This window comes from Delphinus delphis, chromosome 15, assembly GCF_949987515.2.
Source record: "Delphinus delphis chromosome 15, mDelDel1.2, whole genome shotgun sequence".
NCBI lineage: Eukaryota > Metazoa > Chordata > Mammalia > Artiodactyla > Delphinidae > Delphinus > Delphinus delphis.
The window spans coordinates 29,630,631-29,881,392 of NC_082697.1; the positions used below are offsets into that span (position 1 = coordinate 29,630,631).

Below are 250,762 nucleotides of genomic sequence, written 5' to 3' on the forward strand. Positions count from 1 at the left end.
AAAATTTCTTTCCTTTTTAAGGCTGAATACTATTCTATTGTATCTATTTACCACATTTTGTTCATCCATTCATCCATTGATAGATGCTTGGGCTGCTTCCACCTCTTGGCTAATGTGAATAATGTTGCAATGAACATGGGTATGCAAATATCTCTTCAAGAGCCTGCTTTCAATTATTTTGGATATATATATATATACACAAGTGATATTGCTGGATCATACGGTAATTCTATTTTTAATGTTTCCAGGAACTGCCAAACCATTTACCACAGTGGCTGTACAATTTTACACTCCCACTAACAGTGCACGGTGATTCCAATTTCTCCACATTCTTGCCATTTGTTATTCTGGATTTTGTTTGTTTATTTGTTTGATAGTAGCCATTCTAATGGACGTGAGGAAGAGCAGGGATTTTCTTTCATATGCTTTTTCACTGCTGCCTTCCCAGAGCCTAGGTCAATCTCTGGTACATAGTAGCCATTCAATGAGTATTAGTTGCATAAATGAATAAATTGAATGAGTTGACTTCATGTATAGGGTTGTGTAGTGGGCTGAACAGTGGTACCGCAAAAGATCTGTCCACATCCTTACCCAAGAACCCGTGAATGTTACCATAATTGGAAAAGGGTCTTTGTAGATGAAATTAATTAAGGATCTTGAGATGAAGAGGTCATCCTAGATTACCCAGGTGGGCCCTAAGTCTAATGACAAATGTTCTTTTTTTGTTAAGGGAACTTTATTTTTATTTATTTATTTATTTACTTTTTGCTGCGTTGGGTCTTCCTTGCTGTGCGGGCTTTCTTTAGTTGCAGTGGAGCAGGGGCTACTCTTTGTTATGGTGCACAGGCTTCTCATTGTGGTGGCTTCTCTTGTTGCAGAGCATTGGCTCTAGGCGCATGGGCTTCAGTAGTTGTGGCATGTGGGCTTCAGTAGTTGTGGCTCACGGGTTCTAGAGCGCAGGCTCAGTAGTTGTGGCTCATGGGCTTAGTTGCTCCACGGCATGTGGGATCTTCCCGGACCAGTGTTTGGACCCGTGTCCCCTGCATCCTGCATTGGCAGGTGGATTTTTAACCACTGCGCTACCAGGGAAGCCCGACAAGTGTTCTTATAAGAGAGATACGCACAGAAGAAGACAACACAGAGGAGAAGGCAATGTGATGACAAAGATTGGAGTGATGTGGTCACAAGCCACGGAGGACAAGGAATGCCAACAGCCAGCAGAAGCTAGAACAGTCAAGGAAGCATTCTCCCCTGAAGTCTCCAGAGGGAATGCAGCCCTGCTGAAACCCAGAACTGTGAGAGAATAAATTCTTGTTGTTTTATGCCACCAAGATTTTGGTAATTTGTTACAACACTCACAGAAAACTAATACAGGCTGTTACCCATAATTCTGAGAAGTTTTAATCAAAAAGGATGGCTTCGGGTGTGGGGTGGGAGGATGAAAGAAATAGATGAGGGAGATTAAGAGGGACAAACTTCCAGTTACTAAATAAATGTCACAGGTATGAAATGTACAGTGTGGGGAATACAGTCAATAATAATGTAATATCTTTATGGTGACAGATGGTAACTAGACATCATGGTGATCATTTTAGAAGGTATAGAAATACTGATCACTATGTTATAGCTAATGATACTGAGTTATATACTTGAAAGTTGCTAAGAGAGGAAATCTTAGATGTTCTCACCAACAAAAAAAGAAATGGTAATTATGTGATGGGATGGAGGTGTTAGCTAATACTATGGTGGTAATAATTTTGCAATATAAGTGTATCAAATCAACATGTTGTACACCTTAAACTTACATGATGTTATATGTCAATTCTATCCCAATAAAGCTGGAGAAAAAAAAAAGAAATACTGAGCACTATGTTGTACGCTAGGAGCTAACAGTGTTGTGGGTCAATTATACTTGAAAAACAAACAAACAAATAAACACACTTACAGAAAAAGAGATCAGATTTGTGGTTATCAGAGGTGGAGGTTGTGGGGTGGGGGAATTGGATGAAGGTGGTCAAAAGGTACAAACTTCCAGGTATAAGATAAATAAGTGCTGGGATGTAATATACATCATGATTAATATAATAAACTCTCTTGTATGTTACATGAAAATTGTTAAGAGGGTAAATCCTAAGAGTTCTTATTATAAGGAAAAATATTTTTCTATTTCTTTAATTTTATATCTGTATGAGATGATAGATGTTCACTAAATTTATTGTGATAATCATTTCATGATGTATGGAAGTCAAATCATTATGCTGTATACCTTAAACTTATACAATGCTGTATGTTAATCATATCTCAATAAAATTGGGGAAAAATGGCTTTAGTTTGGGAAGCTCTAATTTGAAGTCATTCTTCATGGGTGTACTATTTAGCAAGGCCAGTTGTCTTTTAATGTTATTATTGTTTTCATAACATCTAATCTATGTACAGGAGAAGGCTTTTAGTTTTCTATCATAGAAATTTGGGGAAAGGGGCATGCATCCAGCTCATCCAATAGAAATTTCAAGTCCTCTGCCTTTAAATTGGTTATGTCTTCCCAAGACTGGGTTTTGTCCCTTGAGCTGATGTAAAGGTCACTTCCTATATTTGTGAGGCTTGTCTATGGAGGCCATAGGGGCTCTGCCATAGCTCAGGGGGCTAATTCTGCATTCCCAGGTCCAGGATCCCTAAATACTTTCCCTTAGAGCCTGCCAAAGAGTATTGGGATCTTATGTTTGTAAGTTAACCTATCCCTCACATGGGAGCTGCAACCCAATAAGCTTCATTCCTACATAGAACCCTCCCAGTTGTGATTGTTCCAAAGTTTCAGGATCAGCCTTTTTCACAGGCAATATAGTACCTTACCTGTTAGGTGAGATCCTGACACATGTAATCAGGGAATTACTTCATTTCATGTATACTAAAAGCATAAGAAGACCTTTGGCATACTAAAATATGTTGATGTTTCAAACAGTTCAGAGAAAGGTCTTTTGATGCTTAGGGAAGGTCAGACAGCTGATCAGATAGATCTTACCAGGGAAGCATTCATCCTTGCTATATAGTGCTCAATAAATATTCGTTGTATGTAGTAAACTGCTGGTACCCCTCCCAAATTTCCTTTACTGGATCCTTCTTACTACTGTGAGTGATGGCTGCTAAATCCTGGCCCTTTTGCCTCAAGGTGGGATCAACTCTATGGTACAATTCATGCTCCACAGCTCTCCATAAGATCAGGCTGAAGCTCCAAATAAGACCACATCTTATCAGCTACCTTCCCTGCCCTATCCTGCTTCCTTTATTGCCTTTCTCCTAAGAGTACTCTCCCAATGAATTATGCACTCAAATCCTGTTTCAGGGTCTGCTCCTGGGGAAACAGACCTAAGACACTGCATGCATAAAAAAATATAAAAATTCATCCATGTCCATGACCTGGAGACAATGTTATAATGCAAGTAAAGATATAGAAAATGATGACATGAAATCAGAGAGAGCAGAAGGGCCACACGGAGAGAATGCTTTTCTTGAGTGAAAAAAACAAAAAACCAAAAAACCGGCAGAGGCAACTTCAAACCATCTTAGTAGCAAATGTCCCTGGCCATGCTGTTAGTAAGAACTATGTTATTTAGAGTCTGGACTTAGAACAGTTCCAGATCAAAGGCTAAGAATTCTTTGCTGTTGGCATTAATGTTTCTGGGACCTGGAGGTGGCTGCTTTGATAAGGACTAGTGGAGAAACAGGTGGCATGGGATTTCAGGTAGAACAGCCACAGTACCTTGGTGATAAGGAATAAGGAGTCCAACAGAAGTGCTACCAGAGCTGCAGTGATCCCTTTCGTAAGGAGTGACTGGATATTATACCAGAACCCACTTAGTATTATATACAGATGACTAGCTATACATGATATTTGTATACATAATTATACAGCCATTCTTGATCAATTCTTAATCAAGTTTACCTCACAAGACTTGTTTTTGGTGGAAGCAAGTTACACAGTATTCTGGTAATCTATTGCTGTGTAACAAATTTAGTGCCTTAAAAAGTACACTTATTTATTTTGCTCGTATACCTGTAATTTGGGGTGGGTTCAGCAGAGGTGATACCCCTCTGCTTCATGAATGTCTGGGGCCTCAACTTGGAAGACTTGAATGGCTGTGGGCTGGCTTCCTCACAGCATGGCAGTCTTAGAGTAGCTAGACTTCTTTTAAGGCAGCTGGATTTCCCCAGTGCAAGTGTTCCAAGACACTCAGGAGGAAGCTGCAAAACTTCCTATGACCTAGACTCAAAAGTCTCAACACATCACTTCCATCATATTCTACTGGTTAAACAAATCATTAAAGCCACCACAGATTCAAGGAGTGGGGGGATTAGTCCCCACCTCCCCACATAAATAGTGTAAAAGAATTTGTAGCCATCTTTAATGCACCATACAGAAACAGAAAGTGTAGTGGACTCTGACAACAACAGTAAAGGAGAAAGAAAATATCAATACTTCCCGTCACAAGAAAAGATTTTGTTTTTTAAGGACAAGATAATTTGAGCATGTTTGAAGGCTAAGGAAAAAGAATCAGAGAAGGGAGTAGGTTAAAGAAGTAAGAAAAAGAATGTTTGCTGCAGCAAGTTTTGAGAGCTTTGGAGAGCAGCCATACTGCTGCTGTGTAGATGCGAGCCATTTCCTGTTAACCTCAGGTGTTGGTAAAGTCACGTGAAACTTCACAGCCTGAGCTCAGTTTTGCTCTGGGGAGTGGTGGAATAGGCTGGTTCCACTTCTGGCCTGGAGGAGTAGTGCCTCCTGAGGCCAGGGCATGGCTCCATGTCAGCCTGTCCCATGGTAGGGCCATGTCTTCCATTTTCCTGTCTCATCCTGCACATCGCCATGTAGGAAACTGTAGCAAAACATAACCTGCAAACCAGAATGCCAGTGCTAGGGCCTAGGCTGAACAACGGGTTTCACGTAGGAATAGGAGGGATGTGTGGGTGGAGAGCTGGCTGTTGTGCAGTTCAGCTCCAGCAGGCTTAAGGGGATGCAGAATGAAGAAGGTCAGGACCTGGGTATGAGGTACATCGTAGAATTTTAGAATTCTGTGCTCTGTGAAGAGAAGCTTCACAGGTACATGAGGGCCTTTCTTTGTTTCCCACGGACTGCAAGGTGCCCAAACTATGAGATAGCTGCCATGGGAATATTCATCCCACCACAAGGCTTATGTCAATGTTCTGGTTATCTATTGGTGAGTAACAAACCTCTCTAAAACTTGGAGGCTTAAAACAGCAGCCAGTTTATAATTTCTCAGGATTTTGGATAAGGCATAGTAGGAAAGACTTCTCTCTGTTCTACATAATATGGAATGGCTGAGATGGCTGGAACAATGGCTTCTTCCCTCAGTGACTTCTTGTCCCTCAGCTGGGATGGGTCCACCAGGTTCTTGTGTCTGGGATCTCAGTTCTTGGTGATAACTGGGTTCCTACTTTTCCTCCATGTGGTCTCTCTGCAGCAAGGTGGAAGAGCAGCTGCAGCTCAGGACTATCAAGAGCTCAAGATCAAGATTGCTAGGTTGTTCTTAAAGGCTCAGAACTGGAACTGGCACATCATCACTTGCCCCACATTCTTCTTCAGTTAAATCGAGTCACAGGTCTGTCCAGATTCCAGGGTCAGGGACCACACAAGGTTGTACTGCCAGGAGGCATGTTTCACTGGGGGGCACCAAAGTAACAAACTACCTGACAAGAAGGGCTCCAGGAGCAGAACTGTGTATGAGGGGGGGAGAGGGGGGATGCTCCAGTTCCTAATTTTATGCTGCCCTTTCTTCAGAGATGATTGGAGGGCAAATAGCGGGGAGCAAGGTAACCTCAAACTTCCTGTACAGGATTAAAGGTGTGTGGTCTGGTCTGCTACTTAATCAGCCTGTATCAAGGGAGGCGCACTGTGTCTTCAGTTCTAGGCATTTATTGAGCATAGCCAATGCGCTAGGTTCTTAACACAGGTGTTACTTCGTTAACCCTATACTACAGAGGACAAAGCAGAAGCTCAAAGGCAGCACTGCTACAGTACCGCACTTAGCGTCACACCACGACGGTGACTCCTAGGCCCTTTCTGCCCCGCAGCGAGAGTTGGGGTAGAGCGATGACCGGCGCCGGGGTCTTCGGGACCGCAGCGCTCAACTCTGCTGGCTTGGTTAGCAGAGGGACCGGATCCGAGGCAGCGAACGGGAAAAGGGTGCTTCAGGACCGCTACTCAGGGTCTGCCTCGCCGGGCTAAGGGATAAAACTAGAGCACTAGTGCGCTTCGTTAGAGGTCGGAAAGGCCTCGCCTTATCCCAGGATCCGCGTTAGAGGTCTGCCTCCAGGGCCGCGTGCCCCGCCCACGCACGCATGCGCCGACCCCTCGTCCCGCGCAGCTCCCGCCCCGCCCTCAGGATTGACCGCCCGAGCCACCGTCCGCACAGCCCCGCCCCGCACGGCCAGGGGAAGGCGAGCCGGTTGTGCCCTGTGGTGTGCGCGCGCGCGCGCGTGTTTGTGTGTGTGTGTGAGTGTGTTTGTGTGTGTGTGTGTGTGTGTGTGTGTATGTATATGTGTTCGTGGGGCACCGTCTCAGCCCCGGGAAGATGGTGGCGGCGGCGGCGGCGACTGAGGCGAGGCTGAGGAGGAGGACGGTGGCGACGCCAGCGCCCGGGAGCAGGAACAGCAGGCGGTGCCGGGACTGGGACGCGACCAGGGCTGGGAGGCCAGGGCTGGGGACCCGGCTGCGCCTCCCACGGCGGCGGCGGCGGCTGCTGCTGTTGCTGCTGCTCCCGCCGCTGCTGCTGCTTCCCTGGGCGGCTGAGGCCGCGGCGGCAGCGATGGCGGTGTCGGGCTCAGCCTCAGCAGAGGCCAAGGAATGCGACCGGCCCTGTGTCAACGGCGGCCGCTGCAATCCTGGCACTGGTCAGTGCGTCTGCCCCGCCGGCTGGGTGGGCGAGCAATGCCAGCACTGCGGGGGCCGCTTCAGGTGAGTGGTGTGGGGGGGGGGGTGTCGGAGGGTAGGGCTCAGCCAGAGGCCGAGGCTTAAGGGCCGCTCGAGACGGCCCCAGGCCGGAGGCGGCTGCCCGACAGAAAGTGGGGGGGATAGGGCCGCCCCATGGTGTTTGAGGACCATTTGCTTCCTGGGAGGTCATCGTCTCTGGCCTGGGGTCTTCCTGTAAGAGAAGTTGAAAAGGTTCGAGGCAAGGGTGGGGGCACCCCAAAGGGGTTTGGGCGCGGCGGACTACATGGGACGAAAGCTTAGGATCCCGAAGAGTTTCAAAGCCAGTCTCTGAAACTGGGCCTCTTTTGGAAAAACGAGGTATAAAAGAAAAGGTGAGAGAGCCAGTCTTCCTTAAACATTTCTTTGGAACATCCCTTCGTTCTCTAGAGCCTGATGAGTTCCTGGACTGATTGGAGATGTGGGGTACTCCGAAGAAACAGGGCCCTGGGAGAGCTTCGTTGTCTGGAGATAGAAGGGAAAAGGGTAGGATTGTGAGATATTAGAGATAGAAGAACCATCGGTTATTGGCTAAAGGAAAGTGAAGAAACTAGCCTTTGGAAGCTCACTGGAGGAGGCGGATTGGAACAAGGTCTGTCATGGAGAGGGCATCGAAGGAGGTTCCTGTTTGCCCTGGTTTCTGGAGAATATGGAGTTCTGAGTTGGCCTGGTTCAGGGCAGTACCTCTTGGAGAGATCACTCATTAATTAATTAGTAGTTAACTATTATTTGCTTTAGTTGTGCAAGGATTTCTGGGTAATACAAACAAATAGATTAGCCAGACTTTGGCCTAGTCCACAAGGAGTTTGGAATATAGCTAGAGAAAGATTTGTACATAGATAACCATAATCATAAGGGCTACAGAGTCATTCATGCTTTTGGCAGATATTTACTGAATTTTTTTGATGTCAGATAGGGAAGAGTGGGGAAATATGAAGAACAAGACAGGCAGGGTCCCTGCTCTCATAGATCTTACATTCTAGTGGGGAGACAGACAAGAAGTAAATAAATAAGTGAAAGAAAAGAACAAATAATTTTAGGTAATGGTAAGTGCTGTCAAGAAGGTAAGTCAGGATGGCCTGATAGACAATTATAACCAGTTGGTAACTTTAGGAGAAGGCACTCATTTGAAGTGACATTTGATCTGAGACCTGAATGAGGTAAGGGAGAACCTGTGGGAATTCAGGGGCAGAGAGGGTGTGACTAGCTGAGGGGGTACAAGGGATATTTTGAGGAGGAGGTGACGTTGGATTTGAGTACTTGAGGATAGTAGGATTTGGAAGTGTGGCACTGGGAAAAAAATTTCAGATGGAACAAAGGATGCAAACAAAATTGTGGAGACCAGAAAGTAAAGTATTGCTAGTGCCAGGGTATATAGAAGAGAATTACGAGAGAGAAGTTTGGAACCGTAGAATTATAGACTCACGTAATGTCAGATCTTCAAGGGAACACGGAGGACGTTGAAGAGCTGAGCTCTTTGTCGTTATGGAGAAAGCAAGTGATTTCAAGACTAGTGTACTGTAGGGCCAGCCTTGTACCTTTACTTAGGGTTCTGGGTAATGTGGTTCTGGTTTATGAACTACATTAATCTACACAAACTTGTTGAGGGCTACTCTGGGTTGGGTTATGAGATTACAGTGGTTAACGAGACAGACACAGTCCTGCTCTTACGGAGCTTACAATCTAGCTTGGGAACAGTAATCAGTTTCTTATGATTTTTCTTAAAGCTATGGAAGTGAATAGGAGGGGGCAAACGGAGGACTTGATTTAGTTTGGAAAGGTAAGGTTAGTGTCTGAATAAGTGGCTTTTGAGTTGAGATCTGAAGGGTGAAATGCCACCACCTACATGGGAGGTGGGGTGCTGAGGGTCCAGTACGTACAGAGGCTTGGAGATGAGAGGGATCATGGCAGGATGGATAGAAAGCCAGGTGGCTGGAGCAGAGAGAGCAAAGGGGAGCAAGACTGGTGAGATAGGAGCCAGGCCTTGTGGAGCCCTGTTGGTTGGGTTGAGAATTTTGACCTTTAGCCTGTGAGCAGTAGAATAGCATAGTTCATCTTGTTTTCATGACATTACAGGCTTTTAGATTGGCGCCAGAGCAGGAATGGCCTTTGAAGATGGGGCCAGACCATTTTGAATTTGAGGAACTTCCACGATCAAGTGAATGGATGGTTGGGTCAGAGGAGAGTTCTTCAAGTTCTGAAAATCTGGGATGCCTTAGTAGACCGTGGGGGCCCACAGGGTGGGGAGGGATATATATAGCTAGATCAGTCTGTCTAATGTTCAGAGAAGGTGGACTCACTTTAAGCATGAGAGATGGTGGGCAACTAGATTGGAACTGTTGACATGGGTCAGGACAGCAGTAACGAGAACTTGAGATAAGCTGTGGGAATGGAGGCAGGGTTAGGTGCTCGGTGGTATTGTAGAGGTGAATGACAGATCTTTCTTTGAAACTGGCTTGCTCTTGGGAAGAGAGAGGGGGATGGTGAAGGAAAGAAAACTAGATCCTATCTTAGTTGATTGAGAGGACGGTGTTACCATTAACAGACACAGGGACACAGGAGGAGCAGATTTGAGATGTTTAATTTTGCACATACTGAGATTGGAGTGTTTACAGGGTTTCTACCTTGTGGGACAGGTGTAAGTATTGGAGTCATCTACATATAGAGAAAGCAGGTCCAAGTGTTCACGTGGACAGTCCAGAGGATTGGAGAAAAGCTACTTGTTAGGGGGAACATCCAGTCCTGACACTGGTTGTCTCAAATGGCGTCATCCGTCAGTGAAGGGGCACTCCTGGTTGTTGTGGACACTCCACTTGAGCCAGTTCCAGCTGGTGTCAGTGCTCTTTCCTGGGCGAAGAGTTATGACCTTTATTCTGATAATTTCATTATATTTTGTGGGATTCTGGAATTTGCATTTTAAAAAAAGGAAAGTAAGGGACTTCCCTGGTGGTGCAGTGGTAAAGAATCCACCTTCCAATGCAGGGGACGCAGGTTCGATCCCTGGTCAGGGAACTAAGATTCCCCCATGCCACGGGCAACTAAGCCCACACCACAACTACTGAGCTCGCAAACCTCAACTAGAGAGCCCGCATGCCGCAAACTACAGAGCCCACGCGCTCTGGAACCTGCATACCACAACTAGAGAGAGAAAACCCACACACCACAACTAGAGTGAAGCCCGTGTGCCCAACAAAAGATCCCACATGCCTCAGCCAAGATCCTGCATGCTGCAACTAAGACCCGATGCAGCCAAAGATAAATAAATAATAAATCTTAAAAAAAAAGAAGCAATATTTTAAAAAAGTGAAAGTAAGAGGAACTTACATTTCTAGGCTTTAAAAAAAACCTTTCATTAAATTTTTAGTTGTAGGATTTTTTAGGGGAAGAGTGAAATGTTGGTTTTTATTATGTGTTGGTATGGGTCTTGATTTAACTTACAAACCTCTTTGTTATTAAACTTCGAGACATTAGAATGAATACCTTTCTGGTTTGGGTCAGCATTAGGTTGGTGTGATTTTTAAGCCTTTTAGTTCCATAAATCCTGTGTTACAATTGCTGTTATAAGGTCCTTTTTATTAATTGAAAGGAATGTAGGATAATAAGAGAGTTAGATTTCACTAAAGTTATCATACTGAGTCCATACTACATGCCACGGACTGGATCAGGCATTTTCATGTATATTGTGCCATTTAATCTTCAGGACAACTCTGAGGGTGTTGTTTACAATTTGGATTATTGTGTGGTTATAGTTAGAAAAATCACTTAATTTTTTTTCCAAATATAAGATACTATAGAAATGATTAATTACAGAGGATAAAGTTAATGGTGTCAGTTTAATAAAAATAACTATGAAATCTTTGGTGGATGATTTCTAAAGCAATGCCACTTCCATTCATTTTTATGTGATTCAGTAATCATGTTTTTCTACTTGTGATATCACCATCGAAACTTTTGTTTGGAGGATAAATATATCACATTAAGTTAGAAAATAAAGATGTTAAGCTCATTTATGAAATTAATACGCATTTAATTCTTTTAAGTTCCTGTATACAACTTCTGGGAGGTTAGAATACAATAACCTGCTGAATTAGAGCCTTATAGTTGCCCATGATATTAATACTGTCTATAGAAGAAAAAGAAAGGCATTTATTCAGCATCTGTTTTGTGCACAGCACATTGCAGTAATAGTAGTAGTAATAGTTGCAGCAGTAGCTGCTTCCATTTTTCTAGCATTTCTCCATTTTTTCCAGGTGTTGTGTCAAGGGCCTTTTAGAAATTATTCTTTTTAATCCTTAGAGTGAAGTTATTCCCATTTCACAGTTGGGTAAACCGAAGCTTGGAGATACAGAGTAACTTGCCCAAGGTTACACAACTTGTGAAAAATTGAGATCTGAACTCAGGCCTTGTCTAATTCCCAAACATATGCTTTCCTTTATACCATTTGGCCTCTCATTTTTTCTGAGCCGAGTCATCCTTTATGGACATTATTTGGAAGGGCTGACATAATCTCAACACTCTGAGAAACAAAGGAGGGAAAATAGGTTTGTTACAATAGGAAAGCTAGCATAAAAAAAAAAAATCTTAATTTACTTGAATCTGTCTGGCTACTGGCCTGAGGACATAAATATGTTTTTCTAACTAGTGAAGTGAAAATTCTGGAAAATAAAATTTGATATAAGAAGGTAAAATAAATACTTATTTTGCTTACAGTAATTACTAAGAAGTATTAACCTGAAGCCCTAAATTTATGTTCATGAATCAAATTTAGACTTGTCTGTTTTTCCCAGTAGAATATAAGCTCCATGAGGCAGGTATTTTTATCTGTTTTGCTCACTGTTATATTCCCAGAGCCTAGAGCAGTGGCTGAGACATAGTGCTCAATAACTATCGTTGAATGAAGGAATGAAGTTCTGCTATATATTCTTTATGACTTAAAAAAAAGTCATCTGTACCTATATGACTGCCGTGTTTGTCTTCTGTCCTTTTATTTCTCCTGAATTTCATTGTCTTGTCTTCCACTGTTTGCTGGGCATCTTTATTGGGATGTTGTGCTGTCCACCTCATACTAAGCCACATCGAAGACCAAACTTCTTATCCTCATTGAAAAAAATAGTGTTTTCTTTTGTACTTCCTTATTTCAGTAGCAAATTCTACTTTAGATAACCAAAGGTCAAAACTTAGGAGTAATCTTTTGCTCCTTCTGTTTGTTCTCCCTTCTCTAAAGTCTTAGAAATGTGTTCCTTTCCATTTTTCCTGCTGCCATCCTAGTGCACCTGGCCCTTCACCTTATTGCTGACCTGCCTCTGTTGCACCCTGGCTGGTTTCTTGCACCTCCAGAATACATTCTACCCTGTGTCATATAATCCCCTGAGAACATGTATCACTGTCTTGCTCAGAAACCTTCCTAACATACAGAGGGACCTAGGGCCAGATCATTAAACTCCATACCAAGGAGTTTGGGCCTTATCCTCTTGTTTTGTTTTTGTATTTTATTATTTTATTTATTTTGGCCGTGCTGCACAGCTTGCAGGATCTTAATTCCCTGACCAGGGTTTGAACCCGTGCCCTGAAAGCACAGAGTCCTAACCACTGGACCACCAGGGAATTCCCTGTTTTGTTTTGTGATTGAAATACAATTTATGTACAATATTATGTTAGTTTCAGGTGTACTACATAGTGATCTGACATTTGCGTACATTATGAAATGATCACCATGATAAGTTTAGTAACTATCTGTTCCCATACAAAATTACTGTAGTATTATTGACCATATTCCTTATGCTGTATATTACATCCCTGTGGCTTATTTATTTTATAATTGGCTGTTTGTAACTCTTAATCCCCTTCACCTATTTTACCCCTACCTGGGCCTTATCCTCTTGGAATTGATAACATGGTCTAAATTACTGACTTTTTAATACCGAATCTCCCAATGTTCCAATCATGTTGGGCACATGATCCAAACCCTGTTACCGCGGGCAGTAGTTTTAACTTGTTTCTTTGATACTGCATAACTGGGATTGCCAATTTTCAGCTCAGGATCAGGCTGTTCTCACTGCCCTGTACTTTAGCTCTTTTTATCTAGTTTCACATTCAGAGGCTCATTAATTGTCACTCTATTTGTAAATTGTATTGGATACAATTTCTATCAAAGTTCTTTTAGTGACAGATGCCCAACTCAGACAAGCTTAAGAGAAAAAAATGGGAGAGATTTATTGGTTTATGTGACAGAAAAGTCCAGGGGATATTGTTGGCTTCATATGTGGGTAGATCCAGGTGACCAGTTGGTCTCTCTCCTCTCTTTACTGGCCTCACTTTCAGGCAGGCTCTTTTCATGTGATGTCTCCAGGAGCTAAATCACACTGGAAAAGAGTAACTTTTCCTTAGGAGCGTGTAACAGATAAGGAAGAGTGAGAGTCTCGCTGGTTGGTCCCTTGTCCTTTACTGAAGCAGTCACTGTGGCTAGTGTCCTGGGAATGTTCTGACTGATTAGACCTGAGTTGAGTACCTCTCTGGAGCTGGGGGATGAGGGTCCAACTTCATAGATGGAAGGACTGAGAAAGGGGAAGGAAAACGGAAAACACACTGTCACCAGAAAGTGGGGCCGGTACCAGGCGGGTGAGGACAGTGACATCGCTGCCTATTCTTAGAACCTGCTGTTTGGTGAATACTCAGTAAGTGTTGATGATGAAAATTGGGAATGGTCTGGAAAATATCGTATCATGCTGGTCCCCCAGTTTATCAGAAATTCACTCCATGAGGGACCCACTATGTGGAATGTTGAGGTTACTGCAGTGAAGACTGTTTTGTGTTGAGAGCCAAGTCATTGAATGGCAGTTATTCATCCCTTGATATGTGACAGGGAAAAAAGAGAGGATTATGGGAAGAATCAACAAAATATGTGCTTATGTTGTGTGAATTTATGTTATTTTGGGTGGAAACTTTATATAAAATACATAACAGACCTTTCAAGCTTTTGGCTGATTCCTGGAAGAGTTTACTTAGATGAAAAGGTAAAAATATGTTTATTGAGTAAAAAGAAAAATTTAGCATGAATGTCTTAATATAATTGCCTAATATGTTTGAAAGCAGGTATCTGACATTTAAACTTTACCTCTGTGAAAGGTTCCCAAGATAGGCAAATGCATTTTATTTACTACAGTATAGAAGACAGATAAATATATAGGAAAAAAGCAGAGTATGTTTATGATCAAAACAGTTTTTACTAATTGTGATTAACTTATTTAATAAATTTGTAGGTTATCTTTATCTTGAGAATTAAATATAGAAGTAGGTACCTGTTAGCGTGGTTGAACAGAAATCATATTGGTTTTTCTCTTTAAATACAATCTTGTTCCTAAAACTGAAATGAAACTGTGGTTGTACTTTCCCTAATGATTGTATCTAGAAATTCATCAGCCACTAACCTATTATGAAACTTGTTTCTCATTTATACTCTTTACTATTTTCTGTGATTTCCCAAATGCATGATGGCAAAACTGCCTCTTATTCATATGTTATATACTAACCTAATCCTTCGTTTTGTTGCTTTCTTCCTTCCATTTTTCCTTTTCTCCCTATACTTTCAAACTGGCCCTTTATTGTTAGCCTGACTTTTTCTAATTTTTCCTCCTCAGGGTGAATTTCTTTTATTTACCTTGCTTTTTTCTTTCTCCTCCTTTTATTGATGTCATATCCCTTTAACTGCTTTTCTTTTAACACCTGAGACCGTGGTTTGATTTCATCCTTTCAGGTTTTAATTCTTTAAGTTTTCTGTTTTTTCAAGTACATTTTTTTTTTCAAGTACATTTTGAGTGAAGCTTAATTCAGGCTATTTATTAACGTGTTTACTTATCTAGAATTCTCTTTCACTTATAGAAGTCAATTTTAGTTATGGCTGAATTGCCTCTTTATTGTTTTAGAATTTGACATTAACGGTGTACAGTTATTAAGTTGAATGAATTTTCCAATTAATTCCTCTTGGTACTTTTTACATTCTAATTAAGGATTTTCTAATTTGTTTATTAATAAGCCTATAAGCATTAGAGGCTGAAATTGTGTCAGGTGCTGTTAAGGGACACAAAAGTAACCTCTTGACCAGTGTTTCCTATATTTTTTGAGCATTAATTTTGTGCATTAATTTTGTATCCTGCTACTTTACCAAATTCATTGATTAGCCCTAGTAGTTTTCTGGTGGCATCTTTAGGATTCTCTATGTATAGTATCATGTCATCTGCAAACAGTGACAGCTTTACTTCTTCTTTTCCAATTTGATTCCTTTTATTTCCTTTTCTTCTCTGATTGATATGGCTAAAACTTCCAAAACTATGTTGAATAAGAGTGGTGAGAGTGGGCAACCTTGTCTTGTTCCTGATCTTAGTGGAAATGCTTTCAGTTTTTCCACCATTGAGGATGATGCTGGCTGTGGGTTTGTCATATATGGATTTTATTATGTTGAGGAAAGTTCCCTCTATGCCTACTTTCTGCAGGGTTTTTATCATAAATCGGTGTTGAATTTTGTCGAAAGCTTTCTTTGCATCTATTGAGATGACCATATGGTTTTTCTCCTTCAGTTTGTTAATATGGTGTATCATGTTGATTGATTTGCGTACATTGAAGAATGCTTGCATTCCTGGAATAAACCCCACTTGATCATGGTGTATGATCCTTTTAATGTGCTGTTGGATTCTGTTTGCTAGTATTTTGTTGAGGATTTTTGCATCTATGTTCCTCAGTGATATTGGCCTGTAGTTTTCTTTCTTTGTGACTTCCTTGTCTGGTTTTGGTATCAAGGTGATGGTGGCCTCGTAGAATGAGTTTGGGAGTGCTCCTCCCTCTGCTATATTTTGGAAGAGTTTGAGAAGGATAGGTGTTAGCTCTTCTCTAAATGTTTGATAGAATTCGCCTGTGAAGGCATCTGGTCCTGGGCTTTTGTTTGTTGGAGGATTTTTTTTTTTTTTTTTTTTGCGGTACGCGGGCCTCTCGCTGCTGTGGCCTTTCCCATTGCGGAGCACAGGCTCCAGACGCGCAGGCTCAGTGGCCATAGCTTCACGGGCCCAGCCGCAACACGGCATGTGGGATCTTCCAGGACCAGGGCCGTGTCCCCTGCATCGGCAGGCGGACTCTCAACTACTGCGCCACCAGGGAAGCCCTGTTGGAAGATTTTTAATCACAGTTTCAATTTCAGTGCTTGTGATTGGTCTCTTCATATTTTCTATTTCTTACTGATTCAGTCTTGTCAGGTTGTGCATTTCTAAGAATTTGTTCATTTCTTCCAGGTTGTCCATTTTATTGGCATAGTGTTGCTTGTGGTAATCTCTCATGATCTTTTGTATTTCTGCAGTGTCAGTTGTTACTTCTCCTTCTTCATTTCTAATTTTATTGATTTGAGTCTTCTCCCTTTTTTTCTTGATGAGTCTGGCTAATGGTTTATCAATTTTGTTTATGTTCTCAAAGAACCAGCTTTTAGTTTTATTGATCTTTGCTATCATTTCCTTCATTTCTTTTTCATTTATTTCTGATCTGATCTTTATGATTTCTTTCCTTCTGCTAACTTTGGGGTTTTTTTGTTCTTCTTTCTCTAATTGCTTTAGGTGCAAGGTTAGGTTGTTTATTCGAGATGTTTCCTGTTTCTTAAGGTAGGGTTGTATTGTTACAAACTTCCTTCTTAGAACTGCTTTTGCTGCATCCCATAGGTTTTGGGTTGTCATGTCTCCAGTCATTTGTTTCTAGGTATTTTTTTATTTCCTCTTTGATTTCTTCAGTGATCACTTCTTTATTAAGTAGTGTATTGTTTAGCCTCCATGTGTTTGTATTTTTTACAGATCTTTTCCTGTAATTGATATCTAGTCTCATAGAGTTGTAGTCGGAAAAGATACTTGATACAATTTCAATTTTCTTAAATTTACCAAGGCTTGATTTGTGACCCCAAGATATGATCTATCCTGGAGAATGTTCCATGAGCACTTGAGAAAAATGTGTATTCTGTTGCTGGAATGTCCTATAAATATCAATTAAGTCCATCTCCTTTAATGAATCATTTAAAGCTTGTGTTTCCTTATTTATTTTCATTTTGGATGATCTGTCCATTGGTGAAAGTGGGGTGTTAAAGTCCCCTACTATGAATGTATTACTGTCGATTTCCCCTTTTATGGCTGTTATTATTTGCCTTATGTATTGAGGTGCTCCTATGTTGGGTGCATAAATATTTACAATTGTTATATCTTCTTCTTGGATTGACCCCTTGATCATTATGTAGTGTCCTTCTATGTCTCTTGTAATAGTCTTTATTTTAAAGTCGATTTTGTCTGATATGAGAATTGCTACTCCAGCTTTCTTTTGGTTTCCATTTGGATGGAATACCTTTTTCCATCCCCTCACTTTCAGTCTGTATGTGTCTCTAGGTCTGAAGTGGGTCTCTTGTAGACAGCATATATATGGGTCTTGTTTTTGTATCCATTTAGCCAGTCTGTGTCTTTTGGTGGGAGCATTTAATCCATTTACATTTAAGGTAATTATTGATATGTATGTTCCTATTCCCATTTTCTTAATTGTTTTGGGTTTGTTATTGTAGATCTTTTCCTTCTCTTGTGTTTCTTGCCTAGAGAAGATCCTTTAGCATTTGTTGTAAAGCTGGTTTGGTGGTGCTGAACTCTCTCAGCTTTTGCTTGTCTGTAAAGGTTTTAATTTCTCCATCAAATCTGAATGAGATCCTTGCTGGGTAGAGTAATCTTGGTTGTAGGTTTTTCTCCTTCATCACTTTAAATATGTCCTGCCAGTCCCTTCTGGCTTGCAGAGTGTCTGCTGAAAGATCAGCTGTAAACCTTATGGGGATCCCCTTGTGTGTTATTTGTTGTTTTTCCCTTGCTGCTTTTAATATGTTTTCTTTGTATTTAATTTTTGACAGTTTGATTAATATGTGCCTTGGCGTGTTTCTCCTTGGATTTATCCTGTATGGGACTCTGTGCTTCCTGGACTTGATTAACTATTTCCTTTCCCATATTAGGGAAGTTTTCAACTATAATCTCTTCAAATATTTTCTCAGTCCCTTTCTTTTTCTCTTCTTCTGGAACCCCTATAATTTGAATGTTGGTGCACTTAATGTTGTCTCAGAGGTCTGTGAGACTGTCCTCAGTTCTTTTCATTCTTTTTTCTTTATTCTGCTCTGCAGTAGTTATTTCCACTATTTTATCTTCCAGGTCACTTATCCGTTCTTCTGCCTCAGTTATTCTGCTATTGATCCCTTCTAGAGTATTTTTAATTTCATTTATTGTGTTGTTCATCGTTGCTTGTTTCGTCTTTAGTTCTTCTAGGTCCTTGTTAAATGTTTCTTGAATTTTCTCCATTCTATTTCCAAGATTTTGGATCATCTTTACTATCATTATTCTGAATTACTTTTCAGGTAGACTGCGTATTTCCTCTTCATTTGTTAGGTCTGGTGGGTTTTTATCTTGCTCCTTCATCTGCTGTGTGTTTTTTTGCCTTCTCATTTTGCTTATCTTACTGTGTTTGGGGTCTCCTTTTTGCAGGTTGCAGGTTTGTAGTTCCCGTTGTTTTTGGTGTCTGTCCCCAGTGGCTAAAGTTGGTTCAGTGGGTTGTGTAGGCTTCCTGGTGGAGGTGACTAGTGCCTGTGTTCTGGTGGATGAGGCTGGATGTTGTCTTTCTGGTGGGCAGGTCCACATCTGGTGGTGTGTTTTGGGGTGTCTGTGGACTTATTATGATTTTAGGCAGCCTCTTTGCTAATGGGTGGGCTTGTGTTCCTGTCTTGCTAGTTGTTTGGCATAGGGTGTCCAGCACTGTAGCTTGCTGGTTGTTGAGTGAAGCTGGGTGTTGGTGTTGATATGGAGATCTCTGGAAGATTTTCGCCATTTGATATTATGTGGAACTGGGAAGTCTCTTGTGGACCAGTGTCCTGAAGTTGGCTCTCCCACCTCAGAGGCACAGCACTGACTCCTGGCTGCAGCACCAAGAGCCTTTCATCCACACGGCTCGAAATAAAATGGAGAAAAAGTAGAAAGAAAGAAAGAAAGAGGACAAAAGAAAATAAAGTAAGATAAAATAAAATAAAGTTATTGAAATAAAAAATAATTATTAAACAAATTTTTTTTAAAAAGTAAAAAACAAAAAGGACGGATAGAACCCTAGGACAAATGGTGAAAGCAAAGCTATTCAGACAAAATCTCACACAGAAGCATACACATACACACTCACAAAAAGAGGAAAAGGGGAAAAAATAATAAATCTTGCTTTCAAAATCCACCCTCTCAATTTGGGATGATTCGTTGTCTATTCAGGTATTCCACAGATGCAGGTACGTCAAATTGATTGTGGAGCTTTAATCCGCTGCTTCTGATGTGGCTGGGAGGGATTTCCCCTTCTCTTCTTTGTTCTCACAGCTCTCCGGGCTCAGCTTTGGATTTGGCCCGGCCTCTGCGTGTAGGTCGCTGGAGGGCATCTGTTCTTCGCTGAGACAGGACGGGGTTAAAGGAGCCGCTGATTCAGGGGCTCTTGCTCACTCAGGCCAGGGGGAGGGAGGGGTACGGAGTGCGGGGTGAGCCTGCGGCGGCAGAGTCCAGCATGACGTTGCACCATCCTGAGGCGTGCCGTGCGTTCTCCCGGGGAAGTTGTCCCTGGATCCTGGGACCCTGGCAGTGGCGGCTGCACAGGCTCCTGGGAGGGGTGGTGTGGATAGTGACCTATGTTCGCACACAGACTTCTTGGTGGCGGCAGCAGCAGCCTTAGCGTCTCATGCCCGTCTCTGGGATCCGCGCTGTTAGCCGCGGCTCGCGCCTGTCTCTGGAGGTCCTTTAAGCAGCGCTCTTAATCCCCTATCCTTGCACACCAGGAAACAAAGAGGGAGGAAAAAGTCTCTTGCTTCTTCGACAGGTCTAGACTGTTCCCCGGACTCCCTCCTGGCTAGCCGTGGTGCACTAACCCCCTGCAGGCTGTGTTCACGCTGCCAACCCCAGTCCTCTCCCTTTGCTCCGACTGAAGCCCGAGCCTCAGCTCCCAGTCCCCGCCCGCCCCAGCCGGTGAGCAGACAAGCCTCTCGGGCTGGTGAGTGCTGGTCGCACCGATCCTCTGTGCAGGAATCTCTCCGCTTTGCCTTCCGCGCCCCTGTTGCTGCGCTCTCCTCCTCGGCTCCGAAGCTTCCCCCCTCTGCCACCCGCAGTCTCCGCCCGCGAAGGGGCTTCCTAGTGTGTGGAAACCTTTCCTCCGTCACAGCTCCTGCCCACTGGTGCAGGTCCCATCCCTATTCTTTTGTCTCTCTTTATTCTTTTTTCTTTTGCCCTACCCAGGTACGTGGGGAGTTTCTTGCCTTTTGGGAGGTCTGAGGTCTTCTGCCAGCGTTCAGTAGGTGTTCTGTAGGAGTTGTTCCACGTGTAGATGTATTTCTGGTGTATCTGTGGGGAGGAAGGTGATCTCCGCGTCTTACCCTTCCGCCATCTTCCTGGATTTCCCCTATACAAGGATTTTAATCAGAAGGTTTAGCAAGATGATCTTGTGGCAAATTTGCAGAATTAGGTTCATTTCGTACCCTTCCCTAAAATGTATTTAAATATCATGTCTTATGCGTCTCTTTTAATAGATACCATTACTGTCTTTTAATTGGAACATCATTTGGACTCCTGGTTGAGAAACACTGACCAACCCTGACCAAGTAACTGGTTGCTTTGGTGCATGTATTTGGTGCTGGTTCAGTCTCTGAGCTAACTTTAACTTCCTTTTAACATGAAATATTTTAAGCTTGTGGAAGAGATACAAAGAATAATAAAATGAACATCTGTGTACTTGCAACCTAGCTCTTCTGAATTCCTTCATATCAATATTACTACATAATTATATAAGTTGTGTAATATAAAGCATTACAGATATCACCAAGGTTCCTATATTACTCCTTCCTCATTCTGTTTACCTTAACTCTCCCCAGAGGTAACTAGTGTGGTGAAGCTGATGTTTATTATTTCTCTTGTATGTTTCTATTTCACTACAGACACACACACACACACACACACACACACACACACACACAAATGTCTTATTTCCAAAAACAAGATCATGTTTTCAAACTTTATAAAAAGTAATCATTCTGTAATATGTTTTTTTCCCACTCCTAAACCTATTTTTTTATGCTTTTGAGATGTTTGTGTTGATAAATGTAGTACTAGTTGATTTCATAGCTATATTCATTACAGAATTCCAATTTATTTACCTAGTTTTCTGCTGCTGGGCATTTAGATTTTTCCAGCTTTTGCTGTTATGAACAGTGCTACAATTAACATTTTTACATATCTCTTTGTGTACCTGTGTATGATTTTTCTCTAGGGCTTTGATCTTCAAATTTTGAAGTACCTCCAAAATATTTAAAAATTCTGTTTACTTCCTTGAGTACTTTTAGGTTAACATGCAGTTGACATACACCATTTTTAAAAAAGGTCTTTATGTAGTTGCAAAGAATGTCATTTCTGGTGTATTATAAATAGAGTTACTGAAAAAATCCATTATATTACTTTACAAAATTTATTGGGTACCTGCAAATTTTATAGCAGTTTGTTAACCATTCTCACTCTTTTTTTTTTAAAAACATCTTTATTGGAGTAAAATTGCTTTACAATGGTGTGTTAGTTTCTGCTTTATAACAAAGTGAATCAGTTATACATATACATATGTTCCCATATCTCTTCCCTCTTCCAGCTCCCTCATTCTCACTCTTTTTAAAAATACGCATTTAGGGTCTTCTTCGACAGTCAATTTTTTCAGTGTCCCTTTTTTTTTTTTTTGCCTAACTTCTTATTTCATTCTAATTCCTCTGTACAATTTTCCCCCCCTGGGTTATGAATTCTGTCCACTGATCTAAATGTCAGATAACATAAAACTCACCATTTTAAAGTGTACAGTTACGTGATTTTTAGTGTATTCATAAAGTTGTGCAACCATCATCACTCTCTAATTCCAGAATATTTTCATTATGCCAAACAGAAACCCTGTACTTGTTAGCAGTCACTCCCCATTCCTCCTTCCTCCCAGTGCCTGACAACCACAGTCTACTTTCTGCTTACGGATTTTCTGTCCTAGGCATTTGTGGTCATTTGTGACTGACTTCTTTTACTTAGTGTAATGTTTTCAAGATTCATCCATGTTGTATCATATATCAGTACTTCATTCCTTTTTATGGCTGAATAATATTCCATAGTATACATATACCACATCTTATTTTTCCATCCATTAGTTGGTGGACATTTGGGTTGCTTCCACCCTTTGCCTATTATGAATAATGCTGCTGTGAACATTCATGTACAAATTTTTGAGTGGACATATGGGTATGTCTCTTGGGTGTTTGCCTAGGAGTGGAATTGATGGGTCCATGGTAACTCAATGTTTACTTTTTGAGGAAGTGCCAAACTTTTTCACAGCAACTGTACCAGTTTACATTCCTACCAGCAGTGTATGAGAGTTGCATTTTCTCCATGTTCTCATCAATACTTATTTTCTGAAGTTTTATTTATTTATTTATTTGTTTTCTGGGTACAGTGTACTTTATTGATGGTACATGACAAGGTAGGGCTCCCTAAGCCCCTCCTCCTCCCCTTCCTCAGGGGGTCTGGGATGGAAACCATGTGGAGGTCGGGAGATTCTCAAGTGTGTTGGAGGACGGAGTTGGGGCAAGGACTCCCCAGCAGCAGAGGACCTCTCTCTTCCTCTCGTGCTCCTGCTGGGGCTGGTGGTCCAGGGACTCTTACTCCTTGGAGGCCATGTGGACCATGAGGTCCACCACCTGTTGCTGTAGCCAAATTCATTGTCATACCAGGAAATGAGCTTGACAAAGTGGTCGTTGAGGGCGATGCCAGCCCCAGCATTGAAGGTAGAAGAGTGGGTGTCACTGTTGAAGTCATAGGAGACAACGTGGTCCTCAGTGTAGCCCAGGATGCCCTTGAGGGGGCCGTCCACTGCTTGCTTCACCACCTTCTTGATGTCCTCGTATTTGGCAGGTTTCTCCAGGCGGCAGGTCAGATCCACGACGGACACGTTGGGGGTGGGGACGTGGAAAGCCATGCCAGTGAGCTTCCCATTCAGCTCAGGGATGACCTTGCCCACAGCCTTGGCAGCGCCAGTAGAAGCAGGGATGATGTTCTGGGCAGCCCCTCGGCCATCACACCACAGCTTCCCGGAGGGGCCATCCATGGTCTTCTGGGTGGCAGTGATGACATGGACCGTCGTCATGAGTCCCTCCACGATGCCGAAGTGGTCATGGATGACCTTGGCCAGGGGGGCCAAGCAGTTGGTGGTGCAGGAGGCATTGCTGACAATCTTGAGGTGGTTGTCATACTTCTCATGGTTCACGCCCATGACAAACATGGGGGCATCGGCAGAAGGGGCAGAGATGATGACCCTCTTGGCTCCACCCTTCAAGTGAGCCCCGGCCTTCTCCGTGGTGGTGAAGACGCCGGTGGACTCCACCACATACTTATCACCAGCATCACCCCATTTGATGTTGGTGGGATCTCACTCCTAGAAGATGGTGATGGCCTTTCCATTGACGACAAGCTTCCCGTTCTCAGCTTTGACTGTGCCATGGAACTTGCCATGGATGGAATCATACTGGAACATGTAGACCATGTAGTGAAGGTCAATGAAGGGGTCATTGATGGCACCAATGTCCACTTTGCCAGAGTTAAAAGCAGCCCTGGTGACCAGGCACCGAATACGGCCAAATCCATTCGCTCCGATCTTCACCATCTTGTCTCCGGGACGCAGCTGGCACTGCACACAAGACACGGCTGTCTGTCGAACGGGAGGAGCAGAGAGCTTTTCATTCATTTATTTTTTTAAAAAATATTTATTTGGTTGCATTGGTCTTAGTTGCAGCACGCGGGATCTTTGTTGCGGCATGTGGAATGTTCCGTTGCAGAGCGAGGGCTCTTCGTTGCAGTGCGTGGGCGTCTCTCTAGTTGTGGCGTGGGGACTTCTCTCTGGTTGTGGTGCGCAGGCTCGGTAGTTGCGTCACGTGGGCTCTCTAGTTGTGCGCGCGTGCTTAGTTGCCCAATGGCATGTGGGATCTTAGTTCCCCAACCAGGGATCAAACCTGTGTCCCCTGCATTGGAAGGTAGATTCTTAACCACTGGACTACCAGGGAAGTCCCATTCATTTATTGTTATAAAATTATTTATATAAATAAATGAATGAATGGCTATCCTAGTAAGTACAAGCTGGTATCTCATTATGGCTTTGATTTGTATTTCCCTAATGACTATTGGTTTTTAGTATCTTTTCATGTGCCTGTGTGGCCATTTGTATATCTCCTTTGGAAAAATGTCTACTCCAATCGTTTGACCATTTTCAAAATTATTTGTCTTTTTATTGTTGTGTTGTAAGAGTTCTTTATATGTTCTGGATATTAGACCCTTTTCAGATATATGATTTGCAAATAATTTCCTCTTATTTTGTTGGTTGTTTTTCACAAGAACAACCTTGATAATGCTTTTTACATACAAAAGTTTAAAATTTTGATGAAGTCTAATTTTTCTTTTCTTTTTTTTTTTGTTCATTTGCTTGTGCTTTAAGTGTCTTTCTTATCTAGGAAACCATTTCCTAATCCAAGGTCATGAAGATTTACACCTGTGTTTTCTTTTTAAGAGTTTTATAGGGTTAGCTTTTACATTTTGGTCTTTGATCCATTTTGAATTAATTTTTGTACATGCTGTGTGAGGTGGTGGTTCCACTTCATTTTGTTGCATGTGGATATCCAGTTGTTCCAGCACCATTTATTGAAGAGACTATTTTTCCCCCATTGAATGGTCCTGGTACCCATGTCAAAAATCAGTTAACTCTAGATGAATGGGTTTATTTCTAGACTCACAGTTATGTTCCATTGACCTATATGTTTGTTGTTATGTCAGTACCAGACCATCCTGATTAGTTTGTAATAAGTAGTTTTGTAATAAGTTTCAAAATCTTCATATATAGTTTTAAAAAAGTTTTATTTTGAGATAATCGTCGATCCATATACAGTTCTAAGAAATGATAGATTTCTTATATCTGTCACTCGTTTCTCTTAATAGTAACATCTTGCATAACCATAGTACAAGAGCACAACCAGAATATTGGCATTGATACAGTCCATCAACCTTATTCAGATTTCACCAGTTTTACGTGCACTAATTTGTGTGTGTACGTGTATTTCCCCCATAGAAGTTTATTCTAATATAGTTCTGTGCTTGAAGATAGTTTGAGTATCCTATCTTTTCTGTAATAAGGATTTGTAAATAAATGATTTTTTTCAGCTTTCTATGACCATGAGACCTCACATGCTGAAGATTTTCTTCTGAATTAACTAATTATTACAGTTACTTGTAGTATATAGCTGAGCAAATGACACAAATCTAATACACGTTTTTTGAAAAAACTTTTAAACATTTTTTATTGGAAAAGCATCTCTTGTTGAGATGGATAGTACTTTTAAAAATCTGTGATGGGGGACTTCCTTGGTGGCACAGTGGTTGAGAATCTGCCTGCCAATGCAGGGACACGGGTTCGAGCCCTGGTCTGTGAGGATCCTACATGCTGCAGGACAACTAAGCCCGTGCACCGCAACTACTGAGCCTGCGCGCCTAGAGCCTGTACTCCACAAGGAGAAGCCACCACAGTGAGAGGCCCGCACACTGCAATGAGGAGTAGCCCCGGCTCGCCGCAACTGGAGAAAGCCCTCACGCAGCAATGAAGACCCAACACAGCCAAAAAAAAAAAAAAAAAATCTGTGATGAAATAATTTACTGTTAGAACGAGACAGAGTTTAGTGTAAATATTAATCCCTTTTCCCCTTTTGGTAAATGTAAAACTAATAAAACTTGTTAACATAAATAAGTTTTAAAATTATTTTTAAAAATATTTATTTATTTATTTTTTGGCTGCATTGGGGCTTAGTTGCAGCACGCGGGATCTTTCATTAATTGTGGCACGCAGGCTTAGTTTCCCTGTGGCATGTGGCATTGCAAGACAGATTCTTAACCACTGGACCACGAGGGAAGTCCCAAATAAGTATCTTTAAATGGAAGAAACTTTGTTGTGGCAGGGTCTGTCAAGTATTTGAACTCCTTTTAAATTATATGCCAAAAGTCAAATGATAGTCTTTCATCGAAAATTCGTTTTAAGTATGTACCAGGCAACAGCTGAGTTATATCTGCCTTCAGTTTTGTTGTAAGCAAAAAATTGGAAACCACCTGACTTTCAAAAGGATTTGTTACCTAGTCATTAGGAGTAAAATTGCTGGGTCAGAGCACTTCAATTTTAGATATTACTAAATTGTTCTTAAAAGGGATTGGTCTAGATTTTACTCCCATGTTTGGGTTCATTTTACTCGTTCATGTTTGGGTGTTCTAGTTTTTTTTTTCACTCCAATCTGATGGGTATGAAATTGTATATGGTGGTTTTATTTTGCATTCTCTTGATTACTAGTAAGAGTGACTATCTTTCAATATGTTTAAAGGCCATATTTCATTTATGTTCATTTGAATTGCTTTTCCTTGCCTTTTGCCCATTTGTCATTTGGGTTGATTTTTAAATTAGTTTATAGGAGTTCTTCATATATTCTGTATATTAATCCTGGGATTATATGTGCAGCAATGATCTTCTTTTAGTAAATGGCTTATTTTATTTTACAGTTCAAAAATTTTACCTATAATTGATTGGATAAATAATTGATAAGAAGGAACAAATATTACAGAAGAATTCTGAATATTATAAGCAGATACTTCCCTGTCTAGGATGCGGAGCTTAATTTCTCTCCACTGCCCTCCTTAAGTATAGGCAGTATTTAGTGACTCTTATCCAAAGAGTAGAATATGGAGAGGGGAAAAATAGTAACTTTACAGTGGAGAAACTTGGCAAGCACTACCTTGACCAAATGATCAGGGTTAACATTGCTGTGGTAAAATGTGTTGATATCATGTGCCCCCTGATATGATGTGATTAGGAGGGTATGTTGCTTCTGTGGCGTTTTTCCCAAAGCCCCGTAACCCCAATGTAATCATGAGAAAAACATCAGACAAATTGAGGGACATTCCACAAAATGCTTGATAGTACACTATCTCAAAACTGTCAAGGTCGTGAAAAACAAGGAAACACTAAGAAACTGTCATAGACCAGGGGGGAGACAAAGGAGACATGATGAATAAATGTAATGTGGTATCCTGGAACAGAAAATAGTATATTAGTGTAAAAACTGGAGAACTTCGAATAAAGTCTGGCGTTTAGGGAATAGAAAAGTACCAATATTGGTTTCTTAGTCTGGCAAATGTATCATAGTAATTTAATATGTTATCATTAGGTGAAACTGGATAAGAGGTGTCTGGGAATTCACTGTATCATCTCTGCAACTTTTCTGTAAATCCAAAATTATATTTTTAAAACATTTATTAAGAAATTTTTACTTAATTTTGTTGAATCTAAGATGCCATCAATTATAAGATACACCATTATTTTATGTACTACTAAGAAAGAAAAATGTTTCTAGTATTATTAAGATATTGGTATCAGTTCTAAGAAGCACCTTGATTTCAGAGATATTAAATGAGAAAAGAAAAGCATGTCTTTGAACAGATGAAATATGGTCTTTTCTTAAATTGGTAATGCATTCAAAAGCTACAAAGGGATATATGATAGAAAGTTTTCCTTTCCCTCTCTGGGAATAGTCTGTCATCAGTTGTGTAGCTTTCCAGATATGTTAGCAGCATATATAAACAATTGCATATTTTGTATGTTCTTCCTCCTCCTTTTTACATAAGAATGGCACATTTCCCCAATGATCTGTACTTTGCTTTTCCCTCTCCATCCTCACTGAGCAGCATATCTTAGAGATTCATACCAGTACATTTGAAAAAAAAATTCTTTGGTATTCCATTGCCTGGTTGTGTCTTAATTTATATAAAGGTGTTGAATGACCTTGTATCCATGTCATTTCACACATTTCTGGGTGTATTTTTAGGTTTAGTTCTCAGAAGTAAAATTGCTTTATCAGAGGGATATGTGCATTTTAGATTTTGTTAGGTATTGCCAAAAAGCTTTCCAAAAAGCTTTCCATAGAGATTTAGCCAACTTACATTACCACCAGCAATTATGGCTTGTCTTTAACTTTCTTTATGGTGTGTTTTTAACAGAAATTTAAATTTTAATGTAGTCAATTTTATCACTTTTTTTCCTTTATGGTTTGTGCTCTTTTTGTTATATTAAAAAATTCCTTTCCTTTACTGACCTTGTCAAGATATTCTCCTGTATTTCTTCCTCAACGTTAAAAAATATTTGCTTTTTCACTTTTTTTTTTCTTTTTTTTTTTTTTTTTTGCGGTACGCGGGCCTCTCACTGTTGTGGCCTCTCCCGTTGCGGAGCACAGGCTCCGGACGCGCAGGCTCAGCGGCCATGGCTCACGGGCCCAGCCGCTCCGCGGCATGTGGGATCTTCCCGGACCGGTGCACGAACCTGTGTCCCCTGTATCAGCAGGCGGACTCTCAGCCCTTGCACCACCAGGGAAGCCCTGCTTTTTCACTTTTTGATCTTTCTTCTACCTGTAATTTATTTTTATGTATAGTTTGTTATGACCTAATTTAGTTATTTTTATTTGGTAAGCAGTTGTCCCAGTCCCATTTATATAATAGTATACTTTCCTCCCTACAGATTTGAAATACACCTTAGTTACATAAAACTTCAAATTTCTCCTGGTTGTTTTTAGCCCTTTGTTCCTTTTATTTCAACAAAAATCCTTGTTGAGATTTTTGATTGGAATTTCACCTGATATTGAGATTAGCCTGGAGAAGTTCGTCATGTTTATCAATAGAGTCTTATCATCTAGAACATGCTTTATATTTCCACTTATTTAGATACCTTTTATGTCTTTAAGTAAATTCTTATAACTTTTTTCCAAATGGTCTCACATACTTTTATTGGATTTACCCCTAGATGTATAATTTTGTTGCTGTTGCTAAACCTAATTGATTACTGTAGTACATAGGAATGAAATTTTTATTTTTATTTTTATCAGTATTATCATTATAACAGTAAGCAATATTTAGCTCATAAGTCTCTATGGTTATCTGGGTGACTTGGCTGATCTCTGGTGAGTTTACCTGTATGGGTCTAGGCAGGAGCTTAGCTGGGCTTATCTGGTAGGGATGGGGTGTCGAAACTCTCTAATCCTCCTTGAACCAGAAACTGTCCGATTCTTACCATCGTTGTGATGGTAGAAATGCAAAAGCAGAATTGATTTTCCTTTATATTGAACTTATATCTAGGAAACCTTCTGAAATTCTTGTAGTACTTAGAGCTTGTGAATTCTACTAAGTTTTCTATGTTGATAATCATGCTGCCAATAAGTTGTAATAGTTTCTTTCTTTTTTTAAAATAAATTTATTTATTTTTGGCTGCACTGGGTCATCAATGCCGCACGCGGGCTTTCTCTAGTTGCGGCGAGCGGGGACCACTCTTCATTGCGGTGCACGGGCTTCTCATCGCAGTGGCTTCTCATGTTGCGGAGCATGGGCTCTAGGTGTGTGGGCTTCAGTAGTTGTAGCACGCAGGGTCAGTAGTTGTGGCTCACGGGCTCTAGAGCGCAGGCTCAGTAGTTGTGGCGCATGGGCTTAGTTGCTCTGCAGCATGTAGGATCCTCACGGACCAGGGCTCAAACCCGTGTCCCCTGCATTGGCAGGCGGATTCTCAACCACTGCACCACCAGGGAAGCCTGTAATAGTTTATTTCTGATCTGTATACTCTGTGCTTCTTTTTCTTGTCTAATTATTGAATTGTTTAAGGTCTATAGGACATTGTTGAACAGTCTTGTTTCTGACTTCAAAGAAATCTTCTAGAATAGTGCCTGGCACATAGTAGGTGACCAGTGATCATATAGCTTTTGTCCTTTAATCTGTTAATGTGTTAAGTTACACTGATAGACTTTCTAATTGTTTGACCATCCTTAATATCCCTGAAATGAACTCAATTTGGCCATGATATATTTTTTAATGTAGATTTTCTGGATTTGATTTGGTAATATTTTGTTTTGGGTTTTTATATCTATGTTCATGAGGTTTTCTTTTGGCAAGGGTATCACATTTTGTCTATTGTCTTTATTTTGTCTTTACCCTTAAATGCAGATATGTTTGGGGACAGAATTTAAGACCGTCTGTATAGAAGACTGGCCAGTTCAGGGAGTTGGGCTGAGCTACTGTAGGAATAAGCTTGGATGAGAATTTAACCTAGGGCATCATTGGCCTAGGGATAGAAGAGGGACAAAATGGGGAGAGAAGAGGGACAAAAATTGGAGTGGTTTTGTAGGCTGAGTGAATGGGGTGAGGTAAAGGAAGAGTTGATAAGTTTTGAAAGGTAGGGTGGATGATGACAAAATTGTGGGGGGAAAAAAGAAAAACCAAGAGGTAAAAAGAAGTGGATTTAATTACTTAATTTTTTTTTAATTACTTAAATTTTTAATACAGGAAATATTAGTCTGAAAGGGGTCTGGCTTTGTGCTAGAAATATAGTTTGGGCAGTTGTTATCATATAGACGCTAGAGGAAGCTGTGAATGCATATGGGATTGCATCTAGGGGGATCATAGAGAACTGGATTCAGGACAACTCCAAGGACAGAGCCCAGGATTTGAGCAAAGGAATTGTCCCTTTTATGGAGTCTTTCAAGGTAGATGATTTATTATTTTTTACAAATGTGAGGGATCCGTATTACCTTGTGGTAGTTTTGATTATCATTATGGATGGTTATAGTAGGATATTCTAAACATTAAAGCATATAGCACTCATGATAGTTATAGATTTATTATTTTTAAGTAATTAGGACATGTGCTTAATCTGTTACATTTTAGGGCTATTACTATAAATTTTCATGATGAACTTTTCTCATTGTATGTTGATTTTAAAGAATTATTAGATCAAAAATTTCTAACTAAAAATGAAAGTTTAGAATGTAGAAATATTTTTAGTATTGGTGTCAAAAATTCAGCCACTTACTTCAACACCTAGATTCCAAGATTGTATGTGGAAGATTTGTTCTTAATTCAGAGTATGTATTAGAATCATTTGTGGAGCTTTTAAAGACACTAATGCAATGCTGGGTCCCATCTGAGAGTGGTTAGTGTTGTGGCCCTATCATTTATCGTTTGTTTTTTAAGCCTCTATGGGTGATTTTGTTGTATACTCCAGTTGAGAACCCTATATCATGGATTTGGGCAGGGGCTAAATTTGTCAGTGTATTTTTTTCTTGGTTATATAGTTAACTTCTTTGCTTAATACTGTGACAGCAGAGGCCAGAATACCAGCAGATTAGTTGATCTGTCCTCCTCAGTGAGACTACTTGCATTTTTATGTGAACTTGAATTATGAAACAAAATTCAATAGCAGGTTAGTCTGAGCTCAGATTACTAAGAGGACTAGTTAAAAAAAATATGGTATGTCCACACAATGGAGTACTATAAATGGAGTAGCTATAAAAAGGAATGAGGATAATCTACATATCAGTTATGTGGTCATCTCAAGACTATATTGTTAAATGGAAAAAGCAAGGAGCAAAACAATGGCATTGTATGCTACTAGTTTTCAAATAAGGGGGCTATACAAATATATACACCTACATTGTTGTGTATATACATAGACCAAACAAAGGAATGATAAACCAAAAACTAAGAAAAATGATTACTCTAAGGAAAGGGAGGGAATGGGGTGGCAGAAACAGGTATAGAACCTAGACTTCTGAATGTACTTTGTGGATTAGGTTTTAGAATCATGCAAATGCTTTACCATATTATAAAACAAAAATGAAATAAAATTAGAGAAAAAAGGTAATTCCTAAATGCAAAATGAAACGTGAACCTAAATGTATATCAAGTTTGAGGCTGAAGCACATAGAGACTATTTCAGGTCACCTTGAAGTATAGTAATTTGGATGTTTCTAGTGGTATATACTCCCAAGGATAAGGAACTGCAAAGATATCATAAACGGTTTCTAGTAATCGTATAACTGGTAGTAATATTGGTATTGTTATTCTGGAGGTGTGTATCATAAAGTAAACAAGTGAATACTTATATTGGATTGAGACCCTAGATTTTTGAATGGAAAAGAGATATAATCAGAGAGTTGGGTAAGAATTCTAGGATCCTAAATTTGAGTTGGAAATGTCAGTATGAGCTCATGATGTATTTTTTCCCTTTTAAAAATGTATTTCCTAATTCTCTCTACTGAAAAATCTCAGAAATTAAGCTAGGTAGCATTAAGCACTTCTAGTGTCAGACTTTGTTCTCTTAAAAAATAGTTCTCACTAGAAGGAACCTGGGGTACATTGGAAAAATGTCTTATTTCAGGTTGGAGTCAGAAAATCTATAGTATGAGCCTGGAACGTATTATCGTATCACATCACAAGCTATTGGGGAGATTTCTGTTTCTATCAATGGCAGAATAGCTTTTTCTAAGGCAGCACTCCAACTGAGAACAACTAGAAAAGCTGGAAAAATATTTTTTTTAAAGTTTGTTTGGAGGCTTTGGAGAGTGAGCAAGGCAGACAACAAGGACTTGAGAGGCCAAAATTTTGGAGAAAAGGAGAGCACAGAGGGGTGAGGCCAACTTTTGGTATAGGTTTCCCCATGGAGTGATTGGCTGATTTGAAACATAGCTAAGAGGTTGAGCAGAAAGTGGTGGCAGAGAGGCTGAGATTCTAAGCAGAGATTTTGGTAGTCATGCAGAATTGGGGGACAGAATTGGAGTTTAGAGCTTGCAAAGAATGACAGGCACTGGAAAACACCCCAAGCTTTTAGCTGAGAACCCTTAAGGATAGACTACACTTTATGCTTAAGGGTGAACTCAAAATAGATCAGCTCTCAAAAAAAGCTGAAGCCAAGCTTTCAAATCACCTCAATCCTTGATTGGATTAAGATCTGTTCCTAGCTTTGTTGCTTGCTAGAAGCAGATATAAATCTTCTCTGGAGGAAGACACTGTCATCAATCATTGATTCAGGTTATCTGTATAGTTTTTATATACTTAGTGATAATATATGATGTATTTATATGTAACTATATATAGTATATATTTATAATGTGGTAAATATTTATAAAACTTAGTCTGGCATTCAATTTAAAAAAAGATGTATAAAAGTGAAAGAACTGACTGAAAATCAAGAGAGAAAATAGATAATTGAAAAGACCCATAGGGAGACTTCCAGTACAGATGAGATGGTATATACCCATTTTTCCCAGCTAAATCCAACTATAAGTCCTGGAATTTGTGCAGAAGACAACCAAAGGAGAACTGTGAATGGTTCTAGGAAGGTGATCTGGTTCGGGACCATAGGACTGAAAGAACAGCATAGCCATAGCATTTTGCATTCCCCCCACAAAAGAAGGCCACTTAGTTCTGGTGTTTCCTGGCCTCCCCAGCCTGACCTAACAACAGAACACAGTCCAGGTAGGTTCATGCCTCCCCTGAATCAAATGGGAGTCCCTCTGAAAACATCATGCAAATTCGATACCATTGGCAAGGGGGATCAACTATGAGCCCCCACTGAATATGAGTGCTGAGGAGAAGCATACTCCTTCCCACCTGTCTTGAGACTTCCCTTTTCTGCTGAGAGATATCAAGGCAGGTAGGCAGAACTGACAAGAGAGACTCTGCTACAGTAAGCATTCTAGTCTGAGAAGCATCTTTCTCCTTGAGGGCTTGAGACTCTCCTCCCCAACCCAAAGACCCCAAGGTGGGCACTACTGGCAAAAAGGACACAGCTACAACTGGCCTAGTCCTAAGTCTCTTTGGCTGTGTGGGCTTGAGCTGCTTCTCCCCTGCCCAAGAGACACAGGGGCAGATGGGTGGAACTGGCAAGAGGGGTCCAGCTGTAGCAAAGGGCACATTCTGGGAAGCCTTTTTGTCTCTGTGGACTCATGACTTGCCTTTACTACTCAGAGACACTTGGAAACTGAGGGGAAACCTAGGGCCATTACAGACTTTCCCCACCAAGAGGCACTTGGCAACACTCCTTTTACCCACTCAGGCAGCACTAGCAGGGACCAGCGGGAGCCCAGTGGTACCAGATAAACAAAGCAAGCCAAATAAGACCACAAAGGCTCTGAAAATTAACCTGCCATTTGAACAATAGCCCAGAAAAGTAGGCCAAGATCCACATGCTAAAACTAAACAGGGTGACAACCTGCTAAAATAAAAGATTTAATAAGACCCTATGTTAGTGATGTTCTAACATAATAGACAAAATATTCAAGATACAATAGAAAATCACTCATCATACCAATAACAAAGGAAACTGCAACTTGAATTAGAAAAGGCAACAGACACCAACACATGGTGAATCAGATGTTGGAATTTTCTCAGAATTTTAAACTAGCTGTTATAAAAATGCTTCAAAATCAATTTAAAATATCTTGAAACAAAAAAACAAAATCTTAGCAACAAACCAAATAAAATTAATTAGAACCAAATTTAAAATGATATTAGAACCAAATGGAAATTTTAGAATTGAAAAGCACAGTAGCAGCAACAACAATGAAAAAGTGGCTGGATGGGCTCAATAGTAGAGTGACCATGAATAATAGACGGTAGCATCAGTAAACCTGAGAACAAAACCATAGAATTCACCCAATCTAAACAGAAAACAGACTAGAGAAAATGATCTATGAAGGACAAAAGATACAGCATTCGTGTTATTGAAGTCCCAGAAGGAAAAGAGAGAATGGGACTGAAAGAGTATTTGAAAGAAATATGGCTGAAATTTTACCAAATTTGGCAAAAGAAACAAATCTACAGACCCAAGAAACTGTGCAAATCCCATATAGGATAAACCCAAGGAAATCTACACCAAATGCATCTTGAATTAAACTCTTGAAATCTAAAGGCACAGGACACAAGATTAATATACAGAAGTAAACTGCTTTCCTGTGTATCAGCAATGAAGAAGTAGAATTTGAACTTAGTAACAATGCCATTTACATCAGCACTCCCAAAAGTGAAATACTGGGGATAAGTCTAACAAAATATGTATAAGATCTATATGAAGAAATCAACAAAACTCTGATGAACAAAATCAACAAAGAACTAAATAAATGGAGAGATGTTGCTTGTTCATGGATCAAAAGACTCAGTGTTGTCTTTTGATCTAAGATCAGTTCTTCCCAACTTGATCTATAAATTCAATGTAATCCTATTCAGAATCTTAGCAAATTATTTTGTGGATATTGACAAACTGATGCTAAAGTTTATATGGAGAGACAAGAGACCCAGAATAGCCAACATAAGATTGAAGGAGGAGGGCAAAGTTTGAGGGCTGACACTACCTGACAGCAAGGCTTACTATAAAGCTACAATGGTACCACAAGACATTGTGGTATTGGTGAAGGAATAGACAGATAAGTGGAATAGAGTAGAGGACCAGAAACCTAAAGACAAAAAAAAAAGTCTTGAAAGTAGCCAGGTAGAAATGATGCAGTACCTATGGGGAATATCAATTCAAATAACAATAGATTTCTCATTTGAAACCATGGGCGCCATTGGAAGTGGCACAATATTTCAAGTGCTGAAATAAAAGAACTGTCAATTTTGAATTCTGTATCTAGCACAGTTGTCACTCAGGAAATAAAGGGAAATAAAACATTCTCAGGTGATGAAAAACTAAAAGAAGTTGTTGCTAGCAGACCTAAAGAAACAATAAAGGAACGAATCGTGGAGCGTCAGGAAAGAGATGATGGAGAGAGTAGAAATATCGACGCATACAATAATAGACTCTCCTTTTCCTCCTGAATTTTAGCAGTCATTGATGATTGAATCAAAAACATAAAACCCTTTGATACTAAATATGATGGTAGTAAAGATAAAGGACCTAAATGGAAGTGAGGTTTCCATACTCCACTCAAAGTGGTAAAACGTTATTACTAGAAGATTTTTGGGCTTCCCTCGTGGTGCAGTGGTTAAGAATCTGCCTGCCAGTGCAGGGGACATGGGTTTGAGCCCTGGTCTGGGAAGATCCCACATGCCGCAGAGCAGCTAAGCCCATGCGCCACAACTACTGAGCCTGTGCTCTAAAGCCCACGAGCCACAACTACTGAGCCTGCATGCTACAACTACTGAAGCCCACCTGTCTAGAGCCTGTGCTCCACAACGTGAGAAACGACTGCGATGAGAAGCCTGTGCACTGCAACGAAGAGTAGCCCCCGCTCGCCGCAACTATAGAAAGCCTGTGTGCAGCAATGAAGACCCAATACAGGCAAAAATAAATAAAATAAATTTATTTTTAAAAAAGATTATTATAAATCACATATGTATATTCTAATACCTAGAGTAACCACTGAGAAAACTATACAAAAAGATAAAAACAGTATACATAAGTCAAGGTAAAATCTTTAAAAATGTTCAGATGACCCACAGGAAGGCAAAAGAGAGAAACAGAAGAATGAGATCCAGAGAAAACAAATATAAAACAACAGATAGAGTGGAGACTTAAGCCTTAACATATCAGTAGTGATGAAAAAACGTGACCAAGTTATATACTGCTTCTGGGAAAGTCACTTCAAATTCAACAATGTAGTAGGTAGAAAGTAAAAGAATGGAAAAATTATACCATATAAACATTACTTTTAAAAAGAGCAGGAATGGCTTTATTAATATTTTATAGATTAGATTTTAGAGTATAGAAAATTGCCAGAGACAAAGAGAGACATTACATAAAGATAAAAACAACAGATTAAACATTGGCAGGGATTAAGGATAGTGAGTGTGTGAGGAAGATGTGGGAGGCAGGTGTGTGTGGTTATTAAAGGGCAATATGAGGAATCCATGTATTTTTGGAACTGTGCATATCTTGACTGTGGTGGTGGATACATGAGTCTACACAGGTGACAAAATTGTACAGAACTTACACAAACACACATACATGTACACACATAAGTAAAATTGTGGAAATCTGAATAAGATTGATTTATCAATGTCAGTATTATGGTTGTGACATTATACTGTAGTTTTGGAAAAGTGTTACTATTTGAGGAAATGGGTTAAAGTGTACAAGGAATCACTGTATTTTTTCTAACTGCATGTGAATCTATTATTTCAACTAAAATTTAAATTATTTAAAAAAAAGAGGGTCAGGGAGACTAAGAAGACATAATAACTAAATGCAGTGTAGGGTTCTGGATTGGCTCTTGGAACAGGAAAAGGACATTAGTGGAGGCACACACACACCAGGAAGCCAGCAGTCGTAATGATTAGAAACAGGCTTTGAGATAAATAATAACTATTTTTAAGAATTTAAGTGACAAGATGAGCAATTTCATCAGAGAATTAGAAAGTATAGAAAAGAAATTAGTGGAAACTGAAAATACATTTACTGATTTTAGGAACCTTAGACACAGATGAAGAGAAAATCAGTGGGTTGCAAAATATATAGGAATAAAATAACTGGACAGAAATACAGAGAGACAAAGGGGTGAAAAATACCTGATCATTCCCTCTCTCTGTATGTGTGTCTCTGTCTCACACACACAAACACACTCACATACACAGTTTATTTCCTTGAAGCACTTGAGAATAAGCTGTGTGTGTGTGTGTGTGTGTGTGTGTGTGTGTGTGTGTGTGTGTGTATGTGTGTGTATGTGTATGTATGTATCATGGCTCTTGACCCTTTAAAATACTTTAGCATGTATTTTCTAAGAATAGTGATTAAGAGACGTAAGATTTAAGTCTTAAGGTATAGTTTTCACCATCAGTAAGTCTGACATTGATATAATGCTTTTATCTACTGTTTGTACTCCCCATTGTCAACTGACCGAATAATGACCTTTCTGTCATTTCCCTGCCTCCAGTACAAGATCCAGTCTAGGGTTAGGTATTGCATCTGATTGTCATGTCTCTTGAGCCTGCCTTAATCTGGAACAAGGGTCAGCACACCTTTTCTGTAAAGGACCAAATAGTAAGTATTTTTGGCTTTGTCTCGATCACAACTGCTCACTTCTGCTATTGTAGCACTGAGCAGCCATTGCCAGTAAGTGTGCAAAAGATTGTGGCTGTGTTCCAATAAGATTTTCATGAACAAATGGCAGGCTGGATTTTGCCCAAGGACTATAGTTTGCCAGCTCCTGATCTAAAACATTTCTACTGCCTTTCTTTGTTGTTCTTTGTTGTTTTTAATGATATTGGCATTTTTTCATAAATATAGCCCCCCGGTTTTATTCACTTTTTAAAATTTTGCTTTTGTTTCATGTTTCCTCATGGTTAGATTCAAGTTATGCATCCTTGGCTGGGATGCTGCTTAGGTGGGGAGGTATCCTTCTCACGGTATCACATGTGGAGGCATACAATGCCTATCTGTCCCTTATTTTTTATATTTTATTTTCCTGTTTGAGATACTGTCTTATTTTTCCACTAATTCCTCCTTGCAACCGTTAAGCAATATGTGAGGAGACGCTTTAAGACCATGCACATATCCTGCTCCTCGTCAGATTTTCTTCCTGCTTTTTTACATCCATTGATATTAAAAATACTTTAATACTCCTCTCTCAGTAACTAACAGAAGAAAGATTTGAAAACACTTGGCCTAATTGACATATAGAGAATACTGCACTATACAGTTACTGTACTCTTCTAATGTTCATGAATCGAAGAAGAAACCACCCCAGTAATTTGAAAATATTTCAAACTGGATGGTAATGAAAATATTTTATCTCAAAGCTTTGGGATACCACTAGTACCATGCTGAGAATGAAAGTTACAGCTTTAAATGCATACATTAAAAAAGAAGAAAGATTGAATCAGTGATCTAAGTTACCAACTCAAGAAAATAGAAAAAGCACTACAAAATATAAAGCCATGGGAATGAAATAATATAGATAAGAGAAAAATTAATATAAAACCTATGCAATACAGAGGCTTAACAAAGGTAAGCATTAAAAGACTAGTAAAATTGATAAACTGCTAGAGAGATTGATAAAGAGAAAAAGAAACAGAAATTACTGATATCAGTGATGATAAAGGGGCCATCACTATAGATCCTACAGACATTGGAAAAATCATACGAGGATATTATTAACAAGTTTATTCCAATAAATTTGAAAAATTTAAATGGAGTGGTAAACTCTAGTAAAACTAATTTACTAAAAAGACAACTCCAGGCCCAGATGACTTCAATAGTGAATTCTTGCAAACTTTTATAGGACCGATCTTACACAGACTCTTCTAGAACATAGGAAGAGAGGTGAAATCCATTGTTTTTATGCAGCTAGCATATGTTTGTTACCAAAACCTGACAAAGAAGGAAAGCAGCAGGTCAGTCTAACTTACAAACATATTAAAAAAAATTTAAAAAAATATTTGCAAACTGTATCCAGCAAAATATAAAAAGAATCATGACCAAATTGAACCCAACTTTGGGTTTCTTAGATTTGAGAAATTCAAGGTCGATTTAACAGAATAAAGGAGAAAAACCAAATGATCGTTTCATTAGATGGACAGTTTTTTAAAAAGAAAATAGAGTTCAGTACTCATTAGTGGTAAAAAAGAAAATCTTTAGTTTAAAGAATAGGGACTTCCCTGGTAGTCTGGTGGTTAAGACTCTGCACTCCCAATGCAGGGGGCCCGGGTTTGATCCCTGGTCAGGGAGATCCCTGGTCAGGGAACTAGATCCTGCGTGCTGCAACTAAGAGCCCGCATGCCACAACTAAAAGATCCCAATGCTGCAACTAAAAATCCCACATGCCGTAACTAAAAGATACCACATGCCACAACTAAAGATGCCACATGCTGCAACGAAGATCCAGCATGTGGCAACGAAGATCCCACGTGCTGCAACTAAGACCTGGTGTAGCCAAATAAATTTTAAAAAAAAAAGAAAAAATAGAAAATTACTTCCTTAATCTGGTGAAGACGTCATACAAAGAATTTAGGGTAAATATCACACTGTAGGGTGAAATATTGAAAGCTTTCACCTGAGATTGGGAACAAGACAGGGATACTTACCATTACCAGTTCTTTTCAGTGTAATAATGGAGATCTTAACCAGTTGTAATAAGACAAGAAGATAACAAAATATAATTAAAATGTTAGAAGAAAATAAAATAGTAATTTTTTTTACAGATAATATGCCTGTATTGTTCATAGTTTTTGCCTGGGATAACCAGGAGAATGGTGTTCCAATCATAGAGATGATAGTTTCGTTGTAAAAAATATATGCAGTTGGTACTTAAGGCTTTGAGACAGTTTGAGATCACTTACCCAGTGAATTTAGGTAGAGAAGCAGACTGAGGTTGGAGCCTTGGGGCATTCCTACATTTAGATATTGGGATAAGCAGTTGGACTTACTAAAGGGGACTGAGAAGAAGCTGCCTGTGAGTCCAGAGTGTAGGGTTTGGGAAACCAAGTGGAGAAAGTGTTTTAAGAAAGAGGCGCCCTGATTTCGAACTATATTACGAAGCTACAGTAATCAAAACAGTATGGTACTGGAACAAAAACAGACATATACATCAGTGGAACAGAATACAGAGCCCAGAAGTGAGTTCACACTTATATGGGCAATTATCTATGATAAAGGAAGCAAGAATATACAATGGGGAAAAGACAGCCTCTTGAATAAATGGTATTGTGAAAACTGGATAGCTACATGCAAAAGAATCAAACTGGACTACTCTCACACCATGCACAAAAATAAATTCAAAATGAATTAAAGACTTAAATATAAGACATGAAACCATAAAACTTCTACAAGAAAACATAGGCAGTATGCTCTTTGACATCACTCTTAGTTTTTTTGGATATGTCTCCTCAGGCAAGGGAAACAAAAGCAAAAATAAACAAATGGGACTACATCAAACTAAATATCTTTTGCACAGTGAAGGAAACTGTCAACAAAACAAAAAGGCCACCTACTGAGTGAGAGAAGGTATTTGCAAATGGTATTTTCAATATGAGGTTAATATCTAAAATATACAAAGAACTCATACAGCTCAATATGAAAAAACAAAGAAACAACCTGACTAAAAAATGGGCAGAGGATCTGAACAGACATTTTTCCAAGGAAAACATACAGATGGCCAACAGCACATGAAAAGATGCTCAACATCACTAATCATCAGGTAAATGCAAATCAGAATCACAATGAGATACCACCTCATACCATTCAGAATGGCTATTTTCAAAAAGACAACAAATAACAAGAATTGGTGAGGCTGTGGAGAAAAGGGAACCCTGTGCACTGTTGGTGGCAATGTAAATTGGTGCAGCCACTATGGAAAACAGTATGAAGATTCCTCAAGAATTAAAAAGAGCCACCATATGATCCAGCAACTCCTCTTCTGGGTATTTTATCCAAAGAAAAGAAAACACCAATTAGAAAAGATATATATATATATCCCTATGTTCACTGCAGCATTATTTACAATAGCCAATATATGGAAGCAACCTAAGTGCCCATCAATAGATGAATGGATAAAGCTGTGGTGTATAAATGCAATGGAATATTACTCAGCTGGAAAAAGAATGAAATCTTGCCATTTGTGACAACGTGGATGGACCTAGAGCATATTATGCTAAGTGAAATAAGAGAAAGACAAATACTGTATGAGTTCACTTACATGTGGAATCTAAAAAACAAAAACAAATAGAGTTGTATATACAGAGGACAAACAGGTGGTTGCTAGAGGGGAGGGGAGTGGAGGAGGAGAGAAATAAGTGGAGATTAAGAGGCACAAACTTAGAGTTGCAAATGAATCACAGGTATGAAATGTACAGCGTGGTGACTATAGCCAATAACTATGTAATATCTTTGTATGATGACATATTGTACCTGGACTTATCATTGTGATAATTTTGACATGTATAGAAGTATTAAAACACTATGTTGTGTAACAGGAACTAACATAGTGTTGTAGGTCGATTATACTTCAGAAACAAACAGAAAAAGAGATCAGATTTGTGGTTACCAGAGGCAGGGGGTGGGGGGAGGGGGAATTGAATGAAAGTAGTCAAAAGGTACAAAATTCTAGTTATAAGATAAGGAAGTACTAAGGATGTACATGATACATTTAATTAACACTGCTGTATGTTATATATGAGAGTTGTTAAGAGACTAAATCCTAAGTGTTCTCATCACAAGGAAAAACTTTGTTTTCTATTTCTTTAATATTGTATCTATATGAGATGATGGATGTTCACTAAATTTATTGTGATAATCATTTCATGAAGTATGTAGGTCAAATCATTATACTATACACCTTAAACTTAGGTAGTGCTGTATGTCAATTATCTCAATAAAATTGGAAGAAAACAAAAGATTAAATGCAAAAAAAAAAATAAAGAGGGAGTCATCAGCTACTTCAGATGTGTAAGAGAGTGAAGTAAGAAGGGATCTGAGAATTTACTCCTCTATCCCTTAACAGAAGGATTTCAGAGGAGGGGTGAGGGTTAGACCCCATTGGAATGGGGTTAAGAAATTACAAGGTAAGAGTATTGTCAGCGAGAGTAGATAATTCTTTATGGTTTTTTCTTTGTTTGTTTTTTGGTTTGTTTGGGGGTTTTTTTGGCTGCGCTGTGCAGCTTGCAGGATCTTATTTCCCATACCAGGGATTGAACCCACACCCTTGGTAGTGAAAGCATGAAGTCCTAACCACTGGACCTCAGGGAATTCCCAACAGTAGATAATTCTTAAGAAGACCTTTGTTGTAAAAGTAAAAAAAAAAAAAAAAAAAAAAGTAGGGAATAGCTTGAGAACATGAGAAGGGAGTTTGTTTTTTAAGAAGGGAATCCAGCAGCTAGTCTTAGGCTTATCCAGTAGATAGAAAAAGTATAGCATGGGGTTTAGAATTAGGTTTGTTCTGGTGAGGCCCTTGATTGAGTAGAGTTTTAGAATTCTGCACCCAGGTAGAGGGTGTGACCCTATCCATTGTAACTAGGGTTAAGGCAAAGTACCTGCATTTAGTAATGGTAAGAAAATATAGGTCTCTCCTGATTTATTTCTTCTTTCCACAGCTATTCACTTTGTGTCATTAGGATGCCAGACACACTTCTAGGCACTAGAAATAATGAACAAAGCAGACAAAGGTCCTTGCTGTCATGAAATTTACATTCCACTGGTGGTAAATAGATGTGAAACAAGTGAAGTAATCAATTGATCGTCAGCTAAAATTGAAGAGAGGGAAGAGGGTTTGGAAAGGTGAAAGATAATAAGGTATAAGAGAATTGGCCAGGGAAATGAAAGGATTGATTGTCCCACAGTGCTTGGAACCTACTTGAGATATGTGTTTATAAATGTAAAGTGAGACCAGTCAGCACAGTGTTGTGTCACTAGCCTTATTTAGCTGCTTGGTTTCATATACAGAGTAAGCAGAGAGTTGGATTCAGTCAGGTTTAGGGTTTGCCATATGTATAACTGCAGTTTATTAAGATACTATTGAGTGTAAAATGCACCCTTATGTACTTCTAAGAAAGAAAAAACATTTAAACTACGAACTGCCATTGGTTTTACAATGCGTCCTGATATCTGAGCTGTTAAGAAAAACATGTTCATCTTGGAGTTGCACAGTCCAATATATTGCTGAAGGGGTATATTGCTGAGGCTGTGGGAATACTGGGAGACCTGAGAGCAGAGAAGATTTATACCTAGATGATGGAAGTGTAAGACGGTATAACCACTTAGGAAACAATTTGGCAGTTTCTTTAAATTTATGTGTATATCTATACTTTGATCCAATTATTCCTTTTTTATGTTTGTATCCAAGAGAAATGTCCACACAAAGGCTTGTGCACAAGTGTTCTTAGCAGCTTTGTTCATAAGCATCTATAACTACATAATCCAAGTGTCTATCAACAGGAAAATGGATAGACGTGTTGTGGTATATTCATACAGTAGAATACCACACAGCAATAGGAAGGAACAAACTATTGATACACACTGTACTCAGAAACATGCTGATCGAAAGAAGCAAGGCACAAAAGTGTCTCTGCATGATTCCATTAAATCAGGTTCTATAAAATCAGGTTCTATAAATCAGGTCTGCAATGATAGAAACAAGATCAGTGTTGAGAAGGAGTGCCTGCAAAGAGGTCTGAGGGAACTTTGGGGGGTGACAGAACTGTTTTATATCTTGTTTTGGGGTTTTATATGTGTATAAATTTGTCAAAACTTAACAAATTGTACATTTATGTTGGCTGCATTTTATTATATATAAATTACTCCTCATTAAGGTTGATTTAAAAATTTGGTTGGAAGGAGTCAAATCAGTATAGCAGTCATTATTCTAAATGTGAATAGATTATACTGTGTCAGTAAAACTGTCAGACTAGGTTGAGAAACAAAACCTAACCACGTCCTGTTCAGAAGAAACAAACTTTTGCTCTCTACCCTTGACCTCACTGTGGCCCCCAGGTGTGCCATGTGCTTTCCAGGACCTATGGTGGAGTAGAAGGACATGACCTCCCCCCTTCTCATGGAAAAACCAAAATCATGGCTTACTGCTGAACAACCCCTGACAAAAAAATTTTGGAGTCTATCAAAAAAGATACCCTACATCCAAAGACAAAGAAGAAGCCAGAACAAGATGGTAGGAGGGATGCAATCACGATAAAATCAAATCCCATACGTGCCAGGTGGGCAACCCACAAACTGGAAAATAATTATAAAAATAATTATACCACAGGGGTGAAAGTTCCGAGCCCCACATCAGGCTCCCCAGCCTGGCAGCCTGGCAACGGGAGGAGGAGCCCCCAGATAATCTAGCTTTGAAGGCCAGCGGGGTTTGATCACAGGAATTCCACAGAAGTGGGGGAAACTGAAACTCCACACTTGGAGGGCATACACAGGATCTGGTGTGCACCAGAACCCAGGGAAAAAAGCAGTGACCTCATGAGAGACTGGGCCAGACTTACCTGACAGTATTGGAGGGATTCCTGCAGAGGCGGCAGGGAGTGGCTGTGACTTGCTGAGAGGACAAGAACATTGGCAGGGGCAGTTCTGGGTAGGACTCATAGGCGTGAGCCCTCTTGGAGACTACCATTTTCTCACTACGACCTGGCCCCACTCAACAGCCTGTAGCCTCCAGTACTGGAATGCCTCAGGCCAAACAACCAGCAGGGTGGGAACACAGCCCCACCCATCAGCAGACAGGTTGCTTAAAGTCTTCCTGAATAAACAGCTGCCCAATAAACACACCCCCTGGCATGGCCTTGCCCACCGGAGGAACAAGACCCAGCTCCCAAGACCCATTGGGCAGCTACCAGTCCCTCCCACCAAGAAGCCTGCACAAGCCTCTTAGCGTCATCCAACACGGGGCAGACAGCAGAAGCAAGAAGAACTACAACTTTGCCATCTGCAGAATGGAAATCACAATCACAGAAAGTCACACAAAACGAGACAGCAGAGGAATATATCCAGATGACGGAACAAGAGGAAAGCCCAGAAGAACAACTAAGTGAAGCAGAGGTAGGCAATCTACCTGAAAAAGAATTTGGAGTAATGATAGTAAAGATGATCCAAGACCGTGGGGAAAAAAATGGAGACACAGATGGAGAAGATACAAGAAATGTTTAAAAAAACCTAGAAGAACTAAACATACAAACAGAAGAACAATACAATAACTGAAATGAAAAATACACTTGAAGGAATCAATAGCAGAATAACTGAGGCAGAAGAATGGATAAGTGAGCTGGAAGACAGAATGGTGGAAATCACTGCCATGGAACAGAATAAAGAAAAAAGAATGAAAAGAAATGAGGACAGTCTAAGAGACCTCTGGGACAATATTAAACACACCAACATTCTCATTTTAGGGGTCCCAGAAAGAGAAGAGAGAGAGAGAAAGGACCTGAGAAAATATTTGAAGAGATAATAGTTGAAAATGTCCCTAACATGGGAAAGGAAATAGTCACCCAAGTCCAGGAAGCACATAGTGTCCCAGGCAGGATAAACCCAAGGAGGAACACACTGAGACACATAGTAATCAAATTGACAAAAATTAAAGACAAAAAATATTAAAAGCAACAAGGGGAAAGCAACAAATAATGTACGAGGGAATTCCCATAAGGTCATCAGCTGATTTCTCAGCAGAAACTCTGCAGGCCAGAAGGGAGTGGCACGATATATTTAAAGTGATGAAAGAGAAGAACCTACAACCAAGAATACTCTACCCAGCAAGGCTGTCACACAAACAACCAAAAGGTAAGAGAATTCAGCACCACCACAACAGCTTTGCAACAAATGCTAAAGGAACTTCTCTAGGCGGAAAAGAATAGGCCACAACTAGAAACAAGAAAATTACAAATGGAAAAAGCCCACCGGTAAAGGCAAACATATGTAAAGGTAAGAAATCATCTGCACACAAATATGATATCAAAACCAGCAATTGTGAGAAGAGGAGAGAACAAATGCAGGATACTGGAAATACATTTGAAATTAAAAGACTAGCAACTTAAAACATCTTGTTTATATAGGCTGCTATATCAAAACCTCATGGTAACCACAAACCAAACATCTACAATAGATACACACACAAAACAGAAAAAAGAATCTAAACACAACACTGAAGTTAGTCATCAAATCAAAGAGAAGAGAACAAGAGAGGAAGGGAAGAAAAAAGACCTACAAAAACAAACCCAAAACAATTAACAAAATGGCAGTAAGAACATACATATTGATAATAACCTTAAATGTAAAAGGATTAAATGCTCCATCCAAAGACATGGACTGGATGAATGGATACAAAAACAAGACTCTTACTGTCTACAAGAGACCCATTTCGGATCTATGGACTGAAAGTGAGGGGATGGAAAGTGTATTACACACAAACAGGAATGAAAGTTGGAGTAGCAATACTCATTTCAGACAAAAACTTTAAAATAAAGAATGTTATAAGAGGCAAAGGACACTACATAATGATCCAAGGAGAAGATATAACAATTGTAAATATATATGCACCCAATATAAGAGCACCTCAATATATAAGGCAAATACTAACATCCACAAAAGGAGAAATTGACAGTAACACAATAATAGTGGGGGACTTTAACACCCCAGTTTCATCAGTGGACAGATCATCCAGACAGGAAATCAGTAATGAAACACAGGCCTTAAATGACACATTAGACCAGATGGACTTAATTGATATTTATAGAGCATTCCATCCAAAAGCAGCAGAATACACATTCTTCTCAAGTGCACATGGAACATTCACCTGGATTGATCACATGCTGGGCCACAGAGTGAACCTTGGTAAATTTAAGAAAATTGAAATCATAGTAAACATCTTTTCTGACCACACACTATGAGAGTGGAAATCAACCATAAGAAAAAAACCGAAAAAACACAAACATGTGGAGGCTAAAGAGTGTTACTAAAAAACCAATGGATCACTGAGGAAATCAGAGTAAATCAAAAAATACCTAGGGACAAATGAAAATGAAAGCAGGGCGATCCAAAACCTATGGGATGCAGCAAAAGCAGTTCTAAGAGGCAAATTTATAGCAATACAGTCTTACCTCAGGAAACAAGAAAAATCTTAAATAATCTAACCTTATACCTAAAGCAAATAGAGAAAGAAGAACAAACAAAACCCAAAGTTAGTAAAAGGAAAGAATTCATAAAGATCAGAGCAGAAATAAATGAAATAGAGATGAAGAAAGCAATAGAAAAGATCAATGAAACTAAAAGTTGGTTCTTTGAAAAGGTAAACAAAATTGATAAACCTTTAGCCAGACTCATCAAGAAAAGGAGGGAGAGGTCTCAAACACAAATGACACCACAGAAATACAAAGGATCATAAGCAACCAATAAAATGGACAACCTAGAAGAAATGGACAAATTCTTAGGTATAATCTTCCAAGACTGAACATGGAAGAAATAGAAAACATGAATAGACCAATCACAAGTACTGAAATTGAAACTGTGATCTAAAAACTTCCAGCAAACAAAACTTCCAACAAACAAAAGTCCGTGACCAGATGGCTTCACAGGCAAATTCTATCAAACATTTAGAGAAGAGTTAACACCTATCCTTCTTAGACTATTGCCAAAAATCACAGAGGAAGGAACACTCCCAAATTCATTCTATGAGACCACCATCACTCTGATACCAAAACCAGACAAAGATACCACACAAAAAATTACAGGCCAATATCACTGCTGAACATAGACACAGAAATCCTCAAAAGAATACAAGCAAACCAAATCCAACAGTACATTCAAACAATTGTACACCATGATCAAGTGGGATATAGCCCAGGGATGCAAGGATTTTTCAATATCCGCAAATCAGTCATTGTGATACATTACATCAACAAATTGAAGAATAAAAACCATATGATCATCTCAGTAGATGCAGGAAAAGGTTTGGACAAAATTCAACACCGACTTATGATAAAAACTCTCCAGAAAGTTGTAATAGAGGGAACATATCTCAACATAATAAAGGCCATGTATGACACACCTACAGCTAACATCATACTCAATGGTGAAAAGGTGAAAGCATTTTCTCTAAAATCAGGAACAAGACAAAGATGTCCACCCTTGCCACTTCTATTCAGCATAGTTTTGGAAGTCCTAGCCACGGTGATCAGAGAAGAAAAAGAAATAAAGGGAATCCAAATTGGAAAAGAAGAAATAAAATTCATTGTTGGCAGATGATATGATACTATACATAGAAAATCCTAAAGATGCTACCAGAAAACTACTAGAGTTCATCAATGAATTTGGTAAAGTTGCAGGATGCAAAATTAATACACAGAAATCTCTTGCATTTCTATACACTAACAAGGAAAGACCAGAAAGAGAAATTACAGAAACAATCCTATTTACCATTGCATCAAAAAGTGTAAAATACCTAGGAATAAACCTATCTAAGGAGACAAAAGACCTGTACTCCAAAAACTATAGGACAGTGAAGAAAGAAATCAAAGATGACACAAACAGACAGAAAGATATACCATGTTCTTGGATTGGGAAAATCGATATTGTCAAAATGACTATACTACCCAAGGTGATCTACAGATTCATTGCAATCCCTATCAAATTACCAATGACATTTTTCACAGAAGTAGAACAAAAAATCTTAAAATTTGTATGGAGACACAAAAGACCCCAAATAGCCAAAGCAATCTTGAGAAAGAAAGACAGAGATGGAGGAATCAGGCTCCATGACTTCTGACTATACAACAAAGCTACAGTAATCAAAACAGTATGGGGACTTCCCTGGTATCACAGTGGTTAAGAATCTGCCTGCCAATGCAGGGGACACGGGTTTGAGCCCTGGTCCAGGAGGATCCCACATGCCACAGAGCAGCTGGGCCCGTGCACCACAACTACTGATCCTGTGCTCTAGAGCCCGTGAGCCACAACTGCTGAGCCCGTGTGCCACAACTATTGAAGCCCATGTGCCTGGAGCCTGTGCTCCGCAGCAGGAGAAGCCACCTCAATGAGAAGCCTGCGTGCAGCAACGAAGACCCAACACAGTCAAAAATAAATAATAAACTAAAAAATATATATATATAAATGTTACCATTAAAAAAACAGTATGGTATTGGCACAAAACCAGAAATATAGATCAGCGGAACAGGATGGAAATTCTGTTAAATGTTTATCTTGGTGGGAAGAAGGGGTGGAGTGCTTGGGGAGATCAGTGGACAAGGGAGAATTGTCCTTTAGTTGACCCAAAAAAGCCTGTCTGATCATATCTATTCACTACCTGTAAAATTATGTAAATGTGTATGTTTAAAGATATGAAGTAAATATTCAAAATTGACCTATATTTTCTCCAAAAGGGATGCAGATTTGCAAATATCTGAACATGTCCATGTGAAGTCTGTAGAAATTCTTAGAAACAAAAGAAGCATAGTAGAAAGCCACAAAACTGTTTGAACTACTGGGAAATTTATTTACCTGTAAACCTGGGGTGGTCTCTGTGGCTGTTTGGTGTGGCTCTTCAGGGACCTTGGCACTCCTTTGATTTGTCATCCTTGGTGTTGGCTTTGTGTTTAGACTCATAGCGTGATGGCTGAAGTAAAATCCAAACATAGCAAAGTCCAGAGGAAGAAGGATGGTCTCTTTGGATGTCTGTCTGCCATAGGCTGGGTTTCTTGGAAGCATTTTCTGAAATGGAGTTTGGGGTACAAGTTAATTATAGCATCTGTGAGAGGAAGGGGCAGGAAGCAGAACTGGGCAAAGGAAGAAGTTGAGCTTCAATGCAGGCCTGACAAAGGAGAGTTCTGGAGTAAGGATTGCCTGCCAGAGTTGTCCCATGTTAGACTGAAAAATGCCCAGCCTTTATACCCACTCTGTGTGGGCTGTGCTGGGAAGGGCATGACCTAGGGCAAGGCAGCTCCAATGGAACTGACAGCTGGATGCTGTCTGTTGACCACACTCATTTCTGCAGCTGGCAACAAGTCTTATTGAAGAGGAGATCTAGGTGTCGTAGCTAGGAATGAGGAAATATTTCCTAGAAACCCTCCATCAGACTTCCCGTCACATCTAAGATTAGATTACATGCTGTGACAGAAGTAGTAGTCTTCTCTTCATTAGTAAAGAGTCCTGATTTTTCACAGAGTATATGGTCATCTGGGATAATGGCTATATTTCTCAGCCTCCCTGTACATTTAGGTATGTCTAATTTTTGGCTAGGGGGTAAGTTGAATTGTCATGTTTGACTTAGAGGGCAGGGGTATGTACCTTGTTTTCTTTCAACTCCTTCCTACTGTGTAGAATATGGAAATAATAACTGGAGTTTGTGCAGCCATCTTGGATTATGAGGTGGAAGCACATGTTGAGGATGACGGAGCAACAAGATGGCAGAACATTAATTAGCTCCCTGATGAGCATAGAAATGCTTTATGTGCTCCAGGTTGCTTATGTTTGGACTTTATATCTTTTTTTTTTTTTTCCAGTACGCAGGCCTCTCACTGTTGTGGCCTCTACCGTTGCGGAGCACAGGCTCCGGACGCGCATGCCCAGCAGCCATGGCTCACGGGCCTAGCCGCTCTGCGGCATGTGGGATCTTCCCGGACCGGGGCACGAACCCGTGTCCCCTGCATTGGCAGGTGGACTCTCAACCACTGCGCCACCAGGGAAGCCCAGGGCTTTATATCTTGGTTAAAGCCATTACTATTTAGGTTCTTCTGTCAGTTGCATTAGAACTTAATCTTAACTAATACACATTTCTAATTGGCAAGGGGCATAGGAAACCATGATTGGCTTAGACTAATATTTTGGGAATGGAATGGATGTTGGAGAGTAAGACACAGAGACATTTATATCAGGCAAGTACAGCAGAGAGAGAGAGAATGCAAAGAAGTCAAGAGATTTGCAGGGGATGATAATTGTGATGGACCCTGGAATCATACCTAGGTAAGTGAGAAAGTGAAATGTGTGAGTGATGAACATAAAGAAGTGATAGTTGTGTGGATTGGAGGTCGGGGCTGAAGATTCATTGGAGAGGGGGAATTAGGCTAAATGAAGTAGAGAGAGCAGAGATGGTGTTCAGTGTAGGTCGCTTTAAATGGAGATTTTATGGTAGAGTTTTCACTCCTAACAGCAGGGCTGAAAAGAGTGGGTAACTAGAGTGGGGTAGAGGAAAAAATTGTTAATGGTGAAGTTAAGAAATGGAGAGGCTGGGCTTTGGATGGGACATCTTGGATGTGGCTGAATGGAAGGCAGTGAGCTAGATGCTGATATCTGGAGTGGGTGGAGAGGAGTAATTGGGATGTCAGTAGATAACTCAGAAAGTAAGGGAGGCAGATCCAGAAGAGAGCATTTGTTTCAGAAAGGCTGACATTGTTGATGGAAGAGGGAGGAAAAGTGATCTGGAAACAGCAAAGAGGAAAGAAATAGCATTGTTAAATATTAAAAATTTCTACATTTCTAGTATATATTTCTACAATATATACTAGACATAAACTGAGAAAATATGTTTATAGTACATTTACCATACAAATGGGAGCTTCTTAATATAAATAGCGCTCTTAAACATTATTTTGAAAAAGATAACTTGGTAGCAAAGTGAGTAAAGAATATTGAGTCTTAATTTGCAAAGGAGAAAATGCAAATGACCAAACACATGAGAATCTTCATACATTAGGGTTAGTACTAGTAAAAATATTAATGAGATACTAAGATGTACCTGTCATATTGGCAAGACCTAAAAATATTGATAAACTTCAAGCTTGGCATGTGTGTGGGAAGTCAGGTGCTGATGTGCACTGCTCACAGAGTGTGGTAGATTGCCACTTCAGAAGAAGCAACTAAATAGCTGTGGTGGGTCTGTTGTGTGTTGTGGATTGATGTGCTTGCGCATCATAGTTATGCTGGCCACAGCGTTACTTATTGTATTTACACATTTTACTTGTAATGGTAACTGTGTGGCCTTGTTTTTTAAAAACCAACTGATATTTATAACTAACTTCTTGTGGCCATTTGTATGGAAACAAAGTGTGATTTTCCCATCTCAGCTAGAAAGATGTATGTTTTTGTTCATTCCTGTTGTTTTTAATGTATTTGTATCCCCTTTTCTTAAGTATATGGCATGAATTTGTCTCATCCAGATTTGTGTAATCTGTGTATAACTATCCAGTCTTTTTCTTCTGGTCATAGTATGCATCAGTGTACCCACTTGGATTGTATTGAGAATTAAGAAAGATATTATTAATATATGAAATTTTGATGCATTTAAATTTTTTTATTTTTTGAATTACAGACTAACTGGATCTTCTGGGTTTATAACAGATGGACCTGGAAATTATAAATATAAAACAAAGTGCACATGGCTCATTGAAGGACAGTAAGTAGTAATGGCTAAGTTTTTTTTTTTTTTTTCTTCAGGATAGAGCTCATTGTGAGATTACTTTTCCAACATGTAAAATTAACAATCTGTGGCAACTTAAAGTATTTTTTATTTGGTAACCTTTACTTTGACAAGTGAATTTGATTTTCTTATTTTTCTTAATCTTCAATGTTAATTGAAAAAAACTTCTGTGTTGATTTGCAAATGAATTATACACACCAGAAATTTGTATATTTTCAGTTGTAATAGTTAAAAAACTGTTACAATATTTTATTATGGTTGAGGTATATGAAGAAGATTAGACTTCACTTGAATATGTAGTAGGGAAGGGAAGAGATTTTAATAGGCCTACTTATTTATTTATTTACTATTTTTAGTGATTTAACATATGGAAGTTTATTTCTTCCTCACATAACAGTTCCAAGGCAGGTGTTCCTGGTCAGCAGGCAGCTTTCTTCCCATTGGTAGTAGGACCCAAGCTCTGCCATTCATTCATTAGCTTCACTGTTGGCTAACTGCAGCCAGCAGGAGGGGAAGGAGGAAGTACGGAGAAAGCAGACCTGCTTCTTAAAAGCTTCTTGCAGAAAGTGTCACATGCATTCACTCGCATTGCAACCATTAATAACCCTTTAAAATAATTGTGGACAGTCTTAGAAGACTGGACCAAAACTGGACAAGTGGTAATTTCTTAAAGCTGAATTGCAGTGTGGAATCTGAAATGATCCTAATGAACTTTTAGAACTTGTTAAGTTAAAACTGGTTTTCTATGGGACTTCCCTGGCGGTCCAATGGTTAAGACTCCACGCTTCCACTGCAGAGGGCATGGGTTCGATCCCTGGTCAGGGAACTAAGATACCACATGCCGTGTGGCATGGCCAAAAATAAAAAAAAATTTTTTAATTGGTTTTCTTGTACTTTAAATAGATCTTTAACCCATGCATGATTTTGTAACATTCGGAAAATATTGGTTCACTGAATTATGCAGGTCTTCCAGATGTCAATATATTTCATTATATGAAATTTAAAACATCACCGTAGTTAAAAATCACCATCAATCTCATCAGAAAATTTTAAGTATTGGGAAGTTGTATCTGGGTGGTAGGTACAAATTTTCCAAAACTCATTATTGCTTGAAAGCTTATATTTTCTTTGGCAACAAATACAGGCTTGCTTTGTTCATTTTCAAGAAAATATCTACCAGATATCCAAGTCTAAATAACCATAGTTTTTACCTCTTGGACCTCCTAAAAGGGCCTCAGGGACCCTGGCATTGTGTGGACCATACTCTGAGAACTGCTGCTCTAAGGAGCTGTCTGCCCTTGCCCTTTCTACCAGTTCACTCCCATCTGATGTCCTTCTCCACTGTTGCTCTGAGTGTGCTGTCAGTGGCTGCTCCACCTCAGCCTAAGCATAAAACTAAGCAAAAAACTTCAAATCCTCCGTTTCCTTATCCACATATTCAGCCTGTCAGTAAGTTGTATCAGTTTTCCCCTCAAGAATATCTCCCCAATCCTCTTCATCTTCAACTCTACAGTTATTTTAAGAACCACCAGCCATCCTCTCTTTCCTGGGCCACTGTAATAGCCTTGAAATTGGCCTCCGGTTTTTACCTTTGCCCCTTGCCCACCTCTCACTCACTTCTTATCTTATTCCTTCTGTTTGCTATGTTTCAGACATGCTGATTTTCTTCACGTTGCTTGGACACATCAACTTCTAAAGTCTAAAACTTTAAGACTGTTATTCTATCTGCCTGAAACATTGTCCCCCCAGACTTTTCACATGGCTTATCTCTCGCCATTCTGATCTTTTCCAAAACTTTCTGGGGTATCTCCCCACCACCTGTTGTACTACTACATCACATTCCTTTAATTTCTTCCCAGTATTCATCACCATGTGAGTTAACTTGTTTATGTATTTATTTAATTGTTTGGTTAGACAAGAAGTATGGGGTAGATGAAAGGTTCAGGCTGGAGACATATAGTTAGGAATCACCAGTATATAGATGGTGTTGATATTACCAAGAACTTTTGGAGTAGAGTCTTTGGCCTAAAGCCAGGTTGGAGAGTGAAAAGGTGAGTGGGATGTGAGGAAATGGAGAAAACCGAAGTCTCCTGAGGAGTTTCAGAGGAGAAAGGGATAGGTCTGATAGTAGCTGGAAGGAGAGTTGGGATTTAAAGTTTTTTGTGTTTTGTTGTTTTTTGTACAATATGTGATACTTAAAGAGATTTAAGTCTGGACTTGGAAGTTTCAGATGAGACGGAGATGTTAAATATTTGAGAGATGGAAGGAAAAGTAGGTAGATGTATCTATTTTAGAAAGTGGGAATTTGAGAAATTTTTGTCTGAGTGCTGAGCATAAGCAGGGAGGTGGGACTGGGTGGTCTGAAATAGAAATTGAGAACTAGTAGTAGGACTGCTGGCAGAATCGAAGCACCAGTATTGGAACCAGCCTACCCAATGTTGTGACTTTCTCCAGCATGGCTTGGTTTTCTCTATACCAGGGCTTCTTCCAGGGAGTTCCATGAAAAGGCAGAGGGGCAGGTGAGTTTAGAGGATTGGCAGGTGTGTTTGTAAAATGATGTAGTATGAAATCTTAAGTTGAATAAGAAAGGCTGATGGATTGGTAAAGAATGGCCACTGAAAAAAAAAAAAAAAAAAAAAAAAAAAAGAATGGCCACTGTATAGACTATAAGGCCCAAAGATGCATAGACCATGTCTATTTTGTTTACCATTGCATATTTAGTGGTCTCTAGCACATAGAAAGTACTAAGGAAATCTTTGACAAGTGAAGGAGTACTGATTACATACTATTAATTTCTTCTTTATATATAAATTCTTTAAAAATCTATATTTTTTTCTCAAATGTTTTATAGTGATTATGATTATTATAAATTACTTTTTTCTGTTCTTTTCAGGCCAAATAGAATAATGAGACTTCGTTTCAATCATTTTGCTACAGAGTGTAGTTGGGACCATTTATATGTTTATGATGGGGACTCAATTTACGCACCTCTAGTTGCTGCCTTTAGGTAAGCTCAGTCATATAAATACTGGTTAACCATTGTTTGATTTCTGCATTTATGTATCTCCTAGATTGTATTCTTACTGGATTCTCCTTTTTTATCACTTAAAACATTTACTTCATGGAAAGAGTACTAGTTATGGAGTCCTATCACTTGTGTGCTAGTCCTAACTTGGTTTCCTGTAGCTTCTGGGTGAGTTTTTGGGCAGAGTACTTGACCTCTCTTTTTAGTTTCCTGATCTATAAAGTTGTGATAGTAGTATCAAATTTACCTACTTCTTGTGGTGGTGGTGAAGTTTACATCTAAAAATGTTTTGTGAGCAATATATCGAATATATTATTTCTGTGAAAAATTAAATCAGGAACCATGTTTATCTTGATCCTTGTTGTGTTCTTCATTGCATAGGCATTCAGGAGTTATTTGTTGAATTCAGATATAGCTCTGTGTGTGTGTGTGTGTGTGTGTGTGTGTGTGTGTGTGTGTGTGATGTGTAATTATGTATATACCTTAATATGGGTGAGGGAAAAGTTTTGGAAGAGTATACATAAAATGAACAGTGGTTACCTGTGGAGAATGAGGAACATTCCAGTTACGTGTTGTGATTTTTTTTCTACAGTATATTCTGTGTTTGTTGTTAAACAGCTTAACACCAAATACATGGGGTGCTCTGAATTGTTTTGACATTTTACTTTTTATTAACAGTAAGTAGCTGTGTTGTTTATTATATTTTTGACCACATGCAAATTCAAAACTTTTATTTTTCTTCCTTTTACTTGATAGAGGATTTTTTAAATATATTTTTTCTAAAATGCGTATCCTTAGAGAGTCATAGTTGTCAGCTGACTTTCTGGATTTCTTTCCCTCAAATATTTGATTTCCCTGACTTTAAAAGAAATCAATTTAACAAATATTTTTTGTATTCCTCACATGGGGCTGGTTGATGTCTCTTGTAGGTGAGGAGATAACAGAGAGTGAACAGAACATGAGGAGGCAAAGGACAGCTGAGATCAGGGAACTAATGTGCCCTTGTATTTCTCCACTCCCTTTGGCTTAGAAATCTCTGCAACATGTCCTTGAACTGAGAACCAAGGCCATTTTCTGGGTTTTAGAGATTCACTTAGAGGGCCAAAGAACAGCGTGGATAGGCCATGCTAAGCATCAAAATATTGGCTACATGTTGGGCATATACATCTTTATGCCAGAATTTGACTCATACCTTGTCTTATAGCAAGAGGCACCCCAAACTTTAACACAGCACAAAAACTATCTGTAGTATGATGTTATCATGATAATAGTACTTGTTGGAGGTTTACTTGATACTGCATTTGTTAATCAAAACTCATGGAGTCCTCTCTTTATGTGCCAGGCACTTTGAATCAGCTTGCCAATAGCCCTGTGGGAACATCTGCCAAGAGGGTATGCATAACCCTGTAGTTCACCCAGACTGTGTATTTAATGAGCAGACATGTGAACCAACAGCAACCACAAAACAAGCAGAAGGGTATAACTGTTTTAGTCAGTGACTTTTGAGAGAAGCCACAGTATATGTACAGACAACAGGAGGATTTTTAAGCTTCTATAAAAAAGTTTATTTACTGAAATGTATAAATTAATGCATTGATTGTGTTAAAATTTAACCTATGACATAATTGAGTGTGCATTTTCTAAAATCATAGTGAGATAATGTATGTTTAATAATTGAAATTTACCTGAAACACAGAACCCCTGAAGCATTGATGTGCGGAAGAATTTGAAAATAACTGTTCAGGTCATAAGGCAATGTCACAAGATGGGGAGCTGAGGAGTGCTGTTGGGTCAGGAGGACTTTGGATAGAGGAATCAACCCAGTGGTGATGTGCTGGGGGCCCAGAGTGGAGTGAGCCTGGCGGCAGATAGTTCAGCCAAATAAAGAAAAAGAGAGCCACACAGGATTCAGAAGATTTGGACTTTTAATCTGCGTTCTGCCCAAGGCTCTGCATGAGTCTGAATAGTTCATTTAAGCACTCTAGTCCTCATCTTCTGAAGCCTAAAATGAAGGTGTTGTACTGTGTTTTCTCTGGGTGTATTGCAGTCCATGAAGTTTAATTTGACTCTGAACTGGTTGATCACATTATCTTTTATATGCTGAAATTCTGAATAAAATTTGTTTAACAAACAGAGTTCCATTACTGGACAAATTTGAGAACCACTAGAGCAAGTCTCTTCCAGCTGCACAACATTATGACTTTGTGGTGCATTCACTTCAACAAATGCATAAGTGCAGCACCTTTGTGGAGTACCTGCTCGCTCTGCTCAGATCTGTTGGTAGGGAGATGCAGAGGTGGTAGTGGTGATAGAGCAGGGAGAATAGTTTTCCTCTCTGAGGAAATTCTTATTCCTTCTAGAGGTTTTTGTTGTTATTTTTAAGAAAGTCAAATACTGGTGAGACATTTGTTTAGGCTGTGATGCAGAGCTGTTAGAGGAGGTCTTGTGAAAGTGGGAGTCAGCCTGTCCAGCACCCCATGGAAATCGTGGTCAGTTTGTGGCAGGTAATCAAAGGCAGGCACCTCTTTTGTGGCTGTGGACCCTCCTTCACCACTCAGAAGTATAGATGCTGTTTGGACCCATCCCCAGGCTCCTAACCCTGACTTTAAAAATCTGGCTTACCTTCCACATCTGCCTGTCCTTGCGTGTATAGTTTTGCAAGGAGAGAGGTGTGTCAAACTGAGGATTTGCCAACTATGTAAACTTAACATAGTGTAGTTGGGAAAGTCAGACTGTGCCCCAGGTGTGTTCAGAGAGCCTATATCTGTCTGGGACAGTTATGTTGAATTAAGACAGTATCTTTAGTTCAGCGATTTTCAGAAATGGTTCTAAACAATGGTACTCTGTGTTTACAATATAAGATTATGAAGAACCCCAGGGCAAGCAGTTCTTGATTTTCTCAAGTTGAACAGCTGGCTGCAGCCTAAACTGAGCCTGCATTTATTTACCTGCCTAGGGGCAGGGGACAGGGTGGTGGAGGCAGCTCAGGGTGACAGTTGAACGGCAAGCCTGCAGCATCACTTTCTCACCCACACACTTTCTATTGCCTTGCACACTGGGTTGAGGTTTATATTCATTTATTCTGTACAAAGTTTATTTTTGTCATAAACCAGTTGTTTTATTTTCACACTGGGAAAAAGCACATTCTGAAGCTGTCACAAGTTTTTGAAGTGAAAAGAAGCAAATGCCTAAGTCTCTCTGACAGTAGGGAAGCTGATCCCCTTTCTCCAGCAACGTGGTCATCTAGTGCAGGTGGCCCTCCCACTCCTTCTGACTCTCCATTCTTTCTCCCTCCACCCATTCTGCCATTCGTTCTATACATTTAAATGTCCCCACCATATAAATAATAAATACCATTAGCTATCTCTTATTGAGCACCTACTAGTGTGAGATGCTATTTAAGCCCTTCACATGCTTTAACAATTTCTCATTACATTGCTGTGAGGTAGATAGGATTTCTTTCATTGTGCTTTTGAGGAAGCTAAGGCTCAGAGATGTCAGTGACATGCACAGGCTTGTGGAACAAGAATTGGAGCTCACGTCTCTGACCCTGAAGCTCATGCTAAGATAACAAAGAGTGTCCTACATGTGACTGAGTCCCCCAGTCCTTTACTGTGCCAGTATTTCTTACGGCAAGATTGCTTTTGACATACGTGTTTCTAGGTGGCCCTGCTCTTGCAAGTACTTACCCCTCATCATTTTAGGGGATTCTGGTATATAAAACTGATGAAAGCATGATGATGGTTGAAACCTTCATTTAGGTCTATGATCAAATGTCATTTCTTCCAAGAGTCCTTCCCTAAATGCCCTTTCTAAAGTAGCACTTTCTGTTCTTTTACTCTGTTTTATTTCCCTTCATAGTATTTACCTCTACCTGGCATTATATATACACACCTGTGGGCCAGGGGTTGGGGGTTCGTATCTAGGCTTATTCTTTCTCTGGCATGAACTCCAGTAAAGGCAGAGACGTCTTCACTGTTGTATTCCTGGTACCTAGAACAGTGCCTCACTTGTAGTAAGTACTTAGTATTTGTTAGTTGAATGCATAGTAGAAAATGCTTCACCGTTTTGCAACCCCTAGTTCTGCCTGCATATTAAAAACTTGTTGAATGAAAATCCCATCCCTTCTTCCTCCTCACACCCTGCTTATATGCTCTTCCACTCATTTTTATATGCACTTGTATAAATACACATAAATGTACACATATACTAGACCCATCGTCTTGCAGCTTGTTTTTATTCCTACTCATCAGAATGCCTTGATGAGCGCCTTGTCAGTCCTGCAGACCTAACGTATGTAATGACTCATTCATCCAGCTCCCAGATGACCATTTAGGTGGTTTTCAACCTGTTCTCATTCTGAATAGTGCTGCGGTGAGGATTCTTATATATTTGTGTATGTGAGCAAGTGTTTCTTCTACTAAGAAATAGAATTGCTAGGTCATAATGAATGAGCATTTGAGATAGTCATCAGCCCAAAAGTATGTGCTTTAGGAAAGAAAAGAGGCCCGTGTGGCTGGGGTTGAGCCAGTGAAAGGAAGAGAGTACAGATCTTCCTTGGCTTATGATGGGGTTATGTCCTGATAAACCCATTGTATGTTAAAAATATTGTAAGTTGAAATGCATTTAATACACCTCACCTACCGAACATCATAGCTTAGCCTAGCCCACCTTAAATGTGCTCAGAACACTTACATTAGCCTACAGTTGGGCAAAGTCATCTAACACAAAGGCTATTTTATAATGTTGAATATCTCATGTAATTTTGAATACTGTACTGGAAGTGAAAAACAGAAAGGTTGTCTGGGTACAGAGTGGTTGTACATGTATTGATTGTTTACCCTTGTGATCGTGTGGCTGACTGGGAGCTACAGCTTTGTGCTGGTGCCCAGCATCGTGAGAGAGTATCAACAGCATATCGCTAGCCTGGGAAAAGGTCAAAATTCTAAGTACAGTTTCTACTGAATGTGTATCCCTTTTGTACCATTGTAAAGTCAAAAAATTGTAGGTCAAAAAACGGTAAGTCAAAAAATTGTAAGTCGAACCATTGTAAGTCGGGGACCATCTGTAATACATGAGACGTTTGTTCATTGGATGGGATTGTGTGTGTGGAACAGATTGCACAGGGCCTGGTAAGGAGTTAGGCTTTAACTGAGTGAGATGATGGTGGTACTGAACAATAACTGGGCAAAAGATAGGAGCATATGAAGAAAAGCAAAAGATGCAAGTAAACATAGGAAAAATGATTAACCTCAGGAGTATAAGAGAAGCTCAAAACCACAGGTTAAAAAAATCACTTTCACATATTAAATTAGCAAAACTAAAGTAGGACTGGTAATTCTCCTTGTTGGCGGGGTTAGGTGGGATGGACCCTTTCATTCTCTATCGGTGGGATTTCAAGTCACCATCTCTCTTCTGGAAAGCAAATTGGTATATGGATTAAGAGCCTTAAAGCCATCATTTAGACCCTTTGACTCGGTAATTCTTTCTCTTTGTAGACACCCAACAGATACTGTTGTGGGCTGAGCTCTGAGTAAGGTTCTAAAAGTTCTGAGGGAGCTCTTAGAGACATAGAAATGCTTATGGTATATTACCTGTAAAATAGAATATGATATGTAACATGGTATCAATTAAACAAAGAAAGTACATCAGAATGCTAATAGTATTGGGATGATGGATGTTTGTATATCAAACTTTTATTTCTATTTTTACTTTTCATGTCTTTCAATGGTATATGTTTGGTATCCATGAACTCATAAAGTTTGTTACTTTCTGTGATTGTGGAGGTTTACTCAGTTTTTCAAAGGAGTATTATAAAATGTTTTACTTAAAAAAAAAAGAATAGGGTCGTCGGTTTCAAATCTCATTTAAAATATAACCTAGGGGCTTCACTGGTGGCGCAGTGGTTGAGAGTCCACCTGCCGATGCAGGGGACACGGGTTCGTGCCCCGGTCAGGGAAGATCCCACATGCTGCGGAGCGGCTGGGCCCGTGAGCCATGGCCGCTGAGCCTGCGCGTCCGGAGCCTGTGCTCCACAACGGGAGAGGCCACAACAGTGAGAGACCCGCGTACCGCAAAAAAAAAAAAAAAATACACACACACACACACACATATATATATATATATATATATATATATATAACCTAGAATAGAGAAGAGCTTAGCAAAAGATTCAGATCTGTTCCTGTGCATTTATCACAGGAATTTGGCCCTCTTCCTATAAGTGGCTTTTTAAATTACAAGGGTGAAATCCAGTTGAATTTGTGTTCTGTCACCATGTGATGTGTCTGTGATTATGCTTCCCTTTATAAGACATGTGTTTTCATTTCAGTGGCCTCATTGTTCCTGAGAGAGATGGCAACGAGACTGTCCCAGAGGTCGTTGCCACATCAGGTTATGCCCTGCTGCATTTTTTTAGTGATGCTGCTTATAATTTGACTGGATTTAATATCACTTACAAGTAAGATATTTAAGTCTAATATTTGTGATTTTTTTCAGAAGACTGTATACTTTGTTTTAACAATAATAATGACTAACATATTGAGGGTTTACAATGTGCCAGGCATTATGCTAAGCAGTTTGCATGAATTTTCTCATTTAAAGTTCTTTTAAAAACTCAGTTACAGCCACTGTTTTTCTACTTCTTTTATAAATGAGGCAAGTGGCAGGAAAAGGTAAAGTAAATTGTCAAAGCAGTGGGACCAGAGTTGCAACCCAGGTCTTGCTGCTGTTGAGCGTCTCCTGGAAAAGAGGGGCATTATCCATTCCTGCCAATGGATAAAAACTTTGGAGGAGTTTGCTAAGTACAATTTAACAAATATTAGTAGTTTTCATGTACTCAGTAGTTGGCCCATTGATTACAACTTAGTTGAGGTTACAAAGGAAATGTAGACAGACAAACTCTGGGCAGCTTTTGGAATTTGTTGCAGTAGGAGAGAAGCTAACTTCTGTCTTTACCTTTTTTTCCTAAGAAATGTTTATTTTCAGAAGTAGTTAAATTCATAAAATGCCATAAGCAGGGGGTCTGTGATAAAGAACTTCTGTGGCCCACAAAACCTAAAATATATATTATCTGGCCTTTTACACAATACATTTGACAACTCCTGGTATAGCTGATAACCCCCGTGTGTAACCTTTATACTGGGTTCTTTTTCTTGCCCATTTTCTCAGAATCTCAGTAGTCTTTCAACCCTAGTTAAAGCCATCTTTATCTTGATTGGTATGGTGATTCAGTTTTTCAGGTATCCAGGGTTTGTGACTTAGCAGCCGGGGCAGCTCATCACAAGCCTGGGTTTGAAAAGTAGGCATATGCATTTATTATATTATATTATAACATAGATTATAAAAATACTATATACACATACTTATAAAATTTTATTATAAATGTATCGTGAACTGACGTTAGGGTGTAGGTGTGAATGTTAATTAGCTTGTTTTGTAACTGATTCCTGATTTTCTGGCATGCTTTGCTACAAAATTCCTTTTTAGTTTTCTTTACACTCTTACAGTATCTTGCTAATCCTGTTATCCCCCCTTTTTAAAATCAGAATTATGTCTTTTCAAAGTGTTGTCAATATCATTGTCACGTTACTATGCAACACTTTATGGTTAAACTCATGTATTAAGTTAAACTACCCCTCCCTTTTCTTGCATCTGAGATGGGTAGATAAACTTGCTAAGGAATTTAATACACACCAATCTGAGCAATAATCTTAAGCAAATTCTGTAAACTTTTAGAGACTATCCAGAGGAATGAGGATGGTAGTGTATTGTTTGCAATTTGTTTTATCCTTTTCTTCTCCAGCCTTGCTAGCATGCATTTGGCAATTTTATAATGCTCACCATTTGTGGGCTACCAAGAATTAGGATAGTCATCCTGTCCTTAAGGAGCTAAGCCTGGATATTTTGCAAGAATCTCTTCTCTTCTTGTAATCTCTTTAACTGTCTCTTCTTATGAGAATCCAACAGGTTTAATTTGATTTTATTACTTGCCCTAGTTCTGCAGGGTTGAGTGATCCCATTTAGGCTAAATGGTAAGTACTGCAATTACGCTTGTGAATGAACTGGCTAGACAGTAAGATTTCTTAAGCCTTGTGTAGGAGGAAGTTCTGCTAAGTTAATCAAAATGTTGCTTTGTGTTGATTTAATTTCCCCCCACTATTTTTATAGTTTTGACATGTGTCCGAATAATTGCTCAGGCCGAGGAGAATGTAAGATCAGTAATAGCAGCAACACTGTTCAATGTGAATGTTCTGAAAACTGGAAAGGTGAAGCATGTGACATCCCTCACTGTGTAAATAACTGTGGTTTTCCTCATCGAGGCATCTGCAATTCAAGTGATGTCAGAGGATGCTCCTGCTTCTCAGAGTGGCAGGGTAGGAACTTCTTTGTTTCTTTTTTTTTCTTTCAATTTACAGAATGTTTCTAGTTTAATAAGTTGCAGATTGACTTTATTCCTAATATCTGTACCATTTATGTTAATCAAATATCAGGAAGCATTTAAATTTTCATATCTCTTTATTCAGCTTCTTACAAATCTTTGAATTCATAGATGTATGGTTGTGGTCTCTAGAGCTGTGGAGCAGTTTAACAGTCTTTGCAGTTCATTCATGAATTTAGAGAACTTGGTCTCAGCCATAAGACATAGAGAACCAAGCTGGGAGGTGGAACAAGAGCTGACAATAATGGTCTCTCCACAGAAACTTTCAATAAATTCAGAGAAAATTGGGGTTGATTATACAGTAGAATCCTAAAGCAGTCAGTTATTGGAATTATCTGCAGATACAGATTATTAAAGAAGCCCTTTAGCAAATTCTTCAAGGGGTGGGTGATAGCAGCTGTTACTGATTTAGTTTTTTGGGTTTTTTTTTAATACATTTACCCCTTTCTTGAACACATTTATTTTGAATTTCCAGAAATGTGCTTGTTTAGATGCTTTAGTTTGTTCGGTTTGGCTGACATTGAGCAGTTAAATAATTGAAGTATTTGACTACCTACCACTTTGCAAATGTTGGAGCAGAAGCCAAACCTCTCAAAAAAGGAGTTTCTTGATTTTGGAAATGGATGGTTTGTAATACTCCCAGGACTAGTCTTTACATTTTAGCTCTAAAGTTTTTTTTTTTTTTTTTCAAAAATTTATTTATTTTTGGCTGCGTTGGGTCTTCCTGGCTGCATGTGAACTTTCTCTAGTTGAGACAAGTGGGAGCTACTCTTTGTTGCGTTGCGCAGGCTTCTCATTGCAGTGGCTTCTCTTATTGCGGAGCACAGGCTCTAGGTGCGCGGGCTCAGTAGTTGTGGCGCACGAGCTTAGTTGCTCCACGGCACGTGGGATCCTCCTGGACCAGGGATCGAACCCATGTCCCCTGCATTGGCAGGCAGATTCTTAACCACTGCACCACCAGGGAAGTCCCTAAAGTTTTTCATTTGAATTAATAATTCCTTTGTACACTCTTTCCTCTGAGAGCTGCTTAAGCAAGTATTTCATTACTAAAAAATCCTAACCTAGATATGGTCAGGTCTTCATTAGAAAGTATGTGATTTTGAATTTTATTAGAGATTACCCTTGGTCACTACCTTTGAGTAAATTGAAAGCACAAATTAAAGGGATATGTCTGATATTTAGATGCTAAAGGAAAGACTAAATATTCTTTAGATAATTTGTTGTATTTAGATGATTCAAACTTGAAACGCAGTAGTTTTCTTTTTTTTTTTTTTTTTTGTCCTTGCTGCACTGCATGTGGGAATCTTAGTTCCCCTGACCAGGGATTGAACCCAGGCCCCCTGCAGTGGAAGTGCAGAGCACTGACCACTGGACTCCCAGGGAATTCCTGAATTGCAGTAATTTTAAAGCTGCATTTTGTGAAGCTAATTTATTATGTTTTATTAGGTCCTGGATGTTCAGTTCCTGTACCAGCTAACCAGTCATTTTGGACACAAGAGGAATATTCTAACCTAAAGCTCCCCAGAGCCTCTCACAAAGCTGTGGTCAATGGAAATATAATGTGGGTTGTTGGAGGATATATGTTCAACCACTCAGATTACAACATGGTTCTAGCGTAAGTTGTTTTAAAAATTTTTACAAGAAGCTTACTTTTCCATTTTGAAAATATTTAAAGTAGAGATAAGCAAAAAGAAAAGAAATCATTAGTAATTGCATTCCTGAAGAAAATCTCTGTTAGTATTTTAGTAGTTGTATTCTAGACTTTTGGGGACATATTCTTAGTTTTTGAAATTGGGAGCCACAAAGAATTCATTGCTGTAATAAAGAACAATTCATCTTTTCCAGACACTGTCTCTCAGATTTTGTGTTAGATATATATAATAGGTTCTATATAAATAGGGAATTGCTTTGCCTCTTAATTTAATTAACATTTCTATAGGTTAAACGGCTTGCATTTATAGTTTGCTAGTGGAAATTATGCCATTCTTTAATACTTCCCAGGGTTCAAGGTCTTTTGCTGGTTCCATGCTGCTCATCCTGAAGGGAGAGTATGTTTTCACAGTGGAATTAGCTATGGAGTTTGACTTTGGGGAGAAATTTTTGAACACCTACTGTTGTGCTGATTTTGTGCCCTGGAAAGTTTTTCTAAACATTTTCTACTAATGAAGATTGTCAAAAATCAGCATCTGTTCTTTAAGGAATTCTGGAAATATGGCAGTAATAGTATAGTTTCTGAATCCCCCAAACATAGTCACTAAAGCACAGAGAACAACTAGGATAGCAAAATAAAAAACACATGGATAATATCTATAACAAACTTGGTCAGAAGGCATCCACACAAATAGGTGGGGTTAAACCATTGACAGCTACAAGACCTTTGTGCTATCAGTATCTATGTAGGAGTAAGCAAAGGGGAGCGGTGGGCCCACCAGCAGTAAACCCAAAGACCCGCTGGAAAGCTCAGCAAGCTGCTTTGAGAACAGCAGCTGGAATTGGGAAGATTTTGCATGTTCTAGTAGTGGGGATGAGCTCAAGGGATCTGTAGTAGGATCTGAAGGTGCTGGAACAGTTTGTGCCTTATTAACTTTCAAAAAACCAGCCAAAGACTCTTTGTAGGAGAAAGTCCCACACTGAAGAAAAGCTGCTGGGAATAGAATTCAAATTGAACAGGACAGGGACAGCAGAGAAAGAAAGTCCAGATAACAGTCTGAGAGGGGAACAGAGCTAGGAGATCTCAAGTAAGGTGCCAAATAGTTGGACACTACACTACAACAGAAGAGGAGCTAGTGAGCTGAGAAGCTAGAAAAACTAACTAAATCAAGCGTCTCCTATAAGGGTTCAGGAAAATTTTTTTTAAATTACAAAAAAATTAAATTAAAAAAATTAAAATTTAGCAACAGAAAAAATATCAAGGTCAAATCTCATAGAAAGTTATTATAAAAAAGAAGAGAATAAGTAGAATAATACCCCTTCAATGTGAAAGCATAATAGAAAAACTGACAAAAATTATAACTTAGTATTCCAAAGTAAGCTAACATACAATAAGAAAATGATAAAATACATGAAAGAACAATATAACCAAGACTAGAAAAATTCAGAAATGAGATGATAGAAGTTAGGAAAGAATTTTAAAATAATTTCAGATTTAAAGACAAACCTAGAAGGAACACAGAGTAAATAAACACAAAAGATACTCCTTTATAAATAGAATATGAAAAAAAAGAAATAGAATATGAAAAAGGAAATTTTAAAAAATCATAAATAAATGAAGGTCATTTTCCCCTATTCTTTGTATGATAAGTACAGTTAAAAAACCTGGACATTATATATAAAACAAACATAAGAAAACTCTGAAGAAGGCAGTCTTATTAGGGACCTCAAGACCCAAAAAATGACATAATCGTAAGTTCCAAGCGTTTTCCTTTAGTCTCATATATCTCAGACTTGATGTTGGAAAAATCAGCAGTCTGGAAATGTTAATAGGTATAAGCTGAAAAAGCCCCAAGAAAACCCTGTTTTCTCTAGCCCGAGGACCAGGAAAGGGGCAGCTTAGCAAGACAGAAAACTTTTAGAAAATAACCACTCGACCTTAGACAAACAGCACAGAAAGGACTGTGGCTTCACCCCCACCCCTGCTAGCAAAGTGTTAGTATAGAGTCTAGATTTCCACTTATGCCAGGATAAAGTGAGGTGCTCCAACCACCACCCCTCATCCCACCAGAGTAGGGTTAGAGAAGGCCATATAGGGAGCTGAGATTTACTTCTCCACCAGGCATTAATGAGGCCTCCCCCACCCCTGTGACATCAGTGGAGACACTGTGGGGAGCCTGGATTTCTACCCCTGTCTGGCAGCAACAGCAGTAATGAGTAGACTTTCCCTCTCTCCACTGGGGTGGTGTCAGAGGAGGCCTGCTATAACAGAAGATTTAAATAAGGTCCAGTCTCATGTCATGATACCCAAAATGTTGAGATTTCAATTGAAAATCATTTGTCATGGTAAGAGCCAGGAAAATCTCAACTTGAATGAGAAAGGCAATCAAGAGATACTGACACCAAGGTGACACATATATTAGAGTTATCTGACAAAGATTTTAAAGCAGCCATTATAAAAATGCTTCAGCAGTTCTCTCAACAACAGAATGGAGAGGACAGAGGAGAGAATCAGTGAACTTGAAGATAGAACAATAGAAATTCCTTAATCTGAACAATGCAGACAAAATAAAACATTTAAAAGATGAACAGAGTTTCAGAGACCTGTGGACTGTAACAAAAAATCTTAACATTTCTGTCACCAGAGGAGCCTTGGAAGAAGAGGAGGAAGAGGGTGTGTATGAAAAAGTATTTGAAGAAATAATAGTTGAAAAGTGCCCAAGTTTGGCAAAAGATATGCATGTACAGAGTCAAGAGGTTAGGTGAACTCCAACAATCCCAACTCCCACAGGAGTTTACATTTCATTAATTCTTTCTTATTCCATCTCTCATTCTCCTGCTCAGCTGTCATACTGTCTTTTCATTTTTTAGATCTCCACCACATTTTCTCCTGTTTTCCTGCTCAGCTAGTGGCCTTGTTTCCCATTTCTGTTTTGAAAGATAAAGGTTATCAAAAGAGGACTTCCACAAACTCCCACCACCACATTTAGCAGTTACCTACATATTGCTCATTTTTCTGTCTTCTGTTTCTTTACATCAGAACTGTTCAGTGGACAGTTTCTGTTTTGGTTATGATGGGAATGCTCTGTATTTACACTGTCATGTCACTATCCACATGTGGTTATTGAGCACTTGAAATGTGGCTAGTATGACTAAGGAGTGGATTTTAAATTTTCAGTTCTTATTCCTCATCTTACTTGATCTTTCACAAACATTCGATAAAACTAGTCTCTCCCTCCTCTTTTAAACAGTTTCTTCACTTGGCTTCCAGGACTCCATACTTCCTTGACATTTTTTCTAACTTCCCATTCCTTCTCAGGCTCCTTAGCCTGATGATGTGCCCCAGGGCTCAGTCCTTGGTCCCCTTCTGTGAGAGTGTGTATTCACTCCCTTGGTGATCTCATGTAATATCTTGGCCTTTATGCTGGTGACTTCCAAATTTATATCTGCATCCTAGACTTATCACCTGTTCCCATATCCCCACCTCTTTATTTGACATCTCAATAGGCATCTAAAGCTCCATGTGTCCCAAACTGATCTTTCCTCCAAGCCTGTTCTTGCCCCAGAAGTCCCTATCTCAGTAAACGACCACTCCATTCTTCTATTTGGCTTAAGCCAAAAATTTCAGAGTCATTCTTGACTTCTTGTTTTTTCACACTCCATATCAGTATATGTATTAGTTATCTCTTGCTGTGTAAATTACCACAAACTAGCAGATTAAAACAACACACATTTATTACCTCATAGTGTCTGCTGGTCAGGGTTCTAGGCATGGCTTAACTGGGTTCTCAGCAATCAAGGTGTTACCTGGCCTGTGTTCTAATTTAGAGGTTCAACTGGGCAGGAATCCATTTCCAAGCTCACCCATTTCCTGGTGGTTGTAGGACTAAGGGCCCTGGCTTCTTGCTGTCTGTCAACTGGAGGCCACCTCAACTCCTGGAGGCTGTCCAGAGTTCCTTATTGGTAGGGTTTCCCCAGTATGGCTGCTTACTTATCAGGCCACAGGGAGAGTCTCTGGCCTGAGTCTGCTAGCAGGATAGATGTCATGGAAATGACATCTCATTATTTTTGCCATATTCTGTTGGTTAGAAGCAAGTCATAGATCCTGCTCACACTCGAGGGGAGGATATTATATACATGGGTATGAACACCAGGAGGCAGGGATCATGAAGACCACCCTAGTGTCTGTCTGCCACAATATGTCAGCAGATCTTGTTAGCTCTTCTTTTAAAATCTATCCCTAGGGCTTCCCTGGTGGTGCAGTGGTTGGGAGTCCGCCTGCCGATGCAGGGGATGCGGGTTCGTACCCCAGTCTGGGAGGATCCCGCATGCTGCGGAGCGGCTGGGCCCGTGAGCCGTGGCTGCTGAGCCTGCGCGTCCGGAGCCTGTGCTCCGCAACGGGAGAGGCCACGGCGGTGGGAGGCCCGTGTACTGCAAAAAAAAAAAAAAATCTATCCCTACTCTAACCACTTCTCACTACTTCTAGTGTTGCCACCCTGAGAAGTAAAGGTAAAATTAAAGGTGTAAAGGTGATTGTCCCTTCCACTGTTATACTAGATACTATGAGTCATATATTCTACCATTTATGTGATTTTTGTACTTCTTCCTGGCATCATCCTCCCTTGAAGTAAGAAATCTGGGAGTCATTTTGATACTTCCTCTCCTTTACCTCCTCATAGCATAATCTCATGTCAAGCCCATCAACTCTGTCACCAAATACATGTCATATTCATTCTTTTCTCTCTTAAGACCAGCTTGCCAATATCTCTCATCTAGGATTCAGCAGTAGGTTCCTATAAAGTCTGTCTGTTTCCATTCATTCTGCTTAATCCATTTTCTAAATATCAACTGGGGTGATTTTTTAGGGTATACATTTTATCATTTACTACCTTCTTAAAACCCTTCAGTGACTTCCCATGGGACTTAATGATACTACTTGATGTGACTGCTGCTTACCTTCCCATACTCAACTTGCTCCCCTCCTGCCCCATCAGCCCTCTTTCCTTACCTAAAACTCCTTATGCTTGCTCTTCCCTTTATCTAGACTGTTCCTGCCATTGTACCTCAGGGCTGGTTTCTTCCTTTACGAATCCTGTCAGTTAAATGTCCCATAGTGAGATCCTCCCCGATCAGCTAGTTCAGACAGGTGCTCCCTGTTTTTTTTCATAGTTCTCATTTCCTTTAGAGCAGTGTTCATAATTTTTATTCTACTTGTGCCCATTACTGTGCTTGCTCATTTTCTGCCTTTTCCACTATATGTTCTCCAAGGTTAGAGACCTTGTTTACTCAATTCGGCTTAGCTCATAGAATGTGCTCAAATAAGTATTTATCAAATGAATAAGAGAGTAAATGAATTACCTTATTTCTTTCACAAATATTTGTTCTTAGAAATATAGATGTTACCTACTACTTTTGACAGGTGTACCTTGTAAGCCATGTTTATTTTTTTTAATTTTATTTATTTTTAAGAGGGTATTAAATAGTTTATTGATTACCCATGATAATGGGTGATAAACAAGCTTCATTCCCATCTATAACTTTATCTTGTACCATAATAATTCTATTTAGATATATTGCATAGGATGTGCCAACAATCATATTAATAACCAAAAAACTCCATGGCTTTGTTTGGGTGACCCTTTTAACGGTGAACTCCAGGTCACAACACAGTAACTGTCAGTTCAACTACACCAAGTTTCTGAAGATGCTGGCTTTATTCACAAGCAGGTTGTGAATAAATTTCAAATGGAACCTGGCATCACCCTGAAGAAATTCTGACCTCACACTGTTGCAGTCGTTTACCAGAATGTCTTCAGAGTAGACTAACTTTACAGAGCACGTTTTTAAAAAAGGCGCATTAATTCAGCGTCATGATCAGACGATTATATTTAGCAATCAACAGCATGGGTGCAAAAAAAAATTACATTAAAACCCTTTGTTGGAATGCTTTACACTTTCCACAGAATAGAAACTAAAATAACCTGTTATACAGTTAGTTGCGAATACAGTCCTCGAGGGTTTTTTGCCCATACACAGGAGTATTGTCTAAAACATGTCTTCTTTGAAGCAGCTAGGCCCTGCCAGCACTGTGCTTGGCTGAGTTCACAAATCTGTTGTAACCTGTAGCTTCCCTGTCACTTATCTGGCTCTCCTCTCCTGCGAAGCTTTGTTTCCTGGCAGTAATTAAAACCTTCTGCCAGTGCCATAGCTACTGCTGCTGCTGGAACCGCCATAGCCACCTTGGTTTTGTGGTTTGGCAAAGTACTGGCCTCCACCACCATAAGGGCCAGAACTTCTGCCTCCAAAGTTTCCTCCTTTCATGGGTCCAAAATTTGAAGATTGATCGTTGTAATTGCCAAAATCACTGTAGCTTCGACCACCTCCAGAATTGCTTCCATCATTACCAAATCCATTATAGTCATCCCCACTGCCACCATAGCCACCACCCCTGTGGCTGCCACCAAAGCCACCTCAACCACTGAAGTTTCCTCCACGACCAAAGCTGTCATTCCCACCAAAACGCCCTCCACAACCACCACCAAAGCTTCCAGAACCACTTCGACTTCTTTGGCTGGATGAAGCGCTAGCCTTCTCTTGCTTAGATCGGACTTTCTTTACTTCACAGTTGTGGCCGTTCACTGTGTGATATTTCTGAATGACAGTCTTGTCTACGGAGTCATGGTCATCAAAGGTTACGAAAGCAAAGCCTCTCTTTTTGCCACTGCCTCAGTCAGTCATGATTTCAGTCACTTCAGTTTTCCAGTACTGTTCAAAATAATCTCTTAGATAATGTTCTTCAGTGTCTTCTTTAATGCCACTAACAAAAATCTTTTTCATAGTTAAGTGGGCACCAGGTCTTTGAGAATCTTTTCTTGAGACGGCCCTCTTTGGTTCCACAACTCTTCCATCCACCTTGTGTGGCCTTGCCTTCATGGCTGCATCCACCTCCTCCACAGTGGCATACATGACAACCCCGAAGCCTCTGGAGCGATTGGTGTTTGGATCCCTCATCACCACACAGTCTGTGCGCGCTCCCCATTGCTGAGAATGGCTCCTCAGACTCGCATCAGTTGTTTCAAAGCTCAAACCTCCGATGAAGAGCTTCCGCAGTTGTTTGGCCTCTTTGGGAGACTCTGACTTAGACATGACGGCAGTGGAGAGGGAAGATGTCAATGATGCTTACTCGGCGGCGTCCACGTGCAGAAAGGAGTAATCTAACGAATGTATCTCCACGTTTATTTTTTAGGTTTTAACATTTCTCTTCTTGTACTTGATCAAAACATGATTTTTACAGCTTTATGTATTTTGTGTAAATACTAATATAGTTTCAAATAAATTTTTACTAACTCATGAAAAGTGAATATAGTGACTCCTTTTAGAGGGAGTATTTCTGGAACTTAGATCATAAATTTTATCATTGTCTATACTCTTATATAAGCATATTGCAGGAATTGCCCTCTCTATTTTCTCCACAACCCTGTTAACCCAAAACTTTTAAGTTGCATTAAAAAGCATTTCCCATTTTATGTCACCCAAGGGTCCTCTTGCAAAACAAATTATCTTGGTCATCTGGTTAAGATTTCCAATTGAAATGTCACTGAATTTCCTTCCCTTGAGCAAAAAAATAGGGGTTTTTTTAAGCTAAAAAAATAATAGTAAGAAATTTGAGCAACAGGTAACCACACAAGGTAAGGAGTATCACCTAATCTGATAAACTTAAAACAGACACACAGAAACAGCAAGCCCCCACAGAAACCATATGAGTGAAATTCTGAGAGTTCTCACTAATAGCCCCAAATCTAGAGAGAAGCAAACTGAGTGGGTATCATTGTTTTCTTGCCCTTTTAACTGAGTAGTGTAAGAAATAGTTGCTAAGGAGGATCAAGTGAAAAAGGGGGAAATTGATCAAGTGGCTGAGTCTGCCCAGAAGTCAGGGCCCCTATGTAATTTGGCTATCCCAAAATTTGAACCCTGGGATAGGACACTTAAACAAAATCTCAGAGGCGAATAGACTCTGGATATTTTATTCAAATAGACTGCACACCCCCACCCCCACCTGAGCCCCAGCATTTCTTCAGACTTCAGAAAAGTGGACATAACATAAAATGCCAACTCTCACACTAAAGCTAGGATGCAAAGATAAACTTGTCTTAGATACAGTAGAAAAGGAATTAAGAAATCACCCACAGTTTGCAAATGTAATGTCTGGATAGCAATGTCTAACCACAAGCAAGACAAAAGAAGTGACATTGTAGCAAATGCAAATATCTATGGTGAAAAGGTAAAGAGGAAAGAACACAGCCTGTAAAACTGACAACAACTGATCATAGAGGAAAAGTATTCCTTCCAACTGCTTTGTGCTATGGATCAATATAATGAGAATTTGAATTCAGAAAAACAAGCTGAAAAGCAAGAAGATAATAACAATGAGATGAAATGGGAGAGTACACATGTAAAGAAATATAAATAAGTTACACACAGCAAAAACTACAATGAAAATCAAACTGCTGCCAGCTTGGTAGACGTGATTCCAATGAATACAGATGAAAAAGTTAAATAGTTTGAAAAAACAAAGACATGGGAGACAGAAGGTCCAATATAATACAGATAATTGCTGTCACTGAAGAAAAGAACCTAACAAATAGAACAAGTGGATTGAAATAGTACAAGATGTTTCAGGAAAAATATTATAGTTGTTCAATGACAAAACCTGATTTGATCAAATTATTGAACTTGTAGGATAAACGGCAAATTATTGGGTGGGAAGCCTCAGGTAGTTCTTGACTCCTGCTGGCTGGGGTCAAGTTCAATTTCTGTAGAGCCTTTCCTGTGGTCTTTGGATGGCCAGACACTGTAATTGGAATACCAGGCCACTGTGAGGGGCAGAGGATGTGCCCTGTGGCATGATGGGCATTGTGTTACCAGCCATCAGGGAGGAATTTGTGAGAGGGGTGGCTGCACCTTTATGGAAGACACCTACTTCTGAATTCCTGAGGTTTGTCTTTGCTTAACTGCATGTCCAGATCTTAGAACTAATTGTTCAATATTCCTTTATCTTGGACTCAGCTCCCAGAAGAAGGAGCGTTTATTTGGCACTTGGCATTTCTTACAGTTTATTGCATCAACATTGTTCTTGTCTTGTGTTTGCTTCTCTGTATTGTGAAAAGAGTGACAACCTGTTATGTAAGTGTCTTTTGGCAGTTCATCTTAACCAGATTTGAGCACCTGCCGGCACCTTAGTGTCTCTGACCAGCTCTTGGGCTGACACGTTATTGATTGAGGAAGAGTAAAATGCATTAAGATACAGATTGAGCACCTTCCATGTTACTTGAAAGAGATATGGATTGGGTCACGTGGAGACTTGTTTCTGTGCTCCCTCTGTTTCTTTCCTTTCTTTCAAGATTAAAGAAACAGGCCTTTGGCTTGAACATATGGTATATATGTGTTTTTCAGAAGCCATGCTAGTTCTTCTTAGGAAACACTTTCCAGAATGCCATAAAAGTTGCAGTAGTATGCAGTCCATTTTGTTAAAACATTTACCTGGATGGATTTAAGTTATTTCTACCATAAGTAAAGTACAATATTGTGTCTTTAAAAAACAGTGAGAGAAATACATATATATTTATATATAATACATATATATATATTTATGTATATTTATTTATTTAGAGAGAGGGAGGGAAGAAAGGAGGGGGAGAGAGAATGAGAATGATTGAGACTTCTGACTTCCAAGCAGAAAAGCAAACCACACAAAAGTGGAAAAAAATCAGATTGGCCTCAGACCTCCACTGGCAGCATTCAATACCAGCAACATTCAAGGGAGCAGCGTCAGCAAAGTTGTGCGGGAAAGAAAGGATGGCCCATGAGTATTATATGCAGCCAAGATGTCATTCACCTCTAAAGCTAGCAAGCAGATATTCTTCAACATGAAAGAATTTACGGGGAGGAGCACGTATAATCTCCACTAGGAATAACCACTTGACAGTGCAGTCTAGCCAATTAAGAATTAAAGACTCAAGAAGGAGAAGTTGTGGTAAGAGGACTGTGAGGAGACTGATTCAACTAAAATACAGATCCAGTACTAAATAACTATGAAATTATAGAATGGGATGTGCATGTTTTGAACCTGGACAATGTAAAAATTATATAACAAAAATTGGGAGAAGAAATGGGAGGAAATGTGGGTGCTAATGTTTTCAACTTTCAAAGTAGGAAGTTAGTGGAGTCTGTCCAAAATTAAATTACATGTAATTTTAAAACTAAAGGGAGTTTACTCTCTAAATAACTTTTCATGTATTTTAAAAATGTAGCATATTCAAAAAAATACATAAAATAATAGCTGGTATTGATTTAAGTGTTATTCATATTTAATGAATGTCACTATTTTATGTTTTCTTCAGATCATGTATAAAATATTTAAAACAAAGGAAAAGGTTTAGAGAAAAATAATGAATGCTAATACATTCATCATCCAGGTTAGGAAATAAAACATTGCTAATATAGTTAAGATCCCACATGCCCCTCTGAAATCCCAGAGATAATCAATATCCTGATATTGTGATGTCATTTGTTCACATACTTATCTTTAGACTTTTAATATATATGAACATTTTTAGAGTTAATAAATTTTCTTGTTTTAGTCTTTACAGGAACAGTATTCTGCAGTTTGCGTTTTTAGCTTAACATTGTTTCAAGATTTGTGTTAATAATACAGTGCTTGAATATATTCACTCTATAAATGTTATATAGATATCTATAATTTATTAATCCATTTTCTATTGATGGATATTTATTTCCCTTTTTTGCTATTACGTTGTGATAAAACTTTCTTACCTGTTCTTGTTTACATAATGTTTTTCATAATTTAAAAATCTTGTATTCAGGGAAACTTATAGAAAAACATTTAAAATATAACAGTATTTTTGGTTTCTTTTTTCTATTAAATTACATAAAATTAAAATTAACACTGTTTATTAAAATTCACCTATATTAGGATCCCCTTTGTATAAATGTATATTATCAGTCTATTCTTCTATTTGTATGTATGCATAGAAAATGTCTGGAATGATGTTTACTTAATGATATTCATTTCTAGATGACAGAATGTGGGGTCATTTTTATTTTTTATTTATTTATTTTTTTGCGGTACGCGGGCCTCTCACTGCTGTGGCCTCCCCCATTGCGGAGCACAGGCTACGGACGTGCAGGCTCAGCGTCCATGGCTCACGGGGCCCAGCCGCTCCACGGCACGTGGGATCTTCCCGGACCAGGGCACGAACCCGTGTCCCCTGCATCGGCAGGCGGACTCTCAACCACTGCGCCACCAGGGAAGCCCTGGGGTCATTTTTAAGTTTTTGGCTCTTTGTTTTTTTTGCATTGATTACCCTTTTTATAGTGAGTATGTATAATTTTAATAAAAACAATAGAATGATGTTTTCCTCAAAAACAAAACTAATATTCTAGGATATTGAATGTGATTAATGCTGCAATGTAAGAGTATAAATGATTTTCTTCTGGGCATTTTTATATTTTAAAGGTCTTTAAGTGTATTCATAGCATAATTGAAATGCTATAATGATATTCTAGTTTTTTTGAAAATATTACTTTTTAAAATAAATTAGATAAAAGGAAAGGCTAAGAATTTTTTTTAACTTAGTTATCATCCCTTTTTCAGTATTTGTCTTTACTTTTGCATGGTTAAATGAAAGAAAAGTTATAGTAATAAAAGTTCCTTGAGTATAATGCAAACCTGCAAGTGATTTAGTGTGTAGAAGAGGTTTTCAGGAAGCATTAGAAAATTCCAGTAGATTTTCTTTCTCGTCCCAGAGCTGTGGAACCCAGCTCCCCCTTCCTGAGTTCTCATGTGCCCCATAGGCCCAGATGTTAGGTTTGTTTGCCCAGGTACCTCACTATATCCATTGCAGATTTAACGAGCATCTCCAAAGTGGATTAGATCACAAATAAAGACTTCAAGATGTTCTGTTTTGTCATTTGGGTGAAAATATGATCTGTTTGTTTTGTAGGTATGACCTTGCTTCTAGGGAGTGGCTTGCACTGAACCGTTCTGTGAACAATGTGGTTGTTAGATATGGTCATTCTTTAGCATTATACAAGGTAAAATGTCTCCACTCTGTACTAAGCTAGAAACTGAACTCTTCACTTTCTCATATTATGTGATTGAAATAGCTATTTAGTGTTGGATTTTTTTTTCTAATCTTTTTTATTGTGGTAAAGTATGTATAACATACTTAGCCATTTTTAAGTGTACAATTCAGTGATAGTAATTTCACTCATAATGTTGTGCAGCCATCATCACCATCCATCTTGGTAATTCTTTTTTTTTTTTGCTTTGTTTTTCATCTTTATAATTCTTTTGATCTTGTAAAACTGCAACTCTATGCCCATTCAGCAATAATTCCCCATTCCCTCCTCCTGCCTGCCCCTGGCAACCACCATTCTGCTTTCTGTCTCTGATTTTGACTTCCGTGTTGATTTTTAATTGGGGGAAAACTTTCTAATGTGGGGGGTATATAATTGGCTAAGTTATAAGTGGAAATTAAAGTTGAAACTACTTTAACCCGAGAGATTTAAACGGATTCATATTCAAACTGGGATATTATGATTGTGATACTAAATGGTTAAAAATTAATCTAGTGTAGGTTAGCTTTTACGTTCATTAGCAAGTTTAGCCAAGGATAGCGACTTTACAATGTAACTGAGTAATCATTTTCATTTCCCTGTTTTTTAGTTTATTTCAACTTTATTTTTCCAAGCCATTTTATATTGTAAAAGATCTTGTGTGAGGAAGTCCAAGAAAAGTGGCAAAGTATTAGGGATATAGGTTAGATTTATTTTATTTTGTTCTTTCTACATCCTTTACCTAATAATTCACTGAAAGGTGCTTTTCACTAACACTTTTTAAGCTAAGAATAATATTGAGGTTTTGAACTGTTCCTTTTTCTGTGTTTAGATCTGATCCTTTTGATGTTTTTTAGAATTTTGTTTACATTTTTTTCCATAGGATAAAATTTACATGTACGGAGGAAAAATTGATTCAACAGGGAATGTGACCAATGAGTTGAGAGTGTTTCATATTCATAATGAATCATGGGTATTGTTGTCCCCTAAAGCAAAGGAGCAGTATGCAGTGGTTGGGCACTCAGCACACATTGTCACATTGAAAACTGGCCAAGTGGTCATGCTGATTATCTTTGGTCACTGCCCTCTCTATGGATATATTAGCAATGTGCAGGAGTATGACTTGGGTACGTATATTTTTTTCAGTGAATCGTTTTTGAATGTCAGATTTAAAATTTTACTCTTATTATTATGACTGTTTAACAAAATTCAACCTAACATTGACCCAGTACTTGATCTTGAGATACAGTTAGCATTGATGAATTGCCAGTGAAGTTTAGATTATTGATGGTGCTATGTGGTATATATTTGTTACTGTCAGTTTGGCAAGGAGCCAAAAATAGCACTAAATGCTATGAGTGTTGAAAATAAAATAAATAAAAAGGGTTTGAAACAACAAATACTTCTGAAGAAAAAAAAAATATTTGAAAAGCCCTTTAGAGATTGGTTTAATGGAGTGTGATTTCCCCTTAGTATATAATCTTTCCTTTGGTTAAATTTTATTATATTTGTTTTTGTGGATGTGGATGATATTTTAAGAAAGTAGGCCCGTAAAGTACATCTGCAAATTGGTCCGTAAAGGTCATGGGGAATTAAGTGTTCAATTGAGGGGGATCTGAGTCTTTTAAATTTAATGTAATTCTTTTCCTACATATTAGAACATCAGAACATTTAACAGGTTGAAGTTTGGCCACCTGGATTTGTTACAAGTTTTAGATGGCCTTCCTTTAAAAATAAAATGGTTAAAGAAAGTTACATGTATCAAGTCTCCTGAAATCTCTTCTCTTGTCTTAAGCTAATTGGTAATTTTAAGTATTAGGAGGAGCCTGCAACATTTGCCTTTAACTGTTTGCCCTTTCCAGGTAAGAACACATGGAGTATACTACATACCCAGGGTGCCCTTGTCCAAGGGGGCTATGGCCATAGCAGTGTCTATGACCACAGGACCAGGTCCCTGTATATTCATGGAGGCTACAAGGCTTTCAGTGCCAATAAATACCGGCTTGCAGATGATCTCTACAGATACAATGTGGACACCCAGATGTGGTGGGTGCTTTTTCTTGAGCTTTCACTTTAAGGTGGGAATTCTGGCAGTTGCTGGGAAAATTGTGCTACATTTTTGTTTTCAGGCCTTGCAGATAATTCTCTTCATCGTTGTAAACAGAAATTGTGAAATAAGCAGAAAGTAATAAAGTAGTAGTATCTATAATTTTGTAGTAGGTTGATTAGAATCTTGGGTTTTTTTGTTGGTTTTTTTTTTTGTTTTTCAATATTCATACACTCAGTACCACTGTAAAATTTTAGCTCTTCAGAATCCTAAGTAATAAATTGTTCTACATAGCTGAGTTTATGCACACTATTGTAATTAAGTAGAATATATCCACTTTTTAACCTTTTCTTGTTGACCAAGGTGTTATCATTAGGGTCAGTTACTGGCATCATTCCATGAAATCATCAAACAGGTGGTCTCAGTACCTAAAAGATTAGAGCTGTCCTCACTCTACTATATACTGGTCTATATAAAGTATGCTAATCTTAAAAAATGTAAAGCACATTTGAGTTATGAAATAATATAATTATAAAGCAATGGTTTCTTTTCATATTTCCTTACATATTTGAGACCATGCTGTGGACACCATTTTACATTGTCTGTCATTAAAATTTTCATTTTTAGTGACTGTGTAATACTCCATCATGTGGGTATCCTGAGCCCATACAGTTGGAAGTTTTGGTTTCTAGCTCTTGTCTTATTAATAAAACATATGTAAGCTTCAATCCATATTTCACATAATATCTACTCAGAAACTGGAATTATAGAGTATGAACATAGAGTATGAACATTTTTAAGGCTCTTAACATATCTTATCAAAATTCTCATACGTCTTTCAATTTTACATGTTTATTGTTGAGAAAGTTACTTATATACAGAGAAAAATCTAGAATTATTTGCACACTTGGATCTGAAGTTAAGAAAATGGTTATGTTTGTATTAGCAAATAGATGATAAATATTCTAAAGAACTAACCTTGTATTTATTATTTTTAAATAAACTTAAAAGGACTATTCTTAAGGACAGCCGATTTTTCCGTTACTTGCACACAGCTGTGATAGTGAGTGGAACCATGCTGGTGTTTGGAGGAAACACACACAATGACACATCCATGAGCCATGGAGCCAAATGCTTCTCTTCAGATTTCATGGCTTACGACATTGGTATGTTTCCCAAAGCCATTTTAGCATTAAGAATCTTTTTTGTCTGTAAGCAACGTTTTAAAAGAAACAAAATATTTCTAGTTAAAAATGGTCAAGCTATTTGAAAGAGGTCCAAATGGAATTTTTTATGTTAATTTGACTGATATTGTAATCTGTTAAAAAGCATTACTTCTATATTAAATTCTTTTTGAAGTCCCTCCTTTGATGAGTTGGGGTGATTGGGCTCTCCTGTGTCACAGATAAAAGCCTTACATAGTAATATGTGTTACGTAGTTGTGACCACCAGCATTGTGTTAAGTTGGTTTAAGTTTATCTTATTCCCTTGAAACTGGTTTCACACATTCTTGATGTAATACTTGGACAGCGATTTTTTAAGAATTTGGTGTGGTAATGTACTGACCAGAAGAGGGCAATATTGGTTCATGCAAAACAGATATTAGAAATTCTTTAATATTTATCATATATCATATGATATAAATATAAATATCATCAGATGTTCTTTTTTAACAGACATTTATGTGCCAGCCACTGAACTTATACATTGGGGATCATAAGAGGAATAAGTTACAGTCCTTGGCCTCATGGTGGGGGAGGCAGAGAACTGAGCAGACAATATAATTGCATTCAGGGTGTTACTTGCTCTGAGAAGAACATATGAGAGCACCTGTGAGCATCCCTTAGTTCATGAGGGGTAAAGGGTACAGTCAGGGAAAGCCTTTTTGAGGAGGCCATCCAGGCTGGGTCCTAGCACTGGGAAGTTGGCTGGGCCAAGTTAGGCAGGACTTATCAGGCAAAGGAAGCCCATGTTTAGAGACACAGAGGTGGAAAGAGACCATGCCACATACTTTGGGCCTATGAGTATTTAGTTTTGGCTGTATTCTAGTAGCACATCAGGGAAGAGTGGCTCTAAGTGGAACTAGAAGCAAGCAGTTGTCTGGTCAGATCTTGAGGGACCTGTTATGTCATGCTGAGGGGTTTGGGCTTTTTGAAGAATCTTACAGAAGAGGTGATAGAATTGTATTTGTGTCTTAGGAAGATCTTTTTGTGGCATTGTGATGAGTAGTTGGGAAGGGGCTAGATGGGAGTTAGGAGGCTGTTGATGAAGTCCTGAGGAGGGTTTGAGCCAAGACTGTGGAAGTGGCAATGAGGATAAAGAGACATATGTGTTTGAGAATTACTGGGAACCCGAGGATTGTCCCGAGTGTTTTGAGAGCTGTGACAGCATCCTTATCTGGTATCTGGTGTGGGCCACAGTAGATGGTGTTTTTCACCAAGGCTGGAAATAGAAGTAGAGGGACAGGGTCTGGGAGGAAGTGAGTAAATTGGATTTGGGGGCATGTTCAGCTGGAGATGACTGTGGGACAGAGCAGTACAGAGATCAGTGGGGAGCTGTAGGAGGGGGTGAACTTCTGTAGGGAGCATGTGTCATCAGGGACAAGCAAAGAGCCAGGGAATAGATACATAAAGAAGTCTTAAAGAGAATGGAGATTGCAGAAGCATGTCAGAGAATAGGAGGAAAGTGAGGCAAAACTGGGGACCTGAGAGGTAGCAGTTAACAGTGGCTACAGAGGGATTAAGTAAAATAAGGACTGGAGAGTCTTTCACATTTAGCAACAAAGAGATCAGTTACTACCCTCTGGACATGGAGGAATGATCCAGATTACAGGAGGCTGAGAAGTAATATATGGTGAGATGTACACAGTGAATGTTGACCGTTTTAATTAAAAAAAAAAACCCTTGTCTGTGAAGGGAAGAAAAGGGGTGAGTTGAGTGCCTCCTTGGGCATATTTAAATACTGTGGTAAAAGTCAGGTGGGATAAGAGGAAGGGCTCCTGCCACACTGGTTTTAGGGAAGGAAGCAAGGTGGGTGGTCAGGAAGCTGTGGGAGTTGATGGCCTCTGTTCTGCATGTGAGGAAGACCACAGAGTTCAGGCTGGGTAGGAGAAGAAAGTGAAAGCTTTTGTTGTCAGGGTTGAATAAATGTCCAGATTGAGTGGAAGAACCTTTGTTTAGTGAGTGTGAAAGTCTGTGTGTCTGGGAACAGAAGACAGTGAGTCAGAGGTTGATATGGTTCAGCAGCACCTGTTGGTATTGAGGTCCAGAAGAGAAGTTGCTAGCGTGAATCAGAACAAAGGGAAATTAGTAGATCTAGGGGGTCTAGGAAAGGACCTTTTAAAAATTAGATAAAGCTTGATTTTTTTTTTTTTTTTAGTTTTAATTTTCCACCTGTACATTTCTATTTTAGTTACTGAGTTTGGGCAAAGCAATATAGAGTGAAAAATAATTATGGAATTCACATGTTTTACTTATGTAAGCTTTGAAAAATGTAAAATTTGCTTAAGTTAAAAAACATTCTAGGGCTTCCTTGGTGGCGCAGTGGTTGAGAGTCCGCCTGCCGATGCAGGGGACGCGGGTTTGTGCCCCAGTCCAGGAAGATCCCACATGCCGCGGAGCGGCTGGGCCCATGAGACATGGCCGTTGAGCCTGCGCGTCCAGAGCCTGTGCTCCGCAGCGGGAGAGGCTGCAGCGGTGAGAGGCCGGCGTATGGCAAAAAAAAAAAAAAAAACATTCTAGTGGGTAATATTGATAGGCAACAGAGTGAGTGATGTGAATGTGCATTCACTAATTAGAATTGCTATAGAGTCCTACCGTTCTTCCTTGCCCTTCTGTTCTGTTGCTGCTGCATTTTACTTCAGAAATAATGGTGTGACTAAGAAAAACTGAGAGATATATTTGTGTTTATTACAGTCTTCTTTCCCAAAGAAAATGCCAGTCCCTATTGATTATGAGTGACAGTCCCTTCTGAAATGTGTTTTTCTTGCTCCTAGCTTGTGACCGATGGTCAGTGCTTCCCAGACCTGATCTCCACCATGATGTCAACAGATTTGGCCATTCAGCAGTCTTGTACAACAGGTAATTGAAGAAGAAGTGCTTGTTCCTTTTCTCTTGTGTTTAAAATGAAAATGAAGTAAAATATGAAGTGATATTGGACTTACATATTATTCATAGGATTACCTTATCCCATTGTTTTTTCATAGCATTATGTTAGGTATGAATTTCCTGATCTATATTTAAAATATTTGATGTGGATTTGAATTACTTCTAATGCCATATTTGTTGATGTAGTTTTGTTAGCATGCCGGAGTAAGCTATGTTTGGTGTTGTCTGAGTGCATGGGACAACAAAAGTTGTGTGCAGTTACTGTCTTAGGCCTTCTGCTATTTGCTATTGTTTGTGGTGCTTTTGTCTGAGTGGTGAAGAAAGATTTGAAAAAAAGGAGAGAGGGCACTTTAGGTAAGGGATAAGATATGGGAACAGAGGTGGGGAGATTCTGATGCTTCATATAGGTCAAGTCTGTGGTGCTTCATATATATCAAGTCTTTGGATAATCTGAAGTCTGCACTGCATTTCATTGCATCATTCAGAAGTGCCTGGCCCAAACTAATAGAGCGCTTCACAAATCTGCCCCTGGAGAAGCATCTTTCATATAAGGGAGCTCCAGAGTGGCCATGTGACCTGTACCTTATAGTGTGCTTTACCGATTTTTTCATCTGTTAAAATAGTCTAATCATGTTGTTAATTTTTTCTCATTTTGTTTCTTCTCTGATTACTGTTTACTTCACCTTTTAAAATTCTAGGCCTTATCAATCCTGAAACTATTTAAATGCCATAATGCCTATGTATATTATGTTAGGATTCCCTTCATTTTCAAAATTTCTGTTGTGATAATGAAAGTTAGATGAGGTAATTCACCTTGGATTAAGAGAGATAAGAAAGCAACCTATCGTGGAGATGTGAAGGAAGAATTGACAGAATTCAAACACTTAGATACTGGAAAAAGGGACATCTTTCACAAAGTAAACAGCTGAAATTTAGCAATAAATACGGTTTTACTGTGGGAATATTTGATAGGTATAGATTTAAATGGAAGAATTTTTGACTACTAATTTGAAGTGTTATCTTTTTAAAAAATATTTATTTATTTGCCTGCGTTGGTTCTTAGTTGTGGCACGTGGGATCTTCGTTGCAGCGTGCGGGATCTTTTTTTTGTTGTGGCACGTGGGCTCTCTGGTTGCGGCTCACGTGCTCAGTAGTTGCAGCATGTGGGCTTAGTTGCCCCATGGCATGTGGGATATTAGTTCCCAGACCAGGGATCGAACCTGTGTCCCCTGCATTGGAAGGCGTATTCTTAACCACTGGACCACCAGAGAAGTCCCTGAAGTCCTATCTTAAATTGTAATTTGATATTTCCTCAGTAAGGAAAAGGCTTAAAGTTTTCTAGTAAGTGCCTCTTGATGTTCTTCATCTGAAAAACAGTGGGTCCATTTTGTCATCATCTTGCCTGTGAGTGCCTGGCCTCAGCTGTGTTCATCTTTATATTCATGGTGTTCTCCTAGCATAAGATTTGGCACATAATAGGCATTTGCTAAATGGCAGCTGTTAGTACCATAATGATAATTAGCAAATAAATGGATTTTCTATCAAAACATTTCGGAGGTTTTATATAAACTCAGAGAAGTTGACAGAAGTTTACCGTAAGATATAATTTAACCATGAATCAAAATTGGGAATGGCTTGCCTGCGTTATAATAATGTGCTTCTTTTTGTATAATTCCAGTGGAGTATTTGAGCCTATATGTGAGTATCTGTATGAATGGGCCAGGGTTGGAGGGGGACAGGGCATGACAAGGGAGGTCATGTAGTAAAAAACCATGGTTAGTTTAATTTTTTTTCCAATTTTTTAAAATTGAAGTATAGTTGATTTACAGTGTTGTGTTAATTTCTGCTGTAATGGTTAGTTTAATTTTGTGAAGTAACTTACCTAAAGAGAAACTTTGATTCACGTGATTTCCACATTTTGAATGATGGTTCCCGTAATCGAGCATCTGCATTGGGCCAGCTGTGCTTCACTTAGTCGTTGTTCTTGTGGTTTTTGAGGGAGGCAGGAAGAAGAGTGGGCTGTGAGGCATTGAGACTGCTGCAGATGCAGCTGTTCTTTTCAGTTCCCTGCTCCAAGCCTCTTTGAAGGACTTTGCCTACCCTCACATAGCCGATGTGACCAGATGAATTCAGAATTGCTAAGAACACCAGCTGTACTGAGAGGCCGATGGAGCTTATTTGGTTTAAGCAATAAATTGACTAGCTGAAACCAGACTATATAATGTGATACTAAGTAAACCAATATGAAGTTAAAAATTAAACCTGGTGTTCATTTTTGGTTACTGAAATATGTCAGTTTTCAGATATAGTAAAAATACAACCACAGAATCTTTATGCTTTAGTTATCCTCTGTCGATTGAGGAAAATTGAGGCACAGTGAGAGTGAATTATTTGATACCTCATTGTGGGTTAGTACTAAACTTCCTGGTGGATTATAGGATCTCAGAGTTGAAAGAAATGCTTGAAATCATCTGTTCCACTAATTAAAATGTGACTTGTACTGTGTACTAAATTTTCATATGCACTTTTATCTCTTTCTTATTGGTCTATGTTTTCATTACACAGTTTTGACTAGAGAGCCTTTATCTATACTTCTTAAATTGTACATACTTATTTTTAATATTTAAAAACATGTAGATATAGGATTATGTGTATAATTTTAAAATATGCTAGCTTGCCCTGTCACTAAAATATTTTGAAGAATCCTGGTTAAAAGTCACTCACTTATCATGAGAACTTTTTAATATAGTAGCTGTAAAGAGGAGGTAGATTATTGGAACTATTCTGGGTAGTCACAGGCCATTGTGAAAGGTTGGAATTTGGGAAGTAAAGGTATAAGAATGTTTTTTGAGGTCTTGAAAATAACTTTTTTACAGGACTTTTGATATGTGAGATTCGTTTAAAGATTATAAGAAGTATATCATGCATTTGTTTATGTAAGTTTCCAGTGAACTCTTTCTCTCTCTTTTTTTTCTTTTAGCACCATGTATGTATTTGGTGGTTTCAATAGTCTCCTCCTCAGTGACATCCTGGTATTTACTTCAGAACAGTGTGAAGCACACCAGAGTGAAGCTGCTTGTCTAGCAGCAGGACCTGGCATCCGGTGTGTGTGGGACACAGGGTCATCTCAGTGTGTCTCCTGGGAGTTGGCGACTGAAGCACAAGAAGAAAAGTTAAAATCAGAGTGTTTTTCTAAAGGAAGTATGTTTTTATCTCTTCTTAAAATTTAATTACTTTGAGATCTCATTTTATCTGAATTGTGAAGTCACTTATCCAATCTGTGCTTTTTTTTTTTTTTTTTTTGCGGTACGCGGGCCTCTCACTGCTGTGGCTTCTCCCATTGCGGAGCACAGGCTCCGGACGCGCAGCCCCAGCGGCCATGGCTCACGGGCCCAGCCGCTCCACGGCATGTGGGATCTTCCCGGACCGGGGCATGAACCCGTATCCCCTGCATCGGCAGGCAGACTCTCAACCACTGCGCCACCAGGGAAGCCCATCCAATGTGTACTTTTAATGTTCATTTTATTATCCAAAATTATTCAGTAATAACTTGGGCAAATGCTTTATGGGTGTTTGAAAATTGGATTGTAAACATCTTTATAATGGATAGGAACGTGCCACGTATGCTGTTTGCTAATGATGAAGACAAAACCTTTTAGCATTGTATAGACTTTGTATACCAACTCCAGAACCTAGTTTCAGCTGTTTTGAGGCACTGCAATCTGGTAGGACTTTTTATATCTGCACTGTCCCAATATGTTAGCTACTAGCCATATGTGGCTATCAAACACTTGGAATGAGACTGGTGTGACTGAAGAACTGAATTTTAAAATTTTAATTAATTTAAATTAAAAACTACATGTGGGGACTTCCCCAGCGGTCCCGTGGTTAAGACTTTACGTTTCCACTGCAGGGGGCATGGGTTCCACCCTGGTTGGGGAACTAAGATCCCACGTGTCACGCACCATGGCCAAAAAATAAATAAATAAAAACTACATGTGGTTAGTGGCTACCATATTGGATTATGCAGTTCTAACATTAAGGATGAGATTAAGAGGGCCAATCCAGAAAAGCTATGTTGGAGTAGATTGTTCTAGTGGATAGAGGTATTATTCTTTTCTAGCTTCTCTAGTTGGGCACAGCAGTGATAGCAAGGCAGACAGTTGCTGAGGATGAACAGTGATCCCTCCTTCTAGAACCACCCCTTATATTGTCCAAGCTTTCTTCATCTTACCTACTCAGCTCCTTTTACCCTTTTGCTCTGACATAATAGCACAGTGCAATACAATGAAGCCATATGTGAGAAAGTCCTTTAAAAGTAAGAAAAATGTCTCTGAAAAATATTGTTTCACTTCAATTAATTTAAACTATGTTGACTGAATTTCTTAACTGTTAGGGTTGGTGTAGCAGTTACCGTGAGAGTTATGATGGATAGAGGCAGCTTTCACTCTCCTGGAATGCTCCAAATTAAGCTGAACATAAATCCTCAGTAAGAACACCCAGGCAGCTTTACAGGTTCATTGGTGGGCTGGTGAGTGCTGGAGAACTAACATGACCAGAACTTGGTAGGGTTAGTCACTGTCTCCTAAAAGGGATACGATCAGTGAAATAGTTATTTTTTAACCATATTTAAAAAGTTCAAATTAAATGTGCAAGTTTATAGGAAATAATATTTAATTACCTTAGGTGGTTCATTATGAACCCATTTGCTATGAACTCATCTCAGATGTCACCTTCCTTGGTTCACTCTGCTTTCTCTGTGGGCCCAGTCCATGGGGTGATGACCAGGGCAGGAAGAACAGCCTAAGGAGCAGGTTGTTGGGGTCTTCGTGAGGGTGGGCCCTGCCTTTTCTTGTCCATGGATTCTACCATGTGCCATGTCCATGAATGGTTCAATAGATGAGGCAGCACTGTTGTGTGGCTTCTCTTTCATTGCTGACCTTGACCTGTCTAGGGTCAGTAGGAGATCAACAGGTCTCTAGTAGCCCAGAATTTCTTGGACTTACATATATGTGTATTGCCTTCTTTGGGGTTCTGTGGTGCTGCCTGCTTCCTGTGCCCAGAGCAGCCTTGCATTTATAGCTGGAGGAATGGCTTGGTCTCCTACATTTCTTTGTTTAGCCCCTGGGCTGCTTTTGGTGTTCATTCAACTGCTAGTTGATTTCTTTCTTGAAAAGAAAAATATTGGAAGAACCAGACCTATTTCCTTTATATCACATCGTTGAATTATTCTATCTTTGTTTTTCACTTTCTGTGTACTTTTGTTAGGAGGGTGGAGTACAAAATGGCATTTCTTCAGATTGTTTACTTATTTACTTTTCTTCAGATTGTTTACTTATTTACTGTTTTGACCTGAACACACCAATATATTTTCCTGCCAGTTTCACTCCTCATTTTACTTCCCAAGGCTTGTTATTTTATTTTTTTTGCCTCAGTGTCATATCTTGCTCAACAGCAGTTGTAATGGCCTGTGACATTTCTGAGGAGAAGCTGTCACAGTTGATGAATTTTTCTTCTCTTCACAGCTCTTGACCATGACAGATGTGACGAGCACACGGATTGTTACAGCTGCACGGCCAACACAAATGACTGCCACTGGTGCCATGACCATTGTGTCCCTATGAACCACAGCTGCACAGAAGGCCAGGTCAGAGGCTGTTTCTAAAGGATTTCAGAGGATAGAAAAATCCTGAGTGGGATTAGATGTAGATTTTAGAGCATATGGTATAGCCCAGAGTTATCTTTGAAACCTTCAGTGTAGATTTGGATTTTATTATTGCTCAAGTTTCTTTTAGTAAGGGATGCTCTGTATGTCCTAATTCCAAAGGTTCTGTTAGCCACGAGGATTGATGTGTGGTGTTTTAGAAGAAGGCAAGATTATTATTCTGAGTACACCCCAGTCCCTATGCATGGCTATGGCTAAGTACTAGATTCTTGGCGTGAAGTTTGTAATGGTGTGCTCCCTCTACATATGCAGGGTTTGGGGAGCAATTTAGGACTTGAGAGTGAAAGTGAGACAGGTGTGTAGCAGCAGCCAAACTGAATTGTGGAAATAATAGACTTTGCAAAATCTCCTTGTCTTATGTTATATCTTGGCTCAACATAATTTATGCTTACCATTTATGATTTTTTATTTAGGTTATAAGGAAAAAAAAGATATGATGACTCAACGTTTATAATTTTTGACTGTTTATAAGACATTATTTGTCAGTCTGTAAAGCAGCTCATAAAATTAAAAACTTTTAGAATGGGAGACAAAAAGCAGCAAGTTCAACATTCCCATTCTGCAGATAAGCAAGTTGAAGCATGGTGCTTAAAAGAATGCACTGCTTCCTTGCCAGGTAAAGGCATGTCCTTGAACAGAACATTTCACTATAGTGTTTCCACTGCAGTGCTGCTTCATCTACATCTTATTTATTTATTTATGTATGTATGTATTTGTAGTTTGCTTCCTCAGTTAGACTGTTGTTTTTAGTATCCTATTTGTTCTTGCCATGAGTTCTCTCTGTGGATATAAGAGAAAAGCTTTTGTCCATTGTATTCTAGATCTCCATTTCCAGGTACGATCATTGCCCCAAGGATAACCCCATGTACTACTGTAACAAGAAGACCAGCTGCAGGAGCTGTGCCCTGGACCAGAACTGCCAGTGGGAGCCTCGGAATCAGGAGTGCATCGCCCTGCCTGGTAGGCCTTGCCAGGGGCATCTTGATGTGTGTGGGTCCAAAGACTTCACACGCACACACCCTCAATACTGTGCAGCCTAGATTGAACCCTGCAAAAGGGGCGAACTCATTTTATCCATTCATTCCCCGTCACCACTATTGTGGTTTGTTATATTTTAAAGCAGAAATACAGTTCTTAAGTATTTACTTCTACCATCCTTTGAAAGAAAGTGAAGCGTCATCTGCTGCTGTGGAGAATCAAGGACAGCTTGACTCTGTGTCATTGAGCCTGCTCTCTTGTCCCAACCCCACTCTCCATTGTCCCTACCCCACTCTACGGTAACCTGGGAGTAGAAAGCAGCAGTCTCAGCAGCCAGTCTGCTGGGCACTTCATTTTTTTATTTTTATTTTTTTTTTTGCGGTATGTGGGCCTCCCGCCGCCGTGGCCTCTGCCATTGCAGAGCACAGGCTCCGGACATGCAGGCTCAACGGCCATGGCTCATGGGCCTAGCCACTCCACAGCATGTGGGATCTTCCCGGACCGGGGCACGAACCCGTGTCCCCTGCATCGGCAGACAGACTCTCAACCACTGCGCCACCAGGGAAGCCCCTGCTGTACACTTTATGAAGAGTACTTCTTACTGACCACTGGGATCAGGTTTTCAGCACCTTCTGATAAGAAGGAAAGGAGAGATGTCTCTGTCAGCAGCACCTCCTGAGATGACCCCAGCCCCAGATACCTCAATTTATAGCACTTCTGAGGTTCAGGATGATGAGTTGGGGGCCTGAAGCCAGCCAGCCATGGCTGAAACTGTATGATATATTTGCTCAACCAGGAAGCCCAGGAAGGGGACTTCTTTGGCTCTGTGCAACACAAGTACAGGGTAGCTGGAGTCTACTGGGGCCCCTCTTGAAATCCTTCGGAAGTACTTGATTCAGCTTGCTAGAGTGGGGTTCTTGTTCTTTTACCTCATTGCATCTCAAACTTTAGGGCATAGCAGAGTACCTGGGGGTCTTGCTAGAAGCCAGATTCTGGCACAGATTTGTGGTGGGGCCCTAGAATCTGCATTTCAGCGAGCAATGACACTGATGCCACACTTTGAGGAACAAGTCTTTATCTGCTCTGAAATGATCCCTTTCCTGTGGCACCTTCCGTTTATCTCACTGGCTGTTGATGAACATTGTTGAGGGCATCTCCAGGGTACTTTGGTTCCAGTGAAGTTGCTTTGCTCGTGCACTGTCTTCCAGGAAGCATGTATAGCTTCTGCAGTTCCTTGGGTGGGTACAGGGAGGTCACAGTAGCAGATTACAAACTTACCTGGTGTACTGTAGCACTTCGGTTTATTTCCCAAAAATCCTCTTTCCACCTCACTTTTTGGATGTTTTGTTTCACTTGATGTGAAAACAGTGCAGCTTGCTCATTCACCAACTCATTTCTGTTCTTGCAGTTTTCCACCCCATCTTTCCAATAATGCATATTCATTTTTCTGCTCTTAGGATTTTAGCCTTGTTTCTGATTTTTCTTCAAAAGGAGGTTTATAAGTTTAACAGTGACATCAAACAAGTGTTTTCCTCTAAAACATAGGAGGGTTGACCTCAGAATATGCATCTTGAGATCCAGGAAATATGACTGATAAACATTTAAAAAATTCTTGTGTGTATTCTGTATTTGGTTCTTAGTAATGTGTCTGATGCACTCACCACATCTGAATGAAGTATCTAGAATTCAGCTCACAAAAGCCCTTTAGGTTTTCAGCAGTTCAAGCTGCTAATATACGTAGTTTTGTGTGATTTCTAAAACTCTTTGTTTTTCTCTCCCCTCTTTAATAAAGAAAATATCTGTGGCATTGGCTGGCATTTGGTTGGAAACTCATGTCTGAAAATTACTACTGCCAAAGAGAATTATGACAATGCAAAATTGTCCTGTAGGAACCACAATGCCTTTTTGGCTTCTCTTACAACCCAGAAGAAGGTGGAATTTGTCCTTAAGCAGCTGCGAATCATGCAGTCATCGCAGAGCATGGTGAGTTAAAATCTTTGGAAATTAAGTTTCTAGTATCCATCCTACTGACAGCATGACTACAGCTTACCTGTGATGTGCTTGGCAGCAGGAGGAATGCTAGTAGGTGCAGTGTAATACACTATGGAACTGCACTGTCAAATTCTTTTCTTTTAATAAATTCTTTCTTATCTTTAAATTTCCAACACCTTATTTTTATTAGTCATATTTCATTAAATTATAAGATATATCAATAATTACATGTGTATTGAACAGTAGCATGTTTACATATGCACATATCCTGTGACATCAGTAGATGATTTCATATCTGTTTTATCCCTAGGTTCTGTTGGGGTGGGGGAGGGGAATGCCATTACTAATTAGCTGAGCTGAATTAAGCCACCTGAGTCTCTCAGATTTCAGGTATTATTACAGTGTGTAATATGATTTAATGCTAATCATCCTAAGAAATAGACATCCATTTGGGTCTTTCTTAGATCTGACCAAGCCAAAAGGAGAGGGCATCTTCTTATCAGGAGTTTCTGAGCACAGAAAGTCCCCAAGTTCTCTTCCTGTCCACCCAGTACTCTCAGGCAGCTTGTAGTTGATATTCCACAGTCACATTTTGTCTTTTTTAGTCCAGAGCCCTAGAACTGTGGTCCTACCCTCAGTCAAGTAGATACAAGACAACGGCTCTTTCAACAACATCGTCTTTGGTATAGAACAGTTAGGGGGAAATGTCAAGCAGGTAGGAGGAATGGGAAGCACTTCCTTGGGAAGGACATAGGAAGTGGGGTCTGGGTTTTGGCTACATGTGGCATCTGAGACAGACTTTCCCAGGAATTCATTGTCCTATTTTCTCTATAAATTCGGTGACAGCCAATACCCCCCTCCTCCCCAGCTGAAGGTGGGAATCTTTAATCATCATTTATCTAAGCCTGAACTAGCCAGAGCTTCCAAAACAGGCTTAGATAATGATAGGCATATAACTGGTATTTCATAAATATCGATACAATGATTTCACGTATAAATAGACATTTAAACCAAGTTGGGTTTGGTCATTCCTTCATAGCATTTGTCATAGCATGTAGAAATTTAGGAACTTGATTATTACTTTGATATTGATATCTTCTCTGAACTATATTTCTGTCCTTTGTAAAATGGCCATATTAAAGTGCCAGGCATGATATGTAACAGAAAAATGATGGTCTGCAGTAATCTACCATGGCTGAATCGGGATAGGGAGGTTTTCCTTTATCTTTTGGATGTATGTAACTTAATGGTTTTTGTCTAGAATCCAGTTTTGGTCAAAACATTGATTATATTCATAGCTGTGCCTGTTTTGCCTACAGTCCAAGCTCACCTTAACCCCGTGGGTTGGCCTTCGGAAGATCAATGTGTCCTACTGGTGCTGGGAAGATATGTCCCCATTCACAAATAGTTTGCTACAGTGGATGCCATCTGAGCCCAGTGATGCTGGATTCTGTGGAATTTTGTCCGAACCCAGTACTTCGGGCTTAAAAGCTGCAACCTGCATCAACCCACTCAATGGTAGTGTCTGTGAAAGACCTGGTAAGTATATGGGTGAATTATGCGTTACTGGAAGTTCGTCGAAAGAGAAACTGTAGAAGGCATAGTTAAGTATTATGAAATTTTCATGAAAAACCGATGGAGTATTGATTTCAAGCATATGAAGCAGAGTGTAACACAGAATTTTTAAAGCAGAAGGAAATAGTGTTTGACTCTGAATAATGTGAGCCATGAACAAAACCAAAAATAACTAACACTAATATTCTGATTAACCATGAGATTGATTGGTTTGTTGACCACAAAAAGTATTGATAATTTCTCTGAAAGGCAAATTTCTTGGTGTTGGCAGGGAAATATTGTGGAAGAAAAAACAAAAAATCCAAAGAAAAGATCAGAAAAGCAAGCAGATCACTGCAGGGACAATGGGCAGAAAGATAGTGTCAGTGGGGAGAAAAATGATGGGAGTAGCTCTGTGTCAGGAAGCAGAAGCAAACCTTCAGCATTATAAAGCTGCAGGAGGGTGCTGAAGGACCGGACACTTGGAGTAGCTTCACAGGCTTGAAGCTCTCTAGGCACATTTAGGCTTCCTAAAGGCAGGCACAGGGGTGGCATTTGCAGCCCTAGACCAGTGTCCTCCTCCTGCAGAGGTACTTACAAGCAGTAGTTGGAATTCTGTGGCTGCTTTTGGGAGACTGGACTCCATTGACATCATGTCTTATTTTAGGAAGGTACTGTCATTTGTCTGAGGAATACAGAGGTGTGGAAGAGAATTCATAGCACTGTAGGGGTCACCTTAAAGTGTAATATCTAGGGAAACTTTTCAGCCATTTTGGATCCTGAGTGCTTTGGTGAATTTAATGAATGCTGTGGTTCTTTTTCCCCCAGAATATACAAAGATGCAATTTTGTATATTCAGGTGGGTTGTAAAACCCCTGAAGTTCATCCTGGGTCTCCTATATTATAAGGAGCTTTAGAACCTCTACTCATATGGAAAGATTAGCTTGTTCCCTCATGTCTGTCCTTAATGCTCTTGGAAAAGAAAAACTGTTTTTCCCCCAAGTATATAAATATACTTGACTAAATAGTACTTGATGACCTAAGACTTTCTATTTTCTTCTGCATTTAGTGTAACCCACTGAATTGATTTCATGACACACTAGTGGGTCACAACCCACATTGAAAAACCTTTGACCTTAGCTGACATAGTGGGAGCTCTAAGTGTCTCTCTTCGGTTTACTTCCCAGCGAACCACAGTGCCAAGCAGTGCCGGACACCGTGTGCCTTGCGGACGGCATGTGGGGAGTGTACCAGCGGCAGCTCCGAGTGCATGTGGTGCAGCAACATGAAGCAGTGCGTGGACTCCAATGCCTACGTGGCCTCCTTCCCTTTTGGCCAGTGTATGGAGTGGTATACCATGAGCAGCTGCCCCCGTGAGTGAAAAGTGAGCTCTAGGCAGTATGGGTGACAACTCCTGTGTGTAGGGCAGTGCTGTCAGCCTCTGAAAATTCTAGGGATGAGACCAGACTTGACCTCCTGCTCAGGACTGTCCAGAGACTGCCTGATGTGAACCCGCATACAGAACCAAGAACAATGACACAAGTAAACAACTGCAGGATGGATCACAGAGTACAGAAATAATTTGCCCAGCCTCAGTATTATATTGCTCAATCCATGTAATATCTCGACATCTTAATCTCCTAATTCATAAAGAAGTGATTTCCAGGAGATGATCTCTAAACATCCTGAGATTGAGAGAGGAGGGGAGGAGTCTCTATTATATGTTGGACAAGATATTGGGCTTTTTAAAGTTTTATTATGTCATTTAAACAATCACAATAGAATAGGAATTTTGACTCACAGAAGTTGAATAGTCTGTTAAAGAAAAAGGTAATTTAAATACAATGAATTTAAGACTACATATGATAGTGAATTGTAACGTATGTTTTTTTTACAGCTGAAAATTGTTCAGGCTACTGTACCTGTAGTCACTGCTTGGAGCAACCAGGCTGTGGCTGGTGTACTGATCCCAGCAATACTGGCAAAGGGAAATGCACAGAGGGCTCCTATAAAGGACCAGTGAAAATGCCTTCTCAGGCCCCTACAGGAAATTCCTATCCACAGCCCCTTCTCAATTCCAGCATGTGTCTGGAGGACAGCAGATACAACTGGTCTTTCATTCATTGTCCAGGTAAGATGTCTTGTGTATCCAAAATCAAGTGTTTCACTACCTATTTACAAAGAATAAAGCCTTGAAAGCTACATTATTTATATGGATTTCTTTAAGAAAAAAATAACAGATAGTTTAGGAAACTATTTGTTTCATGTGAAAAATATTTTTAATGTCAATTAATGAAAATACTAAGGACTTTAAGTGAGTTGTCTTGCTAACTTTCATTACAAAAGTATTGAAATGAGTTCATTGTAAAAAATCGACTATTACAGATGTAGGTAAAATAAAAACTAGAATTCCTCTTCTCGTCTCTAGAAGGAAAAACTTTTAACAGTATAATATAGATACCTCTAGATGTATAGTTTTTAAAATAAAAATACTATGCTGTACACTATGCATATGATATATTGTTCTACAGTTTGCTTTTTACTTAAAAATACATTGTGGCAATTGTAGGGAAAAATTAAAAATAAAATCTACTGCCAACCCAGAAATTCCTCTCCACAGATGTAGAAAAGAAAGAAACAGTTTTATTATTGAATAAGCATTAAACCAGGTTGTGGCCCACATCGCAGCAATCCACTAATGAGATTGCAAAAACAGAGGGAAATTCTACCCTTTTAAATATCCCAGCGTATATAATCCATTATATACATGTTCTCAAAATGAAGATAACTTGTCTTCATGTGAGGATTTGACAGCACTATTTGCTCTACATTCTTTCACAGTTCATTCTGAATTTACCTGGTAATTGGGGAGGCCACCTAGGTTAGTTAATTGCCTTTACCCAAAGGAGAAAACAAACTTGTATCTTTAAGGCAAGCAGGTGGTTACAGTTTGGACCCATTCCCACAGCAAGGGGAGGGGGGCTGGCTCCCTTGATGTGTACATTTCAAAGAGATGGCTTTTAAGCACTTAAGAAAAACATCTCTGCTTTGTAGTGCTGACTAGAGGCTTATTTAGGTTTAAAAATTTTCATACATATACATATCAAAGGAACAGGAAGGGTTTTTTAATACAGGTTTTCTTACTGAAATGCTCTAAGAAAAGGGAGAAGGAAAACCATCTCTTTCCCTTTGACATGAAGAAAAAAGGAAAAATTCAGCCTGCCTGCCTGCCTCCCTCTCTCCCTCCTCCCCTCTCTTTGCCCTCTTCTCCCCTCCCCACTCCTTCCCTCTCTCCTTTCCCTTCTCCTTCTCCTTCCTTCCTGTCCTTTCCAATGGTTGATGCCAGAAGGAACAGACCTTGAGTTGACCTAAACCTTGATCCTAGACCTGCTATGGTAGCTGTCCTGAGAAACCAACCCTGAAAAATTGACCTTTGATTCAAACTTTCAGTAAATCTCAGGAATGTACTGATGGGCCTCCAGAGCAGTTGGGAGATGCTAGGCAGGTGCAAAGACTCCCAAGAGATGAGTGGATAAGAATATCTCCAAGAACCTGCCAGACATTGCCCCTGAGCACTGGGTTCTTTGTGAGGACTTCTATAAGGGAAAGACCACTGTAAACAAAGATAAAGGGCCACAGGCAGACTGGAAGAAAATACCTGCAGGGTATATAACAAATGATTATCATCCAGAGTATGTAAACCTCTACCCTCCAGAAAAATAAAGCTGAATGTCGACCCAACAGAAAAAGTGGGCAAAGTGAAACTGCTAGGTGTCTTTTCCCCCGGGGGGGTTGGGGGTGAGCACCATGGCGCTCCAAGGAGCTCCAGTCCTTTATGTCTCAGCACAGAAAGAATTCATCTAGGTGCTAAGTGATAGATAAGAAGGGATTTATTAGAATAGGACACTTGTGAGGCTTACAAGTGAGCTGGCAAGAGGGTGCCACACTCCAAGAACTTAGTGGGCTACAGATTTATAATCAAAGGAAAAATGGGGTGGGGGAAAAGACCACCTTCTTCCTCATTCTTGAGTAGACATCAGGCTTCCATCATAAGCCCCTCCTCCAGGTTGGGCAGGGGAGTTTTCTTGTCCCTACATGGTCAAGCCAGGACTGTCATGACATTATAGAAAAATTATTTTAGGTTTCAGTACAATAAGGGTCTTTCACTTTGAATGTCACCCTTCCATAAATTATTGTTTTTTATGTGTGCAGAGAGCATGTCTTAGGGGTCATTAACTTACGAGCTTACTGGGCAGGATGTGGGTCTCATGCCACCATTGTTTTATTGTTTTGGGGCGTGTCTCATGCTTCTGTTGCATGGTTTTGTTGCTAAGCAGGCCTGCTTAGTTTTGTGGTTAAGCAAACCTGCTTTCTTGAGTGATCATTAACTTACAGGGGTCTCTCATATTTTTTTCCACTTACAGTCCCCTAGTGGGATTAACTATTTAATCACCTACTTTCTCCCTTTATCCTGTTCCTATCAAAAGTATATAAAGTCATTCTCAGAAAAGGAAGTAGAGCAGGAAAATACAAAATAAAATGAGAAACCAGCTTTTTATCTACAGAACTGGATTAAATTCTCTTTGTTCCTTTTTTCCTAAGATTTTGGAGGATCTACAGTTGTATTTCTAATCTACTAGTGGTTTGATTAATGAGATAGTTAAATTTGTGCTTTTCCACTAATATCAAGAATATATCAGGTAAAATGAAAATACACAGGATATAGGAAAATATTTACAAATTATATGTCTGATAAGAAGCTAATGTCCAGAATACATAAAGAACTCTTTAAACTCAAATAAGCACATGAAAATATGCTCAACATCATTTAGGAAACTGGAATCCTCATAAATTGTTGGTAGGAATGTAAAATTCTGTAGCCACTTTGGAAAACAATTTGGCAGTTCCTCAAAAAGTTAAACATAGATCCATCATATAGCCCAGTATATACCCAAGAGAATTGAAAATATATGTCCACAGAAAAACTTGTACTGAGGGGCTTCCCTGGGTGTGCAGTGGTTGAGAATCCACCTGCCAGTGCAGGGGACACGGGTTCAAGCCCTGGTCCGGGAAGATCCCACATGCCGCAGCACAACTAAACCGGTGCACCACAACTGCTGAGTCTGCGCTTTAGAGCCCGCAAGCCACAACTACTGAAGCCCGTGCACCTAGAGCCCATGCTCCTCAACAAGAGAAGCCACTGCAGTGAGAAGCCTGCTCACCGCAAGAAAGAGTAGACCCCACTCGCTGCAACTAGAGAAGAGCCCACGCGCAGCAACAAAGACCCAACACAGCCAAAAATAAAAATAAATTAATTAATTAAAAAAAAACTTGTATGGAGTGCTCATAGAAGTATTATTCATGATAGACAAAAGTGGCAACAACCCAGATGTCTGTCAGCCAGCGAGTGGATAAACAAAATGTGGTACATTCATACAATGGAATACTATTTGGCAATAAAAAGGAATATAAAGTACTGATATATTCTACAACATGAATGAACCTCGAAAATATGCTGTGCAAAAGCAGTCAGATACAAAGGCTATATATTATATGATATCACTTATATGGAATGTCCAAAAAAGGGCAAATAAATAGAGACAAAAAGTAGATTAGTGGTTGCCTAGGGCCAGGGAAAGAAATGGGGAATAATGGGCACAAAGTTTTCCAAAGTAGCTGTACCATTTTTCATTCTCATTAGCAGTATAGAAAGGTTCAGATTTCTCCACATCCTTATCAATACATGTGTCTGTTTGATTGTTGCTGTTCTAGTATATGAGAAATGGTATCTCACTGTGGTTTTGACTTGCATTTCCCTAATGACTAATGAAGTTGAGCATCCTATTGGCCATTTATATGTGTTTGGAGAACTGTCTATTCAAATTCTTTGCCCAGTTTTAAATTACATTATCTTTTTACTGTTGACGTATTAGAGTTCTTTATGAATCTAGATACAAGTCCCTTATTGGTTATAGAGTTTGCAAATATTTTCTCCCATTCCATGGGTTTCTTTTTACTTTCTTTTTTTTTTGGGGGGGGGGTGGGTGCAGTACATGGGCCTCTCACTGTTGTGGCCTCTCCCGTTGCGGAGCACAGGCGCTGGATGCCCAGGCTCAGCGGCCATGGCTCACGGACCTAGCCGCTCCGCGGCATGTGGGATCTTCCCGGACCAGGGCACGAACCCATGTCCCCTGCATCAGCAGGCGGACTCTCAACCACTGCGCCACCAGGGAAGCCCTCTTTTTACTTTCTTTTTTTTTTTTTTAACATCTTTATTGGGGTATAATTGCTTTACATACTTTCTTGATGGTATCTTTTGAAATACAAAAGATTTCGTTTATCCCATGTGCTTTTGGTATTGTATCTAAGAAGTCAGTGCCTAACTAACCCAAAAATCACAATTACTCCTGTGTTTTCTCTTTAAGGTTACATAGGTTTATCTCTTTGTATTTAGTTCCATAATTCATTTTGAGTTAATTTTTGTGTATGGTGTGAGGTAGGGGTCCAAATTTATCTTTTTGCATGTAGTTAATCAGTTGTCCCTGTACCATTTGTTGAAAAGACTATTTTTTTACTATTGAATTTTGGGAGCACATTTGTTGAAAATCAGTTGAATGTAAGAACTTATTTCTGGACTCTCATTTCTATTGCACTGACCTATATGTCTGTCCTTATGCTGATATCACACTCTTGATTTCTGTAGCTTTGTAGTAAGTTTTGAAATTGGGAAGTCTGAGTCCTCCAACTTTGTTCTTGTTTTCCTAGATTGTTATGGCTGTTCTGGGTTCTTTGAATTTCCATATGAATTTTAGGATGAACTTGTCAGTTTCAGTAACATCAACAGAAAGCCAGCTGACATCTGATAGAGATTGCATTGAATCTGTAGACCAATGGGGTATATTACCCCATTGGGTAATATACCCCATTGGTATATTATACCAATGGGGTATATTACCATCTTAACAATATTAATTAAGCCTTTTAGTTTATGAACCTGGAATGTCTTTCATTTCTTTAGTTTTTTATTTTCTTTCAGCAGTGTTTTATAAAGTTTTCAATGTATATATCTTATGCTTATTTTGTTAAATTTACTATACAAAGTATTTTATTCTTCTTCATGGTATTGTGAATGGAATTATCTTAATTTAGTTTTCTGATCATTGTTAATATGTAGAAATACAATATGTTAATCTTGTATTGTGCAACCTTGCTAAACTCATTATTTCTACTAGTTTTTTAGTGGATTAAGGTTTTCTATATACAAGTTTGTGTTGTTTACTAAGAAAGACAGTTTTACTGTCTTTCCTATCTGGATACCTTTTTAAAAAAAAATTTTGGGGGTGCTAATTGGCCTGGCTAGAAATTCCAGTACAATGTTGAATAAAAGTGGTGAGAGTGGACATCATTCTCTTGTTCCTGATCTTAGAGGGAAAGAATTCAGTCTTTTTCCATTATGTATGATGTTGGCCTTAGTTTTTTCGTACTTGTCCTTTATCAGGTTGAGAAATTTTACTTCTATTCCTAGATTTTTGAAGGCTTTTGTCATGATTGGGTGCTGGATTTTGTCAAATGCATTTTCTGTATCACAATGGTGATGTGGTTTTGTTCTTTAGTTTATTAATATTACGTTATACTAATTGATTTAAGGATATCAAACCAGTCATTCATTCCTGGGATAAAGCCCATTTGCTTATGATGCATAATCCTTTTTACTGTGTTGCTGGATTTAGTTTGCTAGGTGGGTATTTTGTGTCTATTTTCATGAGAGATATAGGTCTGTTCTATAATTTTCTTTCTTGTTATGACTGTCTGGCTTTGGTACCAGGGTAGTACTGGCTTCAGAGTGAGTAGGGAAGTGTTCCCTCCTCTTGTATTTACTGTGAAAGAGTTTGCAAAAGGATTGGTATTAATTCTTCTTTAAGTACTGGTAGAATTCACCAGTGAAGCCATCTGGGCTTGGATTTTTCTTTGTGGGAAGATTTTTGATTATTCATTCAATCTCTTAGTATAGGTAAGTAAAGTATAATACAGGCAGCTTTTCTATTTCTGCTTGAGTCAGTTTAGGTAACCTGTATTTTATAGGAATTTTTCTATTTCATCTAAGTGATCAAATTTGTTGGCATACAGCTGTTCCTGTTATTTTCTGGCAAGTAGCTTTTTGGCTATATGTGTTCTCCTGTTTAATCTATTGAAGGGTTTTTGTTTTGCATCTGATTTTGTTTTATCCTTTTCATTTTGCAAGGTCTCTAAATATTGTGAAGGTTTGTTCCAGAGCTTGCTTTCTTATTTTATGAATGCAGTGATCTCTGAAACCTCCTTGAATTTGCTAAAATTAGTATTTTTCATTCTCTTAATTTTCTTGCATTAATCCTTCCTTCAGAGTTAGTCGTTCCGTGTGTTTATCTAGGTGGTGCTTTTAGGTTGATGATTTTCTCATACTAGTGATTCCTCAAGGTTGATTTGTATTTATAACTGAATGTCTAGGCTTATGCGTACTGGGTGTCGTGAAGGTGTGGTGTGATATCCTAAGGGAGAGGCTGACTAGCTAGTACCAGGGCTCTCCAGCTCTGGTCTGCTCTGGCTGTTGTTGAATGGTCTGCATTCCTTACACAGTGGAGGAAGGAAGGAGCAACGGACCAGGTGTGTGGATGCATTTGGCATGTTCATGGTTGTGCCGTGTGCCTCCGCACTTCGGGCGTTCTGGCTAGAAATTCAGTGCTTCAGAAGTATCTCTCAGTACTTCTCATAGCGCCTTTTCCTCTTATCCCTAACCCTTGTTTTTACGTTTCTTCTGTAATTTCAGTGAGATCTTGAAGGGGAAGAGAGAGAGAAGCATTTGTTCAATCTTTTTATCTTGAACCAGAATACAGATATTTTGGTAAATGATTTTAGGTATTACATTTTTTGTGTGTTGTGCTTTGCCCTTTTGCTATGTGCACAGTTGCTCATCTTCACAGGAAAAACATGTATAGTCCCCAGATCTTAAGCAATTTTGGTGGAATATTTGATGTAGTCATTTTTAAGTTCTTCAGTTGCAGTCTATTTAAAACAACTCAAATACCTACAGGGATGGGGTAGAAAGCAGGTGGGTAAACAGAACAGGTGCAAGGCCATGGAAAGTTGTCAAGGTGGAGACTGTATGACATTGACCAACCAAGACAGATCTGTAAAAGAGCAGATCTTAAACGTTTCACCACAAAAAAGAAATGGTAATTATGTGACATGATGCAGGTGTTAGCTATAGCTATGGTGGTCATCATTTTGTAGTAAGTGTATCAAATCAACACATTGTATACTTTAAATGTGCACTTTAGATTTACACAATGTTGTATGTCAGTTATGTCTCAATAGAGCTAAGGAGAAAAAAAGACAGGTCTGCTTACAGGTTGTGCACTACATGAGTGGCCCCACCTGAAGTATGCAGTGCACAACTGTCCTGAGCAGCCCTGAGAGGTCCAGGCCTCATATGCCTTTCTAGTTGTAAACTCCTGTATGCATCAGGAATCAGTAATTCCACTTATAGAAATGTTTACATATAAACATGGTTATTTTTCTAAAAATGAAAAATTGAAAGCAAACTAAATATCAAAATGTAATGGTTAAGTGACTGTTTGGCTTCATAGAAATCATTCTGCCATTTAAAGTTTTGTTTATGATAGGTAAAATAATGTGGTAAAATAATTGTGATCTACATTTTAAAAAATCAAAATTGAATATTAATATGAACACAACTGTGTAAAACTGTATAGAAAAAAATATTGGAAGGAAGGATCCAAATGTGGACAGTGATCTCTGGGTGGTGAAATTGTATATGATTTTTTTTCCCTTTCCTTGTATTTTTCAAATTTACTATCATGAGCATATATTATTTTTACAATTAATAACAACAAAAACTTTTTTTTTAATGGCTCTGGACTTTCACCTTGCTTGGTATATTTCTGATTTTCCTGAATTAGCTCTTTTTTGATGTTTTGATCTTATTTCTCAAACTAGTTTTTAGTAGTTTTGATGATTATTTAGAAGCAATAAGGAACTTAGATAGTTGCAAATAAATCTTGTGGAACGTACTCCACCCAGCTCTACCATAGGAAAAGCCCCTTAAAATTCTTTCTTTCAGCTTGCCAGTGCAATGGCCACAGCAAATGCATTAATCAGAGTATCTGTGAGAAGTGTGAAAACCTGACCACGGGCAAGCATTGTGAGACCTGCATATCTGGCTTCTATGGTGATCCGACCAATGGGGGAAAATGTCAACGTAAGTCAAATTTTTCAGGGTTACTGATTGCAAACCAGGTGGCACATAATGCATCTGTTTGACTTGTATATCTTGGAGGAAAAAAGCCACTTGGTTTCAGATATTGCATTTCTTAAGTTATACTTGTCAGGAGCTCAGCTGAGTTGGGGGAGAGAGAGCAGAGCTGCCTGGTGTCAGAGTAGCCATTAAAGCAACTAGTCAAAAATGAAGGACTTCCCTGGTGGTCCAGTGGTTAAGATTGCACGCTCAGTGCAGGGGGTCCGGGTTTGATCCTTGGTTAAGGAACTAGATCCCACATGCCGCAACATGAGCCTGCATGCCACAACTAAAGATCCCCTGTGAGGCAACGAAGATCCTGCATGCCACAACTAAGACCCAGCGCAGCCAAATAAATAAATATTAAAAAGAAAAAAATGAGGAAGTTAAGCCTTTAATCACTTACTCTGATGGTATAAGCAAGAGGCTTACACTGGAGAAAGCACTGACTCCCCTTGTTCCACTATCCCTCCTGGAATGGTGCTCTGGTTGAGCGTCAAGTGGATCAGCATAGGCTTCAGGGAAAACTTGTTGTTAAGGGAGCCCTGAACCAAAAGGCCCAGCAAAAAGCCTTTTATGGCCCCTGGGGTCGGGAGGGAGGGTGAAGGGGAAGGACTAAGAGTGGAAAAGTACCTGGGACTGAGTGGGTAAAGCCTCTTTGAGGTTCCCCTCCTCCTCCATATGGAAACTCAGCAGAGGTGACTGAAGAAGACCTCTGCCCAAGGCTTCAGATAAAGAGACCTAGGAATGAAGATTCCTGAGCTAGGAATGCAAATATGTGAAAGAGAGTGGCTGGCCAGGTGACCTGAGACCTTGACTCAGCCCCCCTCAGAGACTTCCACCCAGGCTGGTGTGGGGAGGGCAGTTTTCCTGGTATGGCCCACCAGGGAAAGCCTTTGTCATTGTCTATGGTTCGGCCTCAAAAATCACATGTAGGTTTTTAACCAGGAGCTGGACTCCTCAATACTTCTACTATTTTTAAAGATTTAAGTAGTCCCATGTTTCCCCATACATGTCAAATAGATTCCTGTAAGTAGTAGGACACTTTATTGTTAGTACACAAATTATATTTTTTAAAATGACAAGTGATACCAATAAACTACTTTTTGGTTTGTTCTAGTTTATAGTGGAAAGACCCATCAGGTCTGAGTAGGAAAATAAATAAGAAAGGAAAATCTCTACCTACTCGTCACATCCCACCTCCAAACTCCTTAGCATGGTTCTTGAGAATCTGACCCCAGAGCATCCAGAAGAGAGTTAGTGTCCTAGTGGAACCTCTCTGGGGTTTAGTTCCTTCATCTGTAAAATGGGGATAGTAGGGTGGTTGTTGAAATGAAAGCAGTCAGCAGGACATAACAGGTAGATGTGAGCAATTATTATTACTCTTCTGATGTCCTTTCTTACCACTCTTAAGTAAAATTTCTTGCTCAGATTAAAAGGTATTAAGAAAAACTTTTTTCACTCTTTGTGAATAGATTTCATCCATTAGACAGAAATCAGAGTACCTGACATTATTGAGTGGTGAGTATATACAAGGCATTGTGCTGGTAGCTACCTGAGACAGTGCTGCTTTTATTATCCCCAGGATCAAGTAGCCTGCCCAGGGTCTCACTGAGATTTGGCCATGCTGAGAACCATATCCAGGATGTGTGACTTTAGCTGTTGGGCCTGGTTGTGCCACTGTGAGGGTACCATCGTCCCCATATCTTCAGCTCTTATCTTAGAAAAATTACATTCTCCTCTGTGGCATCTGTGGGGCCCGAGTACAGTTGTTCAGAACTCAGAGGTAGCTTTATTTTTCAGAGTCGCAATCCATAATAGAAAGCATGATTTAAAAATACTGTGAGTGACACCAAGTCTTTAATGTTTTCTTCTTAGAATTGTATAGTCCTTAAGCTATGGATAACAGCGATGATTTTTTGAATGCTTACTGTGTTTTATTCATGTGTTATCTCATTTAATCCTCCCCAAAACCCTACAGGATAGGCACTGTTATTATCCCTGTCACATGGATGAGGAGGCTGACTTAGAAAGGGAGCTAAGTGGAGGGACCTGAATTCAAACTCAGGCAAACTGAACTTTAGGCCTTTGCTTTTGTTAACACACTGCACCTCTCTCCATCCTCAGTAGAGCCCAGAGTTGAACGCTAGTGTTTCTTACTCCAGCATAAATTTTCTTCCCCACTGCACTATTCTATTCATAGGTTTCTTTGGATTTTTTTCCCCCACCGGATTTCTTTTAAAAGTACACCTGTCTCCAGCCTAATACTTTTAATTTATTCACAGAAAAACAGTTTGTAGAGTGAAAAGGTATTGAGCAAAAGGACTCATTTATTTCACCTGGAGTATAAAGTTTGTCATAGCTCACACCTATGTGTTGGATGAAAGAAGGTGGAGATGTGTTGGTGGCTAGATGAGGGAGATGAAAAGAGTCATTTGCTGTTAAGGAAGAAGGCGGCAGACAAGGGTGTGAATCCTAGAGGGCCGCTGAAACACTGACCTGCCATTGGAATCCTGCCTCAGAAGCGTGGCCATTGTGGAGAAGTCTCCTCAGCTAAGGCAGAGCTTAGCCAGACCAACCCTCCCCCCAGAGGACAGTCATCACTCAGAGGTCTCTGAGGACGGGGACTTAGTCTGTGTGCCATACTGGAGATGCTTCAGAAATGTTTATTGAGTGAATGAGAGAATGGTGATAGTGAAAAACAGAGTCTATTGCAAAGATGTTTGCAAAGTCTATTGCAGAGGGATGACCTCATTGGCAGCAGACACTGACATTTCTCTTTCCTCCTGGCCTGTGACTTTGGCTTCTTTACTGTTGCCTTGACATTATTTGAGATAAATCACTAGCTAAAAAACAAGAATTGTACCCCTTAAATGAATGCATTTATTTTACCTGCCTTTCCTGTTGAATCCAGTTGAGATAATGTTATTTGTTTTAGGGAAAGTCTCTAATAGTGGTAATCTTTTAAGCCAGTTGTGACCACCTGCTTTCCTTTTCCTTCTCCCCAGCATGCAAGTGCAATGGGCACGCGTCGCTGTGCAATACCAACACGGGCAAGTGCTTCTGCACCACCAAGGGTGTCAAGGGGGACGAGTGCCAGCTGTGAGTACCACACTCCCGGGACTCCTGCCACAGGCCACACCTCATCAGGGAGGGCCGAGGGGCTGTGAAACTGCCTGAACCCCAAGAGCCACCCTTTTTTCTCTGGGCCTTGTTGCCGTGGGCTCTGAGGGATCCCCAAGTTGACTGATTTGAAATTTTGCCCTTTCTACTTCAGATAGGTGTAATTTAGTCACCCTTCGTACTGGGAAGTTTGTCAGTTTAGCAGTAATTCCTTAATGGCTCTTTAAATCACAATTTTATGTTTGAGTGACACTGACAGTTCCTTGCTTTCTGACTTGGATTAGTCTTTTAACTTCAGTAACGACTTGATTTTTGTCATGTCAGGAGATTTTCCTAAAAGATAGAGTTAGAAGAGCTGGTATTCCAGGACAGTATTTTATTTGGCATTTTGGTTGTCTAATAGTAGAGAGGTCATCTTGCCTTTAACACACCCTCCCTGTTCTAGCATTTTCCTTGGTGAAGTATGTCAAACATGTTTCGGGGAAGAGTTTGGAGTTCCCATCCATGAGGATGCAAACAGCATCAGGCAGATGTGGGGATTCAGCCCTGGCTGTGCCTCCACTGAGTAGGGTGCTGTTGAGGCAAATCACTTAAAATGAGGTGTTAAGCCTCATTTTCCCCATCTATCAATAGTGAGGCTAGTGGTAATTGTTTTTAGTGTCCTGGTGAGTTGAAACAAGAGAGATTATTCCCCAGTTTCTCTCTCCCTCACCAGAAAACCTCATAAAATAAGCTCTAAATTTAATTTTTAAATCTAGGTTCCTTTAAATAGAAAAATGTAATAGAGCAAAATTAATCACCCCTGCCTTCAGTTAATGGTATACAACAAAGAAATGAAGTGTAGGTCTAGTGAAAGACTTTCTCTTTAGGAAATTTTAAATATAAACAAGTGCTGATAATCACTCTAGATAAAAAGACACAACATCCTTGTATTATTTATCTGGCAAAAGTACTTGACCCAAGCTTTCCCCTCCTTTCCTCACAGTTCATAGCTATTGTGCCTGCCTGAATCACTTTGTAAAGTGGGAGCCTGGGTTTTACTGATGTTCATAGATGATATTTATGAGGAAATTAATCATTCTTTTTTACTAGAACTTATTTTTTTCTCCAGACTGATGAACCATGTCCAAGGGTTGTTTTTGGTTTTTTATTTTTTAAGTGATTCTTGGTTTTTAGCCTTCTCTCACTTGTATTTAAAGAACAGGTTCAATTTATCCAGGAAAAGTGAAAAATGAATATATGAAAAATGCTTTTTTTTTTTTTTTTCAGTAACAGCTCTGATTTTATTGCAGTAATAAAAACAGATAGCTAGATGGCCCTAGGAGAAAAACACATGTAAGATAGCCGTTCTTCCACTTAGCCACCATTTACATCTTTTGGCATAATCTCTTCTAAACAATTTGCCTTTGCCACAGTCTCATCCACACCCACACATTCCAAAATGGATAAAAACTTAATTACTTTATTAGCAACTAACCACAGGTAAGTCAATTTGAAAAATGTTTTAACTGCACTTGTAGAAGAATATTTAGTCCATACAAAAGTGAACATGTGTTTTTCGTGATAATAGGATCTAAATTTTATTTTATTTGAATTTATCTCATGTGCTTTGGCAAATGTTTATCAGTTGGTGGTGGTGTGAACTGCTGGGCAGTCAGCATTGAAAATGAATGCAAAGTCTTGTTAGTCCATCTGATTTGAGTAAAAGTGAAGAATGTAATTGTACTGACTCAAAAACTGGTAGTTTATATAAAAAGATCTACTTGATTTTAAAGTGAATGTTGATTCTGTTTTAAGTAACAACAGAAAATAATCTTCATTTTGTTTCCCCCTAGATGTGAAGTAGAAAATCGATACCAAGGAAACCCTCTCAAAGGAACATGTTACTGTAAGTGTTTTTGCAGTTCTCATTTGTCTAGAAGCAAAGTAGTTCAGTAAAACATTATTTTCTTTAACATGGTTTGAGAATGATAAGTGCTATAGGAATATAGTAACCACCCATAGAAGTGTCGCCTAATCTGATGTGTTACAGTCTATTAAATTTAATACATATGTAAACTATTTTAGGCTGCTTTAATTCTGGTTATGGTTTATATCAGTATGTCCATAGCAGATATCAGGGAAGAGTACAGAGATATACGTCTCTGGCTTTCCTAATTTATATTCTCTTGAAACCTTATTTCATTTGCCATTATGTGGTTGGGGTCATTGTATGTCATATTTTAGGATCGATCAAACACAGAATTCTTAAAATATAGTTGAAGTTATTCCCTCTGAAACTGATTTGTGTTAACCACCTCTCTAGGAACTAATATGTAAAATAAAATATCTAGTGATTAACTTACAGTGAACAGTAAATCTGGAAAGGTGACCAGGTCCTTATGGGTAAATGCATTTTCTTCCTGTAGGAGAATCCACATACTAGGTCAGATTATGGAACCAAAGGAAAATGAGCTAATGTTTTCACATTCTGTTATAATTATATACTGGCTTTTCTGGGTAAAATAATGTGTACTCAAAATTCATGTCCAGCTAGAACCTATAAATGTGTTTTTCTAGAAAAAAACAAGAGAAAAACTTCATGACCTTGTATATGGGAAGGTTCTTAGATGTGATACGAAAAGCACAATTCATAAAAGAAAAACTCATTTATTGGGACTTATCAAAATTTAAAACTTGTGTTTTTAAAAAATACTGTTTAAAAAGTAAAAAACAAGGGACTTCCCTGGTGGTGCAGTGGTTAAGAATCTGCCTGCCAGTTCAGGGAACACGGGTTCAATCCTTGGTCTGGGAAGATCCCACATGCCATGGAGCAACTAAGCCCATGCGCCACTACTGAGCCTGTGCTCTAGAGCCCGCGAGCCACAACTGCTGAGCCTGCATGCCACAACTACTGAAGCCCACGCACCTAGAGCCCTTGCTCCACAACAAGAGAAGCCACCACAGTGAGAAGCCCACACACGGCAACGAAGAGTAGGCCCCACTCCACAACTAGAGAAAGCTCACGCGCAGCAATGAAGACCCAACGCAGCCAAAATTAAATAAATAAATTAATTTTAAAAAAAGTAAACAACCAGCTACAGACTAAGGAAAATGTTTACAAAGCGTATCTTTGATTAAGAGTTTATATTTAGAATATATAAAGAACTCTTACAACTGGATAAGGGGACAATTTCAGTTAAAAACAGACAAAGATTTGAATAGACATTTCACCAAAGAAGATAGACGAATTGCCAATAAGCACTTGAAGAAATGTGTAACATTATTAGACATTTGGGATATGTGTATTAAAACCACAATGAGGGGGCTTCCCTGGTGGCGCAGTGGTTGACAGTCCGCCTGCCAGCGCAGGGGACACGGGTTCGAGCCCTGGTCCGGGAAGATCCCACATGCCGCGGAGCAGCTAGGCCCATGCGCCACAACTGCTGAGCCTGCGCTCTGGAGCCCAACGAGCCACAACTACTGAGCCCGCGTGTCACAACTACTGAGGCCCGCGCTCCTGGAGCCCGTGCTCTGCAACGGGAGAGGCCACCGCAACGAGAGGCCCGTGCACTGCAACGGAGAGTGGCCCCCGCTCGCTGCAACTGGAGAGAGCCCACGCACAGCAACGAAGACCCAATGCAGCCAAAAGTAAATAAATTAAATAAATAAAAAAAAAACACACAATGAGGGGGCTTTCCTGGTGGCGCAGCAGTTAAGAATCCACCTGCCAATGCAGGGGACACGGGTTCGAGCCCTCGTCCGGGAAGATCCTACATGCCGCTGAGCAGCTAAGGCCATGTGCCACAACTACTGAGCCTGTGCTCTAGAGCCCGTGAGCCACAACTGCTGAGCTCACGCACCACAGCTACTGAAGCCCGCCTGCCTAGAGCCCGTGCTCTGCAACAAAAGAAGCCACTGCAATGAGAAGCCCATGCACCGCAACGAAGAGTAGCCCCCGCTAGCCACAACTAGAGAAAGCCCGCACGCAGCAACAAAGACCCAACGCAGCCAAAAAAAAAAACCAAACACACAGTGAGATACACCCCTAGAATGACTAGAATCAAAAGCCAATACAGTGGCTTAATAAAAGACAACTGGATTCTCATATATGCTTCTGCATTCAATCTGTTGCACTATGTCTCTTTGGTTAAAGTACACACAAAAAAAACCTGGCCCCACCAAACATATAGTTAGAAATGGATGGAGTGTTTTAATAACCTTTTCAGGTAACTGGGTATTATCCTTTGATACCATATCAAAGCCAGGCAACTGGTCATATCTTAAAGGTTAGTTTAGGGCTTCCCTGGTGGCGCAGTGGTTGAGAGTCCGCCTGCCGATGCAGGGGACACGGGTTCGTGGCCCGGTCCGGGAAGATCCCACATGCTGCGGAGCGGCTGGGCCTGCGCGTCCAGAGCCTGTGCTCCACAACGGGAGAGGCCACAACAGTGAGAGGCCCACGTACAGCCAAAAAAAAAAAGGTTAGTTTATAATGTGAAACCTGAAACCATATCAATTAATTTTTTGTAATCTGGTACCTTATATTTCTCTATCTTGAAAAATAAAAGCCAATACCAAGTTTTAGCAATGATGTGGAGAAAGTGAAACCCTTTTAAATTTTTTGTGGGAATATAAAATGGTTTTCCACTTTGGAAAATCATTTGGCAGTTTTTTGAACAGTTAAAAATAAACTTACCAACAACTCCCCATTTCCCTCTTCCCCTACCCTCTAACAACCACCATTCTACTTTGTCTATATGAATTTGACTATTCTAGGTACTTCATATAAGTGGAAATATATAGTATTTGTCTTTTTGTGATCCATTTATTTCATTTAGCATAATGTCCTCAAGGTTCATTCATGTTGTAGCATGTGTCACAATTTCCTTTCTCTTTAAGACTGAGTGATATTCCATTGAATGTATATACCATATTTTGTTTATCCATTCGTCTGTTGATGGACACTTGGTTTGCTTCCACCATTGGGCTATGATCTCTTTGGCTGCTATGAACATGGTTGTACAAATAGCCCTTCAGGATCCTACTTTCAGTTCTTTTGGTATATACTCAGAAGTGGAATTGCTGGATCATTTGGTAATTCTATTTTAATTTTTTGAGGAACTGCCATACTGTTTTTCACAGCAGCTGCACCATTCCCACCAGCAGTGCACAAGGGTTCCAATTTCTCCACATCCTCACCAACACTTTTTTCGGTGGTAGCCATCCTACTACAGGTGATGTGTTATCTCATTGTGGTTTTGATTTGTATTTCCCTAATGATCATTGATGTTGAGCACCTTTTCATGTGCTTATTGGCCATTTGTATATCTTCTTTGGAGAACTATCTATTCAAGTCTTTGCCCATTTTTAAATCGGGTTGTTGAATTGTGCAGTACTTCTTAGAATTAAATTATACCATCTTTAGCCAGTAGGCTCTTTTTCAAGCTATGTTCTTTTGCTACATTACATTAGTCTTTGAATGCTTTCTTGCTTTCTAGAATAAGATAGCTGAGGCACATATTCCTTGCCCCAAACCTGAAATCAACCATTTTTACTTGGAGTCTTGGTTTCTTTTATACCATTAATTTATAGCTTTGTATCCTTAAGCATAAATAGATGCTCAATTAATATTTCTAGGTAAGTTAGCTTGGAGCCTAAAATCTCAACCAGGGTGATGATACAAGGAGGTTTTGGTGGGTTAACTCAAACAAAATGACATTACCCACAGACTTTGCCAAAAGTGCTTTCCTGGCTGTTGAATGTTTATGAGAAAATCAATCTGTATCTCTAGAGACCTATTCTGTTTTGTTTTGTTTCAGTTGTTAAATACACATTTCTTTCTTTCCATAGATACTCTTCTTATTGACTATCAGTTCACCTTTAGCCTATCCCAGGAAGATGACCGCTATTACACAGCCATCAATTTTGTGGCTACACCTGATGAAGTAAGATTTAAAAGTCTTCTTACTTTGTTTTGAATTTGTGTGGAACTTTTTCTTGGTCACTATGGATAGAAGCACTGCCTTAGCAGCGGTCTCCAGAAGTGGAGTCCACAGGATGATGTTTAGAGGTACAGGAAAGAAATGTTAGAATCTACATTTATCTCCTTTGTATTTAAAAGGTAAGATTTACCATGTTGTTAAGATTTTTTTTTCTTTTTTTGCAGTATGCGGGCCTCTCACTATTATGGCCTCTCCTGTTGCAGAGCACAGGCTCCAGACGGGCAGGCTCAGCGGCCATGGCTCACAGGCCTAGCCGCTCCGCGGCATATGGGATCTTCCCGGACTGGGGCACAAACCCGTGTCCCCTGCATCGGCAGGCGGACTCTCAACCACTGCGCCACCAGGGAAGCCCCATGTTGTTAAGATTTACCATGATCTGATATACAGAGTGACACTGACTCCACACATACTTGGTTTGCCCATCAGCCCATCACAGCCCCATACAGGAAAGGAAAGGAGACTGCAAGGGGAACTTCCCTGTTAGGGGGGCAGTGTCAGAACCGAGATTTACTCTCTCAGAATGGAAATTAATACCAGTGATGCCAGACAGGTGACATTTATGCTCCTAGAATGAGTTCCTATCCTCATTAGGAGGTAAAAACAGTGAAGAAGTAAGCCAGAAATAATTGAAATTACTAAGGTGACTATTTGAAATGTATTTTTATATCTACTGTTGTTAATGGTAAACCCCAACCTGCCATAAGGTATTACCTAGAGGTAAAAGGGAGCCAACACAGTATGACATTTAAAAGTAAAGCACCTAGAATATGAACACGCACCTATATGATTTCTTCAGTGAAATATAAAGTCATTTAATACCTACTCTGGTACATAATGAAATTTTACTAAACCTAATGGTAAATTATTTAGGGCCCTCCTTGGAGGTTTCTTATTTCTCATCAACATACACAAAGCCATTTACCATTACAAAAATACAATGAATGGGGCTTCCCTGATGGCGCAGTGGTTGAGAGTCCGCCTGCCAATGCAGGGGACACGGGTTCGTGTCCCGGTCTGGGAAGATCCTACATGCCGCGGAGTGGCTGGGCCTATGAGCCATGGCTGCTGGGCCTGCGCATCCGGAGCCTGTGCTCCGCAACGGGAGAGGCCACAACAGTGAGAGGCCCGCATACCGCAAAAAAACAAAACAAAACAAAAATTACAATAAATGTAACAAATAATACATGGAAAACAATATGATAATAAGCCAAAGTGCATTCCTTTGATAACAGATGTTATCAACAAGCACTGCTAAATTTAAGAAATAAATAAATCAGTAGTAAAATGAAGTCCAGTGTGGGATATTCACAATTAAATGAAAGTAAGATTTGTTTTTTGTATTCCACTTCAATGATAAAATTAAGAAGAGATGTACTAGAGAAGATACATTCTCATGAGTGAATAGCTTTTTAAGTAAAAATAATAAATGACTTTCAATGAAAATGTTTTGTGGAAAAATTGTGTTGGTATATCATTTCAGTGGCTGTACTGACCAGAATTTTTTTTTAATTTTTTAGGATAAGGCTATAGCAAAAGTACCACACATGAAATTTATTTACTGCCTTGTTTCTCTTATGACAGAATATTTAATAGTTACACAATGTATGTGTCCTGTCTTTTACAAAAGCATCAAGATTTCAAGGTTATTAATCCTTTCCAGGGAAAGAAGTAATTGCTAGTAATGTGCTACCAGCAAACATTAAAAAATAGGGAATTCCCTGGCGGTCCAGTGTTTAGGACTCCATGCTTCCACTGCAGGGGGCACGGGTTCGATCCTTGATCAGGGAACTAAGATCCCACGTGCCGTGACGCAGCTCAATAAATAAATAAACACTTGAGCTGTCCCTTTAAGAGGATGGTGAGGCCTTATCAATAAATGAGAAGGTAACTGCTTTATGAGAGAAACTTCTGGTTTGGAGATCACGTTTTGGAAATAGCTGTTTGGAAATGCTTCTATTGTTGTAATTTTTGTGCTGTAAAAACTATCAAAAGAACGCTCTTTAAAATCTTAATTTTCTAACCTGTTTTAAAAATCTTTCAATGTGAAGAATTTCAGCAGGATTGGATTCAAAAATATAAAATGCAACATCTGACTCATTTGGAAAAACAGTTTTTTGACCCCAAGAAAGAGATTTATTAGCCAAATTTCAGGGAAAACTAAAAATTAGTATCATGATTTACCCAACACTACTGACAGTGCTCTTCTTCCAGCTGGCCCAACACATTCCTCAGAGATACCTTTTTCAGTCATTAAAACCGAGAGTCACAATAAATTAAACTAGCTCTTCAAACTGCTGTATCTCTAAGTGGTATACAAAGTTTTCAAAGGTAATAAGACATATTCTGTCATATTTCTCTTGAAATAATATTTTTAGTGAGAGAAAAATGTTCTTAATCATGGATGAAGACAGTTTAAAGTTTTTAAATTTAGTTTATTTCAGCTTTATGTGCTATTCCTTAAAAACCACTTCCATTGGGCTTCCCTGGTGGTGCAGTGGTTGAGAGTCCACCTGCCAATGCAGGGGTTTGTGCCCCGGTCCGGGAAGATCCCACATGCCGCAGAGCGGCTGGGCCCATGAGCCATGGCCGCTGAGCCTGCGCGTCCGGAGCCTGTGCTCCATGATGGGAGAGGCCACAACAGTAAGAGGCCCGTGTACTGCAAACAAACAAACAAACAAACAAAAAAAAAACCACTTCCATTTTGGAGAACTTTACACTGTATATAATCTATGGGTTCAGAAGTACATAGGTTTGATTTATAAGTTAATATAAATTGAGACACTTGACCAAGTGTTTTACTCTTCAGACATTTGGACAGGGCTGCCCAGAGGATCCTTAAGAGGCTGATTCCCTAACATAGGTCACGGGATGTAGGTCACTGTGCTCTGGTGAGGGTCTTTTTAAAAGGTACTTTTTCATGGAGTTAGGCATTTGATAAAGCATTAAATCCCATATACTTTTTTTTTAATTCAACTAATTTATTTATTTGGTTGCACTGGGTCTTGGTTATGGCAGGCGGGCTCCTTAGTTGTGGCATGAGAACTCTTAGTTGCGGCATGCATGTAGGATCTAGTTCCCTGACCAGGGATCAAACACGGGGCCCCTGCATTGGGAGCACAAAGTCTTAACCAGTGTGCCACCAGGGAAGTCCCTAAATCCCATATACTTTTATGGGAGGGAAATGAAATTTGTTTGGGGTATATTGCTTATGTTAAGGTTAAAAATTTTGCTGTTCTATAAGCATGAGTTTCTCTTAAGACATTAAAGTATCTTTTTGTAATTAAGAAAGTTGAGAGTAGTAAAATTTAACTACTGCTTTCTTTTAAAATCAGGAAACTGTTACAGTAATTCATTTTCTAATTATTTGTACATCTCATTAGCAAAATAGGGATTTGGACATGTTCATCAATGCCTCCAAAAACTTCAACCTCAACATCACCTGGGCTGCCAGCTTCTCAGGTAAAGACATACCTAGAGAAGACCTTCCGAGTGGAGATAATTGATTGAGAAAGAGTTGAGAAAAGGGGCTCTGGAGACAGACAGATGGGTTTGAAACCCACTTTTGCCACTTATTAGCTGGAAGACCTTGAGCAAGTTTCTAAAATCTATCTCTAGACCCTTAGGGTTATTCATCTTAAAGAGAAGGTAATAATACTTATACTGTAGATTAAATTTGGCTATACCTGTCAGTGCCTGCCATGGTATCAAGATCAGTACATGCTCACGACCCCTGCCCTACTACCACCATTAATACCATTGCTGCAGCCTCTGCTGTGGTGCTGCCATCATCATCTCCATCCATGCTTCAGAAGTGAAAAATGCAATTGACTCAGTTTCAAGAAAAGGAAACATTTTTAATAGAATGAGATTTTAGTAGGTACAGGGGAAAATGTACTTTGGGAATTAAATAAAACTCTAAGAGCACAGCTTTTGCTGTCTTGTTTATCTTACAGTGATTTACTAAAGATCCTCTGAGCAGAAAATCTAAAGAAAGAAAGGGTGGCCCTGATGTAGTGGTTAAGAATGTAGCTCAGCAGACCTAGATTTGAATTCTCCCTGTTACTTGTTTTCTGAGCTAGTTTCCGCAGGTATGAAATGGGATAATAAAAACAGCCGTGTAGAATGTTCTGAGAATTAAATGAGATAATAAATGAAGTACTCAGTGTAAGTGCTAGAAACATGGGATATTCTCATCAAATGGTAATTATGTTTCATCATCATTATTACTATCACAATACTGTTTTTTGGTCAAAACACAATCAGTTAGACTGAAACAAAATAAAAACATTACTTTGCACATCACTTTGTGTTCATCATATCTTAAAAGATTGTGTAGAATTCAGAAAAGGTTCAGAAACTTGCAGTGAGGAGAGGTCTTTAAGAAAAAGTCTGGATTATCAAAGCCTTTGTTTGGAGAAGGGTGGCATCCCTGAGTATGTGATTGATTTACAATGACAGTCTCAATGAGGACCAGCCAATCTGGCTTCAGTCACAGGATTTAACTCAGACATGGGAAAAGCCTATTTCATGAATCTTTATAAACACTAGAATTCCTGGCTGAGGGACAATGTGGAATGTTGAAGGACTGCCTGGGAATAGGATAGGTTTATATCAGATTGGGGGGATTTAGAGTCAGTTGTAGCTGGTAGCAGAAGGGACTGAGTGACCCCTAGAGCTCCTTCCTCCCTGCTGCTGTTGAGACTTGCGGTCACTGCTAGTTAAAAAGTGAGGGCTGAATCCGTGTCCCTGGTATGGGGGATCTAGAGCACTGCCAAACAGCTTTAAGGGGGCAGTGCAAAGCAAATGAAGTGTTGTGGGCAGAATGAATGCCATTGCTTGTTAATAAGATTCTAGTGGTATCTGGATTTTCAAAGCCACATGTAGCCTGTTTCTGTGGGAGGAGTTGTAGGGGATCCTGGTAAAGTCATCTGGGTTAAGGGCATAGGCTTGTGTATCAGCCCTCCCAGCTTCAAATCCCAACTCTACTTCCTGGCTATGTGACCTGAGCCAAGTTACTTATTTTTCCTGAACCTGAGTTTTCTGATGTGTAAATGAGGATAATAGTTGTCACAATTAAATGAGATCGAGCTCTTAAAGGCCGTTTCTGGAACATAGTGTTTAATAAATGCTATTATCATTATTATTAGTGAGGGCAGATTCGGTCCCCTAAAAAGTCTCTTTATTTCATTCTTTTCTTCCTAACAGCTGGAACCCAGGCTGGAGAAGAGATGCCTGTTGTTTCAAAAACAAACATTAAGGAGTACAAAGATAGTTTCTCTAATGAGAAGTTTGATTTTCGCAACCACCCAAATATCACTTTCTTTGTTTATGTCAGTAATTTCACCTGGCCCATCAAAATTCAGGTAAGAAGTGCTTTTTAGTCTCATACTTGCAAAGATGGTGAAATGTCTGTAGTGAAACTAAATTCACTAATCTGTAACTTGCGGTAAACGAAATGTACAATATTAATATTGTTTTGCCTCTGTAATATCTGTGGTAAAGGAGTGCTGAGCACATACCATAAAAGAAGATTGTAGTGGGGCTGCCTTAAATCACTTATGAAGGAAATTTATAAGCACTTTTTAAATAAATTTATTTTTGGCTGAGTTGGGTATTTGTTGCTGCACACGGGCTTTCTCTAGTTGCAGCGAGCGGGGGCTACTCTTTGTTGCGGTGCTTCTCACTGAAGTGGCTTCTCGTTCCGGGGCACAGGGTCTAGGTGCGTGGGCTTCAGTAATTGTGGCACGTGGGCTCAGTAGTTGTGGCTTGTGGGCTCTAGAGCACAGGCTCAGTAGTTGTGGCGCATGTAGTTGTTGCTCCGCGGCATGTGGGATCTTCCTGGACCAGGGATCGAACCCGTGTCCCCTGCATTGGCAGGTGGATTCTTAACCACTGTGCCACCAGGGAAGTCCCTGTAAGCACTTTTGAAAGCAAGTGATATATAACAGATTTGGTAATTACAACTGTATTTATTTCTTCATTAAGGACTTGTCACTAAAAAGCCTGTAGAGCTACACAAAGAGCTTCAATTCTGGAATGAGTAAGGTGCATATAAATGAAGCAAACACACATAACCAGTGAAAGCTGGCGTATGGAAAGTGCCATATGAGAAGATCCCCAAAATGCTATCAGGTCTTAAAGGAGCATAGGATGGAGGGTAATGGGGACACAGTGGAGGACAGTATAAGGTCACCTTAAGGGTTTAGGCCTTATAGTCAGACAGATGCAGGTTTGAGCCCTGGCTTGCTCTTGTACAATTCCTGTAGCCTCTCCATGACTCAGATTCTTTGTACGTGTGACCTGAAAGGGTAGGTCTAAGGGTTCATGTTGCCTGCTGCAGCCACTGCTGCTATCAACCTGCCCCTTTTCTCTGTTCCCAGGGGACCAGTGCACTCCGTCTTATCCAGGCTTGACCCATGGCCCCATTTATGCTCTTTATAATCATCTGCCACTATGTCTTTGAGGCCTTGCCTCAGTACTTTCTGCTTTAACCCTCTTCATTTTGGGTAAAGGTGTGGAGTTCCGGGAAGGGTGGACTTTTGTTTATTTGTTTAATTTAATTTATTTTTTATACAGCAGGTTCTTATTAGTTATCTATTTTATACATATTAGTGTATATATGTCAATCCCAATCTCCCAATTCATCCCACCACCACCACCACCCTTTTCCCCCCCTTGGTGTCCATACGTTTGTTCTCTACATCTGTGTCTAAGGGTGGACTTAGGAACGACTGGTTCACCTTTAGCCGTGGAAACGTGGTCACTAGACTGGGGCTCTGGCTGCTTGCCAACTTTCAGTAGTGTGATCAAGTGAAGCAAGTCGCCACTGATCATTTGGGATGGGCTTGAAATCTTGTTCTGGTGGGTATGTGTTCATGCCTTGGGACTGTAACTAAAGAACAGTCAGTCACTCTTTTCCTTTCTGGAATGTGGAGGACAGGCTCTGTGTTGTATTTTTTTCTCACCACCCTCTTTTTCTATTTAGATGGTCCACAGATTTGTTTATCCTCTAATCTGCTTCTTCCTTTGTTCTTGCACACTCTCTGCTTCCCTTCCCAGCTAGCCTTCTTGTACTTATTGACCACACTCCCTGTTTGTTTCCTCTTATCCATTCACCCATCAGCCCGCAACAGTCTACCTTCCTCCTTCACCACATCCTGAAGCTGACTGCCACGGTGGACTCCAGTGACTGAATTCTTTAGTCCCCTTCTCCTTCTCATTGCATGATTTGAGTCAGCATCTTTCCTGCCTTCCTGATCCTTTCCCTGATTCTCTGGCCTGTCTTTTTAAGGAATCTTCTTCCTTAAACACTGAGGTTGTCTGAGATTCAGGCCATGGTTCTCCTCTGTCTTTATCCCACTTGTAAGACTTATTGTACTACTTCTGTACTTTTGATTCTCAGTACTCTGTCTTCAGCCCTGCTTACACTTGAACTCCAGACCAGTGTTCTTAGTTGCTGCCTAGGCATCTCTACCTGGACATTCACAGGCTCCCTGTACTCAGGGAGTTAGTTATTCTTGTGATCTTAGCCCCAAACCATCTGCTTCCTTTCTAGTGAATGGCACCACCATTTGTCCTATTGCATAAGCCAGGACCCTGGAAATTATTTGCATTCCTGGAATAAACCTGACTTGGCATGATATATGATTTTTTACTTTATCTGTTGCTGGACTCAGTTTCTAATATATTGGTTAGAATTTTGTATCTATCTCATGAGTGAGAAAGTCCGGTAATTTTCCTTTCCTGTCTTTGTTATGGTTTTTATATCAAAGTTAAACTAACCTTTATTTATAAATTGAGGAGTTATCTCTCTTTCTCACTTCTGAAAGACGTTATATAAGATTAGAATTATATGAATATATGAACCTTGCATACTTGATAGATCCCTGTTGTAAAATCATTTGATTCTGGTGTTTTATTTGTGGAGTTTTCTTTTCTTTTTTAATTGCTGATTCAACTTCTTTAATAGTTACAGGATGTTTTGGATATTCTCTCTCTGTTTGCATTACTTAAGATAATTTTTTCTAGATGTTAATTTATTTCATATGTTTTCAAATGCATTGACACAAAGTTGTTCACACTGTCCTCTTTTCTAATCTTGGCAGCATCTGTGCTTAAGTGTATTGAATCATATACTTAAAAATGGTTAAAATGGTAAATTTTATCTTAATATATATTTGCCCCAATTTTTTAAACTTTAAAAAAACAGACCAGAGGGCAGACAGCAAAAGCAAGAAGAACTACAATCCTGCAGCCTGTGGAACAAAAACCACATTCACAGAAAGATAGACAAGATGAAAAGGCAGAGGGCTATGTACCAGATGAAGGAACAAGATAAAACCCCAGAAAAACAACTAAATGAAATGGAGATAGGCAACCTTCAAGAAAATGAATTCAGAATAATGATAGTGAAGATGATCCAGGACCTCGGAAAAAGAATGGAGGCAAAGATCGAGAAGATGCAAGAAATGTTTAACAAAGACCTAAAAAAATTAAAGAACAAACAAACAGAGATGAACAATACAATAACTGAAATGAAAACTAGACTAGAAGGAATCAATAGCAGAATAACTGAGGCAGAAGAACAGATAAGTGACCTGGAAGACAGAATGGTGGAATTCACTGCTGCAGAACAAAATAAAGAAAAAAGAATGAAAAGGAATGAAGACAGCCTAAGAGACCTCTGGGACAACATTAAACTCAACAACATTCACATTATAGGGGTGCCAGAAGGAAAAGAGAGAGAGAAAGGACCAGAGAAAATATTTGAAGAGATTATAGTTGAAACCTTCCTTAACATGGGAAAGGAAATAGCCACCCAAGTCCAGGAAGCGCAACGAGCCCCATACAGGATAAACCCAAGGAGAAACACACCAAGACATGTAGTAATCAAATTGACAAAAATTAAAGACAAAGAGAAATTATTGAAAGCAGCAAGGGAAAAACAACAAATAACATACAACGGAACACCCATAAGATTAACAGCTGATTTCTCAGCAGAAACTCTACAAACCAGAAGAGAGTGGCATATATACTTAAAGTGATGAAAGGGAAGAACCTACAACCAAGATTACTCTACCCAGCAAGGATCTCATTCAGATTCGATGGAGAAATCAAAAGCTTTAAAGACAAGCAAAAGCTAAGAGAATTCAGCACTACCAAACGAGCTCTACAACAAATGCTAAAGGAACTTCTCTAAGTGGGAAACACAAGAGAAGAAAAGGACCTACAAAAACAAACCCAACGCAATTAAGAAAATGGTAATAGGAACATACATATTGATAATTACCTTAAACGTGAATGGATTAGATGCTCCAACCAAAAGACACAGCCTTGTTGAATGGATACAAAAGCAAGACTCATATATATGCTGTCTACAAGAGACCCACTTCAGACCTAGGGACACATACAGACTGAAAGTGAGGGGATGGAAAAAGATATTCCATGCCAATGGAAATCAAAAGAAAGCTGGAGTAGCAATACTCATATCAGATAAAATAGACTTTAAATTAACGAATGTTACAAGACACAAGGAAGGACACTACATAATGATCAAGGGATCAATCCAAGAAGAAGATATAACAATTATAAATATATATGCACCCAGCATAGGAGCACCTCAATACATAAGGCAACTGCTAACAGCTGTAAAAGAGGAAATGGACAGTAACACAATAATAGTGGGGGACTTTAACACCTCACTTACACAAATGGACAGATCATCCAAAATGAAAATAAATAAACAGAAGCTTTAAATGACACAATAGACCAGATAGATTTAATTGATATTTATAGGACATTCCATCCAAAAACAACAGATTACATTTTCTTCTCAAGTGCACACGGAACATTCTCCAGGGTAGATCATATCTTGGGTCACAAATCAAGCCTCAGTAAATTTAAGAAAATTGAAATCATATCAAGCATCTTTTCTGACCACAACACTATGAGATTAGAAATGAATTACAGGGGAAAAAAACGTAAAAAACACAAACACATGGAGGCTAAACACTACGTTACTGAATAACCACAAGATCACTGAAGAAATCAAACAGGAAGTCAAAAACTACCTAGAGACAAATGACAATGAAAGCACGACAATCCAAAACCTATGGGATGCAGCAAAAGCAGTTCTAAGAGGGAAGTTTATAGCTATACAAGCCAACCTCAAGAAACAAGAAAAATCTCAAATAAACAATCTAGCCTTACACCTAAAGGAACTAGAGAAAGAAGAACAAACAAAACCCAAAGTTAGCAGAAGGAAAGAAATCATAAAGATCAGAGCAGAAATAAATGAAATAGAAAGAAAGAAAACAATAGCAAAGATCAATAAAACTAAAAGCTGGTTCTTTGAGAAGATAAACAAAATTGATAAACCATTAGCAAGACTCATCAAGAAAAAGAGGGAGAGGACTCAGATCAGTAAAATTAGAAATGAAAAAGGAGAAGTTACAACAGACACGCAGAAATACAAAGCATCCTAAGAGACTACTGCCAGCAACTCTATGCCAATAAAATGGACAACCTAGAATAAATAGACACATTCTTAGAAAGGTATAACCTTCCAAGACTGAAGCAGGAAGAAATAGAAAATATGAACAGACCAATCACAAGTAATGAAATTGAAACTGTGATAAAAAATTTTCCAACAAACAGAAGTCCAGGACCGGATGGCTTCACAGGTGAATTCTATCAAACATTAAGAGAAGAGCTAAAACCCATCCTTCTCAAACTCTTCCAAAAAATTGCAGAGGAAGGAACACTCCCAAACTCATTCTATGAGGCCACCATCACCCTGATACCAAAACCAGACAAAGATACTACAAAAAGAGAAAATTACAGACCAATATCACTGATGAATATAGATGCAAAAATTCTCAACAAAATACTAGCAAACAGAATCCAACAACACATTAAAAGGATCATACACCATGACCAAGTGGGATTTATGCCAGGGATGCAAGGATTCTTCAATATATGCAAATCAATCAATGTGATACACCATATTAACAAATTGAAGAATAAAAACCTTACGATCATCTCAATAGATGCAGAAAAAGCTTTTGACAAAATTCAACACCGATATATGGTAAAAACTCTCCACAAAGTGGGCATAGAGGGAACCTACCTCAACATAGTAAAGGCCATATATGAAAAACCCACAGCAAACATCATTCTCAATGGTGCAAAACTGAAAGCATTTCCTCTAAGATCAGGAACAAGACAAGGATGTCCACTCTCACTGCTGTTATTCAACATAGTTTTGGAAGTCCTAGCCACGGCAATCAGAGAAGAAAAAGGAATACTAAATTGGAAAAGAAGAAGTAAAACTGTCACTGTTTGCAGATGACATGATACTGTAAATAGAAAATCCTAAAGATGCCACCAGAAAACTACTAGAGGTAATCAATGAATTTGGTAAAGTAGCAGGATACAAAATTAATGCACAGAAATCTCTTGCATTCCTATACACTAATGAGAAAAATCTGAAAGAGAAATTAAGGAAACACTCCCATTTACCATTGCAACAAAAAGAATAAAATACCTAGGAATAAACCTACCTAGGGAGACAAAAGACCTGTATGCAGAAAACTGTAAGACACTGATGAAAGAAATTAAAAATGATACCAACAGATAGAGAGATATACCATGTTCTTGGATTGGAAGAATCAATATTGTGAAAATGACTATACTACTGAAAGCAATCTACAGATTCAATGCAATCCCTATCAAATTACCAGTGACATTTTTTACGGAACTAGAACAAAAAATCTTAAAATTTGTATGGAGACACAAAAGACCCAGAATACCCAAAGCAGTCTTGAGGGAAAAAAATGGAGCTGGAGGAATCAGACTCCCTGACTTCAGACTATAATACAAACCTACAGTAATCAAGACAATATGGTACTGGCACAAAAACAGAAACATAGATCAATGGAACAAGATCGAAAGCCCAGAGGTAAACCCACGCACCTATGGTCAACTAATCTATGACAAAGGAGGCAAGGATATACAATGGAGAAAAGACAGTCTCTTCAATAAGTGGTGCTGGGAAAACTGGACAGCTACATGTAAAAGAATGAAATTAGAACACTCCCTAACACCATACACAAAAATAAAACCAAAATGGATTAGAGACCTAAATGTAAGACCAGACACTATAAAACTCTTAGAGGAAAACATACGCAGAACACTCTTTGACATAAATCACAGCAAGATCTTTTTTGATCCACCTCCTAGAGTAATTGAAATAAAAACAAAAATAAACAAATGGGACCTAATGAAACTTAAAAGCTTTTGTACAGCAAAGGAAACCATAAACAAGACGAAAAGACAGCCCTCAGAATGGGAGAAAATATTTGCAAACGAATCAACGGACAAAGGATTAATGTCCAAAATATATAAACAGCTCATGCAGCTCAATATTAAAAAAACAATCAACCCAATCCAAAAATGGGCAGAAGACCTAAATAGACATTTCTCCAAAGAAGACATACAGATGGCCAAGAAGCACATGAAAAGCTGCTCAGCATCACTAATTATTAGAGAAATGCAAATCAAAACTACCATGAGGTATCACCTCACACCAGTTAGAATGGGCATCATCCGAAAATCTACAAACAACAAATGCTGGAGAGGGTGTGCAGAAAAGGGAACCTCCTCTTGCACTGTTGGTGGGAATGTAAACTGATACAGCCACTATGGAGAACAGTATGGAGGTTCCTTAAAAAACTAAAAATAGAATTACCATATGATCCAGCAATCCCACTACTGGGCATATACCCAGAGAAAACCACAATTCAAAAAGACACATGCACCCCAATGTTCATTGCAGCACTATTTACAATAGCCAGGTCATGGAAGCAACCTAAATGCCCATTGACAGATGACTGGATAAAGAAGATGTGGTACATATATACAATGGAATATTACTCAGCCATTAAAAAAATGAAATTGGGTCATTTGTAGAGACGTGGATGGATCTAGAGACTGTCATACAGAGCGAAGTTAGTCAGAAAGAGAAAAACAAATATCGTATATTAATGCATATATGTGGAACCTAGAAAAATGGTACAGATGAACCGGTTTGCAGGGCAGAAATTGAGACACAGATGTAGAGAACAAACGTAAGGACACCAAGGGGGGAAAGCCGCGGGGTGGGGGGGTGATGAATTGGGCGATTGGGATTGACATGTATACACTGATGTGTATAAAATTGATGACTAATAAGAGCCTGCTGTATAAAAAAATAAATAAAATTTTTTGTAAAAAGCAAGGTTCTTTTTAGACAATGACAAGCTGATTCTAATATTTATATAAAATGCAAAGATTCTAGATTAGCTATAACAGTTTTGAAAAGAGGAATAAAGTGGGAAGAATCGCTATATGAAATATTAATAATACTTCCTATTTAGCTATGGTAATCAAGACATTGTGGTTATTGTTGGAGAGAGAGACACATAGATCAATGGAACAGAATAAAGAACCCAGAAATAGAACCACATAAAAACATCCAACTGTTTTTTGACAGAGATGCAGTCAATTCAGTGGAAGAAGGATAGCCTTTTCAACAAATAATGCTATAACAATTGGACAACCATAGGCAAGTAAATGAACTTTGACCTAAACCTCACATCCTACACAAAAATTAATTCAATGTGGATCACAGGTTTAAATGTAAAATGCAAAACTAAAACTTTTAGGAAAAAAATAGGAGAAAATCTTCATATCCTCAAGCTAGGCAGAAGATTTTCAGATTTGACAACAAAAATATGACCTATGGAAAAAAATTAATAAATTACCCACATCAAAATCAAAAGCTTGGGGCATCCCTGGTGGTGCAGTGGTTGAGAGTCCGCCTGCCGATGCAGGGGACGCGGGTTCATGCCCCGGTCTGGGAAGGTCCCACATGCTGCGGAGCGGCTAGGCCCGTGAGCCATGGCTGCTGAGCCTGCGCGTCCGGAGCCTGTGCTCCGCAACGGGAGAGGCCACAACGGTGAGAGGCCCACGTACTGCAAAAAAAAAAAAAAAAAAAAGCTTTTGCTCTGTGAAAGACACTGGTAAGAGGATGAAAAAAAACAAGCTATAAGGCTTCCCTGGTGATGCATTGGTTAAGAATCTGCCTGCTAATGCAGGGGACACAGGTTCGAGCCCTGGTCCAGGAAGATCCCGCATGCCGCGGAGCAGCTAAGCCCATGCACCACAACTACTGAACCTGCGCTCTAGAGCCTGTGAGCCACAACTACTGAGCCCACGTGTCACAGCTACTGAAGCCTGCGTGCCTAGAGCCCGTGCTCCACAACAAGAGAAGCCACCACAATGAGAAGCCCGCACACCGCAAGAGTAGCCCTTGCTCGCTGGAACTAGAGAAAGCCCGCATGCAGCAGCAAAGACCCAGTGCAGCCGTAAATTAGTTAATTAATTAATTAATTTAAAAAAAAGAAAAAAACAAGATAAGCTATATACTGGGAGAAAATATTTGGAAAAATATTTCTGACAGAGGACTTGCATCTAGAATATAAAAAGAATTCTCAAAACTCAACATTAAAAAAATAAACAACCCAATTAGAAAATGGACAAAAGATATGAAGAGACATTTTATCGAAGAGGATATAAGTATGGCAGATAACCACATGAAAGATGTTCAGTATTAAAAGCCATTAAAAAAATGAAAACCACAATGAGAACATTGTATTCACAAGGTTTCATTGAGTTGGTCAATTTTTTAAACTGGTGAAAAATTGGAAATAACCTAAAATAAACTATTGTAAACATCTTCATTAAAAAAAAAACAAAACCCACAATCAGAGGGAATTCCTTGGTGGTCCAGTGGGTAGGACTCCACCCTTCCACTGCCGAGGGCCCCGGTTCAATCCCTGGTCAGGGAACTGAGATCCCACAAGCCACGAGGCATAGCCAAAAAAAAACCACCCCACAGTGAGAATGAGATATCACTACACACCTGTCAAATGGCTAAAATTTAAAATAGTGATAACACCAAATGCTAGAGAGAATGCAGAGAAATTGGATCATGCATGCATTGCTGATAAGATGGCACAGCCAGTCTGGAAAATAGTTTGGCACTTACTATACTTAACGCAGCAATTGTATTCCTGGGCATTTATCCCAGAGAAATGAAAACTGATGTTCATACAAACACCTGTATACCAATGTTTATAGCACCTGTACAGCAGCAATATTTAGCTTCATTCATAATAGCCCCAACTGGAAACAACCCAAGTATTTCTCAACAGGTGAATGGTTAAACACACTGTGCTACATACATATCATGGAGTAATGCTCAGCAATAAGAAGAAACAAACTATTGATACAACTTGGATGCATCTGAGGAAGTTTTGCTGAGTGGAAAAAAAATCTTAGAAATGTACATGCTGCACGATTCCATTTATGTAACATTTGAAAATAAAAATTTTAGACCAAAAATAGATACAGACCTACTGAAGCTTCAACTTTCTCTGACTTCTTCTTGACCCTCTTTTCAAAGGGTTCATTAGATTAGGTCAGACTCACCCACTCTCAAGGGGAGGGGATTATACAGGATATGCACATCAATATAGTAGGAATCTTAGGAGCCATATTAGAATTTTCTCTGCCACTGGCTATATTTGGAGTGGGGCTAGCAGGGTTAGGTTGTTTCTCTAACCCCAGGGAATTTGAGCTCTAGGCTCTAGTCAGTACAATTTCAATTTGATAATGTCTGCTAACACTGCCAAGTTACAGATCACATACAATTGTAAAATATTTTATTTGGGTTCTAGTAAATATAATTTACTGACTTGTTTTAAGTTCAGGTTGTTTTCATACTGACATACCTTATTATATTCCAAATCCGATTGAACTTCAAGCTTTGTTTCTTATAGTTGAAAACTGATTAATATTTTTAAGATTCTTAGTGAAAACCTTGACTTATATTGTTGGTGTTTTTCCCATTTGGAAAGAGGGCTCTGTGCGTATAAACAGGCTTTTGTGCTGGAGATAGCGTTGCTGTTGCCAATTCTGACTTCCAGTTTTTTTTTTCCTCCCATTGCCCTGTTGCTCCCCACCCTCTGAAAGTCACTGAAATGGTCATTTCCTTCTGGAGGGATCTCTTCCCCACACTTACTTTTTTAAATACTTTTTTCAAGTTTAAGACTCAAAGAGATGATTTTCTACCTGATTTTTTGGTCCTCTTTACCTGGACTGGATCACTCACTTGAATAAGATCCACTTATGAAAGCTGCATTCAGGAGCACTTTAGAAAATAAATGATAGCATGCTCACCATTTAGTTTGCCAGGCTTCCCTTGAAAAAACAGGTAAGTTCTGTTGAAAATATGTCTTTTTGCTCATTGTTACAAATAGCTGCAGTATTCACGAACAATGTGACTGGACCCTTGGCATCATGTATTCTTGGTGTCTTCTCAAAAGAACCTGATCAATGCTGGTTCTCTCTATACTTGGGACTGTATCTGGGTGTGTGCTGTGTGGCAGGCTGAGCTTGCATCTTCCTGGGCAGATGTGGGTATGTTCTCAACAGAGGGGGCTGTACCTTTCTGTATTGCTTTATATTCCTCAGAGCCTTAGTCTTTCTAGGTGTAGTTAGCTTTTAAATACACACTTAGAGACCATATAGATTTAGTTAAAATGTAGAGACTTATTTAAGGAAGAGAATAGGAAAATGTCTAAATGGTTCAATGTAGGTCATGCAGTTAAATTTCAGTACGGCTTTCAATGCAGACAAAAGCCTTTTTTGTCTTTGATTCTCATTTTTTAAAGCAAAATAACTGAGGCAATTTAATTCTCTACTCAGAAATTCATGTAAATATTAGTGTTTTAAAAATGGTAATGGTAAACTCAAGTTCTTTCACTCTGAACTGACCCCAGGATTCTTTTCCATAATTAGGAACAGATCAAAACCTACAACTGCTAACTGAGGGAGTTTGCAACTAACTATAAAAATCTTTGTAGATTCAGTTTAAAATTGTAAAAAACCACCCAGACTGAAAAGGCCTGTGTGTCAGAGGGTGGTGGGTGCGTTGGGTCAGTTGTGCCTGGTTTCTGGTTGGTTGCTCTTGTGGGTGAGTGCCCCTTGCTCAGCCTCTGCTTTCAAAACGTGATTCTAGATGTTCCCCCGAGTCAGCAGGACTCACCTGGCTTCAGCCATGGTTATAGTTTGGGAGGGTAGGTATTCAAAATAGAGAATGCACAGGTAGACATTGTGTGTGAGGTGGGAAGATGGGTGGTGGCGCTGGGATTCTGGCTTGTTACAAGCTCTGCAACAGAGGTGGTTATTGTAATGTAGAGCTAATATTAAAGTCCTCTCCATGCTGGGTGTTTCATTTGCTCGTTTATGTGAGAGGCTAGTGTTCACAAGTAAAGGCAACACAGAATTTATATTGAGAACTGGGCATTCATTTAGATGTCAGAGTTATGTTTATGGATGCTAATAGGATTGCATTACTAAGCAAAAGATGTATGAAACTTTTGTTTGTTTTCACTCAGATGTACTTTTTCTAGTAACAGCTTTATTGAGATATAAGTCACATACCATACAATTCACCCATTTAAAGTGTACAATTCAGTGGTTTTTAATATATTCACAGAATATTTTAGAATGTTTTCATCACCCCCAAAATAAACCCCATATCCAGATGCAGTCCCTTCTCATTTCTTCCTTCGTCTAGCCCCTGGCAACCACCAGTCTACTTTCTTTCTCTATGGATTTGCCTATTTGGGGCATTTTATATAAATTGAATCACGTAATAGGTGGTCCTTTGTGACTGGCTTCTTTGACTTAGCATAGTGTTTTCAAGGTGCAACCATATGTAGTATGTTTCAGTACTTCATTCCTTTTTAAGACTGAATAATAGTCTATTGTATGGATAAACCACATTTTGTTTATCCATTCATCTGTTAATGGATACTTGGGTTGTTTTCACTCTTTAGCTGTTCTGAATAGTCAGATATACTTCTAAAGTTTATATTTATTTTATGATAGTAATGTATACACATAGCTTCTGGTATTAGATGTCTGTACCTTAAGGATTTAAAAAATTATAAAGCCACGAAATACATTTAGAGCTAAACTTAAAGTATAAATCTGGACTTCCCTGGCAGTCCAGGGGTTAAGACTCTACGCTCCCAACACAGGGGGTGCAGGTTCGATCCCTGGTCGGGGAACTAAGATCCTGCATGCCTCACGGTGCAGCCAAAAAAAAATAACTAAAATAAAGTATAAATCTCTCTTAGTTTCAGATGGCATTTAAATTTCCTGTACAACCTCATGGTTTTCATCATGATCATTATTTATTATTCCATCTTCTGAAAAGTCTCCTCTGTTCTACTTTTCAGCTGTGGCTTTGATGTTTCTTCTCAGTTCAGTGCCATTGTTCCCTTGGGTTTCCTCTGGGCCCTTTTCCCTGGATAGTCCCATCCACACCATCTATGAACCCCACCTATGGCTGGGATGGGCAAATCTTTCTCTAGTAGAACTCTCTCCTGTGATCTCCATAGCTAGGACCCACTAGACTTCCTTTAACATTCACTCACTTAGCTGACTTTCTGACACAGAGAGGCAGCCATGAGGGGACAGCAGGAGCCATGCCAGATACTGGGAGGTGCCCCCGTGCTCGTGGACACCCTGGGAGGAGAAGGGAGTGCCCTGTGGTGCCTGAGTCTGCACGAGCTGGGGCAACACCAGAGCTGAACCCTAAGAAACATGAGTTCAGTGTTCTGGGTGGGGAAGGGGCATGTCCAGTCACTTTCCAGAACTACTAGGAGTTTAGCTGAGCTGAAGTGCCTGTTCTGTGAGTAAGGAGCTGGAGAGCAGGGCAGACCAAAGCTGTCATGAAGAGACTGGGGCTTCAGCTGAAGAATTTACGCTGTAGCCTGAAAACCACTGGGAGTTATTGAAATGCTTTAAGCCAAGAAGTGACCAAGATCAGTGTTTTAGAAAGATGCCTCTGGCAGCAGTTACGAAAATGGATTGGAAGGACCAGGGCTGGGTTGGGGAGTCTTATTTTGAAACCCAGGGGAGAGGTCCCTCTGATGACCCTTCGGCATATCCCATAGCAGCTTCTTTTCCTCGTCTGTGCCTCTGCAGTCATAGACGTGTCTGGTTTTTCACTCTACAAAGATTTCCTTAAGGGCAAGAGCTTTTTTATATTTCTGTGTCCTCTGTGTCATAGCATAGTGTTAATCAACTGTAGACACTCCATAAATGTGCACTAGATGAACGCATAGTTGTAGATGAGAGCTTTATTCTCGGTATCAGAACTTTGGGTTTTTTGGCAACTTTTGTAACATTTATATAGGTAATGGCAGCTTTTTTCTGATATTGTCAGCATGATTGTTGACCAGTGCTGAAGAGCCAGCAGGGGTTAGAGACCAAGAATTTATTGTCCCAGTCTACATAGTGTGGTGTTAGAAGATTGAATTGTTCTAGGTTGGAATCTTGTCAAACTCTCAAAAGAGTTGAGAAGTAGAAGAAAAGGGAAGGATGAGGACACAAACATCCCTAATTTTACAAAGAGGGTAGTTAAGGAATACTGGCTATATTGAAATACTTAAGAATGAAATGATAGGAAGTCTGGGATTTGCTTCAAAATAATATGATCACGGGGAAATGGGTAGAGTATGGATGGATAAAATAAGATTGGCCGTGAGCTGTAATTATTAAAGCTGGGTGATAAACACATGGGGTTCATTATACTATTCTCTCTACTTGTTAAAAAGTTTAATATTTTCCACAATAAAAAAATTTTTTTAGGGATAATACAGATGATTGAACAAGAAATAAAGGTCCAAATATATTATTTAACCTCCCAAAACTAGCTGCAAGAATATGCCTCAGCTGGGCCTGCAGCCTAGGCCAGCTGGGACATATCTCAGAACTGACATTCTGTTCTCCTTTGCAGGAAGCACACAGCACTGTACTAGAGTTTTACCAGTTATTAGCCACTGTCGGGCAGTTTTAGAACAATCAGAGGGCAGGAGAAAAACCTCCTCTCCCTCAGCCCAGCATGCTTCACCCTGGTGAAAATGGCAAAGGGAGCTTCCCTGAAAACTACTGACTTCTCCTCCCCACCCCACAAGCAAGGGTGCATCAGAGGCCTGAGGGCTTCTCCCCATGGGCCTGTGAGGTTTGGGAAGCTGCTCTCCAGTGGGCATAGCTATATTGTCTTCTGCTCCTACAGCCCTTTGTGGGTGCAAGGCACATCCTCTCCCTGAATCCAAGGGTATTATTCCTGTCTGTTTTGGCATCTTTCCATCACCATCACCCTCAGGATAACAACATAGAAATTATAAATTATAACAGAGGCAGTAAAAATAGTGATATAATTCTACTGGGGGATTGGGGGTTGGGGGGGTGATGGCCTAAATCACCTTCTAATCTAGTAGGAAGTTAGTAAGTGATGTCTAAAATAACTAGATCAAGAAGTAACAAAAAACAAAATGAAACAAAACAAAAGCCAACTTATTAGTGATAAAAAGGTAACCCCCCAGAAGAACTGAACAGAAATCTAATTAAAGGTGAGGGCCTCTGGAGAGAAGCCTTAAGAAGAAGAAGGGAGACTTCCCTGTTGGTACAGTAGTTAAGAATCTGCCTGCCACTGCAGGGGACACGGGTTTGAGCCCTGGTCCGGGAAGATCCCACATGCTGCGGAGCAGCTAAGCTCGTGCTCCATGACTACTGATCCTGCACTCTAGAGCCCGTGGGCCACACTACTGAGCCCACATGCCACAACTATTGAAGCCCGCGCGCCTAGAGCCCATGCCCCGCAATAAGAGAAGCCACCGTAATGAGAAGCTCGCGCACTGCAACGAAGAGTAGCCCTTACTCACCGCAACTAGAGAAAGCCTGTGCGCAGCAACGAAGACCCAACGCAGCCATAAATAAATTAATTAAAAAGAAAAAGAGGGGCTTCCCTGCTGGTGCAGTGGTTGGGAGTCCGCCTGCCGATGCAGGGGACACGGGTTCGTGCTCCGGTCCGGGAGGATCCCACATGCTGCGGAGCGGCTGGGCCCGTGAGCCATGGCTGCTGGGCCCGTGAGCCATGGCTGCTGGGCCTGCGCATCCGGAGCCTGTGCTCCACAACGGGAGAGGCCACAACAGTGAGAGGCCTGCGTACCGCAAAAAAAAAAAGAAAGAAAAAGAGGAGGGGGTGGGGAGGAATCATTGATTGTTGATATTTCAGCCAGGTATATGTAGTTCTTAATGGTTTTTAAATTATTGATGAACATGATAGAATGAAATAGGGATTCTGGAGAGTGGTGAAAATGAATGGCTGGAAGGAAATTTGAGGAAGAGAGCCCAGAGGTTGACAGTGGACAGATGGTGAGTGTTAGCTTACATGTCAGGAATGAGCGGGTTGGTAGTGTTACCCAGTCTTGAGGCTCTGACCAGAGCTTGGGTATATAGTTTCTGTGCCTGCACAAACCAGCATTAGGTGGGTGGTGTGTGAGGCTAGGTGATGGTCACTGGGATCCAGTCCAGGGCCTATGGTCTCAACATAGAGTTCCATATAGAACTTAGGTTTAGAAAAAAAAAAAAAAGAAAGTGGTTTTGTGTCACGGCAAAACTCACGGCAGTAGCAGCACTAGACTCAAGTTAGGATATGCTCAGCCAGTAGTCATAGAATCTTCCATCCTTGGCACAGCTGAGGCCTAGACTGGAAAGCTGTTTGTAAACAGGCCTAAGTTCTTATGGGAGGAATCAGTCCTCTCCTGGCCTTGCAGTGTTCAGAGTTACGTGGCAAGATTGGCAAGGAGCCAGGAGCCAGAGGGCAGCCATGACCACTTATAAGCCCTCTCTGGTCCTAATGTCAGGTCTTCAGCATCTGCAGAGCCTGGCCTCTTGGGGAGAGTTGAGGAGCAGATGGGCCATAGTCGGGAAGGGCTCCCTGGCCAGGTGGAGCTGAGCCCTGGTGGAGCTGCTGGCCTCAGGCGGCCAAGGGAGCAGCCCACAGAGGTTCTGCCATGTGCATATAGACCTTGGGTTTTCTTAAAGCCTGACGAGTGCTGCCTTGAAGCTAGAAAACTTCACCTCACAGGGCAGCCAGCTATCCTTTCCCATCCTCTCCCTGACTTAAATGCTTGTAACAGTGAAGATAGTTCTTGGTGGAGAAGATAAAGGCAAATTAGAGGTTCTCCTTTTTCAAACCTTCTATATTAAACAGTGATCTTTCCCTATTCATTCATTCATTCATTTGTAACTGCTTTGTGGATTGTACGTATAGATGCAAAACACCAGTGTTAAAAAAATTGTTTTGTGGCAGTTGAGCATGATAAGTGTCATATTCACTTATTTTTACAGTAAGCTTGGGCTCAGCCTATACCCAACATAGTTGATGAAATTCATTCTCAGCCTGTATCCACAGAGCCCCGTCCCCTTCCCTCAGAGACATGCAGAAATCTCTTGAGTCCAGAGATTTTCATTCACTGACTGCTACTCCTGGTGCCCTGGCCCATGGCCATGAGGTTTGAAGGCAGCTGTCCTCACTCCCATATGTGACAGGCTTGGGTGCAGAATAATCGCTGGTGCTTCAGAGCCTCACCAAGGCCTACCGTGCAGTTACTCCTTATTTCTCTGTACTTTCAAAACTCTAAAACATCCTCTCCATTTCCTTCATTTCCTTCCATTTCCTGGTTTTGAGGTTTGGGCCAGGCCATCTTCCGCTACCCCCACTTCCTCACCCCACACCCACCCCTGGGGAAGATCCGCTGCCGGGCGTCTGGGAGTCCCCGTGAGTCCGAGCTGGAGCCGAGTCCGAAAGGGAGCGGGGGCGCTAGCGGGAACCAGGCTGGGCGCAGTGGGCGCCGCCCGCCATGAACCACAAGTCCCTGCTGCAGGAGCAGCCTCCCACCTACAACCTGTAGGGTGGCCAGGGCTACTTTGTGCGTAGCCCACACCACTACGGCGCCCTCCCAGCCACCGCCCTACCCCTACCTCCTCACAGGGCTACCCATCCACCACCCCAGGGTCTGCAACATCCACAGTCGGAATGTCACCCGGCACCCTGCCACTTCCATCATTGTCGTTGGAGGCTGCCCTGTCTGCAGGCTCGGGGTTCTGGAGGACTCCTTCACCTTCCTGGGCATCTTCTTGTCCATCGTTTTGATCCTCTTTGGGTTCATCTGCTGTTTTGCCTTGAGGAAGCAAAGATGCCCCATCTGTGGAGCAAACTTTATTTAAAGGAAACAACACACCTGGCTTTCCCACACCCAGTTATATTTTCCTAATTACACCCACCCCAGTGCCCAGGACGTAAGGCAAGGCTTCCCATCCTGTGTAAGGTAGCAAGAACCAAACAGGGAACCAGAAGAATTCCAGGGCCACCTTTTCATCGAATGGTACTGAGTGATCATTTGTCACCGTCAGTCGGAGTTTCACAGTAGCAGAGGGGTGTTCTCCACTGGGAGGGTAGAAAAGAAATGTTGGCAGAAATACTCCAAGACAGGGATTTGATTTGAAAAGAGCTTGTAACTACTGCTCTTGCTCTGTAAAATTGTATAGCTAATATAAACTCCAGACATTTTCTGAAGGAAGAAAAAAGAACCTTTGCTTCTCTTTGAAACCTTGTAACTTTGGAGACTTACATGAGAAACATTCAACAAAAGAAAAACACTTTTAGAGTAATGTGAGTCTTGGGGACCAGCCACACTGGCAGCAAGTTTATATAGGTTCTTTTTTAATACATTTATTTATTTATTTATATCTTATTTTTTGGCTGCGTTGAGTCTTCATTGCTGCACACGGGCCTTCTCTAGCAGCGGCGAGCGGGAGCTTCTCATTGCGGTGGCTTCTCATTGCAGAGCATGGGCTCTAGGCTTCAGTAGTTGTGGAACACGGGCTCAGTAGTTGTGGCTCATGGGCTCTAGAGCGCAGGCTCAGTAATTGTGGCTCATGGGCTTAGCTGCTCCGCGACACATGGGATCTTCCTGGACCAGAGCTTGAACCCGTGTCCCCTGCATTGGCAGGCAGATTCTTAACCACTGCGACACCAGGGAAGCCCTATATAGGTTCTTTATGATTTTAACTTGGACGTGAATGTGGTGTGGCTCTACTTTAGCAAGAAATCAGGCTAATGGTTGGGATCCCATATGCCCTTAGGAGTGTTATGTGGCACAGGGCACACAGACACCGGATGGGTCTCCAGAAGGTGCAATTAGCATCCAAATTTTTTGGCACCCTACAGTCAGTATAAAATCACCTCGTGGATTTCGTTAAAACACTGAAGACATACTAATGTTTTGTTTTTAATTTTTATTTTTTTTACATCTTTATTGGAGTATAATTGCTTTACAATCGTGTGCTAGTTTCTGCTTTATAACAAAGTGAATCAGTTAAACATATACATATGTTCCCACATCTCTTCCCTCTTGCATCTCCCTCCCTCCCACCCTCCCTATCCCACCCCTCTAGGTGGTCACAGTGCACTGAGCTGATCTCCCTGTGCTATGCTGCTGCTTCCCACTAGCTGTCTATTTTACGTTTGGTAGCGTATATATGTCCATGCCACTCTCTCACTTTGTCACAGCTTACCCTTCCCCCTCCCCATATCCTCAAGTCCATTCTCTAGTTGGTCTGTGTCTTTATTCCTGTCTTACCCCTAGGTTCTTCATGACATTTTTTTTCTTAGATTCCATATATATATGTGTTAGCATACGGTATTTGTCTTTCTCTTTCTGACTTACTTCACTCTGTATGACAGACTCTAGGTCCATCCACCTCACTACAAATAACTCAATTTCGTTGCTTTTTATGGCTGAGTAATATAACATTGTATATATGTGCCACATCTTTTTTATCCATTCATCCGACGATGGACACTTAGGTTGTTTCCATCTCCTGGCTATTGTAAATAGAGGTGCAATGAATATTTTGGTACAGGACTCTTTTTGAATTACGGTTTTCTCAGGGTATATGCCCAGTAGTGGGATTGCTGGGCCATATGGTAGTTCTATTTGTAGTTTTTTAAGAAACATCCATACTGTTCTCCACAGTGGCTGTATCAATTTACATTCCCACCAACAGTGCAAGAGGGTTCCCTTTTCTCCACACCCTCTCCAGTATTTACTGTTTCTAGATATTTTGATGATGGCCATTCTGACTGGTGTGAGATGATATCTCATTGTATGTTTGATTTGCATTTCTCTAGTGATTAATGATGTTGAGCATTCTTTCATGTGTTTGTTGGCAGTCTGTATATCTTCTTTGGAGAAATGTCGATTAATGTCTTCTGCCCATTTTTGGATTGGGTTGTTTGTTTTTTTTGTTATTGAGCTGCATGAGCTGCTTGTAAGTTTTGGAGATTAATCCTTTGTCAGTTGCTTCATTCGCAAACATTTTCTTCCATTCTGAGGGTTGTCTTTTGGTCTTGTTGATGGTTTCCTTTGCTGTGCAAAAGCTCTGAAGTTTCATTAGGTCCCATTTGTTTATTTTTGTTTTTATTTCCATTTCTCTGGGAGGTGGGTCAAAAAGGATCTTGCTGTGATTTATGTCATAGAGTGTTCTGCCTATATTTTCCTCTAAGAGTTTGATAGTTTCTGGCCTTACATTTAGGTCTTTAATCCATTTTGAGCTTATTTTTGTGTATGGTGTTAGGGAGTGATCTAATCTCATACTTTTACATGTACCTATCCAGTTTTCCCAGCACCACTTATTGAAGAGGCTGTCCTTTCTCCACTGTACATTCCTGCCTCCTTTATCAAAGATAAGGTGACCATATGTGCGTGGGTTTATCTCTGGGCTTTCTGTCCTGTTCCATTGATCTGTATTTCTGTTTTTGTGCCAGTACCATACTGTCTTGATTACTGTAGCTTTGTAGTATACTCTGAAGCCAGGGAGCCTGATTCCTCCAGCTCCATTTTTTGTTCTCAAGATTGCTTTGGCTATTCGGGATCTTTTGTGTTTCCATACAGATTGTGAAATTTTTTGTTCTAGTTCTGTGAAAAATGCCACTGGTAGTTCGAAAGGGATTGCATTGAATCTGTAGACTGCTTTGGGTAGTAGAGTCATTTTCACAATGTTGATTCTTCCAATCCAAGAACATGGTATATTTCTCCATCTATTTGTATCATCTTTAATTTCTTTCATCAGTGTCTTATAATTTTCTGCATACAGGTCTTTTGTCTCCTTAGGTAGGTTTATTCCTAGATATTTTATTCTTTTTGTTGCAATGGTAAATGGGAGTGTTTTCTTGATTTCACTTTCAGATTTTTCATCATTAGTATATAGGAATGCCAGAGATTTCTGTGCATTAATTTTGTATCCTGCTGCTTTACCAAATTCATTGATTAGCTCTAGTAGTTTTCTAGTAGCATCTTTAGGATTCTCTGTGTATAGTATCATGTTATCTGCAGACAGTGACAGGTTTACTTCTTCTTTTCCGATTTGGATTCCTTTTATTTCCTTTTCTTCTCTGATTGCTGTGGCTAAAATTTCCAAAACTATGTTGAATAAGAGTGGTGAGAGTGGACAGCCTTGTCTTGTTCCTGATCTTAGTGGAAATGCTTTCAGTTTTTCACCATTGAGGACAATGTTGGCTGTGGGTTTGTCATATATGGCCTTTATTATATTGAGGAAAGTTCCTCTATGCCTACTTTCTGCAGGGTTTTTTATCATAAATCGGTGTTGAATTTTGTCGAAAGTGTTCTCTGCATCTATTGAGGTGATCATATGGTTTTTCTCCTTCAATTTGTTGATATGGTGTTGATTGATTTGCGTATATTGAAGAATGCTTGCATTCCTGGAATAAACCCCACTTGATCATGGTGTATGATCCTTTTAATGGGCTGTTGGATTCTGTTTGCTAATATTTTGTTGAGGATTTTTGCATCTATATTCATCAGTGATATTGGCCTATAGTTTTCTTTCTTTGTGACATCCTTGTCTGGTTTTGGTATCAAGGTGATGGTGGCCTTGTAGAATGAGTTTGGGAGTGTTCCTCCCTCTGCTATATTTTGGAAGAGTTTGAGAAGGATAGGTGTTAGCTCTTCTCTAAATGTTTGATAGAATTCGCCTGTGAAGCCATCTGGTCCTGGGCTTTTGTTTGTTGGAAGATTTTTAATCACAGTTTCAATTCCAGTGCTTGTGATTGGTCTGTTCATATTTTCTATTTCTTCCTAATTCAGTCTTGGCAGGTTGTGCATTTCTAAGAATTTGTCCATTTCTTCCAGGTTGTCCATTTTGTTGGCATAGAGTTGCTTGTAGTAATCTCTCATGATCTTTTTTTATTTCTGCAGTGTCAGTTGTTACTTCTCCTTTTTCATTTCTAATTCTATTGATTTGAGTCTTCTCCCTTTTTTTCTTGATGAGTCTCGCTAATGGTTTATCAATTTTGTTTATCTTCTCAAAGAACCAGCTTTTAGTTTTATTGATCTTTGCTATCATTTCCTTCATTTCTTCTTCATTTATTTCTGATCTGATCTTTATGATTTCTTTCCTTCTGCTAACTTTGGGGGGTTTTTCTTCTTCTTTCTCTAATTGCTTTAGGTGCAAGTTTAGTTTGTTTATTAGAGATGTTTCCTGTTTCTTAAGGTAGGATTGTATTGCTATAAACTTCCCTCTTAGAACTGCTTTTGCTGCATCCCATAGGTTTTGGGTCGTCATGTCTCCATTGTCATTTGTTTCTAGGTATTTTTTTATTTCCTCTTTGATTTCTTCAGTGATCACTTCGTTATTAAGTAGTGTATTGTTTAGCCTCCACATGTTTGTATTTTTTACAGATCTTTTCCTGTAATTGGTATCTAGTCTCATAGCGTTGCGGTCGGAAAAGATACTTGATACAATTTCAATTTTCTTAAATTTACCACGGCTTGACTTGTGACCCAAGATATGATCTATCCTGGAGAATGTTCCATGAGCACTTGAGAAGAAAGTGTATTCTGTTGTTTTTGGATGGAATGCCCTATAAATATCAATTAAGTCCACCTTGTTTAATGTATCATTTAAAACTTGTGTTTCCTTATTTATTTTCATTTTGGATGATCTGCCCATTGGTGAAAGTGGGGTGTTAAAGTCCCCTACTATGAATGTATTACTGTCGATTTCCCCTTTTATGGCTGTTAGTATTTGCCTTATGTATTGAGGTGCTCCTGTGTTGGGTGCATAAATATTTACAATTGTTATATCTTCTCCTTGGATCGATCCCTTGATCATTATGTAGTGGCCTTCTTTGTCTCTTGTAATAGTCTTTATTTTAAAGTCTATTTTGTCTGATATGAGAACTGCTACTCCAGCTTTCTTTTGGTTTCCATTTGCATGGAATATCTTTTTCCATGCCCTCACTTTCAGTCTGTATGTGTCTCTAGGTCTGAAGTGGGTCTCTTGTAGACAGCATACATATGGGTCTTGTTTTTGTATCCATTCAGCCAGTCTGTGTCTTTCGGTGGGAGCATTTAATCCATTTACATGTAAGGTAATTATTGATATGTATGTTCCTATTCCCATTTTCTTAATTGTTTTGGGTTTGTTATTGTAGGTCTTTCCCTTCTCTTGTGTTTCTTGCCTAGAGAAGATCCTTTAGCATTTGTTGTAAAGCTGGTTTGGTGGTGCTGAACTCTCTCAGCTTTTGCTTGTCTGTAAAGGTTTTAATTTCTCCATCAAATCTGAATGAGATCCTTGCTGGGTAGAGTAATCTTGGTTGTAGGTTTTTCTCCTTCATCTCTTTGAATATGTCCTGCCAGTCCCTTCTGGCTTGCAGAGTTTCTGCTGAAAGATCAGCTGTTAACCTTATGGGGATTCCCTTGTGTGTTATTTGTTGTTTTTCCCTTGCTGCTTTTAATATGTTTTCTTTGTATTTAATTTTTGCAAGTTTGATTAGTATGTGTCTTGGCGTGTTTCTCCTTGGATTTATCCTGTATGGGACTCTCTGTGCTTCCTGGACTTGATTAACTTTTTCCTTTCCCATATTAGGGAAGTTTTCAACTATAATCTCTTCAAATATTTTCTCAGTCCCTTTCTTTTTCTCTTCTTCGGGAACCCCTATAATTCAAATGTTGGTGCACTTAATGTTGTCCCAGAGGTCTCTGAGACTGTCCTCAGTTCTTTTCATTCTTTTTTCTTTATTCTGCTCTGCAGTAGTTATTTCCACTATTTTATCTTCCAGGTCACTTATCCGTTCTTCTGCCTCAGTTATTCTGCTATTGATCCCTTCTAGAGTATTTTTAATTTCATTTATTGTGTTGTTCATCATTGCTTGTTTCATCTTTAGTTCTTCTAGGTCCTTGTTAAATGTTTCTTGAATTTTCTCCATTCTATTTCAAGATTTTGGATCATCTTTACTATCATTATTCTAAATTCTTTTTCAGGTAGACTGCGTATTTCCTCTTCATTTGTTAGGTCTGGTGGGTTTTTTTCTTGTTCCTTCATCTGCTGTGTGTTTTTCTGTCTTCTCATTTTGCTTATCTTACTGTGTTTGGGGTCCCCTTTTTGCAGGCTGCAGGTTCGTTGTTCCCGTTGTTTTTGGTGTCTGTCCCCAGTGGCTAAAGTTGGTTCAGTGGGTTGTGTAGGCTTCCTGGTGGAGGTGACTAGTGCCTGTGTTCTGGTGGATGAGGCTGGATCTTGTCTTTCTGGTGGGCAGGTCCACGTCTGGTGGTGTGTTTTGGGGGTGTCTGTGGACTTATTATGATTTTAGGCAGCCTCTCTGCTAATGGGTGGGTTTTTATTCCTGTCTTGCTAGTTGTTTGGCATAGGGTGTCCAGCACTGTAGTTTGCTGGTCATTGAGTGAAGCTGGGTGTTGGTGTTGAGATGGAGATCTCTGGAAGATTTTCGCCGTTTGATATTATGTGGAGCTGGGAGGTCTCTTGTGGACCAGTTCTCCCACCTCAGAGGCACAGCACTGACTCCTGGCTGCAGCACCAAGAGCCTTTTATCCACTCGGCTCAGAATAAAAGGGAGAAAAAGAAGGAAGGAAGGGGGGGGGGAGGGAAAAGAAAGGATAAAATAAGATAAAATAAAAAAGTTATTAAAATAAAAAATAATTATTAAGAAAAAATTTTTTAAAAAAGAAAAAAACGGACGGATAGACCCCTAGGACAAATGGTGAAAGCAAAGCTATACAAAATCTCCCACAGAAGCATACACATACACACTCACAAAAAGAGGAAAAGGGGAAAACAATAATAAATCTTGCTCTCAAAGTCCACCTCCTCAATTTGGGATGATTCGTTGTCTATTCATGTATTCCACAAATGCAGGGTACATCAAGTTGATTGTGGAGGTTTAATCCGCTGCTTTCTGAGGCTGCTGGGAGAGATTTCCCTTTCTCTTCTTTGTTCGCACAGCTCCGGGGGCTCAGCTTTGGATTTGGCCCCGCCTCTGCGTGTAGGTCCCCAGAGGGCATCTGTTCTTCGCTCAGACACGACGGGATTAAAGGAGCAGCTGATTCGGGGACTCTGGCTCACTCAGGCTGGGGGAGGGAGGGGTGTGGATGCGGGGCGAGCCTGTGTCGGCAGAGGCCGACGGGACATTGCACCATCCTGAGGCGCGCCGTGCGTTCTCCCGGGGAAGTTGTCCCTGAATCCCGGGACCCTAGCAGTGGCGGGCTGCACAGGCTCCCCGGAAGGGAGGTGTGGATAGTGACCTGTGCTCGCACACAGGCTTCTTGGTGGCGGCAGCCGCGGCCTTAGCGTCTCATACCCGTCTCTGGGGTCCGCGCTGTTAGCTGCAGCTCGCACCCGTCTCTGGAGCTCCTTTAAGCAGCGCTCTTAATCCCCTCTCCTCACGCTCTAGGAAACAAAGAGGGAAGAAAAAGTTTCTTGCCTCTTCGGCAGGTTCAGACTTTTTCCCGACTCCCTCCCGGCTAGCCAGTGGTGCACTAACCCCCTGCAGGCTGTGTTCCTGCCGCCAACCCCAGTCCTCTCCCTGTGCTCCGACCGAAGCCGGAGCCTCAGCTCCCAGTCCCCGCCCGCCCCAGCCGGTGAGCAGACAAGCCTCTTGGGCTGGTGAGTGCCGGTCGGCACCGATCCTCTGTTTGGGAATCTCTCCGCTTTGCCTTGCGCAACCCTGTTGCTGTGCTCTTCTCCTCGGCTCCGAAGCTTCCCCCTCCACCACCCGCAGTCTCCGCCCGTGAAGGGGCTTCCTGGTGTGTGGAAACCTTTCCTCCTTCACAACTCCGTCACACTGGTGCAGGTCCCGTCCCTATTCTTTTGTCTCTGTTTATTCTTTTTTCTTTTGCCCTACCCAGGTACGTGGGGAGTTTCTTGCCTTTTGGGAGGTCTGAGGTCTTCTGCCAGCGTTCAGTAGGTGTTCTGTAGGAGTTGTTCCACGTGTAGATGTATTTCTGGTGTATCTGTGGGGAGGAAGGTGATCTCCGCGTCTTAGTCTTCCGCCATCTTCCCGATTCCTCCCATACTAATGTTTTAAAAGTTTAAAATCTAAACAGAATTGGATGCACTAAAATCTGTTTCCTTCTCCTTCTTTATGTCTTGTAACCTGGATTCTTCTTTCCTCAAGACTGAGTAACCTCGTTTATATAATTGTTTTTCCCCAGTTTTATTAAAAACCTTTATGAGAGGACTGTAGCTATATTCTGCAGTTTTCCTTCTCTCAAGGAGCCTTCTTATTTAGGATGATTACTGTAATAAATGAAGGAAAGCAAAGAATATGGTTTCTCCTTGTCTATGATATCAAATCTATGTATCTTTGTATTTCTGATTATAAATGGTGGCTAGAGGGAGGATACAAAAACTTTAGATTCTATGCCCCATAATATTCTATGGCCTGAAAAGGTAATATTGGACCTTTATTTAAATGTCAAAAAGAAAATAAGAGCATTCAAAAGAAAAGCAGTGGAAGCTTCTCCTCTCTTCTGCCTCTGTTGAATCTGACTATAAAAGAAGTGCAAAGCACTGGATTGCTACTGTGCTGGGGCCTAGGCTGTAGCACTTTCCTTGTATTGCTGTAGGATGGGAGTTGACAGGAGTAGGTTGGGGCGGGGGGGCAGGTAGGGTGGGATTAGGAAAAGAAGACGCTAATCATTTACTTATGTGACTGTTGTCATACTTACTGCCTTCATTTCAATAATTACCATCTTATTCAATAATTGTTTCATTTATAGTACCATTATCTCTCCAGGGAGGGCTGTGGTCCCTTAAAAATAAGCAGAGAACACACCATAACATCTGGCTAGTACCATGTGTGTCATAGGATAGTAAGGACACAATTATACTTACTAATAAATTCTAAGGTGTACATTTTTTCATGCTCTAATATCTCTGAAATCATGATACATCTTACAGTGATTTTAAAAGCAATGTGTCATAGTGTAACTGGCAGTGTTTTCTTAATAGTACACAAAATAATGCCTGTTTTAGTGGTGTCTTAGATTTGATGAACTACATTAGGAATTTTATAATATTCTTGGTATAAAATTATTTAAGTTCAAATTGGTGTTGTATTGATTGTCAGATGATATTCAGTGTAGTGAAGCTTGGGATAAGGTTTTTTTTTAAAAAGGATGTTATCTTGAAGTGAGTACATTAAGTGACAAAGGGATGAACGGCATAAAAGGAAGCTGCCCACCTGACGGTAGATCCAAGAATTGGAATTTGAAGCAAACAAGGAGAGTATTTTGTCTTGAAAAGGGCACAAGGAGGTAGGAAGTAACCTGACTTGCTTGTCATTGGGGTCATTAGCAGGAGTCTGAGAAGTCTTCGAGGTCAGATTAAAAATTGAGATCTGCTGTCAAGAGCAGGGGGACTGTAGGGGTTTGTGTTGAGTCTCAGAATATCACTTTTGTGTGGCAATTAAGCAAGAAAAACTAAAGGGATAAGGTGCTTTTCCTCAAGTGAAAAATTTCATTAATCTCTTCTTGAAATGTTAACGTCTTTCTGCTTCAACGAGAAGGCTGAGTTAATGGTGCTCTCTTATAACCCAATCACTCTACGTGTTTTTCTGTCACAGATTGCCTTCTCCCAGCACAGCAATTTTATGGACCTGGTACAGTTCTTCGTGACCTTCTTCAGGTAATTTCACTTATACAAACTGTATCTGTTCTTTTGATTCAGGCACTTAATTTCATTAATTATCAACCCATAAAAGATAAATGAATAATCCTATGTTTGCACAACTGATCAAACTAACTTTATATGTATTCCTGAAAAGTTACATGTCAGTTACAATACTGTGAATTCAATCTAATCTGATAAAATGAAGACATTTGGTTTGTATGTTCTGGCTTTTTGAGGCAGCTTTTCATGTACCCTATACTAAATGTAGGTAGTTTAGCTCTTCATATGGGGAGGATTTGGGGTTGAAATGACATGTAATTAATAATGATTACTGGGGCTTCCCTGGTGGCACAGTGGTTGAGAGTCTGCCTGCCGATGCAGGGAACACGGCCGGGAAGATCCCACATGCCGCGGAGCGGCTAGTCCCGTGAGCCATGGCTGCTGAGCCTGCGCGTCTGGAGCCTGTGCTCCGCAACGGGAGAGGCCACAACAGTGAGAGGCCCGCGTACCGCAAAAAAAATAATAATGATTACTGGTGTGTGCTACATATATGCTTCTTCTTGTTCACAAGATGTTTCAGGTCATTATCTAGAGTTTTAAAGCTAAAAGTGATTTGTTAGGCCCTGAGGTTCTTTTGTTTTTATAGGGTTTTTTTCAGTTTAATTTTATTTTTAAGAAAATACTATTACACATAATTGAAAAAGTGCTACAGTGCAAAGAGAAAGTGACAGCATCCTGCCCCACACCTTCCCATCTTCATTGTCCACATTTAAATTATTTTAATTGTTTTTTACTTCTCCATGCTTATACTTTTTTTTTTCCAAAGGAGAAAACTTATTTAATTTAGATAAATGCAAAAATGGATATTCAATATATTTCAAAATCCAATGCTGATTTTTTTTTAATCTAAAGCATTGCATTCCTTTCTATTTCACCACTTAATATCACAGTCATTATTACCATAAAGTATTTTCAACATTAGACAAGGAATTATGCAGTTGGGTACAATATAACTTTCTTTCATGGCTGGAACAGATAGGGTAAACTTATTCAATTTACCCACTCTTTGCCCAATCTTCTGACAAATCCCACTAGGTTTTACCCTAATTAACATAATTTCCTAACGTTTTGCTCTGCCTAATGGATTTTGAGTATGCTCAACCTTTAGAGGCATCCATGTCAGTGGCCTACACTCTTTCTTGGTTTTTCAATTCAGTTATCTTTTGATGTCCTACTGTAGAAGGATTTATTATCTTATGTTACCTCTGCCAGGACCCCCCCACACACTATAAACACATACAACTTCCCCTTCCTCCCACTCATGTAGTATAGTTACATCACAATATTTGGCTAAATCAGGAGTCCCTATTTATGTTGTTATAATCATAAAAACTCCTGTTTGCAGCTGAGTTGAACTATAATTATACTTCCCCATTTTTTGGATGGGGAATCACTCTTTGCTTATCCTAAATGTAATATTTGCCATATTTGGGGATTTTTATTGTTTGGTTTTCTATGTAGCTACTCCTGATATACCCCTGTACTCTGACAGAACTGAACAATCTCTCAGTATGGTCAAACACAAGCAAGTACTCTCCTGGTTTTAGTTTCTCTTGGAGATTTCTGCCCTAGAACCCTAGCCTGCTGCTCCCAAGTGCACTAGTTGTTTTTGAGGCCTGCGACACAACAGGCTGTCATCTTGGGAATTTCTTTTGTCTTCCTCTTATATTAAAGTCTCTGTCTCCTCGATCCCATGTCTTTGTCTCCCTGTTTATTTCCTCCTTATATTGGGGCACATTCTGCAGGAAGTTTCTGAGAAAAGGTACGTGTGGAGGTGACTTTTCTATGACCTTCCCTGTCTGGAAATGTTTTAATTTTACCCTCACATTTGATTGAAAATTCGAATACAGAATTCTAGGTTAGAAACATCTTCCATTAAAATTTGGAAGGCGCAGACTTCCCTGATGGGCCAGTGGTTAAGATTCCACTCTTCCAGTTCAGGGGGCATGGGTTCAAGCCCTGTTCGAGGAAGTTCCGCATGCTGCGCACCATGGCCAAAAAAAAAAGTATTGAGAAAGCATTTTGCTGTTTCTTCTTGTTTCTAGTATTAATATTGAGAAGGTTAGTGCCATTATAATAACCACTCCTTATATGGGATCTGTCTTCTCTCTTTAAAAAAAATATATTGAAGTATAATATAAAATTACAGAAACACTTAGAAATCATTAATGTCTAGCTCAGTGAATTATCACAAATTGAACATACTCATGTAACCACTACCCAGGACAAGAGTTTTTTTCCCCCTAGGGTATTACCAGTACCCAGTGTCCTTTTTGAGCCATCTCCTAGAGAAATGGAAATAAAAACAAATAAACAAACGGGACCTAATGAAACTTAAAAGGTTTGCACAGCAAAGGAAACCATAAACAAGACGAAAAGACAACCCTCAGAATGGGAGAAAATATTTGCAAGCGAAGCAACTGACAAAGAATTAATCTCCAAAATATACAAACAGCTCATGCAGCTCAATATCGAAAAAACCACAGATTTAAGGCATGTGGGATCTTCCCGGACCAGGGCTCGAATCCATGTCTCCTGCATTGGCAGGCGGATTCTTAACCACTGTGCCACCAGGGAAGCCCAGATTGTCCTTAATTTTTATTGCCAGTGTCTTTGCATTTTTCTGTGATACCTCTAATTTTTATCCTAAAATTGCTATATCAAAATGCAAAAACACTATCAAATAGCCCCTCAGAACAGTTGCATGAATTTACACTTCTACAACAGGAATGTAATTTCTCTTACTATTTCTGCCTCTTTCTCTTACTACCATTAACTATTTTTCATTATTTTTAATTTTGCCAATCAGGCAGGTGTCATTGGTACCTTGTTTTAATTTGTATTTATTTATAAGTGGTGTTTACTAATCTCTTATACCTTATAGTTCTTGTTTTGAATTTGTTTGTATCCTTTGCTTATATTTCTACTGGGCTTTTCACCTTTTTCTTAATGAAGTTTAGGACCATCTTTTAACCCCATTTATGGTATTTTTCACCAAGCAGATGTGTCAGTTTTTTCCTATATTTTCTTCATGAGCATTTAATCTATTGTTATTTTTTTTTATTTTTAGGTGTTCCTTTATCTCTCTTGAATCTGTTTGAATTATAGCTTTACTATATTTCCATATGGATAGGCTTCAGAAACTTGTCAGTGAATGAAAGAAGGGTATTAATTACCTCAACTCCAAAGCCACACTATCCACTAGGCCAGGAATTCACTCTCTGTTTTATTTTTCAGAGTATGCCCATCTTAGCTCATTGGAGCTCTGTCCTAAATGATGCAATGCCAGCAATATGGAATGCTGGAAATGTGATTACACTTTCTCCCCTTCACAAGGAGGTATCGTCTTTCCACAGAAATATAGGTTTCAAAAGGAAATTGCCCTCTCTGATGTTAACCACAGAAAAATTAAAATCTCAAAATCTTTTCTGACCCCTCCCAACATTTTTTTATTATGCTCACTCACTGACACCAACCATCTTCCACAGTTCCTCCAGAGTGGAACCAATGAATCCTCCTATATTCTTGCAAATTCAATATTTCTTGAATCTTTGCACTGTGACTTCCACCAAATTATAAGTCCCTCCAAGATAGTTGTCATCCCCTTCCTTTTTGGCCATGTGAGCATCGGGGCTTGGGAGGGTGACCCACTTAAATAGTTCTCCTCTGCATTTGCCTCACGGGTACTTACCTGATCCCACTGACCTGTCATATTCTTACTCTTTCAGAACCCAGCCTGTCTGCTCTATGAAGTCTTCTTCTGGCACATTCACCCCATAGTCCACCTCTTCTTGGACTCCACCCTACCCATGTTTTTATTATACACATAATCATGCTTTAATGCAGTTATTTAACAGTCTAGCGCTTAAGGGCAGCCCATATACAAATGAACCTGTAATTTGACATGCGAAGATGAACAGGGCTAATTAGAGGCCTCTCCTACAAGTTTTAAATTGGGTTCTGAGAGCCTGAAACAGTTCTTGTATGACTCTCAGCACTAACTATACTTTAGAATTCACCTGAGAAGCTTAAAAAAGAAGCAGCAGCCTGGGCCCTGCCCCGAGAGATGCTGATTTAATTGGTCTGGTATGGGACCTTATCATCATGGTATTTTAAAGGCTCTCCAGTGATTCTTATGTTCAGCTGGCATTAAAAACCCCTGAGTTAGCTGAAAGTTGTGTGGATTCAGGGGCTGGGGCAGTATTACATCCATCAATATGCAAGCTAAAGCATAGAAGGTCAGATGGAAAAGAAGATCATTAAGTACTGAGAGGATGTGAGCATGGCTTCAGCTGACAGCTTCGTGATTCCCGTTCCTGCAAGAGCAGGTGGCTTTAGGGCTCTGAGAGAGCCCTGTAATTATTCCCCCACCACCAGCCAGTGACTACCACCTGGGTAGAGGTTATCTGGAATTTAAATTCTAGACTGTAATTATTTTACATAATATAGGAACAGTTTTTTTAAGTTCTACTGGTTTTTTTCTTGCACCATTGAATGTGTCCCATGTCCTGTCCTTTGTTGGATGTTGTTGTTATGCAGAACTATATCCTAGAGTCATTCTCTCAGAAAAGACCTGAGAAAGAATTTGATACTTGGGGAAGACCTTTTATAAAGTCTGAAGACTGGAGTCTTGAGTTTTGCAACATTGTCTTCTATTTCTTTGTTTCCTCACCTTTAATTCTATTTGCTTGCATTCTGGACTTCTCTAGTAGATGAATGAGTACAGCTCTGGATCTGTCCTCCATATTTCTTAACTGAACTCTCATTTCTTTTTCATTTTCCTTTCCACTACATTCTTGGTGAGCTCCTCAACTCATTAATTTAGTCTAGTGTTGGGTCCATTTCTTTTACTGAGTCATCTGATTAGGTTTTTTTTATTTTAACATTTGCATTTTATTTCTAATATATGTTCCTTGTAGCCTGTTTCAATTTTATGAATGCAATTTACTTTCATATTCCTTTGTGAGATTAATAAATGTTATTATTTTATTTTGAAGTCTTATTTTGTGTTATTAATAATTGTCTCCTCAGATGCTGTTTGTTGTTGTTGTTTGGTACCTCTCTTTCACAATGCTGGTTTTCCTCAAAATGTCTGATTTTTGATTATGTTGAAGATTCTGTGTTTACCTTTGTATGGTTGCCATTTCCGTCTGTCACAGCCTCCAGTGAGTATGGAGTATGGAGGTAGAGTGTGCTGCTGGGTCAGGTATATTGTTAGTCTGTCTTATGTATAAGAGAGTATCCATCCTGCCTGGCCTCTCTAGCCCCAGGACCAGAGCTCACTGCCTTAGTTGCTCTCTTCCATTGCTCAGCACAAGCAGGGAGAAGGGAAAAAACCATCTGGTGTGGCCACACTGAATACAGCTCCCCCCCAGCACTCTGGCAGTTCTCCAGAACCCCCTCCCTCCTTGTATCCATATACTCTAGACTGACTGACTGACTTCTTCCTTCCTTCTCCCTTCCTCCCTCCGTCCCTCCCTCCCTTCCCCCCTTTCCTTTCCCTCTCTCATATGCTCACTCTCTCTTTCTCTCTCTCCCCCTCCCTCCTTCCCTCCTTCCTTCCTTTCTTTTAATTTTAAGAGACTTTATTTGTTTAAAGCAATTTTAGGTTTACAGCAAAATTGAGAGGAAGGTACAGAGATTTCCCATATACCCCCTGCCTCCACACATGCATAGCCTCCCCCATTATCAACATCACTTGCCAGAATTAAACATTTTTTACTAAAGATGAACCTACACTGATACATCATAATCATCCAAAGTTCATAGTTTACCTTAGGGTTCACACTTGGTGGTGTTGTACATCTGTGGGGTTTGGACAAATGTGTAATGTCATATCCATTTTCATAATATCAGAGTATTTTTACTACCCTAAAAATGGAGCCCCTTTTTTACTTTTTAGCTCTCTCTAATCTGGCTTCCATCCCAACACTGCATCTAATTTTTTTGTTGTTGAGGGCAGCTAGCACATCTCTATTGCTAAATCCAAAAGTTAGTCTTTAGTTCTTATCTTTTTGGCTTTGCAACAGTATCGGTCAACTGATCACCCTATCAGTGAGACTCTTCTTGCCTTTTGTGAGTCCATACTGCCCTGAAGCTGCTCTTTCTTGGCCTCCCTTGCTGAACTATCTTTTCTATTCAACTAATAATTGTTGCTATTCTTCCAGAGCTTGACCCTGGCCATCTCCTTACTGTGTGTTCTCAGGTTGAAGTCTGCCATCCCCATCTGCAGCATAACATGCCCAGAAGTGAACTTTTTGATCCTTCCTCACCAGTCTTCCCCACATCACTAATTGGCAAATCATGCTGCTGATTCCAAGTCACTTCTTTCCCTTTCACACCCAAAAGGCATTCCGTCGCCACATCCCAGCAGTTACGGTTAGCAACCTGCCCTACCTCTACTCCCCACCCTAGCCCTAACCATCACAATCTCGCTAGTACTATTTCAGTTGATTTTAGCTCCTTTACAACCCACAAAAAGTCCAGAGGAGACCTTTAAAACCATGAATTAGTTTGTATCTAACCACTTATCTCATATCTAGTGGCTCTGCATTGTATCTAAAATAAAAACCAGGGTCCTGCATGAACTGGCCTCTGTTCACCTCTCCACCTTCACCTTACGCTACTCTGTTCTGCATTCCCATTACATGAGCCTCCTTCTGTTTCTTAGAAAGCACCAAGCTCCTTCCCACCTCATGGCATTTGCACATACTTTTCCTTCTTTCTGGAACGCTCTTCTCCTTACCCTTTACCTGTATACTTTTACCCATTGCTTTGTTTTTCCAAACAAAAACCAATTCTCTGACATCAACTGACTGTCCTACGATTCAGTTCTGACACTAACCACGTGAAATCAGTGCACACCCCACAGGTTAAGGGCTCAGTCCAACAAGACTGCTCCTACTTCAGACGTCAACCACAAATGGGTCCCAAGGCTACCCATACTTCTGCCTGGCCAAATACAAGTTTGGGTTGTTCCTGTGACCCCTCTCAGATTCAACAGTTTGCTGTTGCCTCACAGAACTCAGGAAAACACCATACTTAAAATTGCAGGTTTATTATAAAGAATACAACTCAGGAGCAACCCAGTGGTTGTTCAACAACCCAGAGTTGCATTGGGCAAGGTATGAAGGCAAGAGGGAGAGCACAGAGCTTCTATGCTCTTTCTGGGCATGACACACTCCCAGCACATCGATGTGTTCACCAACCCTGAAAGCCCCCCAAACCTCATCATTCCACATTTTATCAAGGTTTCATTGAGTAGGCATGATTGGTGAAATCTCTGGTCATTGGTGATTGAACTCAATCTCCAGTCCCTCTACCCTCCTGTGGAGGGGAGGTGTGCTGGGGGGCTGAATGGTCTAACCCTTCAATCACATAATTCGTTTTTCTGGTGGTCAGCCCCGTCCAGAAGCTATTTAGGTCCTTCCCTCCCATGAGGGGAGAAAAGACACTCCTGAATTACATCTCCATAAACGTGTTATAAAAAATAGTTAATTCAGGGCTTCCCTGGTGGCGCAGTGGTTGAGAGTCCGCCTGCCGATGCAGGGGACGTGGGTTCGTGCCCCGGTCCCGGGAAGATCCCACATGCTGTGGAGCGGCTGGGCCCGTGAGCCACGGCCGCTTGAGCCTGCGCGTCCGGAGCCTGTGCTCCACAACGGGAGAGGCCACAACAGTGAGAGGCCCGCGTACTGCAAAAAAAAAAAAACAAAAAAAAAAGTTAATTCAGACTCAAAGCCACTGTCGTTTTTTTATACCCTTCTGTATTATATAAATTACTTTGTGTAGAAAACTGGTAAAGATACATTTTAAAGATTTTTTAAATCAAAATTAAAAGATAGTTTCTTCCTTTTTAAGGCTGAGTAATATTCTCTGTAAAGATAAACCACAATTTATCTGCTCACCTCCTGATAGACATTTAGGTTATTTCCAGTTTTTGACTGTTACAAATAAAGCCATTATGAACAGTTGTGTAAAAAAGAGGGGAGAGGATGCTCCTATCACATAGGAGATTTCAAGGGTTTTAGGAGCCCTGTGCCAGGAACTTGGGACAAAGACCATATGTATATTTCTTACTATACCACACTCATCCTTCAAATTTCGGCACAGTGTCACTTCCTCCAAGATTCCATCAATGAACCCCCAAACTAAATTCTCTCCCTTTGTTCTACCCTCCCAGGGAACTGTATTATTTTTCATCACGGTACTTATCACAGTTCTGTACTTGCGTACTATGTGTCCACAGTGAGACTCTAAGCTTTGGGAGAGCAGGTACAGTGTCTCTTTTGTTCACCCCTGTATACACACACACTTTCAGCATCTAGCACAGAGTCATGCTCCAATATATGTGAAAAGTAAAGCAGACCTTCAGGAGAAGCGCAGAGCCATGAGGGACCATAGACACCAACCTCTCTGAGGGGAAAAAAGCTCGTGGTGCTGCTGATAGGAATGCGGAGGCCGTATGCTAACTCAGTAGCTCCGATTAGCAGGTGTGTTATGTTCTTGGACCATGTGTACAGACTGAGGTGACTCAGCTGCCAAGTACCAACCCAGTGAGGATTAGTCACCTCAGCTGATTGGTGGAAGACTGAATGACACCATCAGAATCGATCAGGGACCACAGAATCTTGTGTAGAAAACAAGGACAGATGGTGTTCTCATCACTTCTCCCTTTTTTTGAATGTGGGAACCTTTGGAAAAGAATGCAGAACTTTGGTATCTAATGAAAACCTACTGTATAGCTCAGGGAACTCTACTCAGTGCTCTGTGGTGATCTAAATGGGAAGGAAATACAAAAAAGAGGGGATATATGTATACGCATAGCTGATTCACTTTGCTGTACAATAGAAACTAACACAACATTGTAAAGCAACTAAACTCCAATAAAAATTAATTTTAAAAAATTAAACTTAATTTAATTTCCACTAAGCTTCCATTGAATTCAAAGACAATAAAATAAAGGACTTTTGCTAAATATTAAAAAAAAAAAAAAAGACTGCAGAACTTTGGTTTTTCTGGATTTTGTTTGGGAAGTAGAAATGATGAGCTTTTAGCTGAGAATGGAGTCCTTTTCATGAGCATGAGGAAGAAAATATTTTCCCAGAGCAAGTTAACCAGGTCCAAAAGGATATACATGAAACATGAGAGAAGGAAAGGTATACAGATAATTCTAAGCACTCTGAAGAATAGCTCATAGAATACAGAAGAGAGAATTAGAGTTGGGGTGGGGGTAGAAGGGGATAGCTCAGTGATTCAAATGAGAAAATATCAGTGTGAGATAAGTTAGAAAAGGACTCCCAGACTTGGGCACAGTGAAGAGTAATCTCTAGATCCAGATAAATCCATTAAGCCCTCTTTGTGTCTTAATTGAGATGCTCTCCCAGACTCCAGTAGGAGCCTTGTGTGTATAAAGGGGGAAATAATAAGACCCATTTGCTTGCTTTCTCTGAAAATCAAATGAGGTGATGCGTGTGAAAGAGCTTTGTATCTGAAAGTGATGTGGTAGTGTGGTCAGGATAATGATTATTAGTAGAAGAGGGAGAGACAGACTAACACTCTGAACATCTGTGTCACTGGAGTTAGAGGTGCCTTAGAAGATAGCATTTGGGTGAGAATAAAAAGGAGAAGCAGGGGATGTCCAATAGGAGGCACTGACCAATAGGAGGGACTGTAATGGGAATTCCTGATATTGGCAAGGTATGTTTTTGTAAAACTTTTAATTATCTGAACTTCTGCTTAGGTCCTTGCCAGATTGACAGCAGACATTTTGACACATCCATGTCTTGTTGATCATTTCATTTTCCAGAAGATGGAAGTGATATGGGGTACTACCACTCTGGATCTAATTCAAACCAGAATGGTGAAGTGCACATCACAGGAACTTGGGAAGAAGCAGCAGTGTCTCTGTTTTAGATTGGTTGGGAGGTCAAGGCCAGGCCAAGAAGTGAATATGTAGTTTTTTTGTTTTTATTTTATTTATTTTTATTTTTGGCTTAGTTGGGTCTTAGTTGCAGTATGCGAGCTCTCTAGTTGTGGCACGGGCTCAGTTGTTGCAGTGCGTGGGCTTAGTTGCCTCGCGACATGTGGGATCTTAGTTCCCCGACCAGGGATCGGACCCACGTCCCCCGCATTGGAAGGCAGATTCTTAACCACTGGGCCACCAGGGAAGTCCCGAATATGTAGTTTTAGAAAGGCTAGACTTGCAAGGACAGGAAAAGCAAAGTTCAGTACACTCTCAAAAGTATCATTCTACTTACACAATTACAGTTAAGCTGGTGAAAAACATCCCCAAACACAGAGCTCTCAGAAAATATTGTGAGTTTTCAAAGATATATATTGATACAAAAGATGGAAAGAAAGACCTAGAGTCAAGACATGGATTTCTGAGCATAGTCTCAGGAAAGTGTAAGCCTCTGATAAGCAGGGACAGGTTTAGGACAAAAAAGGACAAAGGATTCTTGTTTTTTCCTAGGTACAGAGCTGAAAAGAAGTGAAAGACCCTTAGCCTGGGGCCAGTGTCCCTGTGTTGAAAGAGAGAAATACACTTCTTTAAGAATGATCTTTGAATGCCATAGGAAAATGTTAATAATTGCAAGGCTGAGTAATGAACACATAGAGATTCACTGGATCAGTCTCTCTTCTTTTGTGTATGTTTGAAAATTTCCATGATTTTTTAAAAAATTACATTTGTATTAAAAACTATAGAAAACAATTGATAAGAGGAACTGCAGTAAGATGAACAGAGTCACAGCCCCACCTGTCCCCAGATTAGTGGTAGGAAAAAAAAGAAGGGAGGGGTATCAGCAAGTGCCACCTTTTTTGAAATAACTAGTAAATTCTTCATTGTTGTGTTACCCTTGGAGAAATCATGCACATGTCAGCTTTGAGGAACAATCATTGTGTGTCGGTATGCTGTTTATGTCTCTCAGAAAAGCTGGAACAGGCGGAAGAAACTGGGTTGTTGGTGTTTCTAACAGGTCTGCGTTGAAGACAGAAGCCCCTCAAGGATAAGGGGCACAGACCTTCTGAGCTGCACTGTTTCACAGTTCTGTGTTGAGGGTAGTCCAAGAGAGGCCCCTGAGTGACACCAGACTCCTTGCCTCTGAGGCCAGCCCTGTATTCAGCTGCATCAGCAGCATCCTGACCAACTCATGTGTTTCATGTTCTTCCATGTGGATTTGCTGCCACCATGTGTTTATCTATCTATTAGAATAAAAGTACCAGAAAGCAAGCTGATGGGGGGAAAAAGCAGGATTATGCATGGAAACCATGAAAGACGAAAGAAGGTTACTCTTCTCAGACTCCCTTACTGCTTCTTCCTATTCTCCCCAACTTCTCAGTGTTGGGGTGCCCCTAAGACACTCTTCTCTATTTGTATTCATCCCCTTGATGACCTCATCCAGATTCATTACTTCAAATACCATGTATATGCTGATGACTCTCAAATGCTGTCTCCAGCCCAGACCTGGTAACCAGCCCCCAGTAGCTTTCAGGTAGATGTCTCAGAACTCAACATGTCTAAAACTAAACTCTCTTCTGTCTCGCACCTGCTCCCCTCAGAGTCTTCCCTGTCCAGGTTTGATGGCAAGTTCCTCAGACCCTGACTTCTCTCTTTTATACCCTACATCCAGCCCATCAGGAAATCCTATTTATTGCCTTGACCTTCAAGTCATGTCCAGATTCCAAAGTGCTTTTCACACCCCTGCTACCACCATCCTGGTTTGAGCCACCCTCATTTCTCACCTAGACTCCTGTTCTTTCTATTTCTGCGTTGCTACCTTAATGGTCTCCTTAGCATAAATTAAATCATGACACTTCTCTGCTCAAAAACCTGCACTGGCTCATCTCACTCAGTAAAATCCAACACCATTATAATGCCTTTTGGGCCCTCGTGATCTGCCCTCTTCTTACCTCTGTGTCTTTATCCCTGGCCTAACTTCCCTCCCCTACTCCAGTAACACTGGCCTCCTGAGGTGCCTCAAGAAATCCCAGGCACATCCTTGCCTCAGGCTTTGCACTGGCTGACCCTGGTTGCCCAGGTGCATTTCTGCAGACCTTCACAAGCCACCTCCCACACATCCTCTATGTCTTAGCTCAGATGTCACCTTCTCAAGAATTAAGGCCCACCCACTCTGACCATTCTGCTTTAGAGTGCCACTGTCACTCCTGAACCTCTACCCTTAACATCTTTTTATCTGTGTAGTATTTACTCCCTTCTGACATGCTCTATAATTTACTCACTTATTTTGTTTACTGTTTACCTCCATCTGCTGAAATGTAAACTCCATGGGAAAAGTGGTCTTTTGTTCTGTTCACTGGTGTATTCCATGAGCCTAGAACAGGACCTGCCTCAATAAAGTACTGATAAAAAGAAAAATAGAAACTGTCAGAAAGGAGGAAGGATCATCAGTGTCAGGACAGCCGGGAGGACCAGCAAGATAGGAACTGAAGACTCTCCACTGAGTGATAACCTGGGGAGCTTCTCTTTTGTCAGGGAACCCAGTGGAGGGGTCTGCACTCTGTGCCTCTTAGGGAAGTGGTGGGCTGAGGGAGGCTTAATTTCTATTTCTGAAAGGGCAGAAGCTCAGTCCTCCTAGCACCTTAGAGGACCTGTCACCAGCCAGCTGTGGAGGCCTGTCTTCAGCGATCTGTGCATTGAACCTGCCTCTCGTAAAGCCAACCCCATCCTGCAAACACAGAGCTCAGCAAGAGAGTACCCAACTACAGGGGCGGAAAGCCTTGTGTCTGCTTGTAACACCCTGGAACAGTACTCTGTAATAAGCCCCTTTTACAAGTTAATGAGTGAAAATGCTAATTTTAAAATTATTTAGCGGTTACTAACAGGTTTATTTGTTAGGCTCATTAGTCCTTTTAATCAGAAGTCAGTCATTCTCTTTGCTGTCACAGTAGCTTTTCAAACCATTCGGTGCCTGATTTAAGAGGCATTGAATCTTGAGAGAACATTGAAATCATTTGCAGTTATAAGACCACTGGGACTTCGTCTTCTCCTAATACTTTTAAGAAAGTTGTTGGCTTGAATTTAGTTGTTTTATTTTATTTAAAAAATAGGTATTTACTTTGAATATATATTACTACATATAAATTTATTGTTCCTTATGAAAAGCTGGTTGTTACTTTGATAGTTAACTTTTCTCACTTTTTTAGACTTTACCAGTAGATTTTTGCTAATTTGATTAAATAGCATGCTTGTTACTTGTCATAATTATCATAGAATTGTTTTTATTATTTGGGATAAGCCATGATGGACCATTCTGATAAAGGCCGGCAGGAAATCAAGGCTCTCCTCTCAGAGTACCTTGCGGAGACAGTATTGTCTAGTTGGGTCGGGAAGCCCAGCTTATCAAAGTCTTCTCACACTTTGTTTCCTGTGAACCAGGACATGGTTGTGATGACTCATCAGAAAGGAGCTTGGAGTTGGTATTTGGGGGATTGTTTCCCTGCCTGACATGGGGTGTAGATGACAGTGTGCTGATTCTGGGGGTTGGGATAATAACTCAGTACTTTCCTTCCCTTTCTCACAGTTGTTTCCTCTCTTTGCTCCTGGTGGCTGCTGTGGTTTGGAAGATCAAACAAAGTTGTTGGGCTTCCAGACGTAGAGAGGTAAGCCTCAGTGGTTAAAGATTAATGAATCCCTGTAAGAACTTTTTCCTTCGTATTTCCCTTAAGCAAGTCAGTTTTGCTATTTAGTGATAATTGATGGATATATCTATAGAGAGAGTAATGTATGGTCAGTAGACTTCAATCAGTGCTATGTAAGCTATAGTTCATTCTGCACCACATGGTTTTAACTTTCTAAAAGGAAACTAAGAATCATATTGACTTACAGGTGAAGTCAGTTTTTTTATCCTTCCTACCAGAAGCTGGTTCCTTAGCTCAGGCTGGAGATCTGAAGGCTTAGTAGCACAGCCTTTACAGGAGCCTTTCATGAGGATGAGAGTAAAATATCAAAAGTTTCTCATTATTCAAGGAAAGATAAATGTGTGTCTAATTAAGTATTTGCTTGAGTTCTATTTATTAATGAGTGTTGATTTATTTCCAGAGCTCCATTCCGAAAGTAATATTAATAAGTCCAGAAAATATTTATAATTGGCAAATCAAATAAACTTGATGAAAAATTACAACACAAAAACTGCTTATTGCAACTTTCACTTCTGTATTTACTCTGCGTTTTAGTCATCATGTCTATTGCATTGTTGCTAAATAGAAGTGCACTAAGATCTAGACTTTGTGCTCTTTGGTTTTCTATATAAAACTTGATCTATAGACAAGATTTAGAGGAGAACAGAAATATCTAAAATCAAAATTCACAAGCATGCAGCACTGTTCATAGAACATTAGTGTCTGTAATGGGGTTAAGATAGGCTTCAGGATATGAGCCTCTTCCTGGGGGCCGTGACACCTTTTCTGACCCATGTAAAGGTGATGTTATCATAGAGGTAGCGTTACAGCCTCTTTATTATGATTTTAAAAATTCAGTGGATAACTTATTCAGAGGTTTTTTTCTTTTTAATAGCTCTATTACTAAGATATTTTAAAATCTCAACAAATAGCACAGTATTCTGAAAAAATATGTTATCCAAATGTGTAATAAAAAAGTGAGAAGCCATATAAACTAGTACCAAGGAAGGAATCAAAAACTTGTCAAGATATTACTCTCTCCACAAAGGGTATTAGACCCAAGGAGTTTCAATTTGAGATGAGTTTATGGAGATAATAATAGTCTATTTCTTCTTGGGTGCTTATGAGAATTAATTATTTCCAAAATATATAAACGGTTCCAGGGTAAAGGAAAAGATGGGAAGTGTAAAAGAATCCTGATACATTTTATGCTTCGAAACCTTGAAACCAAAACCTGAGAAATGTAACACCAAAAAGTAAAGACCAGTTGTATAATGACTGTACGTGCAGCAGTCTAGTTTACCAGTGTAGAAAAGGGATCATTTCACACCAGAAAACCTACTAGGATATGTTATATCAGTAGGTAAAAAAATAAAACCTAAATTTTCGGTAGTGGCCAAGTTATCATTTAGTCATTTATTGATATTAACACTCATTCCTAGTTTAAAAACAAAACTCTTAGTAAACTCAAAAATAATACCTCCTCAACACTCTGAAGAATAACCAGATAACCAACATCACCCATGATAAAAAAAATACTAGAGTTTGTATCCAATAAAATCCAGACAAGTTAGTCATATTAAGAACTGACATTTGAGCATTTCTAAATTGCAGGCACTGTTGTAAGAGGTTTTATATAGATTAACTAATTTAATCCTCACAACAACCCTATAAAATAGTGACACTAGTCCTTTTTCACAGATAGAGGAACTGAGGCTCAGAGAGGCAAAGTAACTTACCCATCACCACACAGTTACAATAAAGACACCAAACTGGGCTTTAAACTTAGGACTTCCATCTTCACAGACCATGTTTCTAATCACAAAGTAGTCCCCATAGTCACTTACTTTTGTTCTGGGTATTCTAGACTCTGCACTAAGAGAAATAGAAATAAGAAGTTTTGTCACTTTCGGAAAGGGAATAAAATTATTATTTTCATATAAGATGATTAAAACATCATATAGATTTACCTGCATAAAATTACTAAAGTATATAAAAAATAAACAAATGAATAACATAGAAGACAAACAACCAACTGGAAAATATTTGCAGTGTACATGAAAGAAAATAAGATGAACACCTTGCAGAGAAGAGGTTTTCCCCAAAAAAAGTATGCTTATTACACAGTTGATCAACCAATAAACTAAGCTTTTACCTTTGTGACTTAAAATTTCTCTGTTACTGTGAACCTGACCATTCAAAATATATTTTATCTTTTCTAAAATATCATTCATGATTTATCCCTCTCAGAACTGTAGAAAAGTGATGTGATATTTTTTATAACAAAAATAATAGCAGCTAATACTGCTTAAGTCATTGCTACATACCAGGCCCTATTTTAAGTGCCTTTACTCACATTATCTCCTTGTCATAAAGGAACTAGACTGGGAACTGTCTCACTGTGACTCCACACTTAGAATAGCAGAGAACCCAGAGGAGGGTTGTTGTTATATGTATTTGTTGAGTAAATGGACCAATAGCTTTGTGAGATGTAGGAATGTGATTATTGACATGTTAACACAATGTTTAATATAAAAATGCCCTTCTAAAACAGAGCCATGATCTATCCAGCCCAAGATTCTGTCTCCTACAATAGTTCCAAGGAAGTGGTCGAAGTAGGGCCTCATTGTCTTCCACAGCATGACCTCAGAGCTTCAGTGACATGCCCAGATTTATGATATCCCTAATGATATATGATTGACAACACACCACGTACTAGGCACTGTGCTAGTTAAAGCATCTCATTTAATCCTACTGATACTTTTATGGGATTAAAAACCCATTTCAGAGAGGAGGGAACTGAAACCCAGAGACTTTAAACACCTTTTTAAAAGTCACACAGCTGGAGAGTGTTGAAGCAGATATTCATATCCAAGCCTCCCTAAATCCAGAGCCCCTAGTTGTCCCTCTGCTCTGCAAAACTTCATGGTTTTTTGTGTTTAGCTTATACCACCTCTCTGAATAAAGAGCTCTTTCAGTTCCTATCTACTGTATAACAAAGGATAGTTTTTGTTGCTGTGTAAATACTTGGTTCAAGTTTCAGCAGGAAAAAAGAAAGCCTGGCTTTAATCTAGTAATAAAAATGTAAGGAGATAGGATAATTTATTTTATGTGTTTAATAAGCAGGCATCATAGCATTATATCCATCAGTACATTAGTATGTATCTCTAACAGATAAGGACTTTTTCTTTAATATAACAATACTGTCATCACAGCCAACAAAATTAAAATGTTAATACCTGGTCCATGTCCAGTTTTCCCCAGCTGTCTCAAAAATATCGTTTTGGACTTGATTTGTTTGAATCAGGGAGGATGAGGTATTTTTAATATGTAGTATTCTCTAATAAAATCCCCTCAGTACTCTTTGCATTAATGATTGCTGTATTACTTATCAGCAACTTCTTCGAGAGATGCAGCAGATGGCCAGTCGTCCCTTTGCCTCTGTAAATGTTGCCTTGGAAACAGATGAAGAGCCTCCTGATCTTATTGGGGGAAGTATAAAGGTGAGATTGTATTTCAAAAGTCCCTGTGACTTAACTTATCAAAACTCATGCTTCTAAGTCTGGGGAACCAGAGAGAGCAAGAGCCTCATTCTGTTGCCTCTTATGTTATCCTCCCTCTTTCTTCTTAACAGTAAGTCCACACACTGAAAGTGTCAGGTATTCTTTTGCTTTCATTTTCTAATCTTTGATTCATGTTGTTAAGCAGTCTCATATTCAGGGAATTTTAAAATGTAAATAACTTGTCTGATATTCTTGTAAGTTTTCTGTGGCGTAATACTTGAAAACTTGAAAATAGCTAAATTGAACCATTGTTCCTTATAAGTATTTTGGGGGATTTTTTAAAAGGGGAAAAATCATGATTGACTATGAATTCTGTAGTCAAAATAAATAATTCTGATCCCCCCACCATGATGAAGAAAATGATAAGACTTTCTCTTTTAACAAAATGATGAAATATTTCAGATACTCTTGGGAAACAGCTATATGTTCGTGGAGATATGTATACACACACATATATACATATGTATATGTATGTGTATATATTTTATATATATATATATATATATATACATATATATATATATATATATATATATATATATATATATATATATAAAACCTGTATGTCCTAACATTAAAGCATTACTGAGCTTACAGGAAGTATGTGAGATTTCCAGGGACCACTCTCCTTTCCCTCCTCCAAAAAAGAACAAACCATGAACCAAAACCAGAGCCATGCGTGGTCTAAAGTGGTTCTAGACTGGTAACACCCCACATCTCACAGCTGAAGTAGATGCAGACCCTGTCTGAGGGAAAACATACCCAATTCAGCCATGTAGGACTCCCATAGATCAAGACCAAGGAATCAGTGATCACCAAGGACAAAAGAGAAAAGCCATGAATAAGAGTCAGCAGAAGCAACAGAAGTGGCACCTAATGAATATAATATAGCTCTGTATGAAATGTTTAAAGAAACGAAAGATAGAATCATAAAGATAAGGAAGCCATGAGAGTCAAGAATGGCCAATCACACCTGAAAAAGAACCAAATGGAACTGTTAGAAATGGAAAATACAGTAGTTGAAATTTTTTAAATAATTCAGTTTACATGTTAAACAGCACGTCAGACACAAGTAAGGAGAGAGCTTTTGAGCTGGAAGATGACTCTGAAGAAACTACACAGGCTGCAGAACAGAGACAAGGAGATGGAAAATATGACAGATAATGAGAATATGGAGGATAGAATGAGAAAACTTAACATATATATTATCACAGTCCCAGAACAAATGAATGGAGGAGAGGCAATATTCAAAGAGCTGAGAATTTTCCAGAACTGATGGAAGACATGATTATACAGATTCTAGCAAAACATATTGTAAGCAGGAGTAAGGAAAGAAAGCAGAGGGAAGGCAGGGGTGAAAGAAAACTACAGTTGGGTTTATCATAGTGAAACTGTAGAACTCCAAAGACAAAGAGAATGTCTTAAAATTAGCCAGAACAAAAAAAGATCACTACAACGTGGAGAAATTGGAACCCTTGTGTACTGTTAGTGGGAATGAAAATGATGCAGCTGCTGTGGAAAACAGTATTTCTCTTCCTCAAAAAAATAAAAATATGGCTTCCCTGGTGGCGCAGTGGTTGAGAGTCCGCCTGCAGATGCAGGGGACACAGGTTCGTGCCCCAGTCCAGGAGGATCCCACATGCCGCGGAGCGGCTGGGCCCGTGAGCCGTGGCCGCTCAGCCTGCGCATCCGGAGCCTGTGCTCTGCAATGGGAAAGGCCACAACAGTGAGAGGCCCGTGTACCAAATAAAATAAAAATAAAAATAGAATTATTTATTATATGATCTAGCAATTCTATTTCTGGGTATATATCCAAAAGAATTGAAAGCAGGGTCTTGAAGATATATTTGCACACCGTGTGCATAGCAGCTTTATTCACAGTAGCTAGAAGTTGGAACCAACCTATGTGTCCATTGAGGTATGAATGGATAAACAGAATGTGGTATATATATACAATGGAATATTACTCAGCCTTAAAAAGGAAAGAAAGTCTGACCAATGCTACATAGATGAACATAGGTGAACCTTGAAGACATTATGCTAAGTGAAAGCCAGTCACAAAAAGACAAACACTGTATGATTTCACTTATATAAGGTACCTTGAGTAGTCAACTTCATAGAGACAGAAAATAGAATGGTAGTTGCCAGGGTCTTGGGAGAGGAAGGAATGGGGAGTTGCCGTTTAATGAGTATAGAGTTTCAGTTTTCCAAGATGAAGGAGTTTTGGAGATGGATGCTGGTGATGGTTGCACAACAATATAAATGTACTTAATACCACTGAACTGTATACCTAAAAATGGTTAAGATAGTAAATTTTGTTATGTGCATTTTACCACATTAAAAAATAACTGGGGAAAAAAAGACAGATCACCTACAAAGGAATGACAGAGTGACAGCTGACTGACTTCTCAGGAGCTACAAGAGAGAAGAAGAATGTCTTCAAAGTATTGAAAGAGAAGAACTGCCAACCTAGGTTAGTGTACCCAGTAACTACCTTCCAAGAACAAGGATAAAATAAAGATATCCTCAGATTATGGGAAATACCGAGCACTTGCCACCAACAGGCGTGTATAAAAGAAATGTCTAAAGGATGTGCTAGAGAGGAGGGAAATTACCCCAGGAGGGTGGAATAAGAGGGAATAGTGAGTAAATCAGATGGTAAACATGTGCCTAAATCTAAGCAAACGTTGTCCTGATAAAATAGTGATAATTTGTGGGATTGAGAAGAATAGACAAGCCTGAGTGACACCCCGTGTCACACATACGGCACAGCCGGCTGCTCTTTAAAATGCTGTCTTGACTTTCCTGTCAGGACACCACACACCTTCTGGCTGTTCTGTGCTCTGTATTCTTCGTTCAACCCTCTTCATCTCCCAACATCTTTTAACAGTCGTAGCCATCTCAGGCTCAGTCTTTGCGCCTCTTCTCACATCTTTTACACCTACACCATTGGTGATTGTCTTAGTCTGTTCAGGCTGCTATAAAAAGTATCAGAGACTGGGTGGCTTATAAGTAATGGAAATTAATTTCTCACAGTTCTGGAGGCTGGGAAACCCAAGATCAAGGTGCTGGCAGATTAGGTGTCTGGGGAAGGCTTGCTTTCTGGTTCATAGATAGTGACTTCTAGCTGTAATCTTTTTTTTTTTTTTTGGCCACACCATGCAGCTTGCACCATGGGATCTTAGTTCCCCGATCAGGGATTGAACCTGGGTCCTTGACAGTGAAAGTGCAGAGTCCTAACCACTGGACCACCAGGGAATTCCCTCTAGCTGTAATTTTACGTTGTAGGAGGGGTGAGGGAGCTCTCAGGGTCTCTTTTCTAAGGGCACTAATGCCATTCATGAGGGCTGTGCCCTCATGACCTAATCATCTCCCAAAGGCCCTACTTCCAAATATTATCACATTGGGTATTATAATTTAACATATGGGACTTCCCTGGTGGCTCAGTGGTTAAGAATCCACCTGCCAGTACAGGGGACACAGGTTTGATCCCTGGCCTGGGAAGGTCCCACATACTGCGGAGCAGCTAAGCCCATGCACCACAACTGTGGAGCCCACATACTGCAACTACTGAAACCCGCCTGCTTTCGGGCCTGCGTGCCGCAACTACTGAGCCCACATGCTGCAACTACTGAAGCCCCTGCGCCTAGAGCCCATTCTCCACAACAAGAGAAGCCACCATAATGGGAAGCCCACGCACCACAATGAAGAGTAGCCCCGGTTCGTCGCAACTAGAGAAAGCCCACGCACAGCAACGAAGACCCAGCGCAGCCCCCCAAAAAAATTTAGCATATGAATTTTGGGAGTACACAAATATTCAGACCATAGCAGTGATCTTATCCATCATGTATTTAAACACCATGATATTTAAACCTCTCCACTCAAACCTCTCCTGTGAGTATCCAACTCATATATCAAATTGCTTGCTCAGTGTTCCCACTTGGATGTCTTAATAAGCATCTTAACAAATTTAACATGTTCAAAACTGAGTTCTAAATACTGTTCCCCACACCTGCTCCTCTGGCATAACTTCCCCAACTCATCATCCTAGTTGCTCAGGCCAAAATTGTCCTTGACTCGTCCTTGCTCTCATCCTCATTGGATAGCCAGTCCATCAGCAAATCTTTTTGACTTTATCTTCAAAAATATTTCCTGACCACTGTGCACCACCTCCACCACTGTTACCTATCACCTTGATCTAGGCCATTATCCTCTTCCACCTAGGTTTTTGCAGTTGCTTCATAACTGGTTTCCCCACTTCTGCCATTTCACTCATCTATTCATTTCCCTGTGCTGTAGTCACAGTGGTTCTGGAAATGATTTTCTTCAATTTGAAGAAATTGATGGCACAATTCTAAAGATGGCTCCCAAGATTCCTGTCTTATGGATATTCAATCAAACACTACTCCAGGTTCTGCTATGAAGAGATTTTGCAGAAGTAATTAAAGTCTGAGGGTAGTTGATATTAAGATATAAGGAGAGCTTTCTCTGGCTGGTGGCAGAAGAGGAAGCATGACAAGAACTTGAGCACCATTAGTGGTTTCAAGCTGGAGGGACCAGGTAGGGGGGAATGTGAGTGGCCTCCAAGAGAAGAGTGGCCCCTGGCTGATCGCTAGCAAGGAAATGGGGACCTTAGACCTAGAGATGGAAGGAACTGGATTCTGCCAACTTTAATGAGTTTTGAAGCAGGTTCTTCCCCAGTGCCTCCTGGTAAAAGTGGAATGCAGCTGATAACTTGACTTCCACCTTCTGAAGACAAGAGCTGAGACCCTTGAGACTTTTGTGAGATAGAGCTGAGAATTTTTCCAGAACTCATAGAAGACATGAATAGGACCTATATCCCTAAGCAGAGAGCCCTACAGAGCTCTTGCCTGGACTTCTGACCTACAAAATTGAGATAATAAATAGGTGCTGCTTTAAGAACCGAAGTTTGTGATTTGTTTCATAGCAATAGAAACTAATATAGGGGCATCTTTAAAAATCACATCTAGGGCTTCCCTGGTGGCGCAGTGGTTGAGAGTCCGCCGGCTGATACAGGGGACACGGGTTCATGCCCAGGTCCGGGAGGATCCCACATGCCGCAGAGCGGCTGGGCCTGTGAGCCACGGCTGCTGAGCCTGCGCGTCCGGAGCCTGTGCTCCGCAACAGGAGAGGCCACAGCAGTGAGAGGCCCACATACCGCAAAGAAAAAAAAAATCACATCTAAAGGCTGGTGAAGGTGTTTCTTCAGAAACGCTGCTTTAGGTAATTCTTTGTTTTTTTCCACCAGACTGTTCCCAAGCCCATTGCCCTGGAGCCATGTTTTGGCAACAAAGCTGCTGTCCTCTCTGTGTTTGTGAGGCTCCCTCGAGGCCTCAGTGGAATCCCTCCTCCTGGGCAGTCGGGTGAGTAGATGAGGGTCATTGACAAATGAGGTTTATGTTTTAGATGTGTGAAGGCTCCTTCCCTTTTGTAGAGAACTTGGTTATAAAAGCGATATTGCATTCAGGCAGACCTCGGAGATATTGCAGGTTTGGTTCCAGAAAACGTCAATAAAGCAAATATCACAATAAAGCGAGTCACATGAATTTTTTGGTTTCCCAGTGCATATAAGTTATGTCTACATTATACTGTAGCCTGTTATGGTGCAATAGCATTATGTCTAAAAAGACAAGGTACATCCTTAATTTAAAAATGCTTTATTGCTAAAAATGCTAACTATTATCTGACAATGCAGGGTTGCCATAAACCTTCAATTTGTTAAACAACAATGACAACACAGTATCTGTGAGGCACAGTAAAGTGGGGTATACCTGTAGGCCCTGCCTCCTGTCGTTGTGAGGATTTGGAGAGATGATCCCATTGCCACTGTATTCCTAACCTATCTTTCCTGAGGTCACCATTCCTTCCTGGGAAAAATCTGGATCTCCTCACTGCCCCAGCCTTCTCAGCCTGCCAGTGGTATTGATGCTTCTGGCCAAACCTTCTTTGCCGCCAGTGTTTCCAGTCCCCCGCGTCTGTGTTGCTCCTTTACTATCTTTTTCCTTGCTCTGCCTCTAAATGTAGGCTTTCTCCCTCTTCACTCCATATGCTCTTCCTCAATCATCTTACTTACTCTCATGGCTTCCAGCTAGCTCCCTCAAGCTAGTGGCTCTCAAATTGGTATTTCTAACACTATTTCTTTTTCTGTATTTATGTATTTCTTTTTCTTTTTCACTCTAAGTATAAGGCACAAACAACAATTATAACATCCTAAAGGAAGTTTTTGAAAATTTATTCACAATTCTACCATCCAACACCCACCAATTTTCACCGTTCTGTTTCCTTTCCAGCCCTTATCAGCAATTTAGTTGCAATGATTGTATAACTAATTTTTATTCTTCTTTTTTCATGTAACTATCATAAACATTTTTACAACTTACTATATAGTGTTTTATCCATCTTTTACACTACTCCATGAAATACTTGAATCATAATTTAGATAAACATTCTTTTACTGTTGAACATGAAGGAAATATGGAATATAGTTTTGGAAGTATTTTGATTAATCATGGAGTACTTTGGAGGGATGCCTCAGACATGTTTTAGACAACTTTCAGTTGAGATGATTCTGCAGGCCTCCACTCGACTCAGCTTTCAGAAGGTCTGGGTCCGTGGTGTTCTTATGAGGGAGGATATTAGGCATGGCCAGGTCAGGATTTATTGTCTTCATTTCATAAGCGAATGGCTTGATTTGCCCTCATCTAGGGATTCCTGTGAGTTCAGCCCCTAACTTGGCCTTGTCCATGTTGAGGGCAGAATGACCCATTAACCTGACACTCTGGAGCAGTATCTCCTGCCCAGCTCAGCAGACATTGACTGGTGCTCCCTGAGGGCAAGGTACTGGCTGGGGCTGGGAGGGGAGCGGTGACAGGCTTGCAACACTGTGGCCTTTCCTGCGCCAGACTTTGCCTGATGTGCCCCAACCCCCTGGACTCCTGACGAAGACCTGCTCACTACTTGAGAGCTACCCCAAGGGTGGGGCCATCCCTGCCACCCCTTCTGTATCCCCCATTTCATTCATTCATTCATTCATTTTTATTGAAGTATAGTTGATTTACAGTACTATATTAGGTTCAGGTGCACAACATAGTGATTCAATATTTTTAATAGATGGTACTGCCTTTAAAGTTATTACAAAATAATGGCTAATCTCCTTTCCAGTCTCTACACCTTAAGGTTTCTCCTGCTAAACGCTGGGCTTTTTTCTTTTTCATTGTGAGCTTATTATTCCCAAAAATAAAGTAATCACTGTCTTTCCCAGGTTAATATCTCTAATTCTTGTCCTCCTTGCCAAGCTTCACACCCAATTATTCGATTGCCTACTTGAAATGTCCACTTGGATACCTCAAGGTCTTATCAAGCCTAAAATGTCCAAAATGGAGCTTGCCCTCCTTCTAACCAGTTGGTCCTTTGATCTCCATCTCAGTAAAGGAATTCATTATTCAGCCAGTTGCTCAAGCCAGAAACTCAAGAGTCATCCTAGGCAGTCCTCACCTCTCTATGTATAATTCATGGGCGAGTTCTGCTGGTCCTACATCTGGAGTCTCATTCTTCCACGTTGTTTCATTTACTCTACCACGTCTCTCATCTAACCTCAGCTGCCATCTCTCCCCTGTAGTCTGCTTCTTCTACCCTTGACCTCTAAAATCACAGCCCCAACCCCCTCCCACACCTCCATCCAGCCATTCGCCTGCAGTTAAAATCATTCTTTAAATAAATAAATAAATGATGGTTATATTTCCCTGTGCTATACAATATATCCTTGTTGCTTATTTATTTTATACATAGTAATTTGTATCTCTTAATCCCATACCCCTGTCTTGCCCCTCCTGCCTTCCCTTTCACCACTGGTAACCAACACTTTGTTCTCTATATCTGTGAGTCTGTTTCATTATATGCATTCGTTTGTTCTCTTTTTTCAGATTCCACGTATAAGTGATAACATGGAGTATTTATCTTTCTCTGTCTGACTTATTCACTAAGCGTAATAATCTCTAGGTTCATTCATATTGTTGCAAATGGCAGAATGTCATTATTTTTTATGATTGAGTAGTATTCCAGTGTGTGTGTGTGTGTGTGTGTGTGTGTGTGTGTGTGTAAAAAAAATCTTCATTATCCATTCATCTGTTAATGGACACTTAGGTTGCTTCTATATCTTGGCTATTATAAATGATGCTGTGAATGTTGCTATGAACATTGTGGGTGCATGTATCTTTTTAAATCAGTATTTTTGTTTTCTTTGGAAGTATACTCAGGAGTGGAATATGGTAGTTCTACTTTTATTTTTTTGAGGAACCTTCATACTGTTTTCCACAGTGGCTTCACCAATTTACATTCCCACCAACAGTATACAAGGGTTCCCCTTTCTCCACATCCTCACTGACATTTGTTATTTGTGGTCTTTTTGATGATAGCCATTCTGACAGGTGTGAGATGATACCTCCTTGTAGTTTTGATTTGCATTTTCCTTATGATTAGTGATGTTCAGCAACTTTTCATGTGCCTGTTGGCCATCTGTATGGTGGCTGTATGTCTTCTTTGGGAAAATGTCTATTCAGGTCTTCTATTTTTTAATAGGGTTGTTTGGTTTTTTGATATTCAATTTATGAGCTATTTATATATTATATATTAACCCCTTATTGGTCATATCATTTCCAAATATTTTCTCCCATTCAGTAGGTTGTCTTTTCATTTTGTCAGGGTTTCCTTTGCTGTGCAAAAACTTTTAAGTTTGGTTAGGTCACATTTGTTTATTTTTGCTTTTATTTCTTTTGCCTTAAGAGACAGATACAAAAGAATATTTGCTATGATTTATGTCAAAGAGTGTTCTGCCTATGTTCTCTTCTGGGATTTTTATGGTTTCAGGTCTTAGGTTTAGGTCTTTATGTATATGGTGTGAGGAAATGTTCTAATCTCATTCTTTTGCATGTAGCTGTCCAGTTTTCCCAGAACCACTTATTGAAGAGACTTTTCTCCATTGTATATTCTTGCCTCCTTTGTCATAGATTAATTGACCATAAGTGCATGAGTTTATTTCATGTCTCTCTATTCTGTTCCACTGATCTGTGTGTCTGTATTTGTGGGAAAACCATGACGTTTTGATTACTGTAGTAGCTTTTTAGTATAGTCTGAAGTCACGGAGCGTGATATCTCCAGCTTCATTCTTTTTTCTCGAGAATCGCTTTGGCGATTCAGGGTCTTTTGTGGTTCCATATAAATTTTAGTATTATTTGTTCTAGTTCTGTGGGAAATGTCATGGTTATTTTGATAGGGATTGCCTTAACTCTGTAGATTGCTTTGGGTAGTATGGACATTTTAACAATGTTCTTCCAATTCAAGAACACAGGATATCTTTCCATTTCTTTGTATCATTTTCAAATTCCTTCATAAATGTTTTGTAGTTAATCAGATTATAAGTCTTTCACCTCTTTTTAAATTTTTTTTTAATTTTTATTTATTTTTGGCTGTATTGGGTCTTCGTTGCTGCGCGCAGGCTTTCTCTAGTTGCAGCGAGCTGGAGCTACTCTTCATTACAATGCGTGGGCTTCTCATTGCGGTGTCTTCTCTTGTTGCAGAGCATGGGCTCTAGGCACACAGGCTTCAGTAGTTGTGGCGTGTGAGCTCAGTAGTTGTGGCTCACGGGCTCTAGAGTACAGGCTCAGTACTTGTGGTGCATGGGCTTAGTTGCTCCACGGCATGTGGGATCTTCCCAGACCAGGGCTCGAATCTATGTCCCCTGCATTGGCAGGCAGATTCTTAACCACTGCACCACCAGGGAAGCCCCTTTTACCTCTTTGGTTAAGTTTATTCCTAGGTATTTTATTCTTTTTTTTTTTTTTTTTTGTGATACGCGGGCCTCTCACTGTTGTGGCCTCTCCCGTTGAGGAGCACAGGCTCCGGATGCGCAGGCTTAGCAGGCATGGCTCACGGGCCCAGCCTCTCCATGGCATGTGGGATCTTCCCAGACCGGGGCACGAACCCGTGTCCCCTGCATCAGCAAGCGGACTCTCAACCACTGCACCACCAGGGAAGCCCATCTTTTTGATGTGATTTTAAACGGAATTATTTTCTTGCTTTCTCTTTCTGACAGTTCATTATTAGTGTATAGAAAAGCAACAGATTTCTGTGTATTAATCTTGTCTCCTGCAACTTTACTGAATTCATTTATTAGTTCTAATAGTTTTTTGGTGGAGACTTTAGGGTTTTCTATATATAGTATCATGGCATGTGCAAATAGTAACAGTTTGACTTCTTCCCTTCCAATTTGGATGCCTTTTCTTTCCTTTTCTCATCTGATTGCTGTGACTAGGATCTACCCCCCGTTTTAAATGGTGCCCTTCTCTGGACTCCCGAAGCACCTGGCTCTGTCTTTGCTATTACAGTGGTCACTGGTGTGGATTCCCCACTCCATGCCAGGTACTAAACCTGGCACTTAAAAGCTACCCCCCTCCCCCATTTTATAGGCTCAGTGAGGTGGAGTAAGAAGGTCCTCTAACATGGCTCCTGGGGGCCTCAGCAGGGCTCTGAGCCTGTCCAGCCTTTTCCCATGCATAGGAATCCAGTTCCCCCAGGACTGTGCCTTCCCTAATGAACATCAAGTTAATCAATTACCAATACAAAAAGGAGAATGGACCCACCAGTCCCCAAAGCAAAGGTGGTAGCGGAGGTGGTGGGGTGATAAGCCAGGTACCATTCTAAGACTTTACATCAGTTCACTCATTGACTTCTCACACAAGCCCTGTGCTGTTCCCCATTTACAGAAGAGGAAACTGAGGCACAGGGAAGTTAAAGCACCTTGCTTATTCCAAAGTCTGGCCCCAGAGTCTATCCTAACCCTTATCATGGTGTAGATACCAAAATAACTAGTGCTATCTGGGCAGTGTGGAATGAATCTGAATTTCATCATAAAGAGTGAAGCTTTTTCTTGGAGAAAAAGACAGGAGAAACTTAGTGCTTAAAGCATGTCTGCAATCTTATTTAGATGCTCCCACCACGAGGCAGGGCACTTTGCTTGGTAGATCTGCTGAAAAGTAAGGTACTCCTTTTGTGTAAAAATGGGGGAGGAGGAGAATATGTATTTGTATTTATACAAATAAACCCTGAAAGAATATATATAAACTAAAGAAGTTACTCTGATGGAAGTGGGGAGTATGGAGGGAGACACAGGTTAGAGGTAAGATTTTTCCCATGTATGTACTTTATTTATTTATTGCACCATGTGAATGTAAGAAGAAATTTTTAAAATTATTTTTTAATAAAAGCAAGCTGCCCCTTAACATGTGTTCCCTCTGTGGATTCTCCCAAGGTCTCGCAGTGGCCAGCGCCCTGGTGGACATTTCTCAGCAGATGCCAATAGTATACAAAGAGAAGTCAGGAGCAGTGAGAAACCGGAAACAGCAGCCCCCTGCACAGCCTGGGACCTGCATCTAATGCTGGGGCCAGGACTCCCTGTGAGCAAGGAGTGGCGTGCCAGAGCCGTCTGCAAAGAGGGAGCAGGCAGGGAGACACTGTGCAGGGCAGAAGACTGGAAACTCTCGAAACATCCACCTCATCCGCATGTTCACAAGCTTTCTTTGACAGTTTCTCCCAACTGTGCTCCAGCATCTAACCTTTTACTTTCATATAGGAAACAATTGATTTAGTTACAGGTCCAGGGATGATCCAGTTGTTGACGGAGGAGGCCGGTGTAGAGCAAGTGAGAGAGCTAGGAATGACACTCAGGTTCACGTGTGGAAAGCTGTTCTTGGGACTGTCTCAACAGTGCAAAAAACAAAGATGTAGTGTTTACAAGTAGACATTTGTCATCAGTCATTCTTGAACATGGTCTTTTAAAAACTAGTCAGATGAATTAACTTGTTTTCATCTGAAGCCTGCTATCTTTTTTAAAAGATGTGCTATTTATTCTTGCACAATTTAGGCAAATATCTCTCTTTCAGGGAGTAACTTTTTTTCTAGTTGAGAATTAATAATGGTCCATCTCTTTTGAATCATAAGATAGAAGAGGCTATTTTAAATGTCAAGGTCAGCAGTGTTACTTGGAATGCCAACTGATATAATGGGTAGTTTTCTGTAGCAACTTGATTAATTTAGTCTGAATCCATTTGAAGTTCTCTCTCTCTCTCCTCTTTCATTCCCTCCCTCTCTCTCCTTCACTTCCTCTTTATCTCTCTCTGTCTCTGTCTTTGTCTCTCTTTCTCACACTCATACACAGACACACACACACACACACATACATACACACACACACACACACACACACACACACACAAACACTAAGTGCCTAGACTTTAAATAGATCTAGCAATTGGAAAGTTAGTAAGCATAAGTTTTTACATAATTGCATTCCTACATTCTTATAAAACTTAAATAGCTGTCATTGGCAATCTGCTCTTTTTCTAAAACCTAATTTGCCGCCAGAAAAGTTTTCTCACCCCGAGAAACATTTAACGTAGCAGCAGGGATTGAGAGGAAAACAGAAATGACCTAACTGTCAAAGCTCCTGTTGTTGTTGTCAAAAAGGACACTAAATAAGGCATGTTCCCACGTGCCTCCTTGCCCCAGGTCACTCTAGGCCTGATGTTTGCTTCAGCCCTTCTGGGTGCTCCTGCCAAGGCATCACGGAGGGAGGGGCTCACTCATGTTACATGTCTCCCTTGAGCCGAAAAGAGCATGACAGCACTTGGGACCCCTTAATCAAAGGGCAACTCTTTGTTCCTGTAGTCTGCTTGAGCTGGTGGGTCATTCATTCTCAGGCTCAGGTGGAGTGCCAGGAGAGGGTCGGTCTCCTGTTGTCGGGCAGAACCTGCCCAAAGCCTGGAGGAGAACCTGAAGCTGTTTGCCGTCTTTCTCCTCCTCCCTAGGAGGGGCTTAGGCCTCCCATGCTCCCTCCCAGACCCAATGGGTAGCTGTGGGGAGGGCAGTGAACGATAAGGATGAAAAGCACATGGGAAAAATGGACAAGGGGAGAAAACTATGCCAAATGAAAAGTGACCAAATTGAAGTAGTGACCAAATTGAAGTGGAGCAGGCCAGTCCCCGCTCTTCTCCCCAGGGCACTGCCTGGATGGTGTGTTGTCCCCGTCCATGGTGCTCTGTATTCTGGCATTATGCAGCAGCCTCCCAAGATCTCTCTTCTGCTTCAAAACCCAGTGTTCTATGGCATTACCCTGGGGGCGTAGACCTTTAGACAACAATGCTCAAGTTTGTGAATTCGGAGAAATCAATACTCAAAAGAGCAAAAACTGTGGCATTTCACCTTTATATGCAGTGCCTAGAGAGGGAGTATGACCTCTTCCCCAACATTAACCCCACTCCCATGAAGAATTGCCTGGAAAGATGTTTTCAAGGATGTTGAACCATAAAACACTGATGCACAAAACACCTCTACTTTGAGACTTGCCTCTCAAAATGCTGCTTTTTCACATTATTGTTAAAGAGCAGATGGTTCTAGAAAAGACCCCTCCTCTTACAAGCTCCCCATGTCCCTGCCCCAGATCACAGTACCCGCAGAGAGCCTGCTGGGGACTGGCCCTTCACCCCTGTGATTACCAAAAGGCCACTGGAGAGGACCTTCCCACAAGGGAAGTCCTTGTTTGTTCAAAGGACTGGTGTTTCCTTGGCAAAGAAGCCTCCTCCCCATGGTAGTCCCATGCCTTGAAATAATAAGCACCATGTCCCATAGCCACCTGGTTATTTTCTTTTTTCTAAAAGATAATGTTTATTTTTTAAAAGGAAGGAAAGAGCAAGTGAAGTTTAATTCTGCTCCAACAGTGGAGAAACAACTGAATCCACCTGCTTCTCCTTTGCAGCCAGTAGCAAACAGCTTCCTTCAGGCTTGGGCCAGAGGAAGGGGGTGGCAGGAGAAGGAGGCACTCAGCTTAGAGTCAGTTATCAAGAGGAAGTCATGTGGAACTTCAGAGCCTGTATATAAATTAAAATAGTTATGAAAACATCGATATTGCACTTGTACATAACTATACAGTAGTGTCTGAATGTTCAGACATTTGGAGTGTACATAAAACAGAAAAATATCTTAATGTATTTTTATTAAACATAATGATGTCTGAGTTTGACCTAATATGTTTTTGTGCCATATATTGGATATCCAGGTTCAGAGAAGTCCTCTCGTTATGCCCTGATACGATAACAAAGCCACGAAAGGCATCCCCATTGTGCCCAAGTGTTCAAATGGGACTGATTGGATAGCTTCTAAAGTAGGAATCATCTGTCAGTGCACATATGAAAATGCGGGCAGTGTGTGAAGAGACTCGAAGGCAGCCGGGATGTCTCTGCCCCTGTCATTGGCTCTGGGAGTGCATTGTAACTCTCCTGTCAGCTTCTCGGAGCAGTGGGTGCCCAGGGAAGACCAATCTTGTCCTGAGAAATGCTCCTCTTAGTCTTTAGACTCCAAGACTATACCTGTAGATCTAGTCAGATTTTCCAAAAAGGGCTTTTCCGGGCTGCATTTTGTTGTGGTTTTGTCTAAGTTATTAATGACCATTTCCCAGGACCATAGTTTACTATACTGAAAACTGGGAGTGGGATTGGGCGTGGCTGCTTTGTTGATAAATAGCTCCTGTTTCCCCACGGAGAACCTCACCCTGGCCTCCTGTCCACCTCCTGCCCCCTTCCTACACTGTTTGGGGAGAGGTCTGTGCTTCCCTGTGAGGATCACCTCTAAGTGTGGGAGGAGGTGTGCAGAGAAGGCAACCACATACTCCCTGAGCTAACCTGGAAGAAAAGCAGCCCTGGACAGAGACTGTTAGCAAAAGGCCTGATGTGCAAGATTGGAGATGCACCGGGAAATCTGGGGCAAATGGAAAGACCAGAGCACTATCTGTAGAAAAATACATTTTATCTTTCAGTGCAAATCTTGCTCCTTCAATTTAATAGAGTATATTTAGAGATGGGATGGGAGTGATTCACTTCCTTGGGTGGTGGTATCCTTTTCATTAACACCTTTGATCCTTACATTTCGTTCATTCATCCATTCATTCAACAAATATTCACTACTTACTAACAACCTAAGCTAACACTAGAGCAGTGACTGAGATGGAAAAGCTGCTCTTCAGAATTACAACAGAATCCAGCTCCTCAAACCTGTCATCCCAGGAGAACTTTCCTCGTGGTTTCTGTGAGAATTGGCCACCTGAGGATAGACCCAGGAAGGCAGAGGGTCTGGCCTCAGGCCATGTACCGGCTCTCAGCCTGAAATGTTTACCAAATTTACCAAATGGCTCAAACCATAAAAATCACCGTGATGGTTTGTAAATAGCGAAGCCCACCAAGAGACATTTCCCCTGAGTTGTCCAAATTCATAAACACCCTCGCCTGCAGGGAGACGATTTGGGAGTGCAGAGGAAAACTGGCACCTTCTCTTTTAAAGGCAATAATGGAATCGACTTTCAATAACTGAATTTGTGCACAAAACATTCTAAACACTAGTGAAGCCTGTTTTGTTGAACTAATTTTGGCTCTGGAAATGTTTTATAGTTATTTACGGTTTTGTTTCGGGGGTTTTTGGTTTGGATTCAAGTTTAGTTTGTTAATATGTATAATTTAGCATCTATTGCACTCATGTAAATATGGAGTAAGTATTGTAAACTATTTCATTGCTGGGGATTGTGGATGTTATACATACATTTAGGACTGCAATTTTTTGGTATTTTTTGTATTGTAAAATAACAGCTAATTTAAGCCAGAACAAGAGAATTAAGGGAGGTCTGTGCATTTTAAACACAAATGTGAAGAACCTGTATATAAACAAAAGTAAATACTATAATACAAACTTCCTTCTGAAATAAAAGTAGATCTGATAAAAATGTGGGTTTTGTTCTAAGAGTTTGATTTTGTTTCAATTATTTTTACAATTTGGTCATTAGAACCTTAAGAAAAGGGGAAAAACATGTTTTAAAAAGTTTACCAGTTTTCAGACTGCCTCAGAGGAAGCACTTGGCAGTCCATGATTGAGGTGTAAACCAACAGGGCGGGCACCTCAGACACCTCTGCGCAAAACTGAGCCCTGGGGTGTGGGAGGAGCCCTGAGCAGCTTGTGAGCAGACTCCCCAACATCCCCACTGTGGCCTACATTGCCCTCAACACACCAGTGCTGGGGACAGAGACTCATGTGTGGGACAGCTCTGCCCAGGCACCATCACGCCCATGCCAGTGCCTCGCCAGCTGCCCTTGGTCATTCAGCTACTCGTACTCTCATGGGCTCCTGCTAAACCTCAGGTATGCTGATAGGTTTAGTCCTCCATGGCCACAGCGTTGTCCTTGGTCTTGAATTTTTTTTTTTTTTTTTTTTTTTTTTTTTTTTTTTTTTTTTTTTTTTTGCGGTACGCGGGCCTCTCACTGTTGGGGCCTCTCCCGTTGCGGAGCACAGGCTCCGGACGCGCAGGCTCCGCGGCCGTGGCTCACGGGCTTAGCCGCTCCGCGGCATGTGGGATCTTCCCGGACCGGGGCACGAACCCGCGTCCCCTGCATCGGCAGGCGGACGCTCAACCACTGCGCCACCAGGGAAGCCCCTTGGTCTTGAATTTTGATGAAGTTATATGTCCATTCACAGAGTCTTGTCTGTAGGCCTTCTGCGTGCCCAGCCCCACGTTATGTGGCTCCTGCCCTCAGAACAGGGTCAGAACAGTGCATTTCAGCGCCCTGGTACAGAGTGCAAAAGGTCTAGAAGGATAAGATCGGCATAAAGTAAGTTGAGAAAGTCCAGAAGAAGCACAAGGAAGGGCTGTGGTTCATACAGGGGAGGGTGGGTGAGGCACCAGGTCCAGCCCAGGAGGCTGGAGGAGGCCTGCCTACCAGAGCTTGGGCCTCGGCCAGGGTGGGAAAGAACTGAACTAGAGGCCACTGCCAGGTTGGGGAGGACCTTGAAACTGTTCCGGGGAGGGTTGTGGGAGCCATCAAGTGTCTCTGGCTAGAAACCTGTGATTGAGTGATACTGGGGCAGTTTGCTACAGCATCAACAGCATCGCCCAGCCCCCTTGCAGTTAGGTTGGGGCCATAAACTGGGCTTTAGCCAAGAAATGTTGGAAGAAGTGATATATTCAAGTTCCAAACTTTGCACAAACACCATGCTCCCACATGGGACTCCCTGGAGGTCACGTGTTAAAGACACTGGAGATAATAAGGGTTCAAGTCACCACTTAAAGGCAAACCACCTGACCAGCAAGAGCTGTGTGCTGGCCTGTGCGTCTGAAAAGCAAACTTTACCGACCCACTGAGATTTGGCATTTTGGCAGCTTTTATTACTCTTATTAATACACAAACTGGCACCTTGAAGTACAAGGCAACTATAACCAAAGCCTAAGGTATGTGGCGTTGGCTTAGTTAGTGGTGAGGCGGCAGCAATGAGAAAACAGACACAGCAGGCAGAACAGCTGGGGATCCCTGTCAGGTGGTGGCAAAACATCTGGTATGGCTATGGTGTGGATAGCTTGTTAAAGCAAACTACTTTTTTGCTGTGTTTACTGAGTTTTTTTGTTCAAGGGGAAGAAGCTGGAAGAAAAACAGAATGTGGTATGTGTTGATTGTTACTTGGCAAGACAGAGTTGAGTTCCAGAAAAAAATTAGCCAGTTTACAAGCAGAAGTGAAGGGGGTGGAGAATCCTGAAATCCAGAGTTGTGAAGTGTTGGAAAAGCCAAGTAGTCTTGCTTCCAGTCTCCAAACAGTAAGACATGCTTATGAGCAAAAAAAGGCCCAGGGAGACAGTGACTTGGCCTCCGAGTAAGAATCACATAGAGGGTGTGGTCTTCCTGCTTGAGCCTCATAACCTTAAGGCCATCATCTTGAGGGGGAGTCATGTGGATAAGCAGAGAAATAAAGCGAACCTGAGAACTGTGCCCAGGAAAGAACCAGGAATGCTGTCATTGACCCTGGGCCTGCCTGGTAAATAAATAAAAAGCGTAGGTCTCTGAGGGAATTATGTTGCCAAGAAAACCATTAGCTTGACCATAAAAAAATGAGAACAGCCAACCCTGTGACTATCGAGAGTCTTAATTAGAACCACCCACAGGCGGGAGATGGTTGTGAAAGCTGTGCAAGGCAGGCCCACCACCCAGTGCCACCTCAGATGTGGCCAGAGAGCAGATTTGGGCCTGGTCGGGAACCTCCCCCACCTCGAGGCAGGGCCTGGCAGGATTTCAAAGTCCCTGTAGGCCAGTGATTGCAGTGTGTCGGCCATCCTCCTCCTGCCCATCCGGCCGCTGTGTGTCGGCCAGGCACTGTTTGGAGTCCAGGGACTTAACAGTGAACAATGCGGACCAAATCCCTGTCCTGGTGCAGTCTACAATCTAGCAGGAGAGACAAAAATAAAGACAAGGCCAGGTAATAATTTCTGTGAATCAAGGATGGGGTAGGGGTTGGGGTAGACAGTGCTGGGGGGTGTGCTGGGGGGGCTGGGGAAGGCTCTTGTGGTAAGGTGACAGTGGGGTAGAGCTCACTGAAGGAGGGAGCTGGCACATGGACACCTGGGACAAGAGTACTCCAAGTAGAGGGAGCAGCAGGTACAGAGGCCCTGAAGAGGCAGCGTGCCTGCTGGGTGTGCGCAGCAGCAAGGCATGGGGGCTGTGGGGGCAAAATGGGTCCAAGAGCAGTGGTAGGAGTTGGGGCCAGCCAGGTCCTGCAGGAAAGTAGTTCTCAGCGGTACAGAGCTTCCCCTAGGGGACATCTTGGAAAGACGAGGGGCAATTTGATTATTGCATTCAGAGGGGCACCACTATGATTTAGTTGGTGGGCCTGAAAAATTCTGTCACCAACTGCAATGTCACTCCTAGTATCTGAGTCCCCAACCCCACACATCTCTGTGGGTTGCATCTGAACAGACATACACCTTGCAGCCCTGTATTACTAGCTGTGTGACATGCCTGGCAAGGATTCTCTTGCATCCTGTGTCCCCAACCTGAGGAAGGGACTAGACTAGATGATGCTGATGACTGTATGAAGCATGTTGCACAGGGAGCTGGGGATCCACCCTGGCTGCTGGGGCCCGTTTCCATACGCTGTAGGTCTTTCCTCCTCATTTGTGTAATCCTAGTCCCTGGAGGGCTCAGGTTCTGAGGTTTTGTACATGTTTTATCTTCTTGTGCATATACTCATCTTGATTTTCCTCTGTATCTTCTGCCTTGGACTGGAGGCTCCTTCGGGTGTGGGGTGACATGTCCCCGGCAGGACAGCTTCCCAAGACATCCTTCAACCCAGGCCTTCCCAGGCCTGCAACCCAACAAGGCAGGGCCACATATCTGCCTCCTTTCACATGCAAGCCAAGCTTACTGGCAAGTTGCCATCCAGCTGGGGACCTCTCCTGAAGCCCTGCATAGCCCCTTCCCTCCTGCCTCTCTGGAAATTTCACCCACCAGTGTCCACAATTCCTGTAAAGATAAGCCAGTTCTGTGAGTTTGGCCGCACCTGACTCAGTTGGGGTGGGTGGAGAGAGGAGGGGGGCAGTGCTTCGTACCAACCTTGCACCTTAGACAACAGGCTCCAAGCCAGAGCCGGCATTCATGAACCATGAAGTTTCCACTCATAAATCCATGGATGCTTCCAGCACCTGCCCTTCTGCCTGTCCCATCCCTAGCCACCTGCCAGCTAGAGGCTCAGTGTTGACAACAGCTAACAGAGACCCAGCCACGGGGATGAGGCCAGGGCCAGAACTACAGTTTCCCAGAATGCATGTGAAAGAGTGATAGCAAGCAGGCTACCTGGCAGGACACAGAGGCCAATACTCAGATGTGGAGCAAGGCAGGACCCTTTCATGGTTGTGGGGGCCACTGGACTCAGCTTTGAGGTGTTTGGCCAGACTTTACACGTTACGAGTCAGGACCGTTTTACATGGAAGCGACAGAAACCAAACTCAGACCACCTTAGACAACTCCATTAGTTTCCCGAGGCTGCTGTGACAAATTACCCAACCTTGGTGGCTTTAAATGACGGAAATTTATTCTCACAGCTCTAAAGGCCAAAAGTCCAAAATCATGGTGTAAGCAGAGCTGCGCTCCCCCCAGAGCAGAAGCTCTAGGTGAGAATCCATTCCTGGCCTCTTCTAGCTTCGGTGGCTGCCCACATTCCTTGGCTTGTGACCACATCACTCCTGTCTCTGCCTGTGTCTTCACAGCACCCTCTCTTCTGTATGTCTATCTAATCTCCCCCTGCCTCTCTTTAACAAAGATGCACAAGACTGCATTTACAGCTCCCTCTGATAATCCAAGATAAGTGCCTCCTCTCAAGATCCTTAATTCAATCACATCTTTTGCCATAGAAGGTAATATTCACTCTTTTGCCTACAAATAAGGTAACATCCACAGGTTCCAGGGATTAGGGTAAGGACAAATCTTTGGAGCCACCATTCAGCCCATTACAGCAACAAAACCCTACAAAAGTCAACTGTCCCAGAGGTGGCAAGACGATGGCCTCTGCTTGTCACAGGGCCTTGTCCCTTCTTTTGGCTTCTATCTCCAGAGTTGGCTAGGTCCATGCCCCAGACAGCCTCAAGCCTCCCACAAGAAATGTTCACTCTGGGAAAAAAAACCAGAAAGCCAGGCTGACACGGGGGCCCTGTGACCTTTCATTTTCCCCCTGCACCCAACAAGGAAGCCTATTTTCCTTGCACGTTGTCTGATGTTAGAGGCTCCATTTGATTAAACCCCATGCCTGAGCTGGAGAGAAGTACTGAAGGAAGACAGCCAGCTGCTATGGAACAACTTTGCTATTTTCCATTACGTCCCACTCACTTTTATCTTCCCAATCTTTTGAAAGGCATATGCCTATATTTCACTCTATCTGAGTAAAAAATGGAAGTAGTAGAGTTTAACACACTCTCACATAAAGCACATAACTTAGCATTGTGTGCTTGGGCTACCACACAGTGGTGGTAAACAGGGTAAGGCAATGCTTTCACTTGACCACACACCCCCGCCCCCCCCACTCTGCTCCAGGTGTCCATTCCCACACAGGTGTAGGTGGCTGAGAACATTCCTCCTTTGTGAAGTGGGAACAGGTTAGACTCTGAGCTTCGCTCTGTCCAACACCCCTCCTTTTTCCACTGGAAAACTGTCCTTCCCATTCCATGTGATCTTGGTGGGCTGACATCACTCTCCAGGCCACAAATCCTTGGAAAGAGAAGCGCCTTTCTCTGCTGAAGAGTGCTACAGGAGAGACTGTAGATATGGGGCTGCTGGTAGCATCCTTGCCTACCCTGTGGTGAGAGCCTATCTGGCCTCAGAGGGGAACACAGACCAGCAGGGGTAACATCATTTGAACCCCTGGAGACAGCTGTACCTGAAGCCCAAATTGCTCAGATGCCCAAGCCAGTTTGATCTGTTTGGTTCCAATCAGGAGAGCACTGGCTGAACCTGGAGGCTGGTTGACAGCTGCCCCGTGCAGTGTCTGTGGGTTTGGTATGAGTTGTTAACTACAGTCTCAGAGCCAGTGGCTCTTTTTCTGGTCAGGGCAGCCCCAGGCCTGGGCTTCGGCGTGGTCTGTACCTAACCCCTGTGGCTTAGGTCGGGTTCTCCAGAAGTGAAGCCCAAGACAGGGATTCTCAGACCATGATTTATTGGAGGGAGTGCCCTCAGGGGAACCTCTAAGTGAGGAAAGCAGGAGTGGGCAGGGGAAGGAGCTGAAGTAGGATGTGGTCTCAGCTGGGATCCAGCCTCAGCCTGATCCCAGAGGGAACTCTGAAGCATGACCGGCACACATAACTATCCCCCGAGGCACGCAGGCCAAGCCTCTGAACTCCTGCCTCAGTCAGTCACTGGCCACCTCTGGGAGCAGAGTGTAACCTTATAGGCACTTCTTCTAGAAAAGGGGTCAGCTGTGAGCTGTGTTAGCAGCCAACATCCCCAGCAGCTTGTGGATGGGTTGCACTAGCCCAGAGAGTTCTGAGCAAGGCACCAAAAGCCTCCACTTCAACCTGTCTTGTGATCCTGTTACAGCAAAATTAAAAATGTTTTACCTCTCCTGAGAACAAGGAAAATAAAGGGAACAGTGAAGAGGCTAGAGAAGAAACATAACCTGGCCTGAAAGAGTTAATCACTCCTAGTTTTATTTTAACTGTTACTAATCTGTAGTGTGTAACTAGATTTGTACTTCACAAAGCTAACCTATTTTTTTTTTTTTGGCTGTGTTGGGTCTTCGTTGCTGCGAGCAGGGGTTGCTCTTCGTTGCCATGTGCGGGCTTCGCACTGTGGTGGCTTCTCTTGTTGCGGAGCACGGGCTCTAGGCGCACAGGCTTCAGTAGTTGTGGCATACGAGGTCAGTAGTTGTGGCACACGGGCTCAGTAGCTGTGGCTCGCAGGCTCTAGAGTACAGACTCAGTAGTTGTGGCGCACAGGCTTAGTTGTTCCACAGCATGTGCGATCTTCCTGGACCAGGGCTCGAACCCGTGTCCCCTGCATTGGCAGGCAGATTCTTAGCCACTGCACCACCAGGAAAGTCCTAACCTATCACTCTTTAACACTATGTGAATTACATCCTGCACTCCCTTGTAGCAAATCACCCCTTGTAGCTGTCTGCATTTCAGAAAGGAGGTCACAGGCTGATAACCCAGAGACTAATAGACCCAATTACTGGGTTGCCTGACGCCAGCAGTGGCTGTTTTGAAATAGTGCAAGAAGAAGAATGCAAGAACTTCAGTATTTTGATCCTTATCACTCACTTCAGGACTGTGAACTCCCCCTATAAGAATCCCTGTAATTCCCCAAGGAAGGTGGGGCACAGTTCTTGAGGCACTAGCCTACTGTGTCTTCCCTTTGCCTGGCAAAGAAAAAGCCTCTCTATTTCTTATCTTCCAAATCTCTGTCTCCATATTTCTATTCAGCATCGGTGCATAGGGAGACAAGGTTTGGCAACAGTCCCTGCCAAATCTCAACCAAGTTTGAGAAGGAGCAGTCCAGAGACACGTTAACTCATCAGGAGTCCCCAAGCTTTTGAGGAAGGCTTAGTACCTTGCCCCCATTGTTCTGCCCTCTCCGCCCAAAACTCCTCCACAGAACTGCAATTTAACACGATGCCCTTGGCATTCTCTGGGTCCACACTGGCCACAGTGTTTATAAAAAGCTTTATGATAAATTTCCCTCAGCTCAAGGAAAGAATTTGACGCTCCACGTGGACAGAAACATAAATTATGCAGAAATCAAAAAACAAAACCACCATCTTTCAAGTGTCTATCAGGGCGAGGCTCTGTGTGCACGGAGGTAGGGCTTCCCTAAGTGAGAACAGCAGGTGATCCCGGGGCTCCCAGGAACACCATAAGTGGAAGTGTGTCAATCAGGGCCTATGTTTGGCTGCAAATAACAGACACCTGGGGAGAAACTGGCTTAAACAAATTAGGGGTATAATTTTTCTCACATAATAAAGTCCAGAGGAAGGTAGACGGGCTGGTGAGCCACAATGTCATATGGTTCCACTTTCAAGATGGTGCCCATGCTCCCAGGCATTGCCTCCAAGTTTTGGGCAAAAAAAGGGGAGGGTTGAGGCCAGAGGCTAAAGGGCCCAGTCAGCAAGTCTACTCCTTTTTAAAGAGCTCTCCGGGATGCCTTATCTGTGAATTTCACTCACTGGCCAGAAATGTGTCACATGAACACCCCCTAACTGCAAGGGAGGCTGGGACATGTACTGTGTTTATCTGATTACTAGCAGAGAATGAAAGAATAAACAAAAGCAACCAAAGTCCCTGCCACTAGGACCTGAGAGGTGATTCAGTTCAGCATCCACAGGTGAGAAGATGATGCCTGGAGAGGTTCTGAGGCCACCCAAGTTCTTGGAGGCCAGCAGAGGCACACCCTGTGGCTGACCTTGGTCTCCAGCCTCCCAGGACACAGATCACATGAAAGCAAGGCCAGTCTCAGTGCACATGGATTTATTGAGTTATGGATGCCATTCCTAGTGCCAGGTTGAACCACTGGGAAGATGGCCATATGACCAGTGCAATGTAGGGAACTGGATTCTCACTCTAGGTGGTGTCCCACAAGCAGCATATCGTGGACAGGAAACACTCTGACAACGTTAGTTATGGGGTGCAGGTGGCTATCATGATGGGTGGTGCCTAACTGGGAGGATGCCATGACGGCTGGAGTAGTAAAGGGAGTTTTGCCTACAAGTCTGTTCAGAGGGAGTTTTGCCTACAAGTCTGTTTAAGTCTACCCTTAAAGCATGATAAAAGTGTCCAGACCTGCAAAGGGCAGTAAGGCAAGAGCACTGGGGCCAGCTTGGGAGGTAAGCCAGTCCCTTTTCAGTGGGGCAGTAGGTCACCAATGAGGCCCAGTATCCCAGGCAGGGTGGGACAGTTGGCTGTTGTCCAAGGTCTGCTGTTCTCATCAGAGCAGGGGCTGGAGAACCAGAACAGGGAGCACGGAGAGCATGGAGCTCCCCTCCAGGGACGCATCTGCAGAGGACACCTTGGCAGATGAGAGCAGAGTATGAACTTGGGCAAAAGCCTGGCTCTGCTCTCTGCCACCCCCACTATCCCAGGCCATTCACGCCTCCATCTAGGCCCAACTGGCATGGAAGGGTGGAAAGAGGCAGTGCAGGAGCTGCCACCTCACCATCCCCTCCCTGAACCTACCTGTAGGAGGCTGTGCTCAGGGTCCTGGTGGGGGTCCAGCTGGTCGTGTAGGACTGAGGGCCACCCACCGTCAAAGGCCTGTATGGCTCTATCTATGGAGGGAGGGGTGCAGGATGGGCTTGGCTGAGAAACCCTAGCACAGGGCCCAGCTCCTGAAGGACAAACTGAGACCCTTGGCATCCTGCGTGGGCCCTCCCCAGATAGAAATGGGAAGATAGGACGTCCGCAAGGCTTTTGGAATGGAAGGTGCTGGGCGAGGAATAACAAAATAAAAACAATTGTGTTAAGAGTGCCTTACATACTGTAGTCTTCTATCCTCACAGGAGCCTGACAATTATCATCCCCATTTTACAGATGGACACAAAAAGGCTTAGAGGAATTTAACTCTCAGCTAAGTAAGTGGCAGAGTCAGCCTTCAAACCCAGGCCCTCTAACTCCCAAAGTGGTCAGCGAACCACCCAGCTACTCAGACCCGAAAGGCAAGATCTTTAATGGGGGGAGTTGGCTATGCGTGGCGGAAGCAGGAATCTCGCCTTGTTCCATTCCAGGGCCTCGGAAACTTGTTTTAACCGCCCCCACTTCCTGCCCGCAGGGGCACCAGCCTAGACTACGCTAGGATTCTACTTTGGTCTGTGACTTGGTCTCCGGAACCAGCCGGGCGCAGATTGCCCAAGGGGCAAGACGACAGCAGAGGGGGTAAGTGGGCCTACAAGGCTGCCTCTGGGGGCCTCAGTTTCCTCAGCGCCAGCTAGGCAGCTTGGGAGGGGGCAGAAAGCCCCGACTGGACTCCCTTCCCGCCCCGCCCGGGCCCCTCACCCAAGCAGCGGTTCCTTGTGAAGAGCCCCCGGAAGACTTCGCACTCCTCGCGCCGGTTTCCGCTAGCTCCGCAGTCGCACCAGGGTGCCACGCGCGCGCTAGCGTTGTCCACGTAGTTGGGGGTGACGGCGGTGCCTGCCGAGACCCCGAAAGCAGGATAATCGGCCCACCCGGATAGAGGCATTCCCAGGAGAGCCCCCGCCCCAGCAGGGATCTGGGCGGTGCATACCCACGAGGCCGGCGTAGGCGCGCAGGCAGCTGGGGATCTGGTCTCGAAGGCAGCCGTCCAGGTTGCTGGGGGCAGGCGCGCAGGAAGCCTGGAAGGCCAAGAGGCGGGGCCTGCGCGGGGCGGTCCGAAGGCGGTGAGTGGGAGGTAAGTGGGACCCGCCCCCCACCCGCCAGCCCCGCCCCCTCCCTGTACTCCACCTCCTCCAGCACCTGCAGACCCGGCTGTGCTCGCAGGCGTCTAAGGGCGCGAGGCAGGAGGGCGGGGCCGGTTCAGGACCCGAGAAGGCGCAGGAGGGCATGAAGGTCTGGCGCCGGCGCTCGGCACATGCGGGGCCGCCGCACGGGCAGAAGAGCAGCGCGTGGGTAAGCTCGGGCGGCCCGCGGGCGAAGAAGCGGCGCAGGGCGCGGCGGCAGCGGGCGCGGGGGCAGCTCCCCGGCGCGGCCCGACCCAGGCACTGCACCACGTATGCGGTGCGCAACCGCTGGCATCGCGCATCCGCGGTGCACGCGTCGGCCGCGTCCACGCATCGGTTCGGTGCGACAGCGCTCGGTGACCCTGGTGGAGCGGCGGGCAGGCTGTGGTTGTTGACGTTCCTTACACACACACACTTCACCTCCGCCTCCCAGTCAGGGCCTCCGAAGATGCGGGGTGCTCAAAACTCGAGGTGGGCAGAATGTGACCCGAATGCGTGAGCGACTGGTACTGACTGACCTTCCGTTGTGGAGCTGGGCAGTGGCGGGGTCAGGGATTTCCTGCAGCACGTCTGGGGTGGATGGGGCGCGTCGAGGCTGGGCCTGGCCTCCCGCAGAAGCTGAGGCCCACCCTCCGCAGGCACCACCCCTCGCCCATCCAAAGAGGGGTCCATGAGATTCCTCTCATTCTCCTGGGCCCCATCTGACACGGAAAACAGCAAGGCTTCTGGGACCTGACTCATGGAGACTTATCAGAAATGGTGCTGAGGACAGTGGCCGCTCCTCTTCTGCTCTGACATGCCGGGACGCCTGACCTTTCTTCCTTTCCTCTCCTTCCCCCTCCCCCTTGGAGACCCTTTGAGTGGCCTGTAGGTTTCAGGTTCTCCTTTCTTCTTGACCTTCTCTTGTGCCTCCTCCTGCCCCCTGCCTCTGCGTCTTCCCCCTCCATCCTCTTCTGATGCTCCCTCCTCACCGATCTAACTGTTGCTGCCCCATCTGGATGGACTCTGGTTTCCTCCTGGGCTCTCCACTCTCCACTAGCCAGATAAAAAGATTCCCCACTAGGGCTCTGGGCACTGGAGCAATTTAGGCCTGGCTGCCAGGGTGTGGATTCAAGAGAAGTCCCAGATGGCAGGCCACAGGGCTCTGTCCTTAGCCACAGGGCACTCCACTGGGGGCAGAGAGTGTGCCTGGCACAGCCCAGTCACACACCAGGGGTCTGTTGGGCAGAGGGTGAGCTTTATCCAGAAGTGCTATGGGCCACATCTAAATCCAGCCAAGCTAGGGTCTTTGGAGGTCAGAACTTGGCAGCCCCTTCCTAGGACCTCAGTCACAAAACGAGGCTACCCCCGCCCCTCGGTGCTCTCAGCCTCCAGGAACCTTGCTTAGGTGAGAAGCCTCTGGCACCAAAGTTTGAGGGAAGTTTCGCAACCTGGTTCAACACCCATCTCGCTGTGTGTGTGTGTGTGTGTGTGTGTGTGTGTGTGTGTGTGTGTCTGTGTCTGGCACTGGCCATCTCTTTTGGGTGGCTGTGGAGGAAGGTGGAATAGACACTGAGGGCTTGGAATAGGTCTGTAAGTGGACGGGATGGACAGGAGAGGGGGAAGCCTTTCCTTTCTCTCTCCTTTCCTCCCCTCCAGTCTCCTTCCCTCCCTTCCAGGACTCCAGAGCAGCAGGCAAACTTTGCCCTTCTCTCCCAGCCAAGCCCTCACATCCCCAGGCCGCAGCCACACACAGCAGCACCTAGTGTCTCCTGAGATCTTGGTTCCACTTCTGTTCCTTTGCTTACCTGTTTCCCTCCACCAGGAGCACCCTTACTTCATGTTCACCCTCAAAACAGCACATCTCAGCTCCAAAGTCTCCTCTGCCTTGAAGGTTTGCCAGATTCCTTTCTCCTCAACCTACACCACCTGGTAAAGTGACCCCTCCCTCCATGATGACCCAGGTGAGGAAGGGGTAGTCCAAGCAGGTGGAACAGCAGATGCATGGCATGGAGACACTGAAGATGCAGGGCAAGGTATCAATGTGAAGCTGCAAGACTGAAGGTGGAGGGCTGGGGCTGGGGGAAGGGTAATAGAGGCGGGAGAGCAGGCAATAGGAAAAAGAAAGTTTCTGGGGCAGAGCTACCAAGGCGAGACTTGGGAGACTTAGGAGGCCGTGGCTCTGTGGGACCCAAAAGCTGGAGGCGGGGTGCTGTGTCCCCACACCTCGAGCACAGGTGTCTCATTGGTGCCCCTTCCTGCATTTCAGCTTTTCCTAGAATCACCTTCTTGCCTTGTGCTTGAGGAGGGAAGAGGATCAGGGACAGAGAAGCCGAGGTTCAGAGGTCTCGGGGAGGAGGCAGGCACTCACCTAGAAGCAGTAGCAGCAGCAATGGGGGTGCCAAGCAGCTGGCCATGCTGGGCAGCAAACAGAGGAGAGGACGACGAGAGGCAGAGCCCCAGTCAGACAGGTGCCTCCTTCCCAGCTCCCCTGAGCCATAACGAGATGGAAACCCAAGTGTCTGTGCTGACGTGCTCTTCTGGGGGGGGAGGAGCCTTTGCATCAGGAATGACTCCCCGCCCCCAATGAGTCCCCACCCAGGCTGCGCCTTCACGCAGATCTGGGAGCCACTGAATCCAGTGCCAGAATGTGCCTAGATGGATCCCACCACACCCCCCAACACACATACAGCAACGCCCACACAACAACCCAAGGAGACCTTGTCTCTCCCACGCTAAACCATTAACTCTATGAAACAACACTGTTCTTTTCCGTCTCTTATAGTTTTATTGTTAACTTTTTGTTAGCTAATTTTAGACTTGCAAAAAAGTTAGAGCATTGCAAAAATGCTAGCGTTCCCTTTATATCCCTCACCCAGTTTCCCCTAACATCAACATCTTACCTGACCATAGTACAATTATTAAAACTAGGAAATTCATGTTGGTACAAGACACTTAACTATAGACCACTTTGAATTTCCCCAGTCTTTCCACTAATGTCCTTTTTCTGTTCCAGGATCCCATCCAGCATCCCACATTGCACTTAGTCGTCATGTCACCTTAGTTTCTTCCAATCTGTGGTAGTTCCTCAGTCTTCCTTACAAACTGGGTGCTTCCCTATGTGGCCCTGCACGGTGGGCAGTCCCCCTTCTCGAGGGAAATGCAAGCCATAAAAACTTCTTTCAGTGGCATTAACTTCTCTGTCTCATTGCTGTGTCGTCTCTATAAATCAGAATCCCACAGCGAACACAGGAGTGGGCGTTAGCAAACAGTCTCATTCAGCGCCTTCAGCTGGTAGAGTGAAAGCAAGGCCTGAGCCTTGGGGCTACTTCTCTGCTGCCAGTGGGTGATTGCAAAAATTCCCCCAATTCTTCACACCCTATGAAATATGATTTTGCTTCTCCTCCCTGGAGGGGAGGTGGGGTTTGCCTCCCAATCCCTTAGAACCTGGGCTGGCCCTGTGACTTGCTTGGGCCAACAGAATGTTATGGAAGTAAATGTGCCAGTCATGGACTCTCAAGAAGCCTGACAAGCTTCCGCATACTCTTCTGCAAGAGGAGATGAGTGAGGTACTTGCCTCAGGATCACAACTACTGATTTTTCTTTTTGCCTCAGGCTCCAGAAATGCCTTGCTATGGTAACTGATCCTGTCTTTAGTTAAATTTTTGATATTTTGTTCATCGTGGACTTTTGTATTAATTTTGATCTTTAAAAATATTACATTAAAATATTTCTTATCTTGATTACTTTTTGTGCCCACGGTGAATGCCTCCCTTGTCTCACTCTAATCCTGGTCCTGCTCGCTTAGAACCCTCCCCAGCTGTTATGTGAACAGGCCTGGGCTAGCCCGCTCATCCCCATCACCCTAGCCAACAGCCAGCCAACCCCAGAAGCAGCGACCAGCAGTTGACTGCAAATGTATAAGTGAGCTGAGCTGAGACCAATCGAACCACCAGCTGACTTGGCAATTCACAGAATTGGTTATTGTTTTAAGCTACTAAGTTTTGGGGTGGTTTTGTTATGTAGCAACAGCTGATAAAGAAGGTCACTCAGCAACTTTTGCATGAAGCAAGGGGAGAGAGTAAATGGCTGTTCAGGGTGTCCAGGGGAGGCAGGAGAGGTGGAGCAAAGGGAACATTCAAGCTAGGCAACACCATCCTATGCCCCGATACATACGGGGCCTGGCTGTCATCTGAGGCTCCACCCACCAGCCACCACCCTTTGTCACCCTCAGGGAGCGCCATGGTGTTGAATTTACAGACAGAAAAGACAGAAGTCCCAGGGCAACATGTCTCTCTTCTGACTTCTACTTAGGTGTCCTTTCGAAAATGGCTTCCTTTGTCCCCTCCCATGGAATGGAGGAGAGGCTGATTAATGTCCAAAGTAAGGGGACTGCAGCAGGCCCCATGCTTCTCTGAAACCTCACCTAAGGACTAGGAGTGGGGTGGGGCTGAGGAAGCATCTGAGGGAAAAGAGAGGGTAGGAGATGGCAGGAAGGAAGGTCCCAAGGATTTTGTTTGTTTGTTTTGCAGGGGCCAGGCTCCAGGGAAGTGGACTCAGTCTGAAATGTAGGACCCCTGGAGTCCAGGCTTCTGTCCCAGCAGTCACTGCCCTCCAAAGAGCTAGGTCCGAGTAAAGTGAGTGTAGCAGACACACCTAGGCTGCCAGGACACAGGCCTCTCTGGGTGCCCAGCATGACCCAGCGCCCCCTAGTGACAGGAGGTCAGTGACTACATGACCTTCCCTCCTGGGACTGATGGATTCTCGCTTGAGCTGGAGGGTGTACCCTAGCAGGATCCCGCAGCCCTAAGGAATGGGGACAGCACTGCGCAAATTTTGATGAGGCTCCAGGGTCCTGGAGTAGGTGGTGTGGCGGTAACTCAGGGAAGAAATTTCGAAGCTGCCCAAAGGTGCAAGAGGTCTGCTGACTCGCTGGCTCCGCCCCTGGGGGGCGGGGTCCAAGTTCCTGGTGTGGCTGTCAGTAGCCACCTGTCCTTAAGTCTTCTCATCTCAGGAGTCACTTTTCACCAGAGACAGGATCTTGGCTTTTGGACTCTACCTGCTGAGAATGGCATGGGGTGGGGTGGGGGGGCATCATCCCCTGAGGGCTGGGACCCCAGATTGCAAGTCATGCGTCAGGGACCCCCTGTCCTCCCTCAGGGAAAACCAGTGACCCAGGAAGAGCCAGAACTTCTTCCTCCCCTGCCCCAGGGGCCTCCAGCATCTGGCCCCAGACAACAGCTTCTCCACGTGGCCTGTCTCATTTCCATACTATAAGCTCAAAAACCTCAGAGTGGGACTTCCCTGGTGGTCCAGTGGCTAAGACTTTGCACTCCCATTGCAGGGGGCCCTGGTTCGCTCCCTGGTCGGGGAACTAGATCCCACAAGCCGCAACTAAGAGTTCACATGCTGCAAATAAAGATCCCACGTGCCACAATAAAGATCCTGCATGTCGCAACTAAGACCCAACGCAGCCAAATAAATATTAAAAAAAAACTCAGAGTAAGGGACTGTGAGATGAGGGGCAAGAGGTGGATGGGTGAGCAATGGGAAGTGGAGGGCCCCACCTACCTTCGGGGTACAAGCAGGGCCGTGGGTCACAGGCTTCTCAAGGTGGCTGTTGGGCTCTGACAGAGTTCTCAAGGTCGGCGGAGCAATAGGTGGGGGAAGAGTGCTGTGAACATAGGTGGCAAGAGTCCCTGATGCAGGGTGGGGCACAGGGGCTCAAGGTGGCTGGGTGCTAAGTGGAGAGGAGGGGGCCCATCTGGAAGGAGGCAGAAGACAAGAGCCTGTCCCTTTCCTTCCCTCCCCATCTCCCACTGTGCCTCACGCACCCAGGGCCTGGGGCTCTGCAGTGGCTGTCAGGCCCAACTCCATTGGGTGAACACTGCCTAGAGGGTGGCCCCTGCATGGGCCATCTTTGTGTCTGAGCAGTGGATGAGAGGCCAGGAGATTGAGACAGTGACCGTTAGTAGGGACCCTGGGGCTTGTTCCCTGCAGCCAGAGGCTTGCACCCAGTTTGTTCTGTCCAAGCTCACTTCCTGCTCCCTCCTGAGAGGAGCCCTTGGGGTCCAGGCTCCAGTTGAGACTCATGCTTTCCCAGGGCCTCTGACACTTCCTCTCTCCAGCCCTGATATTTCTCCTAAGCTCTGGAACCACCCCAGCATCCTCCAGATGTTGGCATCACTCAGGTCCCAAAGAGGGGCGGACTTCCTTCCCCAGTGGTACCTGTATTTGTGCTCCTTGTCATTGGGTGGCCCTGCTGCCCTTGATGACTCCAAGCTATGCTCAGCTGCTCACATCCCATCTCCCAGGGCCTTACCACTTCCTTTGATGTCTTTTGGAAACAGTCTCCTCAATACTTCACCTGGCTGATGACATGTGTTTGCTGCCCCCCCTGTAAGCCCCCAGTGATGACACACCAAGCTCTGACCACCTTGATCCTCTGCTCACAGACCCACAATCAACACTAATTGTGTCAAGGCCCTCTCAGCTGGTGCCCTGCCCCTGTTTGGGATGCCCTCTTCCTCCATCTCCAGCCCAAACTTTGCCCTCTCCCTCAGCTTGCCCAGAACGCTCCCAAGGCTAGGCTGTGTCAGATGTGGTCATAGGGCTCATGCCTTGCCCAGCGCCCAGTGAAGGGGCAGCCCTAGACTGACCATGCTTGGTATCATGTGACCCTCATCCCAGGTCGTGGAGAACTGGGTTAGGGGCAGGCCCTTGGCACAAGGGCAGCCAGCACCATAGCTGCCCAGTGGTAGCGAAAGGAAAGATGTGCTGGGCCCTGCATTTGGGAACTTGAAGGGGTAACAGCAGAGATTTAGGCAGAGGAAATGCCAGAAGGCTGAAAGCTCATGAGAGAGAAGCTGGAGAGGCCTTGAAGGGTACATTGGAGCAGGAATTGCATTATAAGCTGGTGAAAAAACAGGGCAAAGTCAAGGATGAGGCAGCCTCTTGGTGGGAGAAAAGATATGGACAAGAGGTACTGAATCCCAGCAGTGGGGACCAGGGTAGAGGGCCCTGCATGGATCCACGCCTTTGGCTTCACTGGAAGGCCACTGGGGCCTTCTGCTCAATGCTTCTTTCCATTGCCTTTGCCTGCCTCTGTGCACCTGGGGGCAAGGCCTGAGGACCCCACCCCAGCTGCCCCAGGTCCAGCAGAGCTCTGAGGAGCAGGAACCTTAGCCCTCAGTGCCTACCCACTGCACGTAGGGTCCCTCCTTGAGCCCCAAAGGCATTGTTGGAGACGGAGTTCCGGGTGCCGGCAGCAGCACCAGGCCAGGCCGGCCCCAGGGAGCAGAGGCACCAGAAAACTAAGGATCACCGCCAGCGTGAAGGTGTCCTGGTCTGTGGAGGACAGGGCATGGCTGAGTCCTGAGGTGCATCACAGGGGCCCTCCCCACTTGCCCCCCATGGACGCACTTTCAGGCTGCATAGGACCGCTGTCCACACTACCACCAAACCCTGGCTTGTCACAGAAAGGCGGAGCCCAGCCCAGAGCACAGTGGCAATTACGGTTACTATTGCAAACCTGCAGTGGAAAAGAGAAACGGAGGGTCCCACGAGATCAGGGACTTCCAAGGTCACCCCCCACACACCTTTCAGGCCACTCACCCCGCGACCATGGCAGGCGGTCAGGCAGAGCTCCAGCTCTCGGAAGGTAGTGTTCCGGCAGCGCCTTTCCTGGCACACCTATGGGCAGTGTGTGCACTGGGCAGTGAGGGGGAGTGATGCTTTGGCCTGCAGTACTCAAGTGGCAGGGAGGGGTCGGGTGGGCAGGGCTCACCATTCTAGGTCCACACTGGGTGCCTGACTCTACCAGGCCCAAATCAGGCAGGTCCAGCTGGGTGCCGGGCAGCACGAGGGCTCCCTTGCAGGTCACCTGGCGGCTGCCTAGGGGTACGGTGGAGTCCACCGGCACCATGTGTGGCACCAGTGCACTCTGCTCCCCGCCCTGGCACTGCAGTTTCCCACACTGCGCATCGCTAGGGACGAAGTGCAGGGTAGTCAAACAGCGTGGAGTTTCTCCATACCCTCTTCCCCAGCTTCCCCTCCCTCTGCTCCCCACCTCTGCGCACAGGGCACGAAGCTGCTGTCGCTTTGCTGGCCGCAGTTCCCATGGGCGTCTCCCGCAGAGTTCACAACCTGGAAACAAGCCTCCGGGGCTGGGCGGGAGCCTGAGGAAGCATGGGCGGGACTAGGGGCGGCAGCCCAGACTTGAACCACGCCCATTCTGCCTCAGTTTTCCCCCGCCCACCTCCCCCTAGAGCATTAAACTGAGCAGGCCCGAGGATGCGGGCGGAGGGCGCGCCCTTGGTCTCACCAGGCCCCCAGAGCTGCTGGCACTGATGCTCCAGCGTGGGACACGCGCCGTCCCGGCAGTAGCCGCGGCCTCTGGCGCAGGGCGAGCCATCCAGTAGGTAAATGTCGGGGGGGCAATAGGGGGAGACGCCCGTGCAGAATTCAGGGAGGTCACAGTCGCCCGCAGACCGGCGGCAAGGCGCACCCGCCGGCTTCAGCTACGCAGGTGACCCGCGTGGAGGGAAGGCGGCGAGGCATAGAGAGAAAACGAACAGTTAGAGATCCACTTCGAGAGCGCCAATCGGACATGAGAGAGCCCTGTGGGGAGGTCCAGGCGAACCCACGCACAGAGCAGAGCCAGCACCCGCAAGGGGGACCGGAGGGCGCCGATTAGCCAAGACCAACAGGCCGGCTCCCAAGTGCCCCCAACCCTCACCCCCGAGCCTCCCATACCCTCACCAAGCAGTGTGCGCAGCAGTCCCCGTGGGTGCACTGGGCCCCCGCACGCAGCGAGCAGTTGTGGGCATGGCAGCAGGAGTCCGGGCACTCCTGGAGCCGGAAAGGCGAGGAGGGACCAGGTGAGGGTGCAGCGCCCAGACCTCCGGGGAGGGGGCAGGCGGGGACCAGCTTGGTCCCCCGGGGTTGGTCGTGCGGACCTGACCTGGCCGGCGCCGCAGTCGCACTCCTCGCCCTCTTCCACGAAGCCATTCCCGCAGTGCGCCCGGGGCACTAGGAGCCCGGAGTCCGGCGCGTTGGAGAGGCACGCGCCCCCTCCCTTGCTGAAGAAGGCGCGCAGCTGGCGGCGGCTGCAGGCGCTAAACACTCGCGGGAACGGGTGCCTACGGGCGGGGGAGGGCGTCGGGCATACGGGGACCACCCCCTGCCAACCCCTGCTGGGCTCCAGTCCCCTCCCCCCGGCACACAGGTGCTTGGCTACGCAGCCGCCGGATGCGCGAACACCGGCTGAGCAACTGGCGGCTACAATTCTCTAGAGGCAGAGCCCAGAGAGGGTAAGTAACTCTCGCAAAGTCACACGGCGAGCGCGAGGCGGGAGCGTGTGACGCCAAGAGCGAGCAGCCCAGGACCCAAGGTCGAATCCCAACCCAGCGCCTCTCCTCCCGGCGTTGGAGTCACCTCGCAAGTTTGTCCGAAAATAATTTATCATATCATGAGAATCCACTTTGCCTGCGTTCCCTACACTTCAGCCTCATAAACAACCCTCAGGGCAGGCACTATTATCATCATCCCCATTTCACAGAAGAAGAAACTGAGGGATAACCGTTTCGCCCAAAGAAATGCAGCTGAGGAAGGCCCGGGTCCCGCGAAGCCTGTCCTGCAGCCCCGCCCCCGCCCCGGCGCGGGTACCGGGTAGCTGCGGCCATCACGCAGCCGCCCTGCTCCGCCGCTGCCTCCACGCAGCAGCCGTCGGGGTCGTGGCTGAGGCCGAGGCTGTGGCCTATCTCGTGGGCCATGGTGGCTGCAGCACCAATGGGGAGCTCCGAGTGGTCCTGGGAGGGCGTGGGGACGGTCACTGCGGGCTGTGGAGACCACCCCCCAGCACCTCTCCTCCTCCTCCCGTCCCAGGTGGCGCTCACGGTGCTCACGCCTCCAGAGCTCTCCGCGTGGCACATGCCCTCGACCGGCGCCAGGCCCACGGTGGCGCCCTGGAAGGCGCGGCCCCTGAGGGAGGAGCGCGGCTTGACCGGGCGGGCCGGGAGTCCGGGCCGCCCGGCCGGGACCGCGTAGGGGTCGGAGGCACCCACGTGAGCAGCTGAGCCGAGTCATGTGGCTGCCGTGCCCACAGTCCCTGGCGCCACTGCAGGAAGGCCCAGAGCGTGGCGTTCGCGTCTGGCGTGACGCGGCTCTGGTCCTCCTCGGTCCACACTTCCAGGCCGGTCAGCGCCACCTGAATGTCCAGAGTCCTGAGAATCTGCGGGCGCGGCGGGGCAGGGCTGAAGTGGGGGACCGCCGCGGTGCCCGTGCTCCTCCATGAGAGCGCCCCTCTTTCTTCCCCTCCGTTCCCTCTCCCCATCTCCAAGCCTGCCCCTGTCGTGGTCACCCCAAAAGTGCTCTTCCCCCCACCGACCCAACCTGATCCACATAGCTGGCGACCTCCAGAAGACGCTGTTTGGTGTGGTTCAAGTTCCGGTGCTGGGTCAAGAACTAGAAAAACAGCAAGTAATACCGCGTGTGAGGATGGGCTGCGCTCACCCCATCCAGGCCTGCCAACCCCCTTGGGGCTTCTCTCACCAGGGTGTGATCCGCCACTATGTACAGCTCCAGGTACCTCGGGCTCCCCAAGGACTCCCGCCTCTCCTGGGGAGGCGGCAATGGTGACCCTGAGTGGCAGGCTGCTGGGCTTGAGCCCTGACCACCAACCCCAATTCCCAGAAAGCACAAAGTTAACTTTAAAATTTTGCTAGAACTTGTTCCTTCAGCCTCCAAATAAAAATGTCAGGACAGGAGGCCCTGAATTGGGGCTGCACATTCCTGTCTCTTCTGATTTTAAAGGGCTCTGGATACTGCATTCCTACCCCCACCCCTGCCCGTGCTCCTGACCCTGATCTGGGTGGCACACGAAAGCCTGGCCATGTCCCTTTTGTCCCCAGGGTCCCTGTAGCCACAGGCCCCTTTCCAGCTGAGCAGCTGCTCCGTCCGGAAGATCTTGTGGGTCAAGAAGTCTTTGGAGTCCCCAGCTGGCCAAGGATGCACATAATAGCTGGCATTGCTGCTGAGTGTGATCAGGCCCCTAGGGTGCAAAGGGGTACAGGGGTGGGCAGTAAGGGAACTCTTTCCCTAGCCCCAGGCCCAGCCCCTTCCCCCAGAACTCCTCACCTCATCCCAGAGCAGATGCTGAGGACTACCCAGGAGTCCAGGAAGCCCCTCACACGCCCATGGTAGTGGCAATGATCCTGGAGAGCAAAGGACCCAGCCCCAAATCTCAGCCAGGACTGAGGTGGGAGGGGCAAGAAAAAAAGCATGGTGGGGGACTGGCTCCAGCTTCTCCTTAGGAACAGGAGGAGAATGGGGGAAATGGTGGAGAGGCCCTTGGTGGGTGCATACCCCAGCACTCCTCACCCTGTCCTCAGAGTCCATGGAAGTATCTCACCGTGTGGTTGGGGAACAGCACTACTGGCTGCCCATCTGGGCTGTAGTGGGTTTCTGTGTATCCTGGAGCCAGCAGCCTGCTGGGAGGGAGTGTTGCAGAAATTACTTAATCCAGCCCTGCTTCCTCCAGGATGCCCTCTGGTCTTCCTCCCTGATAGCTAATTGAGTAGCTCTATGAGTGAGGCACAGGGCTAGCACTTAGGAAGCAGCCGAAGTGCGTCTTAGGGAAGGGACAGGAGTGACTGTGCATTGCTCAGCTCAGAAAAATCTTGGGCTAGAATGAGCAAGGTGAAGGTCAGGAAGGAGCCTTGGTAATGGCTTAGATGTGGAAATGGGCGTGTGGGAAGCACCAGGGAGGAACAGGAACATGGGAACGTTTGTGGCTCCCCTAGGACCTGTGACAGGCAGCTGGATCCACAGGTCAGGGGTGTTAGAAAGAGACTGGGCAGGAGGAGAGGAGTCAGGAGACACTGCCAAGGAGGTGCGACTTGGAGCCAAGGAAGTGTGTGAACTTCCTAGGTGGCCCTGGCTGCTGCCTACCCTTGTTGGGCATCTGGACAACCCTCTAGCCCACCTCCTCCCATTCAGAGTTCCTTCAAATCTTCTCCTCAGGCCCCCAGGTCCCACATATCTCCCCACCTGTCCTTCACTGATGCTCACCCCCTGCTTCCAGAGAAAACAGAATCCACACCTGCTCCTGCCCTGCCCGTCTGAGCAGGGATCCTCCTCCCTTCCTTCTCCAGACCCCACTCAAGTAACTGAATTCATCTTTGGGCTCCATCTCATCAGGATCCTTCCCACGAAGATGGATCAACCATAAGTAAATTTCTCTTCTTTAAAGAAAATCCTTCACCCCACCTCACCTTGGCCTCTTTACCCGCAGACTGCCCCCAAAGACTTGTGATGCCTGCTTCTCCACTTCCCAGTCTTACTTCCTCCTCCAGCTTTGCTCCCCCACTCCACCCACACACTCAACCTTAGGAGGGAGGTGATGTGATCACCCTTTTTTTTTTTTTTTTTTTTTTTTGCGGTACGCGGGCCTCTCACTGTTGTGGCCTCTCCCGTTGCGGAGCACAGGCTCCAGACGCGCAGGCTCAGCGGCCATGGGTCACGGGCCCAGCCGCTCCACGGCATGTGGGATCTTCCCAGACCGGGGCACGAACCCGTGTCCCCTGCATCAGCAGGCGGATTCTCAACCACTGCGCCACCAGGGAAGCCCTGATCACCCTTTTTAACACATGGGGACATTGAACCCCAGAGAAACTATGGTTAGGCATGGTGGAACCTGAGTTTGTTCCCAGTGCATGGGGGAGAATAAAACATGTGTAGAGTGCTCAGAACAGTGCCTGCAATGAAATAAGCACCTGATAAATGATAGCTGTTGATAACACAGTCTAGATGGTTTCACGAACCCACGCTCCATCTGAGACATTCACCTCACCCAGCCCAGCTCTGCCTGCTCATTCACCAGCTCAGAATCTTTGGCTTTGCACCATCCTGGACACTCAGCAACAAAATGGCCTTCTGTGATCTGGCCCTGCTAGGACTCCCCAAATTTGTTTCCCCTTGCTCCCCTCCCTCAGATGGAGACTCCCCAGGCAAGCCAGACAAATTGGCACGCCCTCTTGAATGTGCCTTGACCTATGTAGCCAGTGTACCTTTGTCCCTGGCATTCCCGAAGCCTGGAGCACCCGCCCATCTTTGGAATCCATCTTGGATTCTCTTTTGACTCAGCACACCCTGTGAGCACCCACCAGGTGATGCTCACTCATTCCTGGCAGGAAGCTGACAAGATGTTTCTGGGGCCGGGATGAGAGATGTGCCCCCCAGCAGGGCTGACCCAGCCTCAATAGCCCACTTCAGCCTCGAGGGAGCCAGTCATGGGCTAGCATGACTCGCCCTGTCACCTGCACCTCCTCCTCTGGGGTTCTCACCCCATCCAGCCTCCATCTAGGGTTCCCATCAGTCTCTGTCCCCAGCACTGAACCCTCCCCAGAGAGAGGGGCTATTCTTGGCTCCCAGCTCTTTCCCCGGCCTGGTACTCACTGATTCTTCTCCAGCTCTAGCAGGAGCTCCTGGCCTTCAGCCTTCAAGACCACCAGCCCCACTTCTAGCTTCGAGACCTGGGCAAGAAGGAGTGTAGGGCTGAGAGGGCGGGCATCCAGGTCCCCTGCCTGCCAGGAAGCAGGAAGGATGTGGAGCTGACTGGCGAGGGAGTTCATGGGGAGAGCACAGGGGCACGGGGCAGAAGGCCCCCGCTTGCCATTGTGGGTGTGGATGGGTGTGGGGTGAGAACTTGCAAAGGTGCTTTCAAACTCAGAATGTTTGTTGTTCTGACAGCAGCCATTTGACAGAGCCTGCTAGGTGCACTCCACATCATCCCTGGAGAGACAAGTGGTCTCAGAAAGATGCCATGCCTTGCCCAAGGTTACTGGTCTCTTCCTCTGGTCTTCCCTCCTCTTTCATGCCCAGAAGCCTTCCTCTAAGCAGGGAGGAGAGTGGGGTCCTGAAGACATTGATGCGGGAGAGTGGGGTAGCCACGGCTCAGGCCTCCTCACAACCTCTCCTTTCTGTACCTTGCTGTTCCCCACTCCCTGTAGAATTCAGACTTAGTACCTCCACCTCCAATGCTGACTAGCTGCCCACCCCCCCAAATTTTCCTACGCCTCTAGCAGGCTCACCCCACACCTGCTTCACTGAGCCCGTGAGGTAAACACTGACTCACACGCCTTGCCAAGAGAAAAACTCTGGTTTTCTTGGCTAGATGTCAGGAGGGTGGGCCTGGGCCAGCCTGCCCACCTCTCCTTCGCCTACCCTCTTTGCCGCTTCCACCCTGTGGGAATACCCCATCTGCCCGCTTTGTCCACTCCCTGGCTGGGGGCCCAGAGCTGGAGCGGGCCAGGAGCCTCCTGGAGAGCAGCTGTGTCCTTGGAATGCTGGCCCCCACTTTTGCTGGCCCTTCCCTTTTATCCCACAATGCACTGGCCTGGGCCCCAGGCCAAGAGGCTCAGAGTCTTATGGAGGGGGCCTTCCTCTGCAGGTGGGGAGCAAATAGTCCCCTCCCCCAGCCAAAGGCCGCCCTAGGCCCCAAGCATGAGCTCATGTGGCCGGAATGCCACTTGTTTTATTGGAGAAAGATTTGCACGGAGGAAAGGAGGCAGCCCAGATGGAAAGCTTCCTCTTGCCCCACCCCCATCCCTCTCTCTGTCCCTCTGCAGCCCCTGCTGTCCTCATTTCTTGCCCTCCTGGTGACCCTGCCCTTCACCATGCACTCCATCTCCAACCTAAAATGTAGGTGTTTCCTGCCTCTGGGACAGGACATCCTGCCACTCTGTCTGCTGTCCTCATCTTGGCAGGCTTCCCAGGGACAGAAAAATTGAGGAAAGCAAATTCCCTCTGGCACTCCCCTCCTATTTGGTCACAGCCCAGGCCAGGCCCAGAGGGACGTCCGCAGTCAGGGTGGTTTCAGCATGTGATGTCCCTTCCCCTATGCCAGTGATGAACAATCTCAAAGCTCGGGCTGGCACCATGCTGACCCCTTGAATGGGGGCCCTGAGGGTCTGGGGGACCCAGTGAGGGCCCTAGGTTGAGAGTTGCTGGGCCTGTGGCGGCCCCCCGGCCTACACGACAGTGCTCTCCTGCCTTCCTCCTTGCAGGCTTGGACAGTGGATTGTCTTCTCTTTCCTGAAAATTCATGATGAAAAGGGTGCTCTAGGCTTGGGGAACATTGGCCAATGGTTTCTTCTGGGTTAAAGAGCTGTGTGACCTTGGGCAGTTTCTCCAGCCTCTCTGGGCTTCAGTTTGCCCCTCTGTGAAATGGGCATACAAAGGCTGTTGGTCTCCATGCAGCACAGCTGTGTGGCACATACAGATGGGGGCAAGGTTATTCTGAAAGTGTGTGATGGATGGCCGTTGGGAGGAGACTGGGACAGAGCATCCAGAAGAAGCAAAACAGGGTGGGCTTGCATTTGGGGGCACTAGGAGAGAGTGACTACTGGGCAGAAGTGGCGTGAGCCAGTGAGACAAGTTTCAGGCCCCTAAATGGCAGGGTCCTGGAGAGGACAGCAATTCATCCACAGGGTCACATGTTCTGGTAAACTTCGCAAAAGGAAGATATTTTGGTGTTTTCTTAAAGAGGTCCTTGAAAAGCTTCTGGCCCCACCTCTGCCTGATGGGGTGGAGGTGGCCTGAATAACACTGGGAAGAGATGGTTAAGGAGGAGGTGGGGGAGAGGAAACTGGAAAATGACTTCCATGTGTGCAGCCTCTCTCCAGCTAGACGTCTCCCACCTGCCCCTGCCAAACCTTCGGGGAGGGGCCTGAAGGACTCTGGAGATCTAGGGACCCCAGCGAAACTGCCACGCTGATATCTGGGGAGGGGCAAAGGGGCTGAGAGACCCTGGGCCTCTGCAGAGTAAGGGATGACCTGGCACTGACCGGCTGCTCCAGGGTGACCATGTGCCGGGGTCGTCCATCCAGAACCCAGTGCAGGGTGACTGGCTCTCCAGGGGTGTTTCCTGGGGAGAGGACAGAGCACAGGGTGAGGGGAACCTGAGGGACATAGGGAAATTGGAGACAACAGAGGGATAGAGTTAGAGGATGTCAGCAGGCAGGAACAGGAGACTCCATCTTCAATACTCAAAAGTTTAGCCTGGGGCTTCCCTGGTGGCGCAGTGGTTGAGAGTCCGCCTGCCGATGCAGGGGACACGGGTTCGTGCCCCGGTCTGGGAAGATCCCACGTGCCGCGGAGCAGCTGGGCCCGTGAGCCATGGCCGCTGAGCCTGTGCGTCCAGAGCCTCTGCTCCGCAACGGGAGAGGCCACAATAGTGAGAGGCCCGTGTACCACAAAAAAAAAAAAAAAAAAAGTTTAGCCTGGAGAAGGGTGGCCACCCATGAGGCATCCTTGGAACTGAGGAGCCACCAGGGAGGTGGCAGAAGAGAGACAGAGGAGCCTGGGAAGAACTGCTCAGCTGGGCACTTGGGAGACCCACTGACCTTGGGAGGGGAGAATTGGGGTCAAAGATCACAAGGAAGAGACCAAGGCCCCTAATACAGAGGGGAAAGGAAATGGGAGGCAGCTTCAGGTATTTTTAGACTGGGCAGCAGATGCTTTTAGGGTGAGAGATGTGTGAAGACAGGACGCCTGTGTCTCCCCCACCATCTGAGAAAAACAACAGCCAGATGTTGCCCAAAGCTCCCTCTGGGGGCTTCATGCTGGGGGCAGGGCTTCCAGGGACACTGGCCCAGAAGCCCCCTCCTCGAGTCTTCAAGAGTGGGGGGGTTTGTTTGGGAGACAGAGCCTGAGTGCTCCCAGGACGGGAATGCTTAAGGGGGGCTCCAGGAGGAATACCAGAGTGAAGCATTACTCAGAAAGTGCCTGGAATGCTCCCCTGGAATGCTCCCAGCCCCCCTGCCAAGTAGACCCCGGAAACTCTCACCACACCCGCCCTGCAGGAATCAGACCTCAGGCTGCCCAGAGCCTACAGGCAGCCTTCCCTCCATCACTGGGGAAGCCCAGCTCCCAGAACTGACAGCTCCCCAACCCCCGCCCAGCCCTGGCCCCAGCCCTGCCCAGGCTGAGATGGCTGCCCATGGAAGTGGCTCAACTCCTGCCAGGCCACACCGACTCCTTTCTCCTTCTCCACCTCCTCCTGCAGACCCCATCATCAAAGACCTGGAATCGCAGCCACTTCAGGAAGTCCCCTTCTCCCAAGAAGCCCTCCTTGATTGGATCAGCAGTTTCCATCAGGTAGATGGGGGTGAGGGTGGGGAGGTGCAGGGCCTTGGAATTGAGGCTGAAGGGCCAGTGTAGGGAGGGGTCTGAGTGCGGGGTGGGGGGTGGGGGCGGTCTCAGGCTAGAGAGGACTTAACTCGGCGTGGAGCACCAGGTCCAGCTGGCCCTGGGTTTCCCAGGGTGGAGAGGGGAAGGTGTGCCTGTGTGCATGTGTGAGTGTGGGTTCTCCTCCTGGCCCTGTGCACACACGCTGGCCATTGGCACCTTGACGGGGACAAGGAGGCAGAGATGGAGCTGTGGTGACTAGGTGGATGGGAGTGGAAACTGAGGAGCCAGTGTGGTGTTGGGGAGCATAGTGTCCCTCTCCATTCCTCCCAGGGGTCCCTTCATCCTCCCCTGACCCCAGGCTGAAGAGGAGGGAGCAGCAGAATGCCTGGGGACCATCCCCAAAGGCATGAGGTCTGTCATCCCTCCCCCTCCACGCCCCAGAACAGGGCAGGACCCTATCCCTGTTGCCACCCGCCCCCCCACCCCTGCACAGTGCTCTGGAACCCACTGTCCCCAGGCTGCCCGGCCCTTCCTGCCCGCCTTGTCACGCACTTGATGTACAGGACTCCGCCAATCCTCCCACCCTTTGGGAGAGGTTTTCATCAGCCCCATCTCACAGAGTTTGTAGAGGTCAAACTGAGAAGAGACAGAGCTGCAGTCTTCCCCCAGGGCCCTGCTAAACAGACACCTTCTGTTTGAAGCCGTTTCTATCTAACCAAACAAGGCAACAATATAAACAATATACACACTGCCCCAAGGCCCTGGGATGAGGGGGTGAACATGGAATGATGCATGAGTGTGGAGGCCACAGCTAGTCCCTTAGTGTGAGGGCGCAACAGGGACTCCAGGGCACCGGTGGTCTCGGACTTCCTGGAGGATGGAGGCCCGCTGAACCCTAGGAGATGAAGGTGCAGGAACCTTCATACTGGCGGATGGGGCCACAACAGAGAATCCAGAGGGGTTTGGGGCTGCTAAGTGGCTGCTTGAAGGGAAGGGGCCCTGCCACTCTGCTTCGCCATTGACACAGGGTATCTGGGCACAGTGTGCAAGTCTGGGCCCTGAGGCCAGCACAACTGCAGTTGAGAGTCCCTGGGCAATTCCCACAGAGACTCTCCCAAACCCTCCCCATGGCCTGTCCTCCTGGACCGCGCGATCCCCGGGGATTTCCGACCCTCCATCCCCGACAGCGACCTCGCGGCGCACTCCCACTCACCTTGAAACGCCTCAGCCCCCCACACCGGCCACGGTAGTCGCAGTAGCAGCAGCAGCCCCAACGCCGGCGACCCTCGAGCTCTCCGATACCCCGGGCGCATAGCTGTGAGCGCCTAGCGTCTGAGCTGTGGCTCCCAGCTCTCGGCTCCGCCCCGGCTGGATCGCGGCCGACCCACGCCCTCTGCAGCCGTCCCGCCGCCTCCCAACCCTCCCGCACCCCCATCCTGGCCCGCAACCCCCTTCTCGCGCGACCCCGCACGGAGCCCCGCCTGCCCGCGCCACCATCTCAGCCCATCAGTCCTGACCCCGGCCGGCGTGTGCCCTCGGGGAGCCGGGACCACCCTGTCGCGTCTAGGGGTTAGAGCTCGGTGGGGCGGGAGACCCTCGCGAGCCAACCCGCCGCATAGGTCTCAGAGGGCCCCCTATTCGTTGGGGTGGGAAGTGGAGATGGGGCAGGGACCCTCGGGAAGGGCCTTTGAGGACCAGAGCGGGGAGGCGGGGACAGTGCTAGGGGGCCACCTGTTGCTGCTCCGGTCTGCCCAGGAAGCGCCCCCCTCCATGGTCTCCTGGATCGGACCTTTGTCCTCGCCTAGACACCAGTCACGCCCAGAGTCGCCCGGGTGAGAGACTGGCGGGCCCTAGGAGAAGGGATGCCCGGGCGACCGCGACAGGCAGGTGCGGCCAAGGCCCCAAGTTAGTCTCTGTTCCGTGGTGGCCGCCAGCGCCTGTGCCCGAGGTGCGCGGGTCGGTCGGGAGGACGAGCGGAGGCCGCGGTCCTGCGGGCTCCCTGCACGGCAAAGGCGAGGCGGTGGAACAGGCGGGCGGGCGGAGAGGGGTGCAACCCTTTGTCCCTGGTGGTGGCCGGGGGGTGGGGGTGGGGCGAGGAATGGCGCAAAGCCATAGACTCCCACACGTGCGGGAGCCTTTTGGCTTTTGTTTCTTGTTTTAAAAAGTTTGTGTACTGAGTAGTAAATTCGGATAGCGAATAGCAAGTATTCCGATAGCGAGGGATGTTAAATTTAAGCAAATCTGTTTGTTTATGAGAATTCAAAATGCGCCAGTTCAGTTAGTAAGAGTTGCAGTGGGGAAGGTAACCTATGTTGGCCTCATTCAAACATCAAAAAGTATGGTGAGAGGTATAGGGGACATCCCATCCTCTCAGACCACGCCCCTCCAACAGGAAGCTATTATAAGCTTCTTGTATAGGCTTTTAGATTAGTTTATGCATGTCCACGACAATACAAACACTTTTTTTCCTCTTTTTTTTTCTGTACCTTGAGTTTTTTCACTTAATACCCTTGGAGATCCTTCCTATCAGTGGTCTCCTTAACATACTATTCTTTTTCTTTTTCTTTCTTGTTTTGGCCTTGCCATGCAGCATATGGGATCTTAGTTCCCCTGACCAGGGATTGAACCTGTGCCCCCTGCAGTGGAAGTGCAGAGTCTTAACAACTGGACCACCAGGGAAGTCCACATTAACACTATTATTTTTTTTTAATATTTATTTATTTGGTTGTGCCGGGTCTTAGTTACAGAAGGTGGGCTCCTTAGTTGTGGCATGCGAACTCCCAGTTGCAGCATGTGTGTGGGATCTAGTTCCCTGACCAGGGATCGAACCTGGGCCCCTGCATTGGGAGCACAGAATCTTATCCACTGTGCCACCAGGGAAGTCCCAACACTATTCTTATGATTATTACTATTATTCTACTATGATTACTTTGGATTTTAAAATTACAATAAAATGTACTTACTTTAAGTGTACAATTAGATGAGTTTTGATAAATTTATACACCTATGTAATCACCACCACAATCTAGATAGAACCTTTCCATCACCCGCAAATAGTTTTCCTGTGCCCCTTCCGAGTCAATCTCTCCCACTCCTAACCCCAGGCAACCACTGATATACTTTCTGTCTATAGATAAGATTTGCCTGTTCTAGAACTTCAAACAAGTAGAATCATAAAACATGTACTCTTTTGTGTCTGGTTTCCTTCCCTCTTTGTTTTTGAGATTCATTTGCATTGGTTCATGTAGCAGTAATTTGCTCTTTTGTAGTGCTATGTTCCATGGTAAGGGGGAAGCACAGTTTCTCTATTCTCCAGCTAGGCATTTGGGTTCTTTTCCTGTTTGGGCTCTTCTAAATATGGCCGCTACAAATTGCTGTGTAAATCTGTATGAACGTGTTTTCATTTCTCATCTGTAAGTACCTTGAAGTAGAATTGCAAGGTCATACAGTAAAGGGCATGTTTAATTTTTTAAAGAAACTATTTTCCAAAGTGTCTGTACCATTTTACATTCCCACTAGCAATGTGTCAGAGTTCTCCATATCCTCACCAACATTTTAGTGTTGTCAACCTTTTATTTTTATTTACTTATTTATTTATTTGGCTGCATTGGGTCTTCATTGCTGCACACAGGCTTTCTCTAGTTGCAGTGAGCGGGGTCTATTCTTCATTTCGCTGCAGTGTGCGGGCTTCTCATTGCAGTGGCTTCTCTTGTTGCGGAGCACGGGCTCTAGGCGCACGGGCTTCAGTAGTTGTGGCGCACGGGCTTAGTTGCTCCACAGCATGTGGGATCTTCCTGGACCGGATATCGAACCTGTATCCCCTGCACTGGCAGGCAGATTCTCAACCACTGTACCACCAGGGAAGTCCCCAACCTTTTAAATTTTAGCCATTCTAATGAGTATGCAGCATTCTCATCATTTTTAATAGCTGAATGCTATCATTTATTCATAGTCTCCTCTTGGGCATATAAATGGTTTCCAGTCCCTTTACTATTACAAACAATGCTGTAATGGATAATTATATACACAACTTCATCTGTGAGATGATCTCCTACAAGCAGGATTGCTGGGTCAAAGGATATGTGTGTTTGTGATTTGGGTAGATAGAGTTAAATTGCCCTCTGATTTGTGCCAATTCACAGTTGTACCAGCAATATCTGGAGTGCTCATTTTCCCACAACCTTACCAACACAATTATCAAAATGTAATATTTGCTAGTCTGAAAGCGAAAGCGCAGTCTCCATTTGCATTTTGTCTTATGAGTGAGGTTGAATATTTGTTCAAACATTTAAGAGCCGTTTGTATTTCTTTTTCCCTGAATTGCCTGTTCATATCCACAGCTCATTTTTCTGTTGGGTCTTTCTCTTAACAACTTGAAGGAACTCTATATATAAGGGAGATGAACCCTTTGTCTGGAGTATGAGTTGCAAATATTTTCCCCAGTTTGTGAGATGTATCCAGCCTGTGGTGTGTGGCTTCAGCTCAGTTATACTCATTGCTGAGTAACATTTAATTGTGTGACTATAACCACACTTTTCTTTCACTGACACTACTGTTGCTGGAGCTTTGAGTAGTTCTTAGTTGTGAGATGTTATAAAAAATGCTGCTGTGAACATTCGTATGCATGGGTCCTTAGCTTCCTCCCTTTGCCTGTCCTGCTTCCTCCACCCCTTTACTGGTCTCCCCTGGGAACACGTTCTTTTTTTTTTTTTTTTTTTGGGAACACGTTCTTAATAGGTCACTTGCACATGAAACCTTGTAATGGGGAACGAGACCTAGTACAGACATAGATGGCTTTGGTCATGATGGGTGCTCCAGTGTAGACAGGCTGGAGAGGCATCAACCCCTCCCCCTGTGGATGAGGACTTGTATCTTCCTAATTTGCCTTCTCTCAGAATCCACATTCTCTTTTGGAATCTCTGGTTGTGCTCCTGGTTCAAGATGAAAGAGCCTGGGCCTCTCTGTCCACCCCTACTCTTCCCCACATCCTCCCTGAACGGGGAAAGAGAGGGGCTCTTTTTGTCCTGGGGACTGACAGCAGCAGAGGCCACGCCTCCAGGACAGAATTCCTGATATTCCTGCTGGATGACCAAGAGGCAGAGAGTAAGGCATCCTGTCACACTCTTGGTCCATTTTGCTATCTCTTTTCTCATCCGAAGAGGCTTTGGGGAGGAGTAGGGGTGAACAGAGAGACCAGGCTTCCGTCTTGAAACAGGAGCTCAACTGGAGATCCCAAAGGAGAATGTGGATCCTGAAAGAGGGCAAATTAGGAAGATACAAGTGCCGACCATCATAAAGGAAACAGTCCTGAAGAGGAAGAAGAGAGGGGCAGCTAAGAAAGCTCCAGAGGTCACAGGGGCAGGACAACACCAATGTGCACCCTGGCCCGGAGGTGGCGCAAGTCCCATGACCTGGGGGCCAGGGAAGCAGAGCAACCTCCAGGGCAGCCAGACTCTGAAGGCAGAGGGGAGGCTTCAGCACACTGGCTGACTCCTACTCACACTGCAGACCGTGGCCTTGGTGTCTTCTTGTCCAGGGGCCCTCCCTGACTCGAAGCCGGCCACTGTCCCCTGCACTATCCTTCTCACTGCACCACATCTCACACAGCAATGCACTTGCCCATTGCCTTGTCTCTCTCCTCCAGACTTTAAGTTCTGTAGGCTCTGGGACAATGTTCGCTGCCTGGCACAGGACCTGGCGCACAGTCAGTGCTAATAAAATGAGGGGGACACGTAGCTTAAAAGCCATAGAGGGACTGGAGTCCTTGCAAAGTGGATGCCTCCCAAACTCAGATAAGCTGTGTCCAAGCATGTAAGAGGAATTTTCTGCTAAAATCTCAGAGCAACTCTTTGTTTACATTCGGAGGTTGCAGAGGAGGGGCTGGGGTCATTGGACCAAAGTTGAAGAAGAAGGGTCCTAGAAGTGCCACTCATCAGCTTGGTGTTCGTGACCAATGACACGGTGGGAAAGATGATTTATCAGATGGTGTGTTAGTGTCACTCTCCAGAGGGGCATCTGGAAGTGTCCTGGGAAGAAAGCCAGTGAGAGCTAAGCCTTCGAAGTGTTTGTGTAATGGGCAACACCCACCATCTGTAAACAGAGCTCATTCTGAAGAGTGACCCGGAAAACGGTGACTATAAACATTCTGGTACAAGTCTCACAGCAGATATAAGCCCGTAATCCTTTTGAAAAAATACCCAGGGGTAGAATTTCAGGGTCATAGGACAGGGGTATTTTAGCTTTAATAGATAATGTCAAACAGTTTTCCAAAGTCGTCCTGCATTCTGTATGGTTCCCACATAAAGTTCAAAAACAGACACATCAAACCTATGGTGTTAGAAGTCAGGATACTAGTTACCTTTGGGGGCTTGCGACTGGAGAGAGGGGCACAAGGGAGACTCTGGGGGCTGGTAATGGTCTGTGTCTTGATCTGGGTGCTGGTTACACGGGTATATTCACTTTGTGAAAAGTCATTGAACTGTACACTTAAAATGTGTGCACTTTCCTGTATGTGTGCTACCCTTGAATTAAAAGTTTATTTAAAAGCCTTGAGGAGCCTCAGACCACTAGGGGTGGACAAAACTAACCCCTCTGAGAACCCTCCAATCCCAGGTGGACCTACGTCCCCTTGGAGGTGCACAGAAGCAGATGAAGACTCCAAGTCAAATGTTCCCAAATCCTCCAGTAGCCATCCCTTCTGTGGCTACCCGTGGTCCTCCCATCACCCTCTCTTCCTTAGTTTCAAAACATCCGGCTGCATCTAGCTTGCTCTCTCCTTGTCCCATCTCTGGTTTTAGCCCACAGTTTCCACCCTCCCACTTGAGAGCAATGTAGAAAAAACAGTGTTTATTAAATGCTTACCTACTGCATGCCAAGCACAGTGCTGGTCATGTGTGCAGCAGAGGTGAGCAGTGCCCAGAGCCTCACGGAGAAGGAAGGGGCACGAATTGCTTGAGCATAAAGTAGTTTGTGGTAAAGCTCATATAATTTGCACCCACTGCCACCTCCAGCAGATGGTGTCCCAGAATAAACCCTACTCACATTCGAATCCTCTGTGTTCCAGTCCAACAGTTTGGATTGCAAGAAAGAGACTCATTCCAGTTATGTCACAGGATGGATGTTTACTGGGAGGACATGCCTGATAGACTCTCAGGAAGAGCCTGGCAATCAGGCACTAATAAGTATAGGACCTGGGACTGGAAGGGTCCAGCCACGGCTACATAAATCTCACCTGGCCTCCAATTTTTTCCCAACCTGTTAGCTCCTATGCCAACTCCCCACTTCTCTTCACATTTCTCAACTCAAATCCCAGAGTGGTGGGCTCTTTGCTCCTCCCACCATCTGCCACCAGGATACCAGGGGAGTCCCTAGCCCACTTGAGAACTGCTTCCCCTCAGGCACTGACTTCCCTAGGGGCATGTTATTCTTTCTTAGTGACCCTTGTTTGTCTTAACAGCCCCTGGTGCACAAGCTTCCAGGAAGAGGACATGAGCTCACTTGATCATGGACAGGAATGCACTTGGAGCAGAAACAAGGTTGCTGATACCATTTCTGCTCCCCATTCTCTGGGGCTGGGGGAGTGGGAATGGGGGCATCTCTTCTTCCAGAAGCCAGATCTGGCACAAGATGCCTGTTCAGGCAACCCAACTGCCTGGGATTCCCTCTCCCTAGGGACCATGAAACCTTCTTGATTTCCCAGTCTTAATGTGTGAGAGAGACTACCTCCTCCAGGAAGCCCATGACCAGAATAGACAAAGACGCACCCTGGCCTTCAGTAGATGGGCACTGAGACAGAACGTGGCCTGCTGGCAGCATTCCCATCAATGTCAAAGTCTCAGGGATGAGTTGATAGTTGGGAGTCCTTTGAATATATAATTAAAAACTACATTTCCCAGAATTCCTTGCAGCTTGGCATGGCCATATGACTAAATTCCAGCCAATGGGAAGTAAGTGGAAATTACCTGCGCAACTAATGGGTTGTAGCCACAATGGGAATGGGCATGCCTTTAACTTCCACTCTTCCCTCTTCTTGCTGGAGGAAGTGTGAATGCAATGGCATCACTGTGAACTTCACAATCAAAGGCAACATTTTAGGGATGGAGAAAAACAAAATAGAAGGATCCAGAGCTCCAACATCTTAAACCACCATAACATTCCCAGACTAGTATGGGAGAGAAAAATCAAATTCTCTCACGTTGAAGTTACTGTATTTGGTCTTGTTAGAGTAGCCTAGCTTATATTCTAGCTAGTACAGAGTGCCTTGACCAGCCTGTGATGATGTAGAAAGCTTTTCTTCTATTCTAATCCATCTCAAATGTCCAGGGTAAGCTTGGAGGAGAAAGATATGAAGAGGCAATGCACTGGAATATCAATGGAGAGATGAGATCCAGAGAAAAGAGAAAGAGACATGGACATGGTCAATTCATTTCTCTTCAGAGTCCCCCAGGGTCAACACCTTTCCTGGTAGATTGATGTTCACCTCCACCTCTCACCACCCATTTTTCTTGGGGTTTGGAGCCAGGTCATAGAAAGTCAGGTGCCACAGGGCTGTTTTCATGGAGGCAGGCAGGACCCAACGCTGCCTTGTTCACAGGGCCCGAGTCGTCACAGATTCCGGTAACCTCCTCCCCCTGAAGGCAGGAAATGCTACAGGTCAGCTCAGGGGCAGAGCACAGGACGAGGTCACAAATGTGGCTGCACCAGGATCAATGAGCTTCCCACAGAGAAAACTCTGGTCACTGGAGGACTCTGGGAGTAGTCATCACCTGACCTCTAACTCTGGAGGGCAGTCCCCCAGGTCCCCAGCCTTGGGTAGGGGTCCCAAGGGGATTGGTGAGAGTGTGCATGACTGGAAATGTGGCTGGGAGCCCTGGCCCACCAAATGGATTATCTGAAGAAGGAGACACATCACAGGGGAGGAGAAACAGACTTTCACTCCTGCCCAGGTGATGGGCAGAATCAGGAGTGGGGAAGAGAGACCCTAAAACCCAGGTGGGGTCCCGTGTTACAAGATGTGTCCTGGAAGTAGAGGTGATGCTGCTCAGTTCAGAATGTCTGCTCCAGTCATTCAGGCAGCCATGCAGCAAGCACGTGACTGCTCTGCCCCAGTCAGAATATGGCTCCCCCTGTCTTCTCAGGGGGCGCTGGGTCACTATGCTCTCTCCCTAGTCTCTGCCTAGCCCCAGATACCATCCTATAAATGAGAGTAATCTCTCGGTGCCAGCCCCGCAGTGCGGGTTAGCCGAGCATTGTGTCTGCATGTGCCCACATGGTGAACGAATACCTGTGTGGTTTCCTTCTGAGAAGCCATCTCCATTGAATTTTCACCCACTCTCAGCTTATGAAAATGCCTCCTTCTGCAAGGGTAAAAGTGGACTCAGAGAGCCTCTCCCCTCCCCTGCCTGCCCCCATTCCCTTCCCCCACCCTGTAAGCTTCACCCCAGACTGCTCACTACACAGAGCGCTGGGGAGATTTGTGGAGAGTAGGCTACTTTCTTCCTCCCCAGCCCTTTCTTCAGCAGTGAGAGGGCAGAGATAAGAAAAGAAGAAAACTACAGAAAGATAGATTTAGAGACGATTCTAGAAGGGCTTTCCAAATTTGGAGCAAAGAGAGGGACAGGCTAGGAAGTATGGAGCTTGTGAATTTGGTGGGAGGAACATGGGGGAAGGATGAGTTAACTCTGTCCACCTTCTAGCTCCAGACCCACCTCCAGGCGTAGCAGGCCCCCAGGCCCAACAGTAGGAAGAGGAGGCCTGCCAGCAGCCCCAGGACCCAGAGTAGCTGCTGGAACAGATGCAGGCGATGCAGGGCTGGAACACAGGGGTGGGGTTTAGGGGTGGCTGTGGCTCCAGGCCTCCAATGCTCCCTCCTAAGGTGACTCCCCCAAGATGAAACCTAAGTTTCACTTTCTCTCAGAAGCGTCCCCATGCAAAGGAGCTTCAAGAAATCAGTCTAGACTAGACAAGCTGATTGCAGCAGAAGTGATTCAGGAAAGACCTCAGAAGGAAGCCTTTGGACCTGAGAACTGGGCCTCTACGCAGAGTGGCCTGAGAGATAGAGCCCCCCTCACCTCTGGTTCCAAAGTAGGTGGCAGCAGAGGCAGAGCCCAGGGCATTGGAGGCAGAGCACACATATTCCCCCTGGTCACCAGGCCTCAGCTCCTCGATATCCACCCTCAAGGCATTAGGGGTGGCTGAGACGTGGATGTGTGGCTCGGCAGGAGCAACCTGGGGCTGGCTGGAGGCCACCAGCCGACTGCCAAGGTGGATGGTCAGGCTGGCTAGGGGCTCGCTGTCCACTCGGCAGTCCAGAATGCCCTGGACGCCACCCTCGGGCTCCACAAAAACCATCATGGTGGGTGTCTTGGGAGGGTCTGTGGGAAGACAGGGAGTGTGGTGATTGCAGAAACAACCACAAATTCCTCCCCTCCCTGTACCCCATGCAAGATGACTGCTGCTCCACCCATTAAGAGGGAGAGCCTGTTTCCTCACTCCTTAAATCTGTGACTCACTTTGAAGGCAGAAGAAATAACATTGTATGACTTCAGGGCTAGACCTCAAGGGGCCTTGCATCTTCTGCTGTCCTTGGAAAACAACCATGTGGGAAGCCCAGGCCAACCTGCTGGATACATGTGGCCCAGCCTATAGCCAGCCCCAATTGCCATGAGGGTGAAGCCATCCTAGACCATCTAGCCTCTGTTCAGCCACTGGGCAAATGCAGCCACATGAGGTAAGACTAGCAGAGCTGCACAGCTGAGCCCAGCCCAAATTTCTGACCCACAGAATTGTGAGCAAATGAAAAATGGCTGTCGTTTTAAGCACTAGGTTTTGGGGTGGCTTATTACACAGCAATAGCTTACTGATATGGTATGGGTCCCTGGTGAAGAATAAAGTAGGGGGCCAATGTTAATGAGGGCCTACTGTATACTATCTTGTGTACTCCTCACAAGGTGAGGGGACTGACATTCTACAGATAAGGAAGCCAAGGCAGGGATGCACAAGATCACACATCAGTCACTGGGAATCCTCTGACCCAGGACTCCATTCCTGTGAAGTCCTTGCTCTTTGCAGACAGAAGAGGAGGAAGACCTGAAGTGGGCGTGTGAGATGTGGGGAGACTGGGGCAGGGGGAGGATGTCACACTCACAGAGCACCCGGAGCATGACTGGAGCAGAGGTGGTGGCCCCAGTGGGGAGCTCAGCCCGGCAGTGGTACATCCCAGCTTGGGCGAGGGCCACATGAGTGAAGGCGAGGGTGGGCACAGGCTCTGTGTGTAGTTGCCGGCCATTCCAGAACCAAGCAAAGGTAGAGTTCCCCATGGGCCCAGGGCTGCCAGGGAGGTGACAACTCAGGTTCAGCGCTGTGCCCTCAGGCACATCCAGCCCTGGCTCAGCCACCACGCGCACACCTGCAGGACCAGAGGTGGTTAGGGATCTGTAGGCCTGTAGGAGCCGGAGTCTCTGGGTTGGCCTCTGTGCATGATGGGAAAGCCTGATCTGACTTGGGATCTGGATCCCCAAAAGTGGGACTGTGTCTCCCCCATCAGATTGAGAACAGGGCTATCTCTCCTCCTTGCCCCGGGGAATTCCGGGGCAAAGCTCTGCCTCCGTCTCTCATCAATTCAAGCTTTTCGATGGGTGAGGCTGTGTCTTGCCCTCAGGTTGGACTCCCCAAGGTGGGGCTGCACCTTGTCCCTCAAACTGAGCTCCCTGAGGGTAGGGTTATGTCTGTCTTCCCATCCCTGGTTTCCCCAGGGCAGGTCAGTGCTCCCACCCGCAGTCTGGGCCCTGTGAGGGCAAGGTTATGTCTCCCCTGCTCCCAAGCTCCCCTTGGACATTGCCATACCTCCATGCCCCGCCCGCTCTGTAGGGAGCTCTCCAAGGGCCAGGCTGTTTCTCCCCCTCAGGCTGGGCAACCCCCTCCAGGGGGAGCTGTTCCTCCCCACCAGGTCAGGCCAGCCAGCCCCCTTTTGTGGGAGCCCCACCCCTCACATGGACTCAGACCCCACAGCACTGGCGCCCCTCCTGCGCTCTGGCCTGCTCACCTTCTGCCTGCAGCTGCCCCATGGTGCTGATTGAGCCCAACAAGTTGCGGGCCGTGCAGACGTAGGTGTCCTTGTCACCTGAGGGCACATCTTGCACCCGCAGCCGCAGGGCGTTGCGGGCCACCTGGACGTGGCCCGTCCCCACTGCTAAGCCGTGGACCCCGTGGCTGGTGGCCAGCACCTTGCCATCGCGGGACAGGGCCAGCTCGGCAGGTGGCTCGCTGTCCACAGTGCACTGTACCACGGCCATGGGGCTGGCCCTTGAGTCCCAGAAGGAGGACAGGATAGCGTCCCGAGGGGCATCTGCATTGTGGGGCAGGGCAGAGTTGAGGGCTTTGCTTGGAAACCCTGTGCTATCCATTGTCCACCTGCCTGGCATTGGTGAGGCTGAAACCTCTGGGAAAATGGTCACTTCTGGGAAGTGACAGCTTCTCAGGAGTCCTGTGGGCAGATTCCTCCAGACAGGGTTCACAGGACCTTAAGGAATCTTCCCTCATCACCTATGTCTTTCTTTCCCCAAGTGTCCGTTCCCAGGTTCCCTGCAGTCCTATGCCCACCCACACCAGGGCCCAGAAGCACCCTCCATCCACCCTGGGTACCCCCAGCCAAGGACACTCGCTCACAGAGGACATGCAGCGCTGTGGGCTGGGAGCTGCGTGTGCCCTGGGCATCCTGGACCTGGCAGGTGTAGGCACCCGCGTGAGCCCGTGTAGCCATCGGGAACGAGAGCGAGGCAGCTGACCCCTCCTGCAGCCAACGACTGTTGTGGTACCAGGCATAGTGGGTGGGTGGGCGGGCAGCAGGGTCTTCACAAGTCACTGTGACAGGGGCTCCCTCGGGCACAGTGGCTGATGGAGCCAGGGTCACCTGCACACCTGTACCAAGAAGACATGGTCAGCTGGGCTGGCCAGTCACCATAACTGATCCCACCCCTGGTGGGCCTGGCTAGGGCCCTGCCTCACCCTCTAGATGCAGCTCCAGGGACATGTTGGCCTGACCCAGAGGACTGCGGGCCGAGCAGCTGTAGAGACCCTCATCACTGGGCCTAGGCTCCCACAGCTCCAGCCTCAGGGTGTTGGGGACAGAGTCTGTGGTCGAGGACACCAGGAGACGGCCAGCGTGGCTGAGGGCTAGCTGGGCAGGTGGGCGGCTGTCCACTGTGCACAGCACCAGGGCCAGCTGCCCGCCGCGGCTCTCCAGGAGATAGGTCAGGCGCATGCCGCGGGGTGCATCTACGGAGGCACGAAGGCATAGAAGGAGTTCAGGGACCACAGTGGTGAGGAGGCCAGTTTTCAGGTGGCATTCTAACCAAGAGGACCTTGGCTCCCCACCCCCAAAGGCCTCCACTTGCCCAATCTGGGGCACTGCTTCTCTGCCCCAGTGGTCCCAAACTCCTTGTCCAGTACTCCATCAGCCAGCTCGTTACTGAGTTCCTGGGGTGGATGCCTGTGAGGCTCTGGCCATGCCCTGATCCCTGCAAGCTGTTGTCATTCCTCCCAGCTCCACCCTGCATCCAGCCACACTCACAGAGGACGTCCAGGGTGACGGGTCTGGAGAGGTGGAGTGCCTGGCCAGGGGTCAACACGCCACAGCGGTAGGAGGCAGCATCCATGACCGTGACGTTGGGCAGGCGGATGGAGTGGACAGCACCTGGGCGCTGCTGCCCATCTTGGTACCATGTATAGGTGAGCTGGGCCATGTGGGTAGCCCATACAAGGCAGGTCAGGTTCACCAGCTGCCCCTCCTGTACGGTGGCTTTGGGCCACACCTGCACACTCACAGCTGGGGAGAGAAGGAGGGCATGGGGACACCAGGGAATACCGAAGGCTGTGTAAAGCAAGCCAACTGTCTCCATGAGGGTGGGAAGCCCCTCGGTCTCTGGGAGGCACAGGTGACCCACCTGTAAGTGGGGCTCAGATATGGAGCTTAGGAAATGGCTCATCATCTGTCAGGTGGTCCCAAGCAGAGTTCTCTCTGTGGCGCCCTGACCCCTACAGGCCTCATCTGCCCTGCTGTGGTTTCTCCTTGAGTGTCCCCTTTCTGATTAGTTTTATCCACTGGGCATTCATGTAAAATTCTGTTTTTAAGAAAGGTTTTCAGGGAGTTCCCTGGTGGTGCAGTGGTTAAGAATCTGCCTGCCGAAGCAGGGAACACAGTTTGGAGCCCTGGTCCGAGAAGATCCCACATGCCGCGGAGCAACTAAGCCCGTGAACCACAACTATTGAGCCCGTGCGCGACAACTACTGAAGCCCGTGCGCCTAGAGCCTGTGATCTGCAACAAGAGAAGCCACCGCAATGAGAAGCCTGCACCCTGCAATGAAACAAATAGTAGCCCCTGCTCGCCGCAACGAGAGAAAGCCCGTGCGCAGTCAACGAAGACCCAACGCAGCCAAAAATAAATAAATAATAAAATTTTTAAAATAAATAAATAAAAATAAAAAAGGTTTTCCATGAAAACCAGGTCTGGAGACTGCTGCCCTTAAGGAGGGTGGGAATGCAGACTGTCCTATGTTCAACCCTCCTGCCTGTGCCCCAGGCTTCCAGAACCCTCTCCAACCTCCTCTTCTCTTAAAGGAGCCACACACACACACACTCACACCCCTACACTGACCCTGGGCATCAAAGGTGGCTGAGGCCGAGGCCTGGCCCAGGGCGTTGGTGGCCTCGCAGGTGTAAACGCCCTCATCCTCCAGCACTGCATTGTGGATCTCCAGACGCAGCGTGTTGGGGGCCACAGCCACCTGTAGCCGGGGAGAGCTGCCTGCAAGCTCCCCCACACCTTGTAGGGTAGAGGCCACGAGGAGGTCCCCATGGAGCAGTCGTAGCTGGGCTGGAGGGTCGCTGTTCACACGGCACAGGAGGAGGCCCAGTCGCCCAGGGCCTGTGTCCATCAGGGGGATGAGTGTGGCCTGGCGAGGGGCATCTACACAAAGCAGGCAGTGGTCAGGGCCCAACCAGGTGGTCCCTCATCTAGGACTCTCGGAGGCAGAGCCCAGGACCTGGGGCTCGGCATCTCCTTCCCCAGTCATGCCCTTGGCTCCCTCATCCCCCAGGAAACACAAACGAGATAAAAGTGCTTACAGGACACGTGGAGGCTGACGGGGACAGCCAAGTTCGTGGTGGCTGAGCCTGGAGCCTGGGCTTGGCAATGGTAGGCCCCAGCTTGGCTCAAAGTTATGGCTGCAAAATGGACTGTGGCCGAGGTGAACTCCTGGAGGGGCTGGCCATCCCGATACCAGCGGTATGAGGTCCCCTCCAGGACCCCTGTGGGTACCTGGCAGCTCAAGACCACAGCCTGGCCCTCTCGGAGCTCAGGCGATGGTGACACCCGGACCCAGGCTCCTGCAGGGAGAAACCAAGAGCAGGTGAGGGCCCTCTGCCATACCGTCCCACATTCTGGGACTACATGTGTGTCCACATGAGGACTGCAAGACCCCAAGCCTGTGTCCCGGAGCCACAGCTCCCCAACCAGACCACTACTGAGGGCCCCACTGCAGTTCCACGCCTCTTCCTCTCCTGCACCTGACTCCCGTGCCCTGGTTCTGACCTAGCATTCACTGCCCACCACCTTGAGTTATGGTTTTGCTTTGTCAATCGTATTTCACCTACCAGAGGGTGAGCCTCACCTGGTCCCTCAGCTTGTGTGACCTGTAACCCCAGTGCCAGGCACAGCACCTGCACATGTTAGCTCTTGACAAATGTTGGTTTGACCTCATAAAGCACTGAAATGGTAGGGATTTAGGTCATGCCAAGTGCCATTGTCCTTATCATGAGCTGGCCTCAGCATGGGTGACCAAGTGCTTAAAAGGGGAAGTTAGCAGCTGTGTAATCTTGAGTTCTTTTCAGCTCTCTCCAGCCAACTCTGCACCCAACCTCTAAGTCATGAGAGCCCAGGAATTGGGGACCGGGCAAAGGGCTGTCCCTAGTGCCCCCTGGGTCTGAGGCATGAGGAGACCAGGGTTGAGGGAGTAAAAAGGAGGGACAGCCGGAGTGGTGACTGAGAGCCCAGACTGTGCCAGGGACCAGTCACGTGACCATGAGCAAGCCCCTTCAATTTCTCTACAGAATCAAAGCCCAAGGAAAATGTTCAAAAACTGATGTTTGTCATTGTGGTAGAAAAAAATGTGTTTTTCTTTGGCCTTTGCAGCATTATTGATATTAACTTTCCTTTTTTCTGGTTTATTCACTTAGGGAGGATTATTACAGAAGAATATAGATAGATAAATGAAGAACATATGCATGTGTATATATATGTATATATACTCATATTTGTATATTATATATTATACATCTATACATAAATATGCAGAGTGGCCCCCAGGGCACTTGGGTCCACCACAGCTTCAGAGGACTGACACTCACCTCGGACCTGGAAGAAGAGGGAAGTGTTGGCCGATCCCAAGACATTGGTGGCCTCACAGCGGTAGCTGCCAGAGTCCGCCAGGCTCAAGTCTTGGATCTCTAGCTGCAGGGAGTTGGCCGTGGCTTTGGCCTGGAGATGGCCACGGGATGAGAGCCGGGGCCCTGAGCTGGTGGCCAGGAGGTGCTCCCCATGGAACAGAGACAGCTGGGCAAGAGGGCGACTGTCCACAGTACAGATGAACACAGCCGTGTGGCCCTGGTCCACATCCAGGAGAGCTGACAGCTTTGGAGGATCTGGGGGATCTGCAGGGACAGTGGGGAGCTCAGGCCACCCCCAGCACAGCTTATCACCTTTCACCTGCCACACTCCGTTACACACACACACGCAGTTCCGTCCTGCACTTGCCCACACCCGAGCCAAGTTCTTGCCTCCCCAAACCCAACCTCAGCCCTGTTTCCCCCAGACCACCCCTTCCACCCTCCAAGGGCCCAGATCTGCCCTTGCCCATCACCCACAGAGCACACTCAGGACCACAGGGGTGGAGAGCTGGGCACCAGCCTCGGTGAGGATGCGGCAGGCATACAGGGCAGCATCCCTTCTGGTCACAGGCAGCAGCGTCAGGGTCTCCAGGGGGCCCTGGGCCCACAGTGCCCCATCCCGGAACCAGGAGAAGTTGGCAGGGCCACCGGCTTCCCGGTCCACCCTGCAAGTCAGATTGGCTCCAGTGCCCTCCTGCAGCGTGTGCGATGGTGTGATGACCAGGACAGTGGCTGGAGAACAGGCAGCACAGGCCTACTGAGACAGGCCTCACCTTGATGTCTTCCCCCCAGACCCCGGGGCCAGTGGTCCAGCCTCCCTGCCTGGAGGGGGTGGGAAGGAGGCCCTCTGGGGTGCCCATGGGGCATGGGGAGGAAAGCAATCTCCCACTGCTGACCAAAGGTGGTTTCGCCCAATAGACCCACCTTAGAGCTGGGGGTTGCAAAAGAATGGGGTCCCGAGTACCAGCCCCTGACCCTGAGCGACTCTTTCCCTGACCCGCCTCACCCTGGGCATCGAAGGTCGCCGAGGCAGAGGCATTGCCCAGGAGACTGCTGGCCTCGCACAGGTACATGCCCTCATCTTCCAGCACCGGGCCTTGGATCTCTACACGCAGCAGGTTGGGGGCCCTGGTGACTTTTGTGCGTTGGGAGCAGCCCCCACAGGTGCTACAGCTGCCCCCGGATGGCAGGGAAGAGGCCACGACACGGTCCCTGTGGAGCAGCCGCAGCTGGGCGGGGGGGTCACTGTCCACACGGCACAAGAGGAGGCCTCGCCGTCCAGCCCCAGCTCCTGCAGTATCAAGGTCCAGCCGGGCGGTAAACATGGGCTGGCGTGGGGCATCTGTAGGGAGAGGAGCATGGGCACTCTCCCACAGCCTCTGCCAGGGTCCCACAGGTCCGCTAAAGGCTGGCGAGGCTCCCAGAACACACCGAGCAAAGGCAGGTACCCAGAGCTGCCGCAAACAGCTGTGCAGGCTGTGCACGACACAAGGACAAACAGACAAGGGTGGGAGGACCTCAGCCCATGCCCCTTGTGCTAAGCTATGCCCTAGCGCTGGACTGCATCTTCTCAGAAGAAGGAGTGCCATGTTCTAGCTTGGACAGAGGTACCATATAGGCAAGCAGCCACCTTGCATAACCTCCAGGTGCTCCTGAGCAGGTGCCTACCTAGCAATCCATGGGTGTCTTGCTCTCTGCTTCCACTCTGCACCCCATCCCTTCCCCCAAGATCCTTCCTGCCTCTTATCTCTGATCTCCAAGCCAGCTCCTGTGAGAATAGATAATGCCTAAAATGCCCTCTTCCTAGAAGTTTCTGAAGATTGGGGCCAAAGTCCCCATGTCGTCTCACCCTGAACACTAGAAAACCCCCTAGAGGCACCTGCTCTTCCTGACAGTCCCCGGACATGACTCCTGCACATGTCAGGGAAAGTGTTCTGGAAGCTAAGTATGTCCTGAACATTGGTCAGCCCCTCAAAAGCATCCACCCTTGACAGGACGCAGTCCCTGTGCGGAGAGGCTCTGCCTTCGTGTCTGCACCTGTGAGGGCACAGCCTATGGGGTGTGTGCACATATATGAGTACAGTGTCCCAGGGCCCAGCTCTGGAGGACAAAGTTTGGACATGGTGTCAATGATGGGTCTGAGGCTAGAGGCAGAGCCCTAATGGAACTGGGGCTGGGAAATGAGATTCCCCAGCCTCGGTCTCCAAATTTCACTCCTGGGTGTCGAGGTCCGCGATGTCTAGGCTCGTGGCTGCCTTCCTCATCTAGACCCCAGGGCAGGACGGGGCCAGGAGAGCCTGGAGGAGGTGGGGGTGGTTGATGGACTCCAATGGGCTGATCCTCCTCACGGCAGCCACGGGCTGGTGGGAAGGCTACTCACAGAGGACGGTAAGGACAGCAGGTAAGGAGGGCCCACTGGTGCTATGGCCATCCTGGGCCCAACAGTGGTATGAGCCGGCGTCAGTGCTGGAGGCAGCGGGGAGCAGAAGGCTGCTGCTGGGGCCCTTGAGAAGGAAGGCCCCATTCCGGTACCAGGAGAAGTGTGTGTCAGGTGTCGGGCTTAGGCTGCTCCTACAGCTCAGTGTCACTGCTTGCCCTTCTGCCACCTCTGCTGCCGGGCTGATGAGGAGGCGGACTGCTAGCAGGAAAGGGAGAGAGGAAGGCTCGGCTCCCCTGCATGCCTGTGGCTTCATGCCACCCACCACAGGAAGCGCCCCCGGGTTCCCCTCTCCCAACTCAATTGTAGGGAGCTCTGGGCATCGTGGCATCAGCTCTGTGAATCTCTTGATGATCCAGGAGGATCTGGTCTTGAATGCCAATTCAGCTCTTATTGGTAGTAGCTGGCTAAAGCATGGCTGGGAAGGATTCTGAGCCAGATCCCAGGCTTATGTCAAAAACCTGGCTTGGTCAATTAGCTATGTCTGCCTCAGAAAGAGGGAAGGGCAGCACATGCACCAAGACCCAGCTTCTCTACTTGGCCTTCTGCATCTGACTCCTAGCACGGAGTCTGCCCCAAATGTTCAATAAATAAAAAACAAATGAATGCGCGTTGAAGAACCCTTCAAGCTCAGAGTCAGAATGGGTACTAAAGGAATAACTCAATCTGCCATGTTTCCCTTTTTGCCTTGACTTCTAGGAACCTCTGAGGCTGGGATGACTGTATACCTCATATCTTTGATGTGATTTTTTTCTAGCCAACTAGTTCAGGCCCTCAGTTGACCCCTCTGGGCTCCCAGGAGGAAGGTGTCAGAGAAGGCCTTCTCCTCAGACTCCTTCCACTAGCCTCACTGGGGCCATCTTACCATTGGCATGGAAGTCCAGAGTGGAGGACGCATTCCCAAGAGAGTTGGTGGCTGAGCACGTGTACTCTCCGCTGTCAGTTGGCCCCAGGTCTCGAATCTCCAGGTGCAGGGAGTTGGGGGCAGAGGAGAGACTGAAGCGTGGGCTGCGGTCACCCTCCCCAGAAGTGGAGGCCAGGATGAGGCCCCCATGTGACAACACCAGAGTAGCCATGGGCTCGCTGACCACAGAGCACTGGAGGATGCCCACCAGTCCTGCCTGTGTCTCCAGGAAGGCAGTTAGGTCCGGGGCGAGGGGTGGGTCTGTGTGAAGATGAGGGGCAGACCTGTTACCCTCAACAGGGGCATTCCTGGATCTCCCCTTATAGCCTATGACTCCTGAACCCACTTTGTCCCATAATGCCCTGGGAAAGGGGCAGTGACCCCAGCAGCTCCTGAGTGTCTATCCCGGATTGGGCAAATCACTCTGTCATCCCAGTCAATCCTTGTGGCCACCCTGAGAGTGGGGATCCAGGGACCCCACTTTAAAGGTGGGAAAACTGGCAAAGAAACCTGGCAGTGGGCAGCACTGCCCCAAATAATCAAAGTGAACACTCCCAGCAATGGGACAAACTGATCCCATGTGCCTCTTGATGTGACACAGGGAGACAGACACAGGATCACATCCACGGTGTTCCTGCCCACGTGCACTGGCTCGGTCTGCTCCATTCAGACCAACACAAACTGAGAGCATCACAGAACAACTAGCCTGTGCTCGTTGGAGCTCAATGTCAAGGAAGACAAGGAAAGGCTGAGGAGCTATGCCAGAATGAAGGCGAATAAAGAGACTTGACAACTGAATGCAATGCAGGATCCTGGATTGAATCCTGGACCAGAAAAAAGTAATTACCTAAAGGACATTATTGGACCAACTGGTAAAATTTAAATATGGATTGTAGATTAGACAATGGCCTTGTATCAATGTTAAGTTTCCTGACTACATACAATCGTTGTACTGTGATTATGCATGAGAGTGACCCTAGGAAATACATGCTGAGAAATTAAGGGGTAAAGGGGCATTATGCCTGCAACTTCAGGAATACAAATGGATGGATAGACAGATGATAGAATATGTGTGTATGTATACCTATAGAGTGCATATGTATGTATGCATGTGGATAGAGAGTATATATGTAGAGGAAAATGTGTGCATGCACGCACACATATATGTGCATATATACATACATACATGTATATGTGTGCATGTGTGAGCACATATATATACAAACACATATAATATATAGTTAGAGAGAGAGAGAGAAAATCAATTTTCCAAAAATATTAACAAATGCGGAATCTAGGTTAAAGGTATATGATAATTCTTTGTTTTCTTCTTGCAACTTTTTTAAAGTTTGAACTTATTTCAAAATAAAAAGGTTTTGGTTTTTTTTTTTTTTTGTGGTACGCGGGCCTCTCACTGTTGTGGCCTCTCCCGCTGCAGAGCAGAGGCTCCAGAAGCGCAGGCTCAGCGGCCATGGCTCACGGGCCCAGCCGCTCCGCGCCACGTGGGATCCTCCTGGATCGGAGCACGAACCCGTGTCCCCTGCATTGGCAGGCGGACTCTCAACCACTGCGCCACCAGGGAAGCCCAAAAGTTTTTTTAAATAGGAGGAAACTGAAGGCCGGGGATGTCAAAGCCTCGACCAGATGTGAGCTCAAGGGCTCCTGGGCCCACGACCCCAACCCTTCTGCAGGGGGCTCTACTCTTTAGCCCTGCTCCCAGGTCCAGTGCCCCACCCCCCCCACCACTTACGGCTGACCACCACGCTGACCGGGCCAGAGCGCTCGCTGCCCTGGGCATTCTGCACCTCACAGAAGTAGAAGCCTGTATCAGCCCTGGTGGCTGAGCGCAGCTGGAGGATGCGGCTGTGAGTGTCCTCCATCAGGGCGTGGTTCTTGTACCACCTGTAGCGCAGCTCGCTGGGCGCTTCTTTAGGTGTGTTGCAGGCCAACGTCACTGTCTGGTTCTCCAGGATGGAGCCTGCTGGGCTCACCTGGACCTCAGCCACTGGGGGGGCAACATAGGGCACACTGGGGGATACCCAGCTGACTTCCAGGCCCAAACCCTCAGGGCTGCAGCCAATCAGCCTAAATCTCTGCCCATTCTACATCACGCCCCTTCTGCAGAGGAGCCTCCTGGACTGGCCACGCATCTCTTTGCCCTGTTCACTGCCAGGGAGGTTTGTCATCTGTCTGACACAAGGCTGGGACTCCTTACCGGCATCCCAGGAGGCACCTTGGCCTGGTTTCCCTCAGCTGCCATGGCCTGGACACCTCCCTGCCCTCTGGTCAAGACCCAGGCTCACCCAGGACTCACTGAAGACGTGGAGGCTGACAGGGGGTGAGACCGAAGAGCCCACGCCATTCCCAGCTTCACAGGTGTAGATGCCAGCATCGGCCCAGGCTGCCTGGGGCAGCTGTAGTACATGACTCTGGTCTTTGAGGTGCGTCCCATCCTTGACCCACTGCACGGAACTGACCTGAGGGTAGCTGTTATTCACCTGGCAGGTGAGTGTGACCAGATCACCTGGAAGGATGTTTCGCCCCGAAGGGCTGAGGAGGATCTTCACACCCTTGGGGGCATCTGCAAGGCATGACGGGGGGTGTCGAATATGGTGCTCAGGGAAGGCAGGGGGCATTTTTCCTCTCCTCTTTCAACACTCTGCCTTAAGGAAGCCCACCCAGATAAATCATAAGTCCCATTAGTTCCCCCGTCCAGGGCAGGCACTGCCCCCCACCTTGTGAGGAGTCCTGATCCCTTCCTTCTCCACTGACAGCCTGATGCTGTGATGCTTGGCCTAGCGTCCAGCCTACGCTGCCCTCTATGGCTTTCTGCCTCATGACATGTCCATTACCTCTCTTCTATCTGAGAGTCATGGACACACTGCTTGCTTTAGTGGCTTGTGGTAGCTGTTGGCAAGGGACCAACCACCTAATGGAGGGGCCAAAGGCAGAGTCAAATTCACTCAGAATGTTTACCTCATTTGTTGAGTTACAACAAAGGAATACAAATACAATACAAAGAAACTGCACTTCTTTAAATCTTGTTCCAAAGCCTCTCTCTATGTGACTATACTAATAAAAGCTAATATTTTCAGGAGTTCCCTGGTTGACTAGTGGTTAGGATTCTGGGCTTTCACTGTTGTGGCCCAGGTTCAATCCCTGGTCAGGGAAATGAGATCCAGCAAGCTGTGAGGTGTGGCCAAAAAAAAAAAAAAAGCTAATATTTTCAAGTGCTTAATCTATGTAAATATGAAAATAATAGAAGCTAATATTTTTGAGTGCTTAATAGGTACCAAGCACTCCTTTAATTTTCATAACAATCCTGTGAGATAGAAAGAATTTACTATTACCTCCACTATACAGATGAGAAAACAGAGGCTCTGAGAGGCAAGTAACTTGCCCAAAGTTTGCTCATCTAGTTGATGGCGGAGCCAGCGGCCAGCCTGATGCCTGTGTACAGCAGTCGTTCTAGAACAGGCTGCCCTGTTTTACTGTGATGGGAAGTTGCATAACCAAGTGAAAACTCGGACTTTCTCCCACTGCCTCTTTGCCATGTCTGGGTGTTACCCTGGTCACGAGTATGAGTGGCCTTAGGCAGGAAAGGGGTAAACCCCTGCCTCCGTGGCAACCTCCAGGGCTGGGCTAAATCCCAGGGCCCCTGCTGCTCGACCCCCAATTCTCTGGCTTTTTGTGTCTCCTCTTCTCTGCCCAGCCCAGCTTCGGGGACTGGAGGTGGAAGAGAGCCTTTCAATGTGGCCCTTAGGGCTTAGTAGTCTCTCTCCACCTGCCCCACCCTTTGGTCCGAGTGCAGCTTGGCTGTTTCTACAGGCTGGAGAAGGGACTGTTTCCACGGGGGAGCCACAGACGTGTGCTCAGTAAAGAGGGCGTGGCCCCCAGCACACTCACACTGCACTTGGAGGTGAATCTCGCCCTGAGTCTTGTGTTTGGCCACCGAGAGCTGGCAGCGCAGGGTCCGGCCATGGTCCTGCCAGGACAGGGCCATGTGGAGGGTCTCCAGGTGGATGATGCCCGTGGGCTCAAGCTTCTGGAGGTTGGAGGTGACGGAGCGGGTGGGGTCCTGGCCTTGCCACTGCAGACTGACTGGCTCCTGCAGGCACGCGTAGGGAGTGGAGCAGTTGAAGTCCACCTCCATGCCCTCGCGCAGCTCAGCTGGTGAGGCAATGGTGGGCATGCTGGGCTCCTCTGAGGAAAAAGACAGGAGGCTAGGGACTCCCCTTCACTGCACCTGAGACCTCCTGCCCTAGAAACTCCAGCCTGGGGCAGGGGGGCTTCAAGGGGAAGGAGGATGCGAGGGGTCCATTGGGGGTAATGCCAGGGGGCACAGGGCTGGGGCTGGAACTGTGGCCAAGATTGAGGTTGCATTTGGATTTAGGACCAGCGTTGGGTCTGTGAGCCAGTGGGGCCAGGAGCAGTCTGGGAGTCCCTTCCAGGCAGTGGCCCTGCTCCTCACCTGTCACGGTGACCACTGTGCCTATGACATCTGACCAGCGGTTGCCCTCACTGATCTCAAAGCGGAAGTTGTAGGAGCCCGCGTCCTCGGGCTGCAGGTCTCTCAGCAGCAGGCTGCACGACTTGTGCTCGGCACGCCCCACCAGTAGGGCACGGCCTTGGAAACGGGCCTCCACCAGCTGGGGGTCCCCGGAATGGCTCACTACCTGCCGGTTGCCCGAGTAGTCATAGTACCAGATGGTTGTGATGCCGTGGGGCACCTCCACGCTGGCAGGGAAGCTGAAGATGCAGGGGATGACGAGGCAGGAACCCCTTATGCCCTGCACAGCCTGGGGACTGGAGACGCCCCATGAGGTCAGGCCTGAGTTGGGGGGCGGGACAGGGAGGAGCGTGATGCAGGCCTGGGGTCACTGCAAAGCCCCATGCTCTGCCCCACAGAAGGTGCCCCAGATGTGCCCCCAGCAATGCAGCCCCTCTGGGCACCCCAAAGAGGGTCACTGTTCCCTGTCACTGCCTTCCCATGCCCTCCTTCAACGTCAGCAGCTAAACCTATGACCAGACACAGTCCAGTCTGCCCAGGCCAACAGAGGGCTGGACTCACTGAAGCCAGGCCCTCTAAGAAGAAAAAGGCCAGCAACGTTACCTGCTGGGATGGATGAGGCCAGGAGGAGGAGCTGGAGCGGGAAGTCCATAGCAGGTTCTCACGCTGGTTCTGGTGCCTAAGAGGGTGGTGTGCACTGTGCTGGCTGGGCACACAGAGGCCTCCTGGGGAACCTCAATCTCAGAGCCTGCTGGGAGCCCAGCCCTGTTTCCTCACATGGTATGCTGGCCAACCCAGTGAGAGGGCAGGGCAGCTGCCACTGGAAGCCAGGAGCCCGTGTTCCCAGCTCAGGCTGTACCCAGGAATGTCCTCACTTGGTGGCATGCCCCAGAAAGTCCTCTGTCTGTCTCTTGGCCCCGCCCTAAGTTCTGCTTTCCCAGGCCCCTCAAGGATGAACAGCTGTTTCTTCCTTTCCCCCACTTCCCTGCCCCCTCCCTGCCACCCAAGTCACCAGGAACTGGAGCCCAGAGAGGCCCAGTGACTTGCTCCAAGGCATCCAGCAAAAATGATGGTTTCTTACTTTAGACTTGTCTCCCTACCACCAGTCTTACCAGCTATAGACCATAATGGGGCTTGACTGAGCGCTTACGAAAGTGCAGCCTTTAAGAGTCACTCCCCTGCTCAAAAGTCTTCTGTGGCTCCCCATTGCCCGTGAGATGTGGTTCCCCATACAACCCTGAAAGCTCTTCCTTTCCTACTCCCAGCTCTGCCCCCATTTCCTGCTCCCCCTGGGGCCACCCTGGAACCAGTTCCCACTGTGGGGCCAATCCTGTCTGCCCATGAGCTCTCCAGCTGACCAGCTCTGGCCTCACCACAAATGATCTTAGCCTGCTGAAATCTTATTCAGTCTTCAAGGTGGCTTCTAGCTGAAACCTCCCCTTTGGGGTCTTTAGCCACTCCAGAGCCACCTCTGTGCTTGCCTTGTCCTTGGTAGCTGTGAGCACCCATTTCTCAGGACCTGGGACTGAGGACATGTGTCCTGCAGCAGTGCAGAGCCCCCCGGCAGTAGTGGGCAAGAGAAGGGTGTGGTCCTTGGTGGTTTAGAGTTGGTGGCAGGGCAAGTCTAGGTGTGACAGGGGTCACAAGGACCCTGCCCAACATATATCCTACAAACAGGAGTTAAATGCCTACTGTACACCATGCACAAGAAGGCAGGCCCTCCGCCATAGAGTGCCCCTGGTGGAGATGGGGGCTCTAAGAGGTGCAACAGATATGAATCCAAAGGGGAGAGATGCCAGAAACACATATAACTGAAACTATAAAACTGTTAGAAGAAAGTGGGTGAAAATCTTCATGACCTAATAACAGGCAACAATTTCTTAAGTATGACACCAAAAGCACAAGCAACAAAAGAAAAAATAGGTAAATTGAATTTGATCAAAATGAAAAACTTTTTTGCATCAAAGGGCACTATCAAGAGAGAGAAAAGTCAACCCACAGAATGGGAGAAAATAGGTGCAAATCATATAGGTGATAAGGGATTAACATCTGGAATATATAAAGAACTCCTACAATTCAAGGACAACCCCCCCACACCAAACATCCCAAATTCAAAAAAATGAGCTAAAGACTTGTATAGACATTTCTCCAAAGATGATATACGAATGGCCAATAAACCCATGAAAAGATGCTCAGCATCATTAGTCATTAGGGAAATGCAAATCAAAACCACAATGGGCTACCACTTCACACTGTAAACAAACAAACAAAACCAGAAAATAACAAGTGTTGGCAAGGCTGTGGAGAAATTGGAAGCTTCAGGTACTGTTGGTGGAAATGTAAAATTGTGCAGCCCCTCTGGAAAACAGTTTTGTGTTTCCTCAAAAAGTCAGACATAGCTTACCATATGATCCAGCAACTCCACCCCTGGTTATATACCCAAAAGAATCAAAAACAGGGGCTTAAACAGATACTTGCACACATGTTCATAGCAGAGTTATTCATAATAGCCAAAAAGTAGAAGCAACCCAAGTGTCCATCAACAGATCAATGTGGTATATCCATACAACAGAATAGTGTTCAGCCATAGGAAGGAATGAAATTCTGACAAATACTACACACATGGGCGAACCTTAAAAACATTATGCTAAGTGAAATAAGCCAGGCACAAACGGGCAAATATGGTATGCATCCACTTATATGAGGTACCTAGAACAGGCAAACTCGTAGAGACAGAAAGTGGAATAAAGGTTACCAGGGGCTGGAGAGAGGAGGGACTGGGGAGTTAATGTTTAATAGGTATAGAGTCTCTATTTTGGATGATGAAAAAGTTCTGGAAATAGGCAGTAAGGATGGTTACACAGTATTATGAATGTACTTAATGTCACCGAAATGTACACTGAAAAAATGGTTAAAACACTTAAAAAATGGTTAGGTTATGTATATTTTACAACATACACATAAAAAACCCATGTTGCGAACTTTGCAATCCTTCCTGGTCCTAAATGCTGACTCTACAGATTGACGGGAAGGGCCTGGGGAAGCTGGAAGTGGGAACAGGAAACTCATGACATCTCCCAGCCCCTAACCTATCTGTCTCAGGGGTGGGGCCCAGCTGACTCTGGTAGCTGCCAGGGGGCACACCTGGGGAGAGGCTGAACAGATGCCCAGAGCCTGGATAGGGCCTGAATTGCCTGTCAGGATGACTAGCCAAGTGTGAAGAGAGGGAGCACAGTAAAGGCAAAACTGAGGGAAGAACAGGCAGAGCCCCGTCCTTTAGTTGACTTGGGTCCCTGGCTAGGCTGCTCCTGCAGACAGGTCTGGTCATTTGCTGAGGCCCAGAGGCTCATCCTCAGTTCTTTGGGCAGTCCTAGTCCTGCTCCTCTCCCAGGAAGATGTATCCACACCCTCCACACTTGGTCCTTGGCCACAGGAGAGGCTCATGCTGGCCCAGGCTGGGGCCCATGACCTGGATGCTATGGCCTGGATGCTGGACTGAGCAGCAGCCTACTGGGCATGTTTGGGGGCATGTGTGGCCCTGGGGCCCAGAGCCACACTGGGCATCAAGGTCAGCTCCTCTACAGCTGGGGCGTCACCAATGTTCATGTTGTCCCCAGCTCCCCTGATGTTCCCATTTGGGGCCCTGGAAGGGGCCGTGCTGAAGCTACAGGAGGAATGGTGGGATTTTAGACATACTGACCCCAGAATGGAGCAGGGGTTTTTGAGAGGACCCTTTCTAGAACCACCCCAAATCACATCATGTAGATGTCACCTATACTTAGCCCAGTCCCAATACCCAAGAAGTCAGTCCCACCAGAGTCCAGCTTATTGGCTCAGCCTGTTCCACCCCAAAGACCACCCTCAGCCCAGAGAACTTTCCTGGAAAAAAGAGAGGGCAAGAAGAACCCCAGGAAGGGAGCTCCTTGTCCTTGTTTAAAGCCTGGTGTTGAGGGGCAGGTACCCCTAGGGCTTGGTTTGAGCTGGTGTCTTGGTGGGCACCCACACCCAGCACCTCCTGGGGGCAGAGGGATGATTGCAGGTCCTGGGGGAGGGGGTGGCTGTACTGGGGACAGGGAGCACTGCAGCCCATAGGCAATGACCATCTGGGAGAGCACAGTTCCCGGGTTCATCCTCCAATCTCCAAGTCTTGGGCACTCTGAAGACAGAGTTTAAAATCCCACTCCCAGAACTGGTATATACTGCATCAGCACTGGGTTGGGGTGGATGGCACATGGGGGGCACCCATGTTTGCTGCCTGTGTGAGAGCAAGTGAGTGGGTAAAGTCTATATGAGAGCAAGTGTCCCAGGACATCTGGGAGGGCCGGCTGGGCCACAAGTCCCTGACCTCTGATCCTAGAGGCCAAGTTTGGCCTGGGGAAGAAAGGGCAGAGGCAGTTTTACTGTAGGCAGCTGTGCCTGGGTGCAGGATTCAGTTTCTATTTTCCAGTACCAGAGCTTCTCCCCAACTTCCCTATTCAGGCTGGAGAAGGAGGGAAATGGGGTGACACAGCCAGCTGGAGTGCTCTACTCCACAGATCAGAAATCACGTACAGATGGGCAATTCCGGGAGTACATTATCTTCGTAATAGTGAAAAGCCTCAAACATAGGCCAAACATTTAACTTGGAAAGCCATATTATCCATAAATGAGGTCTATTGGCTTTGAAATGGGTAGTAAAAGTTTCACATTTCATTCCTGAATCTGACTGTAAATGCTCTTAGCCTGGATGCCCGTTCCCCCAAGCTATGCTGGGCGGTGCTGGGGGCCTTCGCTCAGATGAATGAAGTGGTAACAAATGAAGTGAAATGAGGGGAAGGTGAGGGTCGGGCTGCAGTTGGGTAGGGGTGAAGGTAATGGTTAGACTGGGATCTGGAATAGAATTAGGGTTGGCACGGAGTTGAGAGTGATGGTGTTGGGTGAGTGTGCAAGTCAGGCCCGGGGCTGGATGGAGATGATTGTTACTAAATGGCTGAGGATAGGATGCAATGGAGGGTGAGGTAAGGTTGGAATAAGTACCGGGGCTGGGCAGGGCAGGAGTCAAGGTGACGGTTAGGATGGGGATTGGGATGTGGGTTGGAGGTGGTTTGGGGTTGTGCAGGGGTTTGGATTATGAGTGCAGCTTTGATTGATGTCTTGGGCTTGGACACCCAGGTGTCCCCCAGCAAATCCCAGCCCAGCTCTGCTCCCAAGCCTCCGCTCACCCTCGGGGCCCAGGGATGGGAGTACCTGCTCCACAGGGGAAGATGGCTGCAAGGCTGGCAAACTGCAGGAGAGAAGAATGGAGGGGGCAGGGCCAGGAGCTCGAGGTGCTGCTGGCTCTCCTGCAGAGGAGACCCAGCCTCGGCGTTGCTTCCTCTTTTCCCAAAGCCTCAGCCCTACTGCCCAACCAGGAGGCTGGTCAGGGAGGAAGCTGCCGGCCTTGCACAACACCAAGACCAGAAAGACCTCCCAGGCAGGGGAAGGCCCCCTCAAGGCCTGGGACTCTGGGACTTGAGCAAGCAGAAGTGAGACCTTGGGCCCTGTGGGAGCCTCCTATCCAGCAAAGTGGGAACTGAGGGGTCCTGTTCACCAGCCATAGCCATACCCCTCTCTTTGGGCACCACTTGGCCTTTTTAGGGAGTCTGAGAGAGGAGGAAGGGAGCTTTCTGCACACTGTTCCTCCTAACAACAGGAAAGGAGACAAGCCCAGCCTGGGGTGGGGGAGCGTGACAGGGCACCTAGACAAAGGTGCTGATTTTCCAGGCCCTTTGGGACCTTCCCAGCACCCTCATTGCACCTGGCCAGTCTGGGGACAACCCTCCAAGAAGCAGGCTCTAGTTGTGGGGAACACAGGGACCCCAACCTCAGGCTAGAGGAGTGCTTCTAATCCCTCTCCCCTTTCCCACTGTCCCTCCCCCCACACCCCCCCACAGGATTTCAGTAGCACCCCCACTCCCGCTGAAGCAGAGGAGGAAAGACCCTGCCATGGCTGCGATACTGTCATGATACCGGAGCCCATTTTATCGAGGGCCTACTATGTGCCAGGCACTCGGTGTATGGGGCAGATGTTAATTGCTCCAAGCAATCTTGGATCCAAGTGACAACACATTTCTTTGTTTCACAACTCAAATTTAATTCAGCTCAGCCCCAGCCTATCTGTAGTGGTGGGGATCCAGCCAGACCAGGCCCTCTGTACCCTGTGGGCAAACCCACATGTGCAGATCAAAAGTCACATAAAAACTTGAATCAGGATGGACCCAGGATCCCAGGCCACAGTGGCCCAAAGCAGATGTCTCCTGACATTCTACCCTGAAATCCTCAGGCCCCAGAGAGATTAGGTCTCTATCACTCTGTCCTCTTTGTAGCCCCTGCATCACTCCTAACCTTAGGTCATTTCCTTTTTGGACGAAAACAAAATCCCTTTTCTTCCTCCTCCAACACCAACATAAGACTTGTTGGCCCAGAGACACCCCCAACTCTAGGCCTGTGTGAGTGCAACTTTCCAGCCCCAACCCTTCAGTCCACTATAGACTATACACATCTACCCCATAGCTCCATGGTGGGTAAAGCATATTCCTTCACCCCTTGATTCTGGACCTAGCCATGTAACTTACTCCAGCCAGTGGATGTGAGTGGACACAACATAAACAAAGTCTTGAAGTGTACTTGCATATTTGGCCTTGCTCTCTTGCATTTCTTCCATTGCCAAGCAAAGGCTATACTCCAGCTAACCTGCTGGAGTTCAAAGAAGATGAGACATGGGGAACAGACCTGAACCAGACCCATAGGCCAAGCCCAGCCAAAGTCAGCCATAACTGAGCCAACCTGCTCAGATCTATGTGTTTATTGCTGGATGCCACTGAGAATTCTGTGGTTGTGTGTTAGCTACAGTAGTAAACTGATACAAGGCCTAAGTCTCAGAACAGCACAGATAGAACTTGCTTACCTTTCCTTGGGGTAAGGAGAACAAAGACTTGTCTGCTTTGTCTGGTCAGGGAACATTACCCTTCAGTGTTTTCCTAGTCGATAGCTGCTAAAATAAATTTTAAAATAAAAAATTCTTAGGTAATTTTTCAGTAGGTCTCACTGTCATACGTACTTTTAACTTTCACAAGCACTTTGTGAGGTAGGTACTATTATCCTCATTCCAGATGTGAGAATCAAGTCATGGGGAAGTAGGATACTTGCCCAAGGCTAACTTTTTCAGCTACAAAAAAATAAATAAGACCTCACCAAAGAGATATACAGATGGAAAATAAACACATGAAAAGATGCTCCTCGTCAATGTCATCAGAGAAATGCAAATTAAAACAACAATGATAGGAATTCCCTGGTGGTCCAGTCGTTAGGACTCTACGCTTTCACTGCTGTGGGCCCGGGGTTCGATCCCTGGTCAGGGAACTAAGATCCCAAAAGCCACATAGCTCCACCAAACAAACAAACAAACAAACAAACAAACAATGAGATACCACTACACACCTATTAAAATGGCCGAAATCCAGAACACTGACAACACCAGGTGCTGGCAAACAGGTGGAACAACAGGAACTCTCATTCGTTACTGGTGAGAATGCAAAATGGTACAGCCACTTTGGAAGACAGTCTGGCAATTTTCTTATAAAACAAAGCATATACTTACCATACAATCCAGCAATTGTACCCCTTGGTATTTATCCAACTGAGTTGAAAACTTATGCTCACACAAAAACCTGCACACAGATGTCTATAGTAGTTTTATTCATAATTGCCAAAACTTAAAAGCAACCAGAATGCCCTTCAGTAGGTGAATGGATAAATAAACTGTAGTACATCCAGGTCATGAACTATTCTTCAGAGAAATGAGCTATCTATCAAACCATTGAAAGACATGAAGGAGCCTTAAAAATTCCACCTCATCATAATTAAACATATCAGATCAAAATCTGTCCTAAGAATGGCAGATCCTAAAATAACAGAACGCTTCAGAATTGGGAAAAAACGTGAGTAAAGATACCAAACAATATATATTTTTTTAGTGGCAATACTTGAAATATAAAATCTTGAATATGAAATTCAATTCAATTCAAAAATCCGGGCTTCCCTGGTGGCGCAGTGGTTTAGAGTCCGCCTGCTGATGCAGGGGACACGGGTTCGTGCCCTGGTCCGGGAAGATCCCACATGCTGCAGAGCGGCTGGGCCCGTGAGCCACGGCCGCTGGGCTTGCGCGTTGGGAGCCTGTGCTCCGCAGCGGGAGAGGCCACAACAGTGAGAGGCCTGCGTACCGAAAAAAAAAAAATCAATTTATTCATAAATAAATGGCTTATAAGTGAATTTATTTCATGGCTTACGGTGCACTCAGTCAAATTTTGATAATGTTTTTTACTTTTGTTCTGGCATGAACAAGCATAATTTTTTTTAAGTGAAAAGAAAAAAGTTTGGCTAAAGTACAGAAAACCCCAAATAACAGTGGTTTAAAGGGACTTCCCTGGTGGTCCAGTGGTTAATACTCGGTGGTCCCAATGCAGGGGGCCCGGGTTTGATCCCTGGTCAGGGAACTAGATCCGCATGCCGCAACTAAAGATCCCGCATGCCACAACTAAGACTTGGTGCAGCCAAATAAATAAATTTTTTTTCAAAACAACAGTGGTTTAAATAAAGTAGAAGTGTATCTCTGTCTCCCTCAAATAAAGTGTTGGCATCCAAGGCTGATAGGGCAACTGCATTCAACCACTAGACCCCCTCTTATTTTTTTACTCTGTCCTTTCCAATGGGCTGTTTCCACTCCTGGTCCCAGATGTCTGCTTGAGCTCCAGCCATTATATCTGCATTCCAGAAAGAAGGATGGAGGAAGGAACAAAGCAGGTCACGCTCCCATCTTTTAAAGATAATTCCTTATATTGCACACTTTATTTCTGCTTATGTTGCACTAGCCAGAAGTTAGACACAGAGCCTATGTCTTTATTCCAATAGATGATGCACACAGGTAAATATTGGGGGCTCTTTACTAAGGAGTAGGGGAGGTAAAGCCCTGCTGTTATATAGAGCAACAAGGGCCCTAATTCAAGCATTCTTTCCTTGGACCTACTAGGATCCCAGGCCCAGGCCCCGCCCACTCCTCCACCACATCTCTGCAGAGTCTTCTATCTCCGCCAGAGGGCGCCAGAGCCCTCTGCTTCCTTGTCTTTGTCCTTTCAGACCCAACTGCAACATCTGAGGTGTGGACAGCTCAGCCCAAGTGACCCATGAGATATCTTCGGGACCCTGCTCTGGTCAGCCTGGGGGCAGGTGGGAGTCATGTAGCTCAGTGGTTAGGAGCCTGGGCCCTGTATGGATCTGAGTTCAAATCCAGACATATCCTTCACCAGCTGTGTGATCACAGAGAATTCACTCAAACACTCTGAACCTGGAGCCTCCCAACAGCTTGTGTGAAAAGCTTCCCACAGGGCCTGGACTGTCAGAAGAGCTCTGTGAGTGCAAAGTGAGAGTGACTGAAGGCTGTGCTCCCACTCTGCCCCCCCCCCCCCGCCAAGATGACCTTCACTCTAATAGATACACCCTGGATTTTCACTCTTTCAAGTATCCCACCAAGCCTGTGGTCTGTCCCTCTGGCTCTCCTCCCCTGTTCACACATCTCGTACTCACTCACTTCTGCTCCCCGAGAGTTTGAAGGCTCTGGAGTTCTTAGGGAAACAGAAGGGCCGCCTTCCTCCCCCAAACAGCCACTAGGTCTGAGAGACTGGCTTGGAAGTCAACAGGCCCATGTAGACTTCACAAGAAGATTAAAAGACATAAGTTACAAATATCTCCCTTTTTCCTTCCTGTGCAAGTTCTGGGCGTCCAGTGTGAATACTTGCCAGCCCCAAAGGACCCCATATGTGCAGAGTTGGATGGAGTTAGAAACACTTAAACCACTACACAGACTTCCAGTTCAAGATGGCAGGCTGAGAACATGTCTCTACCACCCCTAGTGCCTCAAACACCACCAAAAGCACAGTGAGGAAAGAGAAAAGGAAGCAAATCCATCGAAGGGCTGAGGACACGATGGCTGGGGTGGGGGGTTGGGGGGGGCATCAACTGTCCAGGGATTTTTATTTGCTTTTAGAAGATAGAAGAAGGGCGGATTGCAAAGAGGCACAAATGGGGGCAGAGGAAAACACAGCTGAAGCCTGCCTGAGAGAAAGCTGCTCCAGAGGCCTGAGCAGGCATGGAAGCAGGAGAGGACCCTCCACGGGAGACAACACCCCTCAGAAGGATGGTAGGCGACATATGGACCACTCCCCACCACCCTGCCCACTGCTTATGCTCCAGGGCAGAGGAAATACCCTACATCAATGCGGATACCAATCAGCCCTGCCCTTCAGTCCTAAAGATGAACTGGTCACCAAGTATTACCAGACAACTGAGAAAAACCAACAAAAGGAGAAGGATTAAGAAAAGAATATCACTGGGCAAAGAGCCCATTTTGTGTGTGTGTAATTTTAAGGTCTTGCACCATCTCAAGCCCTTGTCCAGATATGGGCCATATATAAATATATGTATCCAATATATTTATCTACACACGCACCCACCTTAATGTACTTGCAACTGGATCATTAGAATGTCATAAAATGGACATACATCTGGGTGGGAGCAACTGCGTGTTTCCCATACTACCTGGCAGTTGTCATTAAAAACACCAATAAGAGGGAGCAGAAGTGTATTTGACTGGGAGAATGATCTTTGTTTCCTTTTCATTATTCTTTTTTTTTTGTTTGCGGTACGCGGGCCTCTCACTGTTGTGGCCTCTCCCGTTGCGGAGCACAGGCTCTGGATGCGCAGGCTCAGTGGCCATGGCTCACGGGCCCAGCCTCTCGGTGGTATGTGGGATCTTCTCAGACCGGGGCACGAACCCGTGTCCCCTGCATCGGCAGGTGGACTCTCAACCACTGTGCCACCAGGGAAGCCCCATCCTTTTCATTATTCTTAATAAAAGGAGATGGTGAAGAAAGAAAGAAAGAAAGGGTGGGGGGAGGGAGGAAGGAAAGAAGGAAGGGAGGGAAGGAAGAAAAAAGAATAGCAAATAGCTCTTCAGGGCTTACTGTGGGCCCGGCCATGGTCTAAGCATTTTACATTCAGTAACTCATGTAACGACCCTCTGAGCTAGGTGCTATTATTATCCTTTCTGGGAAATGGAGTCACAGAAAGGCAACATAGCTTGGCTGAGGCTTACATAGCTAGCAAAGGGCAGAGAGATGGAATCTGAACCCAGGCAGTCTGTTTCTTGCATTATACTCTGAACTATTCAGCTATACCGCCTCTTTAATAAATTAAATAAAAGGTGAACAAACTGATCCCAGAGGAAATAGATAAGGAACAGAGGAGAATTTATAAAAAGAAAGATTCTAATGCTATTACATTCATAAAACAAAAAGGGGAAAAGCTATGAAAAAAAAAAGCAAGAAATAATTCTTGGAATTTTAAGCTAGAATCACTGAAATAAAAAGGAATTCAATAGGAAGGAGTGTGAACATCTGTGGTTTGGGTGTACAAAATGAATTCATTCTTCTTTTGGTAAAAACTACTCTGATTTCCTTCCTATATTCTCAAGTCCTGTGGATTGGGTTTGATTGACCCCCCCACCCCCACCCCTACATTTGCTACATGAGAGAAGCATGTTGCTCCTGGCAGACCACAATGAGGAGCCAGGGAATGATGACAACACTGAATGCAGAGGAAAGATATATAGTGACCCTGGGTCCTTGATGACATCATTGGAGTCCCTGGATCAAGCCTTACCTGAAGCTAAAGGGGTGAGTGCTTCTCACTCTCAATATCCACTGATCAAATCCCACTGGACTCCAATTATTCTTGCCTCAGTTGTGTGTCCAGCCCTCATCAGTCACCATCAAGGTAAACTGCCAGGCATTGGGTATAGCCCACTCCTGAAGGTACTGCAATTGGAAAAAAAACCCAAATCATACAGTTGGACTGGGGAGCAGCAGTTCACCAAAAGAAAGGAGAGGCGAATGGAATGCTGGATAAACTCAACAACAGCTACCATATCTCACTACACATACAAAGGACCCAGCATGGGACAGTGTATATAGCAAGTTGACTTTGTGGTAACATAATGGAGGCAACATCTGTTTCTTCTCTCAAAAACAAAGAAAAAAAAAAGGTAATTAGAAAACCAGAAACAACAAAATCTATTCCAGGAACCAAATGTGGAGCAAACACATCTGAAGCATGATTCTGAGCAATTAGTGGAGTGAAACAAAAGAGAATCTACTTAACCTTAACATTTGAGACACCAAATATTCTTCCTCAAGCAGCATAGGGTGGAGGAAATGCCATTACACTTCCTTCTCAGTAGAGGTATCTTATTACTTGGTTCTGCAGTAAATAATGATTATATAATCATAAAATTGGTTGGTTTTCAGTTTTCAGAATCAACCTAAAGACAAAGAATGGAAGATTTAATTATAATTACAGTAAAGAATATAAGTGTTATAAACTTTGACCATGGAAATGCAAAGATAAAACCAACAGAAATTAGAAGGAGGTGGGGAAGGAAGATAGCAGATGGCATAGAGGGGCTAGTTCTTTTTATATAGCGGCAGGGCTCAAGAAATTCTGTCCGAAGTTGATGAACGAGGACTAAGTTTTAAACTCAGACTGTTTACAACTATGAATAACACCAAAATAAGCCTGCAATAATAATACAACTAACACAATTGAGAAAGTAGGCATGGGGAGATGAGAGATAGTGTGATTTAAATTCTTGCTTTAATGATGAGGCATCATTAGATGTTCTTTTGAGTTACTAAATTGAGAAACAGCAGTAAAGCATATTACTTAAAACTATGATGTTAAGACTCTGGAGTATCTAAAAATGGAAGATGTTCTGAGGAGTGGAACTGAGTGTGGAGAATTTTGCTTTTCGATTTGTGTCATTCGGTATTGGCTGAGTTTCTTTACCTACACTTACAGCACCAGAGCAGCAGCCCCCCACACACCCACCAGGCTCCACCTCCTATGTTTACATGGAGGTTTGCCACTCCTCTCCCACCTCCTTCTGGTTTATTTTCCTGTATTGCAAAGGCTAGACAACTAAATTTACATTTCCCAGACCACCAGCTACCTTAATGTCACCACGCCAACCAGCCATAATTAATTTCCCACTTCAGCAAACTGGTCAAATAATATAGTCTCTCCGGGCTTCCCTGGTGGCGCAGTGGTTGAGAATCTGCCTGCCAATGCAGGGGACACGGGTTCCAGCCCTGGTCTGGGAAGATCCCACATGCTGCGGAGCAACTAGGTCCGTGAGCCACAATTACTGAGCCTGTGCGTCTGGAGCCTGTGCTCCGCAACAAGAGAGGCCGCGATAGTGAGAGGCCCACGCACTGCGATGAAGAGTGGCCCCCACTTGCCGCAACTAGATAAAGCCCTCGCACAGAAACGAAGACCCAACACAGCCATAAATAAATAAATAAATAAAAATAAAAAAAATAATAGTCTCGCCCAAAAATCTGGAACTGGGACTAAGAGACACCATTTGGCATCTGCTTGTAGCTGAAATGAAGGGCAAATACATTCAGGAGCTGTGGAATGATCACATGCATGGAGAAAAAAAAAGTAAACAAAAGGCAATCTGTTAAGAGAATTAAAAGACAAGCACAGACGGGGAGAAAATATTTGCAAAACGTATCTGATAAAAGATTGTATCTAAAATATACAAAGAACTCTTAAAGCTCAACAATAAGAAATCAAACAACTCCATTTAAAAATGGGCAAAACATCTGAACAGATACCTCATCACAGAAGGTATATAGATGGCAAATAAGCATATGAAAAGATGCTGAATATCATGTCATTGTGGAACTGCAAATTAAAACAACAACTATCAGAATGGTGAAAATCCAGAACACTGACAACACCGAATGTTGACAAGGATTTTTGTTGTGGAGCAACAAAAACTCCCACGCATCGCTGATGGGAATGCAAAATGGTACAGCCACTTTGGAATATAGTTTGTTGGTTTCTTACAAAGCTAAACATAGTCTTACCATATGATCCAGCAATCACACTTCTAGATATTTCCCCAGTTAAGTTGAAAACTTATGTCTGTACAAACCCCAGTACACAAATGTTTATAGAAGCTTTATTTATAACTGCCAAAACCTGAAAGCAACCAAGCTGTCGTTCAATGAGTGAATGAATAAATACACTGTTACATACATAGAATGGAATATTATTATTCAGTACTAAAAAGAAATGAGCTGTCAATCCATGAAACGACATGGAGGAACTTTAAATACATGTTACTAAGTGAAAGAAGCCAGTCTGAAAAGGCTACGTATTGTATAGCCTTTGGAATAGTAGGAATTGTATAATTCCTACTATTTGACATTTTGAAAAAGGCAAAACTATAGACAGTAAAAGGATCCGTGGTCATCAGGTATTCGGGGAAAGAATAGGTGAAGCACAGGGGATTTTTAGGGCAGTGAAACTACTCTATATGACACTGTAATGGTGAATATCTGATATTATGTATTTGGCAAAACCCACAGATGTACAATATAAAGAGTGAAATTTAATGTGAACTATGGACTCTAGTTAATAATGTATCAGTATTTGTTCATTAATTATAACAAATACATCACACTAGTCCAAGATGTTAATAATAGGGGAAGCTGTGTGAGGGAGGGGATAGACGGGAACTCCCTACTATCTGCTCACTATCTTTGTAAATCTAAAACTGGTATTAAAAAGAAGTCTAATAAAAAGGCAGTCTGCAGCAAGAGAAGAATTTAGCAGATACACAGAGAGCAGAAGAAGGAGGAAAGTGGCCAGGGCGACAGCTCCCTGCTGCTGGCCTATTTCCAGTTCCTTGTTCCAGACCCTTGTGGAGCCCAGATGCACTCCTCTGCCCCCACATTCTATAACATACAAACCCCTGTGATATGAGCTTCTCCTTTACTTTTGCTGCTCTAATGGGTTTTTATTACTTGTGTGGCACTTCTCAAGCCATCACCCAAGTGGACCAATCTCAGGTGATGTTATGACAGATGAGGTCCAGTCTAGTAATCAAAAAGTAATTTCAGGGGCTTCCCTGGTGGCGCAGTGGTTGAGAGTCCGCCTGCCGATGCAGGGGACACGGGTTCGTGCCCCGGTCCGGGAGGATCCCACATGCCGCGGAGCGGCTGGGCCCGTGAGCCATGGCCGCTGAGCCTGCGCGTCCGGAGCCTGTGCTCCGCAACGGGAGAGGCCACAACAGTGAGAGGCCCGCATACTGCAAAAAAAAAAAAAAAAGTAATTTCAACACATTTCAAGTTGTGTGTTTTCTTGAACACCGCGAAAGGGATTTTCATACTACAACAGCACATTATAAAACCTCTTTTTTTTCCTTCTCCAATCCACTTTGCCACACACACCACAGCTGCTCTTAAAATTATCTCTCTAAAAACTCTTCCAAACAATTTCCTCCAACCCTAGTCCATATACCTCTTGTCTTCCCCCAGCCTCCCTCCATCCTTAATCTGCATCATAATAGCCAAGAAGCGTGCTGAGGAGGCAGAACCCTCCTCAGGAAACCTCGGAAGCGGGTGGATGAACCTGAGCAGCAGAGCCAGAACAGTCTTTCTGGGCAAGAGAGGGACAGGCTGCCTCCTGGGCAGGCCTTGTCTGCTCTTCCACACAGCACACTCTGTCTTGCTGATCTCATTGCTCTGGTGGCTTCAATTCCCATCTCTGTGAGAATGACTGCCAAATTTCTACCCACAACTCCAAACTCTGCTCTGTGCTCCAGGTCCATTACCCACTGCCTAGTTAACATTTTTCCTTAGGGTCAAATCAGATAGGATTACATTCTGCTATGAGTAACAGAGACTGAAAATACAGGGTCCTAAACAAAAGAGTTTCTTTCTTTCACGTTTAAAGGTCTGCAAGTACTCAGCCCTGGGTGGGCATGGGCTATTGCTGAGTGCCAGTCTCCTTGCTGGTCGCTTTCTGCTATCACTGGGGTGTATCCCTCAACCTTATGGTCCAACATGGTGGTTAGAGCTCCAGTCATCCCATCAACATTCCAGGCAGCAAGATGGAGAAAAGCAGGATGAGGAACAAGAAACAATGGGCAACCAACAGCAGTTTTTAAAAGCTGAAAGACACTATGGAACACTTCTGTATGGCTGAAAAGAGAAGTTTCTATTATGAAGAAAAAGAAACTAGATAATAGGGGAGGGGGCATCCAGCACTGTCTACACAGCATTCGCTCCAACTTAACATGGCTGAAAGGAAAGTATCTTCTCTCCCCCAACATCTTCTTTTCCCTTAGAGTCGTGGCCCTTTTCTGTACCCCCATACCCTAGCAGAGAGGCCATTCTGTGGGGCAGGGGCTGGCAAGGGGAGGTGCTGCCCAAGGTAAGTGAAGGCGTGAGCAGAGAAAGGGTTGTGCAGTGAAGCTGAACTCCTGGTGGTCAGGACTAGAGACAAAAGATCCCAAACAGAAGATGTCCAAGTTGAACAAGCGGGGTTGAGGGTTCCTGAGCAAAGAACCAGCATGCCTGCTGGGGTAGGGCACAAGGGAGGACTGTACTTGAAAGCATCAGGCACACACACAGCCAGCCCCTCATCCAGCTATGGAGTCTGTTGATTCCTTTCTGCCTCCTGCTCACTCCACCCTCCATGCCTTTGTCTGCAGCTTCCTCTTCTTGGAATGCTCTGCCCACCTCTCCACATGGATGACTCTCTCAGTCATCCTTCAGGATGCAGATCAAGCGTCACCACCTCCAAGAAGTCTTCCCAATGTCCCTGTTGGGAACCCTAATAACATCACTCTGAAGAAGGAGCTGCAAGTGGAGCCGTGTCAGTGCAGAGCTCTGGGAGACAGGGCCAATTCCGGTGCTTTGGGGGTCATTTGGGGCAGGGTGCTAGGGAGGCTCAGCAGGAAGGTGGAACCCCAGGGCTCTCTTTTTATGAAGGAGGAGGTGCCAGCTGCCCATGCAACAGCGGAGGCAGGGCACCACCAGGGCTCATCCTGAACCCCTGGCCACAGGCTGGGCCTCCCACGCTCCCATCTCCAATGAGGAAAATGATGCAGATGGATGCTGTGAGCCACAGAGAGGAAGTCCAGCTGGGTGGGGCAGGCAGAGTCATTCCTGGAAGGAAGCTCGCACCTCAGGAATCTGGTAGAGGAACACTCTAGAGGCCTCTGTCCCAGGAGCCACCCACCTTCCATCCCCAGGGAGGGGCAGGCAGGGCTGGACAACTATCCAGGAAGGCTGCGTCTGGGTGCCCAGGTGCCATCTTTCCTTCATCAGTCTCCTGCAAGAGCAGACTCTGAGACAGCCCACTGAATCGATCTGTGCCCTGAATCAGCAGCGGGTCTGAAATGGGCAGTGCACTCTTCTCTCTAAGCCTCAGCTTTCTCCTCTGTAGAATGGAGAGTCCCTCCCCACCGAGGGTGTTGTGGCAGCGTAAGTGGCAGGTAAGTTACCCAAATAGGCACCAGCACACCACGAGGTGCAGTCAACAGGGTCTACTGATGGAAAAAGACTTCTGTCCATCCTCTCCTCCCGAGGAACGCTGTGGGAACACCTGCCCTCCTCCTGGTGTATGTGTGAGGTGTGTGTGTGTGTGTGTGTGTGTGTGTGTGTGTGTGTGTGTGTGGTTTGTGTGTCTCTCTGTCTGCCTGCCCCAAGCTCTGGGATGGAGCAAGCAGCTGGACTTGGGCAAGAGGGAGGGGAGACAGAACACATAAGCTTAGGCGGAAAATGACATGTCCTAAAGACAAATATCACCCTCTGCCCTAATACTGCCTGCTGGTGTGCGGGTCAGGCACCAAGCAAGAGGAGCATTGCTCCTGCCTTCCAGACCTAAAGAGTTTTCCTAAAAGCCCCACCTGGTGGTGACCAGGGCTGGGGGCTCTTTGAGCAGACACAGCACCCACAACAGGTTCCCAGGGGCCAGTTTCTCCCAAAGAGCCCAATGGAGGAAGGGTGCTGCCTGCCAAGCAAGGCAGGGCTGGGGCTAGCCCAGGTGGAACAAAGGTTCAGAAGCAGAGAAGGCAAGTTGGGCTTGAAGGGCAGCAGATGCGGTTGGAGGTTAGGGCTGGGAAGGGGAGTTTGAGAGGTCAGCCAAGGGCAGTCCAAGCCTTGGATCACTTGGCTCTTCTGCTGTAGGTAATGGGGAATCACGGAGAGTGTAGGAGCAGTGAAGCAATGGAACCAGATTTGCACTTTTTAAAGTCTCCTCCAGTTGCACAATAGAGATGAACTGGAGGGGCAGGGCTGGGAACGAGGGCATCCACAGGCGGGAGATATCCTGAGTGCAGGCCAGAGGAGGGAAGCGTGACCTAGAGAGAGGCTGCTCCTGAAAGGACACACTCGGAACTGATCCTTCCTCGCTCCTCCCCCACCGGGGAGAAGCAGGAAGCGGGTGAGGTCAGTGGGTGGGTCCCCATAGCGATGGAGGGGAGAGGAGGGAGGTGCAAGGGCACAGGGAGGATGACAAAGGGCAGGGCCTCTGGAGGACCCTTGTCCATGCCCACCTCGGCCCAAATCTTCTGGTGGAAGTTGAATCAAACCTCCCAGTGGCAAGGAGTCACTGGGATTGTTCGATGTCCTTCTCTTGTGTCTGACTGGATGCTACCCAAGGGTGGGGCTGTGATGCCTATGTCAGACTGAGGGGGCCTAAAATAGGGGGGAACAGAAGGCTGCTAAACAGAAGGGCAACAGGGGCTGGGGACCTCCCCACCCACGAGTCTTCTTCACTCCTGCTCAGAGCCTGCTGCTGTAGCCCTCAGAGATGAGCCAGTCTGTGGAGCTGGGGGTGGGGAGGGAGGAACACCTGGGGTGGAGGAAAAAGAAAAACAAGAGGCAGGTTGTGTTTGAGGGGCTCAACCCTTTGCCCCTTCCCCATACACTAATGCCCAGCCACACTTCAACCCTCCCCGGCTTTGCTCGGCCTCTGGAATGAGAGGAAGGCCTGCCAGCCCCCATCACACACTTGTCACACACAAACAGACAAATACAACAAACACACTTACACACACAAAGGCATAAGATACAGAGACACACATATATAATACATACAGACACACCGACAGGCATAGACACATACAGACACAGTCACATAGACATCCCAAGAGACACACTCACGTACGGACACAGACATACATAGGCACACAGTCATAGACACAAAGACACACTCATACACATAGGCACACACACAGACACACCAACAGATACACACATTCTTACAGACACACATTTGGAACAGCCAGTGGAGGCTGCTGATTGGATACCTTGCTGGCTTATTGGCCAGTGCTAACATACAAAATTGTTTGGTTCTGCACACCCCTCACCCCCAGTCTCATTGCAGGGAGCGCTCTGGAGCAGTGGCCCCGACAATAAGGGCAAAAAGTCTAGGAGAGGGACTTCCCTGGTGGCGCAGTGGTTAAGAATCCACCTGCCAATGTGGGGGACATGGGTTCA

General features: G+C 43.7%; 4 protein-coding genes, 1 long non-coding RNA gene and 3 pseudogenes across 13 annotated transcripts; 3 read left to right on the forward strand and 5 right to left on the reverse strand.

Annotated features, from left to right (window-relative positions):
* The first annotated feature begins 6,399 nt into the window (after positions 1 to 6,399).
* ATRN (attractin) lies at positions 6,400 to 179,882 on the forward strand. Of its 5 annotated transcripts, none has more exons than XM_069541375.1 (29): positions 6,400 to 6,967; positions 52,668 to 52,751; positions 55,669 to 55,782; positions 62,132 to 62,260; positions 63,970 to 64,175; positions 65,687 to 65,855; positions 77,914 to 78,004; positions 78,912 to 79,155; positions 79,891 to 80,074; positions 81,087 to 81,241; positions 84,070 to 84,154; positions 87,162 to 87,382; positions 89,707 to 89,828; positions 90,728 to 90,866; positions 92,677 to 92,867; positions 94,196 to 94,415; positions 95,618 to 95,803; positions 96,328 to 96,561; positions 104,548 to 104,685; positions 107,730 to 107,823; positions 109,680 to 109,732; positions 113,674 to 113,768; positions 117,206 to 117,284; positions 119,031 to 119,188; positions 146,734 to 146,795; positions 160,382 to 160,460; positions 163,874 to 163,981; positions 169,311 to 169,429; positions 175,368 to 179,882. In XM_069541375.1, exons 1-29 carry the CDS (start codon positions 6,585 to 6,587, stop codon positions 175,702 to 175,704), a joined length of 4,479 nt encoding a protein of 1,492 aa, XP_069397476.1. In that variant the 5' UTR covers positions 6,400 to 6,584; the 3' UTR covers positions 175,705 to 179,882. The 5 variants fall into 5 exon arrangements, with proteins under 5 accessions (XP_069397476.1, XP_059887133.1, XP_059887134.1 ...); XM_060031150.2 differs by having other exon boundaries at positions 169,311 to 169,425; positions 175,368 to 175,621; XM_060031151.1 differs by lacking the exons at positions 160,382 to 160,460; positions 163,874 to 163,981; positions 169,311 to 169,429; positions 175,368 to 179,882 and adding an exon at positions 147,162 to 150,052.
* Positions 22,701 to 23,812, reverse strand: LOC132437758 (glyceraldehyde-3-phosphate dehydrogenase pseudogene; annotated as a pseudogene).
* On the reverse strand, positions 68,141 to 76,625 carry LOC132437759 (heterogeneous nuclear ribonucleoprotein A1-like; annotated as a pseudogene).
* On the forward strand, positions 135,359 to 137,628 carry LOC132438615 (membrane protein BRI3 pseudogene; annotated as a pseudogene).
* An 8,430-nt stretch (positions 179,883 to 188,312) lies between the features above and the next one.
* Positions 188,313 to 192,264, reverse strand: GFRA4 (GDNF family receptor alpha 4). Its single transcript, XM_060032870.1, has 6 exons — positions 192,219 to 192,264; positions 189,885 to 190,230; positions 189,676 to 189,785; positions 189,447 to 189,581; positions 188,631 to 188,722; positions 188,313 to 188,463 (listed from the first exon to the last, which is right to left on the reverse strand). Exons 1-6 carry the CDS (start codon positions 192,262 to 192,264, stop codon positions 188,383 to 188,385), a joined length of 810 nt encoding a protein of 269 aa, XP_059888853.1. The 3' UTR covers positions 188,313 to 188,382.
* Positions 192,265 to 192,621: 357 nt separating this feature from the next.
* ADAM33 (ADAM metallopeptidase domain 33) lies at positions 192,622 to 208,387 on the reverse strand. 5 transcript variants are annotated; one of them, XM_060031158.1, is made up of 21 exons: positions 208,251 to 208,387; positions 205,693 to 205,772; positions 203,303 to 203,379; positions 201,258 to 201,336; positions 200,984 to 201,060; positions 200,708 to 200,897; positions 200,399 to 200,464; positions 200,240 to 200,311; positions 199,912 to 200,054; positions 199,744 to 199,828; positions 199,514 to 199,656; positions 198,810 to 198,987; positions 198,608 to 198,697; positions 198,171 to 198,366; positions 197,916 to 198,024; positions 197,634 to 197,832; positions 197,462 to 197,539; positions 197,270 to 197,378; positions 197,047 to 197,194; positions 195,419 to 195,521; positions 192,622 to 194,909 (listed from the first exon to the last, which is right to left on the reverse strand). In XM_060031158.1, the coding sequence occupies exons 1-21, from the start codon at positions 208,348 to 208,350 to the stop codon at positions 194,865 to 194,867; spliced, it is 2,367 nt and encodes a 788-aa protein (XP_059887141.1). In that variant the 5' UTR covers positions 208,351 to 208,387; the 3' UTR covers positions 192,622 to 194,864. The 5 variants fall into 5 exon arrangements, with proteins under 5 accessions (XP_059887141.1, XP_059887140.1, XP_059887142.1 ...); XM_060031157.1 differs by having other exon boundaries at positions 199,912 to 200,078; XM_060031162.1 differs by lacking the exons at positions 192,622 to 194,909; positions 195,419 to 195,521 and adding an exon at positions 195,612 to 195,773 and having other exon boundaries at positions 199,912 to 200,078.
* LOC138414268 (uncharacterized) lies at positions 206,687 to 221,464 on the forward strand. Its single transcript, XR_011246718.1, has 3 exons — positions 206,687 to 207,004; positions 220,581 to 220,765; positions 221,169 to 221,464. It is a non-coding gene; the product is annotated as an uncharacterized lncRNA (long non-coding RNA).
* On the reverse strand, positions 215,720 to 232,109 carry SIGLEC1 (sialic acid binding Ig like lectin 1). The gene is made up of 20 exons (XM_060031156.1): positions 231,936 to 232,109; positions 231,294 to 231,653; positions 230,729 to 231,025; positions 229,137 to 229,403; positions 228,573 to 228,827; positions 226,784 to 227,083; positions 225,862 to 226,119; positions 224,488 to 224,823; positions 223,959 to 224,213; positions 223,443 to 223,745; positions 222,162 to 222,422; positions 221,692 to 222,003; positions 220,608 to 220,862; positions 220,043 to 220,312; positions 219,704 to 219,955; positions 219,081 to 219,383; positions 218,184 to 218,444; positions 217,108 to 217,410; positions 216,745 to 216,847; positions 215,720 to 215,750 (listed from the first exon to the last, which is right to left on the reverse strand). The coding sequence occupies exons 1-20, from the start codon at positions 231,982 to 231,984 to the stop codon at positions 215,720 to 215,722; spliced, it is 5,031 nt and encodes a 1,676-aa protein (XP_059887139.1). The 5' UTR covers positions 231,985 to 232,109.
* Between the last annotated feature and the right edge of the window lie 18,653 nt (positions 232,110 to 250,762).

Coding starts and splice junctions, on each gene's coding strand:
- ATRN (XM_069541375.1), top strand. CDS start 6,585: ATGGTGGCGGCGGCGGCGGCGACTGAGGCGAGGCTGAGGAGGAGGACG. Junction 55,783..62,131: donor CCTCTAGTTGCTGCCTTTAG/GTAAGCTCAGTC, acceptor TTTTCATTTCAG/TGGCCTCATTGTTCCTGAGA. Junction 169,430..175,367: donor CCTCCTGGGCAGTCGGGTGA/GTAGATGAGGGT, acceptor GATTCTCCCAAG/GTCTCGCAGTGGCCAGCGCC.
- GFRA4 (XM_060032870.1), bottom strand. CDS start 192,264: ATGGCCAGCTGCTTGGCACCCCCATTGCTGCTGCTACTGCTTCTAG. Junction 189,786..189,884: donor GAGCACAGCCGGGTCTGCAG/GTGCTGGAGGAG, acceptor CGCCCCGCGCAG/GCCCCGCCTCTTGGCCTTCC. Junction 188,723..189,446: donor CACAAGGAACCGCTGCTTGG/GTGAGGGGCCCG, acceptor CTCCCTCCATAG/ATAGAGCCATACAGGCCTTT.
- ADAM33 (XM_060031157.1), bottom strand. CDS start 208,350: ATGCGCCCGGGGTATCGGAGAGCTCGAGGGTCGCCGGCGTTGGGGCTG. Junction 200,079..200,239: donor TCGCCAGCTATGTGGATCAG/GTTGGGTCGGTG, acceptor CCGCGCCCGCAG/ATTCTCAGGACTCTGGACAT. Junction 198,988..199,513: donor GTGATGGCCGCAGCTACCCG/GTACCCGCGCCG, acceptor CCCCGCCCGTAG/GCACCCGTTCCCGCGAGTGT.
- SIGLEC1 (XM_060031156.1), bottom strand. CDS start 231,984: ATGGACTTCCCGCTCCAGCTCCTCCTCCTGGCCTCATCCATCCCAGCA. Junction 227,084..228,572: donor GGTCAGCGTGGTGGTCAGCC/GTAAGTGGTGGG, acceptor ATCTTCACACAG/ACCCACCCCTCGCCCCGGAC. Junction 219,384..219,703: donor CACAGCGCTGCATGTCCTCT/GTGAGCGAGTGT, acceptor CCCACAATGCAG/ATGCCCCTCGGGACGCTATC.